The 253,740-nt window shown below is 47.0% G+C and overlaps 2 protein-coding genes across 4 annotated transcripts; both read left to right on the top strand.

Annotated features, from left to right (window-relative positions):
- The first annotated feature begins 35,509 nt into the window (after positions 1–35,509).
- LOC119382689 (protein krueppel) lies at positions 35,510–172,516 on the top strand. 3 transcript variants are annotated; one of them, XM_037650495.2, is made up of 5 exons: positions 35,510–36,038; positions 54,798–54,873; positions 81,574–81,622; positions 97,577–97,627; positions 170,227–172,516. In XM_037650495.2, the coding sequence occupies exons 2-5, from the start codon at positions 54,865–54,867 to the stop codon at positions 171,741–171,743; spliced, it is 1,626 nt and encodes a 541-aa protein (XP_037506423.1). In that variant the 5' UTR covers positions 35,510–36,038; positions 54,798–54,864; the 3' UTR covers positions 171,744–172,516. The 3 variants fall into 3 exon arrangements, with proteins under 3 accessions (XP_037506423.1, XP_037506424.1, XP_037506427.1); XM_037650496.2 differs by lacking the exon at positions 97,577–97,627 and having other exon boundaries at positions 35,512–36,038; XM_037650499.2 differs by lacking the exons at positions 54,798–54,873; positions 81,574–81,622; positions 97,577–97,627 and having other exon boundaries at positions 35,512–36,038.
- A 68,255-nt stretch (positions 172,517–240,771) lies between these two features.
- Positions 240,772–250,507, top strand: LOC119381526 (uncharacterized). The gene is made up of 3 exons (XM_037649300.1): positions 240,772–240,868; positions 242,342–242,710; positions 250,078–250,507. Exons 1-3 carry the CDS (start codon positions 240,772–240,774, stop codon positions 250,311–250,313), a joined length of 702 nt encoding a protein of 233 aa, XP_037505228.1. The 3' UTR covers positions 250,314–250,507.
- Positions 250,508–253,740: the final 3,233 nt, after the last annotated feature.

Genomic DNA, 253,740 nt, shown 5'->3' on the forward strand with positions numbered 1-253,740 from the left:
ATATATATATATATATATATATATATATATATATATATATATATATATGAGGTAGACACCTTAAGCGCATGCGTGCAGCAACTACGTCGCTAACAAAGCATCAAACCACAAAAAATTATGGTCAATATTGAATAAATAGACAGAAGTGTGCTCGCCCTGTACACTGTCTTCTATGCGTTAAGATTCCTCTACTTCCCACTATTGTGGTAAAAAAGTGTCGCATATGCAGGCCTGGGTAGTATCGAAGATACGTGTATCTTCGATACTATCTTAGATACTCTTTGGGTATCTTGTATATGTATCGCGATACATCTCGCAAGGCATGTATCAGTATTTCCGATACATTGAAGAATGTATCGTGTATCTTAAGATACAAGATACTGCGATCGCAACACCGCGGTGCGAAACAATAAACGTTGGTTGAACTCCGCTTCTCAAGCTGATACTGCTTCCACTAAGCCAGCAGATTAAAACTAAAGATAATGACATCATTTTATCTTTCCGCCAGAGTTTTCCAGCGAGGGCATGTGATGAGCTCTGAGGAGCAGAGTCACGTGGTAGCGTCGTCTCGACAAACGCGCAAACGTCTACGCCCAGACGACATTTTGTTTTCACGGCTTCGTTTTTTTTTTCTTTTTAGTTGTGTCGATGCTGTGGCACTTGGCTCTCGGCTTGTATAGTGTGCCGCGTGCTCCAATGCGTGCGGTGTCTTTTGCACAAATTTTGATGCCGCTGTAGTGTCGTTATCGAAGTTTCTCTTGCGTTGTGCGTCGTTAAGAAGTCTGAAGAATGCAAGAAAAGGGGTTGCTTTGCGTCTCGTGGATTTCACACATCGGCGATTTGAAGGACTTCGTCGATGCAAATTTGACTTACATTTTATTTATTTATTTATTTATTTATTTATTTATTTATTTATTTATTTATTTATTTATTTATTTATTTATTTATTTATTTATTTATTTATACCTCAAATACCCCAGCTTCGAGTTTTACATGAGGGATGGGCTGTTATGTAGTGATTCGATGAACAACTTGAAGGCTTGCGGGTTGGATTGGAGCACAGCATCTCTGGGTAGTGCGTTCCAGTCTGCTGCTGTGTTTATACAAAGAAGGAGCATAGGTGCGCAGCGGTCTGTGCCGGTGGTGCCTAGACCGCCTTGGTGTGATTCGTGCGGCAGGACGGACGATGAGCAGGCAAGATTAACGAAGTGCTAGGAGAGGAATGGTAAAACTTGTGAAAAAGGCACAACCTAGATCTAAGGCATCTTAGTTCCAAGTTATGAAGATGTGCTTCGGATTTTAGTTTTGTAACACTAGTGTGGAAAGAATAATCTGAATAGATGTAGCGAGCTGCGCGGTTTTGTACTGCTTCAAGTGCTTTAGTAAGGTTAGTTTGATGTGGGTCCCAAGCAGAGCATGCGTATTCTAGCTTGGGCCGGACGCATGTTTGATAAGCTAACAGTTTGGCCGATGGGGATTGACTGAGATTGACTTATATGCAAATAAGATTCTAACAGCTACAGCACCACCGGTTCCGATGCTGGATTTAACAGAACAAGCTTTCACTTAACAGAAGCTATCTTGGCGTGCGTCTCCTTTTCTTGTATTCAATGAGTTTTCGAAATCATAATTGCATTTTTAGGGCAAGTTTTTTCTAAGCTGTCCTTTTCCATCCCATACATTACCTGCGTCTCTGCATTGCTTTTTTCGGCTCTGCTTACGGCAATATGTCTTTAACGTGCTTGCAAGGTAAGCTCCCTGCTTTATTATGACTTTTAGATATATCTGCATCATTTCTGCTACTGTTTACAGACTTATATTCTACTATGTCAAGGCTAATCTGCGCGTGCTTGGAGTATACAGTAACAAACGTTCGGCTTACCGCTTATTCAAATAGCGAAATTTGAGTTTTCATGATAATAACGTAAATTATTAGAAGCCATCTCAAAGATGTCAGCAAAGGGATTGGAGAAACATTGTTATACGAAATGCTACGTTTTTCTAATGAGCGTCTCAACAGGTCGGTTTACGCTATTTTACATAGGTACTGAATTTTCTGCGGTCTTACCTTAAATGCCTAATTGTCATGACTATTAGGGGTTACCTGCCGCGGTGCTCTAGTGGTTATGGTGCTGTTCTGCTAACCCGTAGGTCGCGGCGGCCGCAATTCGATGCCCGTGTGCTAGTATTTGAGTTTTATAACACCACGTGGTCGAAATTTTCGGAGCCCTCCACTATGGCGTCTATCATTATCGTATCGTGGTGCTGTGGGACGTTAAACTCAACAATTATTATTAGATCCATCTTCTATACCAACTAGCCCGTTACACTTGTTTATTAATTATTATTAGCTCTTGGGAGTGCCACCTGTATCGTGTTCCTATACTAATCGCTGTTTGATACAGAACCGCTTTTCTATTTTACTTAGTTATATTTGTTTTTCTTTCTTAGTCTACTCCAGATATTTTTACTGTTATTAATCACCAGGTAATCGGAGCTTAAGTGGCAATATAGTGTGAATAGCTGCAGTGTCCTGCGGCACTCCATTCAACTATAGAACACTTCTTACACGTTTTCTGGGCTGCAGATGTTCTCTCATCAAAGAAAAATTGTTAGAAGATCGCGCATTACTGAGTACGTCGCTAACGAACACCTTACGCCAGCGGATAAGTAGAATATAAAGGTAATTCCAGTTTCATGTCCAAGATGCGTCGCAAAGAATGCCGCTACCAGCGTTCTCGTTGATGTACGTACACCTGTCCGGTGGTCGGGTACTGCGAAAACCGTGATACGTTTACGGGCAAAGTAGAACTTAACAACGGTATTTGCACCATTGTGCGGAGGCATCTTATTAAAGATGGCAGCCCTCTAGCCGGTCGGCAAGCAGAGCATCGACTCTACCCAATAACAAAAGCTGCAAGCAAAAACCGTTATCAGTGAAGTGTATAAAGAGCTGCCATGGTAGGCAGCTAAAGCAGCCCCAATAAGTTGTTTCGGAACAAAAGTAATATGCCTTCAGCAAGAAATACAAAACTTTGGAGCACTAACAGACATTTCATTCAAATGAAACAAAATTGGGCGCAGTTAATAAACGTTCAAGCGAACATTTTTGTGCATCGGCGTTTAGTGCTACATTACCGTATATACAGATATATAATAACAAATTTCCGAATGTATCGAAGTATCCTAAGATACAATTGGAATGTATCGTATCGGATACAATCGGCGATGTGGTTTCTTGTATCTGTATCTCAAACACTTCTTGCCTTAGTAATCGTATCGCGATACAATTTCAAAGTATCTTTGCCCAGCCCTGCGCATGTGATTCAACACCAACTCGCCCAACGACAAGTTTTATTGAATAGGCGCAGCCATGCCCGACGAGTGGTTCGTTCTTGTTCATATTTCGTCTCCTATTGCTGCCACCAGACGAAACTGTTGCCCGCCATCCGCTGCAGTGCCTAATGGCCCAACAGGTGCACAACCACAGAGACAGGGCAGCATTGGTTCACCTCTGTTTATTTGTTTATTTATTTCGCTTTATCTATACGCCCGGCTTCGGAGTCCGTGGGAAGAGGTGGGGTTGCAGTGGTAGTTGTGAGGAGGGGTGGTGTTCGTTCCACCACGTGCGCCGAGGGATGCATGCCGGTTTGCCGGGCGGACGGGTTCGGCGGCGGCGGCGGCACAGGTGAGCCGGTTACGCTACACGGCGGGGCATGAGAGGGGTTCCGGTAAAGGGGCACGCAGGCGCCCGCAGGCACGCGGCCTTGAAAGGGGCAAGTTGGCCTGCATTTCGTCGCCGCCGCTACCCCAGAAACGGGCCCCATCCCGCCGACTGCAGCATCCGCCCAGAGGAGACGGGGTGGCCGCTCGCAAAATTAGACCCCCCCCCCCCTTCTACCTAAGCCCCCCTTTACCCGCTCGCGGGCCTGAGCTGGCATCCGCTGAGGAATGTGCCGACAGAGCGACCATCACAGCAACGGCCAACACTGAAATGATTTCACGCTACAGATGTATACAACGCGTCGTCGCGACATGGAAAATGTGGAAGCTGTGCTTGATGCTGACCAGTTGTGCTGGCGACACTCACTCGTGTTTACTTGTAAGCTCACATCTCTAAGTATATCAGGGGTGTGGGCAAAGCTTTTTCGGGGGGGGGGGGGGGGGGGGGGGTCAACCACACTCTATGTTTGTGCGTAAGTGCGTTTGTATGTGAGAGCGTATATATATATATATATATATATATATATATATATATATATATATATATGTATATATATATATACAGATCCAAAATTGAGAAATACGGGGGGGGGGGGCGCTGATGTCTCTTGTATGTATGAACGAGAGTGCTGGAGTTGGCGTTGTCATGGCGTTGTGATGACCTGTTATCGCGGCACTCGCTCGACCCCCCCCCCCCCCCGCCCCCGAAATTTTGGCGAAGTAGGTGTTTTTACCAAACATAAATAATTAAAATACGTGATTTTCTCAAATAGTGAAGGTTTTCAGCAAACCTTGACTGAGGATAAGCCTCGCACACTACTCACAACTGGTCGACTAAAGTGAAGCACTCACTGCCTCACTGTTCAGGAGTGAGTTAGCTGGACACTCGTAAAAGAGTGTCGCGCACGAGATCCAAGGTTCCGGAAATCATATGTAATAATAATCGCTGGTGCTTTAACGTGCCGAAACCACGATATGATGAGGCACAGGAAAGAAGCCACGAACACATTCGTGGCGTCGAGTGCATTCCGCGATGGGAGGCTTTTTTTTTTTCTCGCTGGGCGTCGATCAGAAACGGTCACGGAGGCGATCGCTATTGACAGGCGGGATTATATATAGCGGACAGCCGACGCTCCGCCACCCGACAAATCTTGGTGTGAGCGATTGGGAGATAATATGCGGATCCGCGTTTACAAAGGTAAAGAAGCAACCAACGCATCGTGACCGCCGTGAGATCTATGCCATGCATTACCTCGACAGGTATATAATTGGGAACGACAACCAGCTTGTGCCGATAGGTATTAAAGAGTCGGAAGAAATCACACGTTTGTCCAGCGGACGTGTGAACGCGCCTTGGATCACTTTCTTTGGAAGACAGCTATCTGTATGAATGCTGAACGAAACCCATGCACAGCTCTTCACAGATTTCTGCCATCACTGAACGTATTTTCGCGAATGAATGAATGAATGAATGAATGAATGAATGAATGAATGAATGAATGAATGAATGAATGAATGAATGATGTGCGCTACACTGTACAAGCGGCGGAAAAGGTCTTTTAGGAAGCGTCGAAATTGTAAAAAAATATTAATTAAATGTTTAGATTTTGCGCGCCAAGTCCCAATGTGATCATGAGGCGCGCCACGAATTCACTTGCACCTAAATCTAAGTGCAGGGGTCTCTTTTTCGCATTTCACCAGTGATGTATATTGTTCGCAGGCAGGGCTGGGCAAAGATACTTTGAAATTGTATCGCGATACGATACAAGATACTCAGGCAAGAAGTATTTCAGATACAGATACAAGATACCACAACGCCGATTGTATCCGATACGATACATTCCAATTGTATCTTAAGATACTTCGATACATTCGGAAATTTGTTATTATACATGTGTCTATACGGTAATGTAGTACTAAACGCCGATGCACAAAAATCTTCGCTTGAAAGTTTATTGACAGCGACCATTTTTTTTATTTGGATGATATGTCTGTTAGTAACTCCAAAGTTTTGTATTTCTTGCTGAATATATCTTACTTTCGTTCTGAAACAAGTTATTGGGGTTGCTTTAGCTGCATATCATGAAAGCTCTTTATACACTTCGCTGATAACGGTTTTTGCTTGCCGCTTTTGTAATTGGGTGGAGTCGATGCTCTGCTTGCCGACCAGCTAGCAGGATGTGATCTAATCACAAGAACTTCAATAAGAAGCCTCCGCACAATGGTGCAAACACTGTTAAGTTCAGCTTTGCCCGTAAACGTAGCACGGTTTTTGCAATACCCGATCACCCGACATGTGCACATCAGTCAGGAGCTGGTAGCGGCATTCTTTGTGACGCATCGTGTTTACGTGGAGGACCTAAAACTACAATTATTTTTAGTCTATACGTATCTGCTGGCGTAAAGCGTTCGTTAGCGACGTGCTCAGTAATGCGCGATCTTTTAGCAATTTTTCTTTCATGAGAGAACATCTGCAGCCCAGAAAACGTGTCAAACGTGGCCTATATATATAGTTGCACGAAGCGCCGCAGCACACCGCCGCTATTCACACTATATTGCGACTTAAGATCCGATTACCTGGTGATTAGTAAAAGTCAAAATATTTAGAGAAGACTAAATAAGAAAAACAAATATACCTAAGTAAAATAGAAAAGTGGTTCTGCACCAAGCACAGCGAGTAAGTATAGGAACACGATACAGGCGGCACTCCCAAGAGTTAATAATAATTGTTGCGTTTAACGTCCCACAGAACCACGATATGATAATGACGGATTCCGTAGTGGAGGGCTCCAGAAATTTCGACCACGTGGTGCTATAAAACTTAAGCACACGGGCATCGAACTGCGGCCGCCGCAACCTACGGGTTAGTAGTCAAGCACCATAACCACCGGACTACCGCTTCGGGTAACCCCTAATAGCTATGAAAATTAGGCGTTTAAGGTAAGACCACAGAAAATTCAGTGCCTATGTAAAATAGCGTAAACCGACTCGATGAGACGCTCATTAGAAAAAAAGGAGCATTTTGTATAACAATGTTTCTCCAATCCCTTTGCTAACAAATTTGAGATGGCTGCTAATAATTTACAATATTATAATGAAGACTCAATTTCGCTATTTTACTAAGCAGTAAGCAGAATTTTTGTTACTGTATGCTCCAAGCACGCGCAGATTATTATATATTTGTTCTCAGCGTCAACTTGACATAACATTAAACTTAAAGGGGTCATGAACCACTTTCCAAAGTAATGATCTAATGACCTTAGTATCGGAGTTTACTGCCTCCCGAATCGATTGCCGCAAAAATTTCTCGAATACGTCAAGAATCAGCGGAGTTACGGGGGTTTGGCGCACACTCTCAGCGCTTTCTCTCTTTTCTCGTGCCGACGAGCGCACTGGAAGCTAGACAGGGAGGGATGGCACGGGGAGAAATTACGTCAGCATGCGTCGTGAAACGCGATCGCTCTCCCGCTGTGAGTCGCATGCGCGAATGCGGCTACCGTGTAAAGTTAGCAGACTGAGGAGTGCGGCGCCGGCAAGTGGCGGCACCCCGTGGCAAGAAGAGCATCTGATCCGAACGCCGCTCTCGATTTATGTCGGCTATCGGCCAATGAGGATGCTATGTCTTTTGCTCCGCGGAGGAGCAGATGCGCGACGTCAACCGGCAGACGCCCCGCCCACCGACGAGAGTGAGAACCGGCCTCTGTTTGAAAAGAGGGCACCTGAGAAAGCAGCAACTTCGCGCTCCGCTTGTAGCCTTTACGCGGCGCGCACGACTGCAATATTTGGCTGAGCAGTTCATAGCCATGTCAGCTTTCCGCAGGTTGTGTTTTAAAGACGATAGTCTTTCTTGGGGAACTTAAACGCAGAAATTTTGGTCTGTCTTTCTGTCTGTCTGTCTTTCTGTTTGTCGGCACGTCCCTCGATTCAGCCACTCGGCCAAAGTTGAACCACTTGCCCAAGGGCCAGCCGTCTTGAACTGGTATGGCTGTTCATACTTGTGAACGTTGTCGATCAAAAATTAAATATCATGCATATCTGAGGTGCAACATCACTAGGTAAGTATTAGGTGGCGTGTTCCTTTAATAGAAAATGCATACATACGTAATTTTAACGACCCCAGTTTCTTAAGCTGCGCTGAAAATGCATAAGAATGGAAGCTTGAGCGAGTTGGTATGCGTTCATCTTTGTTGAAACAGCGCTCACTAGACGACGACGAAGTAAAAGAAGGCACAGGACAGGCGCTGCCTGTCGTGTGCCTTCTTTTACTTCGTCGTCGTCTAGTGAGCGCTGTTTCAACAAAGCTGAAAATGCGACTGCGCTGAAATTTGCCTTCCTCCGTGCCCTTCGCACGAGCTCATTGTTGTGTTTCGGTTTCGGTTCTGTATTGCACTGTACGAATGCCATGGGTTGGTGTTGAAAAACTTTAATTTTGAGAAGGCCAAGAAGGTGAAAAAAAAATATTTAAAAAATGAAAAAGCAGCGTTGTGGGCGGCCTTCAGGCTGCCGGTTGTGGGCGCCGCTCTGGCGTTCCTGTTTTACCCAGGCGACGTGTAAATAAAACAGTGTGTGGAGAGTACTCGTTGAGTGCGGACGTTTCTCTGCTTCAGCGCTTCGCGCCAAACCGCGTTTTCGGGCTGGCTGGCGTCCCCGCCGGTCGCGTTGGTCACCGCCGGTCTTCGCCTGCTGCTGCGCCGGGACTACCAGCACGCAACACAGCACTCATGTTTCCCGACGTATTGCCAGATAGCATCCATATCTCACACAGCGCCTCTTCTATCGTCTTTACACGACATTTGCAGCGAAGCACGCAGATACGCGGCCAATTTTTTTCAACAAGCCCAAGAGGTGCTTCATGACCCCTTTAACTAGAATATACCTAAGTCTGTAAACAGTAGCAGAAATGATGCAGACAGCTAAAAGTAAGAATAAAACAGAGATCTCGAGCTTACCTTGCCAGCTCGTTAAAGACATATTGCCGTAAGCAGCCCCGAAAAAAAGCAATACAGAGACATAGATAATGTATGGGATGAAAAAGGACAGCTTACAAAGAACTGGTGCTCACAATCGAATTATGATTTTGAAAACTCATTGAATAAAATAAAAAGAGACGTACGCCAAAATAGCTTCTATTAAGCGAGTGCTTGCTCTGTTAAATCCAGCATCGGTACCAGTGGTGTTGTAGCTGTTAGGATCTCGTTTGCATATAAGTCAATCTGATTGCATGAAGTCAAACATGCATCGACGAGGTCCTTCAATACGCCGATGTGTGAAAGCCACGAGACGCAAAGCAACCCCTTATCTTGCATTCTTCAGACTTCGTAACGAAGCACAACGGAGGAGAAACTTCGATAACGACACTACAGCGGCATCAGAATGTGTGCAAAAGACACCGCACGCATTGGAATATGTGGCATAGGACAGTGGCTAAGAAGCAAGTACCATAGCACTGACACAACTAAAAAGAAAAAAAAAGGGTCCGTGAAAACAAAATGTTCTCTGGGCATGGATGTTCGCGCGTTTGTCTTTCGAGACGACGCGAGCGCCACCACGTGACTCTGCTCCCTCAATGTGGACGCTCAGAACTCATCCCTGCCCTCGCTGGAAAACTCTGGCGAAAAGATAAAATAATGTCACTGTCTTTAGTTTTAATCTGGTGGCTTAGTGGGAGCAGTATCGGCTTGAGGAGCGCAGTCGGCGCAGTTCAACCAACGTTTATTCTTTCGCATCGTGGTGTTGCGATCGCAGTATCTTGTATCTTAAGATACACGATACATTCTTCAATGTATCGGAAATACAGATACTGATACACGTCTCGCGAGACGTATCGCGATACAGATACAAGATACCCAAAGAGTATCTAAGATAGTATCGAAGATACATGTATCTCCGATACTGCCCAGCACTGTTCGCAGGCAACCATCGCAAGAGCGCTGTGCGGCGTCATGATTCTTTCTGTAGACGCGATGAACCCGCTCAAGTGCAGGTGAGAGACCAGAATGCAACCTGCCGCACCGGTTCCCTTCGGGTGCAAAGATTCCGAAGCCTTTATTATGCGCTATTTTAAGAAAACACTACCGACGAAGAAGATGTAGAGACGAACAGAAGTAGATGAGACAAAGCGCAACTTTCAACTGATTTATTTCGTGCGTTGTTCAAATATATATCGAGTACAAGGCACACGTCAGAGTGATAAAACACACATACCATCGCCTACAAGTCATCCACCCTTCGCGTTTTCACTACAAGATTTACTTCTGCAGAAGATAAATGTAAAGACGGCATGCTCACGCACTTTTGTTCACCCAGAGAAGCCATGATGGCTGCTTCAGAAGCCAATCTCTCTTTTTCATCTTTCACGTTTTTTACAATTTTTTCAAATTCAGGTGCGCACGAGCATCGATTACAATGTGTTGCTAGATTCCCTGGGTGGGTGACTTGCTCGCAATTGTACCGATGCTCTCGAAGTCTTGTGTTAATGCATCTCGATGTTTGTCCTATATATTGTTTTCCGCAGGTTAGCGGAATACTGTACACTATACTTCTACGTCGCACTCGACAAACCTCTGCGCATGTTTTACCTGACATCTAATGCATTTTCTGGTTTCATTTGCATTGTTGACTTTGTTACAAAGACTTATCAGTTTTTGTGGTGCTGAGAATACAACAGTGACGTCATGTTTGTTCGCTATCTTTTTTAGTCTATGTGATACATTATGTACATAGGGGATCACCACCGGCCGCTTCTCTCGCTTTTCGGCTTCTGCATTCTTTTTTGTTCCTGATATATTCCGTAGCATTTTTTCCGCAACAGATGCAATTATGGAGTCTGGAAAACCACTTCTTTTTAGCCTTTCTACCTGGACATGCAAGCTCTTTGACATCAAATGTTCACAGGATTTTTGGATTGACTGACATAGGTAGTTTCGCGCAACACTTCTTTTTACAAGTTTAGAATGACCACTTGAATAGCTCATCAGCGTTTTTTCACTTTTCGTCATGTATGCCCAGCACGTGTGGCTGGAACTCAGGTGAATTTCTAGGTCGAGAAAATGCATCGCAGTCTTTTTCGGTGATTCTACTGTAAAATCTACTCCATGGAACGCTTCATGAAAAATGTCCAATATATATTTCACCTTATTTTTAAGATCGAGTTCAAAGTCAAAACAGAGCAGGAAATCATCCACATATCGAAAACATGCTGTCGCACCAATGTCTTCAATTTTTTGTCTGAGCATGCGGTCCCCTTTCGCCATGAACAGGTTGCACAGCACTGGGGCAATACACGACCCGATCGTTATTCCATCTCTTTGGACGTACACAGTTCCTTCGTATTCTACACAAAGCGACTTCAGATATGTCCTTAGCAATTCCAGGAAATCTTGCACTCCAATCAGGCAATCAGCACCACTGCAGATCGTTTTTTATTTCCCCTTCTGTGTCACTTTGACATGCATTCCCCGAAGACGAGAAAGGATAGGGAGTGGAAGCTACGCGTTATACACTTAAAGGGACACGCAACTGAAACAGTGAATCATCTTAGACTGATCAGTGACACTTTGGAAACACTACGATCGTTAATTTCACTATCGTAGGTTTACTAATAAAAGATAAAACCAAAGGCAAAGTTTCAGTTTTAAATTTCGCGCCGAAATCTCACGCCTTTCATTTGTCGCTCCATCGCACGCTGTGTGGTCCTTAAAGGGACACTAAAGAGAAACAATTGATCGGTTTAGATCGATAAATTGTGCTCGGAGAACTCTAATGTCGTTAATTTCGCCATCGTAGGTTTATTATTAGAGGAGAAAATCAAGTTCAAAGTTTAATTTTTAATTTCGCGCCGAAATCTCCCCGCGTGACCTCACGGATTTCAAAGTGTATTTATCGTATATTGGTGCCATTGGCTCAACATAATTACCCCAAACTTGGTATGTTAAGTCTGCGGCCCCCTCAGAGGTCAATGTACTTCATTTTTACCGATTAGGAACTACCTAGTCGCTAGTAGGCGCCGTCAAAACATGTGACGTCACGGCGAATGGTGCGCAAACTTCAAGGTGGCGTCGCCACCCATATTTTGTTTTTGCGTGTTTTCTCGCTCACTAAGCGTCCTCTCACAACAAGCGTGATGTTTTTGGTATCGTGAAAGAGTACTTTACTAATATGAGAAAAATCGTTTTGCTCTTTAGTGTCCCTTTAGCTTCTCCTCGAGTGCCCTTGCTGTGCACCAGGCTTGTGCCCCATATATGTTACAACTGCATGGGAAAAGTACAGTGGTTGTATACTTTACGCTTTAAGTGACGGTGGTAAGTTATAATTTGACACATAAATTACGGGCACGGTGTACGTGCACCCGCATTTTTCTTGCTATACACAGAAAGGTACAAGTGTAGCAATTATTAATACTCCCGGTAATATAACAAAATTATTTTTGGAAAAGTCATGCACAGTGTTCCTTGTCACCTTATCGTATATAGCGTATAAAGCCACCTGTGCGCCGATTTTTTAGGTTGCGTGTGCACGTAAACATCACTTCGGTGCGTCGTTGGTGCACCTCGCAGAATAACATAATGCGATCTGTCGCTCTTATGGAAAGAAGAACGTGGAAAAAAAGCGACTTAACAATAGACACGATGCCCCAACTGCGCAAATACCGCGCCCCGAACGCGCCTGCTTCTGTGCTGATCTCACACGAGTGCATACTCCACGCTCACAACGAGTTCGAAAGGTGGGCCTCGACGATCCCTCTGAAACTGAAGAGTCAGGTCGCGCAGCAGACACGACCTTATATACATGGTATAAACCACGGCACCAGCTGCGTCGAAAAATAAAAAAAGAGAGAGCGAAAGGGCGCACGGTACGAAAGGTTCTGGGTTTCGTTTCCGAAATGGCGTCGCCCGGCTGCTGCGCAGCTCCAGAACCCCCGCCTCCCAAACGCTATTTTAAATAACGAATATGCAGGTAAAGGCTCGAGTTAACAACGTCTATAGGTTGAGATGAAGAATAAGTACTGACCACCGGGACGAGGCTGCCGGTGCATGTACACACGCCCGTTCGACGTCGGCGCGAAAGACGTTTGATCGAAGATGACATTCTCGCTTCTTTCGCGAATATATTTTGCCGGACGATTCGACATCCGCTCTCGTAGCACACGTGCAAACCTGAGGTCAGCGGTCAGAGTGGTCAGTCTCATTGTTAGCCGGGCGTGTCAATCATTATTATGGATGAGCATGCGTCTGTGATGCACACACGTATACTCGAGTGACCGCGTGCTCTGCGGCGCGTAAGGCCTAACGGTTCGCCGCCCTCTCTCCCTCGACTATGCTTACCTGTCGCCAGTCGTTTCTGGTGCGGTGAGCGCGGAGAGGTCTTTCTTGTCACCATGCAATATATATATATATATATATATATATATATATATATATATATATATATATATATATATATATATATATATATATATATATATATATATATATATTTTGCATGGAAGAGGAAGAACACACGAACGTCATGGTCATGGTGTGATGCCAGCCCCTCTCAACATACCCCGCTTGCCGAAACCTCCAACCACACATGTGGTGTGGCATCGTGGCGACCGCATTGGTGGTATGAGGTGCAGCTTGCATGCATACGGAAAGCTCGATCGGTTGCGCAGACGAACGTCATCTCTCAGCTGACCATGCATGCACTGGCGCACTGACACGCACATGCGCTTGCGAAACGGAGCGTATCCTTTCGAAGCATTGCATAGACCCATTCCTTGCACCGTGCATAGACCATTATATAACCTTATAAGTGGCTCGTGAGAATGGCACGATTCAACGTATATGGCTCTTGAAGTGGCGAAAATCCGTGGTGCTTATATGTTTAAGTTGCGCAGTAACCTGTGACAACAAGTTCAAACGGTGCCCTTCGCGATCAGAGAGATAGAGAGAGAGAAAAAAAAAGAAAAATGGTGGAACCCAGTCCTTAATTCTGGTCGTGTATGGTCGTGGCACTCGCTCGTCGGCATTCATTGCGTTAACTTTATGTTTCGTCGCGTCCGAAGCGGATCTCAGAGGCCACGTAGAAAGAAGGGCGTGGTTGAGACGTGCCCCGCCAGGTGCCGCAACGATCACAGCTTCTCACAAGAAAAACCGTCTACCCTTCCAATGAATCCAATAAATTAATTGCATTAATTATCCTGAAAGTTAACTGGCCCTCATCTTAAGTAAACTTGTGCTCCGATATTATATGTATCCAATGTAACTCAAGCTCCAACCAGAACCGTCGATTTCGTAGCAGTTTTATTTTTAAAGACGATAGTCTTTCTTGGGGAACTTAAACGCAGAAATTTTGGTCTGTCTTTCTGTCTGTCTGTCTTTCTGTTTGTCGGCACGTCCCTCGATTCAGCCACTCGGCCAAAGTTGAACCACTTGCCCAAGGGCCAGCCGTCTTGAACTGGTGCGGCTGTTCATACTTGTGGACGTTGTCGATCAAAAAGTAAATATCATGCATATCTGAGCTGCAACATCACTAGGTAAGTATTAGGTGGCGTGTTCCTTTAATAGAAAATGCATACATACGTAATTTTAAGGACCCTAGTTTCTTAAGCTGCGCTGAAAATGCATAAGAATGGAAGCTTGAGCGAGTTGGTATGCGTTCCTCTTTGTTGAAACAGCGCTCACTAGACGACGACGAAGTAAAAGAAGGCACAGGACAGGCGCTGCTTGTCGTGTGCCTTCTTTTACTTCGTCGTCGTCTAGTGAGCGCTGTTTCAACAAAGCTGAAAATGCGACTGCGCTGAAATTTGCCTTCCTCCGTGCCCTTCGCACGAGCTCATTGTTGTGTTTCGGTTTCGGTTCTGTATTGCACTGTACGAATGCCATGGGTTGGTGTTGAAAAACTTTAGTTTTGAGAAGGCCAAGAAGGTGAAAAAATATATTAAAAAATTGGCCGCGTATCTGCGTGCTTCGCTGCAAATGTCGTGTAAAGACGATAGAAGAGGCGCTGTGTGAGATATGGATGCTATCTGGCAATACGTCGGGAAACATGAGTGCTGTGTTGCGTGCTGGTAGTCCCGGCGCAGCAGCAGGCGAAGACCGGCGGTGACCAACGCGACCGGCGGGGACGCCAGCCAGCCCGAAAACGCGGTTTGGCGCGAAGCGCTGAAGCAGAGAAACGTCCGCACTCAACGAGTACTCTCCACACACTGTTTTATTTACACGTCGCCTGGGTAAAACAGGAACGCCAGAGCGGCGCCCACAACCGGCAGCCTGAAGGCCGCCCACAACGCTGCTTTTTCATTTTTTAAATATTTTTTTTTCACCTTCTTGGCCTTCTCAAAATTAAAGTTTTTCAACACCAACCCATGGCATTCGTACAGTGCAATACAGAACCGAAACCGAAACACAACAATGAGCTCGTGCGAAGGGCACGGAGGAAGGCAAATTTCAGCGCAGTCGCATTTTCAGCTTTGTTGAAACAGCGCTCACTAGACGACGACGAAGTAAAAGAAGGCACACGACAGGCAGCGCCTGTCCTGTGCCTTCTTTTACTTCGTCGTCGTCTAGTGAGCGCTGTTTCAACAAAGATGAACGCATACCAACTCGCTCAAGCTTCCATTCTTATGCATTTTCAGCGCAGCTTAAGAAACTGGGGTCGTTAAAATTACGTATGTATGCATTTTCTATTAAAGGAACACGCCACCTAATACTTACCTAGTGATGTTGCACCTCAGATATGCATGATATTTAATTTTTGATCGACAACGTTCACAAGTATGAACAGCCATACCAGTTCAAGACGGCTGGCCCTTGGGCAAGTGGTTCAACTTTGGCCGAGTGGCTGAATCGAGGGACGTGCCGACAAACAGAAAGACAGACAGACAGAAAGACAGACCAAAATTTCTGCGTTTAAGTTCCCCAAGAAAGACTATCGTCTTTAAAAATGAAAAAGCAGCGTTGTGGGCGGCCTTCAGGCTGCCGGTTGTGGGCGCCGCTCTGGCGTTCCTGTTTTACCCAGGCGACGTGTAAATAAAGGAGTGTGTGGAGAGTACTCGTTGAGTGCGGACGTTTCTCTGCTTCAGCTCTTCGCGCCAAAACGCGTTTTCGGGCTGGCTGGCGTCCCCGCCGGTCGCGTTGGTCACCGCCGGTCTTCGCCTGCTGCTGCGCCGGGACTACCAGCACGCAACACAGCACTCATGTTTCCCGACGTATTGCCAGATGGCGTCCATATCTCACACAGCGCCTCTTCCATCGTCTTTACACGACATTTGCAGCGAAGCACGCAGATACGCGGCCAATTTTTTAACAGCGGATCTGCTTAAACCGAGCATTGGTCCGTGACGGGTGAACAGAAATGATCACCATCAGGAACCGGCACGCGCTCTCTTCATCCTCTTCATCCTGTTCCTCATCTTCTGCTCCGGTCTCAGAAAGCGTGCGTCGATTCGTCCGGCGTGGCCTGCAATAACTCTGATTGGTAAGATCACAGAGAGGGGGAAAGCGAGAGAAAAAATGAAAGTGATAGAAATCAAGAGAAAGAGAGGAATTCTTGGCGAAAAAAAAATTGCTTGACGAGGTGGGTTTCGAACCGCGTATACCCACGACCCCAAGGCGGGCATCGTAACCACTCGGCAAACTAGGCATGTTATGTTATGTTATGTTATGTTATGTTATGTTATGTGCTCGACCGGAAGTGCGTGGAAGAGTGCCGCTCGGGGCTCGTTCCACCAATAAGGAGAAGTAAGGAGGAAAACATATAGCTTACGAGGAAGAAAATAAACCTTTTTCCTGCCCTTGCGCATATGAGGTGTGCGTATGACAACTTGGAACGGTATCCATAAAGGTTTTATGACTCGTGAACGTACAGTAGTAAATTCGGTTCTAGTGAGAACACACTTCCCGGGATAGAATTGCTAACTTGCTTCTGGTATAAATTATTCTGAACCTTATATAGCGTGTAGCAATAGTACGGTACTTCCTACATTTCTAGAACACGAGATCCTTGTTTCTCTTCAAGAACATATCCTTATCCTACTCTTTGTATTTCTATGGAATACAAGCACATATTTCAATGAGCACGGCTCGGCTTTGATACAAGATGGTATATATATATATATATATATATATATATATATATATATATATATATATATATATATATATGTATATATATATATATATATATATATATATATATATATATATATATATATATATATATATATATATATAGTGAAAAACATTAAGGTGAGATGATTTTCGACGCAACGAAAGACAGCGGAATGACGTGCACAATTCGGTAGGATGAAACGTGCTGCGTGATTGTGAATGGCTTCGAAAGTTTGAATGAGAATGATATGAGTAGGATCCCATATGTCACATGCGTACTCTAAAATTTAGAACGTACCGATGTTTTGTAGGGTGTTAACTTCAGGGAAGATGCATGGGCAGTAGAAAAGCTTCGACGCAGTTAACCGAGCGTGCGGTTAGCGCCGTTAGTCACTTCATATAACCGACTATTAGTCACATAAGTAACCGTCTGATCGAAACCTTGCAAGAACACGAGAAATAAACACAATAAAAGATACCATATTACACACGCGAAGAAATAAAAACCTAATTACAGAGAGGCAGGCATTTAATTGTATACACGTAAAAGAGCCGTGCTGAGTGTTGGCTACCCGCAGTGATCTCTGTAGCTTAGGAGGTATAAGGTGTCGCGCTGCAAAGCTGGAGGGCGTATGTTCGACTCCCGGCCACGGTGGCTGCATTTTGATGGCGGCGAAACGCAAAGCGCACCCGCGTGTGCCTATATTTCGGCGCGCGTCAAAGAACCGCCTGGTGGCCGAAATTAATCCAGTCATCCTCTAGACGGCATGTTCCATATTCACACTTGGAACACCAGCGCGAACACGATGGAGACACAAGACAAGAAGGACACAGGACGAGCGCTGTGTCCTTCTCCTCTTGTGTCTCCGTCGTGTTCGCGCTGGTGTTCCATGTGCATCGTTTCCAACTCGCCCACCTCTCTACCTCTCTCATATTTTCACATCGTGGTTTCGGCACGTAAAACCCCAGCAGTTATTACTGTGTGGACTTGTAAATTATACATGATTAGCATAATCATGAAAAATGTATGAGTCAACTTTTTTTACGTAGTCAGTTCGCGGCATGGGTCGCTTATAACGTATTATAGCTATATACGCTTGCTAACATGTAACTTAAATAATTTTTTAGTGTTTTATTTAGAAATATTTTATTGTGTTTATGGGAACAGCCCCTTGAGTCGGGGGGCCCCTTCTCAACGGCGTTTTGCTCGAGAGATGCGGTTGTACTACATGCGCCGCGAAAACGTGCTGCGTGCGTCGTTTGGGAACGAGTTTAGAAGAGCTCATCAATCGAGCGGGGCCGCCCGTCCTGCCACGGCGGCGGCCAATCAAAGTCATTGGCGTTGGCCACCCCGCGCGGAAACGGTTATCTTGGCTCGGCGTGAGATCGATGGCCGGCACGGCATATAAGTTGTCGCGCCACGAGGCACGCACAGCAAAGCAACGTGCGTGCGTGTGTGTGGAGGTGCAGGGAGGGTTGGGGGCTGGAGTGGTATACATATACCGCATAATAAGACACACAACACTCTTCATGTATAATACATCCGCGACCATACATCGAGAAAGATTGACGTCAACTCTTTGATTGATTGATTGATTGATTGATTGATTGATTGATTGATTGATTGATTGATTGATTGATTGATTGATTGATTGATTGATTGATTGATTGATTGATTGATTGATTGATTGATTGAACTGGAGGAGTGAGCCACACTCCAGGTGCAACATAATATGATGAGGAACGGGGAAAAAGAAAAGTCGGTTAAAAAAGTTATGCGCGAAGAGACGTACCGAACACGAAGCTTCCGAGTTTAGGATATTTTACGGGCTTTTGTTAAAAGCATCGCGTAGGAATATTAGAAGCATCCAGCAATGCCACCTTATCAAAATCTGATCGCCGGGCACCACGGCCTCGCCTGCATACTAAGCAGAACGCAGCCGAGGCCCCTCGTTGATTGCCAGTACGGCAGCGTCGCGGCGGAGGTGTCATCGCAATGTCAAGACCGTACCGTGGGATTCATGTCCATTCAATATATGGCACCTCTGTCTTTTGGTTGTCAGAGCCATGCCAAGCATCGAAACTAACACAGAGCCTATAGCGTCGCAGCTCAACACGCGCTCGCCGTCTCAGCGACGAGCCAGCTGGCTTGTAAGACGAAAAATACGGCACCAAACGGCCAAGCGCTCGCGAGAAGCGTGCAGGCAGCACGGCAAGGGTTCCTCAAATCGCGTACACGCGACCGCGACCGCCAGATTGGTGCGCGAATACACACCCGCCCGCTCTCGAAGCCCGGTCGGCCCCTGTTGCCAACAGCGACAATGATCAATAGACGAGCGAACGCAAACACACACACACACACACACACACACACACACACACACACACACACACACACACACACACACACACACACACACACACACACACACACACACACATGCACGCGAGCAAACTGGAAAGGGACACGACGATAACTTTCTTCGGCATTCTTATTTTCTTTTGATTTCCTACGGCTAAATTGAGATGCCGCCTGACTGTGCGGACGCGAATGGGGGTGTGTTGTTTATCGTCGATAGCCGAGTCGGTGGGACAGACAAGCGCGGAAGAGTTGCTGAAGAAAGCGAGACGACCGATCGAGGTGCATGCGTGGTTCCGTAGCGTTCCGTACGTGTATTACGTGATAAGGAGCTATTTGGCTGCATATACACAGCGCCCTTCTAATCGCTCCTTTCGGAAGCCGCCTTTACATTTCTGAATCGGTTGAGGTTTTGTAACAAACAAGCAACAAACCGTCACGCCACCTGCTCCTCATTATGTGTATATTTTCGCCGCCCTGAATTATAGAGGGGGGCCATGCGCGTACCATTATGAACACCATACAGTACGACGAAGAAAGAAAGAAGGAAAGAAAGAAACGAATAATTCCATTCTGTTTTTTTATTTTTGTTGTTATTGTTGAAGGGGAATAGATGAGCTTCTGATGTGTCTCTGATCTCAAAGTTATACAGTGGAATCTCGTTGATACGATTCTGCATAATACGTTTTTCGGCCTAATACGTTTTTTTTTTCTTTTTATTCCCGGCCAACGTCCCTTAGAAATAATGCATTGTCATTTATTTAGCACGATCACATGTTTGCCCAAAAGTTGGATAATACGACCGCGAAATTGGATCTTGACCGAGACATCTAGAAATCCTACGTTTATTTTGCGGTATATACTGGTTGAACCGCGTCCAAACAAGCCACACGCAAGGTGTGACAATTTCGACCACTGTTCAACAGCAAGCGACGCACACGAATACTTGGACGCACTTCGTAGTTTCGTCGCGAATGCAGAGCTGAGTGAACAAACTGCAGCTTCCCCCCCTTTTTTTAACTTTTCAGAAGAATTTACTTCTAGACGTTGAAAAGAAGAAAGTGCGGCGCAAATTGACCAGCCATTTCAATATTGCTAAATAAAAGTGAGTTGCTGTCAAAGTATGTGCATTTTCCGCATTTTTAAAATCTGTTTGGTTGATACGATTTTTGCCTAATACGTTTTATTTTCAGTTCCCGTGAAAGACGTATCAACGAGATTCTACTGTGCTTCTACGGTCATTCCACGCTTTTATAAAAATCCGTAAGATGTGCGTATGCATAAAAATACAATTGGCCGAATTCTTCTGCATGAACATTACAGATGATGTCACAGTTAACGGGGTTCAATCTGTTAACCGTGCGTTAAGGTATCATTAGGTTAATAATAATAATATCTGGGGTTTAACGTCCCAAAACCACGCTATGATTATGAGAGACGCAGTAGTGGAGGACTCCGGAAATTTCGACCACCTGGGGTTCTTTAACGTGCACCTAAATCTATATAAGTACACGGGCTTCAAACATTTTCGCCTCCATCGAAAATGCAGCCGCCGCGGCCGGGATTCGATCCCGCGACCTTCGGGTCAGCAGTCGAGCGCCATAACCACTAGACCACCGGGGCGGGGCATCAATAGGTTCGTTTCTATCTTTACCACGGACGTGGCCTTTTTCTAAGTGCTTCCTCTATAGCTTCCCCACCATGAATATGAGAAGGAGAGAGAGGAAAGAGAAAAATTCAGGAAGGTCTGCCAGAAGAGATAAAAGAATGCAATTTGCTATATCCTACAATGAAGAACGTGGGAAAATAAGAGAGTATAGAAAGATGAAATCATATGGGGAAGGTAGAAAGAAACAGGGAGCACATGACACACCATCACAGTCGATCGCTATCGCCGCAGACAGTCACGGCGCAGTGTACCTCAACGAAGGAGGTTATAACAAACTTTTTTTTTTGTATAACAACCTCGACCTCACGAAAAAAAAAAATCAGGTTCATCTGCATATTATCATTCGCTTTCAACTTGCGAAAAGAAAAGATCAGATTGTTAACAAGGAATGATTAATATCGCAGCCAACATTTTCGTTCACTGACGTCTGCACATTCTACATGTATATACAGGCGTATCACCTTTAAAGAATCGGCCGTTGCAGTTTCACATTTCTTTCCATTTTTCTTCTTATTTTCTTCTTATGCTGTCACAACAGCGGTTAGCGTTTATTCGTTCTCCAGTTTGTTCGTGTTGTTGGTGATTATCTCGTGCTTTCGAATGTGAAACGTTGTCCACACTGTGAAACAACGTAGTTTATATAAAATATGTCGACGATCGCTGTAGGCATAGGAGTACGCAGGATTCTCCGTATGGGGGAGGGCGGAGGGGCAAACATTACCGACTACCCTCCCCCCCCTTTCGTCGAGTTTGAAAGAAGCTTCTCACTAAGGCCTGCCATTGCTCCTCTGCGTTCCGGGGTAAAGGAAGGAGCTAAACGGATCTTTGAATGCAACATTAGGGGTCCTTGGCAAAAATATGCGTAGCCGTAAGCCTCCTCATTAAATCGTGACGTGAAAGGTCTGACTGATTCAAGGTATGGGGCAGAATTGGCATCCCTCTGTAGATGACTATGGGGGAGGGGGGTCGGCCACCTCACTGCCCCCCCCCCCCTCTCCTCCGTGCGCAATCGTATGGCTCTGGGCTTCAGCATGTACGCGCATGATATAACGTTGTGTCGTAAACACTTAGGCGATTGAAGAAAACTCATGGTTTCAGCTCATTCTGTTTTTTTTTTGTTTTTTTTTTCGTGGTACCGGTACTCCATACTTCCCTGGCCACAAGTCTGAATGGCAAACACAGGTGCAGGTCAAGCAGCTCTTCTGGACCTTGGACGCAAAAAAAGCAAGATATATATGGCGAATCAGCATGTGTATCAATAATATGTTACGTTTCGCACGTTGGCACAGACAGACAGACAGACAGACAGACAGACAGACAGACAGACAGACAGACAGACAGACAGACAGACAGACAGACAGATAGATAGATAGATAGATAGATAGATAGATAGATAGATAGATAGATAGATAGATAGATAGATAGATAGATAGATAGATAGATAGATAGATAGATAGATAGATAGATAGATAGATAGATAGATAGATAGATAGATAGATAGATAGATAGATAGATAGATAGATAGATAGATAGATAGATAGATAGATAGATAGATAGATAGATAGATAGATAGATAGATAGATAGATAGACGCACACACACAGAACTGAAGAGCATATGGGTAATCTCAGAAATCACGCGTGTCGCACAAACTTCTCACAGTCTTAGGATGACACCGTTCTTTGCACGGAATCAACATGACAAATGCTCACACGGCGACCCACACAAGGCACTGGAGCTTCACACCGGCTAGCTAAACAGATGCCCGTACACACACGCACATTCACACACGCACGCACATCCCGACCAAGAATGGTTTTTAAAACTCCCATAGGGAGTTTCTAACCACGTGACACGCACGTCACGACCAAAAATACTTTTTAAACCTCCCATAGGGAGTTTCTAACCACGTGATCTAAAACTCTGTGGGGAGTTTAATAAGGTCATGTCGTTCATAAACTCCCTCATTAAGCAAGGGGCGTTTTACGACGACATGTGCCGACTTCACCCCGTTACCACGGAGTAAATGATTGGGGCATGGGGGTTTTAGGGGCTCATATGCTGGAAAAGCTCCCATCTCGGCTAATTTTTGTTTACAGTGAGCCCAGCGCCAATTCGCGCGCGTTATATGGCCTTAAGTAAGCAGAAACAAGGCCACAGAAGAAATCTGAGGCGGCGTTAACATGGTTCACCCTTATGGCAAAAGGTTTGGAGGCATGAAATACCTCGCTGCCTTTTTTCTTTCGGAGCCAAGAAGGGCGCGGGTTGTGCCTTCGCGCGGCACCGTACACATTCGAAAGTCAGAGCGATCTTTGTGTGCGACCTTCGAGACGTGGCGTTGCCCTCTGCGAGACTTTTGGGGAAGCTCGAAAGACCGCACCGCAAGCTCTATTGTGTCTATACCACACGCGTGCATACTGCGTCGTTGCATGTTTGCGTGTCTGCGCTTTATCGTCGTGTTTCGGTGACAAGGATACGCGTGCGAACACTCGACATTTCGGGCGTTGTGCCGCCGTGAGTGAATTATCTGGGTCAGACACACGGAGGTGTGCGCGCGCGCAAAGGCCCGCGTGCAGCTGCGCAATTTGACTGAGGTGATGACTGTATATACTGAAGATGGACGAAAATATTGCGCTGAATGCGCGTATATACGGTATGTGTCACACTGTTTGACATACGCTTTTTTTTTTTTTCCGAGACGGAGCGATATAAACGTCTAATTTAGTCACCTGATATACACTGCTTGAATGCCGTGTTGGCTTCGGTAGGGTGAAGAGTTCCGACCATTCCCTCTCACTTTGAAGACTGGATTTGTCGCTTTTCAACGCTCGCCAACATTGTCCGATGCGGGAATACACGTGATTGACTGCAACGAATGAGTACACAAACAATGCAACTGTCAAGACAAGTGTGCAGTAGCAATCTATAGGAATTTTTTCGAAGCTTTTTCAAAGCTGCGGAAGATTAAATACACAGACCGTAGAGTGTTGGGGTTGCAAGAATAAATTAGCACATAACCTCTGCAGAAACACACGCAGGGATCTAGAGGATACTGAAGCAAGGTCTGGGTACGAGATAGTTGGTATTCCATTCCAGCGCTCGTCTTCGTTGCTCTCTAGTCTCGTGTCTTACCTTGCGCTGTGATGACAATTTGAAGTAGAGGATACGCCGACCATTACCATCTTGCGCCTTTTACCGCGAACGCTACTCCGGAAGGAGACGCAGATGGTTCCTGGCTGCGCTTGCATGCACGTATGCAGGCTTGCGTGTGTGAGAAATGCACAGGCAGCGTATACACCACACGCTTGAGATCAAGCCTTTGAAAGTTTTTGTCGAAAATTTTTTTTTTTCTAAATGGTGAGAGGGTGGCCATCTCTATGGGATCCTGGTGTCACTTTTTTCTTTTGTTTCTATGGTTTCACTTCCGCCCTAGTAGTAAACAGTTATCAGCTGCGCGAAGAAAGATTAAGTCAAAGGACTCTGTGTAGTCCTGTGCAGCAGAGTTAGCGGTCTTCGAGGCTACGCAGCGGGCGTACGGGAAAGGAGAAACTGTCGTGAATTAATAGTGCACGTAAGTCGGGGGAAGGATGGGGGTCGCTGATGACCAAGAAGACAAAAGCAAAGAAGGCTGCACGGACTTGGTCGAGGAGAGACGCCGAATGCTGGAGGCGGGGACCTAGGATGACGGCCTGTTGCGTGACCGACGTCGAGTGTAGGAAAAGCAGCGCTTGTTGTTTCGCTCTCGTCTCGAACGGGGGGCGCCTTCCTGCAGGCTGTACGGAAAGGAACGGTGAGCAACGGGGCATCGCTTCAGGATCGAGAAAGGCTCATTTCCGGGGAAGCTGCTGCGCCCGGGACGAGCTAACCTTTCTTTCTTTTTTTTTTTTTTTTGACTTCACACTTACACAACAAGGGCCCCGCCGGCGCCACAGGTGCGCTGCCGCTGACCTGCGCAGTGCGGCAGCGGTAAGGTTGGGTTGGGGGAGGAGTGCAAGTTGCGTACGCCCGTTCCGGGAAAAGCGGGCATTTCGGAAGGGGCGCTCGCGAACGCTATATACCCAGCCTCCGAAAAAGAAACTTGGTGAGATTTTTTTTATGATTTTGCTGTTGTTACACTCCACCTGGCCAGAGCCCGGTAATTGCCAGCCGCAAGCATCCTATACAGCAGCAGCGGGCTTCGGGAGTCAATCGCAGCGCAGATGGCGTTCTTTGCCCCGTTCACGATGGGCAACTATAGTACGCGTGGCGAATGTGCGACTGCGAGCAGCCGGTCGTTTTGCTCACGAAGCCGAGTAACCGATTAACCCCGAAACCTTTAAAAAATTACAATAAGCTCGCGCGTAGCCAAGGAAAATGTGAGTCGGCGGCGCGATCGATAGCTAAGAAAGTCTGCATGGCACCAGATCTCCCGAACTTGTATCGGTGTCACGGTGCCTGCATCCTTTACTGAGAGAAACTTTGAACCTTCTTTCGCGCTTTCTCTTTCCCTTCGTGCACTGACAGCCGTGGCATGCCTGTAAAACCTTCTGAAGCACTGTGTAGTGTGCACTAATGCTGTCGGGATGGCAAGACGTAAGAAATCCAGTTTCTGGACGTTTATAGGAAGAACACGCTTTCCATTTGGGTTAGGAAGAAAGTACAGCGCGAAGCTTGGAAGGCCGTCGTACGAAGTGCGAGCATTGCTGAACATTCAACAGGGTCCTAACTAAACCTATTGCGGTCAACCATTTCGCATTTATTTACATTTTAAATCACATAATGTGCGCTTACCCGTACACTTAACGACCAGCTTCATCTCTTCTATGTTTTTCTTCTCGCATTAAATACTTTAAACATCTCTAGCTTGTTTAGGCCACTGACCAGTTGATGCTCCCATCAGATTTGAATGTACGAATGATTCTGGAAACTCGACGTTCGATACGTTCCTAGCTGGATGAATAAAGATTGCATTGAGATTTGTTGAGTCGTCTCCAGACATTCAGTAGAAAAGCATACTACATGCCTCATCCTGGGGCTATTATCTGCTTTGGTATGTTTTTTTTTTTTTTTAACTCGGGCAGCCGTCTACGGCATCTAGGTCTTCTGATTTCTTCCACATTCGTAATTTTCTGTGGACTTTCTTGATTCTATCCTTTGGATCCAAATTACTGGCCCTGTTTATCTCACCTTCATTTTGATATAAAACCAGGACGACTCCTGGTTGTCTACTTACACATTCAAATACATTGTACTATATTTGCCAGCTTTTCTCGACCTATTCCGCCATACCGTACGTCAGCACTTTTGAGGTACAAGTGTCTGCTCCCTTGAGACGCCCATTTCTTTTCAGTCGCGCTGAGTCCTTGTTCAAACTAGTTTTACAATGTGCTTCTATAACTTTGGACAAGGCCCAAACCATGCCATCTTGCACAACTCATTCGTGCTTCCACCGGGGATCCCCAATCCCGATTGGTCTGCCGACTTTTTGCCTTCCAGCACTGACTCAGTTAGAAGTTAAAGGGCCCCTAAACAACCTCTGAAAATGCAAAGAACAAGCGCGTTATAGTCTCCAGGCGTTTCCCGTCTCTTTCGGTACACAATTCGTGACGCCAGCAGTCTGTTCACATGACGTCATGATGAAATAAGCTCTCGATTGGTCCATATACGAGGGATGTTGTGAATTCTCTTCCACCCTGCTTTGCCACGCAGTCGCACGCCCGTTCTGCGTTGTCTCGCATGACTGTCGTGCACGATCAACTGATTTCAGTTCGTTTCGTGCGTTTTCGACTGTGCAAGCGTACGTATATAGGTAACAGCATGTAGCCGAAATGATAGGCTCAACACGTAGTGCTGACTTTGTTTACATGTTTTATGAAGAAATAAGTGGCGAATTGGAGACACTGCCTGTAGGAAGGGTAGTGAGGGCGAGAGAGAAACCACTCTCTCGTCTTTGAACTCGGAGTGCCTCAGGGGACTTTTAATTGGCACGCCTTGCTGTTGAATCGAGTGACAGCATCGGAGCGCCATCTCAACGACCACAGGTACAAACATGTAGCTGTGATCCGCCTTAACAGCCTTTTCTTTCCTTTCTTTCTTGCGCCACTCAGAGTGACGTCTACGCAGAACCCTCTAAGTAATCGTCGAGAAAGATAAAATGCTGCTATGTATGTCGTCCTTCCTGACATTTCGCGTACGTGTTCTTCGGAAGGTTCGAAGAAAAGCATTTTTTTTGTGTGTGTGTATGTGCGTCAGCGCATGCGTGTTCATCAGCGACTGCGCACATCGCGAGCTATGGGAATCTTTTGAATACCATACTGGCTTCCTTTCCACACCAATGCAGCGTGAACTTTCCGAGGCCTTCGAATGAAGTCCCCGCGCCGTAATGAGCTCCGCTGTATAGAACTGACGTGGTACGAGCGCAGCTGTTTACATTTCCCAAACCGGAACCGAGTCAACAAACCCAGCGATACTTCCGAAGTGGCTCGGTTGCTAAAGGCCTTCCTCATTATCTAAATGTCTCGTAGCCTTTCGCGGGCTGGTCGCGAACGGTCTACGTATATCGAAAGCGAAATCGAGAGAAAAAGGTTATGTTTATCGCGCGAGTGCGAATGTTTTAATGCGTCCTATAAAATGGAAGAGGTGAACTGCAGAGGCGCGGCGACAATGCGCTCTCGGGAATGATGTATGGCAAGTACACGCCTTCCTAGAGATATATGAGGACGTCACCTCGCGGCTCTGGCAAATGGAATACGGAAAGAAAGAAAAAGAAAAGAACGCGATTTCGATTCGTCGTTTGACTTTTGTGATATTTTGCTAACGATGTGGGCGGGGAGTCTGTACACGCTGCTCACTCGTTCTAAAATTAACTTTGTCTTTGCGCAGAAGGGATCGTACATACAAAGTTGTGTCAGGCAGTGGAGCTATATATGTATATAATATATGTGTGGAACATTTATATACCAACACAGTGCGAACAGTGTGTTGGTGAACAACGTCACAGGGACTACATGTCGGCAGATCATTTATTTATTTATTTATTTATTTATTTATTTATTTTTATTTATTTATTTATTTATTTATTTATTTATTTATTTATACGCCCAAGGCCCGAGGCCATTACAGACGGGAACGGAAGCATAGAAAAAAAAAAGCTAATTAAAATTCTTGGTTATAAAATGTTAGCTAATAATTCAGGAAATAAACGATGCCTTGTAAAGAGGCGATTCTTCCGTTAAGGTGGTTCTAGTCCTTTAAGTTCCAAGAGATAAATGAACGGGAGCGTTTTAGTGCGACGAGAATCGTTTTGTTCTCGATATAAACCGAGACCCCCGCCTACTGCTGAAGTGAACTTTCTTAGTGCTGGTATATGCTGAAATTGCTATAGACCACCAGCTTGTCCTCAAACGTGTGCGTATGGGGCCGCCGCTTAGCGTGCACTTAATTTGAGCGCACACCGAAATACCACTCAGTCGACACCTTTCACGATTGCACTGCACGTGCGGTGTCGAGACACAGGCACCTATATTGCTGACATATGCAGTCCTCAAGAATTCGACGATTGGCTGTAATGTTAGTAAACGAAGGCTTCCGAGGCACCGTTATAGCCTCACAATCGCGCAGCGTGCGTTACTCAAATTCAGAAAGCTGCCGAGAGGTGCATGCGGCTCTCCTTCTGCACTCGCACACAGCGAGCACGGAGATGTGTTTTAAAGAAAAAGAAAACGATTGAGAGTACTAGAGAGCCTGAGAGATGTGAAGAGGAAGGCCGGGAGGTTAACCAGATGTAGCACCCGGTTCGCTCCCCTGCGCTGGGGTGTAGGGAAACAGGGGTCGGAAAGAGGGTGCAGAGAGAGAAAGAAAAGAAGACGCACCTACACAGAATAAAAAAAAGGAACAACACGTACAGGAAGGGCGTTCTGATTACAGTCGTTCAGAAAGGCCGGTCGATCGCAAGAAGCGCAGTATAGCGTTTGCAGGGCCTTCTTTTGCGACGTTGTGTCGATGGCATAAAAGTCGGTCATCCAACTTGTTGAGCGGGTTGCAAAGGGACAGTGTGCACTATACTGTGGGCAGTCGCAAGAGATGTGTGCAATATAGTTTCTTCATTGCCGCAGTGGTCACGGGCTGCGGTGTCGGCCATCCCAATGCGGCACGCGTAGGCGTTGGTATAAACGCAACGCCCAACCTACACAAAAGGGTTGCGTCTACTCGGCGAAGTCTCGGTGGGGCCTGAAGAGTTAAGATTGGGTCAAATGAGTGCAATCGGGCATGCTTGAAGTGCTGCTCATTCCACTGTGACGTGCATGGTGCGTTGGCGAGCAAGCAAGCGGAGATTCCGTGCAGCTTCGGTCCTAGAAAGCGGTATATATATATATATATATATATATATATATATATATATATATATATATATATATATATATATATATATATATATATATATATGAGTAGATCGTGGTCTTCTGTGTGGGCTGAGCGGGCAGCTTGACGGGCCCGTTCATTGCCGATGATTCCGAACTGACTAGCTAACCACTGAAAAGTGATTTGACGTCCTTTCTCAATTAGGTGGTGTATTACCTCTGCAGTGTCCAGTACCAGCTGTTCGTGCGGTCCGCGGCGTAAGGCTGACAGTGCCACCGCAGAAAATAGTCCACTTGTGTGTCGGTTGGTCAATGACGAATTGTAACGCGGTACGAAGGGCTTCCAGTTCTGCTGCCGTCGATGTTGTTGCGTGAGATGTCTTGAATTTAATCGTCGTAACCAACCATGACAGCACGACTGCTCCGGTTGAGCTGTTCGGCAGGACTGATCCGTCAGTGTAGATATATGTACGGAGTCTTGGTACTTCTCGTACAAGAGAAGTAAAGTTAGCTGTTTAAGTGTCGGTGACAACTCCGTTTTTTTTCTTGACGCCAGGTATTGCAAGGTTGATATTTGGTTGAGTGAGGCACTATGGAGGAGTCAGAGGTCTTGGGGAAGGAGTGAAGGAAGTTGGTATCGATGCACCATGCGCGGTCACTGTTTGGAAGTAAGAGGTGCGTAGTCGGTCAGCGAGGCTAGGTGTTGGCAGGGAGTTCGAGCAAGATGTCTTATATGCGTCCTCAGCACTTCAACCTCAATATGGGTCTGAATTAGGTGGTCCCTTGCGACGGCTATAGTCGCCACTGTTGATGCACTCTCAGGCAAGCCTAGACATATCCGGAGTGCTTGGTCCTGAACACTTTGTAGCATCCGTAGGCTCGTTTTGCTTGCGTTGGTTAATGCAGGCAGGCTGTACCGTAGGAATCCGAGAAAAAGAACCCTGTATAGTCGGAACATAGCGGTTGTGGTCATTCCCCATGTCTTTCCAGCGAAGAGCTTGAACAAATGACAGATTCCTGTCAACCGCTTTTTCATGTATGATACATGAGGGCTCCGTGAGACGTCTCTGTCAATTATAACACCTAGTACCTTGTACGATCGAATGCAATGTATTCTTTGGCCGTTTATCATTATGCTGTAGCTCTCTATTGGTTTGCGCATAAGTGCCACAAGTGCATATTTCCAGACCTGTATTACGGAGGTAAATAGCAGCTTGAGGGGCAGCTCTCTGAATTCGCGATCGTGGCTGTAGACGTGTCACTGCAGACGTCCAAGCGCAGATGTCGTCCGCGTACATTGAAAATCTGACAGTGCTTGGCAGGGGCTCATGGAGAGCAATTAGCGCCAGGTTTAATAGTACAGGGATAAGTACGCCACCCCGGAGGAACGCCACGATATCTGTAATGTAGCGAAATGTCGCCGTCCTCGGTGCTCACGAAAAAGGAACGCTCGGAGAGATAGCTGCGTAGCCGTGCACTGGAACATCCCACCACCCACTCCTGCCTCTCCGAGAGCGGCGAGGATAGATGACGTTGTCATACGCCCCTTTAACATCAAGGAATAAAGAAACGCAGAGACGCTTACGGCCTTTTTCGTGTTGGACGTGTCGTACCAGGTTCGATGTGTCATACCAGGTCGACGACGCTGTCAATCGATGACCGCCCACGGCGAAACCCCGTCAAAGTATCTCGGTAGGTGTTGTGATGTTCCAAGTACCATTCTAGGCGTCCTAGTACCATCCTCTTCACTACTTTGCCCACGCCACTTACCAGTGCATTTGGGCGGTACGATGCTAGCACCAATGGTGACTTGCCAGGCTTCAGTAGTGGAACCAGGCGACTGGTCTTCCAACATACGGGGAGCGTGCCCTCTCGCCAGGATTCATTATATATCTCGAGGAGAGCCATTCTCGCACCTTCACCAAGATGACACAGTGCCTGTAGGAAATACCATCAGGCCCGGGTGCTGATGTCCGTCCATACAAAGCCAGTGCTGCTTTCAGCTCATGGATTGAAAAAGGCAGGTCCATGCGGTGATCACTCGGTGTCGGACAGCCACTTGAAGGCACGAAATTGCTGTGATCTGTCAGCTGGCCGGATAACTTGGCACAGAACTCTTCTGCCACGTCGACCTCCGATCGATGTTGAGAAATAGACGTGGCGGACTCGCACACGTACGAAAAAGTTATACAGAAATCTCAGTCAGGAATGAGCAAGTAACAATTTGATTTGTCATAATTCTTTACTTTCCAAAGAACATTGGATCCTGCGCAGCCTTCGTTATCGCTCGTATTAAATGCATTCTACCCGAATATGTTTTTGCGCCAATTATGAATTATACACGGAGCATAGCCGCAACACTGACGGAGCATTTCCTCGTCGGCATATGCGCGTTACTCGAATAAATTGTTCCACGAATTACAGAAAATGCTTTATTATTATTTTTTCCAGCTGAAATTACGAGGAGTGGAGCACTCATGCTCCGACACATAGCTACGTGTTTTATTGCGATGTCATTTATGCAGACGCACGGGACGCGGTCGCTCCACCATGCACTGTCGTGCTGTCAGGATGTCGACGCGCGTGCGCGCGGCATGTGCGTAAACGTTTAATAATAATAATAATAATAATAATAATAATAATAATAATAATAATAATAATAATAATAATAATAATAATAATAATAATAATATCCGGGGTGTTGCGTGCCAAAACCACGATATGATTACGAGGCACGCCGTATAGTGGAGGGCTCCGGAAATTTCTACCATCAGGTGTTCGTTAATGTGCGTGCACTGACAGTACACGGGCCTGTAGCATTTCGCCTTCATCGAAATACGACCGACGTGGCAGGCATCGCATCCGCGACCGACGGGTCAACAGTAGTGATGAAGAACTATCGATGCTATCGATAGCGGAGTCACATCGAACTATCGATGGTAAAAAATACTATCGATAGCGCTATCGATAGTAAGTACTATCGATAGTGTACAATCAAGAGCGCGAACTCATTGCAGCTTAAACTTGGTTCCCCGCGCGCGTAGTATACACAGTGGAGCCGGAGGAGCAGGCTGAAGGGCAAGAAAGTTGACATGCTTGTGTTCTTCACCAGAGTGCTTCGCTGACACATGATCATAAAGTCAAACTGTTCAACTGTAGCGGTAAGGAAACTGTTACATGTGGTGGTACTGAGCGGCTTCAAATTTAATAATAATAATAATAATAATAATATCTGGGGTTTAACGTCCCAAAACCAAGATATAATTGAGAGACGCCGTAGTGAAGAGCTCCGGAAATTTCGACCACCTGGGGTTCTTTAACGTGACCTAAATCTAAGTACACGGGCCTCAAACATTTTCGCCTTCATCGAAAATGCAGCCGCCGCGGCCGGGATTCGATCCCGCGACCTTCGGGTCAGTAGTCGAGCGCCATAACCACTAGACCACCGTTGCGGGGGCGGCTTCAAATTTATATTACATCTTATGATTTCAAAATACAAAAGATTATCAACAACTAAGTTTGTTAATCGTAAGGTGTAACTGGTTGCTTTTGAATACGAATTTATTAGTGGACATATTCGGGCATTTTCATTGCGGATATTATTTATTTTTCTCGCCAAAAATTGCTCATAAATTAAGCGAGGCTGATAGTAGGCTATCGCAAATATTTTGGCAATATGGCCAGCCAGCAACAGCATCATTATTCGCACCACTACGTATAGTTTGTCACGTGCTTGTGAGGGTGAAGAATTCTGCAGAAAGAATGGGAAATACGAAGCTCCTTGTTTGGGGGAACTTGTGCCCAGAAAATCAAAACTCATCATACAAGCGATACACGCTGCACATTGATAGCGGCGAGAACAGTCGCCGGCCGTCGAGTAATCTGATGATCGGTGGAAAGCTTCGTCTTTTATACCGATCAGTCATCGAACCTTCCAGCGTTATCGCTGGTTCTCGCGTAAGCTCTCGAATAAACTTGACTATTCGCGACCAGCGCGTAATCTCAACAAAATGATCTCAAACAATCGCGAAGCTTCTCAAACATTGCGGAGTTGTCTGCGTAAAACGCTCGGAGCAGTTTTTGTTGGTGTAACCCGAATACATCAAGACAAAGCAATAAACACACGTGCCAGTAACATCGCTAGTAATAGTGATGGTACTACCGGCCTGACTATCGATAGTTTGTCGATAGTAGTATACTATCGATAGTTTGTTTACACTATCGATAGTTTAAAAAAAACTATCGATAGTCAATTTACCGATATTTCTGCATCACTAGTCGGTAGGCGAGCACCGTAACTACTGTATATCACCGAGGCGGGAGTGCGTATAGAAGTTTAGAAGACCTCCGGAGACGGGCGCAGTGTGCTGGGATGCAAAAGCGACGAGGCAGTGTGGATGCACGGTCGGATTGTGCCGTGGCGGCACTGGAACGTTCCTATAGGGGCTTTATACATGCGCGACCACAGCAGCTATGCTCGTGTCAGCACGGCTAAGGATAGACTAGATGTAGAAAAAAAAAAGACAATAGCGGACTTAAAGTATTATGTAATGCACTATGGGGGAGCAATAAGCTGTCCATATAACCGAAAGTTGAAAACGGCTACACTCTGTAACCGGGGTTCTGCCAAATCGGTTCTAAGCCCGCGACTTCTGATAGTGGCATGCTCTTTATGCATGCGTCCCATACTGGGCAGCCGTGCATATTGTATATAGGCATGCATACCGCACCACTGCGCATGCATTGCATGGTTCTGTCCGGAATAAACGGTAAAAACGTCGAGCGAAACACATATCTATTCCTCTTCTTTGGCTGCTCATACACGATGTACGGTTCCTGTCGGTCTCTAATTGAGCACCATCGAGGTGCGAGGCCTCTAACTACACAGCCATCGTTTCTCGTCAAGCAAGGGCTGTGAGATGCCCGCAGAATTTTGCTGGACAAACTGCTGATGTTGCGCAGTAGCGGTGGTCGTGCCTGCCTCCTATTAGCGTACGTTCTGCACCGTACTAATGTGCGCGTCGCATCCACATGTCGTTATGTATACAACCCCCTTGGTTATAGCACCAAGGTGGCTCCGCGAGAGCTTTCGAATTCTGGGTAAAGTCGTGCGTGGACACCCCATATCGATTAAAAAAAAAAAGCAAATAAAAATGGCAGCAGCAGAACGATGACTCCAGGACGACGATGCTATGACTATAGAATATCGACTCAATCTAATCAAGCCAACAGATACTGAAGCCAAGGAATGCATAGGGACTGGCATTATTTAGCTTTTAATTGAAGCGTAGTTATTATAACATTAGGGACAATGAATTAGAGGGGACGAAAAAATAACTTGTCGCCGATGAGGACAGAACCCTGCAGGAATGCTTGCATCCCCAGGCGAGCGTTTCTGTCATGGAGACGCGATTATGATACCTGCTACAGACGCCACGAGGTTTTCTCTAATGTGAAAATGCTGAGGCACATGCACAAGAGAGCGAAAATGGATGCATGACCATGTTTGTAGTCTCCTGCCTTTTCTTTCTTTCTTCTTTTATTCTTTAGTGTTCGCTATACTCTGCCAAACAAATAGGAATCATTAAGTCGGCGCTATCTCCAGTGGTTCTTACACTGGCTCATGCGTTTTTGCCTATGGATCTTCGTGACTACGTGTATCTGATGAGCCCGGTAGCGCTTATCGGAGAGCTGAAGGTTCATACCGCGCTATATGTACATGTTCGTGACGTTAAGGCACTAAATCACCGATGACGTTCTGATCGGTTCCTTTACTGCGCTTTTCTTTCTTTTTTTTTCTTTTTTGTCCACACGCTCATGACTCGACCACGCGCTTTTTTACGAAAAAGACGTTTCCTAATCTGCATTCTTAGAACGATAAGACGCGCAATCAAGCCTCATGACATGCACGTCAACTCGCGCCAGCGTAATAGCGATATCAGAGTATGTATACCGTAGCAAAAAGAATAAATTAAAGCGTTATCAAAGACTGGGGCGCTTCCTTCATTCTATTTCCTACTCCATGCAGAAATTAAGCGCGCGCTGATTTCTAAAGTGTCTGAGTAAAAAAAAAATCAAAAGATTAAGAAACAGAAACGTCGTTAAACACAGCCGATGGCGCTTTGATCACGAGGTTTTTTCAACCCTTCTGAACTTTTTTTTTATTTTTCGTTCCCGCTCATTTAAATTTTTTCACGATCACCGCGGGGCACTCTCCCTCGCGCAGAGCCCCGGGTCTCTTTTCTTTCCTTGATTTTTTTTGTCCTTCTCGTTATTTTCTTTCTTTCGTTCGTTCTTTATTTATTTTTTTAACGGCGCTCAGCGCTTGGCGGCGCGTGGCCGTAGCGTACGGAGCGTCGGCCAGTCGAAGCGGCTGGCCCGCGCTGACTCGCGCGTCTGGCTAGGCGTGCTGGGGACCCGTCGCACCGCGAATCCATGCCTCGGCGACGGCGACGTAGACGGCGGTGGTCGCCGGCTTCGTCGAAAGCTCCGCGCGAAGGTCGTCGACGCGAAAGTCGCGGACGCGTTGCTCGCAGCTGCCGCGTCCTACGACGTTTGCGAGGCAGGCGGTCGCAGCACAACAGCTGAGGAGGATCGACGCCTTCGCTGTATCGACCTACCCACTCCCCCTTCTCGCTAGTGGTCGCGGCGCACGTTGTAGCCACCGCCTTCTCGCGAAATGGGGTTAAAACCGCGGCTCCTTTCCCCGATGCCGTGTCTTCGTCACGCGCTCCGTCACCACGAAGACGATACTACTCGGCTGCGCTGTCTTCTTCCCCTCCCCTTCTTCAACTCGCTGCCGACAACGACGACGCCTTCTTCTTCATCTGAGAGCCGCTGCCTTGCCGGTCCTGCACGGTAAGTCTTCGGAGCAGTCATATATACCGGCTGTTTTTCATATTCTAGACAACACATTTCTTTTTCTTTTATATATATATATATATATCAGTGACAGATAGCCGTAATGTAGTCCTTCAGATCGATTACCATGCGCGGAAGACATTCCTTGCACGAGAAATCAAAATATCTAATTGTTTCGTAAAATAAACTTCCCTATTTTCCAATTAATTATATTATGGCATACATAGCCACCGTCAGATTGTAGTCGCTGAGTTTGCGAGGCTTATCTACTTGCAATAAAACCTTTCAGAATGGCGTGAATCTTATGCGGCATCAAACTTGCGGTACAAATGCACTTTTGCATAAGTGCAGTTACGTTAATAAAAAGCAAAGCGCGGTTTTTTGCAATAAAGCACAAATGTAACCAGCACTCTCAAGTGTTTCCAGCGCATTTTGAAAATGCTTATGTCGAAACTACTGGTGTCAGCCTAAAAATCTGTCCAAAATTTTTACACCTTGCAAATCCACAGGTTACAATTTGTAAATTGCAATGTGCCTAAAAATAATTGACTTATAATTTAATTAGGGAATATTTACTCATTGGCTGTGCGGCTTTCTCGCGCAAGTAACATCGGCCACTTGGAATAATCGAGCGCAGCGGCTGTAACCATGCAATCTGTCACAGGCAATTTTTTTTTTTTTTTTTACAACGAAGCCCCGCCACGGTGGTCTAGTGGTTATGGCGCTCGACTGCTGACGGTCGACCTCTCCATCCGCAGATGGAGAGGTCGGCCCTACACCTTCGAAGAATATCGCGACTGGAGACAAAAACGAATGTAATCAAGGCTATTTGCAGGAGAGCCGCTCTTTGGCTGGCTTGGTGATACACATTACACTTCACAACAACACATGAGACAATGACGGTCGCGGGATCGAATCCCGGCCGCGGCGGCTGCATTTTCGATGGAGGCGAAAATGTTTGAGGCCCGTGTACTTAGATTTAGGTGCGCGTTAAAGAACCCCAGGTGGTCGAAATTTCCGGAGCCCTCCACTACGGCGTCTCTCATAATCATATGGTGGTTTTGGGACGTTAAACCCCAGATACTACTACTATTTTTACAACGAAAGCTGTTATGAGATCATTTCACCGGCCGTTTTTGGCGCCGTAGTTGTCCGCCGCCGCCGGTGTCCTTAACCAGTATCGCTCGAAATAAGAAAAAAATACGAAATAAGAAAAAAAAATTCCAAGATGGAACGAGGTTCGAACCTGGGCCCTCTGCGTACGAACCCAGTATTCAACCTCTGAGCCATGCCGGTGTTTCTTTTTTTCTTTCATGGTATTTATTCAACATAGGATATCACTTGAAAGCAATTGAATACAGACAAAGAACTAATATGTTGATTATGCTCTTATCGCAACACAATGACGAACAGAAGGCACTACAGAATTCGCAATCACCTCTATAGCGGATACATCACATAACTGATTTTTCAATTGTGTGCTAGAACAGCGGTAAAGATAAGCACCTCACCAATGCCGTATACCATTCTGGTTGATATTCTATTTGCTCGTAGACATCTCTTAGCTGAGTGACCAACCTAATGAAGTGGGCTGTTGAGGAAACTATCGGCTCTGCGTTTCTCTGCAACATGCGCGTCTTCCACAGGCTATGCATTCCAATGAGAAGAAACATGTCGAATGGTACGTCATTACAGCTCGCTGGCAAGAGATATCGCACGGAATGGGAATTTAGCACAAAGTCTTTTTGAAGAGTTCGTTGGAGCACATCCCAAAATAAGATTGCATCTCTGCAGCCTATAAAACAATGTTCAATTGTTTCTGGCACATCACACAGAGGACAATCAACGGACGACACAAAAATGTTTGAACGAAGCCAAGTCTTTACAGGCAAAGTCTCTGAATGTAATTTAAAAAAGAACCTTTTTGTCGATGGTGTCAGCGGCATTTTACGTACTCGATCTAAGACATCATGTCCTGGCAGTCCCAAGTATTTTGCACGATAAAGTGGTGGCGGAAACAGCATCGCTATTAAATCTCTGTAAAGATTTTTGCGTGATACGCCGGTGCTTGAAACTGCTTTGCAAAAAGGTCCTATACAGGCTTCATGTCGGGAAGGAACCACATTAGCATATGCAGTATAGCGTGGTAGAAGAGTAAAATAAGCACCACGCGTCGCACAACGCGAATTCTGTAACCAGGCGTCACACAATGCGAATTGCGCAACGAGTAGGTTGTTGAATGCTTCCAACCCATTACAAAGGGCTCTGCCATAATTCTTCGTCGTCATCAGGCACAGCATCAACAAAGTGCGCATAATGCCTTACATGCGTTTAGCGGTTACCATAGGCGTGCGCAGGGTTCGCCATCAGGGGGGGCGAAGGTTCATCGCAGCGCCCCCCCCCCCCACCTTACTAAGACAATATATGGGGCAGATTTTGCCCCCCCCCCTCTTAGGTGACTAGAAGGGTCAATGTACGGGGCAGATTTTGCGCCCCCCCCCCTCCTTTTAGGTGATTAGGGGGGCGGCCGCCCCCCTGCCCCCCCTGTACGCACGCCTCCACGGCTCTCCGTAGAATGACGAAAAATGGCACAGTGCCTGCTGCCCTACTTCTCAAAAATTACAATGATTTATAGCGTAGTGGGTTCCTCGCAAGTGCACTTGTATTGGTTGCCAAAGAAGCCCATAAGCGCATGATCCATTTCCTCGGTGTCTCAGTAAAATTACAATGATTTAGAGCTTAGTGGGTTCATCGCAAGTGCACTTGTATTGGTTGCCAAGGAAGCCCATAAGCGCATGAGCCCATTTCCTCGGGGTCTCAGTAAAACTACAATGATTTATAGCGTAGTGGGTTCCTCGCAAGTGCACTTGTATTGGTTGCCAAGGAAGCCCATAAGCGCATCATCCATTTCCTCGGGGTCTCAGTAAAGTTCTTCCTCCGCCGACCCCCCCCCCCTCCCCCCGCGTCTCTCTCCCACGTCAACGTATGTTATACAGCATGACGGGAGAGGGAAATAGCGACCGGGCGTCACCCAATGCAAATTACATAACTGGTGGGCCGTTTAAAGCTTCCAACCTATTACAAAGGGATGAGCCATAATTCTTCTTGGTCAACAGTCGTCGCGTCAACAAAGTGCACATAATGCCTTACGGACGTGTAGCTGGTGCCTCGCTTCTCCGCAGAATGACGAATAATGGCTTAGTAGGTGCTTCCCAACTTCAAAAAAATTGTGATTTATGGCGTAGTGGGTACCTTTCTAGTGTACTTGTATTGTCGCCCAAAGAGAGCTTACAACGGGCTCTAGAAACGCCGCTCTTCAAGCTTTCGCTGTGACTGTGCTGCGGTTTCAGCGCAAGCCTGGCGTTTTTTTATTTATTTTAGTCTAAATTAACGTAGTATTTATCTTTGGTATCAGTTTACTTTTTGCGGGCTTTCGCTTCAGGAAAAGCTCTTGGTAGTCCCAGAACTAACGAACAACCTGCGACGTCGCCCAATGACGCACATATGCAAAAAATACAAAGGTTTATTATATCAACAAATCGTCTAAATCAGCTTGAGCAATTACCCCACTAAACAAGCAGGAGGGGTTAGAAAGGGAGCAGTGTTCGCGAAATTAGCTACAATGTGAAATTCACTAATTAAGCAATTTCTGGGAATTCAATCCTTGTTATTTAACCGTTTGCTGTGAAGTACAATCTTTTATGCCAGAGATGCCGGAGGGGTCTATCAGACTAGATCTCTTCTGTACAAAAAAAAAAGGAAAAAAACTTCCTGGCGTTTTTTCTTGGAGCATGTATACATCGTTTGTAGATAGCTGTGCGCTCAAGTCCCACGGTTTTGTGAGGGACTCGCATGAATGATCAGAATAGGCACGAAGAAAACAGTCTTACTTTACTTTCATCCGATAATTTAACAGTAACGAGCGAGCGATGACCTATGGGTGAGTTACGAGGGCAAACGCAAGTACGCAACGTTCACCACGAGCGCCATTGTCTGTCATACACGTGAGAGGCGTTTCAGAAGCAACACATATATTGCATAGCCCTTGCCTGCCACGGTTAACTTGATGGTCAGTGGGACTGATTGGAGATAGCAAGGTCTTGTACAAAGAAGATAAAATCTTTGCTTGCTTTAGTTGTTTTTCAGTTTTTTTTTATTGTGTATATGATCCAGAAAACATTCGACTAAACGTGCATGTGTACAACAGCGCGTAACTGAACGTAGCTGCATGTGTCCTTGCTATCTCCAGGTGACGCAGCTAACTCCATAAAAATTCCACAACGAATTTTTCCCGAACTGCCGATAGGCTTTCTTTAAGAAAAACCCGTGTGGATCGCCTTGTAAGTATAGTTTCGTGTTACGAACAGGTGGATGACAATTTTTTTTTTTGCTACAATTTTTTGAGTACCTTTTCCATGTGCACGCGGGCATCTGCAGAAGTAATTTGCCAACGCTTAGTATTAATACACACACATCAGCAGGCCTATTCGGCTTGGTTTATGGTTTCCATCAAAGAACGAGACGTTTCCCAGTCTATCGTCTCAGAGAAGCCGGCTGTATACGGTCGCTTGTGAGAACAGCGAATATTGTATACACTGAGGAAAGGTAATAATTCCTTGAACAATGACTCCTTTGATTAAACTGCTGCTAAGAATGTTCACCGGCATCCTCGGCAGTTTGTCTACTGCAGAAGGAAGGCCTCTCCCAATGTTCTACAATTTAACCTGCTCTTGCGCGAGCAGATTCCGTTTTGTTCCTGCGAAAATCTTAACTTCGCCACCCCGCCTAACTCTGTAACGGCCTCTGCGTTTCTTGTCCCTTGGTGTTCATTCCGCCGTTCTCACTGATCATCGGTTCTCCACCCTACGCATTACGTACACCGCTTATGCCCGCTTTTTTTTTCTCTTTATGTTAACGTCACTCAATCACTGATATGCTGGGAAATTCAATGCGCCCATCGTTATCGAACCAATCAATTAATGATTTCTGCCATATAAACTAATGCTCTTATAGTAAACTCAGCATCTCAAGTGAACGAATATTGAATGCTGACCTCCATTCTCGGGCATTCAGAACGTCGCCTCGGTCCGCGCGGTCGCTTCATTCTGCTGTCTCAAGTGCTGGCCTGTCCATTGTCAAGCGTGGACGGACGGTCAGAGGCTCGCGATCAGACCCCTGACATTTCGAACCCTTTCAAACAAACGGGTTGTCCACTTCACGCGCAGCTGTGGCCGCTATGCAACCGCATAAGGTCACACGCGCGGTTACGCGATCTCTGGTCGGCAGAATGCCTTCTGACCGCGTGGGATCAAGCCAAGCGTGGCGCATCGTCTGTGGCTTAAATCAGATTCACGCTTAATACCAAAGCAAACAGCGTCCACCTGCGCCAGCTCCTTCTGTCCCCGTCGTACCCCTCATCAAAAGTCAACGGCGGGCTAGTGGGCGCACTTTCGTCCCTTTGGTATGTATGTTGTTTACTTGTCCGTGATCTTCACTAGCCTCTGCAATGGGTTATGATGCATCATAACCCGTCGCACATGTGGGATGTCCCGTTTTTGACCGAATATATCGGCCGATTCCGATGGCAGTGCAGCCTAACAGAGTACCTCACTAAGCCACGTGACCTCAACTACCATGTTTTCTCGCATACTACTAGCACTCGTTGCACTGACTAATATTGGGTATATTGTTGGCTAGATGATGACTATTGTCTGCTAACACACTGGCTAATGTCTGAATGATGAAGAATGTCGGCTAGTGCATGGCTAATGGAAGCTAAATAAGGGTAAATGATCGCAAGCGTTGGCTATCTACTGTTGTTACACCAGCTTGCCTTAGTAAATGTCAATCCAATCAGCAAGTTGTCTACCAATTTCTTTATTTGCGCGTACCAGGATAGTATGCACGGGGGCCCCGTGGAGCACGGTGCTCAGACTGGCGACCATAGGCGGGCACACGCGGGGGGCAGGGGGAGGGGTGCCCCCACTAATCACCTAGGGGAGGGGAGGGGAGGGGGGCAATATCTGCCCCATACCGTTGCTCAGTCGGACCCGGCCCATCATTGTTTAATGTGCCGGGTTATGGCCACGTAGGTTTTTGACGATAATTGCGGCCGAAGGCCCTTCATGTTGATTTCCAGGAACTGTTTACTTCCCATCTATACTTCCGGAAAGCCACGGACAGGTCACTGTGAGAAGCACTTCATCGCTTTATTGTTTAGATGCGAAGCATTTTATGGCAGAGTTTAATCCGGTGGTGGTGGTGTGCGGCGTGACCACCCTTACTGCACATGCGCAAACTCTCTCCACGCACCTCCTCTCCACAACCTCCTCTCCCCCTCTCCACTCGCCTCTCCCTCTCTCCACTCCCCCTCTGAAACCCGGGCTCGACATGCCGAAACGCTGCTTCGCATTGCCTCATGGTCCCCTTCAGCGGGAGATGGTGTAATTTCTTTTTTCGTCCATTGTGAAGCATGCTGTGTTTTGGACTCGACAAACGGGGTGTGGGGGAGCGCTGCGATAAAATGTTCCATACTTAATGTAACTGCGCAAAAAACGGACGGAAACACGAAGGGCGAGAAAAGGACAAACAAGCGCAGACTATCAACTGAAGTTTTATTGCACGAACGAGGCAATATAAAGGGCAGAAAAAAGCGAGAGAGGGCAATAAAACTTCAGTTGATAGTCTGCGCTTGTTTGTCCTTTTCTCGCCCTTCGTGTTTCCGTCCGTTTTTTGCGCAGTTACATTAAGTATGGATCATTACCAACTAGCCCAACTTACCACTCTTTTGATAAAATGTTGCCCCTTCACCTTATTAAGGAACCCTACGCACGCCTGTGCTGGCGACTTGTTTGGCGCAAATCTGCTGGTCATTGAAAAGCTCGAAGACAACGCTGTTATGTCGCATTGTGTTTGATGTGACAGCTGAGGGCGCTTTAGAGTGACATTGCGTTCAAGTGGCTAAGCAATGGAGAACCGTCGAGGTCGGTATATACGACGTTTCGCTGTAGGTTAGACTTGTGACCTCGACGACAGCGTCGCGTTGAGGTGGGGGGCAGGGGGTGAATAGACGAATGCTATAGTCAATTTTAACTTAATGGCTTGTTTTACTTATTAAGACCGCAATGCAAAAAAAGAAACAAAAAATAATAATAATAATCTGGAATGACTAACAATCCCGCACTTCGATGTCCTGCATTTCGCTGCTCTTGGACGTTTGGCTCATTTAATCAAACCGCGCAGTCTATTTGCCCTTGAGATGAGTGCAAGATACAATACGCTGCTCACCGTTGATTACATTACTACTTCCAAGGGCGTAGCCAGAAATTTTTTTCGAGAGGGGGGGGGGGGGTTCAACCATACTTTATGTATGTTCGTGCGTGCGTTTGTATGTGTGCGTGCCTATATACGCAAGCAAAACTGAAAAATTTCGGGGGGGGGGTTTGAACCCCCCAACCCCTTCCCCCCTTGGCTACGCCCCTGACTACTTCACAGTGTACATATCTGCGCAGCGTCTTAACGGAAATCTACCAAGGCTTTATTGAATTTTTTTAGGGAGTAGTGGCCTATTAGACAAGCTATGTTACAAAAATGGATTTAGACGGTCTATAGAGAGTCTGTAGACTTCTTGTAGACAAGTTCGCCTTTATGTAGATTTAATATTTTGTCTAAAGAAAATCTTCTGATAATCTATAGACAAAAGTTTATAAATGGCGTGTTACGTTTTGTTTAATTGCGTTATATAGATTGTCTATAAACAACAGTTTGAAAAGTATGTTTCTTTTTCTATTGTTAGTTTATATACAATCTATAGACAAAAATTAATTTGATGAAGTTTTTTTTTTTGTCTAATCCGAGTGTATAGATTGTCTATAAACAAAAGTTAATTAGACAGCTATTTTTATTTGTTTAAATGTGATCTGTTGCTGGTCTATAAACAAAAGTTGATAAATTCGTGTTATTTCTATTTGTCAAATCTCAGTCCACAGACTGTCTAAAGACAAAAGCTAAAGTGGACTTATTTAATGTTTTGCTGAATTATAAGGTTTTTTATTGAAATTTTAACAGAGGTGTGTACTTTATGCAATTTTGCTACCTGTTTGTTTATATAACATCTAATCATGCGCTCCTTATTGCCCCATTGGGCCCTAGCTGTAATGTATGTTAAAAAAGAACTAAGGGGGCTGATTAATTAATTGAACCATCATGTGAAATTGAGCAGGAATGCGTTTTTGTATATCTCATTAACACATTCTGGCGTACATGGCACATATATATTTCCCCTCATAACGCGCATGCTCACATTAGAACTAAATATGCCTTCAGTAAGTATGTTGCACTGTATAGCTCACCGACTGGATGTACTGCAAGGACTGTGTGGGTTTTTCGTCCTTGGTTGCTACAATGCAAAGGGCAATGTAATGCGTGGAATACTGGAAAGCGCAGCTTTGAAGCGGGACGATGGGCAAACGGTGAACACTGTACAAAAGCTCTTTTTCAAGACACAAACAGCAGGGCCCACTGCAGTGCTTCCATTTTTGTTACTATTCAGCATACAGTATTTCGCCATTCTTTTCCTATACGAACAATCTTGCCAAGAAACGAATTTTGTTGAAACTATATTGTGAATTAGGTGTGACGCTTTCGCTAGCTCATTATATTTGTTCATTCTCACTTTTTCACGACATTTTAAAAACGTAATATGTTAATTAAGATGTTCTTCAACAAATATGTATTTTTCTGTGCAATGTAACTTTAAATCGTGTTTCAGTAAGCGATTTCAAATTGATAATGTGTGTATGCACTTGCTTACATCTCCCGCTTAGAATATATCAATTTAAATTAACAGGGAACATCAATAGGAAAAAAGTTGCAGCTGAATCGCCCTAAGGGCGAGGCATCGATGGTGACACCAGCTCGGTGCAAATTCCGAAGAGATATCAATTGGCACCGCGGACACTTGCTCTCAAAGGGTCATGTTTTCCACATGCTTGTGATCATACACACTGACACATTTAGTCGGCCGTAAGGGCAACAGCTGTTACAGACAGTAGCAAAAACGGACCGTTCGTGTACATATCCTGTACACGAACGGTCCACGAACGGTATGTTTAAACAGCAAGCACTGGAAATAGAATTGAAGAATCGCTCAGACGCGGCCTCCCCACTGAGGAGTTGCTTTTTCGTTCAGGCACTGCCGTGGATCGTAATGGCGCGCGAGTGAACACGATAAAGAAGGGGAGAAACGCGATAACCGGTGCGGCAAACGAACGGAAGAGGGCGCGCAGCTGCAACTCAGTTTCAAATCGCTGGCTGAGCGAGAGAAGGGTGGCTAGCGAGAGCTTTACCGCGTTGATTACCGCGTTAATTAATATTACGTGCCGGTATCGTCGCTGGAAGTCGTGGAATGGACACGTACTTACACCGCGTGTCGGGACGGACGCATCGTTGTTTGACATGGAATCGTTGACGGCCATGTGTTGTCGTAGCCCCAACGAGCACGAAGCTTTGAACAATATCACAAGCGCGCGCCTTTTGACGAGACTGTCGCCACAGCGAATATCGCACTTCGGTGAGTTCAGGAACGTTGTCAGATCGCGTGACTGTGCATGACGAATTTGTGTATAGGTAAGATTGCTCGAGCGGCGAGCTGCCACAGCAGCGATGGTGTGCAAGAGGAAGTGTTTGATACGAAAGTATGCGTTGTACTAGTGTCTCTGTCTTCTGTGGTGCTCGTTATACACTTCCAAGTCGATTACAGTTAAAGTGTGCGTCGATTACAGTTAAAAACAGCCTGAAGAATACGCGTTGCATTACGCGATGCTATGCTTGTGATGCTTGTGTTATCTCTTTTTTGCCAGAGTGCGTCACGTGGCACGCGATCTTTCCATGAGGCGGCAGCTGACCGATAAAGCGTCCCATGCGAACTTGAGGCATAAGTCAGCCGGGGCAAGGACTTCGCGGTGAATGAAAGAAAAAAAAGGCGGGATTATTGGAGGGCCTCGTTTCTTTTTTATACACAACCAAAACAATCGAAAAGATCCCCTTCTTTCGTAGGGTCAACGAGGGTGTCGCCCCGGTAGACTTAAAGCATCAAGTTAGCATGCGAGGGTTTATTGGTCAGCTGCTACGTGGTGCCAAGTTTAAGTGCCACCTGATGCCCTCTGTCAAAAATGAATGTTTCAAACTCGCCGCCTGGCCCCTGGGCTACGTGCGGCGCTGGCTGAGACTCCTAGGGACTACACATACATAAGTAACCAACGAAGTAAACGGGAAAGCGCCAGACGCGTTACTATAGAAGGTTGTGGATTCATATCCCACCGACGGAAAATCCTCGTCCACTTTAATCAATTTCAACGTACGCCATTATTACTAAACTGCAATTAAAGATGACAGTTAATGTCCGCTATGCTTTCCCTGGCTTAGTTGTCTGTTTGATTAATTTGGTTGTGTCTAACAAAGAAACGAGACCCTCGAAAAAATTCCCATTCTCTCGTTCATTAGGTTTGTACACGAGGCTCACTGTAAGGCAATTCATTTGTCTGAAACACGTTTTGAACTGGTAGTAATGGTAAGCACACACACGCAACTACAAACTTAATTCATTCGATGTGGCACACCACGTATGTGTAAATTATCCTTGGTGGATGTGAGTTTCAGTCCAATTAAACTTCTTATGCGAGTGCATGCTCTCCTTGTTGCTGTATCGGTGTGAGAAAAATTGGGGCAAACATTGGTCCTGCCACTCCATATTTTCTTTGTTTGATGAACCATACATCGTCTGTCTAAAAAGTTCTTTTAACAGAGAAGTAGCATCGTTGCATTGTGTGCGAAAATGGGTCTGCATTGTTTTTTCGCGCATGCTCTGTCGTAAAGTTTTATAATTTTGTATCTTTTTCTGATTAAAGCGCTGTTGTAAGTCAGCGCTTGTGTTTGTCATTCTTTTCTGTGTGCTTTGCCTCTTTTTCTTTTCCAGAAATTATTGGTATAAATTTATACATCACTAGTCTACAGGGACTGCCTCTAGGCAATCTGTAGACCACAGTATATTTGTGAGGTAATAAGTCCGTAGGCACTATATATATATATATATATATATATATATATATATATATATATATATATATATATATATATATATATATATATATATATATATATATATATATATATATATATATATATATATATATATATATATATATGACGTATAAAGGCAGTGATGTCTGTTAGAAGCCGACGAGGAAGAGGTGGCTCGTGCAATAGAATAAAAGTATGGCGTATGAGCCACGGCCCGTCTTTCATTCATAGCGTCACACAAGTCGACAGGATGAAGACCTGGCAGCCACTTCATCAGCCGCACATCATCCACGAGCAGTAACAAGACGTCCTGACCACACATGAACTGGCGAAGCACGTCATAGCTGCACACAACGACTATCACCATGGCAGCATCATCGACAGACCTTGCCATCCCACAGTACGCCGGATCAGCGGACGATGGAGCCGTTGAGGACTGGTTCAACCTCTTCGAACGCCACGCTACCGCTGCGTCATGGACGGAACGGGACATGGTCGCCAACTTTAACGACTACGTCACCGGTGAGGCATTCCGATTTTACCTCACGCACATCTTCCAAAACAATGAATCATGGAACAAAATCAGAGAAGAAATGATCACCCGATTTAGAGACTACAGTGAAGATTCGTCTGTAATCCACCATCTAGAGAAATCTCAACTCAGCCATCGCAGTCCACGTGCTTTTCCAACGAAAACACATAGCCGTCCATCAGGCTTTCCTTCTGCACAAGAATTGGCACCTTCTACCACTTCACTGCACCATAGGCCACGAGGCGTAATTGCACATCCCGATACAGCTGATTCGTCGTTTCGCATACGTGACGCGCCACCTGGCATTACATCAAGTGGCTCAACTGTTCTTCGTAACGATTACCACATGCCTCACAAGGTCGCTGCGTTAACGATAAACGAGCTGACGCATCGGGAAAATACACAATCACGCCAGGACCAGTCCAAGATGTGTCTTTCGCCACAAGGGTGTATTTCAACAGTTCCACAGTCTCACCAAAACTCGCAAATGGAACCTAGTCAAGCGATGTTTGCTGTGCTATCAGCTTCCAGTGATCACCCACCAGAGAGTCGAAGCAATGCGGAAGTTTCCGATTCACCAGATCCTGCGCATTGCCAACTGCCAGAAGCATCTATAATGAACGGCATTTCAGAACCATCTGGGGAGCTTTCTGATCATTCTGCCACACTACTTTCATCACCAGATAAGCCTTGCAGCAGAGCGCCGAGTGCCAACTGTCTACCGATCACATCAACGTGCAAAGAAAACCAGACTCGTGCTCCTACGAGAGGCCCACGTCGCCAACTTTCGCAACAAAAGCAGCAGTGTCAACAAAAGCAACTCCAAGAATCTCATAGACTACAACGGCTACGCGAACAAGAACATCGACGAACTGATACATCGAAAGCACACTTGCGGCATAAAGGAGGTCGTCAGAAAATACACCGACCAAACCGACGACAAGTTCAACATCTGAGACACCTCAGTCGCAGGATGAACCGCAAAGGAAGTTTTCTGCGCCACCGATCAAGACAATTGCGACAACACCACAGAAAAAGACTGAAAAGGCGCCAGACAATTCCCTTCTATTCTGGAAGCACACAGCCATCACCCCATCAGCCTCATTCAACGGGCCCACAAAGTGAAAACACCGCGTCTCTACCAGTCACCACAAAGCGACGCCTACGGCATCTGAGCTGCCGTCTCTACAAGGTGCTCCAATACTATTCATTTGTTACATGTCTACCAAATGTGTCATCATTAGTGTCCACGTTCAAGGCACGCTTATGTTGTCCCGAGCGCAACAGCCAGCCTCGCCCACCAGAGCTCTCCTTGATATCCCCGGCCTCCTCTGTGAATCTTTTTGTGCTAATTTCACGGAACCCCCTTGTGACATGGAACTACTCCGCGTTTTGACATTTTAGCTTTAATACTCTGTTTGCTCATGTTTTGTAGTTAAACTCGCGCATTCTTTCGGGGGGAGGGGGAATCCTGTGACGTATAAAGGCAGTGATGTCTGTTAGAAGCCGACGAGGAAGAGGTGGCTCGTGCAATAGAATAAAAGTATGGCGTATGAGCCACGGCCCGTCTTTCATTCATAGCGTCATATATATATATATATATATATATATATACTGGGTCATAGGAATAGCCTGAATAGCCTGTGGATAATCTAGACATTTGTCTGTGGATTTTTTAGAGACAAAAGTGAACCAAAGTAGGTTTATATAAGCCTATATACATTTGTCTGTAGACATTTCGCAGACATCGGTCTAAAAGCATGAATTTTTATTAATCTACAGACCTTCTTTAGCCAATCTATAGCCTTAGACTTTCTTGCAGACTAGTCTATAAAAACGAGTGTGCCCACTATTCCATAGACTATATATAGACCAGTCTATAGAACACAGCTATAGAACGTCGATTGAACTTAACGACAGATGTCTACAAACTTTATATAGACTAAACAAATTTTTGTAAAGGATGACGCTCCCGTTCCTCAGATCTCCCACCCCCATTTTTAAATACGAAGCATTTCTTAGCGAACTTCTGCGACTTTTAGCGTATCTATATCTATCTAGCCGCCTACGACTTTGTGCTCTCCTGGCCGTTTCGTTAATCGGACGTATACCAAAATTCGTGTGTCATAACATGGCCTTATTACGAACACAAATGACAGGTCATATCATGAAAATCATGACACGCATGTCATGGACAGCATGATTAGCATTCCACGGCCTTTGGGCTCTTGCGGCCGCTCCGTTAATTTCATATATACCAAAATTGGTACGCCGTGACAAGAGTTCATGACGAACATAATGATAGGTCCTAACATGCAAATCATGACGCGCATGTCATGTGCAGCGTGATTTACATGACATGGTCTTGGGGCGCTCGCGGCCGTTTAAATGAAGGAATATATACGAAAACTGGTATGACTAACATAACTGGCACGTGGTAACAAGAAAATCATGACATGCATGTCATGTACGACATGATTTACATGCCACGCTCATGGCGCACTCGTGGTCGTTTCGCTAGATTGATATACACCAAAATTGGTATTGTGCGATGTGACTGTATGAAGAACATGAATAGCAGGTGGTAGCATGAAAACCATGACATGTATCTCATGATTTACATGCCACACTCATGGTGCATTCGCGGCCGTTTCGCTTGCATGATATACACCAAAATTGGTATTGCGAAACACGACCGTATGACGAACATAAGTGAGAGGTGGTAACATGAAAGTCATGACATTCAAGTCATGTTCGACCTGATTTACATGCCACGCTCATGGTGCGCTAGCGACCGTTTCAGTAGATTGATATACACCAATATTGGTATTGCGCGATGTGACTGTATGAAGAACATGAATAACAGTTGGTAAGATGGAAACCATGACATGCATGTCATGTGTCATGATTTACATGCCACGCTCATGGTGCATTCGCGGCCGCTCGCTAGCTTGATGTACACCAAAATTGGTATTGCGCGTCGACTGTATGACGAACGTAAATGAGACGTGGTAACATGAAAACCATGACATGCATGTCATGTATGTCATGATTTACATGCCACGCTCATGGTGCATTCGTGGCCGCTTCGCTAGCTTTATGTACACCAAAATTGGTATTGCGCGAAGCGACTGTATGACGAACGTAAATGAGACGTGGTAACATGAAAATCATGACATGCATGACATGCACGACATGATTTACATGCCATGCTCATGACGCACTTGTGCCCGTTTCGCTTGCTTGATATACGCCAAAATTGGTATTTCGCGGCGCGACTGCATGACGAACGTGAGAGGTGGTAACATGGAAATCATGACGTGAAGGTCATGTACGACATGATTTACAAGCCACGCTCATGATACATTCGCGGCAGTTTTCCTAGCTTAATATATACCAAAATTGGTATTGCGCGACGCAACTGTATGACGAACATGAATAACAGGTGGTAACATGAAAACCATGACATGCATGCCATGTATATCATGATTTACGTGCCACGCTCATGGTGCATTCGCGGCCGTTTCGCTAGCTTGATATACACCAAAACTGGTATTGCGCGATGTGACTGTATGACGAACATAAATGAGAGGTCTTAACATGCGAACCATATTATGCATGTCATGTACGGTATGATTTACATGCCATTGTCATGGTGCGCTTCCGGCCGTTTTGTTAACTGGATATATACCAAAATTGGTATGGCATGACACAAGTGCGTGATGAACATAAACGACAGGTCATGCATTGTATATACCAGAATATGCGTTTCATTGGCATGGTGTATACTAGATTGTGCATGCATGCGTGCATGCCAAACATGCGATATATGGTGGACTAGATGGCATGGCATGAATGATTTCATTTGGCTCATAGACAAACAAGGCGATGTATGCAGCTCTTTGCTGGCTGCTTCGCATTACATCGATTCCCACAGTGCGTGGGATCTGCCGGATTTTTTTTATTGTGTGTGTGTTCACGCCTTCTTCTTTCCGCTTTTCTTTATCTTTCCCCTTGCCCTGCCCCCTAGTGTAGGATAGCAAATAAGATGTATTAATTACGGTTAACCTTAGTTAGCCTTTCCCTCTTGTATCTTTCTTCTCTCTCTCTCTCTATAATGAATATATTGAAATGTACTGCGATCTAACAAATAAACAAAATCTGATCTTGCTGGGGAATATTTTCGTCCGGCAATATCAAGCAGGTACGATGCAGGAGATTACCACATTATCGTAACGGCCGATATGGGAACGTGTTGAGGCATGTGTTCTAACATGCTCATGTTCACTCAATTGACTGCGGTACCCGAGTACACAATCGTTCGCAAGAATGAGCGCTGGGTGCCTACAATACAAGAATCTGCTCTTACTTTTCGATAGCTTTTAACAGCGAAAGCTGTTATCAGGTCACAACGGCACTGGGTAGTTGTCAGCTGCCGCCTCTACCGGTGTCCGTAACCACTATCGCGCGAAATAAGAAAAAATTAAATAAATAAAATCGCATTTAAAATATCCAGGATCGGATGGGATTTCAACCCGGGCTCTCTTCGTGGCAGTCGAGTATTCTACCACAGAGCCACACTGGCGCTTGAAACTTCTTTGCAAAAAGACCATATACAGGCGCCGTGTCGGGCAAGGAATCGCGTTAACATGTGTAATATAGCGTGGCAGAAGAGTAATATAACATCCAGGCATCGCATAATGGTAATTGTGCAACGAGTGTGTGGTTTAGAGAATCTCACCCACTACAAAGTGCTCTACCATAATTCTTAATCGTCATCAGCCACAGGCAGCATATGCACGAATTGCCTTTCAGGTGTGTAGCGGTTATCTCGCTTATCCGCAGAAAGATGAATAATGGCATAGTGGATGCTTCCCTACTTCACAAAAATTATGAATTGTCGCATAGTGGATACCTTGGAAGTGTACCTGTGTTAGTTTCCCCAAGAGAGTTTATAAGGGGCTCTATACCCAGATTCGCTCTTCCAGATTTCGCTGTGACTGCGCTGCGCGCTCCGGGCAGGCCTGGCGTTTTTAAAGGACGAACTGCTCGAGCTAAGTGGAGCGCGGAAATGAATTATTTAATAAAGAGGACGTGCATTAAAACGCACACACACGTACATGCACACGCGCATACACGCACACACACGCACGTACGCGCCCTCGTTGGTAACCACAACAACAAAAGGGTTTATTTTTCCGACAGTTTATGTTGGTACACCGGTCTTCATCAGGACTGTTAGTTGACACATTAACCGACACATCATCAATCGAGGAACATGCTCCACGCTGGTCTTCGTATATATAAGTTGTAGAAAGTGAAGGTCAAAGAACTAATCGCATTCGGAATATACTCATTTTTGCCACTTATTATACATACCTACGCGTCCCTACGTTTGATGCCGTCGACATCAAATACGAACGGCTTGTCAGGTCCGCAAGTACATGATAAGCTCAGTGTCATTAGTGAATGTTGTAATCTTGAACAACAAAAAGCGGGTTGGTCAGTTCACTTCAACGCTCGTTACGTCATCGATTCGCCACCATTCCGGCTGCCGCACCGCCGCGTCGGACGTCGCATCGGATGGAAAATCGTACCGTCTGTCTCGGCCTTTTAAAGGGACTGTCTACCGTCCTTCATCCCTTTTCTGTTTTGAGCGTACCGTCTGAAGTGTCCAACCTTGCAGCGATTTCTCTGGAAAGTGAGTAGAAATTTTTAAAACAGAATTTTTCGATTTACGTTCGGTTTTCTTCCATTGGCGTGAAACATGCCGACAACACTGGTTGGTGGACGCGATGACGATTCTAGTGCCGGTAAAAATTAAAACCGAAAGCACATCTGATTTCTGTAGGATTACTTTATTTTCGCTGAACACTACTGTAATGAATGTGACAGTCGTTTTCAGCGCGCTAGCGGTTAAATGAAGCCTTATACGATTATACAGAACACTTCTATTGCTCAGTCTATGCGTTTATTTTAGCACTGCTGCCGCAATCCAAGCCGAGTCGATTCATCAAAAAGAGACAATAAATGCACGCCTTCACAGCGCAGAACATGTGAGACATCCTCACAACAATACAGCGGCACAGTACTACCAGTGCGGAGAGCCGCATGGCATAGCGCATGAGTTGAAGCAGGCAAAATCGAAGACGGCGCCGCAAGCAGCGCCACTGGGCGCCTTTTTGCATGCGTGAGGAAAAAGAAAAGCAAGAAATCACTCTCTGACGCAACCGAAAGCTGCCTCAAGTGCGTAAAATACAATTTCAAGTTATACATGTTTGTTTTTAAGCAAAATGAGTTTACCTGCGAGGATTTCTTGTCCTACCAGAAGATTGACCATATCGCTGTTGGGTGACGCTAGCGGTCATTCTTTCACGATTTTCAACATCAAATTAAAAATATAATTCCTTTTTTATGGGGCAAAGGCATGCTCGTTGCCGCCGATGTGACGAACGATATTCCCATTCTCACCACAAACAGAAAAAACTTTCCGAGCGGTAGACAGTCGTATATGCGCTGCGTCACGGCCCGCGTCTGTCGGTATTCGATATTGGTGCAACGGCTGCTCCAGCAGTCCGTCCAAAAATCGTGATCCTTCTCCGCGCACAAGAATGTATACCATCCCTTCTGTTAACTTGGTGCCTAAGTCGCTTCCTGGTCCACCGCGGTGCTGTAGCGGCTATGGTGCTCGGCTGCTGACCCGAAGGCTGCGGGTTCGATAGCGGCTGCGGCAGTCGCGTTTGGATGGAGGCGAAATGCTAGAGGCCAGTGTACTGTGCGATGTCAGTTAAAGAACACCAGACGGTCAAAATTTCCGGAGCCCTCAACTACGGCGTGCCTCATAATCGTATCGTGGTTTTAGCACGTAAAACCCCAGATATTATTATGTCGCTTGCTTATTGAGACATAGTAGAGACATTAACAGAAGTGCACACCGCGTTCCAACGAAAATTCATTCTAGATCGATTTTTCGCTGGCACACTTTGTGCACTCATTTAGAGGGGATATGATATGCATGGTATGATAAACTTTATACAGGTCCTGAAGATCAACCCTATAGGTTGACGCAGGCGCCTCAGCAATCACTATTTCTCTCGGTGTCCTTATGCTTCTTTCCGCTATCTCTCTTATCTTCCGGCATGCAGACTTGTTAACGCCACTTTTCACGCCGCCAAGTGAAAAGCGACTGCACCAACCTGCGAGGGACGTGCTATGCTGCTGGTGAGTGAAATGACACGTACTCTTTATTTTTTAGTGGTTCGAGCAACGAGTGACTCATGTTTCTCTACCAAGCACTTCCGGTCTAGCACCTACTTCCGGTTTTTCGAATATTTGGAAAATATCTTTTGAAAAATAAAACTTGCGCGAAATCCATGGTTCTGCTTTAGGTTAAGAGTAATTTGGATGCAGATGATGTCGAAGCGCTAGTTGACTTAAGAGTAATTTAACTGTCAGGATAATTAACCAAAATTCATTGAACGTGTTCGCTGAAAGAGCATACGCTTTTCTTGTGAGCAGCTGCCGCACCTGCGGCATCGTTGCGGCACCTGGCGGATCAGATCTCAACCACGAGCCTCTTTCTACGTGGCCTCTGAGATCTGCTTCGGTAGCGCGCGAAACACAAAAACTAAACCAAGAAATTACACCGGGGCACACAAACGCCGAGGTGCGAAGGGCACTGCCATACACCTAAGTCAATTATTAGTGTCGCCTCCCTATTTTCTTCGATGAAGACTACGAACTTCTCTGTAAGAATTTTGTACGCTCGTAACAGTGCTTAAGAAGGCGAAGCCGGCCACCTCAACCCTCTCTTGATACCCCCTGCCTTATTTCTCCTGCGTGCTACGGTATGACGCTGAATTTAACGTGCGATTGCAAGTGCCGCGTAGATTTTCTGAGGTCGCCAAGTAGTTTCGTTCTACGCGTACTCATTCGTTTGAAGATGCATGCATACAAATTTTGTCCAAGGAGAAAATATGGAGGCTTTTTTGTTGCTCGCAAAAGGGAAACAATGAGTGCAGTATGCCAATTCATTGGGTTTTCGGTTTCCCTCTTATTCTTCTCTCTCCCATTTTTCCTGCTCCCTCCCATCTTTTTCTTTTGATATATTCTTGCGCGTAGCGGAAGTTTTCATAGACTCTAAGATTAAAAAAAAAAGAGTATGTGTTACTCTTTTCGGTGAGTCCCGAACTCTCTTTAAAGAGTCGCGTTAACTCTCTTTTGGGTCCCACGACTCTCCCGACCAGAGTATAATGACCTCCAAAGAGAGTCCACGTGTCTCTGTCTCTGTAAAGAGAGTCATCATAGACGCGGCAAGTCAGGACTCACACACACACACACACACACACACACACACACACACACACACACACACACACACACACACACACACAAAAAAAAAAGAAAGAGTCAAAGGACCCTTTATTTTTTTCTTAGAATGTATGGTGCTCTTGTTTCCTTACCTTTTATTATAATCTCGTGTTCGCTAGTCCATAACTACTGCTTGTAATAATAATTAGCCAATATTTCCATGCTTTAACATAATGGCAGCAACGGGCTGCTTATAAGTCAATGTATGTGCTTCAAGAGACGTGACAAAAAAGAAAAGAAAGAAAAACGGTTAATGAGAGTACACGAGGAGGAAAGAGACACTAGAAAATAAAATAAAGAGAAAAACAAGGCAATAAATATTTTGTCAGAAGGGGAAAGGGGGCTCCAGGATAAGAAACCCTGCGTTCTTCGTTTCTTTTTTTAATTGTTCGTGCAAATTTTCTTGTCCACTATAGTGTTCAGCGGGTACTGTCGTCATTTTCTTTTTCTTTATGTTGCAAAGAACAGCAACCCTTCCGTATGCATCGCTCCATCTTCGCGGCTTGAAGACCAAAAGAGGGAACGCATATCTGCTCGCACATCAGCGGCGCCCGGATCGCGCTGTTCCTTGTTTTGTATAGTGCGTCTTTGTGGCGCGCCTTTTTCCGGCGTAATTTGATTACCGCGGCGTTCAAAACAACTTCTCTCGCGCCTTATTCAAAATTGACTGACCCAGCTTTAAGAAAGAAAACAATATTATATTTCCAGCAGAGCAAACGATCGCGATTGAGCGTACCCTTTTGTTCTGGCAGAAAGCCACCCCAAGAAGCATCCTTTAAAAAAATTAATGAAAGAGAGAAAGAAGGCAAGCACAAAAGAATTAAGAAGCATAAACAAGGGTGGTTTTTTTAATTCACGCGCTGTTGTGGAGGAGGGCGAGAAGAAACTGGAATTAAAAACAGTCTCGTGCCACCCGCGGTGAGAGGCAGTTCAGTGAGCAAAATAATAACTCGCGTTACAAGCACACACGGTGTACGTGTTCAACCGTAAACGGGTGCGGTGATGCTCACGTGACTCAATAATACTAGGGGCCCGAAGGCATGTGTTGTTCGGAGCGCGCGATTACAGCTCGCGGCCGACAAAGATGCAATTAATGCACGAGGTGACAAACAAACTGTACTGACAGTGCCGTCCGCTTTAAAAAAAAAGAAAAGAAAAGCGCGGCGGGGACCACGACAAGCAAAGAGTACAGCTTGTTGCAGCTGTGCCATACGGTTCTGCGATCGGGAGCTGTATGCGTGGCATCAAGGAGTGGAAGTGCGCTCGTTACGGTGCGTTGAAGTGAAATGCGCGGGTAGTTTCTCCTTAGCGCAAGCGTCGATCCTGTCTTCGTAGTGAATGAACGGCCTTTCTGAAACATGTATGCCGTTGGGCAAACTCTCGAAAAAAAAAAAAACATGTGCACGTCTCCGTGGTTTAGGCGGTGTCTGCACGTGCGTATTTTTTTAATGTCCTTTAAAGCTGGCTTTTCTGCAGTAAGGGGCTTTATGCGAGGAAGCCCGCTTCGACGACGGTTCTCTTTTGCAGGTAGCGTTCGGTGTGTTGGAATCACGTACGCATATGCGCAATTCAAGCGTCACCAATAGTAACGGTAAACCGTAATTAGTAAATAAAGCCAATAAAAGCGCATCAGTCGGCATGGAAGTTTAATCCATTTTGGCGACTTCGACTCTCTGTAAGCTGCACTTCAAGTCGTATCATATAATGATTCATGTTCAGCAACAGCTTGCACTGTTAACGATTTCCGCGGTATCGTATGCTGCGCGCCACACATTATGAACGCGGATTGTGACTACATCGTTCACTAGCAGAGCGATGGTTTGAAACATTCTAAAGGTACACGTGGATACGGATACGATGAACTTTACTGACAAGAGTCCTGAGAGTTTAGCCAGGCCGTCGGACCTGTTACCCGTGGGGACGGGTAGTCCAAGCCTAACCGCCGCATCGTGGGCCCTCTGGACGGCCCAGAACTGAGGGAGTATAGGTCCAAGCTCTGCAGGTCGGAGCACCACTTCTGCGATTTGATTGGGAACTCCGTAACGAGGGGCACCGCCAGAGTAGTCCGATCTAGATTGCTAACTTCGCCACAGTTCGGGCAGAGTGGGTCGAAGGTTTCGGGATGGATGATGTTAAGAAATGCTTGGTTAAAATATGTCTTGGTTTGAAGCATGCGGATTTGGATGCTTGTGCTTTCTTAAGCTTTAGACGTTCGCTTTCGACAACATTGAACTGTTCATTCTACGCGTTCAGTTCAATGTTGTCGAAAGCGCACGTTTAAATTTTGGCATGCGAAAAATTACTGCGATGACGTATACTTGCGAAACAGAGCAATGTTAGGAGCTCTTCAGCATGAAGTGGAACGCATATATACTGTCACACCGCGCGCAAAGTCGAATGCGTAAAAACAGAGACAACTCTGTATTTGCATGAGGGACAGGCCCGCAGTATTCTCGCTTTAAGCCGAAGTGTTTATCATAAACAAACATCAATCTGAGAGCAGTCTCTCATAAGCAAACGCAAGACGGCTCAGAGAGGTATCGGTGGAGTGTCTCCACACTTGGTCTGACTAATAAGCGGCGTAAAAAACACACCCCGGGCTCAGGACATAAGTAAGCCGTCGCCTGCCTCGGTTCGCGAAGAGCCAAGCAGTAACTGGATTAAAACCGCGGGCATCCTCGCTTGCGTATGCATGCCGCCATGCTGTACACTTGTGCACAAAAGCAAGTTGGGTGCACCGAGACACTTCTTTTGCTGGGTGCGTTGTCGTGTTTATATACATTCTTTTTTTTCTCTCTCTCTCTTTTGCTTCGTTTCATCACTGGATTCTTTAAAAATTGTTATTCTTAATGCATACAGCAGAGCTGGAGCTTACAAACCAATGCTTGCCTGTACGATGAATTAAAGGTGTCGGCGTCAGTGTCACAAAAAAGAAAAAGAAAAACAAACACGCCTCTCAAGTTTGTCACGTGAACTGGGAAGGAAATGTACTGGAGTATGACGTCATGTTGTGTTGAGGCGCGATTGAATGGTTTGCGTTAACCTTGTGCGCGAAATGTGCGCATATTTTGTGCCTAATGATAGACATCACATCATCAGGAGCGTAGCTAGAAATTTTTTTTGGTGGGAGGAGGTGGGGGGGGGGGGCGGCGGTAACCGTACTTGATGTATATGTTCGTGAGTGCGTTTGTATGTGTGAGTGTATCTAAACACACGCAAAATCGAAAAATTGGCTACGCCAGTGTTACATTTACCTCGAGTCACCAAGTTCATATGTATTGTGGGGTAGTTGGCGCCTTTATTTTAGCTTTATTTTAGTCATATCGAACGTGCTATCATATGCTGAAACAGTTTTTCTCAAATATGCTAATGTACTGCGTTATGCTAGAGCATAAGGAGAAGCTAACAAAGAAAGGAGGCGCTCGCTCGATGGATCATTCATTCCTCAGCGGGCTTGACGCGTGTCGGAAATATCTCATCGATATGCTCTGACTATTAACCTGATCTTCGTACCTTGAACTTTGTTGCTAGAACTGAAAACTACAGTTCGCTGATTTATACGAGGCGGGTCATCGGCCTCTTAAACGGTTCTCAATATCGAAGTTTTTCTTCTGCATCTGATCGGTTGCTTAGTGACATTTTCGTTTCAAGGACTTATGCGTTCTCAGTTGAGTGCCCTATGTTAACTTCTGAATCCTCAAATTAATTTAATGTTTTTTTTTCGTACCGGGGTACTTCAAGTCTGTGCACTTAACACACGGGTGTAGTCTTGAACGGAAGATGGGAATTGATTAAGGGCTTGTTTTCTTTGTTGCGTACAACTTAACGAAAACCAAAAGAACGCGTGAAGCCAAGGAAAGTATAGGGGCCTTTTAACTGTAATGCGGTAACTAAGATATAAGTGTGAAGCAATTAAAGTGGACGAAAAGACAACTTGCTGCTGGCAGGGACCGAACCTGTAACCTTCGGAAACTTATGAAGAGAACGACGCTGTGTAAGTCGATGTTTGTCATTTGCGTTGAGTTGTCTATAACGTTCTATCAACCGTTGCAGAGTCATTCGCTCTTAGTTCATCCTTTTATCGGTTCACCGACGTAGCACAGAGGAAGAAAGCATTCTATAGACGTTGTTTTGATAATTCCATCAACTGATCCTGGACAACGAGCTCATTGGCATCCTAACAAACGTTTCGTTGTTAATACTTATAAACGTATGTTCCTGCAGAGTCCCATTGGTGTGAAAGTTTTGTTAGCAGCTCTGAAGTCCAGTAGCGTAGCAAGAAGTTGTTTCGGTCAGGAAAGGGGGGGGGGGGGGTTGGAACGCACACCCACCCCTTCCCCCCGCCTCCCGCTGGCTACGCCAGTGGTGAAATTTGCAAGGAAGTTTGCAAGGAAACTTCGGCAGCCTCATTTTATGTCATCAACAAAATTGCGCTTCCCGGTGTAAGCAATAAAGCTTGACTTGACTTCGTCCTATAGGTACATTCGTCATAACCAATGACATTGTTGATATTTGTACAACAAGCTACCTGTATTTAAATTGTCTCGGAAAATTCATGATTCTGACGAAGTATACTGCGAACTTGTGTGCCGAGCATTTAGTATAATTTTTCGACACAACGCGAACAATTTCACCCTAGAGTCTACGGCCACCGATGCACTAAACTATATGAGATCCGTTGCGCACTAAAGTCTCGGCACCAATTATGGTTAGCAGCGTCTTTATGATTGTGAATCAATCCAAAACCGGCAATAAAATTGAGCAGTCTTAAAACAAACGCTGACCTCAAGAAAGTGAGGTTTATTGCCAATTATAACGGTGGCTACAAATGCCTTTCTTATAAAGTTCACCTTACCCTTACATGTTAACGATGAGCATTTCCATCTTTGCCTTGCCTCTTAATCTCCACTAAAGAACCACAAAAACGCGTTCAAAGCTGCGACATGGCGACTCACTCTTCAAGAGAGTGATCAATGGTCACTTAATGCTCTTGCAGGAAATCATTACTTATCGCTATCGACTGGGGTAATTAATATTAGTGTCGCTAACTGCTGCAGCCTCGGAATTGGTTGTCTACGCCTCCGGTTTCCGAAGAACAAATGCAATTAATAGCGCCAAGTTGTAACACAATGCAGTAATGGCCTTTTCATCTCGGGGCTGTTGCTGACCGACCAGATAAAAATTCTACAGAACATTTTCCAAGCGTCATCATTGCGGAACCACAAGCTCAGCCTAAAACCCCTAACTCAGCCGACTCTCAGCCATCGTGGCTGTTTTTTGACGCCGCCGCAAGATGGCGACTGCGTTCGCTCTCCCTTCGCAGGCTGGCTGGGTTCAAATCCCACCACGTTCCGCTGACAGACTCTAGCGTCTCCTCTGGATCGGCGGCAAGGGCATCCACTCTGGCTGAGGCCTACCGCAGTTGGCGAAGCCGCTGCAAACACTTTCCAGATTCTCGCAGTGTCCTCCTTGCCGTTCCCGCCATGCCGCCTCCTTTGAAAGCGGACAGACCTACGCAATAGTAAATAGATAAAAAAATGGATCCGAGACAGACAAAACACAAGAGGGGGATGGGAAGAGGTGGGAGAGGCGTTTGTGCTGTCTGAGGAGAAAGGAGATTAGTCCGAAGGAAAGGGGAGCAAGGGAATACGAGGCACAGCGGAACAGCTCGGAAAGGGTGTTCGGGTAGTCTGGAAAGGGTGTTGCGCTCATGCAGAAAGGGGCAGTCGAGACGGAGGGGGTGAGGGGGGTGTCAGGAAGCGAAAACCAGTTTCCTCTTGGGGAATGAGCGAGACACTTGCGTCGGCACGGAAAAAAAAATAACGAGAGAGCGAGAAAGAAATATATGGTTCGACATGCCGTGCAGAGAAAAAGGAAAGAGCCTTACTTGAAAAGCAGAGCTCTTGCGATGAGAAGGTCACTTGCAGCCGCGGAAGGTTCGACGAACTCTGCAGCAAACGTGGCTTGCCCGAGACAAGCCTCCCTCTCTCTCTCTCTCTCCCCCTCGGAAATTTTGTGGGGGTGGGAAAGACCACAAGTGTAACAAGTTATCAAAGAAGAAGAAAAAAAAGCGTTTGCAGTAGAAGATGAACAGCGTGGCAAAAGCGCGGTGAGAGTAGTCCGGTCCTGGTGCAGGTAGGCTAGTGCAGGTCGTGGCATCGGCGGCCATGATGGCGGGAAGAAAGGGAAACTCCATTTTCTTGCGACCTGCGCGCGCTCGGCGTGAAGCCGTGACCTGACGAATGCACTTGTCTCGGCTTGGAACGCGGCCCTTGGTATGCTGCCATTCCCGGCTGGAACTTGGCGGCTGGCAGCCCCTCCCTCCCGCCAGCCTTACGTCTCAGCCTGCTTGTCACGCAGCGAGGCGTCTTGTCCACAATAGAAGCCTAGCGGTTAAGCACAGCTGGGCCGAACATCGCCTCACAAAAAACCGGGAGTAATAAACTGACTGGTTGTCCGCTGCGTGCGGTCTGCCGCCAAGGGGCGATGTTCAAGTTAGAGGAGTGAGTGCCGCATTTCGGCAAGGCCTTGTAACCGCAGAAACGTGTGGACGTCTGGAAAATGGGAGCTTTTGTGCGCTCGAGTGGGGACCTTCCTTTTCATTTACTTTGCGGTTTGTCGCAGCTGGAAAGGGACGCCAAGGACGAGTGATCTTATTGGGCATCTTTTCCTCTTGCATATCTTCGTGTGCGTCTACTTATTAGCGGCAAGCTAATTCGGTAACTGCAGCATTATAAAGTTTCTTGTCGCTTTCCATGTGAAGGACAGACAAATGGCAGTCCGCTGTTTGCACAGTGCTCGTATGTCCTGGAGTACCGCGTATAATTATTGCTCTATTTTGGCGAATGAGTTTCGTGGGACAGTTTCATGAAAGAACAAGATAGAAACATATTCAGCTATGGCCACCTTCCTCACGCATGCACAAGCGAGGACAATGTCACTTTACGACTGATCGTCGTGACGTACACGGAATAACAGATGACTCAGTAAACTATTCTGGTAATGCTGACTGAATGGAGAACAACACACAAAAACGACACACTAAGCCTAACACTACATGGTGACGCTGGTGGCCACCGAACCAATGGGCTAGGCGGATGTTGGTCTCTGGAGCCACGGATAATAAAGAAGTTCGCATTGAGTGTTCTAGCAGGTGTAAAGAAACTACCCGTAGGCCGGAAAGGATGTACAAGGAGTATATGACCACTGCCGAAATATTTGTTACAGCATAAACCATGCAATATAGGTACTGTTTCAAGTATAGCGAAAGACTCCGACAGCATGCACTGCAGACTTGCAGCAACAAATTCCCACTTGATGAGCTGAGTGGCCTCTGTGTGCTTCTTTCACACATGCACCCACCAAAGGTGGTCGAAGAAGACTACCCTGATCGAGCACTCTGGAATATAATTTGGTCCAAATTACCTGCAGTGCATGCGTGTGTGCGAGGCAGTGAAGGTGTAACACATACATTACAGCACATATCAGATGGATGGATGGATGGATGGATGCTATGAGCGTCCCCTTTATAACGGGGCGGTGACATGTCTGCCACCAGGCTCGAAGGCGAAAAAAAAAAGAAAGAAGAAAAAAAAAACTTCCTTGTTTCATGTTGTCCTAATGTCTTATCTACATTGATTAAATCTATGTTATTATACCAAAAAATATAAATTCACGGTCCATCTCTCTGCCTCTTAAGGCAGAATGACCTTTTTTTTTCCCAATTATTTATTTTTGTACTTTATCTCTACTTTACTGCCACCAATACTCTAACCGTCTCTTACTTATTTCTATCGCGGACGTGTTCAGCTTTCCATGGTTGTCCCTAAAACCCAAGGCTTCATGTAGACTCGTGCCTACACGTATACCTGGGTGAATATCGCCACATTCAGTCAGTACATGTTCCATCGTTTCCTTAGTTCCCCCGCAGCATGTACATTGTTCTTCTTCGTTACTGAATCTCGCTTTATAACTACGCGTTCTAAGGCGTATGCATGGCGTATGCATGGCGTATGCATGGTATGATGCCATCTGTGCAACGTCTCGCACTCACGCACAAGGAAAAGAGCTGTCCGCAAACGTATACAGACACCACAAAATGTCCTCTCGCTCAACAACTCCTTTTTCTTTCTTTCTTTCCCTCTTGGTATCAACTTATCGTGCATGACTCAGGATCAACGCGAGCAGACTTCGCGCTTGTGAATCGTCCGTGACTATTTCCGTTCGTTGAAAAAAAGAAAAAAAAAGTCTAGCAACAATAACCACCGTCTCGAATCGACGCAGCAGCGGGCTTCCTTTCGATAATTCACGCACTCTCAGAGAAGTTTTCGCGGCGCAGCCAGTTTTGGTTACAACGACGTGTGGATGTAAGTTTTCCGGCCGTTATATGCTGATTTGGGGAGTACAGCAACGACAAGGCACAGAAAAAACGCACGCGCCTGGCTTTGGCGCACAATGCCCACTGTTTCTACTGTGCAAGCTGTTTCGAACTCGTAGTGACCTTTGACCCCGTGGCTGGATTTTACCGAGTCTCGCAAAAAAGTTCACTGCCCTCAGTGCGCGTGTTGCAGCCCTTGCGGTGCCCGTTAGGTTGCTCCCCACGCAGATGAGCGACCGACAACGCCTTGGGCGTGCTGCCACAAAACCTAACATCATTGTATTCCACACCCGCTTGATTTCCAGGAACGTGCCGATCGACATCCTCCGCTGGTAGGTTGCCCGAATTTATCAAGGCGCAGGTATATAACGCGTATACAGGCTGAACACAGACTCGTGTTCTTTCTTGTTAGCATTACTTTTTCAGTTTTTAAAAAAATGTTTCGATTTCTATAGCCGCCGTTGAAGCCTGTCTAGTACAGCAGCGCGTGGCGGCGAACTGGTGACCCACAGGGTTCACTCACTTTTCGGGGAAAAATGTCGCTCTCTCGCATGTCGGGTGCCACTGGCAATTTTTATTCAACGACTCTTTGTGTCAATTCTCATACTGAAAAAAAAAAGAGATTTTTTTCCTTTTTGGGGGGGTATACTCTTAAAAAAAGTGAGAGGGCATTTGCTTTTGCTGGATTTTGCTTCCTTTCGCAGGGCAGGGGTCTGCTGGAGAAAGGACGGTGTATGTTGCTCCGCTGCAGACCCCACGCCCCATTCCGGAACGAAAAATGAAGCAAAGAAAAGAAAGAGATGGTCTGGAAAAGGGGAGGGGGTGTTGTCGGCCGCGAGAGGAAGAAACATGTAACGACGCAAAAAATGGGGAGAGATAAAAAAAAGAAACATGAGCGATGGAGAAGTTCAGAGCAATGTCAGCACTGCAGGAGCGCTCGCTTCCTCTGGACGGCGGTGGCTACCCCGAGGAGCCCAAGAATCGAGAGAGGATACGAGGGTTAGTGGGGAGGGTGGCTGGCTGCGTCCCCCCTGCCTCCTTTCTTTTTCCCCCTCGACGCAACAACAGGACCGGCAAGAAGGAAGAGACCGCGTGAGGGGTGTGGGGGGGGGGGTCTGAATGTCCCCCCCCCCCCTCCCCGTCGAGCCTTTCGGGAGGGGCCGCAGTTCGTCGACCTTTCCTTTCGGCTCCGATTCAAGGTCGTCCTCCCGCGAAACCTCCTCAACGGGGTCGACCACTCTTGCGTCACGGGAAGCCGCCGCCGTTTGGCGAGCCACGCAACAGCAGTCACTCGAAAAGAAAGAGAAGAGATGCAAGTCCGTGAGGTGCAGCCGCCGCCGTTGCGTTCCCCGGTCGGCCGGGTTCGAACGGCGGCCCTTGGCCCTGCGAGGTCGAAAGAAAAAGTGGTGGCGACGGTGGTTGCGGGGAAGGGGGCATGAAAAAAACATACGAGACCGGGGCTAGACAGCGGGGAGACGCCCAGCGACGCGTTGTGTAAGGTCACAAAGGCGTCGTCGGTGGCCATGCCGGGGTATGGTAGACACACTGCAGACATCTGCCGCTGATTGGACCGCCGGCGCGCGCGCGCGCTCGACGGGCAGCGTGGCGCACGCGATTCTGGCGGCGTTCTTGACCGATATGATTAATAGTGGATGCGGCCATCCCGCGGCCAATATGTATACGGACAATTCCGATCTGGCCGCCTTTATAACGGGGGAGCAGTGTCGCCTGAATGGCGTCGCGTCGCTGGGTTTCGGCCCAGAGAGATCGACGCGACATAGACCTTGTTCCCTCGTTTATTTTTCTGCCTCGACTTTGCTGTTGTTCGCGGCATTCTTTGCGGCTCTTTCATTTTTTTTTTATTTCGATGATTCGGCTGATGCTCTCACGCGCGTCCCTGCCATATCTCGATCAGTCACTGTCGCGCGACGCACGGCCCAGTTGCGCAACACGAGTGACCCGAATGATATGGTTAGCTAGAGAAACGGTTAAGGGAATTCGTTGCTCTGCGCGTGGTGTCACAGTTCGCAGGGGCATTGGCCTCGCGTCGCCCGAGTCAACCGGCATTGAAAAGAGGGGGGGGGGAGGCAATGTCATGCGTTCGGTGAGATAGATGTATATGCTGCTGCGACGGGCTGGAGAGGGGTGGGAGCACACGCAGTCAGCTAGTGTGCCCCTTGAAGCGGACAGGGAGACTAAATTTTAATGCGTTAAACCTTGGCTGTTCGAATACAGAGTTGTCCCCCAGCCAGTTTCTTGTCTGTGTAGATGATGTGGTCAGCACAGCCGCATCCGGTCATTTCTCATTGCCCAAGGGTATGTGCATTGTAACCTAAAATTGATTTCGTTAGCAGCGCTTGTGACGCAACTGTTGGCACCAGGCAGGGTGCTTCGAACGGCTCGGGGTGAAACTTTCCGAAACTGGCAGCCGGTCATCCGCCAGTTGCACTTAGGGCCTCTCTTATCTGCTTAGTGTGTGCCGCAAGGGATAACCCCTTGGCCCTGTTGTAAACTGGACGGGTCGAAAGTTACCGGAAAGCACGCAACCTTTTTTTTTTTTCTTTATCTCTTGCGTTTATCTCCTCGAGTCTTATCTTTGTCCGAAGTGTGTCTACTATGCAAATGGAGAACGTTCAGTGCCGAAGAAGTCTTTCTTTCTTCAACGACACACGTTTCGAGGTTCCCAGTGGCGAGTCTAAAGCCACTTCTTTTCGGTCGCGTTTTTAGTGATGCTTCTGTCGCAATGGACGTCTTCGCGTCTTGTGGTTGTGTCTCTAAAGACCTTGACGAGGGGGCCTTGACTCACTGACTTTGCTCACGTTGGCTCGAATGAGTTTTCATGGCAGAACCAGGATGCGGTGTGGCGCAGCCCGCGAGGAAGCGAATTCAAGGCAAGTGTGTATATACGGTCCTGTACGTATAGAGTGTTTGCTGATAACTAGGTAAACTACGGCAACTGGGCTAGAGTTATAAACTGACTGCAGCGTCACGTTATGTATCACGCACCGTGAAAATGCAGTCAGTTCACAACTCTAGCACTCCAGCTTTCATCGTAAAGAGGATTAAGGGCATTGATATTGAACGAACTGGACATGTGGCCATCTATTACCAGTGTGCTATATACAGTGTGCTGGAGTAAGAGGTGTAGGTCTTGAAGAGACAGACTTGTACAAATCTTATGTGAAGCTGTCACATAAATATGTGCGTTGTAAGGCATTCACTGCCCACGAGGCAGTGAAGGCACTCTCGTGCTTTTTTAAGACGACGGGTTTGTGCGAACGCTTCTACTTGTGGTGACAGTCCCACACGCTTCAGTGGGTGTGCGTTGTAAATTCCAAAAAGAAAGAAGTGACTACAACGCTGATGTGTAGTGAAGAGTTATGAGGCTTTCTGCTCGAGATCTCATGGCGTATGCTGAAGGTCAGCAGGCCCAGACAATCTCGTTGCGCATGGCAACACACCGAGCCAGCCGTCATGGCGCGAGCAACCAGGGCAGAGAGGGAGAGCGTCGGGCACCATAGACGGGCTATCGGTGGCTTTCTCTCGGCGTCCCCTTTTACACTAAAAACCTGTTTTCCTTCCGAGTGAGACAAAAGCAAAAACTAAAGGAAAGCGGGTGTTGCTGCAGACGGGGGAAGGCGAGGGACTCTTGTCGTCGCGTTCCGGGCCGCCACTGGCCGCGACTATCCAACGGAGAGGTATCGCAGACGAGTCTGCCGCAGCCACGCACACCGAAGGGGAGGACGAACAGGGGGAGTCTGAGACGCGAAGGGTTCGGCTCGGGTTAAGAAAGCTCGAAAGAGGAACTCGTCTTTCGTGGCGGGGCGAATAAGGGGGGTCCAATGTTTCCCAGCCAACTCTTTGAGAAGAAATTCCCAGACGGGGTGAGGGTTCAAGCATGCTGCCCCCCCCCCCCCTTTTTCATCCCAGGCAAGGGAATGGAGGGGGGATAGCAGAGACGCTGAAAGGATGACCTAGTTCCGGGACTCCCCACCGCACCTTCCCCATTGTCGGACCTCTCTTCGCACCCCCCCCCCCCCCCCCGTCTGGAGTTCGGAATCCTTTCTTTTCTCCGAAGGCGGTTTTCCCCTTTCCCTGCAGGACAGACAGGGCTGCTTGCTTGTCTGGCTGCTAGCCCCGACCCTGTTTACGGAAGTCTGGACTCCAGGTGTCTCTTGTGCCGCCATGGACAAAGAAGAAAAAAAAACAGCGTCGGTGAATAGGAAAGGACAAACGTTCCTTCTAGGTCACGGGGCTGGTAGCCCTCCGCGGGAACCCTGTGACGCTGGCCTGCAGCGTCCGAGCGAAGTGTCCGAGACTGGTCGATGCATTTCGGGGCGAGGGTTGCTCGTTCGTTTCTTTATTTGTATTTTCTTCTCTTTTCGAACAAGAAATCACCCCCTGTATAGGCGAGTGTGCCTTTTCGGGTGGCCCTTTGTTCGGGGCGCGGAAAAGCTACCGCCGCCAGTGTGCTCAGGAGCGTCTGGGAAAAGCGCTTCGCCTTCGTGCGCCCGTTCCGTGAAAGGTATGTGTGGTTAGGGCAGAACATCGGGCGTTAGCCTGCGCGAGGTAATTATACTTGCTATCGTAACAATGAAAACTGCAGGCTGACCACTGCCGTGTCTACCCCCATTGCGTTTGTCGGTATATAGAGTCGTTGTATGACGCTCTTGACTCTGAAGCTTGTATGCTATAGAATGGTATGAGGCGCAGCAGTATGCTTCTGAAGTGGATGATGCCGAACAAGTTTATTCAGTAGAGTGGGCCGGCAGTTTGGTTTTGGTGGCCCCAGGTGGCGGCTCGGAGTCCGCTGACTCTTTCTACATTATGTAACAACGCGTATAGCAACGTGCCACTTTGGTAAGCGACGATGTGCGCAATCTTACTCATGGACGCAGCATAGATGTACTCGCACAGAATGCCACATATCTCCACAGGACTGAAGACGTGCGCTTGCAGGGCGCGAAAGCGCCCGGGCTTCCCCTGTTCGCCAACGACGCACCCGAGCAGCTGCGGCGCCCGCCACGCCTTGCACGAACCTTTACGCGAGAGCGGTCATGGCCGAAAGCAAAGACCAAAGACTGAGGTGAAAATTGCGTGACCGGGTGGCGTGCCACTTTAACCCGTGCTCGCACCAAGCGATGCAAAACACCGGGTGGCATAGACGCAGCTCACGAAGCCCGCAGAGGATGTGCCTAAAAGGGGCATAGATACAGAAGGGAAGCGGGTTCTTGCCCTTTACTACAACATGGTGTCCGATGCTTACGGAGAGGGCCAGCTGCGGTGGTGGCCAGCCGCGAGCGGGTGACCCACAGCTCTCCTGCGGAATGAGGGGCAAGCAAGCAAGCCAGCGCTCCGGCAAGCGAGGAAGTGGCAGCAGCATGCTTGTCGGGGCCACGATGCTTGCGAGAGAGAGTCTGGCCGAGAAGAAGACCCCTGGCTCGGAGGGGGCGCCCAGAAATAGCCGCGAGCATGGGGCCCCGCGCTGGGGACGTCCCCGCCGCGGCCTCAACTCTTGCTGCCCCGGAAATAGCCTTCGCTGCTGCACTCCGGGCAACGTCGACACTTCCGTCTCTACTGTTTGCCCCCCTTGCCGCGGCTGGTGCAGGAGAACACATACACACACTGTCGGCCACTCTATGGAGAGAGCCGCCAGTGGCTTTTCGCTGCTATTGCGTTCCTCCAGCGCGCGCACTGGCGCTGTCTGGTGCCTGTTCGATGAGTACAGCTAGTGAACGCTGCCATATCTGTTGAAGGCCTGCAGTGTATACCCTTGGAGCATGCGTTAGGTATCGCCATCGCATTTCTATGAAGCAATCGACTGCAAATGCAGCTATGTGGGTCTGATTCCAGAATCCATGGACGCGATAGCGTCCATGGATACGGGTGCGCTCTGATACGAAAGGCCCAGCATTGAGGTATATTTGCAAGATGATAATGAGAAAGGATAGCTGCGTTGAGCTGACTTGATTGTTAATGTTTCATTATTCATAAGCGGCAAGGCGATGTAGCCACCCCAACAGTACTGAGCCGCGTTCATTTGACAACGTGTGAAAGCGCTGCTGTTTTTTTTTTTTTTTTTGTCCTCAAACAGATATAAAATATTGTTTAAGTAATTGCACCGGTTACGTGCCTGTACAGTAGAAACGTGCAGGCACCTTACCTGTAAAGTAAGATGAAACGTGGGAGGGAATGTTGATACAAAAGTGTTGTGACTCAAAGGAACTTCGTCAACACAACAAACATGGCGTGCTGCCATGCGTTGCAGGCATCCAAAGTTGACTTTGGGCCCTGACGGAACGTCCTTGCGTCATATTTACAGCTCAGGACGACCGGCGTCGCAAGGTCGTCCAGCGAAAGCAGTCACGACGCCAGTTCCTCTCCGCGTGTTCGAGCTGAAAGCGGTGAAAGAGAGGGTAGTGTTGGCGGCGTTGCAACGTCTACTCCGCTTATCGCCGGACAGGCAACGTCTCGTCTGAGACGCCCTCTCAGTCGCGGAGCGCGTTGAACCTCGTTCCCTGGACGAGCACGGTTATCTTCTCAGCCCTTGCTGTCCCGATGACCGAAAGCGAAGCCCGAGTCAACGAAGTAAAAAGGCGACGGCTAAAGAGAGAAGAAGTAAAGGGAACCCTCTATATACTTAGGCCGGAAGTTGACGGGCTAGCACCCGCATTTCTGGCGCAACGGAAAGCGTCTCCTCTAGTTCAGCTGGCCGCGCGCACGCATTTTCCGAGAAAAACACGGTATCCCTGCAGCTCGCTCTAGGAGGCGGGTGTTGTGCGCGGCTTCGACGGCATCTCGTGCTTTCGCCGCCACAGGCTCGGTGGTTGTGCGCATGGGAACCGAAGGGCTGCAGTAATTGTACCGTGGTGACCCCGTCAGTGAAGGGGGCCTGCCCCCGTAGGACCCGACGCGCAGGGCATATGGAGGCGCGAGTTGTGTGAGCTTCTCCTTCAGGTAGTTGACCCAAATTTGGCGGCGGGACTCCCCCCTTTCGGTGCTGGCGGGGTTTCAGACGAGGAGCGGGCGGAAGGGTTGGCGGCTCCCCCGAAAATACCCGTCCTCGCTCCGGCAGCCGGGTGGTGGGGGTCGCGGCGTCGGTGGTGGGGGGGCCCCCGGGAAAGGGTTGTGCGGGAGAAGCGCGGCGCGGGGCGCGTCAGTCGTTCGTCGGCATGCCAGGCCGCCGGGCCCGGCCGCCGCCGGCTCCTCATCGGCGTTGCTCCCCATCATCGCCACCGCAGCGCTACCGCTCCAGCCACTACCGCGCAGGGAGAGCGACCTTCTTGGACGCACCAGGTGAGGAGCGACGGCCTCCGCTTGCGGCTTCCTCCTTGTGAGGAGCATTGCTCCGCCATGGACGTTGGCTGCGTTTGTGGACCGTGACGATCGCGTATTATTTATTTGTTGCTGCCGGCGATGTCCGTGTAGGTGCGTGTCCTTTATACGAAGGTTTGGTACAGTTTGCCATGCGTGGAAACGCACCCACCGCGGTGGTCTAGTTACGATGCTTCACTGCTGACCCGAAGGTCGCGAGATCGAATCCCGGCCGCGGCGGCCGCACTTTCGACGGAGGCGAAAATGCTAGAGGCCCGTGTATTTAGATTTATGTGCACGTTAAAGAAGCCCAGGTGGTCGAAATTTCCGGAGCCCTCCACTACGGCGTGTCTGATAATCATGTCGTGGTTTTGGGACGTCAAGCCCTAACTATTATTATTATGTGTAAAAATATGTACTGGAATCCGGGTTTCTGAGCAGTCTTACTTTCTCTTTCTTAACGACGGAACATCCGAGAGTATATAACGGAACCTTAATTCTTTTTCTTTCTGCGGGAAACGAACGTTGGCGAAGATGTTTATTAAATTGGAGGATTCAATCTTTGAAGCGGTACCCAAGTTCGTTTTCGGAAGAGGCATGTTTTCCCGGTCACACTACGGTAAGTCCGAGTGGGACACAGCCATAGGCGTGCGCAGGGTTCCCCTTCAGGGGGGGAGGGAAGGGGGCGAAAATTAATCACGGCCAGAGGCCCGTGTACTTAGATTTAGGTGCACGTTAAAGAACACCAGGTGGTCGAAATTTCCGGAGCCCTCCACTACGGCGTCTCCCATAATCATATCGTGGTTTTGGTACGCAAAACCGATTTAATTCGACTTGAGCAATTCGCTTGCGCTTCGACAGCGGCTAGAGTGTTGTGCGTTATATGTCGTCGTATGCACCGTTGTTGAGCTTCATGTTTCTCTTTCGAAAAGAACACCTTTTCGTACGTGTTGTATTTGCCGGTGGTAACCTTTGCCGCAGCGCGCGTCATTAGTTATAACCTTTTCGGGTCATCAGCTATCGCTGAGGCTCGTCGGTCGCGAAAGCACACATCAACGATCCGGCTTTAATGCTAAAAGCCAAATAGTTTGCAAATGGTGTCAGAAATCATGTTTTACTTCTTCTATCTCCGTCTCTCTCTCTCTCTCTCTTTACGTGAAAGTCCGTGGGTGTTAACAAAACGTAGCATTTACTCGTAAAACCTCCGTGCATAAAACAAATAGAAATAGTAGACAATAACTTCGAGCATGATTGGAGGACGCCAAAAAGAGGAAGGAGGAGTGCACGCAGTCGAATAGGAAGTGCGCAGGCGCAGTTCACTAATGGTCACAAAGGGCGCAGTGTATACGATAGAAATAAGGCCAAGGACGTGTTAGTTGCGTACAGCGTGGAATACGTTACGTTCAGTACGTAATGCAATAGCAGCTTTCAGGATTCTGGTAACGATCCGAACGCTTGTTGCCTATAGCTACCCTGGCGAGTGAGTTCCCGCGATTTAGTCGGAAGCATGCGAACTCTATCAAAACTTTATAAGCCACGACACGTGACCTGACGGCAGTATCGCTGTAGCACGCATCCTCGCGTAGCACGCTTTTACTTCTACGAGTCATCTTTAGGAGGCGAAGGAACAGTGTTCTATTCAAACTCTTGAGGCACAGTGTTGAAACAAGTTACGTGCAGTATATACGTGGCACGCGCACGCATTTCTCTTCAAGTGGCTTTATGCAGATTAATAGAGTCCTCGCGAAGCACATGCAGAGGCACTTTATTTTCACAAGTCTACGCGAGCTCGCTAAACATTATCTTTATATTGCGATGCGCTGCTTTGGACGGGCGTGCGGGTACACGTTGCTAGATTTCTTTTGCGAACACGATTTCATCTCGTGGGATCATGGTGGTAAAAAGAAGTGGTTGGTCCGCCGCCGCCCTTGCGTTCGCAAAACTTGCGGTGGGACAAAGGCTACTTGGTTCTTTTGGGCACTTCCGGTCGGGCTTCCTTCCGGTCAATTCACGCGGACCCAACTGAGATGCTCACCCTCCCCAAATCTCCGCGTCGTTCGTGTGACACCGTTTTCCTTCCAGATTTTTTTTTTTCCTTTTTCTTCTTTTTTCTTGCATCTTGGCTGTTGCGAAAAAAAAAAAACACGTGATCCAATCGTGCATGCCGTATTCGCACACATCAGCGGAGAAAGGCTTCATCAGATCGAACTGGTACTCATACGAAAACATTGTCAGCATTTCATAGTGACAAAAAAAAAAGAAAAAAGCAGATCTGAAAAAAAAAGCTATATGATGACAATGTCGATCTCGGCAGATGTTCCTTCCTAAAATTCTTGTGGCGCTAAACTCAGGAAGATTTTATAAGACATTCGTACGGTGCTGGTTGACATCGGACGGCCGCTTTTGTCTAACGTCTGCCTAGTAACTGGAAGCTACCTTTACGAAGAAAAGTCGATTAATAATTTCTTCTTCTCTGAATCAGTGTATGGCTGCTCGAACTATTCACGAGATGCCAGGAATGTCGCTGGAGAAACGAATACCGCTCTTTTACGGATGTTTGCGCTTCAGTATATAGTTCAAGGTGCAGAAAAAAGGTTCTTTAGAATTCTTGTACGTATGCACGTGACTGCCAGCTTGCCCTATATAGTCAACTTGCATGCAAGTCTGTGCGGAAGGTGTCAGTTTCTTTCCTTCTTCTACGGGCACTCCGTGCATCGATCGAGCGCTCATTGTTTTCTTTTCTTTGGAAGTGTTCTCTCCCCCAAGCACGATGAAGCGAAAGCTTTGGATGTACGATTGTTTTTCAATATAGATGTTTAGATAACGCGCCGTCCGCTACGCGCGCACTTTGACACCCAGATCTGTAGCAATCCTCGTCTTCAATCAAAGTTGGTCCGCAGCTGTTCGCGATGACGTCAGTGCGCGAAGAAATCCCGAACCACAAATAGCAAGCCGCGTCATTTTTTTTTTTTTTTCAGACTATAACGTGATTGCTGTTAAACGTGTGGAGACGGGACATGATTATCGAGAATACAACGTTGTGACGAATCACCGGGGGCGCGGTTTTTTCCATGCCACGGCTATCATGCGACGTATTTTTACGCGGACCTTAGTGACTCAATTGATTAGCCTGCTTCAAGTTTGTATAGGGCTTTGTGGCATCAATCATCAATTACGATGACCTTGATTTCCCGTCATGTTATTACCCAAAACGCTATTTATTTATTTATTTATTTATTTATTTATTTATTTATTTATTTATTTATTTATTTATTTATTTATTTATTTATTTATTTATTTATTAAACTGCGAAGTGAACTTTTTAAGGGCCTGAAACATGCGTACCCCTCCTTGCCTGTTCTTGCATAACTTGTTTGAATATAACTTCCAAAACGCAAGACAGAACTAATGATAAAAAATAAGAAGTGTAACAGGATATAAATGTACAAAATAAAAAGACAAACCTTGCAGAATTAAAAGAAATTGTCTATGTCAATTGACATAATTGGATGCAGTCCTAGAGCTAGATTACTCGGAGAGACGGTCATTGATCAGATGATTAAATCGAAAATACACAAACAACTAATCAAGAAAATTTTACTGATTAACGCTAAATTGCAAAACACACACTGCAATTTACGAATTGTCGCCCGTGAGTTTGCAGATCGTGTCCACACCTTGCGACTGAGTTTAAAGGAGACGCCACTTTCGAAATAATTTCCGAGTTTTGGGACGAGGTAGATTAGTTCGTGGGCGTTCCAGATGTACTTGTACTTTTGTGCTTAAATGTGTATATATATATATATATATATATATATATATATATATATATATATATATATATATATATAGCAGGGTTCATTAGGAATGCCGTCAGCTCTTAATTAATTTAGTCTATTCAAGCTGAATCACTATCAACGGGGACTAATAAACCACACGCAAATTTTGTGCAGCCAGGACATGAAGTGCCACAAGTAACACATTTGCTTTTAAAAATTCGTCATAGACAACTGAAACATTGGTTTGAAATTAAATGAAACAGTATTCCTGTTATAACAGCGGATGGCCGACGTAAGCCAATATTAGCGACAATTTGGCCACCTTCAGTTAGCGTTCTATAGACAACATCAGTCATAAGTTCAGCCAACGTTAGTTAACACCATCCGACAGTTTAGCCATCATTTGGGCAGCATTTAGCGCTAAATAGCACTTGCGAACGCTAGTTATAATCAGTCCTGGTAAAGTACGCAAGCAAACAGCGGTAGTTGAAAGCGGTCAGAAACTCTATAGTCGCACCCCGCTACGGGAAGTGAGTGGTGTAGCCGAGAAATACACGAAAGAACGTGAGCTGTGGCGTGTTGCTTTTCCATCTTAACACACATATATAGCGCACAAAAGGAACAAGGCGCACAGTATACGGACTCGGAGCCAGCGCTAACTTCCAACAAATGATTTATTTTACGAAGCAGACAAGTAAATAGAGAAACCAGGTAGCAACGCACGCAGGCGCATATGTACAAGATTAGTATATTTGAAACATCGATGATACATATGAAAGTCATGAAGACGAAGATAACAAAAAGTATAGCGAAAAAATATTTACGGGATTACTAGGCCATCCTGAAAAACCATCTTTTTCAAGTCACCCTTGGTATCACATTTAAAAATATAATTATTTTTTTGACAGCTCAATTGAAGGCAGTACCTCCAATTTCTATATTTATTTCTATATCTCTTCAGTATCTGTGTTTACTTGTCTGCTTCGTAAAATAAATAATTGTTGGAAGCTAGCGCTGTCTCCGCGTCGTACCTCTGTGTCTTGTTCCTTTCGTGCGCGATAGGTTTTAAGACGGAAACACGTTGTCTTCCGCTTAACGCGCGACGGCGGCGCGCTTCGAAAACCGCGACCTCTGGCAGTGGCTGCAGGCGCATCTCGGAAGGCGGGTTGCTTCGCGGCGGTCACGCGTCGCTAATCCCCTCGAGAATAAACAACGCCACGCCGGCGGCGCGATGCTTGGGAGGAGCCGTAGCGTGCGTCGACGCCGCCCCCAGCGCAGGGCCTCCGATCGACGACGCTGCGCACAGCGAGAGGAAAGGGGTCTCCACGAGTGAAGGGGATTGGGCGCGCGTCAAAGGGTTGCGCAGCGCGCTCCTATAAACAACGCGGCGTCAACAAGATGCACTGCGGCGCGCCTTTCCCAATGACGCGAGAGGAAGGACGCCGGCGAGCGGCGCTGATTCGGCGTCCAGCGACGGCGCGCGCAGGCGCCTGGCGTCGCGCCAACCCTCTCGGCTCGAGTCGCGCTCTTCGGCGACCTCCTTTACGTCGGTGTTGTCCGAAGGCGACGACGACGTCACGATGTCGACAGAGAGAATACGAGTTGCGCGTCGAGCGAGAGGGCGCTAGCGGACAGAACGCCTTCCACCGAGTTCTCACCATCGCGGAAACGTGGCGGAACAAGTGCGCAGCATACGCTAAGCGCATATACCTCGGCTCGGCGGCGTTCGCCGCAGCTGACACGTGGCCAGAGCGCAGATGTACAACAAAACCTATTCGCGGAAAGCTGCGCTTAGAGAATGTCATGATCATAGGTCGGCAAAAAATGTGGAGCTCACTCAGACTCACTCACGAAAGATATTTTACCCTCAGGGCTCACTCGGACTCAGACTCACCAAACTTTTCCTCATCCGGACTCACTCGGACTCAGACTCACTATAATTTTTCTCAACCGGACTCACTCGGACTCAGACTCACCAAAATTTTATTCACTCGAACTCACTCAGACTCAGACTCACGGCTCGATCTGAGTCTGAGTGAGTCTGAGTGAGTCGACTCATGAGTCCGTTAGCATTTAATTATCCTTTTTCTACCATAATGTCAATGCTCTTTAACGCCAATATCTCGCATAATCGGTGCGCTACTAAGCACCTTTTGATCTCGTACCTTCAAATACGAGTTATCTGAGTTTGCAGTTCAATAAGGACCTTTTTATTGAAAGTCATGACTCACACGAGATATTTTTATCAGTAACTTCCCGTGAAAAAGTTTGCGGCGGGAGGTCAAGGCACCTCCCCCCCCCCCTCTCCCTCCTCAAATCACGCCTCTGATCAATAAATATTGAGCTGACGTATGAACGGTAGCGCATTTAAGTATGCGGGAGTATACGAGAGTATAAATGTGAGCTGACATAGGGCTGATAGTAATGCTAAAGTTGAGTAGATAGGACCATAGGTCGGCAAAAAATGTGGAGCTCACTCAGACTCACTCATGAAATATATTTTGTCCTTAGGGCTCATTCGGACTCAGACTCACCAAAATTTTCCTCAACCGGAATCACTCAGACTCAGACTCACCAAAATTTTTCCCAACCGAACTCACTGGGACTCAGACTCACAAAAACTTTACTCACCCGGACTCACTCAGACTCAGACTCACGTCTCGATATGAGTCTGAGTGAGTCTGAGTGAGTCGACTCATGAGTGAGTTTGCCGACCTATGGTCATGATAGACGTATACGGTGGCTTGCGCACGGCTTCACACCACCGCGAAGAAAAAGAATATCAGACGAAGTGATTTATCTGCCATCGAGTTATTATAACCACTTTCCATGCCTTAGTACTACCAGCGTATATGTATACTCGACTACATGCTACTCTTCAAGAGAAGGGTAGAAGTAAAGAAATAATAATAATAATAATAATAATAATAATAATAATAATAATAATAATAATAATAATAATAATAATAATAATAATAATAATAATAGAACCGCTGATATCCTGCTTTTTGATCCTGTATACTTGTCCGAATGCACGAGTCTTCGTAACTATACTGGCTTTGTTACGATTGAACATTGTCTGAATAGGAATACGTACCAATGCCGTCAAGGTCGGTATAATCTTGTTGAATGTGTATGGCGAAACGCTTCTCGTATATATCCGCTCATCGAATGGTGATCGGCAACCAAACAATGGTGAACGAATGCGAGTTTATTATTTTGTTCTGTTTGTTTTAGTCTTTCTGACTTATGACCTGGACCAATTCGCTATATATACGACCCCCGTACAGCGTCTGGGTTGGCAGTACTTGAAATATATATATATATATATATATATATATATATATATATATATATATATATATATATATATATATATATATATATATATATATATATATATATATATATATGTCGAGAAAAGATGATTCTAGGTCCGGGTAAATATACGCAGTGAAACAGACGCGCGTACGAAGCGATTTATTGACGTTTCGGCCGCGGGTGATGAAGGCCGGACCCGCGGCCGAAACGTCAATAAATCGCTTCGTACGCGCGTCTGTTTCACTGCGTATATATATATATATATATATATATATATATATATTCGTACATTTTGTTCTTAATAAGCTGCCTCGTTCAACACTTGGTTTATTGGGCATTTATAGTGTGATCGCGAGCAGCTCTGCGTAACGTACAACTCATTTTCTCACTAACATAAGGCGGCGATGCAACTGACGAAAACAAGAAAAAAAAAGGAAAGAAAGAAAGAAAATGTGAAAATAACAGCAGACATTGTAATCCGACCCTAGAAACTATAGTGTTCTGGAACGATAGTGTCCGCAGAATTGGACGCGCTCTTCCGGGTTAAGGACGATCGGGACAACCCTTTCGTGTCGCGTCAAGCACTGCAGGAAAACACGGCCTCCACGAGTTGTCCGCGCTTGTTGTTGACAAAAGCACTCGATCGAAACCCCTTCTCTATGCTACCGCGAGCCGTTCGGCGGCGCTTATGCTGCCGGGATACATTGCAGCCACGTTTAATCCACGCCCGCGCATCCCGAAAACAGGCGTGTGGCGTTGAATGGCGCCTGTTTGCGGCCATGTTTCGGGCCAGAAGGCCACAATGAGCCCAACTCAGCCCCCCCCCCCCCCCCCCCCCCCCCACACTCACACACTTTATTTTTTTCCTTGCTTCATCGAGCTGACTTTTGGGGTGGAAACCCCTTCCGGGCCGGCCGGTGGTCGTCGTATAGAGCAGCTGTTGCGAGCCGATAGAGACGGTCTGGTCTGGCAACAGGGGTCTGTTCAACAGCCGGAGCAGAGGCCACCACGCGGGGTTTCCCCGCTTTGCGGGGAAACCCTTCCGGCACGCCGCCCCCATTGAGCTATTTTTAAGGGGGGGATTCTGCACGCGACCGGTGGAGGCACGCGCACACCGGCTCTCGTGTTGTCCGTGCTTCATTGATTGGAGATGAGCTTCGCGATGCGTCCGTTTTCTCTCGCGCGCTAGCACACCCCTCTCTTCCTCACTCAAACACACACCTCCCAGGCAACGTATACTCCCGAACCGTGGTAACTACCCCTTTCACATTTATGGGGACGATCTGTGTCGGCTGATGCAGGACACGTAAATGACCGTTCTTGATGCTTCTCTGTTCTCTTCCTCCTGTCCCTCCCCCATCTCGGTCTCTTTCTTTCTTTCTTTTTCTTCGGAAAGAAACGTGCAATTTTCGGTACTTCTGACAGGGGGTACACCAAGGTGTTGCAGGCTGGCTCGATTACCGCTTCTTTTGTTAAGGGCTGAAGCTTTAAAAGAAGACACAGAAAAAAAAAAAAGAAAGACACGTGGTACTAAATGCGAATATAATCACCCGGATATTGTGCAAATCCCGTACCCTTTGGCTCTTAGGAAAGAGCGCGCAGAATGTAGGAGTCCTGTGTGCTGCATTGATTCTTTTTTCCTTGCAGAAGGGCACCAAATGACGAAGAGACGGGCAGGTGGAAAGCAGTTCATATATATAGTATGACCGAAGGATTAAATTTGCGTTAATGCGAAACTTTATCATGCGATCGGCGTTGCATTCAGGCTGAACATGCTTATAGTAGCGATGCTACATGCATATCCTTTCAATCTCTCTCTCTCTCTCTCTCTCTCTCTCTCTCTCTGTGGTACTGCTGCACTGGTATACACTGAGGCCACCATCACCACCTTCGACCAATAAATTTGGCTGATGCAGGTGCTGCAAGGGTAAAATACCCTGTGAAGTATAGCGTTGGATAAACCGATTCCTGTGTAGTAATACACCTCAATGAAATAATCTTACCTTCATATAATTCCATGTTCAATATGTTAGATAAATCTTATTATTGTCAAATATATCACCTTATGTATCACCTTATGTACCTGTATCACCTTATGTGTTTTACTGGATTCTATTGTTTCCTATGTTTCACATACTGTAAAGATTGTTCAACACTGTTTTTAGTCTTATTTCACAGATTTGTTTCGTATTGTTTTCACAGATTGCTCAACATTTTCTTTTGTACAATCCACTCTTGCCTATGGCTTGTAAAACAAGTTGGCAGTAATAAATAAATAAATAAAATAAATAAATAAATAACTGTGTCGCACCGCATAGCCACATAGCCATACAGACGCACGTTTTTGTACTTGTCGCGGTTATCTGTCGATATCAGATACGAGCCCATGTGTTGTATATCGTTTACTTTTTGACGACGAACAGCCCATTTCTATCGGAAAATTCGAAATGTACCGTTTTCGCCATACTATAAAGAAAAGCATACTTAACTCAAATACATGTGCCCTCAACTTGCTTTCACATATGAGGAAGCAAACGCGATCCAGTTGTACGATTTTCCAGTATGATGTACGCCTACAAACGTGATATATATATATATATATATATATATATATAAGAACAGATCATCTGTTTGGGGAGGGTGATACATGGAAAAGAAAGAGCTGGGTGGTGCAAGTTTCATAAATTAATACTCGTTCACTGCTTCACTTGGAATTTCGCATTCTTGTCAATCCACCTGTTGGCTCCTATTTTGTTACAGGACGACCGAACCCATCTTGGCGAACAGCGCCCGGCGTCACCGACAACATGTAAGTGGCACACGAGTCAAATCGTTTCACTTTCTACACCGATGCTTCTGAATGAATTTAGGCTTGTGAAAGAAGCAATATTTCGCTATTGTTCTGCGACAGGTATTCGAAGTGCGTATAAATGGTTGGCCAGTGGAGAAAAATAGAGCTCAGTGACAACGGCGGAGAGGATGGAGCGTAATGCCTTCGGCCTGATACTTGGTTATATTCTCTCCGGTTTTCTTGGTTATATTCAATCGATCATTATAGAGGTCGATGCTTATGGGGACGTATACAGGGGGACTGCATGCAGCTTCAACTGAAAAAAAAAAAGAAGGAATTGAAAACATTTGCTGTATTATTCCAGTCCAGCGCTTTCCCTCATTATCACCATGCAGCGCAGGAACTCTCCAAATGGGTGTAGTGCGACTCTGTGCCTGTCTGGGTATAGGGTAATGGCGCGCTCGTGTGCTGCGGTGCCACGGCTTAGAACTTTGGTCATATTACTAAAGCATGCATTACTAAAGCATGCATGTTATATCTCCTCCAAGCCTCATCAACACATCGGATACGTCCCTCTTAGGTTTTTCTACATACACCTCACTCGTAACTGAGGACCTCTGTACCGTGACCACGCTACTGGTGTAGGATGACAAGCGACGCCTCGCGCGGGTCACGGGGGAGGGTTTGAGAGAGGGGTATAAGTGAGCGTTGGCTTCTTCGGCCACCGGTGACAAGCCCGGGGCGAAGAAAGGGGCGGTCCGCACCGGTGACCCCTTGCATGGCTTCTACTGCTTGCAAGGAGCTCACGGGGAAGCAGGGGGGCGGCGTACGAGGATACGCAAAAGGAAGGAGTGGGGGGCGAAAGGGGGTTGGCCATGCCGCGTCAGCGCCGTGCTCGCCTCGCAGGGGAAAGGAGCTGCGACGGCGACCCGGGGCCGATCACGTGCGGCCGCGCTCTCCACCCCGTTCTCTTCCTGAGGCTCATTACCGAAAAACAAATCTTAATTAAGAGCGAGTCGGACAGCGCTAATGAATGGCTAATGAAAGCCGAGCGACATTTGCAATTCGGGCGCGCGCGCGCACTAACGAAGCTACTGCTGCTGCTGCCGGCTCGTCGCTCCTCTTCTTGGCGTGGGCGGCGGCGGCCTTAGCAGGAGGAGAAGGAGCATTTCAAAGAGCCTTAATTACACGCCTCCGCTTCATCTGAATACGACAAAGGGACGAGCTCGGGCCCGGGGCCCAAAGGAGCCGACATTTGCATGGCAAAGTGTCCGGCAGTCCGCGAAGGACGCTGATAATGATGGCCAACTTTAAGATATTAAAGCCCGATTACTGCTCTGGCCCGGAGAGCGCGCCCCTTTGATCGGCCAGCCCTGCTGCCGCTGCCGCTTCTCCGCAGAGCTCGCAGACCCCAAGGCGCAGCACGCCTCCTCTCCGGCGCACTTCACTGCGGAGGGAGCCCCGCAGCGAATTCGGTCTGCCGAGTTACGCGGGCTGTTTTATACTTATTTAATCTTTACGGGTGGCTGTCGCTTAGTGTGTCGCTCGTGCTCGGAAAGCGCCTCCGTGACCGGGTGATGCGAGGAATATTGAGGAGTATGAGCATGATGAAGGGTCGCCGCTTGTGCGCGATGACATATATATGACGCCCTGTCCGAACGCCGAAGAAATAACCCACGCGAGATTCGCTTGATTAAGCCGAACGGCGAGGCTACCGTGTTTTGCGAGCTTGTGTACTGATTATCGAAATCAAATTTATTTCAACAGCATTGTGATGCTGGGATCGCGATGAATGCTTTATAGGGTGTCTGCGGCCTTTATTTTGTCCGCCTATTTGAATATATACAGCGCCCGAACGCATTATCGCAGGATGGGCGGGGGGAGGGTGGAGGTGAGACGGGGTGACATTTCGAACCAGTTTGTGCTTTCTAAGGTTTCTAAGAGTGTATGATAATCAACCCTCCTCCAGCATGAGAAACGTGCATATGGTCTTGATTGCTATCCACGCATTTGTGCTGTTTTCATTCGTGGAACGTTTCAACTTGTGCTTTGTGGGATGTACATCAATGCACAGGAAATGGGTCTGTATATGCTAAAATACGTTACTACTGACTTTGAGTGCTCATGTTCGTTTGTCGCATTCGCAACTGAATTATGGCGGAAATGTTTCGTCTTTTTAAATTTTTTGTCGAGATTTTATTGCCCATGACGCCAGTTCGACGGTTTGTGAACACCACATCAATTTCGCATACCGTGCCCTATTTGTGCTGAAACAGTTCACAAAATTGCTCAATCTAGTTTGTAATAACAACAATTGAAAAGAAAAATAGGGCGATATATTCCTATATATTGTCATATGCAGCGGGATTTTCCTTGTCTTATTTTAATGGTGGAACAAAGAAATAATGTCTCACAGGTACTGTCAAGATATGTTACTAAGAAAAGAGTATATTTCGGCGGCACAGTTATAGATAATAGCGCCCGATGCGTTATAGTGATTCGCAGTTGGTCTTGCCGTGTGAGCCTGTCCGAGTCAAAACGTGCACAATTACGACAAGTTTGAAAGACTGCTTTCAACACTATAAAAACGTCAAGAAGCTTTTACAAACCTTTAAACTGCTCCAATAGACTGCGATGTGGCACGCCGTGGGCGAACTTGTAAAGTGTCCCATGGAATTGTCGTAATCTCAAGGCTTTCCAGATAAAAATTTTGCGTGTACAGTAAGCATCTTACACATGCTTGCTAAATTACTATATTAGCAGATAACATTGCATGCAGCTTTATGTTACGTACGTTGACATCAGTCATAAGCTTCAAGGGACTCCATGACATCTTTTAAACAGCTTCGTGCGCGTCTGTACTTTTGATCGTCCAGAGTATGCTCGTAGAATGGTTCGTCGTTTAATTCGTCACTGGTCTTCTATTATTATTATTATTATTATTATTATTATTATTATTATTATTATTATTATTATTATTATTATTATTATTATTATTATTATTATTATTATTATTATTATTATTATTATTCGTGGAAGCGGACCTTCGTGCAGAGGTACGCTTCCTGCGTGAGGAGCTGACGCGCCGCACGGCCGGAGTGGCAGTGAAGGCACCTGTGATCCCCCCAGCGCATGTGATCGTTGACCGATCAGTGACTTCCGAGCAACCTGCCTGCTCTGAACCACCTCTCTCCAAAACTCTTTCACCTTCGAATTCGCCGCCAGCTGACGTAGACACGTCCGAGCGTGGCAGTGTGATGCCTGCGACAGCCTCTTATGCAGCGGTGACTGAGGGGGAAAGAAAGAAGAAACCCGCCTCTTTTGGAGCTATGACAACATCGAATATATCTGTAGCTCAACGGCCACAACGGCCACAACGGCCACAACGGCCACAACGGCCAAAGGCCATTTTTGTTACGAAGCTGAGCCCGGACACCACTGTTGCTGACATCAAAAAACATATTGCTTCATTCGATCTGTCTGCCATCTCCTGCCGGCGACTTCAAACCAAATTTCAGTCCTATTCTTCGTTCTACATCGAAGTCGACAAGGAAACACTACAACGCCTGAATGACCCTTCGATGTGGCCCCTCGGATGCCTCTTCAAGCCATTTCGTGGGGAGCTGCGCGATGACATGCTTCATCCCTCTGAGCAAGTGACTGGAATCGAAAGTGCCGTGTATATAACGTAGACATATTCTACCAAAATGCTCGTGGTCTACGTACCAAGACACGAGAGTTTTTCTCTAATGTTCTTTCGTCTTCTTTTCCTATTATTGCTATTTCTGAAACCTGGCTAGGCACTGAAATTCCCTCATCTGACTTTTTTCCCCCGACCTACACCACCTTCAGCAGTGACCGAGATTTCAGTGAAACCAAACAGAAAGGCGGTGGCGTGCTGATTGCCATTGACAATTCACTGAAATCCGTTAGACGGAAAGACCTAGAAACTATCAAAGAATCCATTTGGCTAGAAACCAACCTTGAGCGCAGTGAAAAATTGTTGATCGGATGTTTCTATTTACCGCCCAGCATGTCCCCTGCCTCGTTTCATGATGTCATGTCTTCCATTGAACTTGTGGTATCTTCTCATAGTGGGCACAGAATTATTGTTCTTGGGGATTTCAATGCACCTGGAATTGACTGGAGCACGCTTACCTTTTCTCATTACAATCATTTCATAGAGAAAAAGTGCAGCCTGCTCTTGGACTTTTTGGCGTTTAATTCCCTACTGCAACATAACTCAGTCGTCAATTCCAGTGGCAACGTCTTAGACCTGTGTGTGTCAAACGATCAACCCCTTGAAGTTTCCCGCTCCGACATCTCTCTTGTACGTCCGGACAAATTCCACCCACCACTTAACGTAAGATTATCCGCATCAGCCGAAACAACGAGCTTCAGCAGTTACGTAAACAAATCTCCGAGATTTGCCTTCAAGCGAGGCGATTACACGGGCCTCTATCATCACTTGTCTACCGTTGAGTGGTCACAGGTTACTGACAAACCAAATGTTGATGAGCAGGTTGATCGGTTTACGGAGCTTGTACTGAGCAGCATGCGTAATTTTATTCCCCAATATACACCTAAACAACGTAAATATCCCCACTGGTTCTCATCTGAACTTATCAGTGCACTGAAGCATAAAGATCAGCGCACACAGGAAATCTAAATGTTCTCCATCCAGCGAGTGGAAGGAAGAGTTCAGCTTCTTTCGAACTCTCTCTAAACGCCTATATAAACGGGATCATAGTTCGTATATTGAATTCTTAGAAAAAAGCGCCTCTGACAGGCCGGCTGAGTTTTGGAAGTATGTACGTAAACGGTCCAGCAAAAGCGGAGAGTCCTTCAGACTACTGGACTCAAATGGGGTAGAAGTGCATGCCGTCGCTGACTGTTTTGCCACGCATTTCTCATCCGTTTATAAGGCCTCAGACTCTAGCACTGATATCAGACAACAGCCCAAGGCGGTTAGCTCATCCAGTGCTTTGTCGCTGGATGAAAATCTTATCTGCGAATGCATTAAGCGCTTAAAACCATCCTTATCATGTGGGCCAGATGGCATCCCCTCCGCCATACTAAAAGCTTATGGTAGTATATTTGTCCCAGTACTGACTACGATATTTAATAACTGCCTGGACACTTCCACATTTCCTAGCATGTGGAAAACTGCTCGTGTTTTTCCAGTATTTAAGTCGGGCTCTAAAACAGATGCTTCTAATTATCGCCCGATTTCTCTACTATCTGCCACATCAAAGATTTTCGAGCTGGCTCTTCACAACATATTGTCTTTTAGTGTGAAAAACTCACTGATTCCTAATCAACATGGTTTTCTCACTGGCCGCTCAACTACCACAAATCTTGCTAGTTTCATGACGCAGATCTCCACACCTATTTCTCAGAGAGGACAGGTTGACGTAATTTACTGTGACCTGAGCAAGGCTTTTGACGTAGTCAGCCACACACTGATTATGGTTAAACTTGCGCACTTTGATGTTGACTTGTCAGTTGTGAATCTCCTGCAGAGCTATCTGCTCAATAGATATTGTTATGTAGCCGTAAATGGCCAAACCTCTTCTTTGTATAAAGTGACTAGTGGGGTCCCTCAAGGGTCGGTATTAGGCCCACTCCTATTTTTAATTTACGTTAATGATGTTTCTTTTGCCATTCGTAATTCTTCTTTCCTCTTGTATGCCGATGACATCAAGATTTTTAAGGAAATTCATTCAGTTAACGACTGTCGCTTGCTGCAGTCAGACTTGCGCTCTTTTTCCGAATGGTGCAACGGTAATAACCTTTCTCTGAATACCTCGAAGACAAAATTCATGTCTATCACTCGCAAAACATCTAGCGTGTCATTTCAATACTCTGTCAATTCTGTGCCGTTATGCAAGGTTTATGAAATCAGTGATCTTGGTGTTGTTGTTGACAGCGCGTTAAACTTTTCTTCTCACGTTAAGCGTGCTGCTATGCGGGGCCTTCGTTCTCTCGGATGTGTTTGTAGAATATCTCGAGAATTCAGGTCTCCCATGGCCCTACACAAATTGTACACGGCAATATGTCTTCCGCAACTTGAGTATGCGTCCGTGATATGGAATGGCATTGCTCAATCCAGCGGTAACACCATTGAACGAGTCCAGAAAAAATTCCTCAGCATATATAACCATCGCTTTGCTAAAAAGGACTCTGGATCTCGTTCAAATACTGCTGAATTATTATCACTGCCATCACTTCACTGCCGTCGAAATCGCTCTGATCTCTTATTTCTTTACAAGCTAGTCCACGGTATCATATCCTGCCCTGTACTTCTCAATTGTGTAAATTTTCGAATTCCGCGTAAGTTAACCAGAGAGAACAGACCGTTTCATGTACCCGCCTGCTTCTTCCAACACTCTACCGTCCACAGAATACAAAGTCTCTATAATGTTAATTTTCTTGATCTTGACGTTTTTCATAGCCCACAATCATTGTTTTCATCCGAGCTTTGCACTGTTTTGACATAGTGTGGCACAATGTACAAAGTCTTCCCTTCTCAGTCTTTCCACATAGTTGTATATATGCAATCTAATTTTTTATGCCCCGTCAATATTTCTCGTGTTGTCTTATTTTACTCCTCCCCTTTTGTGTCCATTTCTCTTTGTGTACGTGTTTTTGCTCTTTTTATTTCTGAAAACTGTCTGTATTGTATTGTTTATTTTTATTGTTTCTTTTTGCGTGCGCCAGCACAAAGACCTTACGGTTGTTCCTGGGCACGTTAAATAAATGATTGATTGATTGATTGATTGATTGATTGATTGATTGATTGATTATTATTATTATTATTATTATTATTATTAGTAGTAGTAGTAGTAGTAGTAGTAGTAGTAGTAGTAGTAGTATAGTAGTAAGAAAGCCTAACGTATTGTTAGTTTGTTACTGAGTCTAACATCGGTCTCTTTTATATCTATAATCTTTTTTTAACATGAATTAACCACTTGACACCATAAAAATAAAGGAGATGATTTTAAGGTTATGACTTCTCTGATGTCTCTCTGGTGAAATGTCGTCTTTCTCGCTAACCGTCGTGTTGCGTGGGTATTCGCTTTCATACGTTCAGTATATCTGAATACACTTGCTGGTAACTATCTGTATTTGAAATTGCATTTAGATGGTTATATAAGTATCATGAGTTACCTGGCGTGATAAGGCATATTCTCCTTGTCTTGTTCGAAGACTACAGAGTTCGAAAAAATGCGAAAGCCAAGCTGAGTGCCAGATTACTTGATGTCAAACTTGGCAAATTTCAAGAAACGGTGCACCAGTTCTCCTCAAGCTCTTGCTCTGAAGCACCGCCCGTTTGCTCAGAAGAGTGTCTTTCACGCTCACTTGGACGAGATGAAACCTATCTGTCAATACTGCGAACTCTCTCACGCGTCGGCACACGCAGTCGAGTCGAGTTTGCTCTGCAGCAAGTCGCACCGAAAGAAGCGAGGCACCTCTTCGGGGTTTATGCGAACAAGACGTGTCCTATCCGCACGCACACAATACTTGGCTTGGGTAAAAGAGGAAGGGGGGAGAGGGGGAGGAAGATACATTGGCGAAAGAAGATCCGCCGGCCTTCGCGCGCTTTCGTTTTCGATTTTGGGCGTATGGTTAATATATATACCTGCGAGATACGCCAGCGTTCGCGCATTGACTTTCGACTCCAATTAAGCGAGCTGGAGCCTTCGGCCGTGCGTCGATCGGACGGCGAACGGAAGCAGCGGCGAGGCGCTTCTAATAGTGCGGTTGACGCGGCTCCCAATATTTGCCCGGTCAAAACAGGGCCGAGCCAGCTCTCCTCACGGCCGGTCTGTTGGCGGGACGCGGCCAGGTCACGTTATACTGCACTCTTCGCCGTCTCCAGCTCGCGAGAGACAATGGCTCTAGGGGTGTAATCAAGTGCAGAGGGAGCGCGGAGTAGCGGGCTTCGAGGAGCCGCACTCTCTTTGTCGGTCGAAGGAAACCTGTGGCCGAGGTGAAGACGACAGAAACTTAGGCAGGGTAGGTTTGTGCAAGCCTGTATAGCCGTCTGCCCTGCAGGTGTGCAGGGCGTGTCAAGCCGCCGCCGGTGACGCAGGTGCCGAAAGAAAGTTCGAGCAATAGAAATGTCTTGGGTTGTGCGCTTCAACATATATTGGCAAGAGAACATGAAAGAGTTCGTGTGTGTGTGTGTGCGTGTGGCATAGATAGATAGATAGATAGATAGATAGATAGATAGATAGATAGATAGATAGATAGATAGATAGATAGATAGATAGATAGATAGATAGATAGATAGATAGATAGATAGATAGATAGATAGATAGATAGATAGATAGATAGATAGATAGATAGATAGATAGATAGATAGATAGATAGATAGATAGATAGATAGATAGATAGATAGATAGATAGATAGATAGATAGATAGATAGATAGATAGATAGATAGATAGATAGATAGATAGATAGATAGATAGATAGATATAGAGGGAGGGAATGGGTATCAAGCAATCATGCCTGGGCGGAGAGTTTTGTGATCATACTAAGCATGTGGGATATTCTTCGAAACTCGTGTCGAAACTGCCTAGGAATATACAAAAAAAAAGATAAACGACGTGTCGCAGTTTGACTTCATAAACGCGACCATTCACGCATATATAAAACGAGGGATCGTGTTTCGATGTAAAAAAAAAATAATAATAATAACCGCGCCATGCCGGCGGTTTAATATAGTCCGTTGTTTCCAACGCGCGATGGTGTGATTAAACACACGCGCGGTGGCGTTCTCCTCGGGGACACACCGCCGTAACAAACGCCCTGCAGGTTCAAGCTGTCACGTTCAGGTGTCTTCCCGCTTGGTTCGGTGCGCGATTATGTCCTTCGGGCCGGCTTCTTTTAAAGTTTTAAAGTTAAGTTTTTTTTTTTACCCGCACTGCCACGATATTCATCCATTCCTTCTCTTTATCCCTGTGCTCGTCATGAACCATGTCAGCACGCGACGACTTCATTAGGAAACTCTCGCTCTGACGCTTCGTATACGTCCCTTGGGAGAGGCGCTCGTGTGCGCTTCCCGCGCGGTGTTTGTTTTGTTGCTTCGGTAATCTCGACCTCCTTAATTCGCATTCTTTTTTTTAAATAAGCGTGGCCGCAAAGTCTGACGCGTTTTGTTCTCTCTTCCGAGATTACGCGCGTGACAATGGATCCTAATTACTTTCTTACACACTCCGGGGACTCACTGTAAAACAATGTGTTTTTTTTTTTTTTTTCGGCGCGCCTTTGTTTCTGCGTTTCGATGCGCGCTGCACCTGGTCAGACTCTATAGGGTCCCGTACGGGGCTGGCTGTTCGTTGAGATATCCAGCGTTGTTTGTGTTAAAGCCCACGCTGCCCTTGCTTGCTCTGTCCCGAGGGCATAATTTGACGAACGTACACGAGCCATGCATCGGGAGCTGAATTGTGGGCGGCGGATAATTAGCAAGGCCAGCAAACTTTACCGTCTTTGTCACAGGCAGCTCCGAAGTATAGTTTCTTTGTGCGCATGAGAGTGCGCATGCAGGGTTCCCCACTTGAGGGGGGGGGGGGGAGGCAAAGATTGGTCGCGGCCCACCCGCTCCCCTTGGGCGAGACAGAAAGACAACATGCGCTTCACAATGGATGAAAAAAAAAAAGAAAATGACGTCATGACATGCTTCTCACGATGACCCGCCTTTGGTCCCTGGCTTAGCTGTAGTGAATATGGGAAGTAAACAGTTCTTGGAATGTAACATCAACATCAGGGGCCTTCGCCCGCCATTATCGTCAAAAACCTGCGTGTCCATAACCCGGCTCTTTAAACAATGACGGGACAGGTCCGACTTAGTAAAAGTATGGGGCAGACTTTGCGCGCTCCGCTTAGATAAAGGAAGGGGAGCGTACCCCCCCCCCCCTCCCGTGCGCACATCCATGTTTGCGCAGTATATCATTCGTTCATGGAACACGAAGGCACTAGAAATACGGATATTTCTTAGCTCAGGCTTGTTACTGCCACGGAGTTCCTATTGCTTTGTATACGGCTCTGGAAGAGCGAGAACAAGGGTTCAAATCCCTTTTATAGACCTTTCAAGTAGTGATGCTGTCCCGTGAGACTGGCAGACAACAGATGTTCCGCGGTCAACTCTTATCTGGAAATGTACACGCAGTGCCTTCACACTTATTGACACAAATGTCTTACCTGCATTACACTATAGCTGTTAGGTACTGCGGGCAAGCACAACTACGGGAAAGATGGACGCTGCTGTTTGGCGTGACGTGGCATGAGGGATCGCGTATGCACATCTCCCGTTTTCTGGCGCGTCCGATGTATACAGTAACGGCCGGAGAACGAAAGTTTGAGCAAATGTAGAAGAGCTCTGACCGGTCTGCAGTTCGCAAATCACCTAACATAAGTAATGCGAGTTCGAAAAGGGGACACAAATTGGGTCGAATGTCTCTGTGGGTGACAGTCTTTATATTTGCAGCTGCCGTATTTTCCAACAGTTCCAGAAGAGCTCACGGAACGATGTTTGTTTTTGTCTGGTCAAGTGCTCACATGCTGCCATCTAAAGATCTAGTGCTCTCTGGCCATCACAGGCCCTTGCGCCATTAAGCACCGTATGTCATCATCGTCATTATCATCATCATCATCATCATCATCATCCAAGCATTCATGCAGGAGCTATGGTATGGATCCATTCTGAACACCACTTTATGTAGCGCAAATGGAGAGCCACTCCGAACGTTTCGCGCGTATGCCATATGGAGCATTCCAATGACCGGACACGCCTTCACTGAAGGGTTTTCGTACGAAGTTTCAGAAGCTTAGGCTGTACGGGTAACAAACGAGATGTCCAATCAGAGCGCCGCGCTCTGCCTTGTTCCTTTACACGCATACAGATGGACGCATATGCAGCCGCGAGGGGCGGATCGAGGTGAGTTCGGTGGCACAAAGGAGGCGTTAGATGAAACCACTGTTCACGGTCCGAGCCCGTTGGAGCCGAACTGAGTACACACGTCCCTCCCTAAGTAAAACAAGCGAACAACGCCCGTCGTGGTCAAGAGGCCGAGGGAGCATAGCAGCGCAGATAGGCCAATATACGAACCCGTGGCCCGGTCACCGTTTGACTTAGTTTTGCTCCGTGAGCTGCGTTGAGGGGTTCGTTGTCGAAAGGGGGTGGGGGATATGACCAAGCGGTCTTTCAGAGAGTTGCACGTGATCCGTCGCGCAAGAACGGATCACGTTACCCGTCCCGCCAACAGTCAGCTGCCCATCCGGCGGTTGATTCTGGGTCAGCGTGTCCGGCGGCGGCTGGAGCGAAGCTTGGCCCACTGAGGTGGGCGGGAAAGGGCAAAATAATAATAACCGGGGGGGACTACAGAGAGAGAATAACGGTGAGATGCAGAAACAGGGAGTGTTGTGGCTGGCCCATGGGTGCTTTGTGGCTAGCGCGCGAAAGCTTCACCTGGGGAATGGGTGCAGGGGCGGTGTGAGCAGTGCGTCCGCTCCTTTGGTCACGCGCCGTGCGATGCGCCAGTCTTATTCGTGGTTATGTATACGTGCGCCGGAAAGAGCTGATCCCTTCACCTGGATTTTTTTTCTTCTCTTCGGTACAGACACAGCTCTTTTTTTCTTTTCCGCTTTCGGCGGCGGTGGCACTGCAACCCTGGGTCGCAGCTGAAATGGCGCGCCGTACACGTCAGCGCATGTGTTCATGTATGTCGCATCCGGTGACCCCATATTTGTGGGCACAGAGGAATTTCCACAGGGCCCTCTATCGACATTCGCACTTGCTTACGCTGAAGTGTTGGTTGTCTTCTTGCGTATTTGGTTGCTTCGTTTGATACGGGACTGTCACTCGTCCCGTTAATGGGGTGGCAATCGCCGGGCAGATTTCAAGGGCTGACGCATCGGCCTCCCGAAACGCACCACGAAAGCGCGGACAATTAGAGTAGCTCCTTTTAGTGCGCCAGCGAACAGCGATTGTCGTTCAAAGACCAAGTCAGAGCCACAAGAGTTGATAACACAAACGAAATATATTCTCAGTTAAGGCAGTACGAACATCGCACAAACATGCACACTCGGCTGATACCAATTACAACTCACAATATAACTCGAATGGTGTTTAAAACAACGAGAACAAACAAACGAATCGCGCTACAAATGCAATCTCATGCATTACAAACTATTCAAGAACACTTAAAGTATTGAATATTCACCAAACGTATCCAATCCACAGTTCTTGAAACGTAACTTGAATGCTTTTCTTCCAGCGAACACTCACGCAGAGCGACTATTACTCTCGCCAGAGTTCTTGAACTTCGTGAGGGAGTAGTGGAGAGTTAGCCGCGGAACCTACTCTTTCCTTGAAGGCAGAATAAAAGAGACCGCGAACTCTCTGCTACAAAGATGGAGTTCCCAATCCACGGAACTCCCGCGCCGACGTATCGTGAACAAGTATTCATGCTAAAAGGTACTCATTCTAAAAATACTCACCAACTATAGCTTAGCTCTCTGCTATTCTAAGCGTGAACAGGGTCGGGAACTCCCTCCTAAGCAGACGAAGTCAGGGGCGTAGCCAGAAATTTTTTTCGGGGGGGGGGGGGTTGAATTACCCCCCCCCCCCTTGGCTACGCCCCTGGACGGAGTACAAACTAGCTCGAGCTTCTGGCCGACGCCGCACAGCGATATATAACTGTCTCCTAACCATAATCCTCCGAGCAAAGACGTCACAGATGTCACTTTAATCTGCAAGTTAATAGGATAACTTTCAGTAATAACAAAAGAAAGTGTTTGTGACCGTCAACCGTTGATTTCTGGTACGCCAACAGAGACAGCTTCGAAGTTTCTAACATCGGCAACTTCTAACGCATCGCCAACTTAGTTTGCGACACAAACTAATTGCCACTGGAATAAGGTAGACACTAAAAGTGGTATTGTAATAAAAATAAAAAGCCGTGAAAAAAAAAAAAAAAAAACGTTTGGCTGGAGGAATCGAACCTGCTACCCTCACATTCTCAGCCGAGGTCTCTACCACTATATACGCCATGCTCTTTTTTTTTCTTTCTTTCATGGTATTTATCACACTGAATATTAGAGTGCACAATAAGAGCACAAATAAATCAAACAAAAGAACACTGATCACATAGCGACAATAAGCGCTCAAGCGTTACTATATAAGGACACACTCGATGGCTAGCACAACGTGCAGTAGAACAGTGAGAGTTCTTCACATCGTGTTATATTGGAAAGGTGGTGAGGCCGAGCACCTCACCAAGAGGGGTACCAGTCCGGTCTAAAGTCCAGGTCGTCATAAATGTCCTTTAGCTGAATAGTCATGCGAACGAAGTGCATGCTTGAAGAAATGGTGGGTTCTGCGTTACGGTCCTGCATACGTGTCTTCCATAAGCTATGCATACCCATGAGGAAAAACATATCATATGGCACTTCATCAAGCGATGTTGGCATAAGATAACGTATGGTGTGTGAATTAATGAAAAAAACTTTTCTTCAGTGCTCTATGAAGGACATCCCAGAACAGAATAGCGTCTTTGCAGCTTACAAAGTACGCCATGCTCTTTTGTTTTTTCTTTATTGCAGCATGTAACGTTCATGCAGCATGCAGCGTGTAACGGTATATATATATATATATATATATATATATATATATATATATATATATATATATATATATATATATATATATATATATATATATATATATATATATATATATATATGTACACACCATGCTGCGTTGCCATATTCTGTGCAAGGAGAAAGAACACATCGTATTTTAAAAATCCCGGTTCTATTGCTAAGAACCGAATCCCGCGTGATGTAAGTGGGAAATTTTTCTTAAGTGTTCTTTGTAGATCATCCAAAAAGAAAAATGCGTCCCAGCAATTGATAACGACGTGCTCTACGGAATCTGGTTTTCGACACAGTAAGCAACTGGATCCCCACGGTAAAAAGTCGCCTCTTTGCTCTCCACGTTTTAACCGGCAGCGTATCAGTGTACGTAACTTAAAAAAAAAAAGGAGTTTTAACTCCGGCTGGTACGATCATTTTTTTTAACTCTCTTGAAAAGGTCTTTTCCTTGGCCTCCACTCTACATGGATCGGTACAAAGTAACAGGAAAAACACTTTCAATCAAATCTCTCGTCAAACGCTTTCGAGTGACATTATAGACAGATAATCCAAACTAAATCTGGCAAATCTAAAAGTCGAAACAACGTCTCTCAGAAAGCTACTGACATCATAACGGAGCTCATCATTTGAAGTAACAATAAAGTTTGGCAAAGCTGATGCAAGCCTGATTTGAAGGAACGTCTGTAAAAATGGGTCGCAGTGGTCACGTAGAAAAAGAAACCTTGAATGAACTTACCTCAAGAAAAGGTGCGGTAAGGATCTCTCTTTAGTCTTAAAAAAAATGTTGTTGCGGCTTGTCTGTTCATACTGGGACTGACATACGTAAACGGCCATAAGCCTATATGAATCCTCCGATCCTAGAGCATGACAGTACTTGCAACAAGTAGACCAACCGCGATACCAAGAAGACGTTGCATATTGTCGCGTGTGCCAAGACAGATGTATCACGTCCTCTCCGTTTCATGCGTCAAAACAGAGAGTTCTTTGGCTTTTTTTCAGCCCACAGGTCATCGTTTTTTCCCGATATTTGTCTAGTGGTACACCGAGATGAGTATTAGGCTTATTAAACCATTTCACTCGTTCGTGGACCGCTGGGAACACTTCCAAATTTCCATGCCATTGACCGGCACACTTGCCCAAGTTTACAATGCTACCGGTAGCATCACAAAACCTTCGCACAACGTTCATGGCAATGGTTATACGCTCTCCTGATTGCTGCAAAATACGGCACCATCATCAGCATATGCTAATATCTTCACCTCACACGCTGCTAAATGAAAACCTTGAATACTTGAATTTTTTGTTATGGCGACACAGAGGGGTTCTAGGTACAAAGCAAATAATAATGGTGAAAGTGGGCAACCTTGCCTTACAGATGAGCATACATATAATTCTTTGAGTTAACTGGTGGTTCACAATTAACTTTGTTCAACAATTGTCATAAGCCACTTTAACACCCTGGAGTATCACAGCCAACGCCAACATGTTCTAACACCTTAAACAGAATGCTATGACAAACTAGGCTTTCGCTTGATGAATTTGCAACATTGCAACTCTTCTGAAGTCAGCGTCACAGCACTCTAATATGCTTCGTGTTGTATGAATATTCGTAAAAATTGATCTTCCTTTTATTCCACAGGTTTAGTGTGGGCCAACCAGTGTACATATATGATTGTTTTCAACCGCATCACTACAGCTTTCATTAGTATTTTGTAGTCAGCATTAGTCAACGTTATCGGCCTATAGCCTGACACATATTTCCGTTCTACAGGGTCTTCCCTTTTCGGGACCAGCACGGTATGCGCTTTCTTGAATGAAGGTGGTAGGCCACATTTGTTAAGAGATTCAGCGAATACCTTTTGCAGTAAAACGGCCAATTCTGTCTTAAAAGCTTTGTAAAATAATGCCGTTATTCCGTCTGGGCCAGGAAATTTTCCGTTATGCAGTCTATAACTGTTTCTATCTCCGCCGCAGTTATATCAGCCGATAGACCTTCTGTATCTTCAGTACCAAGTGTTGGCAAGGAACCTAGAAAGTTTCTTTCAAAACTTTTTTTTTAATTAGGGATACGGTTAGAAAATAATTTGCGATAATATTCAGTAAATGCATACTTTATGCCTCGCGGTTCACTCGTTAACTTGCCATTATATTCGATTTCTGTGATGTCTTTAGCACGCGCATACTTCTGTAGCCAAAAATCGTTGACTAGGCGTTTCATTTGCGAGTAACGTGTCAGCACAAGCCCTTAGAACCGCACCTTGATATTTTGCGACATCGATAACCTCGAATTTGTTTTTAATGTCTCTAATAGCGTCACCATACGCTCCAGGATTTTCTGTTCCGGCTTTGCTGCATTCCTCAAGTAAGTTCTTTGAACAATTCTCTTCAGCTCATTCCTCGTATCGGATTTCTGCAGCTCTTTCCATGGCGCCCATCTTTACTGTAGATTTAAATGATTCCCAATTTTCCGACCCGTTTGTAAACGCTCGAGTGCTAAGTTTGTGGAGTTCTTTTTGGATGCAACTGACAAACTTATCATCGCTAAGTAGTTTCACATTTAGCTTCCAGAGATCCCAAATGCACGTCTAGGAACTTCCTTTTTGCCTATGGAGAAGACAACAAGTGAGTGATCACTGAATGAGACTTGCTCAACACCATATATACCATCACATACATTTGCCAGCTCTAATACCACATAAGCTCTGTCTAATCTTGCGTGTCTGGAACCCTGAAAATGTGTATAATGACGGTGCAATCCTCCTTAAGCAAAGAAAGCAACATCCTAAAGCGAATCTCTTTCAGGTAATTAGCACTATATCGTCTTTTAAATCCAAGTAGCCATTTTCATCATCTGCACTGAACACAGAGTCAAGGACAACGAGAAGCCTATTTGTGTCGAAATAAGGGCGAAATTCCAGGACGCGGGTTTGTCGGCGCATGCACGCAGATTAGATCTGAACTTTGCCTCCTCATACGTAAAGTCGCACAAAACAAACCTTCCGCACGTTTCCTCGGCAATGCCTAAACATTCTCTTAATAAATATTGCACACCCTGCGGAAGTACCTACTGCACACGTTATAACGCACACTGAACTGAGCGACATTCTCACTTTCCACCTTTGTCGATTGGACAGCAAGTATGTCAAAGTCTTTTTTCCTCACTGAGACGCCTGGCTTGACACTGCTTACGCCTTGCAGCCGATCCCCGCACGTTAAGCGTGCCTACTCGGATTTGTGCAGACAGACGCGTCATTGTCAACACAAATGAACCGACATATACGATTAGCTCAACGCCGAACGCTCACTTTCTGCGTCGTTCGCCGCGCACAGGCGACGAGGACGCCGATCGAGACATGGCAGATGTATTGCCCTTTTCCATGCTCTTTTCGCTGCTGGCTTTGAGCGACGGACGCTCACGGCGTTGCTGCTTACGGTCGGAGCCGCCCTCGTTCAGCGTGGTTCAGCGTGGAGCCGCCCTCGTTCAGTCCGAGGAAGGACGCTATAGCGTCCTTCCTCGGACTCTTCGCCGACGCCTCGCTGTCCTCCGCCAGGTCGCAGCGTTCGTGTTCCTCTACCGTGTCTTGAGTCATCTCCTTGTCGGCGGCCTCAGGCTATCCCGGTGACTTCCCAGCACACTCCCTTACAAGTACAGAGTCGCTGTAAAAGATGCGATAGCTCGTCCGCAGTCACGCCTCCTTTCAGGACCAACCACACAACTCGCGTTGTAGATTCTGCACACTCGAAGCCAGGAACGTGCCACTCGTCAAGGTTCGCTAAGAAATGCTTCGCATTTAAAAGTTGTGTGAAAAGCTTAACTTCACCAAGTAGCAAAAAAGATTTTCTTGAGGCATTCTTCAGTAAAACACAAGCCTGAAAAACCATTTCGTGTCATCGTATCAGAACATGGCACGTGGCAGAAATGTGTAGCGTTGTTCTTGCAAAGTAAGCTTGGCCTTTTAGCAGACGACCCGTTTCTGGTAAAAAATTCGGGTCAAGTTCTGGATTTCATCCGACCCCGTTCTAATCAGCACATGTGCGCATTTTCCATTGATGTGAAAGACTTGTATTATTCGCTGCCTCATGAATCACTTCTTTGTTGTGTACAAGAATGCATTGACAAGTTTGGTAGTATAGCGTTTCAGAACATACTGGTGTGCCGTCAAGTAGTTTTTTAGAACTCTTATTCATTTATTTGAGAGCTACCTTTATCCAATGGGACGGGAAACACCACATTCAAAAGGAGGGTATATGCATAGGGTCATGTATTGCCCCAATGTTAAGTGACTTGATTTTAACCAAGCTTGACAGAAGCGTTTCCGGCGACCTATGTGACAAGAAAATCACACGAATTTTTAGATTTGTTGACGACTTCCTCATTGTTCTTGACTGTGACCCCACGTCCTGTGCCCTAGACATCCTAAATTTTATCAAGGAACGGTTTAAACCCCCCTTGTTAACTTACGATTTGCCAACTAACATCACTCTCAGATTTTTAGCCTTTACTTTTCACCAAGACCACACCTGTTGGGCGTACCAGCCCAGGAGCAAAAAAACCTCTGCTTCCGTAACACTCCGCCCACACAAAACTCGTTAAAAGAGGTATTGTAAACTTGTGCTTTCGCAATGCATTACAAAAGTCTTGCCCACATCTAATGGCCGCTATAGTTTTAAAGAGCAAACAGAGCGACTTTTGAATGCCGGGTACCTCTCTCACATACAGGTTTCAGTCGCGGAAAGTTTGGTCAAGAAGCTTCAACTTTCGGAGCAAGCCCTCCCACATGTTGAGCCAGTAAGGCCTCAGAGGCTTGCTGTAGTCCCGTATGGAGTCTCCCACAACTTGAAAAAGTGAAGCGTGTCGTCACAGAAGTAGTTTATTGTTTATAGTGCATTGGTATATGAGAGCTCGTAAAATGTCTGTTTGGCAGATATAGTACCGCTTGATGTGGACGCATCTCACTCACGTTGATGCCTAGCGGCACATCTCCGTACCGACAACTAACGCCCATGATCATGATTTAACCCTTGCGGTAGCTGAAGTTCTTAACATATACGTGGTCACCGCGTGAATACCGCGCAAAGATGGCATCAACAAGCACATAATAAACACTGATACTCCATATGCACTCCTTCAAAGCGTCGTGAAATGCGAAGAGAAATGCTATGCGCGTCGTGTCTTCCCTCTAGCCTGGCCGTTACTTCTCATATAGGCGAGCGGGGAACGCGGTGCGACCGCCAGGCGAGCGTCGGAGAGCTATTTTTCGATATGGATGGATGTTATGAGTGAGGCTTGGGTTAAAGCTGCCACCTCACGGCGTGCTAAAGCGTTGACGAAATTAAACTTGTATTGTAAACGCGCCAAATGGGACGGTCGTAGCAACAGCGCGCTTTTTTTTTCTTTTTTTGGAGAAGGCACAGATGTCACCGCCCCGTTATAAAGGATACGCTCACCCATCCATCAAACCAAGAGCACTGTGAGAGGAAAGTGTGAAAGATAAAAGGCGCGTTCATGTAGCCTCCGTAATGTGTTTTGCGGTATATATATCTCTGTGGGCTAAACACCCGCCAGCCATCGCCGTGGACCGAGAGGTCACGGGTTCGACTCCTGTCAACGAAACTTTTTCTTGTAGTTTTTTTCTTTGCCATCTGTGGGGTTCATTTTGCTGACGTACTTCCGTGACGGAAATACGTCATGAAAGTCTTGGTGGACCCGGCATAAAACACTTTCTTGTTTAAAAAAAAAAAGAAAGGAAAAAGAAAGTTCGAAACCTTTGCTGCCTCAGTGTTCGTAAAGCAGAAAAAATAAAACGTTCTAACCTATTCCCGCGATGCCGCGATGTGATATATGCCTTCCGTTATATGGTGTTGTCGAAGCACATAACTATAACTCGTGGCACCGAAAAGTGGTTAGTTGTGCGTTCGCGAGAAAATAATTCCGGGAACGCATTTGATCATCGTGCACCGGCGGCAAGTACAGCACCTTCACTGTCGCTCGTCATCACGCTCGTCGAATGGAAAGAAACGGCGGCCCATTCATTCCGACCACTGCATTGCGCATTTGCTTCTCGCGCGCTCTTGAAGATGGCCACTTATAATACTACATACGCGGCGTGTACGCTGTACGCGCTCTTTTCCCCGTTCTTTTCGCGAGCTGAGCGGACGGATGCTGCAGTGCGCACTTGGCGCTTTCACGTTTTCCTCGTCTCTGTATACGCGCACCGCGCAGTCCGTTCCTCTTAGCGTTTCGCAAAAGGGCTTCCAATCTTCGTCTCCCTCGTTACTTTTCTTTAGTTAAGTTTAATTTTTGTCTGTACATTTCAAAAACTCGGAACTATTTGTATACCTCGTTCCTTGTTCTTTTTCTTTCTTTATCTTTTTTTTTATTTTTTTAAGCGAGCAAAGCGAATCAGCCCGTTCATTAGCTTTTCATACGAACGGCCAAGAGCTTCGGGGCAACGCGAAAAAAAAAGAAAAGGAAAGAAAAAGAAACACGAACAAAGATAGAATAGAATGAGACGAAACATGAAATAAGGGGCCTCAGACAAAAATAAAACTAATGTGGAAAAACAAAAGAAAGAGAAAACGATTGATGAACAAAATTAACCTGGCAGGAGGCGCGCGTGTATGTATCGGAATACTTATTTTTGTTCGGTTGTTCCTGTTGGTTCGGAAACCACTCCCAGCCGTATGTACACGTATGTGCCTTCCCTCGCTTTCGTGCCCGGCTATTTCGCGAGGAAGCGTGATGTTCCGAAAGGGTGTGCTGGCTAAGCGAAACAGAAAAAAAAAAAAGAAAAAAAAGAGAGAAAGAAAAGACCGCATGAAATAAAGAAGAAAATCACCGTAGAAGGGTAGCACAGGAAGCCCGGTTGCTAATGAAAATGAGAGGGGAAGTGAACGAAAAAAGAAAGAGAGAGAAAAGCAGGAATGAGACTGAAAGGAAAGAAGTTGTAGTAATAATAATACAAGCGGCAATAATAATCACTGGTCTCGGAATTAAAGGGTAAAAAAGGAAGGCGCGCGCTAGGGAAGCGATGAGGCGGTAGAGAGGGGAGCGCGCGCAAAAATGAAGAATAAAACGAACTAAGAAGTAAAACATTACGCTGAAGAAAAAGAAAGGAAACTGGCTAGAAAAAAAAAGAGAAAGCGTATAGGGAGCGTTAATATTTTATTATGTTTTAACCATTGTTTTGTTTCTTCAAACCTTACCCCCTCCAACCCGCGCCGCTCTCTCTTTTTTCTTCCTACTTTTTTAAAACTCCCACCCAGGCGCCCACTTTTGTTTCTAAAGGCGTTTACTTTTTGCTAATTCCCTTCCGCACGTCGCATATAAGCGCAGCATCGCACGAGCCCTCCACGAGTGCGTTTGGTCCGAGTACCAGGGTGCCCCGTTCTTGTCTTTCTTTTCCTTTTTTTTTTTCTTTTTTTTTCATTTGCCCGTTGCACAGCTCTTAGCGCCGGCGAAGCAGAAAAAAAGTAAAATAAAACGCAGTTAATGAGAAAGCCGCCTTTCAAAGACAATATCAGGCGCGCGAGAGTGCTAGCCCTCACTTTTGCCATGTCCTCCTCGACTCAGTCTTAGCTACAGCGGCACCGAGGCAAGCAGGGAGAAAGGGAGTGAGACTGGGCTCAAAAGGAGTCGGAGAGGGTTAGGGTGAGAGCTAGCTCTTCGGGCCGAGCACAAGGACTTGATTTTTCATTCGGGCCGCGTGTACGGCGCGGAGGAAGGAGCTAGCTCGGCCAGGGAGGAAAAGAAAAGACGACGAGGGAAGATCCGTAATTATTCGAGATCTTCTAATGGGCACCGGGCAAAGCGCTGCCGCCGCTGCCGCGCTAGCGTCTTCGCAATTTGAATAAAAAGCGCTCTCTCTGTGAGACAAGGAAGAGCACCGCGGCACCCTTCCCCCCGCTTACCCCCCCCCCTCCTATCACCCCTCTTCCCCTTTCAACGCAACCCCCCCCCCCCCCCATCCCAGCACCTCGGCCTTCGACGCTAAAGCAGCGGAGGAGCGTTACGCAAATAACTTGAACACCCCCCCCCCTTTTTTTTCTTCCTTTTCCACCTCTCGTTACCTCCTCGCTTCCTTATTAGTTGCTTTTTATTCGCGTTAAATTTTTTTTTTATCTTTTCTTCGAGCTCGCGAAATAACGGCGAAAATTAGAAGAAAACGGTAGTTAAGAAGATCTTCTTGACGAGCGAAAGGAATCGAGGAAAAAGAAAATTATCTGGAGGCAAAGGAGAACCCGGAAGACGATACAGAAAAAAAGGGGGGGGGGGGGGCAAAAAAGGGACATGACAGGAAAAAAAAAACGAAGATAGAGACAATGAAGCAAGAGAGTGAAGAAAGAACACCGAGCAAAAGAGAACGCATACAATGAGGAAAAATCGTACGAAGCAAAGATGGAGGCGCAACGGAAGGAAGGAAAGAAGAAAGAGAACACGGCTGGAATTACTTGGGACAGGAAAAAAAAGGGGAAAGAGTAATAAAAGAAAAGGAAGTGATGCCATTGCAAAAGTCAGGAACGTTTTTTGATGGAAAAGAATTACACAGCAAAAGCGCGCGCGCTTAGGGAAGATTAAAGAAAAATGTAATATTAATAATTACGACAGGGTGTCTTTTTTTCTTTTTTTTTTTTATTGCGTACGAAGGAGAAGAGAGCGCTGGAAGAAAATGGGGTGCCCTGGGAGGAAAGGCGCGCGCAATCCTTCGGAGGAACGCGAGCAGAAGAGAAAAAAAAAATTTTTTTTAAGTCGGTGATGGCAAAAGCGCGCGCGCGTATAGAAAAAAGAATTCTCGCGTCGCCGAAAGGGTAGCGAAAATAATTAGGAAGCAAGATTAAAAGCAAGGAGCGCCGGCCAAGGCAGGCCGGGGAATTGAAGACGTGGAATTTTCATCGAAGCGCGAGAGCGGCGCCCAATGGGGATAAAAAGCACGATCGGGTGAAACAGGAAAAGGTTGATGGCGGCGGGAAAAAGAGGGATGGAAAAGATTGAGGTGGGAAGAAAAGAACGGGGCTGTGTGGCACGAAACGAGGACTAAGCGTGCTCTTCGAAGGAAAGAAAGCGCACGATTCTTCGGCAGCCTGCGCAGCTTGGCTTGGATATATGGATGGCCATTGCTTCGGGTCATGCATGTAAAGAGTCATGCATGTTTGCGAAAGCATGCAAGCATTGAAAAGTCACCAGCTCTCGTTTCGGTGGTGTGCAAATAAGAGCCGATATGGTCTCGGGTGATGAGTGTGGGCGGCCGTTCATTTGACTTCAAATCATTTTGTTCGTCCGCATTTGAACGTTCCACTTACTTCAATGACGCTGTAGAGGTTTAAACGGGAAGGACTTTGATTTCATTTCTCTGAACAGCCGATTGATGTGAACGTTTACATGATTTTGAAGGCATCTGTGCGTCAGTGTCGTAAAAGTTGTCTGCCAAAGCAGGTTTTTCCGCTTTAAGACTCCTTTTGAGGGGAAGCCCGCTTTACTGATTTATTATATTTGTGAAGGAGATAGACCGTACAAAACATTTTTCTTAAGTCACAACAGCGTTTGTGACAGCTAACGGTTATCATAGCAACTGTTACTATACAGCAACGGGCACCATATATCGTAACCGTAAGCAGAGAGTGTCATGAGGGACAAGCTGGGATTGGAAGTTATATGCCGACTGTGTAATGAGATTGGGTCTCAATTAGCCCTGTAGTGCCAACACATAGGCTGTGTACCCGTGCTAAAGCCAAGAATGCACAATAACGTCTGACAATGCAGGCGGTCATCCTTCGTGAGTAGCATATAACCCCATGATATTACAGCGTCCTCATATTGCATACATGTGCGACTGAGGCGTTTTGAATAATGACCGTTGAAGCAAACACATGTAAGTTTTTTGAGGATACGAGCTTCAATAGCGTAAACGTTCACAAAGACCATTTCCCGGGACGCGTAAACCAGTCTCATAGCTGTTAAAAACGCTAGTTATGGATGCGCGACAGGCAGCAGGGCTGAAAGAGAGTGACACTTGAAGGAATATCGTTTTTTCTGGGGTCTATGAAGGGATCCTCGTAAACTGAGACTTCGATAGCTTTAAGCACTGGTCTGGCCTGATGGTGGGGGTGGGGGGGGGGGGTGAGGTATGGGGTTCAACCCCCCCCCCCCCCCCACCGAAATTTTTCAATATTGCGTGTGTATATATATATATACGCACGGGTACAAACACACGCATGAACATTCATAAAGGGTGGTTGAACCCCCCCCCCCCCTGAAAAGCTTTCTGGCTACTTTTCTGGCTTTAAGAACCTATACACACGCATGTTGTATACATTCGACAAAATATATACGTTTACGTTGGAAACATGGAGGAGATCCTTTCTGGACTGTTGCTCGGGTCTGTACAAGGGTAGGCGCGCCTGCGTCTCCAGTGCTCTCTGGGGGGCTCGCGCTTGTACAACTGTCCAGAGGGCAATATCGCGGTGCCCAGGAAACCCTAGTTGAAAAGCTCTATCTGTAGACGCTGTTCGACATTCTATGCAAAGACGGCATTCGTTCGTTCGTTTAGCTCTGACCAAGGAGGATTAAAAATAATTGTAGCGAAAATTATGCCTTAAAAGCGAAGCCGAACCACCCTAATATGTCGGCCGCGGCCGCCATCTTAGCCGGGGCAGGGTAAAACCAATGAAACGTTCGGCGAACAAAAGGGAGCGTTTTCCTCTCACGCCGTGCAACTTTATTATGGCAATTTTTTCCGGACAAATACTGCTCAATGTGTGTCTTCGGTTTACTGGTTTTTTGAAGAGACCTCAGTCTTGGCAAATTTTATCGGAGATCAAGTCATCAATACTCATACCGACATGTTACTTTCATGGGAACAACGATATCTATATCTTAGAATTAACCTAGTGTTTACCTTAACATAGCAAAATAGTTGATATCTAGGCGGGCACCATTTTGAAAGAGCAGCTTTCCTAGATAAAGGGAGGGTAAGCGCTGCGTTCCCAGAATTTTTTTTTAAACGTCCTTCGCTCTGACCAGCGCCGCCGCTGTAGAGGAGGCGTTGCTCTGAACTACGGGCACCGGCGCCTATAGGTCGACAAAAAAAAAAAAAAATGGAGCTCACTCAGATTAACTCAAGGAATATATTTTGCTCTGAGAGCTCACTCGGACTCAGACTTACCAAAATTCTCCTCAACCGGACTCACTCGAACTCAGACTCACCAAAATTTTCCTCAACCGGACTCACTCGGACTCGGACTCACCAACATATATTACTCAGCCGGACTCACTCAGACTCACGGCCAGATCTGAGTCACTTGGACTCACACTCACCAAAATTTTCCTCAACCGCACTCATGAGTGAGTTTGCCGACCTATGCCGGCGCCTGATGCGGCCGTCGAAATATGCCCACGTGCACGTCTCGCACACGTGCAGACTCGTGCAGAATCGCGCAGTTTTCTTCCCCGAGGGAGTGCCGAAGGTTCGAGTCCCCTTTTCTTTCGCAATCGTGTCTGGCGCTGCTTGCAAATTATGTGTGCAACAAAGTTGTCCAACCGAACCACTTGCCTTCTTCTTCATCTCGTTGAGAGGAAGAGCATAGCAAAGTGTTGCAGTTGTCGCCATAGCCCATATGTACATTTGTACAGACGACGCGAACAACCGTCGCCAACGTAGACGGGCAGCGAGAGTGTATAGCTAACGCACAATGAAGAGCTATAGATGGCAATGGAGGCCGGAGACTCGAAGACGTGGTCCTTGGTGTGTGCAAAAAAAAAAAAAAAAAAGAGGGAGGCTTTGATCGGACCCCTGCCTACGAGGCTTGCCGATCACACGAAATCTGTCGTAGGGCGAGAGAGAAATAAGTAAAAAAATGGATGCATGAAAAAAGAAGCACGTCCGTGCATACACACGCAAGCGAAGGAGCAGAGGTCGTAATGCGGCTTTTCCGGCTCTCCTCTTCGATGTCGCAGAGCGGGAGGGTACCCTGTGGGTCAGCGAAATTGGATCGGCCCTTTCCTTTCGTATATAGGGTTGGGTCGAACGTCGGTACGCTCTCTCACGCAATTCTTCGCAATCCACTTCCTCCAGAGCTATTTTTTTATGGGCGCTTCGTCGTATAAAGAGTGAGAAGGAGAGGAAAGGATCACATGAAGAAAACGAAGGTCCGAGGAAGCGAACAGAGCCCGAACGGAGAAAGACAACAAAAGAAAGGAAAGCAGAAAAGGAACCTGGGTTATTTCTTCGTCTCGACCTCGCCAAGGTCCGGCGAGAGAACGGTGGCCTGTCTGGGGCCCAGGAAGGCCGCGAGCAAACATCCCCTTTTGTGCCGGCCACTGGGTCCGCCGACGTCTCAAGGCCGCGAAGGGGTGGGTCCGGTCCCATTGTCGCGGCCCTCTCTCCTTCGCAGATGCCTCCGGGAGGTAGGAAAAAGTTGCGCTCCGAGTTACCTGTGCTTGCGTAGCTGCCGCCGCCTCTCTTCTGTTTTGCTTGAACTCGGGATGGTGGTAGGGGGGGTCAGAAGAAAGAGTGACCCCACAAGGCCCCTTCCTGCTCCGGACTCGTGGGGGACGCCTTTGTTGCCACTTCCCTTCCCACTGCCCCCACTGGCTGGGTATCGCGATGCTGAGGTCACAGGGTCCTCTAGAAGCCGCGAAAGCGTTATGCTGCAGGGCTGACACACGTTGGGGCTGACCAGCGCGGCCCAGGTAGGATGACAAAAGGGGGGAACTGGGTCAGACGCAACCTGTTCACGGGAGCGCACTTTTTAGGACCCCGCTGCGTTTCCCTGCTCGCCAAGAGGAGCGGCCTTTCTCTCCCCGCTGAGTCGCCGATGATGACCATCGGCGGAACCCACGGGAAAAGTAAGCCTGCTTGCTCGCCGCAGTCCTGGACAGCTGCTTCCCGAATGTCGGAAGAACGGAAGAAACGCCGTCCGTGAAAACGCGCTGGTACATTTCTACATCCCGGCTTTCTTTCTTTCTTTTTTTTTTTTAACGTCATGCATTCGTCCCTTTCTCCGATGGCTTGCACTTTCGTTCCGCATCGCTGGTCAGGCCAGCACATATTCTGACGTAGCCTTGGATCGCTGTGAAGGGGCGCAAGTTTGATCAAGGGTGATTCAGCCACCGGTATGGCCCAGTTACGATTGTCCGTGCTGGTCGTCCTTTTTCCGTCGCCCATACAGATTTGCCTAACCCAGATGGAAGTTGGGGGAGGGCTGTCGGGAGAGAATATACCCTCATGAGCAAAGGTTTTTGTCTGCTTCTGAACAAATTCGTGATGTGTTCTGTCAAGGGAATGTCTAACTGCCGGCACTATATCATCACACATGATGTGCCCCCTTTAGCTGATTCTCAGATTATGTCTTTTGTCTTTCTATATTTATAAATTTTAAGCCGGTACTGTTAGCAAATCCTGCCTTATGTTTTGTGTGCAAAATGAACCTGGCGTATTTCCCTGAAATTATGGGTAGGTGTAGGGTATAGCTAATTACTTCCGATGCAATATTCATGTGAGTTCACCATAATATGATGATACTAAACATGCAGGTTCTATAGTGATGAAATCCATGTTATATTTAACCTGTTTCATTGATACCTAACTTGATGAGCGATGGGCATTAAAAAGAAAGCCTTCTTCATAAAGAACCGCATTCGCATATATACCGACCTCGGAGCATACGAGCTTATGAAGCCAGGATCATACGTCGCTTACATGCAGTAAAACATGCGTCTCAGCGCATTATTTCTCTATAGCTCCAACAGCATAGAGAATGTCATTTCTTGTGACGCTGAAAAATAGCCAGACACAAGAAAACACTAGGCAAGACAATAAAGACACTTAGGCGTATGCGCTATCCTCAGTACGTGCATTCCCTTTCTCTACAATGGGTAAATTCATATACAATGAAGGCACAAGGAAAATTCGTTTAAGTTTGCTATGTGCTTATTTGAATATATCAAACAGTGTGTTCATTTGAGTGGTTTGTAGCACGTATAAGCCTGTCCGTTACAACCGGGTTTGATGTCGCGTTCGAAGGCCTTCTTTGATTGACAGCTGGTCCGAGTTGCAGCCATATATATTCTGTGTATAGGGAAAAGCAGTAGGTGAATGTGGCAGACTTGATGCAACTAAAATTTTCAATCCGTGCTCGTATCGCTGTCACTCCAGAAAGAGGTCTTCAAAAAGCAGTTTTTGGAGTTAAATCAAAAAAAGTAAGATAGTCGTAGCTCCCAAGTCGTGCACAGCACATCATTTAGATTGTGTTTTAACAAAATACACGTCTGCAGGTGACGTACAAATGGCGATTCCTCACTTCCCACGGAGATTTTAAAAACGAGGACACATGAGAAGGGAACACGATTTGACTGAGTAATTTCGTTTGACGTATACCAAACTGCAGCACTCAGCATACCTTGAATAACATCGACAACGAGGGGACCCTTTAACGTGCACCTAAATCCAACTAGACGAGTGTTTTGCATTTCGCTTCCAATCGAAGTGCGGCTGCTGCTGTCAGGCATCGAACAAAGCTAAAGAATTAAGGCACCTAATTTATGCTAGGCGGTGATATATAGAGCGAACGCACCGAAGCGGCAGCGGTCACACGCTTCATTTCTGGACCAAGACTATTTTTCGTTCAACTGCGAAATAGTCTGTTATAGTTAAGCACACCTATATGAACCCATTGATGGTATATATATAGTCGACGCATCACACATAACGGTGGGTGACTTTCTACTCAGATTTTTATTGTTAATCTGCGCAGCTGCAATCGAAAACTCCTTCAAAGTCCTGGCCATTATTAAGCGATCGGCTGTCAATTCGCTATGGCGACCAAAACACAATGGTTTCAGTGGAAACGTCTACAATGAGATACAGACACGCAGCGAATACCCGTGAACCGTGATTGAACAGCAGCAGCAACAGCAACAACAACTACAACAACAAAAGGCTTTGCGACATCGAGCAAAACTTTCTTTCTTTTTTTCATTCGAAAGGCAGCATTCATCACTGACACGTAGAGCATATCTTTCAGAAACAAAACGCTCACCATGCACACATGCAAGCATGTCCACTCAGCGTCAACACGCGTCAGCTCATGATCACACAATGCGCAGTCCATACTTTAGCATGTGCCGTTATTTGTATGTTTCTGTGGCACGCTTAACGTCTTTATTTTTTTAACGTTGGCTCGCTTCAGTCTTCTTTTCTTTTTTTTTTTTTTGCTAGAAGAAAATCACGCGTGGACGTTGAAACATAATCGCCTGGCCCCTTATTCCGCATGTTTTCGCATGTCTCGCCTATATATCAATCATTTCGCGAGATATCAATATTCCGCGAATCGTGACACTTCGCGGTCGCGCAGCTGCGCTCGCTCGTCAAACTCATCGGAAAAAAATAAGGACATGCATGTTATGCATGATATGCGCAATTGATGCATGTCAAGTCCTTCACGTGGCAATTCAGCCGTGAAAATATAAAATATCTGCATGAAAAAAAAGAACGCAGATGTCCTATATGTGTAAGACATTTGGACTTCAAGCGTGGTGTCTCGATAACAAACGTCACTGTGTGGTCACCGGTCACCGTAGGCCTCATGGCTGTATACTTCTCCCTTTTGTGATGTAGATCTCTTATTGGCTTGGCTATCGCGTTGCGAAAGAAAAGTAACGGACTTCGTGCATGCATATATATATATATATATATATATATATATATATATATATATATATATATATATATATAATGTGTCTGTGTGTGTGTGAGAACTAACCGACAATAATGCCAAGAAAAGTATAGGGGCCGTTATTTGTAGTAATTAGAATATAAAGCAGAATTCTGCTTTTGCATCAGGCATAACGCGAGTACGTGCTCCCTGTTGACACTCAGCAGTGGGATAGTTTAGCAAATTTTGTTTAAATTGGAAAAGCTTTCATTAACTGGCAAACATTAATCACTGTACCCACATAATCATTTATATTCCACTATATAATAATTAATTATTGAGATATGGAGTTTCCTATTACGGAGGAGATAAATTAGTGCAATAATAAAGGCAGCTGACATAATCAAAGGAAACAAAAACAAGCACTGCACTCGCAACTGTTTAATTGCAGGGAATAGTCCTACATATACAGCTTGATCTTGTGGCGCATACACATATAAAGATGGCAGAAGGACTTTGAGAGTCAAGCAATGACACTGATGGCTCACTTCTTCTAGGCTTTTTACTGTCTTCTTTATGAAAAAGAATGGTGGTCGATGTGTAAGTAAGCTGCTGTCAGTCGCATCACTTGTCTCAGAGTTTTACTTTTTGTTCAACCATCTATGGTGTACATACACGCAGAACACGTGTCATTTTTCTTTCATTGCGTGCGTGACAACACGATATATATGCAGAACTGTAGATGTACTGATCCAAACCGAAAGTGTCTTTTTAAGCTTGCGGTAATTGGAATACATACGATGCATTCCCAGGCACCACAATACTCGTTTTAGGTTTCTTGACACCAATATTTTTATTTAGAGCAACAATCCGAAAACTTTTAAAATTTGTGTCAGTACTCCTTTAAAGAACCCCAGGCGGTCGAAATTTCCGGAGCCCTCCACTATGGCGTCTCTCTTAATCATATGGTGGTTTTGGGACGTTAAACCCCAGATATTATGATTATTATTATTCAATATAATTACATTTTAGCCTCTAGCACACCGGTAGAACCATGGAATGTTTTCGAGTGCTTCCGTAACTAAATATATAATGCCGCAGTTGAAAAAAAAAAAAAAGAAGAAGAGCAGTATTCGCTTCTCGGGTAGCGAGTGCAGCAGCAGCGCCAACAGCTGACCAGACCGGCATTTCTGAGAAATGCTTTCACGGAAAGGGCTCCCAGTACGAGTGCAAGTCAGCGTTGTTGTGATAGCCTCGTGTATAAATTGGATTAAGCACGTGGTGAAAATTGCATTACATCACGTTGCCACGTGGTCAGGTATCCGTATACGTGTATTGGAAGGTTGTGGGTTTAGATCCCACTGACGGAAGGGGTGCTTTTTCGTCCATTTTAATTCCTTTCAATTTAGTTCATAATCATTACACTACAGTTAAAAAAAACTACAAATAACGCTCCTTGTGCTATCCTCAGCTTGATTGTCTATTGGGTTTCATTAGTTGCATCTAACACGGAAACGAGCCTCTCCAACGGTTCCCCTTCTTTTATACGTGTCCCACGTGAGGTGGCGCTCTGTATCGTGAACGGGTGCGTAGTCCACGGCACGCATCCATGCTTTCGCGAACTTCATTTCGGTCGCTTCCGGACCACGCACGCAACGCCAACGAGCGCCTTCTTTTTCTATTAGTGAAGTTTTCTAAGTATGCTGAAGGGGGCGCTACGATTTCAGCTCATGTTCATATCCCTGATGGCTCAATGCACTCTTGAGCGAGTCTGGCGAAAAATGTTGCATATATAAGCAGGAAACTCGACCTTATATGGTCATCGTGTTCCGACTAAGCGAGTGGCACCACCTGTACCACAATGTCGCCGGTAGCCGAAAGAATTGAATAAAACACAGTTGGCGTCCACCATCATTGACAGAGGAAGAACATCATCCCGCATCATTAGATGAAGAAGCAGAATATTATATCCGGCCCCGCCATGGTGTTGTAGCGGTTATGGCGCTCGACTGCTGACCCGAAGGTCGCGGGATCGAATCCCGGCCGCGGCGGCTGCATGTTCGATGGAGGCGGAAATGTTTGAGGCCCGTGTGCTTAGATTTAGGTGCACGTTAAAGAACCCCAGGTGGTCGAAATTTCCGGAGCCCTCCACTACGGCGTCTCTCATAATCATAACCGTGGTTTTGGGGCGTTGAACCCCAGATATTATTATTAGAATATTATATCTGCTTTGGAATTCTATACATATATTAAAGCGGAAGCCTTACATGTTTTATCACACCCGAAAACTGACCGTCGGCGCCATCGGCGTCGACACGAAGTGATGAAAAAATCATCATCATCATCATCATCATCATCATCAGATTACGTCATCATATGCCATCATGGCGTCACAGGTCACCAGATTTTGTGACGTCATCACGCGACATAGTCGCTTGGTCAAACGCGGGCCGATCTCGGAAGTAGTGCTGCAAAGCGACGTGAAGTATAAGCTGCGATGCCTCCGATCGTGGAGGCAGTGGAGAACATTAGGTGTATAAAAAGCTTTCGGGCGAGGGGGATGGTTCAGTGCAATCGACTGAAAAGAAGAAGAAGATGATGGCGGCTTTCGCCTTCAAGCCATTTTAGACGAATGCGAAGGGACCGTGCGAGTTTGTGCTCGATTTATATAGGGATGAGCGTTTATCCTGCGGAGCAGAGATTATTAGGTTTGCGTTCAGCTTTTCTTTCTTTCTTTCGTACTTTCTTTTGGAGTGCATTGATGACTGTTCCGCAAAGGGAAATGCCATCGACGTATGATATCTCTCTATACTGCATGAATAAGACGATACGCAGTAGCCGCTTAATTGCCTTTGCAGTGGCATCGCATGGTGCTTACCACTCTCTCCTCGGTTTAACAAAGAACGCTTACGCGGCACCTTTCACTGCGTTCACTTCATAAATGCGCGTTTCGAAGGTGCGTGGTCGTCGGAGGGCCGGAAGTGAAAGTGCGTGGCGCGCATTCGGAGGAAGACGTGCGTTGCGCAAAGAGGCCACGCGGATGGCCTGCAGCCTCGGCTCTCTTAATGGTTGCACCGAAGAAAAGAAGCGCGTCGCTGACGGAACGAGCGGCCTAGACCGTGACCCTGAGCATAAGAGAGTGCTCGGGGGCCTTCCTTCTCTTCTTTTGAGGAACCTTGGCCGTCCAGGAACATCAATAAACGTCACGACCGAACCATGGAAAGTAGGGGGAGGGTAGCCACACGCGTTTCACGAAGTATATGGTGAGACCCGGCCCGGGATATTCAAACACCATATCGTGCTTTTCTTATTTTTGATCCCGTGTTGGTTATGCGTACTCCATATATCCCGTATGAGTTGTTAATGCCTGGGCTGGCTATTGTATTCGTATGGGAGCTCAAGGTATACACAGAAAGCCTTTCACGCGTAGCAGTGGGTATGCTTGTAGAATCAATGGCAGCCAGGAAAACTGCTTTCGCTGAAAGTTAAATTCGTTTATTCATTGCGGTTTAGTTGCCTATTTTTGGAGTAATCAAGTCTCTTAAACGGATGCATGGCTTGTGCTTACACGGCCGGCAGGTATGCAGGCTGATTTACCTAAAATTTGATCAGGATTTGACGAACGGGGGACACATCCGTGCGAGGCGTCCCTCGACAAGCTTCTTTTTTTTTTTCCTCGGGATAATTTGGGAAACGTTCACACTGTGGTCGCGTGCGAATACCTGTTACAAATTAGCATTGGCAATCAGTGGATTCCTCACTAACATGGAAATAAGAAGGTTCCTTGAGCAGGTGCCCTTAATTCTCAGAACAAATTAAGGGTCATCAGTCGTCATACGGTGGACTGTATATACATATATAAAAAAGTCAGTGCTTGTATTGCACGTATTGACGCCACACGTTTTGTACTTGAAGAGACGGCTGGCTACCATAGCGCACCTTCTCAAGTTTCTGGGTGGAAAGTCGTGGGGCACATCAGTAAGGTCTATGCTGCAGCTCTATAATGCCTTATTTCTAGGTTTTGCAAGATACAGTCTTCCTGTGATGGGAAATACCTGCAAAACAAATTTGAACGCACTCCAGGCCCTGCAAGCTCAAGCTCTAAGGACATGCCTCGGTCTTCCGAAATGTGCGTCTACAGCGGCAACAATCGTCATTGCAGGAGACCATCCTGTGTCAACATACGTGACCACTGATACCCTCAGGGTGCATATTCGACACCTTGCCCGGGTACCTTCGCACCATCTCGCATCTTTACCTGCACAAAGGCCGCATACAACATTCAGCCGCACTATTGCTGCCCATAGTACTTCTTTGCCATCGAACTATACGCCTGCAGCAAGGCCATCCTCGCCTATATGGTGCCTACATCGACCCGAAGTGCGCCTTACCATACCAGGAATTACGATGAAAGAAGAATGTCATCGGTTGCCCTTAAACAGGCTGCACTACTGTATTTACATGAGGTGTACATTGCTCACACCCATATTTACACTGATGGTTCAGTTATGACTACAAGCTCAACCGCCGCCGTAATAATTCCAGCAAGAGCTATCACAATACAGCTCAAAATGTTTCACGCAACCTCAACTACAGCTGCTGAACTAGTAGCGCTCCGTGCTGCTCTTCAATTTGTCATGGAGCAGACACCTAATTCGTGGTCTATCTTCTGCGATAGCAAAGCAGCCCTCCAAAGTCTACTCTCCGCTTTACGTCATGGCGCACATGAGCAGCTCGTCGCGGATCAGGCAAATCCACCATGAGGCAATAGAAAAAGGGCACCGAGTAGTATTCCAGTGGCTGCCTAGTCACTGCGGCATTCAGGGAAATGACCAAGCGGATGCAGCTGCCCGATCCGCTCATGACGGTGTCAGCAGTGTCACCATTCCCCTGTCAAGATCGGACGCCGCAAGAGAACTTCTTATGCTAGCTCGTCGCATAACGTTGGACTTGTGGAAGTCATCATCTACATTTACAAGTGCACGCCTGCATGCCTTGGACCCTGATCTTGAATTACGCATCCCGTCCACCTTATCACGACGTGACTCTACCCTGCTGGTCCGTCTATGGCTTGGAGTGGCCTTCTCAAATGCCTATTCATATATTATTGGAATGGCTGAGAGCCCGTCGTGTGAAGTCTGCGGGTGCAGCGAAACAGTCGCGCACCTTCTCTGTGAGTGCACCCGCTTCAGCTCTGAAAGAACGGCCCTCTCAGCCGCATTAGGCCAGCTGGACAACCGCCCTCTCACGGAGAACAAAATCCTAGGGCCCTGGCCTACCCGGTCTTCAGCGCAAGCCGCTCTGAGGGCGTTGTTGAGGTTTCTCCACGCAACCGGACTCAATATCAAACTGTGACTGCTGGAAGAAAATGGTGCTGTGTAGTACTTGGACTGCGGTTATGACTTCGTTTTGTTTTGTTTCGTTTTGTTGTTGTTGCATTTTGTCGCGTGCTGTCGTCACAAACTCTTCTTCTTCTCTTTGATTCTTTTACATCCCCTTCCCACGTGCAGGGTAGCAAACCGGAGACTGCTTCTGGTTAACCTCCCTGTCTTTCCTTTCTCCCTCTTCTCTCTCTGCACGTATTCCTTCCCCCGTCTCCGTTTCTTGAGAGCGCTGTCCTTGTCTGAAATGTGAGTTGCTTTCGCGTTTTATTTCGTCTTTTCACAATCTCACTATTTATTCTATACTGTATTGCTGCTCCAGAGCTATTGATTTGCAGCCGAGTTTTCGTGGAACGCCGCCACGTTACGCGCCTTACAAATGCGCTCAGGGCAAATGCCATATAGGTATATGATTAAACGCCGATTGTGACGGTTGGAAAATGGCAAACTAGTTATATTTTTTCGTATGAAATTAGTTAAATGCATATAGGAAGAGAGTTAAGCAATAAATATGTCCAAAATATGCGTCATATATATCATCCATAGCTAGCACCAAAAAGTATTTTGAAAAAGAGAGATCGGTGATAAAGTTAATAAAAATTAGCGCAGCTTGCACCTCGACCTCAAGAGCGCTGTTGCAAAGGTTCGGTTGGCATTTGGAATCAACGGGGCGACAGTGGCTCTCTCCTCTATCTTCCGTTGGCGATTTTTCCACGCTGCTGTTGCAGATATACTCTACGGCTGCGGGCGTGTACCACGTTTTGTCCGCATATGCACGAGGAGTGGCCACAGCGATTTTTAATAGCGACCTTGTACAGGGCAATCCGCTTGTTTGCGATGAATGGATGGAAACGTACCCTTTTGATGGGGTGGCGGCTCACGCCGCCTAGCCGTGAATTACTAACCCTATGTATTGAAGGACTAAATTTCACCCCTGCCTTTCTTTTAGCGAGCAGAAACCCCTAGCGCCCTCTAGGAAGCAGTGAAAGAACTATAATGTGTGTTTGTTTAAGCATTCTGAAGCATCTTCCTCTATGGAGTGGCGGCCCGAACACACTAATGCTATGGAGTAGAAAAAAATGCTATGGAGTAGAAAAATGATGCTGGGGTTCGAACCTGGAACTCCAAAGGCAAGTTTCTTAACCACAAGGTTCACACCCGCGCTTGCAAAATGTGGATATATCTGAACAATATGAATGCCTTATACTAACGCGATAGCGTTAAAGAGCTCGTTTCGCAGAAATTCCGGCGTCGGTGACGGTGCCATTGGTTGTGAGTGAAAAATCATCATCTTGTCCGTGACCGAAAAATCGAGAAAGATGCAAATAAAAGTAATTATTAAATTCAGGTTCGAATTAGAATCGAACCCCTGCAGGCCGTCTGCGTGGCAAGCAGGTGTTCTACCACAGAGCCCCGCTATTGCTTAAAACTGCTTCGGGAAAAAAGATCACTATATCAATGTCATCTAGTGGAAGGAGTCTCCTTAACGCCCTTAACGCATCCTTAACGCACTCGCTAAGCCATCGCCGCCGACGTACCGCCAGCCGCCAGTAGCACCTTGGTCGCCGCCGCAAGAGGAGACGTTGAGGCGACCACCAGTCTTGCCGTACCGCCAGCCGTCCACATCCGCGCCATGGGCAGCGCCGCAAGATGAGATGTTCAGACGTCCACAGGTCCGAAAAACAGACGCATGGCGCACAATAGACCGGCGACCACTTTGTTTTAACTGCGGAGGTGCAGGCCATATTTGCCGCCATTGCTGGCATCGTGGTGATTCGTTTCGACCTCTTCGACCATGGTTTGACGGCCGACGCGCCACCGACGAATACATACCACGCCTCGACGACGCTTCGTTTCAAGGGCCCCCTCGTTCTCAGTTTGACGACTGCCGTACCACTGACGCGGAAGCAATGCCTACTCACCAGGCGGGTTTGGGACGTCGATCACGCTCTCCCTCTCCCGCGCATTCGCCTTCTTCGCACCGACGCATCTTCGCGGACCTTAATGGAAGGAGGTCACCCAGCCCGCGCCGGGGAAACTGAGCGCGGCGACCTCCGGGGGTAAGGTTGCAGGCCATCACGACGACAATAAAAAGCCCCCATTCTTCCCAGTGCACGACGCCGTAAATCCGACAAGACGTGAGATCGACGAAATTGCGACCACCGACCTTACTGTTCTCCTTGACGGACAGAAAGTGACAGCGTTAGTTGACACTGATGCCGACTTCTCTGTTATAAGCCACGACCTCGCCGTCCGCCTAAAGAAAGTGAAAACGCCGTGGACAGGCCCTCATATCAGAACGGCAGGCGGCCAGTTACTAATGACCGGAAGATGCACAGCGCGAATTGACATAGGAGGTTCTCCTTTCGTCGCGTCTTTCGTCGTTCTCGCGGCATGCTGCAGAGACCTAATCATTGGCATGGATTTTTTTACGAGAATATGGTGCCGTCATCAACATCCCGGACAGTTCGATTACGTTCTGCAACAGTCCTGGCCTAGCTGATTGTCCGGAGGCGCGACATAACCCTCTGCGTCTTACTGATGACGATGTGGTCCTCCCTCCTAGGTCATGCACGCTTGTTTCCGTGGCAGGTGATGCCCCGTTTGACGGCGAAGGAGTTGCAGACCAAATAAGCTCGCTCCTCTTTACCCACGGCGTTTCCGTCGCACGAGGTATAGTCAGTGTCACTGCTGGCCGCACGGACTTGCTGCTGACCAATTTCAGTGCTGAGCGCCGACACCTCCCAAAGGCACGGCCGTCGCTTACTTTGACGATGTCGTGGATGCCCAAGGCTGTTTGTCAGTACTCGACGAAGCGCCAAAACTTGATCCAGCACCGGCTCTTGACGTTAGCACTACTTTGTCAAATGACGAGCGACGGAGACTCCTTGAGCTACTAGCGGCATTCCAAGACTGCTTTTCGTCCACATCAAGAGTTGGTCGCACGCCTCTTACCAAGCATCGGATAATCACCGAAGACACTGCGAGACCTATTCACCAGAACCCTTATCGGGTGGCTCCAAAAGAACGCGAAGCGATACAAAAACAAGTAGACAAAATGCTTGAAGATGACGTCATTCAGCCATCAAAGAGCCCCTGGGCATCGCCCGTGGTCCTAGTCAAGAAAAAGGACGGCAGCCTCCGCTTTTGCGTGGACTACAGGAAGCTAAATCAGATGACCAAGAAAGATGTGTATCCGCTTCCCCGTATAGATGACTCTCTCGACAGACTTCGACATGCTCGTTACTTTTCTTCAATGGACCTGAGGAGCGGATATTGGCAAATCGAGGTAGACCCGAGAGACCGCGAGAAGACCGCTTTCGTGACGCCAGATGGCTTATATGAGTTTAAAGTCTTGCCCTTCGGTTTGTGCTCGGCGCCTGCTACCTTTCAAAGGCTCATGGATACCGTGCTTTCTGGGTTGAAATGGAAAACCTGCTTAGTCTATCTTGACGATGTCATAGTGTTTTCCGCAACATTTGACGAGCACCTTGAAAGGCTTGCAGTGGTTTTACGAGCCATACGGTCCGCGGGTCTAACATTGAAACCAGAGAAGTGCCACTTTTGCTTTGAAGAACTGCAATTCCTTGGCCATGTCGTCAGTCACGAAGGCGTTCGTCCAGATCCTGAAAAAATTACAGCCGTAGCACAGTTCCCTGTGCCGTCCGATAAGAAGGCTGTCAGGCGCTTTCTGGGCCTCTGTGCCTATTATCGGCGGTTCATCGCGGACTTCGCACGCATTGCGTCACCATTAACTCGTCTCACAAGAGAAGACGTTGCCTTTGAATGGAAAGAGGAGCAGGAAGCTGCTTTTAATGATCTGCGCCAGCGTCTACAAACGCCGCCGGTGCTTGCACACTTTGACGAGGGAGCCCCTACGATGCTTCACACTGATGCCAGCAATGTAGGACTGGGCGCTGTCCTTGTGCAACGGCAGGAGGACGCTGAAAGGGTAATCGCCTATGCAAGCAGAACGCTAACACGCACAGAGGCTAATTACTCCACGACTGAGAAGGAATGCCTCGCCGTGATATGGGCGGTTACGAAATTTCGCCCGTATTTGTATGGCCGCCCCTTCAAAGTTATTAGCGACCATCATTCTTTGTGCTGGTTGACAAACCTTAAAGATCCTACCGGGCGATTAGCGCGATGGAGTCTGCGGCTCCAGGAGTTCGATATGACGGTCGTGCACAAGTCGGGGAAGCGACATATGGACGCTGACTGTCTGTCCCGGTCACCGATTGAGTCGGCTGTTCTACCCGATGAGGAGGAAACAGCATTCCTTGGTGTTCTCGACACGTCCGCCATTGCGCAGCAGCAACGTGACGACCCTGAGTTGCTGGGTCTAATTAATTACTTAGACGGAAGATCTCAGAAAGCACCTAGGGTTTTCGCAAGAATATTGTCATCGTTTTGTTTTCGAGACAGAGTACTCTACAAAAGAAACTTTTCGTCGACCGGATCCACCTATTTGCTCGTCATCCCGGCATCACTTCGCACCGAAGTACTTCAAGCATGCCACAACGAGGTGACTTCTGGCCACTTAGGCTACACGCGAACATTGGCCAGAGTACAGCAAAGGTACTACTGGCCACGGCTCACCACATCCGTGAAGCACCACGTTCGTACTTGCCTCGACTGCCAGCGACGCAAGTCACCCCCGACTAAGCCAGCTGGCCTCCTGCAACCCGTTCAGGTCCCACGAACACCGTTTGACCAAATTGGAATGGATATTTTGGGTCCACTTCCAACTTCAAGTGCAGGAAACCGCTGGGTTATCGTCGCGACCGACTACCTCACCCGTTATGCTGAAACAAAGGCTATTCAGAGAAACACAGCAGCGGAGGTTGCACGATTTTTCGTCGAGAACGTTGTACTGAGGCATGGTGCACCAACTGTCGTGATCACAGACAGAGGAACCGCATTTACGGCAGCTCTTTTGGATCACGTCTTGATGCTGAGTGGAACAACTCATCGTAAAACCACCGCCTACCACCCGCAAACGAACGGGTTAACAGAGCGTCTAAACAAAACGATTGAAGACATGCTTTCAATGTACGTTGACGTTGAACATAAAATTGGGACGAAATCTTGCCTTATATCACGTTTGCGTACAACACGGCCAAGCAAGAAACGACTCGCATGACTCCGTTCAGCCTCGTTCACGGACGGGAGGTGCGGACTATGCTTGACGCGATGCTACCGCACGAATGTGACGACACTGACACCGACGCCGATGTGTTTACGCAACGCGCGGAAGAAGCTAGGCAACTTGCCCGCTTGCGGATCCGCCAGCAACAAGGCTACGACGCAGGCCGCTACAATGCTCACCGCAGAACAGTTGTTTACCAAGCCGACGACAGAGTATGGGTTTGGACGCCCATACGGAAACGAGGACTATCTGAAAAGCTGTTAAGGCGATACTTCGGACCATACCGAGTATTGCGACGCCTGAGTGATGTCACCTACGAAGTCGTCCCCGACAGTCCCCATTGTACGAGGCGTACCCAGCACCTCCACCAGTGTCGCGATGCAACGCGAGGAAAAGACAAGAAGACCTTTCGGCAGCGAAACAGCGTGTTGAAAATCAGCTGAACAGGCGGAACGTCTTCTTCGTCTTCAACTAATCACAGCCCCACTAGATGGTGTCCGTTAAAGCCCCCCATCGTCGTCGTCGTCCACATGTAGTATACACGCGTCAATATTGCCTGACAGAAGCGTAGAATCGCGCCAGGGATCGAAACACGTGAACTGAGCAACGAGTGGGTGTTTTAAAGTCCTACCCATTGGAAAGGGCTCAGACATATTTAATCATCATCAGCTGAAGAAGCATCAACAAAGTGAGGAGCTGCCTAGGTTCGCGTGTTGCCTTACGGCCGCGTAGTGGGTCCTTCGCTGATTCGCAAAAGGAAGAATTATGGCGTAGTGGGCACTTACCAACTGTACTCGCAGTAGGCATTCTAGGATAGTTTGAACGGTCAATGTTGCGCGCACAGTCGTTCGTTTACTTAGGAGGGTTGAGGCATGCACAGAGTACCGAAGCGAGGCTAGCAATTGAGAACGCGATGCGCACGGGGCACGATTACTCTATCGCGTTCTACTCTTGAAGGCGAAGCTCAAGCATCCTGCAAACTTTTTTTTTTCTAACAATATGCTTATCAGGAAAGACGAAGGGAGCAGCAACGGGAATGTCAACAGCGCGAGGGGCGCCTCGGGAAAACACCAAACAATTAATAAAATAGAAGAGATTAAGGCCTTCATATTTTGATATACGACGGTTTATATTGCCCCTGAAAAACTGTCTTCCTAGTAAAGCATTCGTGTTTACATGAGAAGCTGACATTTAGGGAATAGGCGTAAGCTTGGTGTTTGCAAGCTGGCTTTTCCACATTATGTGTTGTAGTGAAGCCTACTCATAACACCGACGGCGGTGTCGTCGTCGATGTATCGCGATACGCCCTGCGCAATTGTTTGAACGTTAATGGGCACGTTCACAACCTGTCTTTTGATAATGAGGATAACGTAAGAGAATGTAACAGTAGCATGTGCTTAAAACGCGTTGAAGCGGATAGTATACATAACCTTATCCTGCATGGCTCATAAAAGATTGTAAGCACCTAAATCGGACTTTAACCTTACGCTAAACAGACTACAGCATGAGCTTCGCACGCTCTGCAAGGAATGCTTCAACGAATTTCGACAGTGAACGGGTGACCTAAATCCCATTTATTAGAATTTTGAAATCTACAGAAACGAAGCGTGGCTCCTGTTCCTGACTTATCGCGTTAACCGTTATCGAAAACGCCAACAAGAGAGCTGCAAAAGGCGTGACGTTGGAGACGTGTACCGCGAGTACGATGACTACGACCACGTGTAGTATGAAAACATTTCAGCGTCCAATGCGAAGGGATCAAAAACGAAATGGTGTTCCACCTCCACATGCTCGCGTCCAGGCAGGCGCTTATGGTCGGATATCCCGGCGCGGACGAAGACGATGACATGCATGGGGACGCAGTTGCGCGTTTCTGTAGAACTGCTGGTGCCGCAAAGCAGAGGTGCACGTGTGAAATGTGCCAGAAGCGTAGCCACAATTCTTTTTTTAAAGACGATAGTCTTTCTTGGGGAACTTAAACGCAGAAATTTTGGTCTGTCTTTCTGTTTGTCGGCACGTCCCTCGATTCAGCCACTCGGCCAAAGTTGAACCACTTGCCCAAGGGCCAGCCATCTTGAACGGCTTACTAGGTTCATACTTGTGTACATAGTTGATCAAAAAGCGAACATTACGCATATCTGAGGCGCAACATCACAGGTAAGTATTAGGTGGTGTGTTCCTTTAATAGAAAATACATAGATACGTAATTCTAGATAACCTAGTTTCTTAAGCTGCGCTGAAAATGGGACTGCGCCTAAACTTGGCTTCCTCCGTGCCCTCTGCACGAGCTCATTGTTGTGTTTCGGTTTCGGTTCAGTATTGCACTGTACTAATGCCATGGGGCGCCGCTCTGGCATTCCTGCTTTTGCCCAGGCGACGTGAATATAAAAGCGTGTGTGGAGAGTACTCGCTGAGTGCGGACGTTTCTTCTGCTTCGGCGCTTCGCGCCAAACAACGTGTTCGGGATGGCTGGCGTCTCCGCCGGTCGCGTTGGTCACCGCCGGTCTTCGCCTGCTGCTGCGCCGGGACTACCAGCCCGCAACACAGCATTCGCGTTTCCCGACGTATTGCCAGATGGCGTTCATATCTCACGCAGCGCCTCTTCTATCGTCTTTAGACGACATTTGCAGCGAAGCATGCAGATACGCGACCAATTTTTTTTTTTTGGGGGGGGGGGGGATGGGGCGTTGAATCCTCCACCCCCCCACCCCCCACCCCTGGCTACGCCCCTGCAATGTACCGCACAGACCATCCGTTTGCCAACGTCAACGCTTTGGTACTCCGCGGGAACTTGCCGTCACGTGATACTTATCTTCATCGTCACCGTGAGGTTTCCTGCCCTTTGGCGGGAGTTACTGAAATCTTCATCGAAGATTTTAGTGTCTACACTGATTTAAAGGAGTACTGGCGCGATTTTGAGGCACCGCAAAAGGGACATTCTTGTCTCCTCGGCGTGCACTGTTAACGCTCTCCACACACCGCGGGGCCACGAAACCTGTATAAAATATTTTTGATATTAAAGTTTTTGTCGCTCAGCACTCTGCAAGCCAGCCACATCGCAATGGACATTGTCATGACGAGTCGACACAGTTCACTGGGTGCTGCGAACTCTGTGTCCTGCATGCGGTCGAAGTCACTGTCGGTGTCGCTGGACGACAATTCGCTCCTCGTTGTTTACGTGCACCGCGGGCAAGAGATAGCAGATGACAGAGCTGATGCTAGTACGTCACGAGTTGCAGTCCCCACGTAAATTAGAAGTATACGTCAGACTGTGTTGACACGTCACTGTGAAGCCGCCCCCTCGATATCTAAACTGGAGGTTTTTTTAATGCTGGTGATTGCAAAAATATATTCCATGCGTTCAAATGCGCTACGATACTCTTTTAGGATTCTCGACACCATTGTTTTTATTTGCAGAAATAATGAAAAAAAAATGTCTAAAATTTGTATCAGTACTCCAGGGGCGTAGCCAAGGGGGGGATTGAACCCCCCCCCCCTCCCGGGAAATTTTCAGTTTGCTTGCGTATATATACACGCACACGTAAAAACACACGCACGAACATACATAAAGTGTGGTTGAACCCCCCCCCCCCCCCCCGAAAAAAATTTCTGGCTACGCCCCCGCAGTCGAACCACTGGTCCTATATGTCTCACGAGAAGTTTTGCCGACACGGACTGAGGGGTGCTTCAGTTTTAACAGAGACAGTAAATTTTCATCATTTCTAACAGAGACCGTAAATCTTCACATCAGATATTGGTAACGACTCGTTACCTTGGTGAGTTTTCGTCTTCCCAAGTTACACGTGTTAGCTTTCTTCACCGACTCACTTTTGCATTAATTACTCACCTAATACAAAAAAAGGTGGTCTTAATGTTTTATTTAAGTGTCTTGTATGACGCTAGCCCCGAGCGTTTGGTTAAACGTCCTGGCTCATAGCCGCACCTACAATGTGGGAGTGCGAACCACACATGATGTCTTTCTTTCTTTCTATAGGCTGCGTGTCGCACATACCTACCCGCGTATGTAATGCGGGTGTTAGCGTTAATCGCGACGTAACTGACGAGAACGTCATGTTATGATGTCATTGCCTATCATGTTCTCGTAATTACCTTTATTGCATGTTCGTGCATGTTCTTTATGTGCGTGCAAACTGTGAAAAAAACATGGGTGATCCCTCTGTCATTGGAATCGGTATAACACGAAAGTGAAACGTGTCTTCACAGACGTAGTTGAGCGTTTGTTGTGCATTCTTTCGCCCCAAGCGGGAAGGAATGAATGCTACAGCATCAAATTGTAATGTTACGCGAAGAACGGCAAGCCGCTCGAAACTTGCAATGCGCTGCTCAAGCAGAAAGGACGCGCGGAACGGACATACACAGGATTAGCGCGAACTGTCACAGTTGTAACTTATTTCTGTGTGAGCAGCGCGCTCCTTTCGCAAAAGCGGCCGCTGCAGGGAGCGAGGTGACCTTCGTGCTCTCGACGGAAACTTACAGGCAGAGCGCAAGACGTACAAACGACCGAGATCACGAGATAAGCGCCCGCACGAGCGATCACGCCCTGTCGAGGCGCGCGCTAATCCGCGTGGGGGACGACTTTTAAAGCGCGCTCGTCGAGCCCTTCGCGCCACCTCGCTAGTGATAACGAAAATACGCTGTACCGCCGATCTCCGAGTACCGCCACCGGCAAATGGTGTACATAAATAGCTCGCCGTTAGCATAGCAGAAAACATGCCGTCTGTGGCGGAGTCGTTTCGCGCTGCGCGCTGGCGATCGAGAGGTCGTAAGTTCGACTCCCGGTGACGGAACTTTTTCTTATAGTTTTTCTTTGCCATATGTTAGTCTTTATATTTTAGAACGTCATATCCGTGACGGAAATACGTCAGTGGAGCCGTGGTGGACCCCGGCATAAAACACTTTCGTGTTAAAAATGGGGGGGGGGTGTATACCCCTTCCCCTCCTCCCAAGTACGCCGGTGTTACATACACACCAAAGAATGGGGAAGGAAAAACGGCGGTGCGGTATAGCTCAGCTGATAAGAGGCGCGTATTATGACGACATGCACGGTTCGTGTGCCACCTGCGGCAACGTTTCTTCCCGCAGCTTCATTTTACGTTGATCATCATAGGCCTGCACGGATAGCTCGTCGCCACGACGAAACACCGGAAGGGCACGGGACCCGATGAAATGAGCGGGAAACATGTGGTCGATATGACGTCACATCGCTTCACTTGTTCCATCTATGTCGTCAACAACTGCGACACAAGCTGTACGCATCATTACGAGGCATTTAATATCGCGTATCCATATCGTGTAATGTCCGATATATCTGTGTGAGTGATGACCAATTATTTCACTTGATTTCACGGATCGTGAATATCCCAATATACCGCTTTCTTCTTTTCCGTATTTTTTTTTATTTGCGGCATAGACTTAATAATAAGGCATAATATTTGTTGTGTATATTTGTGTTATATGTGCGCCGTTAGGCCGGTGTTGTGTATGAAGTGAAGAAGTGTCTTGTCGAATGTGTTGTCGTGTATCCATCGGTCATAACTGTTTGTGTCACTGTAGCGAAGACCAGCTTGCAGGAGATGACGGGAGCGTTCCGACTGTAATCCTTGCATGTCCATATAAGGTGGTATGCATCTGCTTGCATACCACCTTGCATACCGCTCACATTGACGCGATGTGACTGCAAACGAGATCATTGCACACTTTCTCGGCACTCGTGAAAAACGTTTAATAATAATAATAATAATAATAATAATAATAATAATAATAATAATAATAATAATAATAATAATAATAATAATAATAATAATATATTATTATTATTATTATTATTATTATTATTATTATTATTATTATTATTATTATTATTATTATTATTATTGTTATGTTGTTGTTGTTGTTGTTGTTGTTGTTGTTATTTGCACGTAAGGAGACATTGGAGTCATGGATTGGAAGCACTGGCACCTGCCTTATTCCGCAATAAAAGATAGTGCACACTTCGGGAACTTCGAACATTAATTACCTGAAATAAATCCAGCGAACTATCATCTCCGGCAATATGCATTTCACGAGCCGCCTAAATAAAGGCAATGGCGACGATTCCTTTCTCATGTGGATCGCACCCACACTGAAGAATTTGCCAAGAATTGTTCATCTGGAATTCTGAATATTTGGAATATTAACGAATGATTAAACCTCTGCACCTTCATTTCCTTTTCTCTTAAGCTTCTTCCTAGCATATCATACGTGAAATAATTTCCTGTAAATCACTAAAAAAAAAAACATTAAGAGAAACCTACATGGTCAACAACGGATCGTTTCGTGCTAATGTCTTCGATTTATCTTATGTTCGTCTACGCTTACCTACAACATTGATCGAACGCTTTATGAGACGGAGTGTCAAGAAAAAAAAAATTAAGTCTGAATCTCTGAATGAAAGTTCTCTGTAAGATATTTAATTGAATTTAGAGAAATTGGAGCACAGGTCCTTCGAAGAATGTAATATCAATTATATCGGCAGATATCTAGTTCTACATTGAGCTTATGAGTGACCTCATTCAATTCCAAGTGTAATGTGGGAAACTTGAACATTCTTTTTGTTTTCCTCAGTTACCATTGCGCACTTTGCGTACATGAACATCCATAACTTTTACGCCTGTCTTCCTCTCTTATTTTTTATGACAGTATATAACATGACTCCATCAGATTTTGGTCTTCAAAAGATACGGCTCATGGTAATCGTTATATTAAAGATACCTTTTCGTGCAAGTTCACCTCTGTAGCATAGGGAACTCATCTGCTATAGGATTTCTTTTTTATGTGGTTGCCACGTTACGACTCCGGAAAATATATTTCTGACGTCAGCTGATTGTGATTACTCTCGCAGGTAGTAGCCTACAGATGGCGGCATTGCTGACGCAGAGGCGTGGCAGCAAATTTCGCGTGAATACAAACAAAACAAAACACACAACCATGTTTTTTTTTTACCAATGCGGCGGACAAAAATATGGGACACGGTATATGCACATAGGCAGAAAGTACTTTTCGATTTCTTAACTGTGGCGAAACTTGGGTAGCGTGCTTATTTTTCTTGAATCAGTGCACTAATTGGATGATGCAGACTAAATCCAATTCCTCCAATTTGCACAAACAAGCGCGGCAACGTGTTTGTCGAAAGGAGGTGACGTGTTTGTCCGAGCTCCCTCGCATCCTCAGGAGTGACCGTGTTTCTATCTCGTATGCTTAAAGCAGCACCAGCCTGGCACCAGTTTCTTCTAGGAGTCCAACGAAAACAAGAGATGCTGCCCCAAGGGTCAGGTCGTATCCCAATATTGAAATGAACGCGCACACACGGCTCACGACTTGCCCGCAGAAAGAGATAGCGCGCGTGTGGAGAATCTCAGCGTCTGCGCAACGCTTGACCACTCGGCCCCGGTGTCAACCCCCCTCCCCTCCCCTTTTACTTTCTTGGCGCCCAAACTTGGGAAGCTACGATGTCTGCCCTCACTTTCGGGGCGTAGCGGTGTTTTTATTTTCTTTCGGGGGGGGGGGGGAGCCCCTCTTCCCCCCCACGTGGGCGACGCAGAGAAGCGGCAACGCGCGCGCTCCTCGGTTTCCTCGCAAAACAAGCGGCGGTGCTAATTGACGCCCCATCAGTATGCAAACGACGACGTGCCCGTTCTCAACGGTCGGCCGCCGCTCGCGATCGGACGGTCGCGGCGTCCCATTGGCGGAGGCGCGCGGCCGGGGCCTCCGATTGGCCAGCGAGGCGCGGGCGGCGCGCCCCGATTGGCTCGTCGTCCGGCGGCGGCCTTCCCGCGTCGGGGGGGCACACCGACGCGGGAGGACCGGCCTTGACGGCACTCGCTGCTGGGCTGCGGGCGCGCGCGTCACGCTGGCCGCGCTTTCTGTTCTTCTCTCGTCGGATGTGGGCCCGGCCCAGGCGGCGGATACCGCCGCGACGACGACGTGCCACCGGGCCGCCGTGAGGAGGAAGCACGCGCAGGATTCACTACGCTGGACGCCGGCATGCGAGCTGCTGCGCTACTTCTGCTGCAGGTGAGACAGTCACAGGGGCGCAACTACCCGCGCACGTTCGGTCGTGTTTCGCCTCAACATGTGCACCTCCAAGTTGCCGTGTCAGTACCCGCGCTATCTGAAGCACCACTGTCGCGGCGGCGGCCGACGACCCTCGGCGATTTCGGCGTGCTTATCGCTTCCTGCTGGTACGCGTAGCGTCGACTCCACCAAGGCAAGTCCTTCGGCGCCCCCTCTCCACGTGTCCTGTGTGATAGAGTTGATCTCTTCGGGTAGCCTGCTCACTTCCGGACTTTCTTTCTCCTCATCTGCTAACTTGTCATGTTCTTCGTTCTGTTTTCTCCGAAATGTATCTAGTGCATCGCTTCGTGATGTGGTTACACCGTTATCCCGACCGGTGAGCTTGAACCAGCCATTTTGGAAACGCGAGTCTCAGTGAATGGACTAGTACAAAACGTATCGACGGCAGTGTCACTTTTGCTACGTGACAACCGGCAGTAGAGTCGTTGATGTGTCGTGCAGTTACTAACCACGCTATACTGTGACCTGTCAGGCGTCATATAAGCCCTATATGTCTGGAACGCGGATGCACTCTTGGCTGCGTTTTAAGACTGGAGCTTCTTTTCTGGCCTCCCGCCAACAAGCCGAGTTCCTTGTTCCAGGGCGTCCCCAAACAAACAGAGCGTAGCGTTCGATACCGCGGAGATGGTGATGACGATGCCACGTTGTTGTTGGCGGCCTGTCAACGGGCGGCGCAGCGCTGCGCGTTCGGCGTCGGTGTGACGTCATCCGCATCGAAGCGGCGGCTGTCCCCGAAAATGTGGAACATTCGATCCTCTTCGAGCCACGCGCGTGATGCCGGCGTCGATGGAGGGAGAACCACGTGGGCACCGCTGGCTGCTGCTGCCTGCTTCTTGTGAGTCGTTCACTTCAGCGTACGCTCCACTTGAAACGATACGAGTCCTGCCCGTTTTGGCTCACGTACTGTACTATACGTCTGGATTGTTGTGAATGGATCACCTGTCGATACGCCAGTCAATGCTCGAATCTGCACGCGGCTTCGTACAGGTCGACGTGTTGCGCTGTTAAGAAGTAACTCGATGCATGCAACGTCACTATAATGTTATTCTTATTCGCCCTCCAGTAGCGGCCATTAAATTTTCAGCCATTGAAGATTTGAAGTAGGCTACGTTGTCTCGACTGGAAAAACCGTCCAATTACAAAAATGCGTGCTGACAAGTTTGGGTGTTTCTGCATGCTGATACGTTTTCAGTGACAGTTTTCTTATTGGGGATTGATTCATATAGACCGTTCTTATACGACTGTCATCATTCGTTAACGCGCTCTTGTAAGTTCTGTGATGAAAGAGCTTTAACGTTACGTTTTGAGCATGTTCACACGTTGTTTCAAAGTCATGAAAGCGAAGAAATTAAGAACAGCGGTCTTGCGCGATCATATTAGTTGTTCGTTAGCGTAGCAAATAAAGATGATTTTGCTGTAGACATATGGCTTATAAGATTATGCAATGTCTCGTTCAAATAACCAGTCATAATGACTCATAACCTAACAAAGATGGCGAGACCTGTGTAACTCATTTGATAGTCAGCGCCGTGTTGTGTCAGTTTTCTTTGCCTTTCGTCTATGTTCTGTCACGCTGCTTAGCCAGTATGAACCTACAAACTGCCCATAGCAGTTCACTTTAAAGAGCAGCGGTTTACTGTTCGTTCCTGCCGCATTATGCGTGATTTCTAAGTGCACGTCACTTAAGACGACACTCTTAAGTGTTTCTCGCTTCAATGAAATATTATGCCAAATTCACCTGCTCACAATCAAACAAACGAGCTCACACGGCGCATTATTTGATCATCTTTTGAAATTGATATTGCCAAACCCGTGTGGCATACCGTTTACCGCCAACAATTGATTATTTAGCGAACACGTGTGTCCAGCTTCCTTAAATGTGTCTTCACGCTTTATATGGAAATTTTGCAGCGTATAGCATGTAGGAAGTACATACTGTATTGACTTGAACTGCATTGCGTAACGCCACTAAAAAGTGATATGTATCTGCGGTTTTGCGTGCCAAAACCGCGATATGATTATCAGGCGCAATGTAGACGAACTTAAGGCTCCGTAAATTTCGACCATTTGGTGTTCTTTAACGTGCACTGACATCACACAGTACACGGGCCTCTCTAGCAGTTCACCTCCATTGAAGTGTGACCGCTGTGGCCACGATCGAACCCGCGTCCTTCGGGTCAGCAGACGAGTACCGTAACCACTCTACCACCACGTCTGAAAGCGACTAAAAAAGATGTAAAGGTCGTTTAATGTAAAATGCACCGTTGCTTCCGCATAGCCTTGCACTTCACTGTTTTCTTCCGATGATATATATGTTACATCGTCTCCCACCAACATCGCTGTTTCCTTTTCCATTATCACTATTTTTAATGCGATAAAGACTTGGCCTAATTCTTTAAAGATGTGAACTAAATGTTTGCTGTAAGGCCCGAGTTATATATGAATTAAAACGCTGTTTCATTATTAGTTCGTCGCGGCGTCGGGATACATCGCTCATATAGGAGCGCACATCTTTTTTTATATATATAAGAATGTGAGAGACGTTATAGACCAGGAATGTATTTCATTCGGGAAAATGGAATAAAATATCAAGAGAAATGTGTCAAGTCTCGACAGGAATTTGCGTTTACAAATAGTCCGGTTGTCTAAAGATTGTGCCCGTGCTTATACGCGTGGCTTGCTACACATGCGATGTACTTGAACATGACATGAAGTCCTTGTCCAACGGCAAATGCCTCCCTTCTATAGTTGATTTAGAGCGGTGCGGAAGGGCGAACCTTTCCTGTCAACGAAAATATAAAGACCACGCCCCTGCCAAGGTTGAAAGCTGTACACTATGCGGCGCATGCAACGGCAAAATGTATACTTTAACTCATGGCTGCTTTGCGTAAACACACCGCGCTCTGAGTGGTGCAGGTTGCATTGTCCTCAAATTCACTTTGCGCGCACTCTATGTAGACCCGAAGAAAACACGCTCGCGCCAGTTCAGCGCCGGAGACCGCAATTTGGACTCGCGTAAAACAGCGGTGGGCCATTCTTCGCGGCGCCTTCTGAATGACCTCCTCCTCGCTTCCGCTCAAGCATGTATACACACATCTGCGGAACTGCTCGGTGCCTCCGCCGTCTCGTTTTCAGTTTTCAAAAGAACGGGAGGACCCTAAAAAAAGACGGACTTCACAACTCGCAGCGGGAGGCAGTTGAAGTTGTGCGGGGGCGGTGGTCAAGAAGTACCTGCGCACATACTTCGTCTCAGTTACTCCGTGCAGTGCGGCGAAGGCTACCCGCTGGCTATAGGAGGCTACGGTGTGTTGTGTAGCGGAAAACTATACGTAGGCTTGCTCAAAGCCGGCTGATACAGTGCATGAGTTCTTTTATTTTCTTAATGTTACATTTAGTTATTCTTCAGGTCTGCGCATTGTGCGCAGCTTACTCCTCTGTGGGTCGCTCTCATCAGGCGAACGAATTGATGAGAAACAATGAATCAGCACTTTTCTTCGGTATTGTTCCCGGCGGACGCTAACCGCGTGTACAGCCTTAGCTGCGCTGCACGTGCATGCAACAAAGTGCATACGCTCGTACGTTTTCTGAGAGAAAGGCAAACATTTCGTGTGCCTATATACTGCATGTACGCGAGCCACGCGCATGGCCGACTGGTATGTTACTGCGATCGCTCGGGGCGGCGTGGTCTCTTTCGGGTGTACCGACAACAACAGCGGCGCCACCGCTGTAACGGCGCACTCGCTAATGGTCGCTCTTCGGGGGCTGCAGAAAGGAAGGATCACGGCGGCTTGGGCACATAAGTGCAGCTTCCTTTCCCAAGGCTGGAAAATGAAGCGGCCCTTCGCGGAACATCCATTCTGAGAACGACTCCTTCTTCCAAGTTGTTGCGTAACCGAGACAGACTATCCCGAGGCCCCCTTTGAGGGCGCGCGTGCGAGTCGCTTCTCGCGCCCGACCGGCCCCCACACCACGAGCTCTCGTGCACGCTGCGTTGTCTTTACGTGCCCCTCCCCTGTGCTTCCTTCCAGAGAAGAAGGAGACCAAAAAGAACTCTGTTGCAAGGTGCGCGCACCGCACGTGTATAACGGCGAAACGATTGCGGGGTGCGCGACTCGGCTCTCCATCGCTAGTGCTCCTCTTCAGAGTCCATGTTATATAGTAGACTATGCTAAAGCGGTTGCGCTTCTATCTTTTTCGTGTGATTCAATTCCTTCGCGTCAGTTCTGTGGATTCGGTAAAGACTATTCAAATGTGTAAGCGCAAAGAAACTTGCCAAGATTTTTGGTATCGCTAAGTTAATGAAATCCGGAATTTTCATAATTAGCTCAGCGGCGATGATACGTAAAGTACTGGTCTCGTATGCGAAGTCAGCATGTGGAATTATGTGCCAATAGTGTAGCAATTTCCTTGCATTTAGCTTTTAAGAAAACTGATAGCCTAAGTACTGACCGTTTTTGTGCATCTGAAACAAACGAAAGATATGCGCTTCATGTAGAGTCAACGTCAAAAGTTAGAGACTGCAAGGCCTGAGAAAACTTCGGATTTCCCCGTAATTTGTGACTGTATTCAGTCGAACTGCAATGTACATGTTGTTAGTGCGTTTTAGAACAGGCCGGAAATCTGAATTCTAGGCTGCAGGCCTGCCGAAATTGCGGGAATATTTAGCTTTTTGTGTTGTGTCTTCTGGTCTCTAAACTTTTGACGATCACTTGGACACTGCGGGGACGTTAAGTATCCCAGAAAGTCAAAATTGGTCTGGAGTCTCTCATTACGGTACGCGTCATAATCATATCGTGTTTTTTTGTCACGTAAAATCACACAAATTATTATCACAACACTGTGAGGAGTGAAATGAACAAAAACACCGGAGGAGCTTCATGTTTTTTTGTTATTTATAGTTAACGTTGTATGATTACCGCGAGATGTCACGAAAACCTATAGAATGCAGCACATACAACACAACTGTGGCAAACGTTAGGACAAGGCAACCTTTTCATGGCGCATGGATGTGTTTGCGGTTTGGTGTTGTTTCTAAAGCGTGTTTGTGTCTGTGCGATGGCCAGTGCAAAGAACTTTTGTATACTAAAGATGCCCACATATCTCATAAGCAGCCATGGTGTCAAAAGTGGGCAATACTTTTCTTTTCTGCATAATGTAAGAATATAGTATTCAATATATATATATATATATATATATATATATATATATATATATATATATATATATATATATATATATATATATATATATATATATATATATATATATATATATATATATATATATATATATGAATAGCGTTGTCTCATGCCGTGGCGTATTCAGGGATGCAGATTTGCCGGCTTTTGTCTGAATCATGCAGTTTCTGCGAAATAGCAAGACGACTAGCAAAACTGTTGATAAATTATATAAGCTTCTACGTGTTCTCAATGTTCGAATAATAACTGTTTGCTTGTACTTAGCTGGTTGGTTGATTGATTGATATGGCAGTGAAGATTTCGGGAAACGTTCTTATTAATGTTTATGCAACACATATTCATATGAATGTTAAAGAAAATGATATTAAGTACAAGACAGAAAGGGAGGGACGGAAAGTTGAGTGTCATAACTGCAAACAGTAACGACATATCTATCACTCAATGTCTTAGCATCAGGGGCGTAGCCAGAAATTTTTTTCGGGGGGGGGGGGGGGGGGGGGTTCAACCATACTTTATGTAGGTTCGTGTGTGCGTTTGTATGTGTGCGTGTATATATACGCAAGCAAAACTGAAAAATTTCGGGGGGGGGGGGAGGGTTCAACCCCCCCAACCCCCCCTTGGCTACGCCCCTGCATAGCATGTCATTGATTTTTTTCTTGTTGTTGATGTGGACGTTGATGTAGACCAAGCGTTATAACACTAAACACAAGGCAAAGAAATGTATATAATTTGTTTGTTTACTTGCCTGTTTGCATAATAGCCTTCGGCTACGACAGCAGGCATGCCTAATTTCAGTGAGCTGTCGCTTCCACGCATAGCTCGTCGATCCCTTTTATTTTTACGTGCGCATAAACGACATGTCACCACCCTATAGGTACAACTCGACACCTATATAGACTGCCAAGCCTGATTGCCTTTCGCCTTGACGTCACCACCTTCTCTTACACGTTGCTTCACATGCGAGAAGATGCACGCAAACTCATTCGCTGCGAAGACAAACATATATCTGCCCGGACGGTCGAGCAGATTCCGAGGTCCATTCGGAAGAGCCTGCGGGACGCTAGCGCGTTTGCGAAATAGCCGGACTCGAAGCGTGGTTTGGCGCTGTCGCCGCCCCGTCAGCGCTATAGTTGACGCTGCTGGGCATGCCACGGAATGCCGACTGGCCCTGGGCGTCACCAAGGGGGAGAGGTGCGCTCACACGTATACGTATGGTATGCACGACGCGAGATTGCAGTTGCGTCACGGCCGAGACAGTTGCAGAGAGTGCGCGACGCTTGATTCTCGATTTTGGAACGACCACCACCTCGAGCACATATATATATATATCGATTCGAGAAGCTATGGGTGCGGCGAACTGCGTGATGCGCATCGCAAAGGCGTTCGACCAGCTCACGTTTACCCCGCGGAGTGTTCTGACCAAACTGGTGCCACTTGTTTTCTTTCTTTAAGACAGACCTGTATGCGCGTGGCATTGGTATATCGTCGGACGCTCTATAATGAATGCATCTCTGTGCAGCTTCTGATTTGTATTTCCTCGTGTTTCCATCCGTCGCAAGGCGACTACAGAGTCGTTGCCATCCGAGTACACATGCAGCTGTGGGAGCGTATGTAGTAGGTTACGGTAAACTTTAATTGAGGATGCAATCAAGGCTGCATACCTCCTTTTGGGTTGAGTGGAATAGTAAACTGAGTTTAGTGGTAAATTTCCATGGAATACCATGAGCTCACTATTCCTGTGAGCGAAGGCTTTGTGGGCAAGAAAACGCATTTATGCTGCGTGGGCACAGTGTGTATACGTCATCTTGAATTTACCCTCTGCCGTAGCAAGGGGTAACAACTTTCGAAAACGTCGCTATTTTTCGCATGGACTCTTATTTTTTTCTTCTTCTTCTTACGAACAATATGCAACGCTGTTAACCGGCAAGAAGGTTGACTGACGGTCGTGGATGATGTGCCGAACGGGAAAGTACAGAATTTCGGTCTTGGATCATCTCCTTTGAAGCATATCCGTAACGGTAACACCACGCCCAATCCGGCAACGATATAAATTGGCAGAAGGAAACGTGGAATGTGCTAATTAATGAATATCCTGATATTCAGCAATATCCCCCCCCGCCCCCCCCCCAAAAAAAAAGAAATTAGAGAAAGAAGAGCATGCAGTCCGACTGGCCTCTTTTAAACGAGAGATGAGGGCCTTATGCACAAAAAGTTCTTACAATATGTAGTAAAGTTAGTGAGAATAAGAACTGACCGAATCGTGACAGTGTACATATTATTATAGTGAAGACCGCCGATCAGTCATGAATATACGAACAAAAATTCCTCGTGAATTCGATCCCAGTTCTCGTGCAGATCACATGTCAACCTTTTTCTTTTTGTTGTTGTTGTTATTAGCTCAGCAGATACCACTGGTTTTCAGCAATACAGCAGCATCATAGAATTCTAGTTTTCGCATACATTTAATATTTTTCCGCATCCGGTCTCATTCTTAGCCTTATAATATCTCTTACACGTTCTTTCTTTCTTTCTTTCTTTCTTTCTTTCTTTCTTTCTTTCTTTCTTTCTTTCTTTCTTTCTTTCTTTCTTTCTTTCTTTCTTTCTTTCTTTCTTTCTTTCTTTCTTTCTTCCTTTCTTTCTTTCTTTCTTTTTCTTTCTTTCTTTCTTTCTTTTTCTTTCTTTCTTTCTTTCTTTCTTTTTCTTTCTTTTTCTTTCTTTCTTTCTTTTTTTCTTTCTTTCTTTCTAGTCTGTTTTAGATGTTCTGTGATCGATCGGCTGGCATTGAATAAAGAACGACATGTTTTTTATAGAATGTGCAGCATTTATATACGACAATCTAGATCTTGTATTCGTTGGTTTTGTTCCTTCCGTTTATCAGCGCACTCGCGTAAAGAACTGTTATTAAGGCGCTCGGCTAAAAGACGAAGCTGTATCTATATTTTCGGCATCGTCCTGCCTTGAAGATATATATGTTCGGTCACGCTATATTCAAACCAAAAAGCGTATGAAGCCTGAAGTACTTATTTTTAGTCATTGTACACTTCTCGCGTTATTGTCACGATTTAATGCAGATTATATTACGCAATTTTTGAGCGCGTATAGTGTTATGCCTCTGCGCAGCAATCTTACACTAGCCCGGTTATCATTGAACGCACCACTGCTTTCACACCGCATGCACTCCACTTATGGGAGGTTGTTGGCCATATATGGCGAACACAGATATAACTGGCGCAAAGGCCCGTTATAACCAGCCTTTGAGCCACGAAGCACTATATACTCCATCAATATTGAAGGTGCACGCTTCGTGGTCAACAAAGGTGCAAATAAAAAGGTTAATACGGTATGTACGGCTAATAGTTCCCGCTTCTCACAAACCGACCACTTAGACGTTGTCGTAATCCTTTCAAGGTTGTCTTGTTTAGGTTCCGGTCTCCGTTTATTTTCAGCGTATTAATCTGTGTGCGTGCGAGATAGTGGGATCATCAAAAGGAGCTATAAGGCCCTGTCTTGGCAGCGATGCCGGAGGCTTCCGCCAAGAAAGTGTGCCGAGTGTGATATCTAGTGCGCAATATAAACACGTGATAAGGAGTCGAGATATCGTTGTACATTTCGCCGCGTAACCCATTCGTGTTTCCGCCTCGTCGCCAGCCACCGTCGCCCCGTCGGTAAGCCTGTGCCCAGCCACAACTCCCGCTGCTTGAGCGAATGCTTTGCGTTTTGCGTCATGATTCTGTCTGTTTATTAACGAATATTATAACAACGCGATAGTGACAGAATAGAATGAAACGTCGGATAATCGAGTACAGGACGATGAGACGTGTTATTGTCCACGTCTACTGTGCGTACCATGAGTTTCGTGATGATTTTCCGATTGGCCCAGCTGGTCTCCTCTGTTCACAGCTAGCACCTCTGTTTGTTATATTTATATATGTCATGTTATCTGCCGTAACCGTGTGCATATAGCCGGAGTGTCACACTTATGTGCACGTCGTGTCAGAAAACAAAAAGAAAGAAAAATAAGCCCCAGTCATGCACCTGAATGTCCGCACACCTAAATAAGCATGGTATACAGGCTGGGTTATGGGTCGTTGTGAGTTTTCAAACAAACAAACAAAAAAAAAGGCAGGACGGGGGCGGCTTTGCCCTTCTTGCATCGTTATGACAGTTTGTAATGTCCCTTGTATTCTGGAAGTCTCAAATTATCATTGAAAACTAAGGGTTTTTACGCTTTCGTTATTTTTTTTAATGCTTTTCACCTGAATGTTTTCTCGGAGTGTGCTCAAAACTGCGGTTGTCACGGAGAGGGTTGAATCGCTGGCTGCTCCTTGCGTAGATAACACGAACACAAAACAGAATACGTCATATGCGTGGTCATACATAAGTGGGAAGTATGTATGCATGGTAACGATTCCGAGAGTCTGCTGTGTATGCAGAGTGGTTGCCATTTTCTGCTCAATTCCTACACTCATGCACTTCGGATATGCATCCTCTAAATGAATGGAACTCTGTTGTCCTCGCTCATTATGCATACACGCGTTTCCTTTCCCACGTGGCGTACTTCACAGGAATCCAGCCTTTTAAGAGGACGCGTGCTCACGAATGTTTCACGACGCCAACGCGCACTCTCACTCTGATGCATATTTTATGTGGATTCTTCTTTTATGCCATCATATTGCACATTCCTTACACGGTGTTGTTGTTGTTCTTCTTCTTCTTCTTCCACGATGAGAGACGTATTTAGTTGGAGCCCATGCAATGCATGTTGCCGCAGGAAATCTACGCGCTCCCTCTCTCTGCCAAAGCGCTCTTCACGCTTTCTTGCCAACAATTATTTCCGGAAGCAAGGATAGATCTCAACGCTCGTTGTTTACGCGGTCGTTGCCCGCGGCAGCCGTGTTGTGAGAGACAACGAACGGTGTTCATTTTATTTATTTATTTATTTATTTATTTATTATTTATTTATTTATTTATTTATTTATTTATTTATTTATTTATTCATTTATTTATTGTGAGGTCTGTATAATGTATTAATTCAAGCAATGTCTTGCGGTGTATCGATTGTCATGCATATCCAGCAATCATACCCCGTGGCGCATGGTCGAAGCGTAATCTATGGTGTCTGAAAATTTCAAACACAAGTATATATAGCTTGACGCGGAGTCATAGCTTTCCCTAACGAAACACCGATGGTAAGCATGCCAATAAGGCGTTATCGAGAAGCCAGACGTGTAGTACTCGGTGCTCCTTCTACATATCATTTTTCGCAACTTTCTTCTTCTTTTTGAATCGCCGACTGGGCACTGTGTACAATATATATGCACAGTGATGGGCACTTTCTTGAGCGAGAGTGGCGAAGCCCTGTCTGTATTGTTTTCCTTTTTTGCATGACGGCAGGGCATGCTTTACAACGACCATCGACTCCTGTATAAGAGCAAACGCAAGCTCGTGCCTTACGTATCTGCATTGACCTGTACAATAACATCCCCTATCTAGAGTGTGTTGCCTGTATACAGGCCCTATGTGTTTGGGTACAAATGTGTGTCACATTCTGCAGGTTGTCTGAACAGGAATAAGTGGTTAAGACAGGCTGGCCGAAGTTTCGATAGGTGGGCCAATCTTCGTCAAAGGTGCCTCATCATTCTTGGCGTGTTAATTTTGAAAATATATGTGTAACAACGCATGGAGAAGGCAAAGAGAACGAAGTGCATGCATTCATATATCAACGATTTGTTATATATATATATATATATATATATATATATATATATATATATATATATATATATATATATATATTTGGCTATTGGCTATCCGCGTCTTTGAACAATACTCTTCGGCAAGCGAATGTTTGAAAACACACACTCTATATTGTCTGCGTCTTCCCGCTTTGTTACGACGTATTTATGGTGCGACCGTGAGGCTTTGGCAATGCCTTATTACAGTCGCCGTGAACGTGTTTTCTTTTCACCCAGGAGTGCGTATACACACACCAATGGCATCGGCGCCTGGCGGAACGAAACGCCAGAGAATACGCTCTACATGTGTAAACATAGTTGAAACACGAGTCTTTTCTTCTCGTAGCTTTGGAATAATGCTGGTGCGCATTAGCGCAGCCAGGGGTGGGTGTCTCCCCCCCCCCCTCTCCCCGATACTTTTCAATTTCAATTTCGCATGTGTATTTACACGCACACGTACAAAGGCATGCGCATTACATAAAATATGGTTACCCCCCCCCCCCTAAAAAAATCTGGCTATGATCTTGTTGGTGTGGAAAGAGCGATAAACGCGTATGTATACTTTGAGCTGGTCTATGCACTATGCACGCATATCGATGACTGCTGTGCCCAACGTGGCGCTCACTTTGCCTACACAAAGAAAGCACATCACCCGCCCTGCAGCCAGTCTGCTATTCGGAAGAGTCGCGCGCGGCTTTGAGAAGGAGATACAGCGAGCCCGCAACTCGAAGGAGCTTCGCGCCTTGCAAACACACACACACACACACACACACACACACACACACACACACACACACACACACACACACACACACACACACACACACACACACACACACACGCACACACACGCGCGCACACACACACACGTATACGGAGGATCTGGCGCACGCGAGCGGCTCGCTCGCTCGCCGGTGGTGGTCTCCTCTAGTCGTGGCGCTGCCTTGCCGCCCATCGATGGCCGAGCGCCAGCCGATGCGTACACGACTATGCGGATGGGGAGGGGGGGGGGGGGGGGGAGGTTGCGACGACGACGTGCACCCGCCATCGATCGGCGTCGCCGAGCGAGGCGGGCGTCTGCGTCGGCGGCGTTGGGGCCGCCGAAGCTGGGGGGGCTTCCCCCGACCTTGACTCACTCCTGGGCCGAGTCGGCGGACCGCTCTGTCACGGCTGCTGTTTGTGCGGAGAGCGCACGCCGCTCATGACGCGGCACCCAAGTCGACCGCCGCGCGCGCCAGCAAACTCCTCGCAGTCTTCGTCTTCATCCCCGCGCGTGGCGTGCTCGCTGCGAGAATCTCTTTTCTTCGCCGGGTTTCATTCATCTCCTCTCCCGTGGCTTCCTTGACACGTGAATGCGGATGGCGGCCGTGGCGTCTCCTTTTCTTTCACGCCCGTCTCGGAGACGTCAGCGACACAATGGCGGCGAGGATTTATGGAGGCTGCACGGAGCCCGGCCGCGTCGGGCACTTGGCGACAGGTTGCTCAACACTTGCGCGCACTCTCTTAAGTGGGACGCGTGAAGGGAGCCAGAAAGGGTGAATGCGTGCCACGGGCAAAAGGGCTGCGCAATACGTCGACGGACGCTTGCTTTCTTTTTTTCTTTTTCTTTTGAAAGGAAGACAGGCATAGTCGTCGTGGATATAGCTGTATAGGGACGGTGTTATCTCGAGAACAGGAGAATGGAATGGAGCGCGGTCTTGACAAAAGGGGGATAAACCTAGGGGGTCTTGTTACGTGGAAAAAAAAAAGGGAACGAGTATACGGGCAGGCAAGCCATGGCCGCTCAGCGCGGTTCAGGTGGCACGAAAAACTCTGCACTCCACTGCTAGAGCGTGTGCAACTTCCAATACAAGTGAGTGCTGCTGCAGGCATATTCATCTCATCTATTGCCATATGACATATCTTGCTTTGCAATACTTGCATTACGGTGAAACTTCGCTCCCGCTAATGCAAAACACTGCGCACGCCTGTGAACAATAGTCACGCTTATTCAGTGGCTTAGGCGGCACCCCGAAGTCCTGATTAGACCCGGATCTATACAGTCACGCATGAACAGCTCCAGTCACTCTATTGGACAGCCAAGAAGTCGGAACACAGTGCTACCGGTCACGTGTGCCTTTTGACCATGTTTGCCAGCCCGGGTGTCTACGTACGATATGATTCGAGAGTGGCCTGCATGCGTTCATGCAGCAAACCGATACGCGGGTCCCGTGCTGACCAGGGGCCATCTCTGTGCACACGTTGCACCATCCAAGTCCTGGTTACGAGTGCCAGTCAGACTGCTGCGGGCGTAACATGCGCGCATTATCTCCTTGGGTCACTGTTTGTGTATAATCAGGGTCCCTTCTGAGCTTGCTGTCGACCGCGTTGTTCGTGCCTTTTGTCTTTCGCGGCATTCTCTGGTCGTTCCAGAAGCGCGTGACGGTGCTGTGCGCAAACATTGGCTCTCCTTTGTTTCGCATTTCGTGCCATGCAGCCAACGACCGCTCGTATTCGCCTTCCCGCAGCCTCTTCGACGCTCGCACCGGTGCGCTTATCTGTCGCTTTGTGAGCTCGCAAGGCCTAATGGCTGGCATCCTTGACGAGTCACTCATTTACCTTCGTTGCCTACTGCCCAGCCTTCGTAGCAGGTACACTCCGTCCATGTACACAGCTGACGTCCCGAGCTGGAATGGTTCTCCTGTTTTCCGATGTATATACATCCCCATTCGTGACGCTTAATCTTTAGGTTTTTCTGCCTTGTTTTGTGGGTCGTTATACCTCAGTATCACGCGTGCGCGACTAAGTAATGTGGAACAAGTGGAACACGGCTGGATACTTTCTATACGTACCGCCTATTTTGTGCGCTGCTCTGTTTCCATTGCGTCTTTCAGGAATTAAGAACACCACTACCCACACAAAAGTATTCGTAATTACTGTGGTGTATTCTGTTGACATTCTTTGTTTTCAGTAGACTTTTTGTTGACATACAGCTGAATGGCCTGCGCGATTTTTGTAATGGATATTGAAGATAATATAGCTCTGCGACGCCTTGCTGTGTTAATCGGTGAAAATAGGGCAAACTGGTGCCAGAACGTGGCAGTGCCGCCCACGAGATTTCATGCAAGAGCTTCGGGAGAATAAAACAACTACTAACTTTTCCAGTTTACTTTGAAAACGAAGGCTATGCGTGCATGCGCGCAACGACATTAAATGTCTCTTCCGCAACGGCACGTTGGTTCGTTCGCCGTGAGACCGCATATACGGCCTATTTGGGCAGCAAGAATTTGTCTATTTTCCCGACTTTATCCACACCGTGAGCTGAGTCTCTTGTTCATCGCACGTGGAAATGGATACGTAAGAATAGTTTGGTTTGCATGGGCACATATAAACTATTTGCTCCCGCGAAGTCATGCATATGCATGAGCGCTCGATATGGCGTACTTTCTTGTTTGAGGAATTGCGCACATAGCCTATAGGGCGGTGAAAACTGGCGGTAAAATTTCCATCTAACCCTAATTACCCGATCTGTGCTGCGTCATCACTGCGAACTCGCTGGACGAATTTCGCTCATGACAGCTGCACAGCAAAGCCTTTCCTGCAAATCAACGTAATTCTGTACAGTCTGTCAACCTGCCGCAGCTGTTTTGCTCTTTGTCCCATTAAGCGGTCAAAACACATGTAGGTACATGTGAGCGAGGTCTCGAACTGTAGCTATACGCATGCGCATTTAAACAGGACGTGTCCGACGTCGCGAAAGAGTGGAGCGCGCCAAGCGGAAAGGGGATCGGCGCCCGGGTTCGTTGCACCCTCGGACGACGCTTCCACCCCCCGGCTCCCTGATGGCTGTGGAAGGCTGCGGGGCCACTGATAAGGCCAGCCTTAGTATCCCTTATCTTCCGGGTCCTGGACACCATGCTTATCGCGCATTTCGGCAGCGCTCTCCCCTTACGTGAGAATGTCGGCCAAAGTTCGAGTGCGCGCCACAGCGCTCGGCGCGGGCACCATGGAGCCAGCGTACGCAGCCAACGCCGGCCGGCGCCCACCATAACAGCGCGGCCCAGTTGCACTGCGCTCTGCATGGCTGCCTCTTTCCTCGCGTGCCTGCATGGCAGCCGCCATCTTGCTGCGCGCCCGACATGCATGCTGGCTCGCGAAAACTGCATACGGCAGGCAGCGCAGCAAAAGCCACACCACTTTCTCCATCGACAACTAGAGCTCACCCTCGTCTCCTCCCCTCCAACCCCTGCTACTCTCCCTCCCCCCTCTCTCTCTCTCTCGCCCTTTCCATCATTCCTCTTTCTCTGCTTCCGCCGCTCATGCATTTGTATTTCCGTTTCGCGGTGTGTTTGTGTCATGTATATACGCGGAGCTTGAGGTACATATATAGGAGTGTGTGTGTGTGTGTGTGTGTGTGTGTGTGTGTGTGTGTGTGTGTGTGTGTGTGTGTGTGTGTGTGTGTGTGTGTGTGTGTGTGTGTGTGTGTGTGTGTGTGCGTGCGTGCGTGCGTGCGTGCGTGCGCTCTCCACATTTGGTTGAAACCCGTTGTCGCGTTCTGCATCGCAGCCCCAGTTTGTTGTTCTCGTCAGGTATACCCACGAACCTGAACACCGTTTGGGTCGTTCGCTTCTTGAGATGACAGCGGATCCTCTACGGAGACAGTTGGCAGGCGCGCATTTCTCTTCCGCACATTAGTTCAGGTGCCCGCCTCGAGCTAGACAGTTATACTCTGGGTTATACGTACTATGCAGAACTGTCTCTCCTCGTGTCTATACTCTTTCCATAGCGTGAAAAAGGAGCGCATGAAGGAACATAAAAGGTGTACAAATGCGCCTATCGGACGCTTTTAGTATACTTATAGCTTATATTAAGCGACCCACTTCTTCGTACACACTATGCACTATACAGGCGTTTTCGCCTTTGGCCCAATTTCAGAGTGCTCTTGGCATCAGTATAGCCACGTGCAATAACATAATACGGCCACCATACACGAGAGGCATGCATGCGCGTGTACTAGAATAATTTATAATGCAGGGGCTAGTACGGCAGGTGCGATTGCGGAGTTAGATCAGCATGGCAATGATGGCTATATAGAGCACTTGAATTCGCCTAAAAATATCGACTCTATATCGCTTCAAACGGCTTTTTGTGTTAGCCAATGTATCGTTTTTCGACAGCAATATGTCATTGTAAAGTGAACGGTTTCTTGAACATGCACACACGTTTGTGAATCTGTTCAGCCTACTTACATTTTGCGTTCATACAAGTGCACGACTGCTTCGAAATTTGAGCCAATAAAGGTCGGAGGTATACACAAAGCAACAACAACATCTTAAGTCGGACGCCAGGTATACGAATATAAGACAAATCGACAATTCCCCTCGTACACTGTAAACCACTTTGCACCCTTAAGGGGGTTTCAAGCAAGCAAAACACCCTTTTGCCTAACCAAAATTTGCAAAAATTAGGGTGTAAGAGTGTTTTCCTTCCTCAAAATAGCCTTTAGGGGGAATGCTCTAATTAAACACCCTTTAGGAGTTTAGGGTGTTATGGGTTATCGAAACACCCATGGCCCATACCACAGCGTGCCAGATGATAACTGGGACTCGCTGATTAAAATGTCGTTGGATCTTAGGCGAGTTTAGATTAAAAGATATGTCTCTTTTAGGGCTATCTACAAGCGTATACCGTAAATTTACGCATATTCTCTTAATGTTTAATGTTCATTTATACGGAACAGTAATATCTCCACCGGCACTGAACGGCGGCTTAAGATAGTATGGCTGTATATACCAGATGGTCAGTGTAAGGCTGTGTAGCACGAGCGCTCCGTCCATGTGGTATTTTACAATACGCTCTGTTGCGTATGCGGTTTGGCGCGTGCGTGCACCTTCTATGCTGATGTCATCTGTAATTGCATGTTCCCTGACTGGTAGATTTTATTTTTCACATTTTTCAGTGATAAGGGTGTTTAGGCCATTGGAAACACCCTATGGTATGGGTGTTTTGATACGTGAAAACAACCTTTTCCTGGGGTGTAAGGGTGTTAGAGACACGGCAAAACCCCCTTAAGGGTGCAAAGTGGTTTACTGTGTATCGCTAACGATCACAGCGCCACAGTTACGCATGATAACATTGGTATGATGCTCTCTGAAAAGTGCGTACGTGCCGTTCGTGTGTAGGTGTCGGCCTCGCCTCAGGCGTCGCGCAGCACGTGGCAAGTCACACAGCTGTGGCAGCTGCGCTGGCCATGAACGGATTGCAGCCGTTCGGCTCGATCGCTCGCATCGCGGCTATATAGAAGCCTGCTTTCTGCAAGGGATCGCGAGCTAGTCGCACTGTTGAGATCTCAGTATATGTGGTACATATTCCTCACTATTTATATTATACGTTGAAGCGGAACCACGCCGCATAGGGATTTCGGTTTTCTGCATGCGCCATATTTGTTTGTGCTTCACTATATACAGCGTAAATACAAACTATATCTGCCCATCCTGCTATGCCGTGCGCAGTTACACATATATCAAGGCCTACCTTTCCTTCCTCATGTATACTTCATCATCATCATTTTCAGCCTGCTTAAGTCAACTGCAGGACCTCTAGCAATGATATCCAGTTCACCAAGCCCTGCGCGAGCTGGTTCCGTTGTATCCTCGCAAACCTCCTGATTTCGTCACTCCATCTAACTCGTTACCTTTCCTCGAATGCGTTTCCCATCCCTCGGTATCCATTCCGTTGCTCTAACTGACCACCTGTTATCTGACCCACGCATTACGCGGCGGCTATAGGTCCATTTCTCTCGATGACAAAATTGCCGCCCTCTTTGTTCCCTGACACATTCTGCCGTCTTTCGATGTCTCGATGTTACTCCCTCCATTTACCGTTTCATGTATACGTGCAAACAGCCAAAATGCGGCAATGTCAAGTCAGGCGTCGGTATTCATATAAAATACGTAACAATAGACATATGCCGCGAAGACACCTATTCTGATCACGGCGCTATACGTAATCAGAAAAGCGTGAACTCTATAACTGTGCCTCCTAAAGAAAGGCGGTGCTGGTGACTATATCACCGGCTTCATTTCCGGCGGCAGAAAGTGTACTGCTGTTCTTTTCTTTCTTTCTTCCTTTATTTTTCTTTGTGCTGGTTTTTTAGTGTACATTCCGCTCAGCTTCTGATAGCTTACAACGTGGCCTCACGGTTTCATTGAGTTGGTTCCGCAGCTGCGCGCACCGCACGCCCGGAGCAAACGAATGCTGCAGCAACGATGTGGTATACATACGTCACGTATATAGAGACGCTTGTCAAATGTCTCGGGAAAATGCGCAGGTGTTTGATGTTGAAATGGAGGGCAACGCGGGAGAGGGTTACGAGGGTGATATCTCGGTTTTCTTTCTTTCATTTCTTCCTTGTTCCTTCGTTTTCTGCCGTCATTATTGATCACCGCTATTGTCAGATCCGCTAAAACCTTGAGTTCATATCCAGCGCGCGAGACAAGCTGTGTTAGCTATATAGCTATAATGAAATACCAGTTTATGAAAGTAAATTAAAAAGCGAATTCAGGCCAGCATTATTGTATATAGCGTGTCGACTGACGTCCACGTGACCGACTAGAGATCCGGGCTCGGATGCAAATTCAAAGACGAAGATAGCTTTTGCAGCGAAGAATATTCATTCAGGCTTCAATGGCAATATAGAGGTCTCTTAAACGAGACAGCGTGCGCGCGCACGTGTGGTTGTGGGTGTGTGTATCCGGGGGTTGTTCGAACCCCCTGACCTGTATTCTTTTTTCAATTTTTCACGTGTATCTGTACACGCTGACATACAAACGCACGCACGAACATACGTAAAGTATGTTCGTGCGTGCGTTTGTATGTCAGCCCTCACCCCCCCTCCCCACGAAAGAAAAATTTCTGGCTACGCCACTGGTGGCAGGTAATAATGTAAAGGTTTAAACACACACATACATACAAACTCATGGATAGAGAGACTGAGAAAGGTAAAAGAAATACGAGCAATTAAGGTTAAATGAGAGGAAGTGGTTCTTGAAGGAAGAAGGTGGTTCTGTCTTCTGCAACATTTGATGTGAGCATGGCATCAGCGCTATGAAAGGAGATCTCGAGTTTACTATCCTTCACATACTTAAGAAGGGGGTATGGGGTATCAAAGACTGAAAGAGAAGAGCGCAAGAGTACATCACAAAGCCATTATGACCATGTCTGGCATGTGGCTGGGCAACAAAAAGCGCAAGTATTGGCAAATGTCGCATTTAGTTCTACATATTTTTTTTTCTTCTCTTCTTTCTTTCTTTCTTTCTTTCTTTCTTTCTTTCTTTCTTTCTTTCCTTCTTTCTTCCTTTCTTTCTTTCTTTCTTTCTTTCTTTCTTTCTTTCTTTCTTTCTTTCTTTCTTTCTTTCTTTCTTCGAACCATTGTTTGATCGCACGTCATTGCTTGCAGGAAGTTAATCTGCCTGCGTGTAGATATATGTAATGACCATTCGCTTTTTTTTTTTTGCTTGCTGAGTTTAACGATATGCAAAATCACAAAACTGGAGAAAGTTAGGCTAGAACGTACCCTTCTTCGGTCTATAGCTGCAGTTGTTCGGTATGCAAACTAATCTCGACGTCAATTATCATCGTTCGGAGCTTCCTCTCCCTCACCGTGTGCACCCACTGAGACAAAGACATACACGAAAATATACGCCCCAACCAGCGTTCCCTTTTTCCGAAGAGTTCGTGAATCCTTATTACGTGCGAAAGTCGGCCGCAGATCCCGTTCGCGCGTCGCTTATGTGGTATATACGTGTGGCGTCATCGGGTTTCCGATCGCCGGGAATGCAGCCGCGCACGACCGTATATGCAATCGGAGCGGAAGTGGGCCGCTATAAGCGAGATGGCGCATGTGCTCGTCCACGACCTGCTTGTACACGGCACCGTACAACACCTGATTCTCTCGAACAGCCGGCACCGGTTTCGGCAAGCCTGCAAACCAGGCCATGGAAATCCCGATTAATAATCGCCGGCGTAGGTCTGCGTGTGTGAACAATGTGCAGAGGAGACGATGTCGCGTGCATAGGTCGGCAAAAAAATGTGGAGCTCACTCAGACTCACTCATATTGTGCTCTTCGAGCTCACTAGGACTCAGTGTCACCAAAATTTTCTTCAACCGGACTCACTCGGACTCAGACTCGCCAAGAATTTACTCACTCGGACTCACTCAGAATCAGACTCACGGCTAAATCTGAGTCTATATGTGAGTCTGAGTGAGTCGACTCATGAGTCCGTTAGCATATAATTCGCTTTTTCGACCATGGTGTCAATGCTCTTTAACATCAATATCTCTCATAATAGGTGCTCTACTTCACATTTTTTATCTCGCACTATCATATACGAGTTGCGGGTGGTTCCAGTCCAGTAAGGACATTTTTATTGAGAGAGATCACTCACACGGGATATTTTTATAAAGAACTTCCCGTGAAAGAGTTTGCATGCAGAGATCAAGGCACCTCCCCTCCTTCCCTTTGGTAACTCATGCCTATGATCAATAAATATTGAGCTGGCGTATATGGACGTTAGTGCGTTGAAGCATGTGTGAGTAGACGTGAGCATAAACGTGAGACGAAATAAGGCTGATAGTAATGCTAAAGTTGAGAAGACAGGACCATAGGTCGGCAAGAAATGTGGAGCTCACTCAGACTCACTCATGAAATATATTTTGCCCTTCGAGCTCACTCGGACTCAGAGTCACCAAAACTTTCTTCAACCGGACTCACTCGGACTCAGACTCACCAAAATTTTTCTCGACCGCACTCACTCAGACTCAATCTCATGAAAACCTTACTCGCTCGGACTCAAACTCATGGCTCGATCTGAGTCCGAGTGAGTCTGAGTGAGTCGGCTCATGAGTGAATTTGTCGACCTATGGTCGCGTGTATAGATTATTTGATTTCGCATCAATGCATGCTTCTGAAAACACTGTTACATAAGTTCTCGATACAGTGGTCTAAACTTTGAAGTGGGTTATTGTCATGATACCTATGTTATGATAAATAAACGAATAAATAAATAAATAAATAAATAAATGAATAAATAAATAAATAAACTCTCGGGCTCCCTTATGCATTCGCCTAAGACGACTTCACTCTGAGAGAAAAAAAAAGAGTATTTTGACTCCTTTCGGCGAGTCCCTGACTTGCAACGCATATGACTCTCTTTAAAGAGGCACGTCAACTCTCCTTGGAGATCATTATACTCTCTCCGGAGAGTCGTGTCACGTACAAGAGAGTTAACGTGCCTCTTTAAAGAGAGTCATATACGCGGCAAGTCAAGACTTCCCGAAAGGAGACACACACACTCTCTTTTTTTTTTTCTTTTTAGAGTGTTGAAGGCGGAAGCCACCTTCGTCTTTTTCTTCTCTGTCGATGCACTTGATCCTGCCGTGCAGCCCTCCGAAAGCTTTCGGAACCTCGCCTGGTTTTTCAATGCCTCCGTGAACGGACCACCTTTGACCAACTGACGATGTCACGTGGTCATTTCTCGCGTTTTATGAGGCAACTAAGGCTTTCAACATAATAAAAAAATAAATCAATAAATACGCGTGGCTTTTTCTTCGCTTCCGGAAACCATGCAGCTTCATTATTTGTGTGTATACGCGTGCGCTTTCAATTGTAGTATCGCTACTGTTCTCTTTATTTATCGCGGAGGGAGAGAGGAAAAATGAGGCCAGAAGCGCTACATATATATATATATATATATATATATATATATATATATATATATATATATATATATATCTATATATATATATATATATATATATATATATATATATATATATATATATATATACATATATATATATATATAAAGAACAGTGAAACAATGACGTCTGCGAAAACGTACGTTGGCGAAGGCGCCCCAAGCCTGCTATAGGACATAGTACTGGTATCACAATGATGTGGAGGCGCTGCAGTCGTTTGCGATGGCTTCCGCATGTATCGATTTCGCTATAGACTATTTTACATAAGACGTATGGGCGCCGCCACCTTGGGCTGTTAAACGGATGTTTTCTTATTTTTACTTCGCGGCGTGAATTGATCAGGTCAGGAAACGTCGAGTGCACCAACCCGACCGTTATCATGTGTCAACCGTGGCGCTGTTCGTTTATTTGCTAAAGGCAGCGAAATGCAAGGATTACGGCCCATTATGGCGGTACCGAAACTCATCCGTAAAATAGTCTATAAACTGGAACGAGCACTGTGCCGACAACAATAGGAACGCAATCGCGAATTTGTGTTTAATCTGGCCATGGGCATGCATGGGAAACTATCGCGACAGATAATACATCGTCACTGGCAGGGGGGCGTATATGCTGCAAATGCACGAGCAACGCACTTGCGGAGTGATGATTGGCTGCGCTGTGAGAGTCGTTATCGCGTGCGGCCCTGTGAGTGTGTGTATGTGCGTGCGTGTACGGGACGATCGCAGGGTCGGCCGTCCCCCTCTCTGACGACAAACGTGCGACGACCTCGCTCGCTCAAACCGGAGTCGTCGCTCGGCCCCGCTGGCGAACAACTGCCTCTGGCGCCATGATACCGAGCCAGTCCGTTTCACTGCAAAACCATGCAGTGAATACTGCAAATGCTAAAGCTTGAAGTGTATCTTCCCCATCGAGACGTATACATACCCGCTCCGGGATAAGCCTTTACCTGCTTGTACGGATGTATCTGACGTACTTCTTTTACGTCACTAATTCTCATTTGTGTTCCTGTGTGTAACGTACATTTGTGTTCCTTTGTGCTCGCAAGATATTTGCGTTCGGTGAGGCGTATTGACGACGGGCTCTACACATACAGTCGAACCAAGATACATCGAATCTGAAGGGGAATCAGAAAAGAGTTCGGTATATAGGTGATTCGATATACAAAATATTTTATATATCGAAAATATAGTCGAGGGGACAATGCAACTGTTCGATATGCACAACTATTTCGTTATATGCGGGTTCGATTGTGTTGCCTTTCCTGTGCGTCACCGCATGTCCTATATGGGTGCCTTAAGGTACCTATACCATTGATAACTGTGAGGTGTATATCTAGATGTGTGTGCACCCAACTCTTCTTTTCTCTCTATTTTCCTTTATTGGTATGTTTTAATAGATGTTGTTGCCTTCAATGACACCGGCTATACTCCACTTCGCATTACAAAAGAACTAAGAACAAAATGAAGATTCAAAAGACTAAAAAGCACACGTAGACAGTCAAACATCCCGAACAGTTGTTAATTTCCGTATGTAAGCAAAGAGAGGACTCTGATACTTATACTTTTTCGTCGTGCTAGACACCCTTTCATATTTTACTATGCAACAGTGTAAGATGGAAGCATCCAGGGCCAGCGGCAGTCGTTACTTACGGAGGATGGCCAAGGGTGCTCTCGCTTCTCCTCACCCCCCCCCCCCCCCACGCTATTCTGGTTTTTCCCATGGGCGGGGAAGATGAGGGGGTGAACACTCCCCCTCCTCCCCTCCACCGGGCCGCGTACTTTAGCATTTTCTTTTGGATATACTGCTACAAAGAACCCTGCGTAAACACATTTCCAGGTTTTGATTAACACAATGATTTTGATTACTTCGGCATGACTCATCTCCTTCTCCTTAGGGAAAAGTAGGTGGGGGAGGGGGTACACAGCATTATCACTTTGATCATCATTCAAAAATTGGGTTGAAAGCGCACCGAAAAACGCAGAGAGTAGAAGTGCACAGGACAGCGCTTTCCTGTCCACTTCTATGTACTGTCCACGTTTTTCGGTGCGCTTCAACCTAATTTCTCAAACATGAACATAAACCAGCTAGCCTATAACTCGCCATCTTGCTGCTATATATCACTTTGATCTTTCTCTTTGTTCGAAATAACAGTATATCCTTTAAGTCATCACTCCTTTTCAGAATATTTCATCATTTGCGGCACGCAATCACGGCATCCTGTATGGCGAAGCATCGTGCAATCACGGTGAGCTTTGAGCAGTTCGCCCGCAATTAGCGCATAGTCCTATCGGAACAGGGGGATGTTGCACGCATACGGAGACCGCGTTGGCGACTTCGGGGCGGCAACGGTGAGTCAGGTTTGCCTTGAGATACCGCCTATCTACCGTTAGCCAGCACGGAGCTGGAAGGACGGTTCATTGTCCACACCGTTTCGCCTCCTTTTCAATTGGTTCCGGAGCATGCGCAAATACGGCTCGCGCGGGGTCCATTCCAGCGCTGCGCATGGTAACAGCTTGTTTACGATATACGCGCGGGCCGACGTGCCTGCTGGAAAACAGGCTGCAGTACGCGGGCATTCCTATGCCGCGATTGGCGCCATGGGAAAATTCCATTTTCCGGTATGCGTACCACTTAGTGCGACAGATGAAATGCGCAGAGGTCCATTGGCTGTTTCCTGTGGGCTTCCGATTTAATGAATTGAAAAGCGGGTGGTACACCTTGTTAGTCTATAGGGCTTATGCAAGCGTTTAGAGGAGCTGTGCAAAAGTGCAGCAGTGCAGGGCCGCAACCAGCATTCTTTTTAAAGGGACACTAAAGGCAAATAAGCAATTTATGTCAGAGTGAAAGCTCAATGTATGACAAAGTCTAAAACGGCAATATTATCAACAGCAGTGCTGTATACTTACCGAGCAATTAGGCTAAATGTATCACACGATGAGGTCCACGAGTGGGACATTTTGGAAGTGATCCCGATGACGTGCGAGAGTGGGAATAGCACTTAATCAGATTGATTGATTTGATTGATTGATTTTATTGATTCATCACAATACATGTGATCGGAGGCGAAGGGAAAAGCCATTTGAATGGCTTGAGGGAGTCCTTCGCCCCCGTACAAAGACAGCAGCTCACTTACAAGCATGTTCTTGACACTGTTAACACAAAAATTTGTAATGAATCATGTTGAGCAAAATATGAATGGAAACAAACCACCAAAATATACATCGATTGTTAGTTACCCTTTACAGAACGTCCTGCATTTTTATACGTCCTGTTTAGATCTGCGTAATATACCAACAGAACACTTCATCACTACTATAGTATTACATTAGTGACAGTTAAAGTGTTTATTTATATAAAGACAAACAATTTTAGACAAAGGGCTTAAGTTAAGAAAAAAATGACACAATTCAGACAATTTTACATCGCGAATATCAATTTGTTTATTCTTGTAATCATTTAATAAACGCGGAAGCTTATTACGAGCCATTTGCCGACCGTAACCAGTTCGACAATGCGGAACATTCCATGTCCCGGCTGTTCGTATATTATATGATGGTTCTTTCGGACGCAACTTTACTAATCCCATGAAAAGAGAATCTTGATGCTCGCAATGTATTCGATATTCACGGAGCAATCTGTACACGTATATGTATTGTGTTTTTATTATTTTGAATCTTCTAAATAGCTCTTCAGAAGGATGCACAATCTTTTTTGCATAAGTAATAGCCGCGAGAGGTTCGATTCAGTAGTAGTCCCCCAAACTAAATGGCAGTATATATAGTTCAAATACGACGCGAAAAGGATCGTTTAAAAAAGGGTTTAAAAAGGGGTAGTTTAAATACGACGCGAAAATCACTAGTAATCAAACTAGCTGCAATAAAAAAAGAACCTGCCGTGCATCAAGAGACGTAATAAAATGCTGCTTGTTCGTTTCTGTTTGATTCGTGGAAAAAAGAACCTCTTTGGCGTTGCCATGGAGAACGGCGCGCGTGGTTGAAAAGTTCCGTTTTCGCCGAACTGCGCTTCGCCTGGCGCCCTGCTTCGCTCACGCGGTCGCGTCTCAGTGGTAGTTTCGGTATACTGCCTCGTGTGTTTTGCACGCTCGTGAAAGTCGCTCTGACAGAAAGTTCAACAAAATACCGCATGCATGTGATGTTGCCGGATGCCCGAATGGTGCACGCCGCCAGTGTACGCCGCCGCGCAGTAAAGGCGGGCAACGTTGGGCACGGCAACAGTGACGTGCGAAATACCGCTTTCAGGCGGATGATTTGAAGTGTGCTAACGCGATGCGGACCACTAAAACGTGATTTTATTTCAAAATAAGCACTTCCTTGGCATAAAAGTAGCACTGAGGTTTTTGGACCACTGTTTCAACAATCATCGCCGACTTAATATTTCCTTTGCGCCTTAGGCAAATATAAGTCGACGTTGATTGTTGAAATAGCGGTCCAGAAACCTCGTAGCGCTGCTTTTGTGCCAAGGAAGTTGCTTATTTTGAAATAAATCACGTTTTTAGTGGTCCGCATCGCGTTAGCGCGCTTCAAATCTCCCGCCTGAAAATACGACTCTCATACGTCACTGCTGCCATGCCCAACGTTGCCCGCTTTTACTGCGCGGCCGCCGACACTAGTAGCAGCCGAGCGGAAAGTAGCGGGACCCACAGTAGCAACAACGGCGCTGCGGCAAAGACTTGCTCGGATGGGCACATTCAAAGCCGTCACCAAGTTGCGGTTGGTCTCGTAATCCTCAGTACGAAAGTGCAGCGAGCACACACGCAGAGGTTTTGACTGTTTAGCACACTGGCGCAATGGCATGACACTAAGCCACTTCGAGCGTAAGGGTTCATTCCGCGGTACCCAGTGAAAAGACACACCGGTTTCCTTGCTGCAGCACTGGCGTTGTGCACCATTCGGGCATCCGGCAATATCACACGCATGCGGCATTTTGTCGAACTTTCTGTCAGAGCGACCTTCACGAGCGCGCAAAACACGCACGGCAGTACGCGATCCCGAAACTACCACTGAGACGGGCGAGGCACAGCTCGGCGAAAACGGAACCTTTGAACCACGCGCGCCGTTCCCATGGCAACGCCACGGAGGTTTTGTTTTCCATGAATCAAGCGGAAACGAACAAACAGCATTTATTACGTCTTTTGATGCTCGGAATGTTCTTTTTTACTGCTGCTAGTTTGATTACTAGGATTTATTGTAGGCCGACTTCCCTACGTCATCGGGATCACTTCGAAAATGTCCCACTCGTGGCGCTCGTCATGTGATACATTTAGCTTAATTTCTCGGTAAGTAGGGCACTGCTGTTGATAATATTGCCGTTTTAGAAGTTGTCATACATTGGGCTTTCACTCTAACATAAATTGTTATTTGCCTTTAGTGTCCCTTTAAGGGAGGGGACGGGGGGGGGGGAGCATCCTTTTCGCTCGTTTTTGCGTTGGTATGTATGTGTGCGTATATATACGCATATATAAAGAGTCAGATGGGGCAGAGGGGCCAAGTGCGCGATGAATATGCCGAGAGAACGTTCAGCGTTCGTCCATATGTGACCCCAGCAAAAAAATTGGCCGCGTATCTGCGTGCTTCGCTGCAAATGTCGTCTAAAGACGATAGAAGAGGCGCTGTGTGAGATATGGACGCCATATGGCAATACGTCGGGAAACATGAGTGCTGTGTTGCGGGCTGGTAGTCCCGGCGCAGCAGCAGGCGAAGACCAGCGGTGACCAACGCTACCGGCGGGGATGCCAGCCAGCCCGAACACGCGGTTTGACGCGAAGCGCCGAAGCAGAAGAAACGTCCGCACTCAACGAGTATACTCTCCACACACTCTTTTATTTACACGTCGCCTGGGTAAAACAGGAATGCCAGAGCAGAGCCCCATGGCATTCGTACAGTGCAATGCAGAACCGAAACCGAAACACAATGAGCTCGTGCAGAGGGCCGGAGGAAGGCAAGTTTCAGCGCAGTCGCATTTTCAGCGCAGCTTAAGAAACTAGGGCCTTTAGAATTACGTATGTATGCATTTTCTATTAAAGGAACACATCACCTAATACTTACCTAGTGATGTCGCGCCTCAGATATGCGTAGTATTTACTTTTTGATCGACAACGTTCACAAGTATGACCCTAGTCAGCCGTTCAAGATGGCTGGCCCTTGGGCAAGTGGTTCAACTTTGGCCGAGTGGCTGAATCGAGTGACGTGCCGACAAACAGAAAGACAGACAGACAGACCAAAATTTCTCCGTTTATATCGATTGTGTGTGTATATATATACATGCAAAGCTGCAGAACAATAACATCATACAATTGAATATGCCTTCGAACTTTTGATGAAAGGAAATTCGCACTGAGTTAAATGCGTACATCACTCGCGTGTTGAATTCGCTCATTCAGGGCTCTACAGGTAGACACGCCAACGAATGCTGTTATGAAGTAAGAAGAAAGAAAGAAGCGCTTTTATATTCGACATCCTGCGTTGATGGGGGCCACAGCAGTGCATGCACGCGTGGCATATGTCACACAGTCCTCGTAACCATTCCCGTCGGCTCGACGATATCGGACGTGGAAAGTAGGACGCGTTTGCGCACAAGCATGTTTGTATGTATGTGTCGCTTTGGGGGAGGGGGGGGGGCGGCTGTGTGGCTCTTGTTTGCACGTCACCTTGCAGCAAAATCGGGCGCGTCGCCGTATCAGCGTCGCCGTCGCCGCAGAAGGGCTTTGCGGAACGCTGTTTACCCGAGACTCAAAGGTCTGAATGACACTCCACGTAGCGGAGACGTGTTTGCCGCGCGGAGGGAGACCCTCGGGTTAAACGACACTTGTGGGTGGGCGGTGGACGGCTGAAGTATTTTTAGAGACGGCGGTAAAAGAGACCTTGTCGGCGGCGGCAGGGAAGAATGCCGAAGGAACAGGAGCTCAGTGGGCCGTCACGTGTTTCCTCGCTTATCCGTTGTAAGCGTCGCCTTCATCGAAGCTTGAAGGATGTCCTTGTTAGTCGCAGAAGGCTGTAAAAGAATAACAATAGACTATTATTAAAAGGAGTAACCTGCTTCATTCGCGATGTTATAAGTGGACACCCATTCCGCGGGAGAGATAGATAGTTCATTCACGTTTTCTCTCTCTCTCTCTCTCGAGTCTATTCAATAGACCCTTTTCATAATCCGCGGGTGATCTTCCCTGCGCTGCACATTCGCCCAACTAATGGCGGCACCTGTTGTGCTTCGAGTGGAGACGAGTTGCACGCGTTGGGGTTTGTCTATTATGCGTGTGTATATCAAGAGCGCTGCGGCTAAATCTTCCGCGTCATAGCGCAAGCAAACTGCGCTTGAACACGCTGTTTGCATAAGTGACTCGCCGCAACAGGTATACTTGGGCGAACTGCATCGCAGGAAAGCTCGCCTTGCAATTATCAAATGGGTTTATTGATAGGATTAAAAGTGGTAATCGTGAAACTTGCGCGTGACGCCCGTTTTCCCGCATCTGCATGCCAGCGTGCATGAAGGGGGTGTTTCGCCATTTCTCATTCACAACCATTGTGCGCACTTTCGGAACTATAGGCTATACACACAGTTGCCGTATACCACTGAAGGAAAGAGGCTCAGCGTTACGTGTATGCTGATTCGGAAACAAATGCGGTATCTCGATCGGTAGTACAAAAGCAAACTCAGAGGCGCTCCGCATAAACGGGCACGCGCGCATTGCGGCATGCGAAATGCGAGAGGGCATGCCGATTCGCGCCCGTAGCGCTGCGGCGCTTAGGAGGACGTCGACTTTTTGCGGTCTTCGACACGCTTCGTTATACACCAACGGATTATACACGCAGCCCGCTGCAGACCGGCGAGCGTGTGTACGTGTATAGTATTACACGCACACCCGTCTAGGGCCTGAGTTATTACCAGTAATTGCGCGCCTTCTGCCCGCGAGTTTCGCTCATTTATATATATATGTATAATACCCCCGGTGGTTCTTGCCGATTGCTCAATGCGGGATCGCCGCGAATGCGGAAGTCGCGGCAAGGCGCAACAGGTCGCCTGGGCGCATCAACCCCCTCCTTCCTGCAAAACCGGCCGGTCTCCTTTGCACTCGCCTCGCGTAAAAACCCTTCCGCATCGCCAAGCTTGCTCTCACTCATGCGCGGCAAGGTCTCCTCCACCCTTTCTCTCACGGCACAGCCCCGCCGATATTACGGTTCTCGCGTGATAAACGGGGTCTCGCATTCGCCGGGTATCTGGCCCTTCTCCCCCCGTCCATTCCCTCCCCGATCCTGTCTACTCCTCCACTCCGCAACCCGCTTCCTATACGTCGCCGCCGCTGCTCTGCACCTATCTACAGCGTCACTGGTAGGAAAGAACGAAAGGGGTCGCGACGTTCCCTGCTGTGGCTGGCTGAGCGGCGGGGTTGGGTCGCGGAGATTGCGCTCTCGTAGCGAGAGGGTTGGCCGCCCGTTGGCCTGATGGGGTTGCCGAGCGCGAGCGCGCCGGAGGGGAAAAAGGTTTCGCTCCCCCCCTCCACGACCGCTGTCGACGCTCCGCTCCCAATGAAAGGGTTGCTCCACCCTCCAGCTCGACGCGAGAGGCGGAGCCGCCGCGCGTCAGATCGCAGTTGTGGGGCTGGAACGCCGCGCACGACCGCGGCGATTCGCATTGGACGGCTGCTGTCTATCCCCCCTTTTTGTTTCTGCCGAGCGTTTAGCTTTCGAGTGCGGTGTGCACTACACAGATATCGCTTAAGAATCGCCAAACAGATAGTAGACTTTATATGCACTCTCAAACAACGGCGACAGTAGCGTTCCACTCGACCGACTCCCATCAAACACCGATGCGCCATCTTAGGGCGACTCTCGGCTTACAAACCATCTGGCGCTTGCGCTCTCTCCTCCCTTTCTTTCTTTCTTTCCTCCCCTCCTCCTCTCTTCCTCTCGCTCCGCAAGTCTCTCTTCCTTTCTTTTATTTCTTTCTGTTTTCCCGCTCGACTGTTTGCTATCTCGACGTCAGCGACATTATGAGGTCGCAGTGTATGCGCTAGCTCGCCGCGTCCTCGCGAGCAAATGAGACTTCGCGCTGCTACGACTCGTCGTCGTCCTCGTGTTCTCGACTCACTCTGGAAGTGCGCACAGGATCGACGACGCATGCAAGGGTGCACGCCTCCCGGCGCCGTGGCGTTTCGCCAAGATGAATACGGTAAAAGAGTGTAGAATGTGAGGTTGCATGCATGTTTTTGTCGCTTTTGTTTGCCTTTCGGCCCCGGGGCCCGTACATTCACCCGTATATTGGTTCTTCTCCCCTCGTCACTGCAGGTGTGATTTCTGTATACGAATTTGCCCGACCCTCTATAGAAACTACCATCATTAAGTTTCGGTTATCGTGCGTAAATAGCGCTCTATACGACACAGAGTGACAATTACGACATGAACTTTTCTGTTAATACGCCACGTTCATGTTGGCAAAGTGCTGAGCATACGTAGATCTTCTTTTCGTGCTCTCTTAACATAAGCGTCGTAATCTGTCGCCGATTTGTTCGTATTTATAGCCCATTCATTCGCATTACTTTCTATCTTCGAGTTTAGCCGCCGCGGTGGTCTGGTGGATATGGTGCTCGAGTGCTGACGCGAAGGTCGCGGGATCGAATCCCGGCCGCGGTGACCGCATTTCGTTGGAGGCGAAGTGCTAGAGGCCCGTGTACTTTGAGGTGCGCGTTAAGGAAATCAAGTGGTCGAAATTTACGGAGCCCTCCCATTACGGCGTCCCTCATAATCAAAGGCCCACAGTATAGTTTTCGGTTTAAAAACCCCAGCAATTACTATAAGTATTGTTGGCAAAGCGCCGACAATGTCCAAACATTTTACTTTAATGCTCTTTAAAGGGACACTAAAGAGAAACAATGAATTGGTTTAGATTGATAAAGTGTGCTCGGAGAACTCTTGTGTAGTTTATTTCACCACCATAGGTTTATTATTAGAGGAGAAAACCAAGTTCAAAGTTTAATTTTTAAATTTCGCGCCGTACTTTTGTAATTCGTGACGTAAAAGATTTCCAAGAGCATTTAACGTATTTTGGCGCCACTGGCTCGACGAAATTTCCACAAACTCGATATGTAAAGTCTCTGGCCCCCTCGGAGGACAATGTACTTCGATTTCACCGATTAGGAACTACGTATAGGCCCAAGCAGGCGCCGTCAAAAATATGTGACGTCACGGCAAATGGTGCGGGAATTCCAAGGTGGTGTCGTCACCTGTATTTTCTTTTTGCGCATTTTCTCGCTTATTAAGCGTCTTCTCGCAGCGAGCGTGGTGTCTTTGGTGTCGTGGAACACTACTTTACTAATGCAAGAAAAATCGTTGTGCTCTTTAGTGTCCCTTTAACATCAGCGGCGTAATCCACATCGATAATTGACTGCCCGCAATTATTTTCTATGCATTAGGCCCTATATATAAGCAGCCACTCAATGGGTGTGCCAACTCGTCTTGCTACCAACCACAGTCGACAACTTAAGAATGCAAATGCACAATAGAAACGGCAGTTTTATGAGCGTTTTGGTCAATCTACGAAAACAAATATCTACTACGTCGTGGCATGAACCAGTAAATAAATCGATTCACCTATAAAACAAGCATTGCTTCGTTTTCGCGCGCGCGTGCACGCCGTGACATCAAGGTCGTTTACATGAAATGTTTTCGACTGCAAAAACAAAATAAATCATGGACCGGATACGTGTAACATATATAGGGTTATTGTTCGCAATCTGCGACAGCCGTTTTCAGTCACGAAAAACGTTTTTTTTTTTTTTTTTTTTTAAATTCGGCAGATCCCACGTACCGTGGGAATCGATGTTATGCGGAGCATGCGCGAGATGGTGAGTGTGGTATAATTTTTAATGTTGAGCGAAACGTTACGGAATGACGCTAGAGAAATGTGGAAGTGGTATAAACACACTCATAGGCTTAAGAGTCCCATACGTATTATATAACCAGTTGTTTACAGTTGCGTAACGATGCCAACAGCAACATGGTTGTTACCATCACCAGACGCGGTAAGTTGATATGTAGTGCTTATATTCTTCAGTAATGGATAGCGCGAATCCGAACAGCACAAAGAAGAAACACAAATGCACAGGACAGGCGTTACTCGCAACTAAGCTTCATTCAGCAAAGTTCCCCTGGATATACACAGAGCCGAGCGGCACACACAGGCGCACTGCACCTACTGTCGGCCGCAAAAGTTTGCGGGATGTGCAGCGCGTGGCCGAGCGACGGAAAACTGCATTGCTGCGTCACCTAGCGTGATGCGGCGGGTGTTGAGGCTATCGGCCGCAGCCTCTGCGATTAGATACGGAAACGGCACGTTGTCTAAACCGCCGTCGCTAATCGCCGAGGCCGATAGCCTCAACACCCGCCGCATCACGCTAGGTGACGCAGCAATGAAGTTTTCCGTCGCTCTGCCACGCGCTGCAGATCCCGCAAACTTTTGCGGCCGACAGTACGTTACAGTCACAGTTGCAGTTGTTACAGTTGCGTTACAGTTGTTATGCTTATACTTATCTGTTATGACGGGGACGCACGCACGTTTCACGAACCCGTGTGTATCTGTAGAAAGAGTTCTTGACAGTTCTTGACCAAGGTCATCATCACCGTGATCAGTGAGCACCAGCAGCTGGACCGGACTTGTTAATCGGATCCGTTCGTGATCGCGGCTACGATGGGTCTAAGGGTAGTGAAGTGCGGGGTATAGCACAGCTGGTGATAATACTGGATGTCTCTTACCATGAAATGATCTATGACGCCACCTGTCCTGCACGTGGCAGCGAGGTCTTTGATGCCCTGTCCACATTCAAGCCGTCTTTCACGCAGTTTAAAGACCAGGCGTTGTTTGGTCTTGATGAATCAATGTTGAAGTCACCAGTCTTGAGGAGAGGCCTGGTTCTCGCGGCAGATTTATTGTAGGAAGCATTGACGCCGGTTTTTGCGTAATCCACGTGTTCCACGTTGCGGACCACGTGAACGAGTGCATGGTAGTTGAGCGTCTTCCAAGGGTGTTCTGTCTTCAGCTTCCTCACTTTCCTTGTGTCTGCCATGGTGGTGTAGCGGTTACGGTGCTCGGCTGCTGACACGAAGGTCACGGGTTCGATCCCGGCCGCGGCGGTAGCGTTTCGATGGATGCAATATGCTAGATGCCCGTGTACTGTGCGACCTCAGTGCACGGTAAAAAATACCAGATGGTCAAAATTAAAGCCCCAACAACTATTATTATTATCACTTTCCTTGCGTGTCAATGTGTGTGTTCGCGCTTACTATGTTGGTTGAGACTTTGTATCACCTGTGGCATATACCCGCATAACATAAACTCTGGTATGCGGGTATGTGCCACACGTGACTGAGAGAAAGGGTTTCATGACGTACGCGACAGGTATTTTGCGTTATTCATGTCATGACCAGTGAATCGTGTTCACCATACACTGATCCCCCGCTAGGCCAATTTTGGTATATTAGAAGATATGGAGACGACCAGGAGAGCGCCCAGACGTAGGCGGCTAGATAGATAGATAGATAGATACGTAGATAGAAACGTCCAAAGTGCCTGAGGTTCGCTAAGAAATGCTTCGCATTTAAAATTAAAAGAAAGAGCAGGTCAGACTTGACTGGTCGGATGCAACTCGTAAAACCTGGCAACTGGCGCGTTTGCGTGCTGCCAGCCTCAAAAGTTCAAAGGGCATCGCAGAAGAACAAAAGCTGAATATTTTGTGCAGTCTGGACACGCCTTCTGTAGTCGTGCAGGATTTTCAACTTGTAGGCCTATATATATAACGCAGTATATACGAATGCATGTAGCCAACGAAGGGCTGCCTAGTTTCATTATAGTTGTGAGCATAAACTGAACGGAATTTGCAATTATTTCGCGATGGAACCCATCCCCGCTACACTTTTGAAATGGATGGTATACTAAAAATAGGATGTTTAAAAACATTAAATTACACGTTGTAGTGAACAGATAAGACGAAGTATTGTTAGCGTCGTTACAGATTCGCAAATGGGACTGACCACTGGCCATGTGATTAGATCCTGGTAGAAATGAAAAGGCTGTGAAATATGGCGACAAATTCTAGCATCCTCTTCGCGTTGTGAGTATATATTATTTATATTTTTAAATCGTGTTTAAAAGTATATAAAAAAGAACGGTATAGAGAGCGTTTAAGCTGCAGGATTATGGAGTCGATCACATTGTTGTATGTAGTCACGTAGTCTGATGCATTCATGCGCGCCATAATTGGTACTGAAAATTAGAGTATGTATATTATTATCTATCCCCGCTCTATTGTGCTGCTTACGAGGTAAAAGGAGTTGCACGGTGAGAAGAGGCGCTGCCTTCGCGGTGGAACATGTCGAGCCGCGGCGCACGCGCAGCAAACCGCCGCGCTCGAATATGAGCCACTCTCGCGCTCACTGTTTGTGTGAATACGACTTCATATTCGCCGCAGATAGAAAAATCCTGATTACAAATGTTTCACGGCGTTTCCCGCGTTACCATTCCGTGGTTAGACATTCTCACCGGTAAGCTTTCCGTTGCTCTAATGAAAACAGGCACCATAAAAATTGGCTGTCGATCCTTTTAAACACGTTGTACCACTACAGTTAAAATAAACGCGATTGCTAAATTCAACCAGTGGTTTTATTGCAGGCTGGCCATGAACGCCCACTAACGAACAAGGCCTGTTCTTACGTAGAGCAGTTATATATAGGTACGCCATGCTTAACACTTTGACGTCACTGCTTTATTTATGTATTTTATTTATTTTATTCAATATCGCTCCTTATCTCCGTTGGAATATAGGTGGCATGCTATTCATGCTTGCCGAGGGAGAATTATTATTATTATTATTATTATTATTATTATTATTATTATTATTATTATTATTATTATTATTATTATTACGAAGGTTATTCAAAAAGTAAGGGCGGTTTCACCCGCCAAAAAAAAATAAATATTCGTTCGAAACAGTTTTCATTGGCGGGTTTAGTTTAACACAATCCTACTTCACTTTTATTGCGATAGCAATTATATGGACATTCTTGGCTGGTTTTTGCCGCCGCCGTCATGCACCGTATATGTATAAGTATGTATATATACATAGAAGTCCCAAAGAAAAATAATTCAGAAAAATGCGTCCGAAGCGCGGAATCGAACCAGCGACCTATCCTCAGCGCGTGGCGCTAACCACTACGCCACAGAACGCAGATACTTCAGGTCGCTAACGGCGAGCGTTATATACTACACACCCTTTACCGCTGGCAGGACTCAGAGACGGCAGGCGCTTATAAGCGTTTCTTCGTTGTCAGCGAGACGGCACGAGGGGCGCAACGGGCGCATTTAAAAGTCGTCGGCCAGCTCGCTCGCTTCTTCTAATATTTGCGCAGGGAGAACCTTGCCCTTCCGCTGTCTGCTCGCGCGGTAGTTGCTGTCGGGGGAAGATGTGTCTTGCTATCGCATTCATTGTTTCGCCCTCGCGGCGAAACTGTGACTTTTCTACGCAATCGCCATTAACTTCTAAGCACTTTTCGTGCCGCTGCACCAGTTTCTTTATAGTCCCTCTGCATAAAAGTTCGCCGCTTGGGAATTCTTTGCTGTTGACTTGGTTGGTAAGCATTCTTGGTATACCAAGCTTGCACACACTTTGCGAAATCTGAGCTTTTCAGTTGCAATCGTGTATATTGTATAGTGCGACCAAGAAAAGGAAATTTGTCCGACAGACCACTAACTGTCGATCTAATCGCAATTCGCTGTCCCCTTGTTGAACAGTTTCATTGGTCTTCACGCTGGGCCTGCCACTCCGCTTTTCGTCGTGCGCAGGGTGCGGTCATTTGCGAAGTCTCGACGTCATTCTTCTTTTACCTTTCCTTCTCTCATCACTGTAGGTCCATAAACTAGTCACAACTCCCCGTGAATTTGAGAAGCTGATGATCATTTTGCATTCTAAAATCGGATTACAGCTCGCACTTCTCAACTGGCGGGAGCAACGATTCTCGCGGACATTGTCGTCTCCATTCCCCGTCAAGCAGGCGACTTCTGAACCAGAACACTACTACTACTACTACTACTACTACTACTACTACTACTACTACTACTACTACTACTACTACTACTACTACTACTACCAGCACTACAAGTACTTAACTGCAGACATGACTGAATAGCGCAATAAAAACCACAGAGAAGGAGAGAGGACGGAGCGCTCCGTCCTGTCTGCGTCTCTACCTTGTCTGTGGTTTTTATTGCGCTATTCAGTCATGTCTGCAGTTAATATGCACCAACTAGCCCAACTCACGTCTCTCATTATACAAGTACTTGATATGCGTACACCAGGCCCGTAGCCAGGAATCTTTTTTTTTTTTTGGGGGGGGGGGGGGGCACTAGCTGAAAGCCTTGAAAATTTGGGAAAAACGCCTATTTTCATCATTTATTTTTGGTAAAACACCATGTATGATAAAAATTTCGGGGGGGGGGGGGGGGGGGGGGGAGGAGGGCTGGCTACGGGCCTGGCGTACACGAGCACACCGGGACACAGGAAATAGGGAGGGAGCAAGCTGGCGGCCGCTACCTGGAAAGGCACTGCGCCTGCATGCCCAGAGGTGTTGGCCCTCCTAACTAGGCCGGAACAGGCACCGTGAGAATCCACGACGTTGCAAAGCATTTAATGAAGTCGTGACATAACGGTAGCTTCATGGCAACATCGCCACTCCCATCTTTCGTTCCGCCTTTGCTGGCCTATAGGCATATGCTTTGTCTTTGTGTCGTAGAGGAGTAATTTCCTGATACAAACAGCGTTTTCTACACCTTCGTTTCCTATTAAGTCGCGCAGTGATATGGTTGCCAAGTCGATTCCGCCATTTCGTTGCGCCTTCCGGAGTCGCGAAGCTTTTCCGCGTAAGCTTTCGAGCGCTGCTTCTTCGCCGCTCGCGACACTTCCTTTGATGTTCGTGCTGATGCACGCTTTGTCTGTCGACGCGTATAAACGGCTTAAGTACACAAAAGAATCAACCACGTCTCCGGCGCTTTTCTTTCTTATCTCTTAAACGCCTAAGGGAAGATCGGCTTATAGGAAAAGATCAAAAGCCACTCGAAGACAAACCAAAGCGAAGGAAAGAAAAGATCAATGCGAGACAAAAAAAAAAAAAAAAGGAAGCGCACGGAGCCAGGAAAGGAAGGCGCCAGAGAACGGGGACAAGTGGACAAGGTCAGGGCGACAGTCGGGAGACTGCAGAGTGAGATGCAATGCGCAGAGAAGTAGTTGAAAGCGGCACGCCGACAACGCCTGAGGCACGCGCGTTCCCTTTTTTTTCCTTTTTTTCTTTTTTTTCATCGCGTGCAAAGACGTGCCACGCGCCGTGCATTCCACTGCAGCAGCGCGAACTAAAGGCGTCAACGCGACCAGACCAAGTCTTGAAAGGCACAGTCGGTGTTAGGGCAGTATGCCAACTTACACGGCTAATTGTACTTCCTGGGGGCCACGCCGAAAGGGAGAAAGAAGAGAGTAAAGAAGCGTCGCTTCTGAAACACTTGTCGCCACTCTTACAGCGAGCTCCCCCACATCTATCCTATTCTGGCGTATCTGCACCGCCTGCGGTTGTTTTTTTTTTTTTTTTCTCCCTATTTGGAGGAGAACCCTTTATTCGGCTGGAGAAGAAGGGCTAGTTGTAGTCAAGTCAAGCCAAGCCCTGCGAGCGCCGCCGGTTCTTTCTTCCACACCCCCCCCCCCCCCCTCCGACAACAACATGAAGGGCGCCCATCGCACGCCTAAAAAAAAAACAGGCGAGTTAGGGCTATAGGAACACCCATGCCGCTCCTTTGAACCCCTCGCGCCTCTCCAGTGTTTATAGCGAGCGAACGCAAAAGGGGACCGACCATGCTAGACCGCACAATGGACGCGAACAGGACAAGTGGTCTATTTTTTTTTCCATTCCCTTCGACCCCCTTTTCTCGGCGCCTCTAATTAAACGGCCCCTCCGAAGAAGGAACCTTCGTATCTCTTCTCCCTCCATACGGAGGCAAAAGGGAGAGCCCACCTCCGGTGTAAAGCTTTCGCTAGCTCTAGCTCTTTCATTTCTTCTTGGACTTGTTTTTTTCTGGTCCACAACTTTCCTATTTCGTGTCACGCCGGCGATCCTTTTCTTATATCTGCTTTTTTTTTTCTTCCATCTTTCTATCTGTACGCTTTCTTGTAAATGGCGAAAGGGACTTGGCTCGGGTGGCGTAGGCGCAGGCTGAATTTGCCGGCGGGTCTGACCCATTGCCTGGATGGAGCATTCCGTTTGTTTGTTTGTTTGTTTGTTTGTTTGTTTGTTTGTGCTGTTCGGTTAGTCTGTATGACGGAGGTTGCGTGGGCGAGTAGTTTCTCTCTTTATTTCTCACCCCTCTCCCCTCACTATAGTACACCCCTTCCGCCTCGAGGCACGGCCACCTTTCTTTCTTTCTTCCTTGGTTCTCTTTCCTGTCCGAGAGAGAGGCGCCTTGGCTACAATGGCGTCTCCACGTCACTGTTTCTTTCTTTTGCTCTGCGATCTGACCCGGCTGTGGCTTTCTGACATGTCTTCCTTTTCGCTCGCTCCCCGCCACACTCTCTACATGGAAGAGGAAAGCAGGGCCGGGGGGGGGGGGGGGGGTTAGATGGGGGTATTGCGCGGCCGCTGCCATTGCGGACCTCCTTTCGCGTCACTTCCCGCTGAGGGAGGGTGGCTTCAAGGTCGCCTGTGTTGTGTGTGGTGGTGTACGCCGTCGTCCGGCGGTTACGCAGTCCAGGTCTCTCCACGCCACACTTCGCTTCCGTGCCGCCGCCTCACCACCCCTTTTTCTATGGGAGCTCTCCGTACTCCTGCTGCGGCGAGCGCCTGCACCAACAGCTGCTCCAAGAAGGGCTTCCATGGGGCATGCGCTCGGAGACGGCTCTTCTGGGTTGCCACTCACTTGGATGGATTCGTTCACTCCGTTTCGTTTCACGTACGCACGTGTGGATGTGTTCTTTTCGGATAAGGATACTCGGTGGATTCGTGTGGCTCGACAGTTCTATGCAACCACGTAAGTGACTGGTTAATGTATTTGAACGCGTTGTTGGTGTGGTGTATGCGGGAAAGAGCAACTGTCAGATTCTTGTGTATCGTGATACGTAGCAAACTGTTAGGAAAAAAGAAACTGTTCTTCGCGGAGAACATGTACTGCCTCATATGTATATTAGGAGGTGAAGAACTTCACTGTAAAGCAGTACACAAATTTCTCTCTCTCCCCTTTTCTCTTTATATAGGATGACGTTTCGCATCACTCACTGTTGACGTGCACGTTGGAGGTGTGACCGCGCCAGTATGGCTAATGCGTGCATATTGACATGCAATACTGAAAAAATTCGGGGAGGGTGTCTGAACATCCCCCCCCCCACCTCCATGAGCCTCCACCCCCCACCTTTTGCCAAGCCAGTGCACCTCACACTCAAATTTATATTCGGATTGTCTAAGACTGCCTCATGAAAGTGCTATGTCACTGAAACAGCGAAATTTACTCGGAGGTCGCGCTATGTGGGTAGAGAAAATGAAACTTACTCCCACTCGCTTCGCCCGATAAGTGGGTGTGGATACATTCTTCGCGGTCGAAGCTTTCTTAAGAACTCACACTAACGCATTCACACTAACCTTCACACACTAACCCATTCCCCATCCCCTAGCCAAATAGTATACTCGTTGCTTTTTGAGGACTACGGGCCTGTGTGAACGCCTTTGACTATACTGTACAGTGCAGCCGACGCATACGCGTCAGCGCATTTAATGCTCATTTCCTTTTTTCCTTCTCTCTCTCTCTCTCTCATCTTTCTATTCACCCTTCCCATTCCCCCAGCGTAGGGTAGCCAACCGGACAGTGTTTCTGGTTAACCTCCCTGCCTTCTCTCTCTTGCTTTCTTCCTTCCTAATTTCAATGTCTCGTTGCGCAGGTCATCGGAGTGCGATGAAAGAGGCCAGTGAGGCCGAGGAATGTCGCAGCAACGGCGGCAGCCCCGGCAGCGCGGCGAGCACCACGAGCGGCGGCGGCAACGGCGCAGCGGGCTCTTCGTCGGCGCCGTCGAGCGCAGGAGGCGCCGGCGGCGGCGGCTCGCGCAGTCCGCCGCTCCCGGGCGCCGCATCTTCGACGACGGGCGAGCTGGCCTTCCTCTCGAACCTGCTGGGACGACGCGAGGCGCCGCGCGACAAGGTCTTCACGTGCACTGTCTGTAGGCGATGCTTCGGCTACAAGCATGTGCTCCAGAACCACGAGCGCACGCACACGGGAGAGAAGCCGTTCGAGTGCCGCGAGTGCCACAAGCGCTTCACGCGCGACCACCACCTGAAGACGCACATGCGGCTGCACACGGGCGAGAAGCCGTACCACTGCACGCACTGCGACCGCCAGTTCGTGCAGGTCGCCAACCTGCGCCGACACCTGCGGGTGCACACCGGGGAGCGGCCGTACGCCTGCGAGCTGTGCGACTCCAAGTTCTCCGACTCGAACCAGCTCAAGGCGCACATGCTCATCCACAAGGGCGAGAAGCCGTTCGAGTGCCAGCTCTGCATGGGCCGCTTCAGGCGCCGCCACCACCTCATGCACCACAAGTGCCCCAAGGACGAGGCAAACGCCGGCAAGCCGCGCCGCGGTCGAAGGCCCCGCGCCTACGAGGTGGCCGCCTCGCCGCCATCCTCCCTCGCCGCCACAACCACTGGGGTGCCCGTCGTGGTCACCAACAGTCTGGCTGCCGCCGCCGCCCTTTCGCCCACGGCCGCAGCCGTGGTGGGCGCCGGAATACCTCCCGTGGCCCACTCGGCCACCGGGGGACCTCTGGGCGAGCCGCCCAAGAGCCGGCGCAAGCCGCGCCACACGATACGCATCCTGACACCTCAGCAGCGCGACCTGTTCCTCGAGACGGAGCAGACCGAGCCGCTGGACATGTCCATGTCGCCGACGCCACTGCTGCTGCCGTCGACGCCGTACCGTTACCCAACTCCCGGCGTGCTCGACTTGTCCAGCTCGCGGTCCGACTCCGAGGCTCCCGAAGAGGAGGAAGACATGGAGGACGGCGAAGACGACATCATGGAAGAGCCCGAGGAAGAAGAGCAAGACCTGCGCATCAACAACGACCACCGCCGCAAGGAGCTGCTCGCCGAGCGGCTTCAGGGCGTCGTCGTCGACCACCACCGACTTTCGGCCGTGGACCACCGGCTGGCAGCGGTCGACCACCGGCTCGGTGTCGGCATCGACCACAGACTCAGCGTCGACCACCACCGTCTGGGGGAGCGGCTCGAGGACCGGTTGGCGGCGGGGTTCCAGCTCGACTTGGTGCGACGCCGGGGCCTCGCGCACGGGTTGGCACTGCCCCACGTGCTGCCGCCCGGCCTGGCGCGAGGTCTGTCTACGTCACCGGACCACGACGGCGACAACACGAGCAACGGTTCCTTCGCCTTGGCCGCCTCGTCCTAGCGGAGCAGAGGAAGTATCTTTGCACTTCCTCGCACGGACTCCCATGTCACCCGTTGTTAAACCCCCGTTCTCCTGCCTCGTTGTTCCCCGAGCTGCAGTGCAGTGTGGGGCCGTCGTTGTGCTCCACATATATATAAGCGAGGGCTGTAACCCCGCGTGTGTTGTAGCGGACTTGTGCGGACACCATTTTGGCACTCGACGATTGTAAAAGAGTGTGAGTGTGCCTGCCAACGGGTATCGAGCGAGGTTTAAAAAAAGAGGAAATCAAACGTTTTTTGACGGTTGAATATCAAAAAGAGAAAGGAAGTGACGCGCTCTTTATTTTCCCTGTATGTATTTTGCGAAGGTGTTTGTGAACGTATAGGATATTACGCGTACATAAAATATATTATATAAGATATATACATAGACAGAGATATTGTCAGTGTGCATATTGTAAAGAAAGATGGAGAGAGTTAGGCGACGTATATGCGAGGCAGCACGGCTCCATTTTCACGCCCTTTGCGGGCGCCCCATCAAAAGGAAAGGCTTCTCTCTGCCTCTGTTCAGAACGCACTTTCCGCTCCTTGAGCTCTGCGCGCGAATCGAACGATTACACCAGCGCGTTCTCCTGTTTTCCCTTTATGTTATTCGATGAAAAACTCCCACCTCTGTGTAGTATATGTCCCTGTCTGCGATACATCAAAACCGCAAAACCCCATTCTGTTCTGCAAAGTGTTCACTTCACGTTCCAAAGGATCCAGAAATCAAAGGCTTTTGCGAAATATCAAAAACTCGAGAAAAAAAAAAGGTAATAAGACACGCGAAGGCATGCCACACCAAGCGCGTTGTCCACGGTAATACGGGTATTCACAACCACGCCGCTCGCTGCCACCTTTATACTGAGTGCGTTTGGGGGCGCGGCGGCGTGGCGTCGTTAACGTGATGTTTTTGAATGCGTCCCTTCTGTGTGTAGGATGCGGGCAACGCGTGTATGGGTGGGTGTGTTCGGTAAGCGCTCGGCGTTGCATGCTCGCGACGTCGTGGTGTATGTGGGAGCGTGTTTTGAGATGAGAGGCGGCCCAGTATAGGCGGTTCGTGCAATGAAGTGCGGCGCTTTGCTCGCCGCTTTCAGCTCCGTATGATCTCTCCGTTTGGCAACAGTTATTGCGCGCTCCGGGCTCAAGGGAAGGACATACCCTCTCCCAAGAGATATATACAAACAGTTCGGCAGCCGTGTCTTGCGCAGTTTAATTTTCTCTTTCGTTGGTATGGTTTTGCAGTGTTCAGCGTAGCTGCTCGATATGGGTATGTCGCTTTTCTGTTGGAAGAAGTGTGGGCAGTCGTGAATCCACGCTGCGGTTGCATGCGCCTGGTTATGTGCTGTATATAGGGCTCGGGGTGGTTCCTTAGATCGGTGAGTTTGAGCATTCTTGTTCACGATGCTGCTGCACGAGCAGTCGTGCCAAGATGGTGACAGTGGCAGCCATATATGCATGTAGTCGAAAGCCGATGTGTGGATTGGAAGCGAAGACGACGAGGTTTCGAGTTGTGACGCTTAACGCCTTGCGTTTGCTGGTTTTGGATAACGTTACTGAACTTGCGTCCATCAGAGAGAGAGAGAGTAGTTTGTCTCGCTGGCTTAGCCATTAATTATTAAAAGGAAAATCTGACCAAACTGAATACGAAAAAGCGAATTGTAGTCAACTTTCTATCAGAACTATGTTTTTCGTATCAATTCCTAACTACTATTAAGCCATCTCTCCTGCCGTAACGTGCTGGTGTATAAGGTATAGCTTGCGGGGTTTATCTGAAAAAGCCAAATTTTTCAAGAGCCTCGCTCGATCGTTATGAAGCGAAATCACTGAAACTGACAAGTGCCATTTCGTCGTAGAAATATAGTTCGCCTTGTTTCTTGTTGCACAAACGCATCGCTATCCGACCGAGGAGAAGTCGGCAGAGAAACAATTTAGTCATTTTTTAGCCCTCCGAGATTACATGCCATCTTTTTTTTTCTTCGACACTTTTAAGCCCGCACCGATCTGGTCTTTATACGGGATATGCGAAGTAAAAGGCGAAGCAGCAGCCAACGGTTCATTTATGTCGCTTAACGTGCCGAAAGAGACCCACGACTGGCGTTTATTTTCCTGTGTTCTGTGCGAGACAGAATTAGGAGCGACCGGTATTTCATTGCGCCTGCACCTTATCCAAGTGACTCAGGAATTGCTTTTGAATGCTTCGGGACAACTCCGTGCACTACGGTGAGAGCTGTGGCGGCAGCCAGTCAGCGTGAACCGTCGCCTTTGCATAATGGTCAATGAAGGACAACTCGCCTATTGTTTGACGATAATCAATTCGCGATCTCTTTATTGACCTGGCATTAAACACGGGTAGATTAATGGTTAAAAGTGGGCGAGTGCCTTGCTTGAAGCTACCGCTGGTGGCTGTCCCCGCACTGCACGGAGTTCGTGGGACAGCGAATTCCCATGTTAATTTGTCTCCTATAAACCGAGCCTGGTATTCAGGAGACTTTGCCAAGGAAAAGAAACGCCGGAACAGCTGTCATTGTATCATGTTTCACGCGGGCATACACTGTTCTCGGTGACCGCCATCACTCTGTAAGTCTGGTAACATTGCTCAATCGCGCCGCCAGCGACGTTCGAGTCGAAAAGTGTTCATGAGGCCGTTGTAACTGACGTCAGTGATCTCAGCGCGCGGAGAGGAGAGAGAGAAAAAAGTGTCCCCGCGCAGCCTACTTGCTGCCCACCCTCGTAAGAGCTTGCGTACATCCTCAGCAGACGAGCTTCTGTGAAGAAGCCCTGTGGATGTGAAGGCGTGCCAACGACTGCTGCCAGCTCAGAGTGGCTGCCCCGGAGGCGATCATCGCACGCTTTTCGTGCCAAGAGTTCGGTAGGCGTACTCGGTTTAGAGCGCGCTATCTTATAATGTCAAATAGACAGCAATTGAAGGCTAATAGATAGCTTTCTCATACGACTATTACTTTTCTGATCTCCTGTGGTGTCTCCCATTCGCCAGCTCGGTGTTTTAATTCTCTAGTCGTTCTTTCTTTCTTTCTTCTTGTCATGGTCTTTGAGTTACGGTGTTTTTAAAGTTCTTCTTTTGCATTACCTCACCAGTTTTTAAAGGCAGATGTTGACATTGGTTCTCTTCATGAGCTTGTAGTAAGATTATACCTTTTCTGCCCCCAAAAAATTCCAAGCTCATACATTCACTTGGTCAACATTTGATGTCATTTCTCCTAGTCATCCTGTTCTCTAGTAGTTGTAGCTGCAGATATACCAGTTAAAATATCACCCGGTTGCGTGAATTGGCGAACGTTAAGCATTTGTTGCCGCCAAAAACAAAACCAATGAACGACGTATTGTAATTCTAAGCAAGCCGGTAAGGGCATCCGTAACGAATCGCTTGTTCTAGTGTGTAGCTCACGACACGTGGCGTTTGATTTGCAATCACAGATAAAACCACGTTGCCAGAAGCTCCAGCACTCCGCATCTTGTGAAACCAGAAGTTCGAGGCGCGTATTTCCGGAGTAAGCGATCACCTTAGGCGCAGCCACTCCGTTCGTGCGCACGCCAAACTCCCTCCGTCTCTATCGTGTCGGGTTGTCGCTGCGTCGCCATTGCAGCCACGTTTTTGATACGGGTATAGCTTGATCGCTAACTATTACTGCTGCGCGCGTTGTTGAGGCCGCAGTTGTTTGTATGTGGCACAGTCAGTCTACACGGCGGCAACCGACGACGCGATGAAGCTCTCGAGGGCGAGGGTGGGGGCGCAGTGCCGCTCGAGTGAGCGGTCGCACCACCGCGACTGCTGCAAGGCAGCCAGCGCCACCTCCGTTCAGCGGCGGCGGCGAAGCGCACAGGTGGCGGTAGGCCGCGCACCTGGCCCCACCGTGGGGCCCAGTTCCTAGGGGCGGCGGGGACGACGCGTAGCCGGCGAGCAACCCGCCATGCGTACCTGCAGCGGCCCTCGAAGCCGCACCACCCTTTCCTCTATGTGTGTGCTTGTTGTTGTTTGTTTGCTCCCGCCTATTGTCGTTACGTTGCATTGCATTGCCTTTACGTTTTTCTTATGTTCACTCGGGTCTCGCCGGCACGCATGCGCGTAAGCACGTCTCCTCTCGCTCGTGTTTTTTGCCCCTTCTCTCTCTCTCTCTCCCGCCAAATCTTTGTTGCTCATTGCCAAACGCGACCGCCACGTGCGGCGCCTGTAGTACACAGCCGGCGCCTAGAATCCACACGCCGTCCTCTGCGGCTGGAAAGGTTGTGGGTGCGCCGCGCCCCCAAGTGTGCCCGCTACAATAAAAACCGACCCTACATTGCGGCATCGCCGTAGAAGCCACGAATCCGATGCAGCTGGTATACCGCTTCACACGGTAACGAGACGTCGAGAGTGTGTCGTTCAGACTTGCAGTGGCAGGGAGTTGCGAAAAGCCACAGGAGATGAAACAAAATGCAGCAACAGGGATTCACCATGTTAGGCAAGCAGAAGTTCGAAAGCGATTCGCTGGCAGCGAACACACTTGCGAATGCGCGTTTGTGCGTTTTAATGTTACGCCAGCCAGTCAGGCTGCCGATATAGTAGCGTATTCGCTCTGCTTCGCCGCACAACGAGCCTGATACGCCGTTTTTGAGCGATACGAGACGCGGAGGAAAACAAGTTGTCAATATCAGGCTCGTTTAATGTACTCGTTCTTGCTATACTTTTCTCTATCAGTCGAGGACGTCACCTAAATCACTCGCCGTCTCAGCCGGAAACAATGGTCACGAAAGATAGCGGCCACTAATGTGAGAGCGTGTTACAGGCCCTAGTTGGCGAACGTGTGTGTTTAACCCAGTTTCCCTGTATAGTATGACACTGCATCGTCGCCACGTGGTAGTAATGGTCTGGATACTTGAGGTCGATCACGACCGCCCGTCACGCACGCCGAATCTCTCGCGCAAGCTGTTTCGAAGTCATAATAGTTCGATCTATAGTGTTATCGCGCAAACTTGACCTGCCTTGTAGCGTCCTTATTTCCACCGTTTTCCGTTCCTAATGACGGTGAACGCCTTGCCGGGCGAAACGATTAGAAAGGTTTGAGCGATCTAGCGCCCGATGCAACTACTAGAACACGTGTGTTCGCATCGATATACCGTTGTTCGACGCTTGGTAAAGTCGTAAAAAGCTATACTGACGGGTAGCAGCTCGTTCCCGGGCCAAACTGTGTCATCTAACATCGCGAACATTCGCAAGTGCTTCGTCTGGCCACTTTGTATGCAAGACTGAGCGACACACTATCGACGTAAGCGCTCATTCGTTCCAAAATATAATTTACTCAATCACCTAGCCTCATTCGCAATATTAGTTTAATGTAATACCTCGCCTGGAATCATCAAGCTTTTTGCTAAATACGTTTAGTAAACTACAGATTGGATCATGCAGTTCTGTATTTGTTATTACGCAGGGATACTCCCTCAACGTAAGCTATAGGGTGAACGCGGCTTCTACGCGCTGCGCCGCAATGCCGCTGTGTCGTGCGGCGAAGGCGCCGGCTGATTGCAATACGGTGTCATACATGCCTCGGGGAGAAGTACAACTCGCCGAGCCAAACTGCATGCAGCTAATTTTCAATACCCTTTGGACGCCTGTCAGAAAGCGTCCGTACGCTCTGATACTCTTTGGAGTGCAGTTAACGAGCGGCAAACTTGAAAGAGGTCTCCGGCAAACGTTGCACGCTAGTGCGAAAAACGGCAACCTAGCTTCACAATACCATAACTTGGTCACGCAAAATTAAGAAAACCTCCGGCGCCTTCAAACCCACGTCGAAATGAACTCCATTGGCTACGTTGTTTCCAGGGAGGATCTATATTTGTCTTATTAACACATTGGTATTTTGCAAAACAAGTCGACTATGAGGTGGACTGAAGGGTTAAGATTAAGTTGTTATTAACGTATACTAAAGCTGCACAGTGGGCTAGAAGGAGACTGTATAGTCGAACCCTGGACCACGACGAAGTCACTGAGCCATCGCGGCGTTGGTTCGGAGCATTAGTAATGAACTACCGTTGCAAATCTCCGCGCGCGTATCATGAGGCACGTTTTTTCAGGAAGTCATTGCCAAAGTTAAACGAGGTTCCAAAGGGTATCGTTGGCTGCGTGTTCTTTATTATTATTATTATTTTGTCACGTTCGTTTGGTGCACATGTATTACGCGCATAGTCATTTTTTCACTTGTGCTCATGCGCGGTTTTCAGTTTTTCGAGCCAATCTTGTCAGTAGCCGTCGCTAACACGAGGCGCCATGCAACCCCACCGTAGCATACACGCCGGAATAATAGGGAAGTAAGGAAACAACTAAAAATACAAAAATAATAAGTAATTTATTTGCATTGTTTGTACATTGGAAATGGGAGGGAAAATACGCGAAGTTAAAGCTCTATGTACTTAGTTTCTTTCTGACATGGTCTTGGTATTTTCTTTTATTTTTTTTACATGCCGGTGTGATGATCCTCTGTTTTGATGTAGGAGGACAAGTTTCCGTCTTCTTTTTTTGTTTCTTTTAGCCAGCCACAGCGCGGCTTTCTGACTTTTATTCTTCCTTTATTCTTTTGATTGTATTGATCTGTAGGTATTGTGTTGTTTTTCTTTGGGTTCCTAGATTTCGTTGTTTGGTTGGTCAGGTTGGTTGTTTACAATAAACCAGTGAATAAGAGACGCGCGTGGACTGAGTTGTCTGTGGCCCGTTGTTTACCTCTTATTTTTCTCCCCCGTCTTCTCTCTTTCTTCTTATCGGAAATAAAGACCGAGTAATATTTTCTACCCACGGCTTTGTGTTTTCTTGTCTTTTTTTTTTTCAGTTGTACGTTTCGTACAAATGTTTTCTGAAGGTATATATTGAAGGCGTGTCCGTGGTTTGGACGAGCCCTCTATGTCGCTGCTTTCACTGCGCTGAACTTCAATAAGTGAACTGCAGTTTGAGCTCGTGCAGCGGCCAGAACAAATACCGAAACTAATTTTTTTTTTGCTCTAAAAACGAGATAAGCGTAGTTGCTGGAGTATAAATTGTTTAACTTTCTCCCCAACAACCGATTTATATTATAACAAAAAACATGGATGTCATAATGGAGGTTGCTGGGCTGATTTATAGATGGGATGAATATCGTCAAAATTCTCTCATGGTACATGACACCTGAATTCGTACGTGCCACCACCGCAGTCATGCTATCTATTGCCGCGGTTGGAAATCGAACCTGTGAACCACTCGCGCGTGATACTTGGCAACTGCTTCTTTCGTCTACATTTTGCTGCCTGCATTCACAATTTCCGTGCTGCGAAAACATGTTGCGTTGCGGTTTACGAATGTGTTCACACTGAACGCGCTCGCAAGTGTCCGTATACGTGTCTATCAAAACCACGGGTGTTTTTCGAAAACTTGGCGACTTCTCGCTTTCAGTCAATCGATCACTCACCAAAAATCGGGCGAGGGCTAGCGTTTGATGCATGCGCAGTGCCCTGCTTACGGGAAGATGATATGTCCGCCTTATTACATTCTATTTTTTTTTTTTTTTTTTACGGTGCGAAGTACACGTCGCTTGGCAGCACTGGGTCCTGTTCTTGTCCTGCAGTTCCTGCGACGCCAAGAATATTAAATTACCAATCGCGAGAGAAGCAATATTACGATAACACCGGCTGGCGGAGATCCCATCGAGAAAGAAAAGAAAAATGGGAAAGTATTAAGTTCAGTCGCTGTACAAATACAAATGCAACGTCGCCTCGCAGGGAGTCATGGGACTATACCATGAATTGCTGTCAATGTGAAATTGTAGTCGCCCTTTTTTTTTCTGCAATTTTTCGTAACTCTCTGTGGGACAGACTTTTTTTTTTCCTATATACATATGTACGGTGAAAAGAAAAACAAAAAGCGTGTATGCTTTCGAAATTCATGCTTATAACCCGGGGCTTGCAATATAAACAGCTAATTAAGGCCGTGAAAGCTTAATTTGATCCCCAGCTCATTACGCTAATATGGTACCAAAGTGTGCTGCTCTCAGCGTTTTTCTTTCGCCCATGTTTTTCTCTTATTTCATTAGCGTTTTTTTTTCTTCATGTTTCCCGCGCGCGAGGTCCCCGGATGGATTAGCCACGCCATTAGCATTTCGGTTCGAGCGCCATTTTCTCTTGCTCCAGCGAACAACTCTTGCTCGCCGCACTTTCCGTTCTTCTCTCGTAGCCCGAACGAGAACCCTATAATGTAGGCCGTTATTGCAGAGTCAATACTTGGAACGACGAGGCAGGCGGCGCTGTTCTTCTGGGCTTCGTTTTTTTTTTTGTCTTTCTTTTTTTTTTTTTTGGTCCCTGCGTTAATGCCTCTTCGTGATCATGCCCGAAGCGAGTTCTGCTCTTCATTATGCGCGTACAGACCCCTTGCAGCTTTTTGTTTCTCTCGAAATTCTAATCCTTTTCACTCAGAATACAAAAATCAACAAAACAAGCCACGGCCCCAGAGCCACTTCGGTCTTAGGCGATACTAAGGAAAGTGAGCTGATTGCTATTTCTCTAAGTGACTGTCTGGATACATAGTCCATGGCTCTGACAAGGTGCGAGTTTTGCGGTTACACGAATATTACGAGTATACATTTCTGTGAAAACGTGTACAGACGGGTCCACTGTTAAAGGGAACACTTGCGTGAAGGGCATGTTTGGATTTCGCTCTCTTGCAAAAACATAGTGGCTTAGATTTGCATAAACTACTGGTGGTTGCCAGTTCTGCCTCTTTTTGAGAGACTCGTGCAGTGCATGAACAATGTTTTCCTGTCCACTTGCTCTATAGAGGTCCAGCAAAATGAAGGGTGCTCATTGGAGTGTTCCCTTTAACTGTGGACCGTAGGCGCCAAACGGAACGCGGTATCTCAGAAGTTTCCCTAGCCGGCACTCAGCGCTTCCAGTCTGACCTGGGTGGTCAGACAGAATTTGTACTTAGTTCATGTGTTGGTGCTTACGAGGATCAGTTCAGTATGCCAGTCGCGCTCAATAGTCATGTTCTGAGATTTAAAAAGAATTGATAACCCCAGGTTTCAAATCACCGAATTCTCTCAATTTCTCTCTTGTTTTTGGTGGCAGTTTTAGTTTGTATAGTCTGGATGTCTGAACTAAGCGCTTCAACGTCTTCAACAGTGATCTCACCCACTCGTGACCTTCGAGACGCGTGGTATTGTTAAATGAACGCTCACGACCGCACACCAATCAATCTAGGGCCATCGTTTGCGATCTCTTCTGCGGGACCCGACTGAAGCAGTATCGGCTGTAGCACAGTTGTACAATATGTACAATATGTCCAGGCACATGCATCAACCTCAGTTTTGCTGCGCACCCTATTAAATATAAATCTAGGAATCTCTTGTTTAAGAATGTCGCTTGTGTAGACGCCTGCCTGGTGAGTCATGGCTCGAGGCCATTTCTGTTGAAAAACTAACATCGGTTAACCCCAGTGACCCACACTTAGGTCATACAGGTTACGTATACGAAAACCTGCGTGAACAACATGTGAAGCCATCCTGCATAGAAAAAACATACAGCATGCTGTTGTGTACACTTGCTCACAACGAAACAAAGTTTACATACAGGTCAACTTCTCAGTGTTGGACATTTTTTCATCGGATGAAGTCGCCTAAGATGTCATCACTCACGCACCTTCGCGTGGCTGAGCGAACCAAGGGCGACATATTAACTGTTCATACCAGGATGGATATAACAGAGGAAAGATGCTGGGTTCATATGTACCAGCACACTTTGTATACATCATAGCGACTTGCTTCTTTTTTGTTTGTTTGTCTTGTTTCTTTTCGCGAGCGCCTACGTCGTGGTTGCGTTCATTCCGATTGCGTATCACGATTTGAGCGGTGAGCCGCAAAGCGATGTCTCGCGCACTCAAACACACACAGCTCGTCCGTTCGCCAACTGAATGTCCAGAGAATATATACGTACACTCGGTCTATGTACGCGATATCCTCACACGCCCTCCTTCGACGCGCCGTGTCTGCTTCGCCCAGTGGATGAACTTCCTCCCTTTCGTCTGGCGAGCGTTTCCTCCCCGACAGAGAACAAGAAAGAGGAACATAGTAGAAACAATCGCGGAACACAAACACCTAAAGAACACGGCAAAAAAGTACAACGCTTCCAGCCTCTCCCCTCTAGTATGCACGCACACACTAACGCACACCGAAGGGGACACGCAAAAAAAAAAAAACACGAAGGCAACTGCAGACGCATCCCGTCCTGCGCGTTTTTTCCATGCTCCCCCTTCTCCCGCTAACCCTCCTCCCCTTGTCATTGAGCCTATTTTCTTTCTTCCCCGTTCGGCTTGCCAGAGCTACGCGTGGATTCCCCTTTCCAAAAGCAGGATGGTGGCGGTGGTGCTCGCTTCTTCCCTCCTTCGGCGACTAAAAAAATCGGGCGAAGCTCTCCCGCCGGTTTTTTTGAGACGGTCCCCGACGCTGCGCTCTTGCATCTCCTCGCTTTCGCGTTTCTGGACGTTTGCTTATTCCTTCTCTTCTCCGCGCCGCGCGCTCTCTCGCTCTCTCTCCATCCTCCTCCTCATCCCTGACCAGACTGTTGTTGGCGTTCGGGAATGCAACCCTTGTGGACGCTTGATGGGCACGGCTGTGGGGAGAGAGAGTGAGCGAGGGCGATGGGTGAGTTATAAAAGAGTGACAAAAGGGGGCCAAAGCATCGCGAGAGCTAAAACAGACGCAAAAAATAAAAAAAAAGTGTAGTATACAGTATCGTAGCACTGCCTCCTCTACCACCACCACTGCCACCACCACTATTTCCTGCAACTGGCGAGGAGGAGAACGCGCGTTGAGCATTTCTGCCGCGGCGAGTCCGATTCTCGAGACTTCCTCCCCCCTTCATCTTTTGCTGTAGCTCACTGCCGCCGTGTAGGCTTCCCTAACACACGTTATGATTTTTTTTTTCCTACTCCACCCCTCTCAGACGACCGATTTCTTTCTTCCCTGTTTAGCTCTCGAGACGACTCTCTGGATTTTTTTTTGTATGTGTGTGTGTGTTGGTGATTTCTCATCTGCCATTCTTTTCTTGTTTCACCGATACGCGGCCTAGGAAAGGACAGGGACTGCTGAGTGCGCGCTGAAGACGCGTCCCGATGCCCAGTCAGTGCCAGATCTCTACCCGCGTGCGAGCCCCGCGCGAAGCCTAGTCGTTTTCTCTAACATTTTTTCCCCCTATACCAGCCGACCCCTCCGCCTCGCCCACCCTCGTCACAGAAACCGGCTGCCCACAGCCGGCCAGCCCGGCGCATTTTCTTGTCGTTTGCCGCGCCGCCCTAGACAGCCCTAGCCCCCTGAAAACGCCCGTCTCCGCATCCCTTCCACCCCCATCTTTGCTGCTGCTTCTGATACAACAGCATGTCGCCTCCATCACGTTGCGTCGTCTCTCGGCTGCACGGCAGCCAACTTCTCGTAGGCTCCTTCTCCGCGTGCTCGCATACATGCGCAGACTCTCGCTTTGTATAGGTGTCTCTGCTTGTTGTACGAGTTGAAACGCGCGCGGATGCGAACACGGCTTTCCTCTTTGCCCGCCAAGGCAGCCTCGAGGCTCGCGTAACACCGGCGAGCCCGCGTGGGCAGTGTACACGCAGTTTTCTTCGGACTCGCACTGAACGGCGAGCTACGTGAGCAGCTGTGGGAATATAGAAGAAACAAGAAACGTGTCTGTTGCAGTTTCGCTCTCATGCCATGAAAAATGGCGCTCCCTTTTTTGAAGTGTGGCCGCGACGAATGGATGGATGGAAATGAACGTCTCTTTCTCAGTGCACCGACCTACTGCATAGTGCGGGGGTGTGTATCCTTAACGCTCAGCTCGAAGCTCGCCATGCAAAATTAAAAAAAAAGCATAAAAAGAAAGAAAGAAACGAAGGTAGAAATGTATAGGGATGACTGCTCGACATTTATATGTATTGACAACCAGGTTGCTAATGCGATATACTAGATGTAACTCAGGCGGCTAATAGTCATCAAGTAATGTGTATAGACATTTATTATTGGACAGTTATGATGACCACAGAGATGAACTTCCGACAGGCTACTCAGAACTGGGGAAGAGAGATTGAAGTTCGATGAGAAATAAAGACAATTATTGCCGATGAGGTTGAAAGCGCATGGTGGTCTGGATGAACATGAACAGCGGAGCACATATTTGTATAGAGCAGCGAAGCTCGAAACATACATAGGCCACTCTAGTGCAGTAATTTCTAGAGAGCTTTTAGAACGTGATCTCACCGACGACGAAGGTGAAGCCAAGGCCTCGAGAGAACCTTAGGTTGATCGGATTAGTGGTCAGAGAATTGTTGTAGGACAGTGATACCTGTGTTGGGTGTCTGTACCCTGAGGCTTAATTCAGGCTCGTGTCGTAAAATAGCAGCGGAACGAGGCATAATTGCTGCGTTGCCGCAAGTTCGTCGCCGTAATTTGAATGCATGAGAAAAATAGGGGAGACAATGTAGTGATAGAGTAAGTCGTACAATAAGTGTACTCTAGCCTCCCATGCCTGAACAATATGATGTTCTGTATAACCAAAGATTAGGCACAGCTTTCAGACAATAGCCACTATTTGACAGTATTTTAAATATTAGGAGCACAGAGGAAGTTCTAGGAAATCACTCAGCTGAGGATGCGGATATCGTTACCTGTATGTAACACCGTAATTATTACTGAAATTTATTGCACTAATCGATTAAGTGCACTGATCATCGGGCGAACGTACGGACGTCCCTACCTCGTCTGTATCCACATTGTGAGGAAGACGAACACTGAGCGAACTGAATGAGGAAAAGAACGAGTCAGAGCAAATGCGCTTCTCAATATATATATATATATATATATATATATATATATATATATATATATATATATATATATATATATATATATATATATATATATATATATATATATATATATATATATATATACACACGCTTGTCCACGTCCTGGTTTTACTGCAGGTGGAACAAAGAAACACCGTGCAGTTAAGCGTACAAGGCTTGCCTGTTAATAGCAACACAGAAGAACATACATAGCTGAGAAAACACCACCCACGTCATCCCCTACAACCAGCTCCGATGAACTGCTCAAACCCGAACTTCGATGTTGTTTTCCTGTCCGATTCGTCTTTTGAAGAACACGAGTCGTGGATGTTTGATGGATAGCTTGTCAGTGTGTCAATCCTTGGGGAGAAAAGAAATAGCTGCGTGCCTTCGATCTCAGAACTGCCCAGGACGTGCTGCTTTCAACAAAATTATAATTGTATTAAGCAGAATCTCAGAGCACCCCTGCGAGGATATCTGCACCACAGATCGAATATACCCGTTGACAGCCTATACGCGTTCTTGTGCTGTTTTCTGTATGTAAGCTTTGTGCTATACAACCTCTCCGACATAAATGTCCGCGTTAGCATAACCTCGAGTATACAACGTGCCTTACATGGCAACCCGCCGAAGCCCGAATGATGCATGGTTCAAGTTCCGAACAAGACGCCTGGCTCTGTACTACGCGTTCTTCTCTTTTATCTCTCTCCCCATTATTTATAGAGCGTCGTGTATACATAGTATCATACAGTCTTTGAAGCGCGCGCTGTTCACGTGTGTGTGTGTGTGTGTGTGTGTGTGTGTGTGTGTGTGTGTGTGTGTGTGTGTGTGTGTGTGTGTGTGTGTGTGTGTGTGTGTGTGCGTGTGTGTGTGTGTGTGTGTGTGTGTGTGTGTGTGTGTGTGTGTGTACGCGCGGGCCACTTCCTGCCCGTTACGTGAGCCCATTTCACTTATATCATCGTTCGCTACCTTTCCAACGCTCTCTCCTTCAATATACACACACGCACACAACCGAGCTCCTTCGAAAGTCCTCACGCGCACTTGCTGCGAGTGCGTTGATCCAACGGTCCTGGCTCGCACGCCTTCTCCCCGTCGGTGCTTCAAACGCGCGATTCCTTCCGCTTCCATAGTTCACTCATTAAAACACTGGGCCACGCAAAACGTACAAATTGCACAGCGCTTGACTATCGATTTTTGCCGCGAGGGGGCCTATGTTCCAGCGTATGTATATCTACGCTTCTTGTTTGTGTTTCGCTTCGGCGTATTTTCGCCCCGACTCCCTCGTAATCCACTTTTTCTTTTTTTTTTTTCGTCCTCCTCCTTCCTTCCCGAGTATTTCTTTATATATACACCTCTATTTGCTCGTGTGTTTTAATTCTTTTTATTTAATTTACTTCAGTGTCTTACTCGACTCTAGCTTTTCTTTTCTACCTGTGGATGCTTTTACATTTATTTGCCTCATCCCATTTACACGCCCCCGTTGAAGAAATGTACATACACAGAGATATACACGCACATCTAGAGGGAGGAGTTAGTGAGTAGGGGCGAGAGGGAAGCAGCCAGGATTGCTATATAGCGGAGCCATAGTGGTAGGGGAGATATTTTTTTATATATAAAGGGTTTCATCCGGGCCGGAACATGAAGTCTTTATTATAACGTCGTCTTTCTTTGTACTACATCAGCGTGCGTATAATACAACGGGTCTGCCTGTGTCGCCGCTTTATAGAAACAGCGGAACTCTCTATAATGTGGCAATTGAAGCATGCACGCACGTAAAAACCGGATAATGACAACGCCAGCTTGACATGTCCCTCGAGCGTCGGGGCCTCTTTCGGTCTCGGGGCTAATTACAAAGGCGAGGCGAACGCGCAAATAACAAAACTAAATAAGTTAATGCAGGCAGACAGCGTGCTTAAGTAGAAGGATTTTTTTTAGTGTTGTATATATAAATGTGACACTATACTTTGCTGTATAGTACGCGTTATGTAAGTGGCGTTGAGTGAGGTTGATTTTATGCACGCGTCTGGAGGTTGTTTTTTTTTTATCTTTTTCTAGCGTCCGTGGTTCTGCGAGGCCATGCTCTTAATGTCGAGCATCAAGTCGTTGCGAAGGAGGCAGAATGTACAGAAACTAGAGTCAAGAAAAGAGCTAAAGATAGAAAAAAAAGAAGAATAAAAAGAACCTTCTCTCATTTTAGGCGGAACTGATGAGGACACACAAAAAAAAAAGAAGTACGCGAAATTAAACTGGAGAAAACACGGGACAGAATTCGTTAAGAGCAGTGAACGTATAACGCAAAACACGAAATATATTGGAGTAATAAGGAAAGAGTGAAACGAGGGGGAAAGAGGGAAGAGGCGAACGAAGGAGTAATTAGAGAGTCGATCAGCACAGGCAGTCGTTCTTCTTCGTCTTCTTCCCCTTTTTTTTAAGTGACTTTTTTTCCCATCTCCTGTTCCTTGGAGAAAGGGGTTTGCCGAGAAACCAGTAATAAGGCTTAGTGCGTTTGCCCTGGCACGGGTACTTTGAGGACGTGTACAGAACTCCCTCTGTCGTTCGCTATGCGTGCAAGGAGGGTGGAGGGGCTTGTCGAAATCAATGATACTCTGTAATCTCGCATTTGTACCGCGCAATTGAAATGCTCTTGGCGCGCGCACACGGCGCAGAAATTATTGGGTTCCAAAACATAATCTCGCTCTCGCCATTACTTCTTTTGTCGTTATTAAATACCCCCTCCCTCCTCAACTTTGAGGGGCATGCACGAATGAAGCTGTAACGTGGCTGAAACAGCCTTTATGAGATGTGCACTCGTGTTTCGCTTAATAACACGCTGATTAATGAACCTTCTTTATTTCTTTTCTTCGTTTTCATCTCTTATCTCTTGATACTAATCCTTTTGTACTTGCAATATTCGAAGGAAAGGCATTCGTTCTCTTGTTCCGAAAGGCACCTTAAGGATTGCTGAAGGCTGCTGTCGTTCGGCACCACGTTCGAGTTCTGACATTCGTTTGAGGGCTATGGAAGGTAGCTTCCTTCTTCCCTACTGGTTTCATTCTCATTGTAGCTCTGCTTTCATAATTTTGTGCTTTCTCAAGTATTCTGATTGCTTATATGTCACATAAAACATTTTTAAAAAACGTTTTGCAGCAATGTAAGCGTGCAAGTGTGCATGCAGCCTCTGCCGAAATAAACGAGGCCATAGCTTATATTCCGTTATATGTAATATAGGTCTCTGCATATGAGTCCACGCTGCTATAGATTTTCTGAAAAGGAGGTCGAACAATCAACCTCATCATCTAGAGCCTAATATAAGTCAAGACGAGCTCAGTACTTACGGTCCCACTTGTACAACTGAGTGTTTGTTTCTTTTGACAAACACTGTATATGGATAAGGCTTCGACAGACGCATAAATTAGGTACAGCTCTATAGAATGAGCACCGTCATCAACCAGTGGCGTAGGCAGAAATATTTTTCGGAGGAGGGGGGGGGGCACCTCCTTGATCCGACATGGGGTCTGGCCAGATAAGTGTGGTCGAGTGTCATTTTGTGCTCTGTATCCCATGGGGGGAAAATTACCGGGGGGGGGGGGGGGGTAGGGGGCACGGGCCCGGTGTGCCACCCCCTGGCTACGCCACTGTCATCAACACTGGTGGTGAATGTCGTGGAGTAGCATGTCGATCGTGGTGTCTTAACCATGCACATGATGAATAGAGTCACTATATTTAGGGCCACTATATTCTTAACCATCCACATAGTGATTAGAGCCACTATACATTTAGTTTCCTATTTCTTGTCTTTACCAAAGAGACGCTACCAGCCACAGCTAAGTCTTGTGCTGCACGGATGTACACTCGCATTTACAGAAATGCTCTTGCCAATGTTTCCACCTATTCTTAGATTGCATCGGTTACCACTCTGCCAATCTGGAAGCCCGTACTCGCGTGTCCCGCGTGTATACATGTCCCGACCACATGACATTGTAATCGCAACCAGCTAGCGTTTGTGAGGCCTCGGTATGCATGGCGGTGAATATCTTCAGTTCTCATTACACACCAATTCTAACCAAAGCTCACTCGTTTTCCGGAAGCTTTCGAAACACAGGGGGTATCGGGCAAAGAGCCAGTGCTCTTCACTTCTTCAAGCTCTTCAAGAATAGCGAGAGAGATAGAGATATAGAGAGAGCTTTCACTCATACGTACGTAGTCGTGGCTAATACGTATACTGGCTACAGGATTCTGAGCAATCGGCAAAAAGGTTAGACGTCATCCGATGAGAGCCATGAATATCACATTCGTGACCTCTATTTAATGTTGTTGCCACCTTAGTGTTCTCTTTTTCTTTCCCCCTCAGGAATGATCCAGTGGCTCGACTGCTGACTCGAAGGTCGCGGGATAGAATCCCGGCGGCGGCAGCCGCTTTTCGATGGAGGCGAAATGCTCGATCGAGGCTCTGTACCTAGATTTAGGTGCACGTTAGAGAACACCAGATGGTCAAAATTTCCGGAGCCCTCCTCTTCGGCGTCCCCCGTGATCATATCGTGTTTTTTGGACGTAAAACCCCAACAATTGTTCACCTCAGGAATGCGTTCAAAGCACCGTGAAAAGTTGTACATCGCTTTTCAACAATCCAAAAGGGTGCACAGGGAAGTCGACACAATTCTTCCACTGACTTCGCTTTGGTTCGTACGTTTCTCTAACTGTAGCCATTCGTCCTGTCCAGCTGTGCATATTTGTGCCCTCAAAGTTACGTCACAACTGCATTCTCAGCGACTGCACGGTCCCTGCCGTGTCAGCTGCTCCTTGAGCCCCTCCGGTGATACAACAGATCCCGGGCAGAAAGAGAAAGATAAGCCGATTGCCGTCAAAGACGAGTGTGTTGGTGCGCAGATCGAGCTTTCCGTAAGCTTGCGCTGCGCAACACCGAATCTCCAGTGAGCCGTTGAACCAGCCGTTGAAACAAAGCAGGGAGGCCCTTTCACTTCGTCTCTTTCCCTATAGTGGAAAAAGGCAGCGCCTCGCCCTTCGTACACTTGCGTACGTGTGCGTTGTTTCTTCTCCCGTCTCGGCCCAGACGAAACCACCCCTAACCGGACCGGTTTTTTCTTTGTAACCAACCTCTCCCTTTCTCGCAAGACAAAACAGCCGCCGCTGGGGGCCAAGGGCGAGGACGTAATAGATGCAGCCACGGCGGCCCCGGTCATCCACCCAGAGTGCGGGATGCCTTTCCGGCCGCCATGTAACAACCTCCTTCCCCCCTGAGCACCACCAGCCGCCGCGTAAACATCTTTTCCCCATGGCCGCTGTCACGTCCTCCTTGTAAGGAACACACATACATCCGCCTGAGGCGAGAGCTAGAAGCCCCGTATTTGCGCGCTCGGTTGCTTCTCTAGCTGCTGTCCTTTTCTACGCTCTCCTTGTCTCTGCCTTTCTCCGTCTGCACTCAGAGGCCGGTCGCATGAATGTACGTGGAAGCGAATAGTTAAGTGCAGTAGGGGCCGAATGTACGAAGACTATCCTCTTTCCGATATAAGTGTGGCCAAGCGAGCGTAACCTAGTGCAGTAACTATCCTACAATCTTCTGGAAATGTCCGTTGGTTAAACATTACGCCACTGTCTGTTTCCCGCTAAGCCTAACGTCGACAGTTTGCGATCCACCGTGGACGAAATCGAATCCTCGTACTCTATGTTCGCCACAGTCGCTGTTTGAAACTTCTGCGACTCTGCGATATAGAGTGGCCACCGGTGCAGCGATTTTCCGGTGCGCGGACTGACCTGGCGCTGATTCTGGGCAGACAGGTGCCCCGCCAATGCATAAGCGGGAACACCAGCAGGTTCTCTCTCAAAAGGAGAGGTACGGTCGAGATGGGGACATGATTGCGGGTCCCGAAGCGCCCTGCTGGGCCGCCGCCCGCCTTCCGCGTGCTCGCGAAGGCCCGTTCGCATGCGACGCGCCTCCGCGGCCAACGACTCCAGGTCGAGTCACATGCATACCGCGCGACTCGATCTTACGGTTTACGACCGCTAGAGGGCGCGCGCCAGCCTTCGCGCTTCTTCTGAAGCTGAGTCGTACGGGTGGTTTCCGGAGCCGCACTGTGGCTACCTTTATAATGTCTCGCTTGTCGTTTGCACTGCGTTGTCCCTTGCTTCAGCCAACTAGCCGTAAACAGACTGTTGACGCGCGGCACTTTGATGGCATTTGCTACGCGAGATTGCCCGACTCCGCGGGGAACAGTTAGGATTGTTTGCCTTAACGAGACGTGGTCTCCGCCGCGTCTTGCGGTGGCCTCGTCACAACTCCGTGTGTGCGATTCATTCGTTATAGTAACACTAGCTACACCAACCCTCGTCCCCCTCCCCCTCCTACACCAGCCCTTCCACTTTCCTTCCAGTTGCAGGCTAAGCTTATCCGTCATGCCGTTGCCGAAAGCAACAACAAAAAATCGCGAATGAAACAAGACGATCCCACCTTTCTTCTGCACCGCCTACAACGTGCTCTAAACCAGATTGCGATTTTCTCTTTTACGACACCAGCGCAGCTGCTGTGCGGCTGGATAACAGCTTGATGCCGCTTCATCGCAAATAACAGGATAAAGCATGAACAAATTACCTGTCATGTTTACGCAGTTACTTCCGCAATGTGCAGCGATCGTTTTAAACGAGCTCATGTTTAACCATTTTGAAACTTCAGCTGTTTTCATGTTTATGTATGATCATAAATTATACGTAACTTTACGGCCGTAACGCCCCGGGGCCTCCTCAGCTTCTTATTCTTCTTTTTTTTTAAAGACGAAGACGCTTTTGCTATCTCTGTATGATATTATTTCGGCTACGGTGAATTGTTGCTGCGAGACTGGAGGTTCCATTTCCTTCAAGCCCCCTTCTTTGAGCTCCGTTCAGATATGTGTGCAATGAAAATACACTCGTGTGATTATATTTTGATTCGCGTTGAAAACGTCGGATCAAAGTGAAATCGAAATTTCATTCCGCTCATAAACTCTCACATCGGAATGTAAGACAATCTGTCCATTGATGTTTCCATTAAACCATTTCAAAATTGTGCCTCGAACACATTGGGCTGTTGTTCAATGTTGGCTACCTCTCTTGTCTTTGTCTCAGTTGCTCAATGCTAGACGAGTACTTGAAAGAAGAGTGGCATAGCAATCAGAAGTGCACCTAGCCGAGAACGGCAGCTGTGCGCACACACGTATCTCAGATGCACACATTTTAACGCACCATGTGGTTAACACATCTAGCATATTCTTGTACACGTATGGGGTGGCATGGCTCAAATACGTATAATGCATGACTCAGGGCCCACATTAAGCATATCGTCACCACTTATCTGCACCGATACATTTCGATCACTTAAGTATCATTTTATTTCGGTAGTGTTTCCGCTAAACTGCGACATCCAGAACAATCCTGTGTGTTCAGTTTGGACGAATGTTCAATGAGCCCAATGTAACGCAGCATCAGAAATTTCTTAGTGTTGACAAGACACTGCAAGCAGGTTTTTCCGCACACCACCAGCTCCATTTACCACTAGGACGGTGGTTCTTGCGCTCAAGGGCGAACGACTTTTGTTTTTTGGTCTCAGCACGAGAGGGTCGATATACAGCTATCTTCAATCGCGATACCAATCTTCTGAAGTTAGAGCCCGAGCATTGCGGGAGAGCCAGTTTGCGAAGTGGTTGGTATGCTGAAGTGCTAATGGTTATTATCCTCCGACAAAACAGAGTTGCATGACGGCATCGTGCTGGTCGAGATTATTCCAGCTTCAGATTTGGCCAGCTTCAAGTAACATGTCGTAGAATTTTCACGCTAAGTATTCAAGCAGGGGACGCTAGGCGTCCCCTGCTTGAATACTTAGCGATGGGCCATTGAATACTTAGAAGATGGGCCATTGTTATCTTTCTTTTTCATACCAGTCTCCAATTTCGGTGGATATAGTAGGATTTTAATAAAGATGCTTTCGCTGTGACAAGATGACCATTGAAGACGCTTTCACGATATAGTTGTTATAGCTTGCGCAAGGCCAGCAATGGCTTCCGGCCGAAGCAGAACGGGCGTTTTAAGCGGTGGTCAGCTGAACGGCCTTCAATAGCCAAGCACTCGCTTCGACCCATTCTCGCTCCAATTGTGTTTTTCTTCTGTTTTGTTTACCGACTTCAGCGTCTCGCAAGTTCATTCTTGACCGAGGTATACGCGCAACAAGGGCTTCACCGCAATGCGAGCGAGGACGTCAGAGCTGCACCCTTTACAAGGCTACTCACATAAAAGAAGCCAGGGCCGGGAGACGAACGGCTGCAGGTCGAACACAATGCGCACCGCGGCAACAAAAGCGAGAGGTCACCGCGCAGAAGTTGACCGCGCCTTGCACAATGGCTGCAACTCTTTGACCCCGCGATGCTGTAACCAGTTCGCGACTTCCTATACAAGAAGGGTTAGGGTAGTTAGGGGTCAGCCCCGTCAGGCAACCCCTTCCTTCTTGCCGAGCCTCCCGATTCTTTGTGTCCCGAATGGGAACAGGCCCGTTCCGTACACGCCAGTGCGCGAAGCCAAGTGCGGCCATGTGTATAAGGCTCCCGCTGCTTCGCTGCTGCCAGCCGCTCTTTTTTTTTTCTTCTTCCCTGGAGCACGGTAGTGCCGACCGAGGGTCAGGTCTTCGCCATCCTGATTTATAGCTGCCTCGCCCGTGCAACAAACAGGGTCAAGCGACGCAACATCTGCGTCCCCACGTACTTACCTGACTGCCCCGGCCTGCGACAGGCACCGCTGTCCACATTTCAGCTGCCCTCCCAGCGCAAGTTGCTCGGGTCAGTGCGGCGCGGTTCCTGTGACGTCATAAAACTCTCTTCGCCGTTATCGCAATGTTCCTTCTTTTTGTTGGTATTGCGGCATATTGGCACCTCAGTAAACGCGAACTTTGGTTAAACTTTTAAGAATTGGGGTTTTACGTCCCAGAATCGCGATATGATTATGAGAGGCTCCGGAAATTTCGACGACCTGGGGTTCTTTAAGGTGTACTTAAATCTAAGCACACGGGCCTCTAGAATTTCGCCCCAATAGAAATGCGGCCGCCGCGGCAGGGATTCGATCCCGCGACCTTTTAGCTCATCAGTCAAAATATTGGTTAAACTGAGCTTGTGTTATTTTCTGGTCGTTATGACAGCTTTCGTAAGTTCATTTGCTGAGTGAGGGTCATAGCTCCGCAGCCGTTCTCCCGTTATTCAGAGACGCGCAAGTTCGCTCCTGAATTCAATTAAGAAAAAGAAAGAACGTAAAAGAGATACTCGCACCTGCCGGGACGTTCCCGCGTAACGTAATCCCTAAGGGAATGTACAAGGACGTGTCCACATATGCGTTCGTGTGATACACGTTCCGGTCACTCACTGGCAGGAATTCGATGTTGGCAACATCTGGACAAGAAGTAAGATTAATGGTTGATGGTGCCTGCTTTGAGAGTTTAACTCTCGTGTCGTTAACCGAAGCACGCACCGAGAGGAGGAGTCCACACTGTCATTTGATAAATGTTTGCGCGACTTGAGATTTCACAGGAGAGAGCAAGGGATGCTTCAGCCTGAAACCATGCAACGTTTTGACATGAAGACGTGCCTACCATTGGTCACATTTGGCCTCCATGTTCGAAGTTACCGACAGTTTTGTTTATGTAACATCGAGTTTATTCCTGTGTCTATCCTTAGGCCCTATTCGAAGCGTCCAGGATCACGATCGCGCGCTGCATCTACACTCCTGAAGGAATGCGGGTCCTTACAAGAGTAAAACCAAATGAGCTAGAAAAGAAAAGAGGCCTAACGGGACTAACCACTTTTTCACGTAGATGCAAAGGTACGTCGACGGTGCTTCGGGCGAGACGGAATGGGTATGCCCGCTCCAAAAAACGCGATTATCGCGTCTCGTCTGCATGCCCACGGGGCAAGGCACGCTGCGACCAAGAAGTCGTGCTCTCTCTTTGGAAGGGGGGGGAGGGGGACAAGGGGGAGTGGGCGAGGGGTGGCACAGACACATTCACCTCGAGGAAAGAGAGGCATGCGAGAGAAAGAATGGAGTGGCTCAAAACTCGGCGGGACTGTCTCCTCTTTCTCCCGACCGTGTCTTGCGCGCCCCCTTCGCCGTGAAGGAATCCAGAGGATCAGGATTGGCGCTCAAACGAGGTGTCGGCTGGATTGTCGGCGTCAGGCATCTCCCGAATAACGGAACGCCAGAGCCTTGTATGCTTCTTCTTTGTGTATAGGGTGCCGCCCCATAATACATAGCTAGGCAGAGCTAGAAGATACGTGTTCCGAAGCTAATCAGACTGGGTGTCCCGGCAAGCGTGACGAAAGAATGCGTTCGCGTTCCGCGGGCACTTCCAGTACGGATTCCGCGTGACCCTTGTCTTCGGCTTCTGAATATCTTCTCACCTATTAGCGGTGATCTCGGTACATATGTACGATGGGATCCTGAAGCAAATGAACTACGGATATGTTCTAATACATATATAGCGGATGTCACATACACGCATGTAAGAAATGAGGCAGTAGTTTACGCAACTTATTGTGAAGGAGACAACTCATGTAACTGTCGTGTCCGTTCCTATTGGTTCAGACGTCTTACAACATTTTTTTTTTTTTTCGCGTATCCACTCATTCCTGACTCTAACTGCAGCTCAGCTCTGATATGGATCTGGTATGGAGGTAGACAGTTATTCCCACAGGCGTGCGCACGAGGGGGGGCAGGGGGGGGGGGTGGGGGGGGGGCTCCCCCTTTGATCACCAAGGAGGAGGCGCGATCTGCCCGATACATTTACTCTGTAATGGCCACGCAGGTTTTGAACAATAATGGCGGCCGAAGGCCCCTAATGTTGCATTCCAACTGTTTACTTCTCATCTTTACTGCCGGTTAACTGGGGTCATTGTCAGAAGCACGTCATCGCTCCATGTTTTTTTTTTTTTTCATCTGCTGTGAAGCGTGCATGTTGTCCTTTGAACACGTCCAACAAGGGGGGGGGGGTGCTACTATGAAACTTTGCTCCCCCCTAATGGGGAACCCTGCGCACGTCTATGGTAGTAGTTTCAATACGCCATCGCTGTAACGGCACACATTGTGGGTATTGGGCTTGCTGCATCCCGTCCGAAGTTAAACCAAGGAAGAAGTAGGCTTCACGGAACAACGGACAACAATTTATTGAACGCTCACTCGTCAGCCCGACGACAGAAGATGCGCAAGGCAAGGCAGGCCGGAAGCGAGAAGCAGGACAACTCCGGGCAGCGTGTGGTTTTGTTGGAAGCCAGACGATGATCCTCTCCCTGCGCTGCGTGAGGGCGGCCGCATTTCAAGGGCACAGGATGGGACACGCGCATCACTAATGCGCATAACGTGGTGATATCAAGCCAGCCAGTGAGGGCGTGGCTCCTGCAACAAGCGTATCGCGCATTTTGGGATGAAACGTTCAACAGAAAGAGAACGCTCGTCCTGTGTGCATGTGTCCCATGCATCTATAGTCCTGCTTTGCTCGCGCTGCAGAATTTCTTTGCTAAGAACCGACTAGACAACTCCGAGATTCTCCTACCTTCGAACTGACTTGCTTCAAAAATGCGACGAAACTTTCAAAGATCCAGAAACCCAAGACTGCCAAAGGCATTTGGCTTACGCTTTCGGTAAAAATTCACACTAAATCTATTCAATCAGAATTCTACGCAACTTTCAAAAACGCCGAAATTCAAGATTTCTATAGGCTATAGCCTTGCCTTACTGGTCACAAATGACACCAGATTTTGTTTGTGAAGCTGTGAATTTACGTAGAAATTAACACGCAAGCACAGCGTTTAATTTTCCCGTATGCGCTACAATAATGTGCAGAGCAACTTATACACACTATTTCTTGTGCCGCGGTTGTAGCCGAAACGTGCATTAATATCAGCATGGCGCACCGTTTCGACACTACTTCTTTGGATCTATATGTTCATTTGTGGAAACACAAAAGGTCCAGCAAGATGTATACCTGAATGGCTTCATCAAGTAGGAAGCCTTCTACAGATGAAGCAATTTTAAGAAGCCTGCAAACTGTATTTTTTATTTACTTTTTGTTCTTTGTTCGGTATATATTCGTTTGTCACTGCTGTATGTATGTACATAGGCATGCATGAAAGAAAGCGGTTGTAGCCGAGATGGTAAAGCGTTCGGCTCACAACCATAAAGGGCTCTGGTTCGAATTTTGCTGGCGGCCTCGCTGAGGAAAACGAAAGCCATACAGGGATGCGGTTACCATGGCTAAAGCCCAGTTCGTGCCCAAAAGACTCGTGGTTCCAGTCGCACTGCCGGTAATGCTGAGTATGTATACAGTGATGTCATCATGGATGTATCGAGGTTCGCACTGACGCGCCAACCATTCATTGAAGTTGTAACCCAATGGTTGCAATAATGCACAGACCGACCCTAAAACATGATGGAGAGGCCGGCGAGGTTGATAAAGCATGGTCCGCGTTTTTTTTGTAAGTTCAATATTAGAGATGACAAAGGAGGACCCCCGGTTCACAGCACAGGACGTGGCCACTGGTCCCATGTCGCAAGTTGGGAGTCCTCCAGGCGTCTTAAGCTCCGCACCACAGCGGCACTGTAGCATCACCCCAAAGCCCGCCTGCACTCATTGGAAACCGGTGGGTGGCCGGCCGGCACTGGGGATCGAACCCGGTACCTCCAGTATTGGAAGCGTACGCCCAAGCGTTGCGCCACCATTGCGGTGAGGGTACCAGTAAACAACGCACAAGATATCGGTTCCATGAATATGCGAAGAAACTAATAATAATAATAATATCTGGGGTTTAACGTCCCAAAACCAAGATATGATTATGAGAGACGTCGTAGTGGAGGGCTCCGGAAATTTCGACCACCTGGGGTTCTTTAACGTGCACCTAAATCTAAGTACACGGGCCTCAAACATTTTCGCCTCCATCGAAAATGCAGCCGCCGCGGCCGGGATTCGATCCCGCGACCTTCGGGTCAGCAGTCGAGCGCCATAACCACTAGACCACCGTGGCGGGGCTGCGAAGAAACTTAAAAAGAATCGAATGGAATAAAGGTCAGGGTCACTCTAGGGGAGAATCCCTTATTCCAGAAACCCTCTTGCCGCAATTGAATCTATTAATTCGAACGGTTTTAGCTTTACCCCTTTTTTTACAGCGAAAGCTGTTATGAGATCATTTCACCGGCCGTTTTTGGCGCCGTAGTTGTCCGCCGCTGCCGCCGCCGCCGGTGTCCGTAACCAGTATCGCTCGAAATAAGAAAAAAAAGGAAATAAGAAAAAATTTCCAGGATGGAACGTGGTTCGAACCTGGGCACTCTGCGTGGGAGCCCAGTATTCAACCTCTGAGCCATGCCGGTGCTTGAAACTGCTTTGCAAAAAGGTCCTATACAGGCTTCATGTCGGGAAGGAACCGCACTAGCATATGCAATACAGCGTGGTTGAATAGTAAAATAAGCACCAAGCGTCGCACAACGCGAATTCTGTAACCATGGGCGTCACACAATGCGAATTGCGCAACGAGTAGGTTGTTGAATGCTTCCAACCCATTACAAAGGGTTCTGCAATAATTCTTCATCGTCATCAGGCACAGCATCAACAAAGTGCGCATAATGCCTTACATGCGTTTAGCAGGTAGCAATGCTCTCCGTAGAATGACGAAAAATGGCACAGTACCTGCTGCCCTACTTCTCAAAAATTACAATGATTTATAGCGTAGTGGGTTCCTCGCAAGTGCACTTGTATTGGTTGCCAAGGATGCCCATAAGCGCATGATCCATTTCCTCGGGGTCTCAGTGAAGTTCTTCGCCCCCCCCCCCCCCCCGTCTCTCTCCCACGTCAACGTATGGTATACAACATGACGGGAGAGGGAAATAGTGACCGGGCGTCACCCAATGCAAATTACTTAACTGGTGGGCCGTTTAAAGCTTCCAACCCATTACAAAGGGCTGAGCCATAATTCTTCATCGTCATCAGTCGTCGCGTCAACAAAGTGCACATAATGCCTTACAGACGTGTAGCTGGTGCCTCCCTTCTCCGCCGAATGACGAATAATGGCTTCGTAGGTGCTTGCCAACTTAAGAAAAATTCTTATTTATGGCGTAGTGGGTACCTTTCTGGTGTACTTGTATTGTCGCCCCAAGAGAGCTTAAAACAGGCTCTAGAAACGCCACTCTTCCAGCTTTCGCTGTGACTGTGCTGCGGTTTCAACGCAGGCCTGGTGTTTTTTTTTTGTAGCGTATACCCTCCCCGCAATTTGAACCATCGCCCTTTCGGTTTCGAGCTTAAAGGGACACTAAAGAGAAACAATGGATCGATAAATTGTGCTCTAAGAACTCTAATGTCGTTAATTTCGCCATCGTATATTTATTAATAGAGGAGATAATCATGTTAAAAGTTTCATTTTTAAATTTCGCGCCGAAATCTACCAGCGTGACGTCACGAATTTCAAAGTGTATTTATCGTATTTTGGTTCCACTAGCTCAACAAAATTACCCCAAACTTGGTATGTTAAGTCTATGGCCCCCTCAGAGAACAATGTACTTCATTTTTACCGATTAGGAACTACGTAGTCTCTAGTAGGCGCCGTCAAAACAAGTGACGTCACGGCGAATGGTGCGGAAACTTCAAGGTGGCAAATCAGTTCTGCGGAATCCCGCAAGGTGGCGGAAGGGTTAAGAAAGGGAAAATAGACAACCACCCGTTTTGTAGCACGAAGCCACTAGGAAATCCATACGGATTTCTCAGAAATAAAGCCTCTTAGTTACCGAAAAATTCGTCCTGGTCCGGAGAACGAACCCGGGACCAACGCCTATCCGGGGCGGTCGCTCTACCGGACGAATTTTTCGGTAACTAAGAGGCTTTATTTCTGAGAAATCCGTATGGATTTCCTTGTGGCTTCGTGCTACAAAACGGGTGGTTGTCTATTTTCCCTTTCTTAAACTTCAAGGTGGCGTCGCCATCCACATTTCTTTTTTTTTTTTTTTAGCGTTTTTTCGCTTACTAAGCGTCTTCTCGCAGCAAGCGTGGTATTTTTGGTATCGTGAAAGAATACTTTACTGATATGAGAAAAATCGTTTTGATCTTTAGTGTCCCTTCAACGCCTCAGCGACTCGGCTAACGGAACGGCACAGCCAACAGTGCTTACACGTTGGTCTGTACATTATTGCCGCGCATAATATTAAAATTATTGCCAGGGTTGTAAGTCCACGCCTCGCTGCAGGTGTCATTTCAAAAATATTTTGGTGTAAATAATCACGAAGGCTTAATGCTATACAAATGTTATATCCTCCCAATTAATGTTATATAAGTCCTTTATTATATAAGAATAAGTCTTTTATTTTTCTACTTTTCAAAATATCCATGCATCACGATAAAACAAATCATAGAAGCATTTTTTACCAAAAAGGCAAGCCAAAAGCCTCAACTCTTGGGTGGAAGATATCCCTCAAATCAATTTTAAGAAAATTAAAGAAAACATTGGAAACGAGAAACTAAATAAGCCCAAGCCCCATTTCATCAATATCTGGCGGATTTTGAAAAATCGAAAAGTACAAGATTTGCAAAGGCTGTAAGCTTAATATTTAGGCCGGAAATGGACCCACAATTGATTTCATCCAAATTCGACGAAACTTTGAAAAACCTAAAAATACAAGACTTCCAAAGGCTATTGCTATTTAGCCCGAAAGTGGCCGAAAAGTGGCCGAGAAGTGTACGAAAGTGGCCGAACTATTAGGCCGAAAGTGGTCCCAACTAGATCGATTCCATCTGATTACGACGAAACTTTGAAATATCGAAAAATACAAGACTTCCAAAGGCTATATATAGACTTACTATTTAGGCCGAAAGTGGTCCCAAGTCGATTTCATCATGATTACTACGAAACTTTGAAAAATCGAAAAATACTTCCAAAGGTTTACTATTTAGGCCGAAGGTGGTCCCAGATTGATTTCGCCTGATTAGGGCGAAACTTTGAAATATCGAAAAATACAAGACTTCCAAAGGCTATATATAGACTTACTTCATACAAATTGGATGAAACTTTGAAAAATTGAAAAACACAAGATTTTCAAAGGCTATAGGCTTACCTTGTTGGTCGAAAGTACACTCCCATTCGCAAAGAAACTAGCACGAACAACGACTATATATAAGAGACACATGAAAACGGTACGAACGCTGACGTTACTCTGAATGTACTTTTTGTTTGAGAAAAATGTGGCGCATGTAGGACTGCGCACATCACCCGAAAATCAGCCGAAATCTGCCAAGAAGTCAACATTGTTGTTCAACTGTGATTGTCATGGCGTTCTGACTTTACTTGTACAAAGGTTAATCAAATATGCTTAATATTATGCCGTCCGAGAGTATCATGCAGCCGATTTGAAAACGTAGCGTTATGCATAAGAGCAGCGTGCGAGCGAACACATGACGTTAGGAACAAACATGTGTATTCCTTCGTATCGTGAACAGCGTGAAAGCACTGTTGTTTTCCATACCACGACATTTTCTCAAAGAGCGCATGATAAGCTCTAACGCGTAATCATTCAGGCACATTTTCTTAAACTAGAAGGAACTAGTTGTCACAGGCGTGCGCACGAAGGGTGCAGGGGGGCGGCCTGATAACCAAGGAGGGGGCGCAAAGTCTGGCGGGTACGTTTACTCATTTATGGTCAACGTTGGCCTGGCCAACATCTCTTAACGAGCAACCGATGTCTAACATTTTTAGCCTGCCCTGTACGGCTGGCCGCCAGCGCTTGTGCGAAGTATACGCAGCCGCGGCTGGTTCACACCAGCGACTTGCAACGGTCGCGCAACTAAGTTAGTCTCAAAGCGACTGGTCGCAAACGGTCGCAAATGGCCGTCTTGGTTGTAAAGTGACTGTTTTGGTTCAGTCGCTCGCTGCTCGATTTTTCAGTCGCGCGACTGCAGTCGCAAACCTCTGAACCAATCAGATGCGCAGAAACAGGACATCAGCCTATTTTACGGGGCAACGGCAATGCAAGCTGTATACGAGCAGACGTGAATTCTATATGGCGACGCATAGGTCGCACGCAGGTGTGAACATCGGTCGCTTTCAGTCGCTTTTTGGCCGCCAGTCGCAAACGGTCGCGCGACCGTTGCTAGTCGCCGGTGTGAATGAGCCTTTACGTGGGGACCTACAAGTAGAAGAGTAGGGAACTAGTGAATTGGTACCGATTCAGTCTAAACTAAGTGGCGACAGCATTGCTCACAAAGGAAGTAGGCACGGTCATTTACCTGAAGCAGCATTATTGCGGAAATTCACTTTAGTGACATTTAGCCATGGTTATAGCACCCTGCAGAAGCTCCGGTGTCTATAACAAGCGACACCCATTCCAGTAACTGCGCTAAGAAAGCATTTCTGACATTCTGCCAAGAATGCTTTTAGTTTCTGCGAAAATTACGCAAAATCTCGCCAAGGTAAGCGTATTCCGAAGATCGACCTTCGGTCAATACGACTCATGCCTTCATATCGTATATCTTGTCATTCGTTCTGCACCCATTTATTTATCTTAGAATGAGTAGAATACGGAACCTAAAGGGGGCGCCACACGTACTCGAACTGGTCGAAAACGACGGCACATCGTTTGCGCCTGGCCTCGTTCGCCCTCGTATTACGCTCCACCGCGCTGTGAGTGTACCTATACTAAGACGTAGTCCACGCCAAAAGAAAACATTTGTGGCTTGACCTGTTAACGCGCTAAAAAGCTCGTTTTTTCATTCCCATCTGACAGTGAACACTCATTAGAATAGCGGTTTTGGTGCTCGGCTACTGAAGACTGGAAGTACAACCAGCGAGAACAGCAGAGTCAGATATATATAAATACGATAGTGATAGAGACAGCGTGCACTTCCGGGAACACCGCTGTGTATACCTAAAGGATATCGCTCCCCTTCGGGTCCATTACGGTATACAGGGATGAACGAACTCCTTTCCCCGTAGCAATGCTACGTAGTCGTCTCGTAACCTTCATAAAAAGAAGGAAAAGTTGCGCGCGCAAGACAGGAGGTCCTTTCTTTCTCGCTATGCTCGCCCATCTGCGCAGCGTAGCGCGAGGCATTGTGCAAGGCCGCCGGCGCTTCCTCGTAGGCTTTTGCCGCTGCCGCTACTTCAACACCCCCCCCCCCTTTGGTAGTGGATGCCGGCATTTTATTTTTGAGCGAAAAAGCCCCCGAGGCGCCCCACCCTGGGCTCGTGCCGATCGTGTGCCGCGCGTTGTTTGCCATAACCACCGATTTCTCCCCCCCCCCCCTCCAGTATTCGTACAACCAACGTCCTCCCTTGCCCTCTGTTCTCTCTCAAATCGCTCGCTCGTTCGTTCCTTTTGTCGGGTAAGGAAAAATAAATGTTTCCGCCTTATTTTTTAAGGCTTTGTGCCGCGTCATACCCCTCGCGGGACTTTGTGAACCGCGGGTTAGAAAAAAAATAATAAAAAAGGAGGAGGCGGTGAGCGTCTCGCATTGCTTGCCGCGCCTATCCTCCCCTCCCCCCTCCCTGAACTCCCGCCACCGCGCCGCGCTTACAACTTCGGTACTGCGCGCCATGCCGCCGCTGCTTCGATTGAACTCTGGCGTGGCAGCACTGAACTGCACCGGCGACGACGACGCACAAACAGGCAGGAGGCTGCGCGATAAAGAAATGCTCGAAAAATAGAGAAAATGCATAGGAGGGCAAAACAGGGATAAATCAGGCAATCTGCCGCTCCTCTCTGAGCCTGCTGCAGCCTCCGCGATTTCGAGGAAAAGCCTCGCCCACTGAATCCGAGAGCACCCGCTGCACCAACCTCCTCGCCCAACGTCCTACACTGCACTCTCGTTGTCCTCCTCCTTTATTTTCTGCACACGCTTGTGTGTGTGCGTTTTTCTTTGCCTTCATCCTGTCGTTATGGACGAAACTTAAATGCGCGCAGAAGCCCTCGCTTTTCCAAGACTGCGTCGATCCGTCGTTCTGTTTGATGCCTCACTTCGTCACGTTTTCCTGGCCACCTTTTTTTTTTTTTTTTTGCCTCTGATTCCAAAACGTCCTCCAGTCTAGGCGCATTTTTCACTGGACCAACCGTGTGAGCGGGGAGCGAGATCGCCCCCGGAGTTGTGTGTCATTCGTTAGAGTCGGATGCAGTAAATACTACGGCGACCGCTTTGCAAAATCGCCGCTGGTGACTCAGTTTTTGGCCGGGATGCTGGTTCTCGCCCTCGGCGAAGATTTGCAGAGGAAAGCGTACGATTCCTGAATTCCTGCGTTCTGCGAGGCGACCATATATATAGCCTGGCACGCTGTCCTCAGTATCAGTTGTGATCATTACACTGTCACGCAAGTTAACATGTAAAGCGCAAAGCTTCATGATATACGTGTGAATTGCCGCTTATTTGCATGTGAATGTGTAATAAATGAGGTTAGCGCTTCCCGATTCACTGTGGGAAATAGAGTGTCCAAGAAGACAATGGCGAAAAGACCCGTGGATACCTTTCAGATGCTGCGCAAGGCTTTAAGGACTAATTTAACTAATCTAAACGTGCCATTATATCATTCGCTGACACACACACACACATATATATATATATATATATATATATATATATATATATATATATATATATATATATATATATATATATATATATATATATATATATATATATATATATATATATATATATATATATATAAGACTGGAGCCTGAGCAGAAATTGTTGACGTTTCTTCTACTGTATTTAGTGTTCCTTAACTAAATTATGGTGGTTGTTGTTTCAAAGCAGTACAGTGGGTGTTATCAGAATGCCATAGAGCTCAGGATGAATTTTGAGCGCCATAACAGTTCGTTAAAAAGTACCTAAATCCACGGTCATGGTTCAATGCTCGTGTGGTCTGGTCCCTTATTTTGTCCGTGTCCGTTTGCGCTGTTGAACCATGAACGCTATCCAACTCGCCAATTTTCTATCCTTAAATCTAAGTAAACAAGCGTTTCCTACAGATCGAACCCTTCGTAATTCGGCTGCCGTCGCCGATAATTGAACCCAAGGCCTATAGTACTCAGCAGCAGAATTTCATATATGCATCCAGGGCCACCACCGTGGGTTTGAGTGTCACGTAGGGCGACGACGCACTGTCTCGCACCTTCGTATGCTATTATACTTCATAGCTCGACCTGCGTAAAGCATCGACGAACCTGCACTCGCGACGTTTGAAAATCTCCTTTCGCGCGCCCGCGCATCGCCGTCGAAAGCGGATGCGGCGAACCCGGAGCCCGGATCCCGTTCCGGGAAACTGGCATCGGCTCCCGGCGCGCCCCACCGCCGGAGGAACGGCTTCCTGCTGCTCCGGGAGAGCAGCAGCCAGCGTATTTTTCACCGCCACGGGTGCAGCGGTGAACGGCCTCTGCGTGGCCCCTTAACGGAAGCCGCTGGTCTGCCGGTGCATGCTGATCACCGACTCGCTTCGGGCCGATGGTGGTCACCCTGACCGCACATATGCACCGTGTCCCCCGGGGACGCCTTCTCGCGTAATGGGTGCGCATCCCCCTCTTGCTGTTGCTTATTTTTTTCGTTTTTCCGCAGTGGCCAGTGCGCGCAAAACACACGGGATGGTGGCAGCGGCAGAAGGAGTGCGCGGGGTTCACCCACGCTTTGTTTTCGCGTTTTCGTTAGCCCTTTCCGAGTTCGACGGAGTAGAGCTCGCACCCTCCTGTAGGTGGCGGGCGTAAATGATGGCGCGCCAAGGGAGGTGGGACGGCGTCGTCGGTTCATTTCCCGGGTGCAGGCTGGGGTTGTGCTGCGGGATTCCGTTAGTCGGCAAACGCAGAAGGAAGGATAAATAGTTGGGCTTCACACTCGCGGACCAGCAACAATGCAGTTTCCTGAGTTAGCGACCATATTGAATGCGCAACAAGGGGGAATGCATCGGTATCGAGCGCGTTCTGCGGCGCGTTTAACACACTTTTGTTGGTGGTTTACGGGGTTTAACGTCCAAAACCGACTCATGCTATGAGAGACCCCGTAGTGGGCTTTTAACACACTTTTGCGGCGTACTGGAATTGGTGGATAATGTCCCTGCAACCGCTGCGCATACCATAACCAGACCAGTCGTGCAGCTCGCGTTTACATTTCAGGGTGGCTCCACTCAGAAGAGTGGCTCTACCTTCGTGATAACTACTCTTTATACGGCGTGCGTGCCACGTCATCTTTGAGGTATTTCAGATCCTGAAGTATAAACAGGTAGCTTGTATGCTCCGCATACCTGGGAGCCCCAGACACAGCCAACTTGTTGCTACGTCATGCGAGTTCACCGGGCTTCGATCTCCCCAGGTCGCGCCGCGGCTCGGAAAATTGAGAGAGAGATAATCGCCTGACCCCTTATCTGTCTTTCTTTAACGCGCGCCGATCCGCTATATAGTGCTACTCGACAGGACAGCTTTTCTGGCCGTCCTCTCTTTTCAAGTCGCGCTTCTTTTTATTATTATTATTATTTTGCGCTCTCGAGAACGACCAAAACTCCTCTACCGCAACCGGTAATACGGGCCATGCCTGTGAGCCGAACGCATTTACAGCAGGACGAGGGGAGTAAGAGGTGGGGGAGACGGGAGGAGGGGGGGGGGGACGCCGCAATGGCCGCTTTCCCTCGCCTATACCGAAGCATCCTTCTTTTCCTTACGCGTATAAGAAAGCAAGCGAGTTGCAACCGTCACGAAACAACGTAACACACGCACGCGCACATGCACATATATACTATATACCACAATGTGGCGTCGCACCAAGCGCCGTACGTAACAGCGTTCTGGCCCCGCCAATCTCCCCCGCCCCCCATCTCGGCCGAACAACCTTCCTCTTCAGCTGTCCGCGATCCCCTCGGCGTCCCTTTCCTGTTTTTAAGCCTCAAGGGCTGCCGAGAGCGCTGCCCATTTGGGAAACAAAACAAGGACGCTGTGTTCAACAAAAATCCACCGCTTCAAAGAAACGCGGGAGGGGAGTAAACTAATAGATAAACTCACAAAAAGAAGCCAAGCACACACATACACGCATGCGCGAACAGAAATCATCATCGTAGGCCAGCCAGGGCGGCAAGGGCCAACGACCCCGTGACGCAAGCATCCGAACTCCGGTACCTATCTTTCTCAGTGTGTGTGTGTGTGTGTCGGTGGAAATACTCAACTTCCACTCTGCCACCCCTCCCTCTCCTCCCGTTCACCTCAACTAACGCAGCGTCGTCTCCCCCTCTCTCGACTGATCCACTCCCTGGTTGCCGCGCCATCTTGTTAAGCTATATCTTACGTTACCTTTTTTTTTTTCCTTCTCCGCTACTACTTGCGTCGCAGTTACGTGATTCCTGCCTTCCCTTCCCGTCGTCCTCCCTCTCTCCCCCAGTCGACCTCGGAAAGCGTAACGCTCCCCTTCCCCTCTCTTTTACTTCGCCTCCCGCGGATATTCGGCTTTACCCCGCAGCCGCCGCCAGTGAACATAGTTGAAAAGTTTTCGACCCCGCGCAGAAGGCCGCCGCGCGTAAACCGCGTTTTCGGGAATGCGACCGCCCTCCTTCTCCTCCCTCTTTCTTTCTCTCCCATCGCATCCTCGCCACTCGGGCTGTTGAGCAAACACACAGGCTTTGTCTTCTTTGCATCATTCTTTTTCGTTCCTCCGATCTCTCTCTCTCTCTTTCGTAGTTATATCCTTTCTTTCTCGTTCGAACAGGAAGCACGGACTTGGCAATATTGGCTGACACGCGTATACTGTCTGCCAGGGGTTCACCGTACGGTCCTTGCGGCAGTTGGCAAAGGACTTGTAAATTTGCATCCATCGCCACGCGTGTATAGTCCAGAGGGGATCCGGGCACCGCCCCGACCCGTCTTCGAGCGGAAACCGCGATCTCTCCCGTGTTCGACAAGTTTCTTGAATAATAATGATGAAAAAAGAAGTCTCGCCACGTACGGTACCTTGTATTGTGGCTTTACGAGGCATCCTGTGCTTAAAGCAATTCGCAGAATTTTCGACACCCGCGAGGACTGGATGTAAAGCAGATCTCACGCACCTCGTTTCTTCGTTCCTTATGTTTGTATTTATTCCACGAGCTACTTTGTTGCGTACTTCAAAACATGCGCTCATCGTGCATCATTCGTAGGAAAACTAAAAATTATATCGCTAATCACGTTGACTTGGAGAAGATTATCAACCTGCATGTCTTGCACTACACTCCGAGATTCTTAGATGAATCTGATTTTGCCGCATCACAAGACTGGGTACCAAAGAAGACCGCCGTGTACGCCATATTCTTATATTTTTTTAGCAGGAATAATATTATTGCTTGTGATCCACTTAATCAGGTTAGTTTTACACGTGTGCGCGTTCACACATTAGTCATTTCTTTGGTAAACTTCTTAAATAATCTAGCCACAGAGCGAGCGAACCATACTGCACATTACTCGCGAAAAAAAAAATAATAACAATAAGGTGCGCGCACGCTTACTTAAAATTGGGTGTGGTTGCACGATAACGCGGCACTTCCTCAAAGTAATTTTAGCATCGAATATTAATACATCGTGCGAATCCGGTTCCAATAGCATATGTAACATAGATATGATACGGTTAACCATACATTGACAGGTGTCTGCTCAGCCGTCTGTGAGGCTATGACGTTCTCGCATCGATGTCCTATTTCGTGCCTTTTAACGTACTTGTTTTCCTTGCGAGAGACGCATAGGAACTTGCTCTGATTTACCTTCAAAAAATGCTTGCTGGCAGACAAAAGAAGAAGAAGAAGAAGTTGTTGAAGCACTGCGTTGAGTTTTAATCGCTTCCAGATTGCTCCTTTCCTGTGTGACCGGCACACCTCAGTTTTTCAGCACTCTGTCCTCTAAACCAGGAAGAAAAAAAAAAAATCACAGCATATCCACGGAGTGAATGATGATGAGTGGGCGAAGCTGCGGAGGTTCATCGGTAAACCGTGAATCTTCCGTGAATACGGCAAGGTAGCTTCTCTGCTAAACTTAGTGTCGTACGCAAAACATAGAGCCTGCTTTCAGTGCTTGAGTTACAGCCGATTAGTGACGCGGTTTGGCTTAACCCTCAACCACCTATAAAGATATAGGTGGTCGATGTTATGGATACATAAATATATTGGATTATGGACAGTTAAATAGGTGTTTAATAGCTCTGCAGGACAATTAACTATTATTTCTAAAAAAAAAGAAATAACGTTGACTTAAATTTGGCCTATAGCAGTTTGAAAAGAATATGGAGCGTATTAATCAGAACCAGTGGCGTAGGCAGAAATTTTTTTCGGGTTCACCCCCTTGATCCGACATGGGGTCCAGGCAGCTAAGTGTAGTCGAGAGTCCTTTTGTGCTCTGTATCCCATGGGAGAAAAAAAATGGGGGGGGGGGGGGTCACGGGCCTGGTGTGCCACTGATCAGAACACAGTGTATTAAGAAATTGCCACCGTTCTTTCAGGCATTTCTGTGTTCCCTTCAATGCATCGATCTGACGGTCCTAGCAAAAAAAAATAATAAATAAAGAGAGAGAGAGAGAGAGAAACAGGAGCTTTGTAAAGACAAACACGAACAAGATTACTAACCATTTCTGAGCAATACCCTTTCTTACCATTTGTGAGCAAAAATCGTAAGATGACAAGATAATCGAGCGAATGGAATCGTTACATCGCCACCATTCCAAAACGCGGCAGGCGCAGCACCTATGCTTGTCTGCTCCACGAAAAAATCCTTCCACTGCTTGCGAATGTCATTGAAAAAAATTTTTTAGCTCCGGTTGGTGGACAGGGCTCGAGCGTCAGCTGCAAGCCATGGCTACCTGGAATGAGGAAGTCACCCACCTCTGGGCGAAGAGCACGCGCGCCTGGTCCCTCAATAAAGTTTAATTCTCTCTTACGAGTAGCATTTTCGCAATAACAAACAAGCGATTCTTACAAGGTCACATTGTTGGGAAAATTAACACGGCTTCCTGCACGGTGCCAGTATTTGCGTTTTTTTTCTTCAACGTATTCGTGTATTTTCCTTGTTTTAGATGAGAAGCAGCTTTTGCGCTGGGTTTTGTCCGTTGTTCCATTGGCGACCGTCCGCTTTCTAAAACCTACCATAGCCATCTGTAACATATTGAGCGCGCGCTCGCACCAAGGAGAAGTCTTCTTCGTCTTGTTCTTCGACCGCCTTGATGATGATACGTGCAGAGCACTTTAGGGGCCCGGGCTGCCGTATGCTGTCCTAGCTTGGCGTAACCAAGGAGGTTTAAAAAAAAATTCTGGAGTGGAAGCTCTCGAAACGCCTTGCCAGCGCAAGTGAAGCCAGCTTTTGCCCACCAAAGAGCTCCGAAACATGCTCTTTTCTGGTGGTGCCTACTTAGAGATCAAATGGCTTTGATCTGTTGGTGTAAATGCTACGTTAATTACAAAATAAAAGATCGTTGTTGCCGACAAAAGTAACTCTTCGAGAGGAGTATTGACAATTGATCTCCAATAAATTTTGCCATAATTTTGAAGCTTACTTAAGAAAACTAGTAACACAAAGACACACTTGCAGCAATATCTGACCCCTAAAATTTGCCATATTAAACTTCTCTGGCGTGCGTGGAAAACGCTCGCTTTCCTTCGCCGAACGCCGATGGTTTATCGTGCCCCTAGTAAAATGGCGGGCGCAGCCGCCATCTTTTGGTGGGCACGGCTTCACTATTGCGCAATAATCGCCACTCCAGCAATTTTTTTTAACCTCCTTGGGCGTAACGCAGACAAAACCACGTGTGCTGGCACGCGCTAGCGCGTTCGGGCATGTGTAAGGGGCGGGGTGAGGCGCTGTGGCCTCTCCCCCTTACACTCTCCCAGCAATCATGTGATGGCGTCGGCGAACTAGATTCTGCAGACGCGCGATGAACCAACGCGTTGTATCCTAGTCAGAACGCGCTGGAACGCGCTAGCGCGTTCGGGCCTGTGTAAGGGGCTGGGTAAGACGCTGTGGCCTCTCCCCCTTACAGTCTTTCAGCAATCACGTGATGGCGTCGGCGAACGAAATTCTGCAGACGCGCGATGAACCAATGCGTTGTATCCTAGTCAGAACGCGCTGGAACGCGCTAGCGCGTTCGGCCCTGTGTAAGGGGCTGGGTAAGACGCTGTGGCCTCTCCTCCTTACAGTCTTTCAGCAATCACGTGATGGCGTCGGGGAACGAGATTCTACAGACGCGCAATGAACCCGCGTGGCGTGCTCCAACAAGAGTTCGGGACGAGTAACAGCAACTACAGTGAATTCATGGTGTGCTCTACATGCAAGGACGCGTTAACATCGGGCAAGGTGCCCGTGATGAACGGAACTTTAAGTCGACCCATGCGCTCCTTCACATCCCCACATGGTTCTCTTTAGTGGGAGATGGTGATTTTTTTTTTTATTCGGTCCCTTCAGACATTTCAATATCACGTCTAAGCGTAAAATAAAATTTTCAAGTGCACGCAATACAGCTGCGCAAATATATAAAAGAACTTCAAGTAGTATTTATCCAAGACACGTAAACGCAGATGACCGAAAGTATTGGCAGATAACTTCTTGTCGTCCTCATTCTCCTTGGTCCTGAAAATAACTTGCCCGCCCCCCCCCTTCTTTCTCAGCTTCCTTCAAAAGTAAGGGTAACAGCTGGTGACAGATACAAGGGATCATCGAAACTGTGCTGCGAGATTACACAACCGCCCAAACCGTACACCCCTCTCAGCTGATATATCCCTAAGATCCTTCAGCGCATTATGCTACCGTTTGAACGTGGCCAAACGGTGCGTGTAATGCGTGAATCTGCCACAAACATAGGCATGCACAGACTAACGCACTGCGGCGAGCGAGGTATTAGAGTAAAAGACATTACAAAAAGCAAAAATAAAGAAATAAAAGGTATGAGCACCTCTTCGCTCGCCGCAGCAGGCAACGGTTCGCGTCTTTCGTCCCAGGCGGCCACGAAGGGCTCGAGTACGGGGGCGATACGAGCCGAAGCCGGAGGCTCCTGCCGGAACACGGATCGCCTCTTAGGCACCTGATGAGCTTTTAATGGAGGCACGCAGCGGTTCGTAGCTGGCGTAGCCAAATCCTTGCATTATTCCTGGAATGCATTAACCGTTCAAGCCGCTAATTGGCCTTCCGCGCTCAAGAAGAGGGACGGCGATAAAAAAGAAGGGGGGGGGGGGGCTCCCGCAATGAAGCTGTAACTCTACGCAACGGCTACTCGTTTTCGTCTTTTCGAACACGGCGAAGCAAAAAAAAAAAAAAAATCACAGGCTTCCAACTCGATCCCGTTGATCCTTTTCATTTTCTGTGTTTGTGTGTGTTGGAAGAGGCTATATAAACCCCGGATCGCGGCTTTCGTGAGCCGCGTGCTCTGCGTTACACGTTTCCACGGGATTGCGCGCAAGGTCCCATACCTTCGACTCTCGTGAGGGGAACGTGTGCGTCTGCGACCCCCGCGTATACCTGTAGCTGCAAGGACGTGCGGTACTCGGCGTTTAGAGCCGTCTTATAATCGATCGTTTTCGTACGGTCCTCGGCCGAATCTACTTCCGATTTGCCTAAGCACGTCCGCAAACTTCTGTACGCGCTCCGTACGTGCTCTGGGATCAATGATGAAAAATTGCGCGGCAGGGAATTTAGTTGAGAGCCGCGCCTCATCTTGTTGAGCTCATTCCATTTGCCTGCTTTTCCGCATCGCCACCGTTACTGTGTTTTTACGTTGTTTATTTCATCAAGCTTTTTTTTTTGTTGTCGTTGTTGTCGTTGTTTAAACGAGTCCGTTGGCCATTGTCCCGCAGGATGCGGAAACAAGCCCGAACGTAATTCCAGAGAGATCACAGCCGATCGCACGCTAAATACAACGGACCAGAAGCACGCAGTATTGGAAGGTAGAATCGATACAGTTACAGGAAGGCTTCAGTGCGTCAAAACTTTTCAAATCACGCCATGCAAGCGTAAGGTGAAAGAGATATGAATGTATAAAAATCACGTGGCGTTTTATAAAAGACGTGGTGCCAGAAAAGGACGACGTCATAAATACAGAAAACGCGTAGGAGGACGTCTGCATGCCTGACATGTTTACAGGGTAGACAAATATAAACAGGAACGCATATCTCGCGCTTCAGCGTTTAAGATCCTTTTTTTTTTTCCTGTGACACACGTGACACTTTCGCAAGCACCATAGACCTAAAGTTGTTTGTCTGTCTGTCAGAAAGTGTAATGCCAACTGTAGAAGTCTCTAGCAATTTATATTTAATTACTAATTATGCATTCCATTTTGTTTAGAAGCCCTCTGTCAACGGTAGTGCCCAATTTTCGTTCTTTAGATATTCTTGGTGGCACCACGGCAAACTTCACGGAAATTTAGTCATTTTGTTCCCGTATCAACACGCCCTCCTAAACAACCGTCGCATATAGGTTGCACACTGAATGACAAAAAAAAAAAAAAAAAGCTGTTGAAAAGCCGGCGGTGTGGCACCTTGGGTTCGGTAACGGCTCTCTGGTACCCCTTCTCAGCTCGTTGAACTGCTGTGGGTGCCATGTGGGCCAGCAGAAGGCCGAACGGGAACGAACAAAAAAAAAAGGAATTGGGAGACGGGAGTAGCGGGAAGTGTCAACTAGCCTTGCGAGCATGCAGCATCGCCCGAAATACAGCGGCCCGAAACACCAGCCGTGAGTCCAGGGGGCGCTCCGACGGACGGACGGTCCGGGTCGCAGGGCCACGAAAGTGCATTTCCTGGTGGCATTCCGAAACGGGAGCCGCTTCCGGCAAGGGGTTTTCCCACGACCCGTCGCCTCGGGACCCTGGCGGCCATCTCACCGTCGTGCGGCACCCTCCTTTCTTTCCCTCGCTTAACGACCACTGCTGCCTTAGGGACGAAGAAGGCAGAAAGAAGAAAACGAAAGAAGGAAGACGAAAGGCTGCGGAAAGAGTGCGCCGGGATGCGACGGTGACAGTTTGTTGCGCGACGGTTATGCAGTCGGCGGCACTGCTCCGCGCACCTCTCCTTTTTCCCATCGTCTGCGTCGTCGAGTCGTTAGCCTCGCCGCACATGCGGCGAACCGTCGCACTGCCGAACGACCCGAATGGTCGCACTAGGCGGTATCGTGTACTACGTATAAGGAGCGGAGCGGCAGTATGCGCTAGTTCGCTTTACATGTCTTTCCAGAGAGAGCTTTTACAGCGAAAGCTGTTATGAGATCCCAACAGCAGCCGATTTTGGTGGCGTAGTTGTTCATGCCCGTCGCCGCCGCCGGTGTCCGTAACCGCTATCACGCGAAATGAGAAAAAAATACTGAGGATCGGATGGTATTTGAACCCGGGCCCTCTGCGCGGCAGTCGAGTATTCTACCACAGAGCCACGCCCGTGCTCGGAACTCCTTGGCGTCATGTCGGGCAATGAAACACGTTAACACATGTAATATATCGTTGCAGAAGAGTAAAATAACAACCAGGCGTCACACAATGCGAGTTCCGTAACAAGTGGGCCTCTTAATGCTTCTGACCCATTACAACGGGTTCAGCCATAATTCTTCATCATCGCCCACGGCATCAACGAAGTGTACTTTATGATGATTTATGGCGTAGTGGCTGACTTGTAAGTGCACTTGTATTAGCTGCCCCACGAGAGTTTACAACGGGCTCTAGAAAGGCCGCTCTTCCAGCTTTCGATGGGACTGTGCTGCGTGTTTCGCGCAGGCATGGCGCTTTTATTCCACCATCATGGAATGTTTGTTCAGAGCCTTTTACACCTCTTCTTTCTTTTTTTTTTTGCATTGCCACTGCAACGAATTTAATCGTTCAGCTGTATTCACATTCTGAAACCTTGAGTGTGTGGTCCAGCAATAAATAAAAAATAAAGAAGGTGTGGCCCAGTCGGTAAAATAGAGGCATTCTGAGCACGGGACCCTGTGTTCGAAACCCAGAACCGCCAAGAAAATTTATTTTGTTTTAAACGTTTATTTACAGTCATTCGTCTTACGCGACAGTGGGACGGACGGACAGTTTTTTCGCTGAATTGGCATATAACTTCTTGCGAATTTAAAATATTTGCTGTTCCTTTATATATATATATATATATATATATATATATATATATATATATATATATATATATATATATGTGTGTGTGTGTGTGTGTGTGTGTGTGTGTGTATGTATAAGTACAAGCGCTCCTTAAAATGAGCAACGAAGAACGAAAAAGACACGACAGATCTAGTTAACAGAAAAATGTTGATGCAGCAATTAAACAACGACATTAATTTTTATAGCGAATATAACTAGGCCACTCGTAACTCCGCGAACAATTGCCTACTCAACAGAAAAGTATCAGCATCATGAACTTCAAATAAAAAAAAAGCGACCGTGGCCCCCCAGATTTGGCTCAAATGACAGCTGGCGAATTGGGCAAACTGTTTCACGTGACTGCGACCCCGAGAGTAATAAGAAATAGCGACATTTCGTAACTCCGTGAACAGTTACCTAGTCAATGATTACCTACTACACATAAAATTCCAAGCAGGTATGCACCACCGAAATTGACAAATACCACTACTCACTACTGGACCCTTAAAGATATACAGAAAAAAAAATGGAAACAACCAAACAAATTAATTAGTTAATAAACAGGAAAATCAATCACTGAATTAAGGTACAAATAAATAAATGAAATAAATAGATCCTTGTGCTACACAGCTTCGTTGGTCATCCACCTTCAAATAGTGGAATGAACTACGATTTTTTAAATTATTTTTTTGTTTCTAAATCTCTTTACCTAATACGCTGCGGATCCCCATACAGCCGCTCCAGTATGCCTCGCGGTACCTTCCTTCCTTCTATCGGGTTCACTTTCCCTCGCGAGAAAGAAAGAACACCGTCTTACGCAACGCCAAAGTCTCTTCGTCAAGCAGTCTTTTCCGCAGAGAGTCGTGTTGCGAGAAAGCAGTCGTACAAAGATGAACAACTAAACGGACTCGCTGACAAATCAAAACCTAGTGAAATAAAAAAAGATGCCGCACGCGGAAGCGAGCGCACGATTCGAGCGACGGAACTCCCGAGTCTCTTCCTTCCTCCTTCTAATTTTGGAAGATGGCCCGCATTTCTCCTACGCGTCATACGACCAATGCCGCGTCCTTCTCGTCGCCCTTCGCAGCAGCATCTCCTAAAAACTTCAATATTTTAATCTCTTTTTTTTGTTTCGGGTGGTGCGGGGAACAGCGTGCACTGCACTCGAATTTCAGGAAGCGACAGAGGCGGAAGTGTCGTCGACTGAAGTCGCGAATGCGGTAGCGTGGAGAAGCAAAAAAAAAAAAAAAAAAAGCTAAACACGTTTTGTTTTCTGCGACGCGAGTAGATCTGTAGACTATATAGCGACGTATGGCGTTTGATTGATATTCTTCCCTCAGTCGACGTGAGAGCTGTCAACATCGCGGTCGAGGAGAAGCGTATTATATACCTGATCTGCAACCATGGCGGCGATAAACTCGCCATCGAAGTTGTAGGCCCACATTCCCTCACATCCCCTCATCTGCTTCCCCACCCAGCAGCGGTAAAAATACGATACCTAGGCACTTTTTTGCATCTATAGTTTGAAGCGTTGAGACTCCGGTATAGGATCTCAGACATCTTGCGCAGATTGTTGTTTAGAATGCACACGTTTGTTTGGTTGTTTCTTTTTTTTTTTTGCTTACTGCGTCGTTTTACTTTGTTATAGTTACGGGGCGAGAATGTGACGCATCGCGCACCCTATATGCAGAACTCACATGCCAAGAATGCAAACGGGGAGTCCGCTGGGGATTGAAGGCAACTGAGCAGCGGCTACCGGAAGTCGTGTCTCTATTAACTAGGTCGAGTGCCGTGCGTAACTGTAATAACTAACTCACGGCAGCAGTATGCTAATGGTGATAAAGTTTCAGTGGCCTCTCTTTAGGGAGAAAGGGAGGGATCGACACAAACCAAGCTGGCATTGTCCTAAATATTGTCGTCCAATGAAAGAAGGGAATTACGAGGGCTCGTTTCTTTGTTTGGCACAACCTTAATAAAAACTAGGGGTGTGCGACGCAATAACATCCCCAGTTGCGCCACGGGTTGCACCCGTGCGGTTGCAACGCACGGAGTTTCGAATTCGAATCGAATAATGCCTGTAATCGAATAATTCGATTCGACTTTCGAATAGCTACTATTCGAAGTTTCGAATAATTCGACTGGAAGAATATCTAAAACGCGACAAAGTACAATGGTGCAAATTGGTTAGGGTGCGGTGGCTAAAACTAACGCTAACGTCGGTATACAGTAGGACATCGTTGAAACGCCCACCAACATCCTCGTTCAAGAGCGGACGTATGTTTCTTTTAATGACGATTATGCCATTTCCGCACGTAAAAAAAACGCACACAAGAAAACTGTCAAGCCCTTCCCAACTTCGTTTCCGAAACGAAGGCACGGACTTCTTGCTTAGTTCGGTCGCGTACGCCGCAAGTGCCGTAAAACGTCCCGACTTTGGCCCGCGAAACACTCGGTGATTGGCTCCACACGTGAAAATTTGTTCACGCTGTGCAGTCGCCACTGCCGCATCGCAACACTCCTTCAGGAACTCCCATCGTTCCGGCGCGCAATTAAAACGCTGCTCTGAACGAGCGCCCGAAGATTTTTGGGCCCGGAGCACTCATGAGGATGAAGCACAACATTGCCGTTGTCAGATGAGCCGTATTGCGCAACGATAAGGAAGAAAGAGGAAGAAAAGGCAGGAAGGTTAACCAGGCTCGCTTCCGGTTTGCTATTCTACGCCGGGGGAAGAGGATTAAGGGATTAAAAGATAGTGAGATAGAAAGAAGTGAGCATACAAGAAATTCGCGTGAGCTTAAAGAAGACTGCTGCGTTCCATAGTACTCGACATTGGACCCCCCTCTGCTAGCCGTTAAGAGGTTAGCAGTGCCGCTGCTGACTGGAATGGCGGCTCTTGTATCAACATGCCTGCGCGGCCATAAAAGCCGAAAAAAAAAAAAACCCTCCCGAACAAGCGCGTAATACAGCTGTCATATACGCCGTAGCGTCCCTGATTTTTCTTTTATCTTGCCGTAACTGGCGGTATACGTTTCGTGTAAATATACTATTCGATATTCGATATTTTTGGCCACTATTCGGCACTATTCGATTCGAGATGAAAATTCACTACTCGCACACCCCTGATAAAAACCAACGGATATTAACCCTTTACTGCCTGTTGTCGCGAATAGCGTTAAAGAGATCGTATCGCAGAAATTCCGCCGTCGGCGTCGGCGCCGTTGGTTGTGAGCGAAAAATTATCATCTTGTCCGTGACCGAAAAATCGAAAAAGCTGCAAATAAAATAAATAATAAAAATGTTGGGGCTGAGTGAGAATCGAACCCAGGCGTCTGCGTGGCAAGCAGGTGTTCTACCACACAGCCACGCCTCTGCTTGGAGCTGCACTGAAAGTAACTTTCATGATTCCCAAAAATACGCGTCCTGTATACTGGTGTCACAGTACGAGATGTAATATCGTAGTAATATTACGTGGTACAAGTGAACATTGCCATCGAGCGTCACACCATGTCAACATCATAACGACTTGGTGGTTTAAAGACAGCCGCCCATTACAAAAGGCACACACATTACTGCGCGTATTCTCTTAAGACCACGTAGTGGGTGCATCGCAACTTCGAAAAAGCTTCTCGTGCATAACTGCTCCTGGTTTAAAGCCTGCTACCCATTACATAAGGCACCCACCTTAGTGCGCGCATTCTGTAAACACTCGTAGTGTTCGAAGTGCGCACTATAGGGCAGGATATCGCTGTCGCGTTCAACTCTTAAAGGCGAAGCTTAAGCGTCCCCCAATTTTTTCATTAATATTGCCGTTAAGCATTTTTTAGGCAAAAACCGAATTCTTTTCTTTGTCTGACAGTGCTACTTCGCCAGTACAGCACTTTACTTCAGCCACCAACGATACTCGTATACTTCAAATTGTCAGTCAGCTTCCAACACTGAAGAAATAGAAGAAAACCGTCCCTAATCCGTAACGGCATTACTCTCCCTGGGGGCATCGGCACTGGGTCACTGCAACAGGGACATATGTGAGGCAGTATTTAACTATATAAACGAATCAAAAAGACTGCCATGCTAATATTTCTAGTACACACTTATTTTATTTACTTTCATTTATCGTTCATTATTTATTTAATGCTTTCATTTAACTAGCTCTTTCTCTTCCTTTCTTTTTTTTATCTCTTTAGCATTCAATTGGGAAACCGTGAACACAAATAACATTTTCGCTTACCTAAAATTATCTCTTTAGAATTATCCTTTTTTTTTCTCCCCCCCCCCCTTTTTTTTTCCACTCACACATCCTACTGCCGCACGATTCGTGGCCGATCCCCCGTGGTGGGTTGTGCCATTCCTATAGGATCAACCAACCAACCAAGCCGTTCATTCGCTTCATCTCAGTGTGTGGGATGTGCGAAACAGATGTTATCAACGAGCACTGGTCTGTGTGCGTTCGTTACCAAACATTTTGCTGACGCAAATCGATATTTTGTTGTAATATCATCTGAGCGGGACGCAGTGAAGTTAGAGTAGAATTAAACCGCCGTTTTCAGCAGCATCCACACATCTCCGACTTAATATCCAAGTCATCATCATCATCATCAGCCTGTCTACGCCCACTGCAGGGCAAAGGCCTCTCCCATAGTGTCACCTGAATGCTACATAAGTCAGTTTACAAAATCTTACAAAATGAATGCTACAAAATCTTTTTTTGTAAAACAAGAAAGAAACTGTGATTCATCCTATCCTACTCAGACTGAGAAATAAAGCAAGACAAAGAAAATGTGCGCAGTGGGATCGTCGTGTTTAATAATAATAATTATTTGGGGTTTACGTGGCAAAACCGCGATATAATTATGAGAGACGCCGTAGCAGATGGCTTCAAAAATTTCGACTACCTGCGGTTCTTTAACGTGCACCTAAATCTAAGCACACGGGCCTCTAGCATTTTGCCTTCCTCGAAATGCGGCCGCCGCGGTCGAGATTCGATCCCACGACCTTCGGGTCAGCAGTCGAGCCCCATAACCACGAGACCACTGCGGTGGAGCCCGTCGTTCCCGATTTAACAATGTCACCTGCTGCTGCATTATCAATTACTAATAATATCTGGGGTTTAACGTCCCAAAACCACGATATGATTATGAGAGACGCCGTAGTGGAGGGCTCCGGAAATTTCGACCACCTGGGGTTCTTTAACGTGCACCTAAATCTAAGTACACGGGCCTCAAACATTTTCGCCTCCATCGAAAATGCAGCCGCCGCAGCCGGGATTCGATCCCGCGACCTTCGGGTCAGCAGCCGAGCACCATAACCACTAGACCACCACGGCGGGGCGCATTTTCAATTACCCAACTTTTCGATGCAGTTGAATTGTATAAAATGCATCGGTTACGTGAAGGGGCTCTTTCATAAATGTATATCCTAATATTTTCCCACATAGCTTCGCTTTATGTAGAGCCACCTATCGCCGACAGTGAAACTCACCGCGGGAGAAATTCCAGCAGAAATTAGTAATAAAACATTCTCTAAAAAAAGGTTCAAAGCAACCCATTCGACCTTCGTCGACCATGAAAAGCGATGGCAGGTGTCTTCATTATGTTCTGAAGATCCACAAATCGCTCAGTAACCCTTGTACATGACCGCTCGATTACGTGGTTAAGCAGCCACCCCTACCCGGTCGAAACTCCCAAAATTCCGGCCAAATAAGCGCAGCGAAGCGGCTTCCCTTCCTGCTGTCACCGGATAGTGCAGGGACGGTGCTCTTCCCTGTCCTCGCATGCGGTGTCGGCACAACAATGAGCACCGTCCCTGAAGCAAGGCAGCGCGCACATGGGGGATACATAAAACGTCCGTTGCCTAACCGCGTCGCATCACTCGCGCATGCGTGAATCGGGCAGAAGAGATGGCAAGTTGTTGCGTCGCTCATCGTATGTTGTGTGTGTGTGTAGTACACACGCGCGAAAGGCTTCTTCCCTTTCATCGTATCCCCCCGCCCTTCCTTTTTTCTTACGCTACGCGATTCGTCATCGATGCAAAGAAGAAACGAGGAAGAGACCAAAAGAGCGCGAAAAAACTATGTAGTAAAATCGCGGGAAAAGAAAGGCACCAACTCGGGTGTGGGCCGAAAGAATGGCCGGAGTCGCCCGGGAAAAGAAACGCTTCCTGGGTCGTGCGCTTTTTTACCGGACAGACGTGTATGCGGGTGAAGCCCTCACGCGGCGTTGCGTAGGCAGTTCCGTCACGGCCCGAGTCTGGGAAATAAGCGATGGCAGAGCACTCTCTCCTATGGCGGGCGCGCAGGCGTAGAGGAGGCGACGGGTTGCCGGTCTGCTCATTGCGGGGGTGGACTTGTTTTCTGTCTCTCCCTACGTAACGCAAGGTATTTTTTTTCCTACACATTTTTTCTCTTCCCTTTCACCTCCACCACGGGGAATCCGAGTGCACAGAAAAACGCAGTTTGGGGAGTCACAAAAAGAGGTCGGACAAGAAAAAAATATATATTGAGTACAATAAGGTGTTCCGCCCCCGCCGCCCACAGCTTTTTTTTCTTCATTCTCCGGGTGCCTTTCCGAAGGGTAGGGGAAAGAAAGGAAAAGAAAGGATGCAGCCGGGAAATATGGAAAAAGAATAGAAGTTATGGTAAGGGAAAAGGCGGGGGAGGGGGGGGGGGTGTCTGTACTTACTCTTCTTTCATGTCGTAGCAACGACAAAGAAATATGAAAGGGTAAGAAAGGAAAGAGCGACTGTCACCGGCCGAATTTCTGCGGTGGTGTCCACGTAGCATTCTTTTTACCCCTCGTCGCTGATGATGACGGCAGTGCGTCCAGATGCGTGTCGGTCAGAAGGGGGTCGTCGCCGGCGACACTGAATATGCCATAAATCACCCGTCCTTCACCCCTTTCGCCGCGCGAGTCAGGGAGCCCCGATGAATGGGAACGCTGTTACGCCACGGCCGCAGGGCGGTTGCGGAAATGCTGCGGTTGTCCGCAAACACAAGGCGCGCGTGTGACCAGCCACGAGCTGCCACTTCCGGGGGAAAGAGGCTTTAGTGATAGTTGTAGAAGGCCATTTGCATGCGCGCCGCAAGGCAGGAAAGAAAGGATAAAAGACAGAGGGAGAAATAAAGAATGGGGTGAAACGGCTGGTTGACGTTTTTTGCGGGAATCGCGGGCAGGGTGGGGTTGGCGGGAGGGGGGTGCAAAGGCGAGTCCATGGTGTGTACGAGGACTCCGCAGCGGCGAGCCAGCGTTCGGCCGTTGGCTCGTGCCCCCGTGCGGCCAGAGCAAAACCACGGTCCAGTGGTCACCGTTGGCTTCGACAACAACTCTTAACTGGGCTCATTTGGGAGTCGAGCACCGCTAAGCGGATACGGGAGAAAAAGAGGAAACGGGAAGGGAAACCACCTCGGGATTTAGTCCCGTGCTTCTTACCGCAACAACAGGAGAGATGAGTACGATCGATGGATGTAGTAACAAAACAAGTGGGTGACTTAACTCTGCGGCTTCAGGCTTGTCACGTGGTTTCGGTTGCAAGAGGGACGCCGTCTGTTTCTACAACTTCCGGTTGCTTACAGACCACTCCAGTTTCGGTGAACCGGTCGAGAATGGCGCTACGGCTCTTTCACCGCATCTGACGTTAGCGTGGTCGCATGTCTCCGCCGAATGTGGCTGTACGGATACTCTCCCATTTGCACGTTATTCATGCTCGCTGCATATTAAACAGTCGAATTACTCTTCTCACGGAAGAAATGGCCGAAAGGCGCGTGTCATAAATTCAAAAGACGAAACTCGACACGTTTGATACATACATATAGATTAGCACTATCGGTTTGTTCACATCACGCAGGTATGTTACAGTATATCACATCCAGACTAAGCTATAGCTTAGTTTAGATGTGATGAAGAAATCGCGCTCATACTGTCACCACACGCGCAATTTTTAAATGCGAAGCATTTCTTAAAGAAACTTTGGTACTTTTAGCGTTTATATCTATCTATCTATCTATCTATCTATCTATCTATCTATCTATCTATCTATCTATCTATCTATCTATCTATCTATCTATCTATCTATCTATCTATCTATCTATCTATCTATCTATCTATCTATCTATCTATCTATCTATCTATCTATCTATCTATCTATCCGCCTACGTCTGGGTGCTCTCGTGATCGCCTCCTTAACTTGGTGTAGACCAAAATTGGCATGGAAGGGTAAGAGGATTTGACGAATATTACTGTCGGGTCATGACATGACTAACGTGAAAATCCTTTCGCGTACGCCGTCAAACGCTTTCCTCCAGACACGTGTGGCACATACCCGTTTACCATGGACCGCGGTGTACGGGCATGCGCCACAGGTGATTGACAGTTTATATCTACCCAGGAACGGCAAGAACATTGGTAATTTAAGTGAGAGAGCGTTAAGAAAAAGCGACATCGGCAGCGTTGACCCGATGAATGGAAAGAATAGAATTAGGATCCCAGCAATAATCGAACCCAAGCATTCTGTGTGGCAGTCAGGTATTTTACCACAGAGCCACGCCAGGTCTATAAACTGGCTCGGAAAAAAAGAGCCTATGCAGCCGTAATGTCGGTGCAACGTCAATTGTGTTTGTGGTGGGCTCTCTAATTTTACAAGAAAGCAATGAGCAGTACATATGTACATACGATACAGGTGTCATATCAGATTGACGTCTGTGGTTCCAGTGTTGGCTGGCTCCGCTTTTATAGCAGTCTAATGAACATTACATTTGTATTCCTATGATTTAGCAAGCTATTTTGAAGCATTGCTCGACCCTGGTGGAATACATTAACGAAAGTTACGTGTGATATTCACGTGATTGCATCATAAGGTGCACTTAGTTTCGATAATACTGACGTATGTACTCTAACGTGAGGGCTGACGTTACATCGCACCATAAGTTACCATTTAAACGCCAGTGTTGTCGACGTGCCTGGTAAGCTCACGATGTGCACACAGCTTACAAAAACACGTCGATCCACCTCGTAACGCTTGGCTCAAAGCCATAAAATACAGCATAGAAGTACTCGCTGACTGCTTCGCATGAAACCGATTCCCACAACGCGTGGATCTGCCGAATTTTTTTTTCTTTTCCCCCTTTTTTTTTGTTGTGACCGACGAATATCTAAAGAAGGCACCATTTACGCATGACTGCATAAAATTTCACTGAAACATCGCCACTTGCTGTGCACGTGCAATGCTGAAGCCCCAAAATCTCACGTGAATGAAGCTAAGGTCTTACAAAAACCGAGAGCAATTCAAGCGAAAGCCGAGCGACCCTTAATATTTAATTGTGCGCGTTTCATATTAAGTTTGTATCTCCGATATCGGCATCTTGGAATACTAATATTATAAATTATTGTCTTAAAAAAATATCCTGCGCACTGAAATCAAAATGTACTCGTAAGATCCGACTCAGGTGATTACGAGTTCCTGATTAAAAATAGTATGTGCAGACGTCTGCGTTTGAGCCTGCCTTCCGATGTCCCAAAGTGGTGAATCACGTGACAAGACCATCCTCTTCTGCTAGCGTAAGAGATTTCTGTGGCTAGAGTCCCTCAAGAACAGTCGAGCTACAGAACCATTCATTTTGCTTCCAGACACGTGAAGGAATTTCTCGCCTCCGGATAAGATATGCCTTCTTTTCGGAGCGCACGAAAACTCATCTCCAAAGTGCGGCCTGTGACGTCAATGGAGAACTTTGTAAGAACACTGCCCTTTGAAGGTTACACGCTCTTCCTTTGTTTTTTTTTTTTTTTTTTCACTGACGACACAAAACCACGAAATCCACAACAAAGGTTAGGCAGTAGTCTTCGGCTGGACATGCCGGATATCAGCCACGCACCCGCGCACCACACTTTACATTTGGTGAAGTGGCGGGTTGATTGCGACGATAGCAATGGACTAATTGATTATGTATCAGCGATAACGACACTGGATAGACGGGCACTGTATATGCACCAAAGTCAGCAACTAGTATTCAATTAGGGAAAAAAATGGCAACGATGTCATATCTGATAGTTAGACCAAACAATTTTATTAAACTTCCTCGACGCAGCTGATTAACTAGATAATCTAACACGCTGCGCCATTTGGCCTGACGAGGAGTTGAATGCGCTGAAGGTATTGATCGGTACCGGACTGTTGCAAGTCAGAACGTACACTTAACCGTGTTGAAGTATACCACCACCCCCTCCCCCACGTCAATCAGTCAGTGTTTATTCAATCAATTAAAACAACAAAAAAAAGGTTACAAAAGAGCAGGCCGTCTGGCTTGCCCCTTTGTTCGTGCCACACAGTAAACACGTGGTATATCCTGTGCGTGATCCATTTCAACCGCCATTTATAGCGAGACGTCAGTGCGAGTACGGTTTTTCCAAGTATGCGCATGTAATTCCTATAGCCTGCAATTCCTATAGAACGCACACTTGATATTGAAGAGTACTTCAAAGGACGCTGAACAGCAAGCTAATTTATCAGCTCGCGCAGCTACGGTCCTTTCGAATGTTTTATTCAAGTTCCTTCGGTGCCACCAAAATTTTTAATTAGTATAGAGGAAAATACAAAGCAAAATTGCTCTTCATGAATTTCTGCCTCGCCACGGTGGTTTAGTGGCTATGGCGCTCGACTGCTGACCCGAAGTTCGCGAGATCGAATGGAGGCGAAAATGTTTGAAGCCCGTGTACCTAGATTTAGGTGCTCGTTAAAGAACCCCAGGTGGTCGAAATTTCCGGAGCCCTCCACTACGGCGTCTCTCATAATCAAATCGCGGTTTTGGGACGTTAAACCCCAGATACATACATACATACATACATACATACATACATACATACATACATACATACATACATACATACATACATACATACATACACACAAAGAACTTTATCTATGAACCCCAGATATTATTATTATCTTCATGAATTTCGCAGCCTGTTCATGTCGCGTGTGCATGAATGCGGCCTCACAGATTTTCGCGGAATTTACCGTCTCCGTTTTTTTCTTCTTTTGCATGGAGTTACGATAAAGTATGTTAGATTAAAATTGCCGTTATTTTCATGTTCACGCAGTGCCATTTATTTATATGTGGAAAGGTTTCTTCCTTTCTTACTTTTGAAGGAAAAAATATTCACGACAACTTCGATAAAAGAGCTCCTGATGCGGTTGATTTGCCATTAGGGAACCGTACAGCTAATTGAGCGAGTACTAATTGTATTTCTGGTGTTTTACGAAGCAAAAGTACAATACGATTGTGAGACACGCCGTAGTTGGGTGCTCCGAATTAATTTCTACAACCTAAACTTCTTTAACGTGCGCACAAACCCAAGTAAAGAGGCGTCATCTCGCCGTGAATCGAACCCGTTTCCTCAAGCTTAGCACCGTGACACTTTAGTAGTTAAACTATACCACGGCAGTGGCGTGCTCTGTCAAGATGCATGGTTTTAACAGCGCGAAGAGACTGTACAAAGAAAGGAAAGCATGACACGAGCGCTGGTACGAAGGAAGGTTCATTGTTGTAAAACACACATATAGTACTCGTACAAAGAAAATGACCGACTATGGGCAAACAAAACGTAACAAAGCCCCGACGCCTTTAAGGAAGAGGACTAAAAAAAAAAAGGAAATTAAGAACGAGGACAACCTATTAATTAAAGTATTGGTCCAAGAAACTTGCTTCTTTGCTATGTCCGTTGAGCTGGTGATTACGGTGCTCGGCTGCTAACCCGAAAGTCGCGGGTTCGATCCCGGCCATGGCAGTCGCATTTCGATGGAAGCGAAATGCTATAGAGGCCCGTGTACTGTGCGATGTCAATGCATGTTAAAGAACACCAGATGGTCGAAATTTCCGGAGCCCTCCACTACGGCGTGCGTCATAATGGCATATCGGGGTCTTGGCACGTAAAAGCCCAGATATTATTCTTATCTTTCTTTTGTATTTTGTGCTTTGCGCTGTTAGTAAGATATCACCCTGCATTGCCGTTACTTTGCAGGTCACGCGTGACGGTGACTATATACGCTCCGATTCTGCAACCAACGCTCTCAGATTTAAACGTCCACAGCAGCAGTTCTCTGATAAATAAGAAAATTAATGACGTCCGTGTTATGAGATTTACGTTAATTTTCTCAAATTTCTAAACGTATAGCTCTCAGCGCTTTCTTTCACTCACACGTATGTTTCACACACACACACACACACACACACACACACACACACACACACACACACACACACACACACACACACACAGATATATATATATATATATATATAAAGCAGACAGGACACAACACACACGCTTTAGTAGACTTGTGATAATGATATCCGCCATTAGCACCATTGTCCTGACTCGCGTGAGTAGGACAAGTTGCCTTAGGTAGGATTCTTGTCAATAAAGTTCACCGTATCCGTATTAGCCCTGTTGTCCATCCAATTGAGTCGGTCTGTATATCATTCATATATCATTTATAGCCTTTATATATTTTCTCAACACGAACGTATACCTACCCTCAATAAATAAAATCACGGGTCCCAAGCAGCTGCATCACCGAAGCCTCACGAGCGTTTCATTTTATGAAAATAACAGATTGGCATGCCAAATCATCGACAAACATGCACACAGCAACGTATATACATGTAGGGCAGCCTATTTTTTGACTGATTGGTTGAGTATCGCTGGAGCTGCGTGCACGCGTTACACTATAGCATTGATCTATCATCATCTGCAGGTCAAAGGCCCCTGACAGAGACGAATAATTAATCTTGACCTGCGTGACCCGAGCGAAAAAGATACGCCTTGAAATTTTCCAAACGCCACGCTACATCCATCTAACTTTCCGCCGCCCACGGTTGAGTTTGCCTTCTCTTGGCGATGCGTCCATTATTTCATACATAGGCGTTCTTCCAGTTTTCTCTGATCTGTGTATTGCGCGCCATTACGTCATCTTTCCGTATCCGCTTCCACCTGTAAATCTCAACTAAATAAACGATATTATATACTCGCACTTCGCTTCTAAAAGCGTTTTCGCTTGTATACCATTGTTTTGTGCTCGCTTAACGTAAGACCACCGCATTACTTTGATTCGCATGACAATAATCGTCATCTGGTTTGCTTACGTTTCCTTTCTTGAAAACTCGGCGCCCGCCATTTTGACATCAATAATGCTATATGTCACGCTGATAGCGCGCACGCCGTTCGTGGCTTGCGAGGTATATACAACAGATATACCCCGGGCACGCAGCGATAACGCAAGGAAAGGTACGCCAGATTTATGACGATTATTGTTGTGTGACAGACAGACACCCCGAGCACGCGCTTTATTCTTGTTAGAGCGCACCGCTAAACAAAGCACTCGAAAGGTTTGCCTTTAGTTTCTGCGAATAGAAGAAAAAAAATAACGGAGTGTGCGGGAACTCGACACCATGCATGCAGTGAAGCGCGAGCCGCTATACAGTGATGCGGGCTGTATGGTACGAAAGGCCTGCAGAATTAAACCATACGAACACAGAAGCAAAGTGCTTCGTTGAGCATTTAGCGTGGAAATATCTAATTTCGACAAGAAAATTTGATTGGGAAACAAACTAACGGTGAGCTCACAACCATACTTTAGAGCCTTTAGCATAAAAGCCCAATCATCTGCGCTTTCAATCTATACTATATAAGCTTCTGGTGCAACTCGCTTGCAATGGCCGGGAGAAGGGCAAATTAGTGTGTATGAAAAGAAACGGCTGCTGCTTCGTTAGGAGACGTTGCAATGAGATCTCAATTACTCATATTTAAAGATCTGTCTAGTTTGCTTGTTTGTTTTCTTTCTTTTTTTCGATATGGAGCGAAGTTCGGTGGTGCTGCACGTGCGTTGATGGACGCGTGTGCTGCCTGTGTATACGTCGACTGTACAATATAAGACTTTTTTCTCTTCAGATGTGTCACATGATTTTCAGCGCAGTCCCGTGTGTCTTGTTTGCGGATAATACTTTTACGGAGCCCGTTACAAAATAAAGAAAAAGGGCTCCAATAAAGAAAGGCGCTACGTTTTTTAGTTCCTTCCTTAATATTCTGCACACAACAAAAAAAAGCAGAACAAGAAAAAGATACGAGCTTCCCCCCTTCAAAGTCACGTGTTTACAGAGCAAAATAGGTATATATGTCATTGTTTTAACCTTGTTCTTGCTTTTTTCTTGCATTTGTGACAAGTCCTGAGAGTATGCGAGCGGACGCATTAACGGCCGATTGCGAAGGTTTTCGGAGCACACAGTTTAAGGAAAAAAAAGCAGAGAAAAAAATGAACACTCGTTTTTTGTCGCAGCTTCTATATACTGAAGCTGGAATTCAAAAGTATAAAGTGCCATTCTTCCCGCGGAGAATCACAGACAGATTTGGGCACACCACTGGCGTACCGATTTATTTTATTCTCGGATTCTGTGCGCACTGAAAAAAATTATGCGATTCAGAAAACGTTGAAGGGGTACCGGCATGACATTTTCGATTTGTCATTACCTCTTTGGTTAAGTAAATGACTAAATCCTCTAAAATTTCGAAAAAGAAATGCTGACGAACATCATCACAACCTGCCCCGGACGCTGCCAGCAGAAACAGGCGTAGAGCGTAGCTTATAATTTTTATGCAATTAGTAACGCTGTACCTCCTTCTGTCGCTATACAAGATATCAGGAAAGACGTCACAACAACTGTACCATCAAGATATCTTGTGAAGTTTCATAATCCAGCATTTTGCATTCTAAAAACATGTTTCACAACTTCGCAAATGTATGTCGGTACTCCATTACCTGCACGCTATGGTTTAACGGCGTCACTGCGTCCGTTCCAAATGTGAGATTTGTTTCAAACGCGCTGCGTTACATGCAAATATATGGTTTACAACGGAGAGGAAATTACACGCAAGTATAGGCGTGCCTAGTGCGCAATGTTTAAAGGTTTTGTTATTCTGTCTGCTTTGATGAATCGCGGCGCTCTGTAATACCACGTGGTAATACAGTATACGTATTGGGGCTTAGTGCGTTCGCACACGTGTTATTATTTACGTAATACCAGGAATGCTTGCGTCTCAAACGCTAGCCCCCAACGCTAGTGGCGCCATCTCGTGGCGCTGAATACTACCAAAAATACGGGAAAGAAAACACAGTTATTGCAGACAATGCGCTACCTCTATCTGTTAGCGCAAACGCAATGGTAAGAACATAACAATGATTAAGTACGTACTTCGTTCCCGTGAACTGAAAACAGAACGAGAAAAAAAAATTTTGTGGCCCTTCTGATAAGGCTGGCATACATTTGGCACGGAACAACGTACCTCAGAACCTCGTAGTCACGTGACCCAAGCAGAAACGTCACGTGCGATGCCACTAGTAGAGCTATAGTGAGGACCCCGGAGCGGCGCGTGACTGGCCCAGAATTAAGTGACACCTGCAAAACAGCGATACCTATGTAACGCCGGGCCTTTCATTCAAATTGTGCGGCGGTGGTATGGCGTCATTTGTGACGTTTCTGATCAAGTCACGTGCCAACGAGCTGTTGAGGTGCAAATATACTCTTCCATTTGGTGCGCTGCTACTGATGTGTGTTTCCAGTGTTTCTGTATTCCGTAAACCGCAATGTGTACAACATACGTGTGCGAACCGAACAAAGCGCTCTATTTTCCTGCCACACGAATTAAGAGGAAGTACGCTGTGTTTATAGCTCACCGTATAGCTAGTACTCGTATCGACGCGCACGCCTTCAAAAAGGCGTCCACAAACTCAGGGAAATGATAATGTTCTGTTTAGTGGCACAGCAACGCTGGTCTCACGTTAAACCTTTCATCATGGATGTACATGTGCAGTAAATGTGATGCGTCATCTGTGTGCTTCAAGTGTTTCTCGTGTGTGAGTATGTGTCGCGTCCACATGTGCGAATGTGGTTTTTCAAACCGTGAAATGTCAACCCTGCCACCAAGCCTTGTTTTTGCATAATCAAAGCGGCACAGGGCATTCATTGTGTGTTGTGAAATGTTTGCGTTGAATCGCTTGTGACTTATCACTTCTTTGAATTCGAGGGCAGAAAAATTTCGAGCACTCTGTTAACGCTGTCAAGGGACAAACACGTCTCTGTCACACTACTCTTGTGCATAGCAGCGAAAACAGCCTCTCAGGAGCAAGATTCGTGTGTTTTTTTATGAAACAGGTCAGAGGGCTTGCCCACACCTATAATCATTTCACTGTTCACACAAGCAGCTGGTGTGACACACGGTAAAAGTAGCAGCCAGCAATGGAACCAGCAACATTGTCTTATCTATCGTGAAACGTAGTTTTAGCTGAACTGAACAGAGTTGCTGAGGTAGAATATCGTATTTTGGATGGGATATTATTCGCCATTCGTAAAGTACAGTCAAGGTCCACATAAATTATATTCTAAAACAACACAATAGTCAGTAGAGTCAGCTGCGTGTGGAGTGCATTCTAAACAGCTCGCGTTTCCATGACAGGTGGAGACACGCACTGATCTTCACACCTCCGCAAAAAAAAAAAAGAAGAAAAAAAAGCACAGACAACTAAAACGTCCCGCCAACTATACTCCTGAAATGCGATGCGAACAAAGTCCACACAAACGAAGGAAACAACACAACCTCATCAAAAGGTCGAGCATCTAATTGTTCTCGTCTGTGAAATGTGTACGTATGCGATCATCCGAGAGACTTGAGTATGAATTGAAGTACAGTACTCACGAGTTTAAACGCGACATCGTTTTTTTTTTCTTTAAAGTAAAAGGGCAGCTATGAGCAATTGCTTGTCATGCCGCTGCAGATCTGGCCGCCAAAGGCAATTTGCTTCTCATGGAGGTGTTCGAAACAAAATAACGCGAGATATGACACTGACTCTAGACGCTGGAAACGAAAGTACGCGCATTGGTTAGTCATAAATTTTCACGCTTCAATCCGTGATTACTGCACAACCACCGAGTTGCTAAATGCACCGTGTCCTTTCACGGTCGCCATCGAGCTTAAATATCGAGAACACCCGACTCCGGTAGAGCAGTTTTGCAGTACGAGCAACTGCACATCTAAGCCGTCCCCTTAATTAATTCCCAACTGCTTTCTACCTTAGTGCATATCCAGCTTGCATGACGTATGGCTGAGGTATGCTAAACATGCTTCTATTCACGCTTTCTTTTAAACTTTCAATGTATGGTCACTAAATGTTTGTTAACTATCAAAAATATGTTCGTGCTAATACTGTGACTGCTTCGTAATTGCCCCTACCTCAAAGTTTCAGGGGTACAGCCTGGCGAAAGATCTCAACATGATACGGTGGGCGAAAAATTAAAAAAAAAAAAATATGGGTATCATCATATTTAGCGTGCCTGCTTTGAAAGTTTCTTATTAATACCAAGTTTGGAACAGACATGCAAGCACGTCAGCCGACCAAATCGTCACCCCTGTTGTGCGAAAGGCATAGATGAGCCAAACGAATGTTTCTCTTTTTTTCTAGCGTTCAGACAGGAACGATGGAACGGATGAGCATGTACTTGGCCTCGCTTATACGTAACACAGGCTCTCTGAATGTTTGATTGCTATATTAATATATACAGTGCCGCAAGTTGGAATAATGCTTTATTCAAATAGCGCGTACATATAAGCATAGGCGTGCGCAGGGTTCCCCATTAGGGGGGGGGGGGGGGCAAAGGTTCATCGCAGCGTCCCCCCTCACCCTACTAAGTCAATGTATGGGGCAGATTTTGCGCCCCCCCCCCCCCCCGCCTCTCTTAGGTGACTAGAAGGGTCAATGTACGGGGAAGATTCTGCGCCACCCCCTCTTATATGATTAGGGGGGGGGGCGCCCCCCCCTACACCCCCCCCCCTGTGCGCACGCCTATGCATATAAGGCGCAATATTGCTCGTCATCTGCCGTTCTTTCATGTGTTTGCCGTTTTATTATTATTATTATTATTTTATTTCTGTGCGACGACATACCACTATTGATTCATTTTTCTTTCGTGATTGAAACAGAAAGGGCCTTCCGCTTTTTTGGTTAGCCAGGATAGCGTCTGATCGGCTACACCAAACGCTGGGGGAATGGAAAAGGGGAATATGAATGTCAGGGAGAGAGAGAGAGAGAGGGGAATGAGCAGTGGTTTCGGTGAAGCGTGCGGGACTGATTCCCTGGTCAAAGGCGTTCGCACAAGCCCGTCGTTCTCAAGAAGCACAAAAGTGCCTTCACTGGCTTGCGGGCCGACGAGCGATGGGGACGGCGCTCTAATTAGAAAGAATGTCAATATTAAACAACGCTAGGAAATACGTTCTCGCAGCGTCGTCTACTTTGCTGGCAAAGGATTTCGTTTTTACACACTCGGTTGAGTAATCCTCCAATTCACGTACAGTGCTTGACAAAGTTCAGGAACACCCTGCACAGTAAACTATATGGCGTCGACCGCGGTGCCTTCGTGGCAATCTCTTGATATCCATAGCTGAAGAAAGCAAATAGCGAGCATTTAGCATTTATTATGTTGCGCTTTCGAGCGCAAAGCGTTCCGTGGTGGTCACATTGTATAGCACGATAAATAGATCTTGCCGCGTTGTGAGACTGTACTAAAGAATTTCGACAAAGACAGCGTTGAAGAAAAAAAGAAAGAAGTATCGAAATCATCATACCTTGTGCGACTTTATCTAGGATAGGGTAACCATGACCCCGTGTCAGCGCGTGCCATGATGTAAAAAATGTCTGGAGTGAGTGGCACTGCCGTTCATTGTGAGTCAATTGTAAGGGTAGTAGGTCTTTCACGCAAGCGCATTTCAGCCATGACAAAACCGTAGGAACATAAGTGTGATCCCTTGCATATCAGCGACGCAATAAAAGCAACAATATATAGATAAACTAGACTAAAGATGTGATGTGTAAGATACGTTCACACAAGGACGATTCGTTTATCCGTTTGGAGCAAGGCAGTTTCGAAACACGGGAATTTAACTAAACGCTTTATTTCGAAGTGAGTAAAACGTAGCTGTTGCCTCGATGCGAGCTTCTTTAACTGGGCGACATGTAGTGAGCAAGGTGTGTCTTACAAGTGTGACAGCTAGGACCATGGTGCAATCAAGTTCGCCACCTCTTCAGCTTCCAAACTTCGCGTAACTTTTGAAGCCTTCTTTTTACAGGTTCTCTATACTCCGTCACGATTAGCAGAAACAGAAAAAAAAAAAAAAAACATTTCGCAGTACTAACGTTCAGGAACTTGCGTCACCTCACCCGAAAGTCTCCAACGTTGGTACACTGCAGTCGATGATCTGAGAATTTGAATATTCACTAACTACCCAGGTTAAGGATCATTATAGGTCGTCCAGTAATACCTCAAAATCAGCTCGAAGGAACTAAGTTCGTTATATAATGCTTTGATGCTGCAGCGTTCATTACAAATACGGCAAATAATTCGTTCAGATCAGCCAAAAGAAATAATACTAGAATTACGAGGAGTTTCCGCACAAGTAAATGAGTGTCCCGGCTTACCGACGTTTGTTTCTGTTTCTGTACAAGACTTCCAAATCTACACGGATAGTCGGTAATGATATGCTTATTAAGCATTAATATGCGCTTTAGTTATAGAGTATATATACTCTTTATGTATGCTTATTAAGCATTATTATACGCTTTAGTTATAGAGTATACATACTCTTTTCTTTTTTTGTTCTTAGAGAGTCCGACGTCTTCCCATATATAGGTGTAATGCGGCTTGATTTGGAACCCAAGTTCCTAATTTCAGAAAGAAAACGTACGAGAAGGCACAGATAAAACAAAGGCTGCGTCAGAAAGAGGTGTCGCCTGTGAGTGATTGAACAAACTTAATTACAAGATCCGGCTGGTATGTCGTTCGGGCTAGACCGCACAGGTTGCAAAGCCCTTTTTAAGATAAGCTTGTCCTGTTTACCAGCACAGCATCCATGCGTCCGCTGCTCGAGCGAAAGTAAGAAGGAAGCGAGTGCCAATGTTGTACTACCTGTTGTGTACCACAATGTTTGCGGCCGTCGGAGCAAAGGCCGCGCAATGCCTGTTGCCAATTCATTTTGACTCACGACCTTCGTTTCAGCTCTCGGCAACGCGAAGCCGTGTGAGAGACTTTTGTGCTGTTCGGCGTTGCTGGCACGGAGGACAGACCGAGCCAAGTGTTGTCCGTTTTTTCGGTGTGTGCAGCTACTCATCATGTGTGTTCGTGGGGAAATAAATATTTTTACGAGGTGATAATAAAGACCACGGTGCTCTCAGTCTCATTTCTTCCATTTCTGTTTCTGACATTCGTCTCTCCATACGTCTCTCCACAATCAACTGCACAATAAACGCTGACATTTTTTTAGTCTTTTTTTTTTCAGGAAGAGAAAAGATTGTTGGGCTAGTTGGTCTTGCATACTTGAAGTAGTGCAAATAAATAGCGCCAATAAAAACAAGCACAAACTAAAGGTAGGCAGAAGGTGGATGGCTTGTCCGGGCCTTCCTTTCGCTTGTTTTTCTGTCTTTTGTCTTTTTTTTGCGCTATTTACGCTATTTCAAGTATGCATTTCCCTGTTGCCGTTTTTTTTTTTTTTCAGCAATTTTCACGCTTGGCGTTTCAAATTGTATACAGCCAGTAAGAGATGCAATTGCCGCATAGTTTCCTGGCTGCGACGCAAGCACCACTTCACGATGCTCGAACTTGAAAATTGTACACGACGCCTTGCTGATAAACAAGACAATGGACGTCCAACCAAGCATCACTATACCGGGTGTTTCACTTAACTAGAACTAAGCATTTAATACAAAGTGGTCAACCGCATCTGAATGACACCAGCGACATAGGGTTTGCAGTAGGGGTGTGCGAATATCAAATTTTTCGAATACGAATATCCACCTTCGAATATCGAATCGAATATCGAATATCAAAGGAAAGATGCCTCCACAGTAACAATATTTTATTTAACATGTAGCTATTTTGAAAAAAAAAAAAAAACATTAACAGCCTGACTGGCAACACAACATACACTGCTATCGCCAGAACACAATGTCCAGGCTAGCACAATGCACATCACAACACAAGCGAATATCACGGCACAATGAAAGTAATGACTAGACGTTATCATGAAGAAATATGAGTTGCTCCACATGATCAGGCAGCAGGCGCTCTCTAACAGAGACACCCCCCCCCCCCCCCCCCCCCCCTGCTACTGAAAAGGCACGCTCGCTTGGAACAGAAGTGGCTGGTTAGGGAGGTACATGGGGCGAAGCTTTGCCAGACTGGGGTATCTGAAGGCGCCTACAGTCCGCCACCAGTCACGTGGGTCACTGTCTTTCTTCAGAAGTGGTCCCGCATAGTGAACGAGTGGTAGTGCGGCACGTTACGGCCGCATAATATTGAAAATGTACGGTTACATGATCGCCAACAGCGCTGCACGTCGGAGATGCACCAGCAATAAATCATTGGGACGCTCGTCGCAGGCAGATATCGTGCCTCCGTGTACTTACGATGTGTATCGCTCCTCTCGGCAACGTTTTCAGCTATACGAACGCAGCAGAAATGTGGAAGACGAGTTATCTTATGCATGATAATCGAATCGCATATTCGAATTTTTTCGAATATTCGAAGTTATCGAATATTCGAAACTTTTCGAATACACGATATTTCCGAATCGAATACGAATATTTCGAATGTAATATTAGACGAATATTCGAAACTTTCGAATATTCGCACACCCCTAGTTTGCAGACATCTGGCGCTCGTTCGAGTATTTTCTTTAAACGCCGGAAGAAATCACCTCGCATCACGTACGTTGCCACAAAAAAATTGGATTGGTCGTCTCGAAGTGACCTCTACAACGTAACGAAAAGCATTTGGCCCTATAAAGTGAATATTGAATATTTTGCCTAATTGATCTTAGTTAACTAATTAAGCGCAATGCAAAAAATACCCGAACGAGCGCCACGTGACGGCAAACCATATGTCGTCGGTTTCATTGGGTCGCAGTTAACCACTTTTAATTTGTCTGTCGGAAATAGAAAGGTTGTTGTTGTTCCTCAGACACTTGGCGCAACCCACTTCGGGGGATAGGCCATGGATCGGACGGTGCCTTGCTTAAAGAAATAGTCCACTTGCTGAAGGAAAGGGTTTTAAAAATGAATAGTTTAGTCGTTACACATTAATGGTATAACTTTTTAAAGCTTAAATAAAAAATAAATAAAGTCGAAAGAACGACGGCCAAAAATACATGTATATACAGCTGTGATTAAGGAAATAAACGTTCGAAACAGAAACTGTATCAAGTTACACTTCACATTCAATTATTTTATTCTCTCGTAGGAAAACGCATACAGCGTCGAAAACACTCCTGTGGTAAAAACCAAGCATGGTGGCACCAAATGCAAGAACCACCGGAAGTGGCAAATTCCAGCCCATCTTCCGAAGGGGTTCTTCTAGTAGTATTTTCCTTTGAATTTTAAACCTGCGGCACGTGAAAAGGAAGTGATCCAAATATTAACTCTTATTACAGTGAATGCATAAATGTGATGATGATGATGATGATGATGATGATGATGATGACGATGCTCCTGGGATGATTGGCACCTACCCACTCAGGGGGATCGGCCAAGAGTCGGGCGGATCATATAGTCTGAACATTTTTAAGTGCTAATACAGGTTACAGAGTCAGTTGGGATGAAGACATTTTTAGCGAATACCAGTTTTAGCCTAGACCATGTTGCATAGCCTCGCAAATGACAAAAAATCATTATGTCATCCATGACAATTTAAAAAAAAATTCACAGCATATCCACGGGTGAATGATGTAATCATTCCTGAAGCAATCCTGAAGCAATCATGGTTACACCGTGAAATCTTCAGTGGTTTCGCCCAGCAGTAATCAAAGCGATAGCCCAGTACATCAGAAATTTTATTAATCGTAAGTGGTAGCTAGACGTGGCTTCCGTTCCCCCTTCATTATAACGGCTTTATATATGGTCGGTGAAGTGATGGATCGGTGATGGGTCGTAGTGGGATGTTTGCAAAGACGAAGTAGTGGGCAGTTTGCAAAGGATCGGTGATGGGTCGTAGTATACTGCCGGTTACGCCTTACGCCGGACGCCTTACGCCGGACAAGGTTAGACTAAGAGGAGCTTCGCCCCTAAAATTATTAGAGGTGATCATAATCATGAACCAGTACGCACTCTCTTCGTCTTCTGCTCCGCTCCCGGAACACGTGCGGCGATTTTTCCAGCACGGGATACAATATCCTGATGAGCGAGAGAACGAATACAGAGAGAACGAAAGAAAGTACAATTCTTGGAGAGGCGGGATTCGAACCACGTGTTCCCACGATCCGAAGGCGAGCATCTTAACCACTCGGTTATCCAGACACTCTAGCAGAGCATAGCATAGCCTTGTATAGTATGTTACAGCAATGGGGTTGGAAAGGGAAGTGATTGTGAGGAGGAGAGATGTGAACGTGAAAAGGAGGGAAAGGAGGAGGGGAGAGAGTAAGGCATAGCATAGAAAGAATGAGAAAGAAAATAAAGAAAGTAAGAAAAAGAAAAAAAGAGAAAAAAGCAAAGAAAGAGAGAGAAAGAAATAGAGAGAGAAAAAGACAGAAATAAAGATGAAGCAAGCGAGACAGCGGGAGAGAGAAAGAAAAGGAAGAAAGAGAAAGAAAGAAGAAAGAGAAAGTGATGGTGACAAACAATAGAGTGAGAGTGAGAGAAGGAAGTGAGAGTGAGGAGGGAAAGGAGGAGAGGAAATAGTAAAGCACAGCATAGACAGAATGAGCAAGAGAGTACCAGAGATAAACAAATGTAGAAAGAAAAAGTAAGCAAGCGATAAATGGAGAGAGAGAGAGAAAGGGAAGAAATGTGAAGAAAAATAGAAAAAGCAAGAAAGAGAAAGAAATAGACAAAGAGGAAAAATAAATAAATAGAAATGAAGAAAGAAAAACACTGAAAAAGAGGAAGAAAGAAAGAGGAAACTAAAGAGAAACAAAGAAGGCCGCCCAGCTCCGCAATTCCTTACCATTAGTGCGAAGCTAACTTAATTTTTTTAACAATCTCGGTTCGTTACGGGAAACACCCGCGGTATAGCGAAGCAACGTGACGAAGAGGGGTGATAACTGTTCTTCATGTACCAATAAATTACTCAAAAAAATAGCCTGGAAATATTTCTAACGAGTGACATTTGATGCGCACAGAATCACATTCATACCATGAAATTGTCGCACGCAGCACCCTTGTATAAACGCGCGAGTAAACTAGAAAAATGAAGTGGGTATGCATTCAAAAATTAGAGTGGGGGGGGGGGGGGAGGTGAGGATCTCGGCTACCCCCCCCCCCCTTTTTTTCATTGGTTCCGCGCCAGTGGTAGTCTACCACGCTAGCTCAACAAGGAGCAAAAAAATTTGCAAGATTGTTTCTGTTTGGAAATAGAGCTCCCAATTATTAACAAGGAGCAAAAAAATTTGCAAGATTGTTTCTGTTTGGAAATAGAGCTCCCAATTATTTTATGTTACACATCTCGGTGGCAAAGTCGTCCAGCATGCATGGAAATGTACATGGCTATCAGTAGCGTAGCCAGAATTTCTTTTTTTTTTTGGGGGGGGGGGGGGGGGGGGGGAGGGGTTGAACTATACTATATGTATGCCCGCGCGTGTTTGTATGTGTCCTTGTATATATGCACATGCAAGATTGAAAAATTCTGGGGGAGGGGGGTGGAGGCGTGTTAATCAATACACTCATTTCTGCAAGGGCGCTCGGTTCAGCTTCGCTGGGGAGGGGAAAAAGAGACCATGTCCTGAACGCTTCCGTTTGCGCCAGTTCGTGCATCCTAGAACACTTAGCAGGGCAACGCTAAGCCCGTCCTGTGCACCACTTTTCTTTGTCCGTCTCTTTACGCGCTGCCCATGGTAAATGTTCTGGAGGGGGAGGCGGGGAAGTTGAGGTGAGGAAAATGCGTTATTTCTCTAGACGTGACCCTCAGCCCTTTCTCCTAAAATTCCAGCCTGCATCTCCTTCTCCGAAGGCGCTGAGCAGTGCTCCCGCGAGGGTAGCAGAACATTTTAAAAGAGTTGAAAGTTGGTGCTTTTTTCATTAATAGCATCGTAAATAGCGCAACGAAACGGGACGGCAAAAAGGAAGACGAACATAAACGCATGTGTTCGTCTTCCTTTCCCGTTTCTTTGCGCTATTTATGATGAATTTAATGTTGTCGAAAATAGTGCCTCTTTTCTTTCCACAAGAACTCCTCTCCCTACCCGCACCACCAAGTGCCAGATTGGGACACCTCTCTCCTCATTAGAAAACCGGTGGGTGGCCGGCGGCATTGGGAATTGAACCCAGTACCTCCCGCGTTCTCTCTCTCTCTCTCGCTTTTTTTAAATAAGAATAACAAATGACTCAACGTTTCGTTCTTTTTTCTTTCTGAGTGATGGTATCGTGCCACTGCTGTCTTCCAGTTTACGTATATGGTTTGACGTTAGGATAGGTGCGAATTTATGCAACCCATGAGGGAGCACGGCGCAGCGTCGTGAGTGCGGGGAGGGGACGGGGAGAGGGGGTCTGAAATAGAAGCGAGGACCAGAGTAAGAAAGGTCAAGGGTTTTCAATAGCTAAGATGGCGAAGAGGAACATGAAGGAGAAGACAGTGTCGTTCCGTCTTTCACTTATAATCCTGGCTTACTCACGCCTCTGACTCACGCTACCCGGGAATCTGTCCTAACAATGGCATACCGACGAGCCCGATTCGTCACGATGGTTAGTTTAGTACAGTTCTGCCTCCGTTCAGACTGCTAATCGCAAAATCATCCAGGAAAGGTTCCATACATGCGTCATCTAATCATTCAACGAGGGCCACAGCTAAAGACTGCACCGATGCGACCCATAGTTGTGCATCATTGTCACTAAGCTGCCGATGAGTGATACCGCTATCACCATCACCCTCTCCATGTCGCTATCCTTCTACACCCGTGGCTCCTCTATAAAAGGGACACATGGCAACCGCCCGCCGTACATAGAGGTTGGATGTTCAACTCGGGCACGCCTGCAAGGTATAAGTTTTTTGGACTACAACTTTTTTGGAAGATGACGTACTTCAGGGCCAACTTGCAAGCCCTCTACTACTTCACGGAGGCCAAGCGCAGAGCCGAGAGGACTTCGAAAAAAGAACGTGTCAACCGGAGTAAGTTTTCGCTATTGTAAAACGCCGCATCGTTGAGAAACTTACTCTCGGCCGCGAGCATGGCCTCTCAAAGGGAGAACGTTTTATTGAGAAGTAAGGGGAAAGGAAATTAGGGCAAGGCTGTCTTATTTGCTGGTATTCTTGGACTTCGTCACTGCAGTCTTCTGCTCGGTATAATGGCGGCCGCGGATTTCGAGAGCTCCCACGCTTTGTATACCTCGGAAAACTTGGACGTTCAGAGCAGGAACGCTGTTCGTCGCATTAACGAAAGAATCTCCATTTTCCGAATTTCGCGCATTTGTCTCGACGACTTTTTAGAAGTTGTTCATAATTATGCGCGCCGTGTACTTAACCGCGTGCATTTTTGACATGGATAAAGAAGAAGCAGAAAGGGTCGTTTCGTTCGAAATGGCGAAGAATATGTGTGAGTACACCTTCGTTTTAAACACAAACCAGATGCACTATTGTCATTCCTTAGTTTCGTTGTTCAGCTACGCTACTACGAGTGTATACATTTTGTATTCACAAATCTGTCACTTTCAACAATATTTCTAGATAGCGCTTCACATGGATCAATCAATATTTTTTGTCACTCGTTTTTGTTCTTGCTGAATTTGACACGTACCATTGCTAGCGAGCCTACTCCACCACTAAGGCTATCTTTATATACAGTGAACTGTAAGCTGTACTGCGTTCTCTGCCGACCTGTTGTCCATTTCATGTTAGAACGATAATTGGCTATAAGCTGCAGAAAATGCTTCAAATGGGTCCAAACGTTGGCGGCAGCCTGAGACATTTCCTTCTCGATCCCTGCACAGTCAGTTCAAACCGAGCAAATTGGAGATCATGAACACAGCTTGTCAACCTCCATTTCAGACATTTAGATAAATGTTTATATGCTTTGTGTGTGTGTGTGTGTGTGTGTGTGTGTGTGTGTGTGTGTGTGTGTGTGTGTGTGTGTGTGTGTGTGTGTGTGCGTGCGTGCGTGCGTGCGTGCGGTTCATAATACATAAGTTTTACATCCCAAAACCACGACATGGGCGTCGTATAGTGGAAGGCTCCGGAAATTTTGACCATGGGGGGTTCTTCAACGTACGCCTCAGCCTAAGTGCACGGGGCTCAAACATTTTCGCCTCCACCGAAAATGCGGCCGCCGCAGCCGAGATTCGATCCCACGACCTTCGGTTCAACAGTCGAGCACCGTAACCGCCATAACCACTAGACCACCGCAGTGGCGTAGCCAGGGGGGGGGGGGGGGGCGCACCGGGCCCGTGCCCCCCCCCCCCCGAAATTTTTTTTGCCATGGCACACAGAGCACAAAATGACAATCGACCACATCTGCTTGCCCGGCCCCCACTTCAGATCCAGGTGGGGCCCCCCCCCCCCCCCCCGAAAAAAATTTCTGCCTACGGGCCTGGACCACCGTGGCGGGTTAAAGACTTGCACAGTGTAACTGCCCATGCATATGTGCAGGGAACCTCCGTGCGGTGCGTGAATACGTGGACGTCGTGGTGCGGCGCCTTCGCAACGACGTGCTGCTGGAAGATGTGGGGACGGCAGAACTGCGCAGCACGGGCGACCGCTGCGGATGGAAGCTGCGAGATGGCACCATCCGGGGCCTGGACCACATCAGCCATGACGGCAAGCCCTGGCTGATCCAGGTGCCGCACTGCGAAGGCGACGTCGGCACAACGGCGCCGCAGCGCTACGACGTGGCTGCCACGGTACTTGTGCGCGACTGCGACTTCGAGGCCGTGTACTACTACGCGGGCACCGGGCAACAGGTCTCGGGCAAGGTATCCGGAAAAGTGGAGATCGTGCGCCTGGACGTGGTCATTGCCCGTGAGTATACAAAGGGGTTCGTGTCTTATCATCAATGCTGAGCGATTCTGCTGTCGTGCGGGAGCGGGGCCCAGAGAGCTATAGCATTCTAAAGTATTTATTTCTCCTTCGTTGGGCTCTCTTCTATATGTGTAATTTGTCGCTCCGCAATCGGTGGGCCATGGCACTAGCATAGCCAGCGGAGTTAAAGGGTTTCACGCCCCACCCCCCGAAAATTTTGCGCACACATACAAACGCACCCACAAACATACAACATACGGTACGGCGAAACCCCCTCCCGCCCAATTTTTTTTTTCTTTGGTTACGCTACTGGGCCATGGCATGTGCGCAAGTCTGCTATAGACCATTTCAAAAGAGAGAAGGATCACATTTTCTTTCTGGGACGTTGCACGGGAGTACAAAGGCTGACATTACAGCCTCGGCAGTGCATTTTTAGGGGATCGCGCATATTAACAATAATCCAGAGCGGTTTATGGCTGTTCCCTCGGCGCCGCCATAATCCCCTTTGGGCTGTGCTAAATAGGCGCAGCCCCTCAAAAATGCACTGCCGAGGCTGTGACGTCGCCTTTGTAGCGGCGCCCAGGGTTCCACCATAATCCACTCTGGGCTGTTAATATGCGTGAGCCCCCCCCCCCCCAAAAAAAAAGTGCACTGCCGAGGCGGGGACGTCAGCTCCTATACTCGCGTGCAACAGCCGAGGAAGGAGATGACCCTTCTCTCCGCTGAGTCTTCACGCCGACACACGCGTGTGTTGGAGCGCCGTCTCTGCTGTCTCGTTGATTTTGCGATTTGCGAACTATCACGTTAAGAATGACGACCGCTGCCAGGCGGAAATAATTCTGGCCGTCATATTAAGGCGACCGCCTTAGATGCCTCATCAAACACGAAAAGTGACCGTCGGAGTCGGCGCCAACACAAGCGATGCAAAAAATCATCATCAACATGTGATGAAGTCGCCACATGACGTCAAAAATTGGCAAATTGTGTGGCTGCATCATGACATCATAACATGACATCGTCGCTTGGTCATAGGCAGGCCGATCCAGGAGGCACGTGAGGTGCAGAGAGATTGGAATGCCTCTGATCCCGGAGGCAGTGCAAAACAACGCTAGGTGCACAAGCTTTCGGGGGCGGGGGAACCAACGCAATCGAATGAGAAGAAAAAGGAAAAAAAATTGCGCAGCTTGCACTGAGTCGCGCAAGGCTGGGACAGAGCAGAGCTGGTCGTCCTTCGGCTGGTCCTGGCTTGACTATAGACACACGTGCGTTCACACGCCGACGCGCGAGGTATTCACGTTGTCAAGGTGTTTATTTCACGGCACTCGGCGACAATGCGCTATGGCGGCAGTAAGGCTGAGCACGGGCTCTCAGCACGAGTGGCGTTCTTCTCGAAAGGAGCCGAAGAGGATGACCCATTACACAGTTCCAAGGCTTCGCTACAACGTGATCACATTGTGATTCACGGGTATCGGCCGGCTAGGTATCGATTGGGAATCGCTTGGCAGTCAGAGCACAAAGTAGCTTAATTAGGCTAATTAACGTAATTGGTGTAATTAAGTTGCATATTCGAAACTTGGTCTCGATTAGCTTGCATCCCAAGTTGACCTAGACTTAATTGGCTGAATTAGCATAATAAGGCTTAATCTTAATTAAGCTTAGTTCGGCACGTCTTGTCGAGCTCGGCCTGACTAGGCACTAGTGATGCAGAACTATCGATGGTACTATCGATAGCTGAGTCACTATCGAACTATCGATGGTGAAAAATACTATCGATAGCGCTATCGATAGTACAACCAGTACAACATTCGATGGTACTATCGATAGTATAAAATCAATAGCCCCTACCCACTGCAGAATAAACTTGGTTCCCCGCGCGCGTGGTACACAGTGGAGCCGGAGGAGCAGGCTTAAGGGCAAGAAAGTTGACATGATTGTGTTCTTCACCAGAGTGCTTTACTGACACATGATCATAAAGTCAAACTGTTCAGCTGTAGCGGAAAGGAAGCCTTTACAGTTGATGGGACTGCGCGGCTTCAAATTGATATTGCATTTTATGATTTCAATATAAAAAAAAAAATATCAAGAAGTTAATAGTAAGGTGTAACAGGTTGCTTTAGGATACGAATTTATTGATGGATATATTACGCCATTTTCACTGCGGAAATAATTAATTTCTCTGCCAAAAATTGCTCATAAATTAAGCGAAGCCGGCAGTGGGCTATCACAAATTTATTGGCAATATGGCGGACCAGCAACCGCTTCATTGTTCACACCACTATCGATAGTATTGTCACGTAGTTGTGACGGTGAAGAATGCTGCAGCAAGACTGGGAAATACGGAGCTCTTTATTTGGGCGAACTTGTGCCCAGAAAATCAAAACTCAAAATACAAGCGATACATGCTGCGCACCGATAGCAGCGGGAGCAGTCGTCAACCGTCGAGTAATCTGATCATCGGTGGAACACGTCCCCCTTTGTACATCAGTAATCAAACCTTCTAGCGTTATCGCTGGTGCTCGCGTAAACTCTCGAATAAACTTGACTATTCGCATCCAGCGCGTAATCTTAACAGAATGATCTCAAACAATTGTGAAGCATCTCAAACATTACGGCGCGGTCTGCGTCAAACGTTGCTAAAAGTCCTTGCGGGTGAAACCCGAATACGTCAAAACAAAAAAAATAAACAGGCGTGGCACTAATATCACTACAGTCATATTAACGATGGTACTACCAATTGCACTATCGATAGTTTGTCGATAGCAGCACTATCGATAGTTTGTTTACACTATCGATACTATCGATAATCAATTTACCGATAGTTCGGCATCACTACTAGGCACACCAGAATCTCAACTCGGCTTAATTAGGATTTGTCTTCATTAGCTTAATCATGTTAGCGAATTACGTTTTACCATGATCAACTAGGCTTAATTAGGATTGGCTATAATTACCTTGTCTTAAAGGGCTCTGCAACACTTTTCCAAGTAGCCATGGAATGGTTTCGCTGAAGGAGCTTATTGCCTCACGAATCGACCGCCGCAAAAATTTTTAGAATCCGTGCAGTACAAAGAGTTGTTCTCTCTACTCTCGTCCCGACGAACGCGCTGGAAAGTATGCTGGGGGGGCATGGCACGGGAGAAGGTACGTGCGCTTCTTTTCTTCGAAAGCGCGGCGTACTTTCAGTGCTATCGCGTGGGCAAGTGGCGGCCTCCCGCGGCGGCCGTCCTAACTACCGAGCGCGCCATCTTCAATTCAGCCAATGGCGTCAATGAAGCAGCGATTTTGAGTAAACAGAATCGTTTGTCCAGAAGAGGAAGCAATTTTAGGCTGACTGAGAATTTATTGTAAATCCCAGGCCACGTGCTAAATATGTTTGCGGCGACTGCCGCAAACATATTTAGAATTCAGCAAGTATGAGCGGGGTTAGAGATTTGCTGCACGCATAAGTACGCATAAGCGCTTTCTCCTTTCGTAAATTTTTTCTTCAAACGCGCGGCTTACTTTCAATGTGAGAGCGAGTGCGCACGCGGGAACGTGGCGGAATCCTACGGCGACAAGGGTAACTATGGAGCTCACGAAGCTCAATTCAGCCAACGGCCGTGGACTTCGGGTATATGGCGCAGTAATTTGGTTATATGGCATCATTTGTAGAGAGAAGAGGGAACGATTTCTAGTCGACTTTGAGAATTAATTGCAAGTTCAAGGCCGCGTGCTGCGCTATAATGTTTGGCTTGCATTTTCTCAGGAGCCTCGACTACCGGTCGGCAGCGTTTTCTGACCATGCTGAAAAAGTGCTGCAGGGTCCCTGTAACTTGGCTTGACGTGGCCATGCCGGCATGATGATGAGTGTTTCTTGTTTACATCACGAGTCGGACAAACGGCGGTCATAACAGCTGTGCTGTAAAGAAGATGGCTTTCGGCTTCAAGTCATCTTAAATGACTGTATAACAGACCCTGTGAGTTTTTCGCCGGCCTGTGGGCCAATGCACTTGCTGCGAAGCAAAGGTCAACATGTGCGATGGCATTGATCCATACACATAGGCGGAGAGTTTTCATTTTACCGGAGGGGGCGGGGGGTCAGACTTGCTCTTCCACATTTCTCTCTCTCTCTCTCTCTATATATATATATATATATATATATATATATATATATATATAGAGGGTCCAACTTCCAAATTAAAGAATTTAATGCAACTTTAATCTCTTAGGTGCTGACACTGTGATATCATTATGAAGGTCTGTAAGTAGGAGGCTCCAGATTTATTTTTCAATTTACACAAAGACATCGATCCACCTCGTAACTCTTAGCTCAAAGCGAAAAAGGCAGCATAGGCTGCTATTCGTTGACTGCATCGCGTAAAATCGATTCCCGCAATGCGTGGGATCTGCCAATTTTTTTTATTAATAGGCTTTACTTTGTTAAAACATGCACCAGACAGGAGTCAGTAGGCTAACGCTAGCACGGGAAGCTTTAATTATATGCCTGTGAATTCAATTAAAGATAGTGGCAGAGTTTTTTAAGGCAAAGGCCGAAAGCAGTTCTCGGCTGATAGCCAATACCGTTTGCTACCACGAATCTTTCCGCCAAAGGTTGTTTTCTGGACGAGTAATGGAGTTGCTCATTGGTGACCGAACTTGTAGCAAAACCCTTTACTGATAAATCAAAAATGAGTACCATCTTTTCTCAGCACTTTTATAGGGAGGCATGTCGAAGGGTACCAATTTGTAGGCAGCCAAGAAATTACCCATTTTTTATTGGCGAGTAAGTTTATGCAAAAGCATTCACTGACTGACTGTGTCGGGATTGCTTTGTATTCTCAGTAGCATTTTTTGTGTTCTCGAAACCATTCACTACGGGGTTCAAGACAATTAGAGCGCAGTTCTTAGCAGGGGTGTAGCCAGAAATTTTTTTCCGGAGGGGGGGCACCTCCTTGATCTGAAAGGGGGATTGGGCAGGCAGATGTGATCAAGTGTAATTTTGAGCTCTGTATGCCATGGCAAAAAAAAAAAAAAATTGCGGGGGGGGGGGGGGGGCGGCACGGGACCGGTGCGTTGAGAGTCATCTCCGATGGTGTAGGCGGCGTAAGCGATAACGCGAACGAGGACGAAACAGAGTGAACCGAACATGGAGTCTGTTGATATCACAAAATACTGGCCTCTAACCTCGCTTTCTTCCTCCGTTGCGCGTGCTGGCCCCTCGGTCGGAGCTCGTGGGCATGTAGGGCTGGCACGTGCACTGCGGCTGGCTTCGCTTGTCATAACAGGTCTGTCGGCATTTCACTTGGTTCGCGACGCCTGCAATACACTGAGTAATGTGCGTAGCACTCGAGCGCTGGCAGTTTCTGTGGCAATATGTAACGAATGTTACATTGGTACAACTGCGGATAGTCAAAACTTCAAACACAGCTGGTGTTGCCCGAACACGAAGCTGCCCTCAGCGAATTAGGCAGTATCGTAATCGTCGGTGAATTTTTTAGCTTGTTATAGCTTAAGTCGTCGCTTCAGTTGTTCGTCAACACAACATATTCTGCACGTACAAATCCATTGGAGGGTCATTTTCTACTGAATGTTTGACTTGTCACTGGCCCATGAGCCGAACTTTAAAAGCCTGAAATGATAAGGAAGCGGGCATAAACAGCCTTCTGTGAAATAGCTGCCAGACAGGACGGCCAACAGTATGTTGTCAATGGATGGGGACCCACGCCAAGCTCTTAAAAAATATCCTGGGCCGGCGCCAGGGGGGGCTCTGCCCCCCAGCCCCCCCGTACTCTCCGCCTATGTCCATACATGTGTGCCAGGAGCGACACGACGATGGACGTTGACCAGCTAGCGGCTACGATGCATGCTGACATGGTCATCCTCTGCCGGTTGACTGCTCACTGTGTCCACCGCTTTGACGACCAGCTGCCGTTCTTTGGTGTGGTTTTGTACCAAGCCGCAGACGTAACGCCTGGTCCTGCGCCGCTACCATGTCCTAAATGCTAGCTCGGCACCCAGTCCGAGTTTGTGTCACCCATTGGACATGCCTGAAAATTGCGAAACATGACAGAACCCACCCCAAGCAAGCCGCATTCTCTCAAAATCAGTAAAACCTGGCATGCCGCTGTGTATGAAACTGCAAATGAAGCGCGTAAATGACACTGTAAAAAGAGCTCGTTTAAACTCAGCATGCAATACAGCAATAACCTTATAGTCTGATTGCAATACGCAAATCACAATTGAAGGTGCCCATGAAGCAGCAGAAGATCCAGACTGCAGCCTATCATCGCACATGTCAGCATTGCAATGCCGTACTGTTACTGAACCCACACAACGCAAAAATAACAAACCCTGCACAGAGAAAGGTCAGTGCTGTGGTAGCTGTTTACTGTGATGGTGGCCACCTATCCCATACGCCTAGGAAGTGACGTCTGTGAAAACAAACTGAACGTGAAAGGACGTACGGCTATTATGGCTTTAGGGTGAACGTGAGCCCGCTTGAAGTTGGCTGGTCCAAGAAAAAGTGGTGGACAAGTGCAAGGTCCCCACCATACACTATACTTAGTGTATATGGCTTTGTCTAGAAGCCATGTACAGTAAATACCGTGGGAACCACTAGTCAACCACCAGCAGATGGGGACTAGAGTTGCTGTACGTGGCTCGATTTAGGAAGCATCTACAGTAACTCTGGTACACATGTTAATTCATTTGTAAAAAAAAATATGGGTAGCGGAGCTCGATCTTTAGACAATCATGCCAAGGAAAGGAAATGATAAATGGACAGTTTTATTCAAATAATCCTGTGCATTTAATTACTAGCGTTGGTTACATCAGTCTTAGGAAGATTTTATAATTTTTTCAAAGTTAAATGGAAATTTAATGCAGTGATTGTGCTTCTGTTAATCAAAAATTTGCTTCCATGCGTCATGCATTCTCTTAGCTTCACATAGTTTATTGTTACACCATTGGCACATGGGGTGTCGCTTAAGCAAACGTTTCGACGAGCGGACTTTTCTTCAAGTTGCAACCTTGAAGAAGATGAGTCCACTGTCAAAATGTTGGCTCCAGTGACACCCCGTGTTTCAAGAATTTTTCATATTTTCAAGATTCCGTCTTCGCTTCAACTTCTACCGAATTTGGCAGTTATATTAAACACCATCAGAGAAACTGCGCGAAAAAATGTGGACAAAGCTAGAAAAGAACAGCACAAACGCATCAAAACCCTTTGTCCCTTTGTCCGCAATTTTTTCGCGCTTCCCTGATAACGGCATACCAACTTGCCCAACAGTCTATTATTCTAAGTTATATAGAGACACGTGAAACCCAACGATAATGGAAGGCCTGAGTATGGCTAATTCCTTTTTACACTCAACTTATTTTTGTGACAGACCCAGAGGGGCCAGGTGGCACGCCTGAAGTGAAGGTGTTCGAGGCAAAGGAATTCACAGGCCTGACACTTGCCAAGGGGAACATTGGCATACTTCATCAGAAGCTCATCACGGAAGTCACCGCGGAGGCTGTGCGCAGCTGCGTTGCACAAGCGATGACCTCACGTATAGCACCCCTTCTGACCACTGTGCTCAAGGGCATCGCTTATCCAGAATTCACCAACATGCAGTCATAAAATAAATGCATGTGCTCTGGAAAAGTGCCTGACGACTACGGTCTAAGCAGTCTAAGCTCACAAAACTAACGAGGAAATGGTACTGTTATTATGTGAACGCCAAAGTGCGAAATCTTCTTTTCATAAGATGGCTTCCACACACACTCTGTACTCCAGTTCTGAAGAAATAAAGATGTTTTGATTGTTCGCACAGTAAGGCTCACACAAACCTTGGCTCTGACTCTGTGTGTAATTCTGCTGCCTGTCGTCAATGTGTGGTTTCCCTGCTGTGTACCCCAAGGAGACGCCATTTTCGCTGAGAACAGAAGAGAGTTGATATTATATCCTGGTCCTGTTGTGCCTGTAAAACTGCTTCTTATGTAAGCCATTTCTGGAAAGTTAACGTTTCTGCCAGACTCCTTAACTAGCAGATTAAGAGCCCCAAGCCTAAATGCTGTTCTCAAAGACATACAGGTTTTCATTTAGAGTAGCCAACTTGTCCTCTCGGCCTACGTCGTTCAGTCCTAAATTAAAGAAAGAAGTTGATAACATGCTTCTGAAACTTTTCGTTAACTGATGTTTCAGTCTTGTTTATGCTTTCTTTATGGAGCTAGTGATGATTATGAAATCATGAGTGTACTTTGGTCATGAACAGATGTGTTAATGTTCAACCACTGGAAATTGCTTCACGCCTAAATAATGAAACAGGTGCTGCCAATCAGTTTTATTAAACTTCATGAAGCCACATATATTGAAGACATGTCACAGGCTGCACAAAAAAAAAGAGCATTATGAATGTAACTGGAAAAATGTATAAAATTCAACATTGTTGTCTAATATAAAAGAGAGGCTACCACATTCACTTGTGAACATCATTTCACCAGGTAGTAATACACATGTCTAAAACTTAACCAATAGTATAGTAGCAGTAGTATATCTTTGTGAGCACACACAAAATGTTTCAGTGGCACCAGATCTTGTGAGAATTTTAGACTGAGCTTTCGTTTGCACAATGAACGGACAGGTGGCAACAATAGAGGCAGCACATTTCCTCTTCTTTTTCTTTGGCACACATCTGCTGATTATGTCTGCCATACACAATCTGCTGCTTTTTCATATGCACATTCTTTGTACTGTATGCACCTGTAGCACAGTCGAAACTTCTCACAGAATCTGGCAACAGGAGCATTTCAATGACAGTCATTCATAGGGCTGCTCGCCAGGAGAGCCCAATAAATATCTCTGCAGTCAAAGCAAAACCTGTTTGCTCAGCAAACAGGTGGTTATATATACCTGACAAGCATTGAGGACACAGAAAACAAACACACATGTACAAAAAAAGTTGCCATGCAGTGGATGCAAGCACGTGAGGACCTGGCTGCGTACAGACACGAAAATTTAACGCGCAGCACCAGGGTCACACATGCCTCGCAAACAATTTTGACTGCTTCACCCGTTAACACACTAAGACGTATAAATACGGTTGTGACGTGGCCAAACCGTAAGCAGGAAATTGGATTTGCTGTCAAAATTTGGTCTTTCTGTGTAAAAATTTGGTACTTAGTCTGTGATACCTTCAAACTGCTGCCAACATTTCTTTTTGTGAAACTTGGTTCACCTAGCAAGCACAACTCGGGTGCCTAGCAAACATCAGTGTCACATTTGATTACAGGTCCTAACAAACAGATTATCCTATGACCTTTTCCCGTTATTTGGTAGTCCGTATTACTGAGCGAGCATATAACTGCTGCTTAATAGAAAATGGAAAGGTGCCAGCCAGTCTGCCAATCTTAATGGCTCATAGATCAGTAAGGCAGACATCAAAGCATAAATAGATGCAAGAGTTCCGAGAGTATGTTTAAAATGAGTTACAGTCTGGACGTTGCCGGGTGCTGAGCCCAACAATATCTGATGAAGTATAATTAATATTTCACCCCAATAACCACCACACTGTGCAAAGTTTAAAAAATATTTGGCATCACCTAAGAAAGATTATGCTTATGTTAAAATTCCTGTGAAGTTGAGTGGTAACTGGTGCATGGTTTGTTGTAACCCCCCTCACTTTGGTCAGAATTAGAAGCTATTCAGCAGCTCCACAATAACTGCCTAGTAAAAACGAGACGAAAACTAAGGAAAATGTGGCCCCAGGAAAACAAAAGCAAATTGAGTCACAAATGATCATTACAGCATGACACAAAATTGGATGCACAAGCAGATCATAAAAACAATGTGCTACCTGAATACGAACACTTAAAAGTAATGCTAATCGCATATTGCTGCCCCAAGTTGTGCCAGTAAGTTGTACCAAAAATAAAGATACACTAAAAATACAACGAAAAGAGGGAATGTAAAATGAATGCTTTAAAAATTGTGATCGCTCATAAAACTTTTAGACTCGCCACAAAATCACTCACACCACTAAATCTTCAGTGTGAACTGTGATTAGTTCCTCCTAAAATGAGTTTGCACATAATGCATGACAAATGTAAAAAAAAACAATTAAAATGAACAATTGAGGTACAGAAATATTGCTTCTGAGACTTGTGAACCAAAAGTGCCACGTAAAATTGATGCAAAGTACAGTTCAAGGAATCTGCTTCAGCCATATGTAAAATGCATGCATGATTTGCTCAAGAGAAGCATGAACAGCCTCACATTCATTGGTAGTAGTAGCGGCAGATGGCACATGCCTTACAAAAGCCTACAGAAAAGCCCACAAACCAAGCATTCTTAGAACACACAAGTAATGAAGTAAAAAGTGAACAAATTGAGGTTATCTGTTTCATCACTTTACGTATGCCTAAATGTAAATCAGTAGAGATGGCACAGGAAAAAATATTAACAAAAAAGTGAAGATCCCGACTCCAGCTAATTTTTTCGATCAACTCAATTGATGTAAACACAGTCCTGATGAATGTCCCATGTTACTTGAGAAAAAGCTGCCAGTACTCCAGGAAATCCCTGATTCAAGTTGTGACATGGAGAAGTGGAAACACCTAGACAATGATGAGAGTTGAACTATCATGAGGCAGCAGATGTGCTCCGTCCACACCAGCTTTTGCAAGTAAAACATTGGAAGCATGCACTGCTGGAAAGAAAGTGGACCTCAAAAAGGACAGTAGTACTGTGAACAACATTCACTGTCTGGAGACAGCCCCACCATGGATATGCATGCCAAATATCCTGCTGCTACAAAACTTTCTTTTGTCCAGCACATTTCCAGAACTCCTCTATATTATGTGCTGCGTACGACATCAGAGACCCGCACAACGACTCATAAAAAGTAACCGTTGAACAGGTTTTTATCGCCAAGACTTGCTCATGAGCAGAAGCTCCTGCATGCACACATAGCCCTCCAATGTTTGTTGTTCTAGGGATCTTTGCAAAACACAAACTTTAAAGGGTTGCCCTATGTACACCATGAAATATAAAAAAAGAAATTAGCTAC

This window comes from Rhipicephalus sanguineus, chromosome 2, assembly GCF_013339695.2.
Source record: "Rhipicephalus sanguineus isolate Rsan-2018 chromosome 2, BIME_Rsan_1.4, whole genome shotgun sequence".
NCBI lineage: Eukaryota > Metazoa > Arthropoda > Arachnida > Ixodida > Ixodidae > Rhipicephalus > Rhipicephalus sanguineus.

Bases quoted from the DNA above. Each gene is read 5' to 3' on its own strand.
- LOC119381526 (XM_037649300.1), top strand. From the start codon at position 240,772: ATGACGTACTTCAGGGCCAACTTGCAAGCCCTCTACTACTTCACGGAG. The intron at 240,869-242,341 runs GTAAGTTTTCGC...GCATATGTGCAG, and splicing joins AAAAGAACGTGTCAACCGGA to GGAACCTCCGTGCGGTGCGT. The intron at 242,711-250,077 runs GTGAGTATACAA...TTTTTGTGACAG, and splicing joins CCTGGACGTGGTCATTGCCC to ACCCAGAGGGGCCAGGTGGC.
- LOC119382689 (XM_037650495.2), top strand. The intron at 81,623-97,576 runs GTAAGTGGCACA...TGTCTCTAATAG, and splicing joins CCCGGCGTCACCGACAACAT to CGTCACCATACGCTCCAGGA. The intron at 97,628-170,226 runs GTAAGTTCTTTG...CTCGTTGCGCAG, and splicing joins GGCTTTGCTGCATTCCTCAA to GTCATCGGAGTGCGATGAAA.